Here is a 287291-nt window from a genome sequence, read left to right as displayed (position 1 = left end):
AAGGTGATTAAAAAAATGGATGTAATGGGTCAGGTCTGGAGTACCAGGAGCCTCAAACTAATAAATTCCCTTTGGCCAATTAGTAGCACAGAGAAGCCACGCAGGTTCTGTGTGTGTAAATAAAGGGAGAGAGTACACAGCTGAATATTTAGTTGAGTTTTTCCCTTAAAATTCAACTTTATCTCACTTGACTTACATTTCATATGGTTTTAATGTTAGGGTGTCTCCTGCCAGGTTTTTGTAAAATAAGTCAAATAAACACGGCTACTTAAGCTGTCAGAGTGATGGCGGTTGTATTGTCGTACACAGTGCAGGTTGGACGGGAGGGCAGTCTTGGCTTTATGAGGCGGACTGTTCTCTGGCCTGTGTGTGTGTTCCAGTGATTTATTCACCTCCCCTGCTGAATGCCATGTAGTGGCTGGACTCCCTGCTGGCTGCAATGACAGGCTCCATAGCAATCTGCCAGACACACAGCAGGACAAGACAAGCTCCCAGCTTCTGTTCTGGGTCTGCCACTGCATATCCATCCTACTGCTTTTCTCTCCAACATCATCTATCTCTCTCACTTCGATTCAGCATTTGCATTTTTTTTTTTTTTTTGACTTCTGGTTACAGAGTTCCAATGTTTGACTTTGAAGACATAAATCACCTTTATGCATTCTGCTATGTCAGGTCCAGGATGGGTACAGGCTTTTAAAGAAACTTAAGTTAAGATTAAATATACTATACTTTGATCTTAAAGTTTTATATGCATGCACCAAAAGGAAAAAAAAAACAATTGCATGTGAAATCGGTTAACGTTTCATGAGAGTAGAATAATTTAAATACATAAACCATCCAAGACACACACCAAACACATTAACACAAACACACATACACACACAGGCAATCCATTTAAAAACAATCTGCCCATTGACACATTCACCCTCACTAAGCATTTGCAGCGGAAAAACGTTACGCCCGCCTCAGCTCTATGCATATCCACTTCCCCGCTTTCCCTCTCCTCTCGTCCAGCCATCACTCTCTCTAACGACAGATCAATCACTGAGACCATATGTGGTGATGTCATGTTCCTTAAGAGTGGAAGGAAGGGGCCTGTCGAGTCCATCTGCTCTGCTTTGTAGAACATTCCAGTGCTTTAACATTTGCATGGTTGTCAGACGGACAATAAAACCTAATCTCTCTGCACTGAAGGGGGGGAAAAATTAAGCTGGTGTGAAATATCAGCTCTAGGAAAGGTATATCTCTATAATCTAAATGTAGGAAACAGAGGCTAAGGCTTGAGTTTTCTTTGTATGTGGTTAGTTTGACTTATTTGAGCTCTATAATAAACCTAAAAATGTAGGATTTATTTTGTTTCATATTGTGTACAAAAGTTTATATTCCTTTAGAATCATCTCACAAAAGGAAATTTGTAGTTTATTACGCACAAAAAAAACTGAACATATCACCAGCCAACAAATGTCATGGATATATATTAACTCATCTCATCTGCAAAGAAAAACACCTTTTAATGTGAACGTGAATAAAACACTGATTATATGACATTATTCCAAGAGCTAAATGCTGATTGGACAGCATGTAAAGTCAGTTTGTATGGGTAAAATATGCCACAAACACACACACACACACACAAACACGTGCAGCTATATCTCCTGGGATGTATCATCAGAAGAATGGGACAACCCCCGAGCAGCACAGGTCTCACATCTCCTCTTCTGCTACACGTGCCATGCAGAAATTACCGCCATTAAACTACTCGCCACCTGTTAACTGCCATGTAAATATTCATCTGCAGTGTGTGTGTGTGTGTGTGTGTGTTGGGGCAGGGCTGTCACTGGCCTGCATGGAAATGACCAAGGCCAGTAAATCAGCGCAGTGACAAGTCAATGCTGACGGCCAAAAAGGGTTAGTGAGCTCGTGAAATGTAAATGCTGTTACCACAGGGAAACAAAGTGTGGAGGGGGAGTTACTCTGAACATTTGCATGAGAAGACAAAAGAGTTGTTTTTGTGCTTTTCTCTATTGTTTCTGGTTGGCGAGTGCCTATTAATAAAGTCCAAAACCCACATGTGTGTATATTTACTGTTCAACCTTCTAAGCAAATAATAGCTGACGATAAGTACCTTAGAGCATTTTTTTTTCTGGGAGCAAAGCCTCACGTGGAAGCATTTACCAGTAGAAAATTAAAATGTAAATGGGAGCCATACTCAACCAAGCTGCATGTGTACGGGCTGTATGTTTAGTCAAGAGTCCGGTATGAGGTAGAAAACAAAGCAAAAAAGTCAATTTACAGGATTTTGATTATCAAATGAGTCATAATAAGAAAGAAGCTCTTAATGTTTAATGCTAGAATTAATTAATTATAACTAGTTTAATTTTCTACACTTGAGGCTGAAGACAGAATATTTAGGTCCTTCTAAACAGCATCCCTACTCCTGACTCCAATGAACAAAAATCAAAATGAGACACAACCTGAATGATTGGTGGAATTCAGATTGTGTCTCATTTGAATTTTTCTGTCAACTCTTCAGCTATATTGTATTTCTCAAAAAAATAAAGTCTAAATTGTGTTTTACAGTTGTGTTTCAAATTACAAAAACAATTAAGCCAAAATAATGTTGTGGCAGTTAATGATGAATCCTTTATGTGTTTATTTTATTGGTCCTATTGTCTAATTTAGTGGTTCTCAACTTGTGGGTCGCGGAGCTGTTTTTACTGTGGGTCGAGAACGTGTGCCTGGAAGAAAAATGCTGTCAAAAAGTCTTATGAAGCACTTTTTTAAACAAGTTTTATTTCATTCAGTTTCTTTGTTCTATCACGCTTTGTACAGTCTGAGGTCCAAACTGCACATTTTTTTATTTAAATAAATAAATAATATCTTAATATATTTAGATAAATCTTGGTGGGTGGCAATTTGTCATGAATTAGTTGATGGGTCCTGAGGCTTGACCAGTTGTGAACCAGTCTGGTCTAATAGACATGAGCAGAGTTTAAGACTAAATAAAGGGTAATCAACTAATAAAATTCACAATAAATGTTTTTTTTTTCCTCAAACATAAACTCCTAATTGATACAAAAATGGAAAAAATACATAATAGGAAAATCCCTTAAAAAATATGATCATGAACTCTCAAATTGTTTTTTTGCAAAATCTATTTTTATACTATTTCTTATCAGAACTTAAACTGCCGCTGACTGTTTCCTTAACATTTACTTTATCTTCCAGACAGTCACATCAGCTGAGTGAAACTAATTAATGACGATCATCTTCCCCCATTGTTGTGACAACACTGTGTTGTGAGGTCAAACCACAGACAGTCATTCTGTTGTAATTGCACTAACAAATGTGCCTGTTAAAACACTTGAATGGCATCGGTGAACAAACACATCCGAGGCTGATAGGACTTGACAACTCAACCAAAAAGCTCCATGTTACGGCTAAAAGAAAACTGTACTGTTGCTTTTCTTTCCTGCTGTATGAATGGCGTTCTTAAGTTCAAACTTGATTCTCAGGCTGCTACTGTCTAGACACCAGGACACCCAAAACCAGTGCATGTGGATCCAGAAAGGTCCAGGGCCTCACGTGCACTGGCTCCAGTTCAGCCCCCAGCTTGATGCGTAAGGGGATGAAAGTAATGATCCATGACCGTGAGGTGTTTTAACATGCGGTGTGTAAATCAATATAACATTAAAAGGAACTGCTTTTATGGCTCTCACAACTCTGCAGCTCATGTTTTATAGGCTGTGTGGTGTTTAGAGCTCGAGCTGACCTCTTAGGTAAAGCCTTGAGCTGCACAGATGAAAAAGATCGCGGGAACTTTTTCGCAGATTTGATTTCACTTTGTGCAACTGGATATTATCAGCTAAAAAAGCCATCAAATAAGAGAAAGAGCAGAGTGTGTGTTTGTGGCCCGTTTGGCCCCCTCTCCCCTTGCAACATGTTCAGAGCTTAGCTTGAAAAATGTCCTGATCCTGAGGTCTTCTTTCCCCCCCCCAATAATTTTTCATCCTCAGCCTTTCAGGGACGAGCCCACATCTGTCTCCGGTCACTATTTACACGCTCTTTCACCATAAAGTACTCTGAGTCGCACATGAACAACCCGCACAAACACACACACACACACACACACACACACACACACACACATCGTCCTCCTATCTCATGCCTAATTCAAACCTGCCTTATGAGTCCCCAGACGGATCCACACTGAGTCGGCTCAACACATGCACACAGACATTCAATCACCGGGAAGCAGCCCGGGCCGTGTATAAATCCATCTAGTAAAGCATCTTCCAGACCGTTCCCAATGCGAATGAGATGTCCCAAAGCCTTATGGTGTTATGTGGCCTCTGCAAAGGCAAGAATGTGATCTATGCCCCTCTAATTGTTGCAGGGGGAGGTTTTATAAGCACATTGTGGATCCGCTAAAAGGACAGATAAATCCTCTGGCTTATAAATCCTCCATTTTCTTATGTCTTGTTTTCCTGGATTTTTAGTTGTGGTGTCTTTTGGCAAAAGAAAACAAAAAAGACAAATTAGTTTAGTTAGCCAGGAATAGAAGATATTTCTTCTCCTTCTGTAATAATGTCAGTATAGAACATGTAGTGCACTATCAGGTCTGATTGGTATTGGCAGGTCTGCTGTCCGTGCCATCTCTCTCCAGACTCTGGTTAGCCATGTCTGACATCTGTTGCTCCCCACGGTTAGGGTGAAAGCCCAGCTGAATAATGCACCAGGGTTAGAGTCACTGCTGGGGGAGGCGCATGCCACTCTGCTCTGCCTCTTCTGGTGCCTGGACCTGCGATGTGCTACAAAACAATTCATGAAAAACATCCGGAGTGGTTCTCTAGGATGGATCATGCACAGTACCGGCTGTAGGCACTTAAAACGGACGGTAATCAATACTTCTATTTTTACAATGGAGTCACATGACTACCTGTGTGAGATGTGGAAAGGGGGTAAATCGAAGTGATCAACCAATTATCAACCTTCTCTGCATTCCCACTCGGCTCTAATAAGCGTTTTAATGTCTCTCTGCATATTATGTTAGTTTAATGTGTTTTATGTTAGCCTGCTGTTGCGTCAGTACCATATGAATCAACTAGTTAGTAGTGATGGGCACTTTGCATGGCAGCCTCTGCCATCAGTGTGTGAATGGGTGAAGAGTGCCTCGAGCAGTCAGAAGACGAGAGAAATGCTATACAAGCTCAACTCCGTTTACCTTCAATTCTGCCAAGGCAGGCAGACGTTTCCGAGCAAAGACTCCACACACTGAGTGAAGCTAAGCTACATGTGCAGCACCAAGTGGCTGATGGATAAAGTTAGCTGAGCACTTCACAGCTCAAAAAAAAAAAAACAATAACCATACAAACCCCTGTATTTAGCATTTTAGAGTCTTTTAGGTTTTGGTTTGACGACCTTGAAGCCGTACTGCTCCAAAGTGAAAACACTCAACATACAGGCTTTTTTTTTTCTAATTCTCCAGCGCCAGATATAAGGCGGACAAACTTAGCTCAACGCAGTGGAGGTGTTAGCAGCTATCGACTAACTCTGCATTTCCCTTCAGCTCTGTGAAACACTTAAGCCTCTTTCGGCTCAATAATGAAACGTTGCAGTTTTGGTTTATTTTTTAATGCTAGCGTTATTGTCTCAGCAGGCGACTGCTATCCAAGCAGTTAGCTGCTAAAAAGCCACAATGGATTTTTCCCTGAGGTGTGGAGAGCAAAACAGGGCTGGGAGGAGAACGAGTATAAGATTTAGATCCTTTAGATGGCAAGGAACATGACTCAAAATGAATGTGAACGTTTTTGAATGTGTAGTAGCTTACCAAAGAGCTTCACATACAGAGGTAGAATAGTACAGGGAACAAGGACCTGGTCAAATCACAGACTAACATATAATAACACTGAATAGTGTAAACAACTCCAACTTTATCTGTCCCCGAAGGGCAATTGGTTTTGCAGCAAGGGCATAGAAAGGGAGATGGAAAAATAGAAAAATACCTTCTAAAAAGCCAATGAGATAATGAGGTAGAAGAGGCACTGTCACTGATATTCATCATTAGTAATAAAAGTCCCAAGTGCAAATTTTAACACGGTGAAATGCTAATCGTACAAAACCACAACAATGTGAGCCTACACGTGTGAGTAATGCTGACAATGTTTTTAACACAAACAGACCACAGCAACACAGCCAAGGTCAGATACAAACTGAGACACTACAGTGAGTCACCATCATCAGCTTCATCATTGGGACCCATAACCAACACAACTGACACAACTTGAATCAAGGAGGGAAATTGCACTAAGGATATCTGTTCTTTTTTAAGGAGGGAAATCAGGAGTGAAACTCAAAGTGAAGGGGGATCTGTCAGTCATCACTGACTGACAGGATGGATTTTGCCTTTAAATAACATATTTTAAAGCTGTTCAAAGACTAAAGGAATGAAGTGAGTTTTGAGCTGTGCTTTAAGTTTATGCATTGAATTTGCAAACGTCGATCATTTCTGTCATTTACAGCTTTTCTGTCAGTCCTAAAGTGTGGCTTAAAATCTGCTCTGCACAAAATGAAAAACGAATTTAACACAAAAATGAAAATACATTCTGAAGCGTGTGCCTTTAAATTTCTTCTTTAACAACCCTTAACTTTTTGTACAATAAATAAGGTGTATAAATCAGGGGCACTGTCTGTTTAAAGTAAACAAGAAGCCACAAAACACCGTTTTGACCCGAAAGAAAGTGTGTGCTGCCGTTAATCCTTCAGACAGAATTTACATACCACCGTTAGTGTGAGTTTCTTGCACGCTCGCTGCAGAGCGTCTGATGCCGAGCTGCTGCGGCTGTCAGCGTGGAAGAATAATCTCCGTTCTTCCCTTTCGCCACAGGCTGCTGACCCCTGGCTGACCTCCGGGGCCAGTGGCTGGGGTGTTAATGTTCACCCTCACCGGGGTCGCACCCAGCATGTTTATTTTACGACATAGGAGAAGGGACCCTCAGAGGGGGAGTGTGGCCTCAGCACATTGACCCCCAAACCCATTATAAAGGAAGGAGGTTACCGAGCTGTAAAGTGGTGTAGTTGCAGCAGGCTAAGCTACTGTCCACAACCATCACAAAGACAAGTTCTCCTCTGAATCCCCTGATCAAGTAAGCTAACATGCTAGCTTGATACTGCTGGGCTAATGCCCCTCCTGGTTTAGACGGCTGAAAGAGAAAACTATTAACACTTTCCCTTTTGTCTTTGCGTGAGTTTTTCCTTTCTGTCGCTGATCCATTTCAGTTCACTTCATTTCAATACAATTCAAATCTTTACTCTTCCATAAGGGGAATTTGGTTTGCAAGCAGGGCTTAAGAAAAACACAATAAACCACCACATTGTGCAGTATGCAAACATGCATCACAGACAGTAGAGGCTGCTGAGGCATGCAACTGAGCTGTTTTGCATTTGTTCATGCTGTAAGTAGAAATCCAAAGAAACTATAAAAAAAAAAAAAAAAAAGGAATGTCATAGTTGACATTTGTTCAAATCCTCCTGCAGAAATCTGTATTTTCCTTTCACACAAGAATCAACATCATCTGAGTTCCTGTTGTGGGAAAATGTTTGCTTAAATGCACATTTGCATTTGTTTGAACAGGAATGTAAGTGCGTGCGTGCGTGTGTGTGTGTGTACGTGTGTGTGTGTGTGTGTGGGTGTGTAAGTGTGTGTGTGTGCCAGTATTGTGCACACATCACTCTGGAGAGAATCCGTCAGCCACGTTTCCAATTCCGCTCAATTTCAGCAAGAATCTCAGTAATCCCGCTGAAGAGCCGCAGTCCTCCCACAGTGACATCCCATAATGGCGCTAACACCGGAGTGGTGGGCACCCAGTTACGACTCCCGGACTCCATTCGGCACACGTTCCCCGCAATCCTCCCCAACCTGTCTGTATGCAAACAGAGCCCCCTCAGAGGAGAACACTGATCTGGCTGCCTTTCCCTGAGCCCTGTGTAGACATATTTAATGCCTCAATAACCACTGCTTAAGACAGAGTGATGAACGCCGGGGGCTTTCATTACCGCCAGAACATTATCCCTGTGTGTATGTGTGTGTGTGTGTGTGTGTGTGTGTGTGTGTGTGTGTGTGTGTGTGTGTGTGTGTGTGTGTGTGTGTGTGAGTGTTAGACAGAGACTACAGTATGTACCTAAATAAGCTTTCCACTGTCATTTACACATCCAGAATGTCAAGCTGCTGTTGTCTTAGGAGAAAAAAAACACACATGGCACCACCTCGGTTGTAGCAGGAGCATATGGCTCACTGGTTTTTCCCTAGTGAATTAGCAAAGCAAAGTCGTAAGAGAGGCTACTAATCGGTGTTTCAGCGTGACATGTTTATCATTTGCATACAATTTCGCAGCTTAGAATAAAAAAAGTTGATGTGCTCCTCTCAAACGAAAAGAAATAACATTGATCACATTCACCCACACATTCATAACAGTTTGTAAAAAAGTTATAACAAGAGGTCAATAGAGAAGAAAAGTGTGGAGAAAAATGTAGGTAGAGACGACAGTTTGTACCTAAATAAGCTTTCCACTGTCATTTACAAGATTTTGCAGCTTGTAGATGACAGAGATTTGAGATTTTTTTTTGCATCACAGTGTCTGGGAGGTGGAGGGGCAGCTGGAGAGCAGGGTAAATACAGTCAGAAATGTGTCACAGCATCAGCGTTGCAGCTTATTGGTCCCTCACATGTGTACACAGTCTGAGACTTAAGCACACGGGCGCACACGCACGCACGCACGCACACGCACACACACACACACACACACACACACACACACACACACACACACACACACACACACAGGTACAGTGCATCTACACAAACAAATACAGATTGATGTTAATTCTGCATTTCCCCCATGGTTCTAGGAGGCGTTTTAGTGTCTTTCGGCTAATTCTTTTGGTTTCTCTGCTATCTTTTTGGAGCTGTGTGCAGAAAGAAAAAAAACTCTAAACATGTCGTCTTTTGATTGAGCAGGTATTTAAAGCAGGGAAGAGATAAATGGGATGCTAGATTATAAGATTTATCAGTATGCTTTAAAGAACACTGTTAGCATTTGGACGCAACTATTTCTCACGGTTTGTGTTTTTCTTCCACTTTGGCGATGATGACAAAAACACCCAAGAGAAAAGTCTATCTCTCCCTGGACACTCATCAACCACAGAGAGAGAGAGAGAGAGAGAGAGAGAAAGAGAGAGAGAGAAGGAGAGAGCTCAATTCAGCATAGGAAACTGTGTAATGTTAATCACAACTCTAATTTGGGCTGAATTAGCATTTTGATGAACTTGCGGGCTGACTCGTGTACTCTAAGCACCTTCAAACGCGGCGCACACAGAGGAAATGGCAGCACAGTTAATTAACGCTTGCACACAGCAGATGGGCTCAGTGAAGGGGCCTGGCGGAAAGAGACACAGAGAGCGAGGGATGATGGGGGGAAAAAAAAGTCAGCGATACTAGGAGAGAGAGAGAGAGAGAGAGAAAAAACTCGATATGAAATTTCCGACAGTCAGTCTCCAAATCAAATGGCCGGTTAAAAAGCAGCAGCTCAGAGAAGACAGGGAGTGCTAAATAATATTTCCGTCTTTTAGAGAAAACAAAACACAAAAGAGTGGGCAATAGCCAAGCGAAAACACAATCTTGGTTTGAACATGCAGCCTGTTTACATATTCCAGCCGTTTCAATCTGGCAGCACAGAGTGGAGCCCAACATGGTGCCTTAGCCTCATTGCTTTTTCACTCCTTCTCTGAAATCTTTTACATTTACAATCCATTGTGTTTTTTTTCCCTTCTTCCTCTTTTCGAGCTTGTTGCTTTTTAAAGAGAAGCTTCCTGGATTTTTTTCCTGTTCCTTTTCTCTCTTTTTTTTATGTCTTCTGCTCTACCTAGACAGCATATATCGCCGACTCCCATCATATGACCTTAAATCTAGTCTGTGCTGGTGCTATGTGTCTACATCTATAATGAGTTGATTCTAAGAGTATAACTGGAGAAATAAGAGAGAAAGAGGAGAGGAAGACTTAAATGTAAAGGTGGATCTTTATGGAAGCATGGGCCCACAGATGAACCTTTTTTTTTACATGGAAGCATTTAAAACCTCTTAATTAAGCATGTTGAAATGTTCATTTAATTTTCCAAAGAATACTTTGTATCTTGGATATCGTTTCAAGTTTTTGATATAATGCTTTTAATCCAACTCACATAAAATGCTATTTGCAAAGACTTGGGTGGAAAAACATGTCACTGTGTCTGGAGCCTGTTCTTGGTGACACATTAAGCTTCTTGAGGGGGGGCCTAGTGGTTATGTCGCACGCCCCATGTACCGAGGCTATAGTCCTCATTGCAGCGGCTGTGGGTTCAAATCCAAACGCGGCCCTTTGATGCATGTCATTCCCCACGCTAGGGCTGGGAGATTGAACGGAAATTAATTATTATTTTGATTATTTTCAGGGCAGAATCGCGTGACGACACGTCCAATCCGCGACATGGAAGCATGGTCCGTCGTTTTGGACACATTTTGTCTTCAGGTAAGACGACACCGAACAAAAAGACAACACTGCGGAAAAACTTAATTTCTACTTTAAAACTGAAATGTGTCGTTTTCAGTTCATGCAATGCTTTGATTTTAGTTTGAAATATTCAATAAATAACCACAAAATAGTTAATCAGATATTCTTTCTTTATAAAAAAAATATCCCAGCTTTAATAGTTGAGCATATTTACAGTAGAGACCATGTCAGTGAACTATGAGGGCAAAAAACAAAAATGTAATCGTTAATTAATCGTGATATTGATTTCAGGTCATATCGCCCGGCCCTATGCTTTCTCCTCCCAAAATGTCCTGTCTCTCTTCAGCTGTCCTATCCAATAAAGGTGAAAATGGCCTCAAAAATATACTGTAAATAAAAAATCTTCTTAAGGAAGACTTGGGAAACTCCAGGTAGAAACCATACATTTATGCAAAAAAAGAAAAGAAAAAGTCTTCTTATTCTTTTTGGCAATTTCAGAGATGGCTGAACAAAGTTTGGTAAGTTTCCACACTAGTGATGTGACTTGAATTTAAAAAACGAAAAAGAAAAATCATGGGATGTGGAGTTAGGAAATGACTGAATTTACCAGACGTCTGATGAAGCTGCCCATCATCTCTGCTTGAAGCTGAGGAAGAAGTTTAGAAGCTACATTAGTTCCTGCTATCATAACACACCAGGGCCGGTTATTGTCAAGAAGCTCACAATTCAATTCAATTTCAATTCTTTGGGTCATTATTGGATTCTTTATTGGGGCATATTGATTGATTCATTAATACGTCTAGATGACAGAAATACACAGATAATTAATTACAGTTCTGATATTTGTTATAAACTAATACAAGTGCACACATTTAACAAACTGACTCCAAAATAATATTTTACAGACGCTGTTTAGTCAAATGGGGCCTCTGCACAACCAGAATCACAGTATGATGGAGTGGGGATTCATTACAATGGAAATAAATGATTTCGGTATTTTCTGAATTGATAATGAGTTGGAAAGTAAAATATTGTAATGCATTGATGAATCAACATGAATAACATACCATTAACAATGGCTTAACTCATGGTAATAACATTGCAATTTAGGTACTTCTGTACAAATGAAAGTAAAAAATCTCTGCTTTTAATTCACTGTGGATTCTTTTTTAACAGTCCATCATGGATCCGACAATGTAACGAGAGTGCAGGGTCAAAAATTCTATTTCTGTCCACCATCTAGATCTACAAAAAAAGCTTCATGTCTTTGTTTAATCTGAGATGCTGAAGTTTCTTTTTTTGTTTAATTCAATTTCACTAAAGCACATTTATAAAAGGTATATAATACATTGTATGTGAGTTAATGCAAGTATAGAGCATCAAGAACCAAATCCTGGATCTTGGAGCTGGAAGGCATGTGAGGGGGAAATGACCTCTAAGTGTCTTGCTCACCAGTCTTCTTCTAACCTTTTCTCTGAGTCCTTTCCTACACAACCTTCACTAACCCACACCCCCTCACAATACTTTTTTTTTTTTTTCATGCTGGGGAGAAATTCAGACCAGGCTTCCCACTGTGAAGGGTGATTTATAAAAACACAATAAAAATGGAAAGATTGGTGAGACTCCTGTGGCGGAGAGAGGGGTGGGGGGGTGGGTGGAGGGACGGCAAAGCGAGCTCCCCCGGTGTGACGGCCTGTGGTGGGGGCATTAACAGTATCTTCTACCTGCGGATCAGAGCGTGTACCCGGAAACCTGTCAGTCACTGCAGAGAGGTACATGGTGACAGGAAGCTGCACTATTTGCTAGGATGGTTTGTTAAAAGAAATGGGGGTTAGGGCACCAAAATGTGACTAAAGTGGATTTTTTTTAGGGCTAAAAAATCATATAGGGAATTCATTTGTACTGAGGAGGATGTTAGAATAGACAATACAATGACCTCTGACTTTTTAATGGTACTGTGTAAAAAAGATAGGAAAGAAATTAGATCCTGATGATGGACACCTTCACAGACCAAGAGGTTGAAAATGCAAGGTTGTGTAAACATTAGATGTGATGGTTTTGTTTAGAAACATCTAAAAATGACATGTTAAATGTAACAACACTGTTAAACGGCATGTGCTCTATTCCCCTGTTTTTTTTTTTCTGTCAGAAATGAGGAAAAAATAGAGGTAGAGCCTTGAAGGATCTATTTTGAGTCCAGTTGAAGCCATTAAGACAACACACACACACACACACACACACACACACACACACACACACACACACACACACACACACACACACACACAACGAAGGAGATATCTGCTCCCAGACAGCAGGAGAATCTCCAATTACGGCAGGATGCAGCATCAATTTAAGACCTAATTATGTGCGTAATGAGCTCACCGTCATACGTCCGCGTCCCCGTCCCCGCGCCCGCTGTTCTAACCAACAGCCCCCCCTCCCCCTCTCCTCCCCCTCCCCATCCTCCTCCATCTGAGCGCGAGGTATCTAATTAAAAAACTACATGCGCTGCGGCGCTCTCATCTGATTCACACCGTGGAAATTAATCCTCAGATAAACGGGTGTGACGGACACCAAAACTATCGCCTGAGCTCTGGTTTGGCTCATTGCTCTCCGATAAGGGTGTAAACTGTTTTGCATTTGGATTTTTGCCGGGAAAAAAATAAAAATAAATTCACAAGTCCAGAATTGCTTGATACAAAGAGAACTTGATCAGAAGGGAAATTTGATAAGAGGAAAAAATGAGCTCTGTGTTGTCCATGTGGAAGAAATAAATAGATAAATCATGCAAAGCCAACCTCATGATTACACTTTCAAATTTAGAGTCCAAGAATGAGCACATATCCTCTCCACTTCACAGAATCCAGAACCTCTTCTGTTTTAAAAACCCTCTCATTGTTGAGGAATAAAGAAGAAAAAACGCCTTCACTTCAGAGAAATTCTGAACCCAAAAGGTTCTAATCCAGACCAGTGGGAGGCAAACTTTAGAGAAATAAAGTGTGGGGAAACGAGTGGAACCACTGAAGCAGGTGAGCAGGTCCATGCTCCGCAGGTGGAGGATTTACAGCCTCGTGATTAATAGACAACTAACAGCAGCATCATGAGGAATGCAGCGAAAGGAATAATAACTCACACTATCTGGTGTGTCTACACTTCATGGGTGGGTGCTTCTTAAACAAAAGTAACCAAATCAACCCATTTCATCAAATTGTCAATTCAATTATTTAACTGGGGTTTTTTTTTTTCAGTGCAAAGAAAAAAAAAACCTTCTCGATGAAAAGTTGTAGCCTGTTAATTGATTACGTTCAAGGTGATCGGACCTATTTGCACTCAGCGCGTTATGGGCCTACACGTAGCCTATTATTCATTTCGGTCGATTTCATGATATGAAGAAAACATTAATTTCACATGATGAGAAATGTGAGTCAACTGATTCTAATTGTCTGTTTTAATCCATTAAATACATCTTTATGCTGTTTTCTTTGGTTAAAAAAAAACATGTTTTTAACTTTTTGTTCTGGATGTTTTCCTTTAAAAAATCACCTACTGAAGCTTTTATTTAGCCCATCACCTGCAGAACATTCCCCCGCTGCGCTGTTTTAAGCGGATTTATTCATTTATTTCTGCTTGATCCGTGATCTCCACGCTAATGACAAAAACACAACAAGATCACATCGAAGCTCACTCAGGCCAACGGTACGAATACCTTGGCGTACAAAGTTGACGCCCACGGTTGGTCTCCAATCACGACATTACTTTCCACGCTCCCGGCCAATCAGAGCAGGCTGGGCACAGAGTGGGCGGGTCCCCGGCAGCTCCAGAGAGGGACATTGAGATAGTGGAGGAGAGCAGGCTTGTTGGGCACGAATGCCACTCGTTGCGCGTACTTATAATTTGGAGAGGTGTATGCAGTGCACGGCCCGGTCGCCTTTCCAGGTGGAAATCCACGAGGAGCTGAGACCGAACTTAACTGGGACGACTGGTGAACCCGGTTCAGGACAGGTGAAATTCCCAGCAGGCTGCTGGGAATGCTACAGGATCGATTCCGATGCTGGGAAATAACAGTGTCAGCGCGGGTAGGAAGACTGCAAATAATTCTGTTAACAAGTCTGTCATCCCGCAGAGCTAAAAAAAAAAAAAAAAAAGCGAAGACTATTTCATTTGATAGAAAAAAATATATATAGGCTAAATAAATCTGACTGTGAGTTTTTTTTTTTTTGTTTTTTTTTTAAATCTCAGTTGTTTTCCACAACGCAGTTACGTTTCCGGAACTGTTGAGTCAAAACGCAGCGATCTGCAACATGACGTATGTTTCTTATTATTCTTATTTTTTCACAAGCAAAATAATAATTTGAATATCAGTGGACCAAGAATTGAATTGTTTTAAGATACATATCAAAGGCTGTCAGTTTTTTTCTAAAATCAGGCCTACAATTTACCATAGCCTATTTGCAGGGAGCTTAAAAAAACACGATTGAATCCTTTAGGGGGATGAAATAAGAGGCTACGTTTGCTTTTTTTTAATTTCATGATAATAAAATAACTCTAAGGGATATTGTATCTCATTGAAGTTTTTTTTTTCTGCTTCCCTCATCGTTAGCACCTATATCTTTTACGCTTCGGTCATTCTTTTCTGCTCCGTTTTGTGCAAAAAAAAAAAAAAAGAAAAGCTTAGCCTATTATTTAAACACAGGGCCATTGTTTTTCCAGGTCCGGCTCCATCGTTCTCTCAGGCCTGCATCAACATTTTGAAGCAGGACACTTGCATCGTGTCCGACCAAACCGTGTAAAATCAGGGACACTGCAAATGCATCTGGATATGGAAATAATGTGTGTTTTTCCTGTCTGTGTTTTGCAGGTCATGGATGAATTGTCGCTGCAGAACAGTGGAGGTTTATCTACAACCAGTTGATGTGTCACTGAGCCTAATCAGGAATTTACCATAATAATATTTATTTTTTGGGGGTTCCACTGTGTCTATTAAAACTCAAGCCTCTCTATTAATTAAGACAAATCAGCGATGAAAACGAGGCAAAGCAGGGAGGATTCAGTCAAAGAGCTGATGTGAAGGACTACATTCAGACCCGGAAGGATTTCTCAGTGAATCGGCGCAGAGATGAAGGAAAAATCGAAAACTGCAGCAAGGACTAGACGAGAAAAGGAGAACAGTGAATTTTATGAACTGGCTAAAATGTTGCCTTTACCGTCCGCCATCACCTCCCAGCTGGACAAAGCGTCGATCATAAGACTGACCACAAGTTACCTGAAGATGAGGATTGTTTTTCCTCAGGGTGAGACATTGAACGCACCACTGTCAACTCCGCTGAGATATTTTTTTTTTTAACACGTCATCTCTTCAGTGACAATACACGGATTTTTTACAAACATATTCATTATTTAACCTACTTTAAAACAATAGTGAGACATTTTTATTTTATCAAGGTGTTTGCATGTTGTCGAGGTCACAAAGTGTGAATTTATTCACAGCCACCGAAAAAAAGGCTCTAGGGGACTAAAGTCATTATTTAACATCATAGGCTATTCCACTAGTTGTTTTTATATAGCCTAATCAAAAGTTGCTACAATATTTATTGTTTTAAAATACAAATATAAAGCCGAGGCTACATTTGAGTAATTTTTAAATCGACTTTAGTTGTATTAGTCATACTGTAGCCTGTACTCATAGCCTGGCTAATTGAAGATCGAAAAAAAACAAAATTGAAGGCAACTTAGGTAGCCTAAAGACACAACGTCACAGGCTCATTTTAAATCATTCGATGTTAAAATGGTTTAGATGATTCAGGAACATTGCAGCCATATTTCCCTGATCTGCAGGGAGCCTTGCCTAACGGATTATGTTGGTTTTTAATTCAGTGTCTAAAGGAAACGATCTGCCACCATCTTTCAAACAGCCCCTCTCTACAGGCTGCTTTCACTGCGTGACTGAGAACCAGACGGACCAATTATGAATGAAAAAAGGCCCTGCACGGCCTCTCATCACCCAGAGCCACGTGAACACGAGACACACTGTCTTACACATGCTCCAGCTTTTATGCAAGAAAAAAAATATGTAATGATCTCCCATGAAATCAGAGAAGCCACACGTAAACATGAGTATATTCCTGTCATTAAATTTGACGTGGAAGAAATAGCCTAGAAAGACTAAGATTTAAAAAATAAATAGCCTAAATAAATATTAAGAAAAACGACTTTGATATAATGCATCCTTCCGCAGAAAAACAACAACATTGTGTTGTACTCTCTTTTTACATTGTTCTCTTCTGGCGGAGTGATATTAAGCTACATGTCCGACAACGCAACCTATCCATATCATTTTCGATTGCAGCAGGGAAGCGAACATCTATCATTTACTGATGATACCACAGCTCCATGAGATTTCTAATACATTTAAAATAACAGCACTGCTGATCTTCTTTGTTCAGTTTCCTCTCCTGCTGAACAGAAGAGGCATAGCCTATTTTTTTGTCCAATTTAAATTTAGATTTATTTTAACCATAAAAAAAATCTCATTTGATATTTTCTCGCAGTTGTATCGTGGTATTTAAATGAGCCTATGTCATCTCGTCACAATTAAGGTCTAATTACAGTCGTTTGAAGAGGCACGTTGCCCTTGAATGCACCTTGTAAACACCAACAGAGAGCTTCTGAGCAACATGTGACACACAGGAGCGCACTGTGTGAATGCTTTAACACTAAATAGGCCTTTTTAATAGGCACGCCTGCAGGCTCGAGAGTATGTGTGAGTGTGTGTGCTTGAGTGTGTGTGTGTGTGTGTGTGTGTGTGTGTGTGTGTAACCTATTATATAGGCTACAGCTTGAGAGACAGCTTTTTCAGTTGGCCAACTGTAATACCACAGACAATGTAGAATTATATGGTCATATATGGTATCGTATAACCTATTTTAATTGTTAATATTAATGAAAAGGTAAATTGCATTAGCAATAGCCTGAAAGCCAAACATTATTATTTGACTCTGCAGGTCTGGGTGAAGCGTGGGGTCACACAAGCCGAAGATCCTTGGAAAATGTTGGACGAGAGCTGGGGTCTCATTTACTGCAGGTAAAGCCTATTATTATTATAATAAAGACAATACAATATAACTACGCGGCAGTGTCCGTCATAACGACAAATGTGTATCTATGGCTTCTCGTTTATTCACAGACGTTGGACGGCTTCATTTTCGTTGTGGCTCCGGATGGAAAAATAATGTACATCTCAGAGACAGCGTCAGTCCACTTGGGACTGTCTCAGGTCCGTTTTCCAAAAAAAAAACAAAAAAAAAAAAACACATTCATCTATTTCTAATATTCTGCATTCCTGTGATATTCTGCTGAAATCTAAATATACACACAACCACCAGACAGTTATGACGTGTTAATTACCTGAGTTATTGTCAACAGGTAGAGTTGACTGGGAACAGTATTTATGAATATGTCCATCCTGCCGATCACGACGAGATGACCGCCGTGCTGACGCCGCATCAGCCCTATCACTCACACTTCGTCCAAGGTAAAAACACATTTTCTATCCAAATATTCCCGAAGTGCAAATGTCGACGTCTTTATGCAATCGAATTACAATTTACTGTGTGTGCAATCTGCATGTAGCCATTAGAAATGTCAGTGTTACACAGATGGGAGACAGACGCAGATGGAGTCTGCAGTGTGCGTAATCTGCTCTATGCGTTATCTGGAAATAGAAATCATCTTAGTATTTGTGTATTCAACTATTATTGTGTTTTCGTATATTTACACAGATCATAGGTTCATTTTGTTATCACTGAATATTGTTAATAAAATTGAGGCCTTTTTTTTCTCTCTAAGTGAGTCACGGTGCAGTTTGAAACGTTTCCAAATACGCAAAAAAAAAGTAATAATAATAATACAGCGACAGTCTATGAGATTTTCTAAATGTTGTTGTAAATCAAACAGTCTAAGATATATATTTGTTTCATCCTTCAGAATATGAAATGGAGCGCTCTTTCTTTTTGCGGATGAAATGTGTGCTGGCCAAAAGAAACGCAGGCCTGACTAGTGGTGGATACAAGGTGGGCATTACAACTGTGTTTACGGCTCATGATATTTAATAAGGTCGTTATTCATTAATGAAACAATTCATTGCAATCAATTAGTTACGTATTTAAAAAGCTTTAATTATATTTAGTAGACTACAAATCTTATTTTAAAATATTAGGATATATATTATTATGTAATGTGTCTGATGTGAAAAAAAATGTTTCTTTTAAAGTACATTTTGCTCCATGCAGTAAATAATTCAACTTCATTACACCTTGTAATAAAGATGCATTTCTGGGGTTTTCCTTTTCCTCACTCTGTCTTGCCCCCTCCTCAGGTGATCCACTGCAGCGGCTACCTGAAGATCCGTCAGTACAGTTTGGACATGTCCCCCTTCGAGGGCTGCTATCAGAACGTGGGTTTGGTGGCCGTGGGTCATTCACTACCGCCCAGCGCTGTGACGGAGATCAAACTGCACAGCAACATGTTCATGTTCAGAGCCAGTTTAGACATGAAGCTCATCTTCCTCGACTCCAGGTACAAAAGCAATCAACTATATTGTGACTGTATTGTCTTTCTTTTTAGATCTTTTTTGTTGTTGTGTGTAAAGCATATTCAGCGGACTTGAACCAGCTCTGAGCAGCTCCACAGATACAACAGTTGCCTTTTTAACACAAGAATTACAGAGAAATCAAAGAATCCCTGTATCAGTGTGTATATTCTTTAACAGAGCTGATTAATTCGTCCTCAGGGTGGCCGAGCTGACAGGTTACGAGCCCCAGGACCTGATAGAGAAAACCTTGTACCATCACGTCCACAGCTGTGACACCTTCCATCTCCGCTGTGCACACCACCTCTGTGAGTCACAACCTGCTCTCTCTCTCTTCTTCTACAAGACCTTGCTGCAGACAGTCTCACACAAACACACAACGGCACAAACAAATGTCTGTGCTGAGATTAAGCTCTCTCTTCTGCCTCACTCTTTTCTTCCCCTCAGTGCTGGTGAAAGGCCAAGTCACCACTAAGTATTATCGTTTCCTGGCCAAGCACGGCGGCTGGGTCTGGGTCCAGAGTTACGCCACCATTGTGCACAACAGCCGGTCATCGAGACCCCACTGCATAGTCAGCGTCAACTATGTCCTAACGTGAGTCTCCCTCAATGATTTTTGACCTAAAACTGAAGGAAAGTTATTTTCAGGGAGCCGCTCCCACGAAATGGATGATATCAAGCTCGATATATTTTTGGCTGTACTTTTTAAAGAACGTTAAGTTATTGTTAAGTGGTTGAAAGCTTTTATGTGTAACTGTGAATCGTGCAAATTTTTCGAAAGTTAAGTCGTTACATTGATTGCTTTTTGGACTGCGATCGCTGAAATGACAGCTATGTGAAGATAGTAACACAAGGCTAGGGCTAAAAGCAGCTGCATATTTAATGGTGTTTGCAGCGGGAACACAGCATTGGAAATTTAACCAGATTAAGCAAGAATCATATCATACACTCCTGTGATCCATGCTCGCAGCTCACTCGATGATCCGTCAGGTTCTTTGTCTCTTGGAGAAATCCTTCTCTTCATCCCTCTGTAGCCTCTCTGAGCAAATCTGCCAAATACTGCTGCAGGGCTCAGGCAGTTGTGTGTTATGAGAGCACAAAGCACACTTAGGCCCCTCGGAGACAGCAAGACAAACACTGGGGTTCAACCCCATCAAAAAACCTCTACTGTCACCATCGATCTGCAGTCCGAGGAAGCAAAATCGATCAAACAGGGAACTAGGAATCAATAGCCATCTCATAGCTGGAGCACATGTTGGATTTTCCTTGTTAGGTTTTCTTGATCCACATGTCGCTTTTCTGAGTGTGTGCGAGTCCTTCTGTGTGCGTGTGTGTTTGTGAGTCTGCACACGTGTAGCGCATGCATACAGCTGCACTCCGGGTATCGATTTCCTCAATGCAGTTAGAAGAAAACAAAGTAACTACATTAAAATGACAGTGAATTTTTTACAGCAAAACGAGCTCTCCCACAGATATAGCCAAACAGCTAACGCTTAGCACTAGCGCGACTACACGACATAAAACAACGACATTTAAAAAAGCAAGCACAAATTCAATCACCTTGCTCTGACAGCATTTTAACCCGGCATGAATCCATTAATAAATCATGTTTAGAGGTTGGCTGGTGGCGTATTTTCAGGCATGAGGTGCTCTGACATTGACCCTGAGGTGGAATTCGGCTAACACAGCTGAGTTTGCACAACGGCCCGACATTATTGGCTCAGACACAAGTCAGCCAGGGCGCAGATAGGATGCAGAAGCAGCCACGGCAACTATACCTGCAAGAGCAAATAACACTCACACTGTGCACTGGCTCTCCAAACACAGTCGTTCCCCAGAGGTGTTGTACATGAAGAATGGGTCATATTTAGAGTCATATTAAAGAGGCGGACTGTGCAGGGTCAGGGATGGGCCACAGGGTTTAAAATGCCAGGCAGCTGCTATTACATACTGTTGATGTGATAAGTTAAGAATAGGCTCATGTTTGCTGAACACTTGACACAGGAGCCTTTTTCACTCCCTCGACAGTGACGCTTGGATCGAGTTCAGCCACAGGACAGTGGGTTAAAGTGTCAAAGATGTTGTACAAGCTGCATGCAAGGGTACATGTAAAAAAAAGTTTTTATTAGATTCCTGCAGAAGAGGAAGAGTGCATAGATCGTTTCTGTGCACATGCATGCGTCTGTGTTTGCACACTGCTATTTGGCATGGTCTAGCAATGGTTATACTGCTAAAAGGAATGATTAACTTTCTTCACATTGTCTGTTGCTTTCTCAGAAGTGGGAGAGCTTAATCTCTTGAGCTTATTTTAAATGTTGTTTTCACATCTCATAGTTATATTGTCCTTCGTGGCATTAAGAGTTCGTTTGCAATATGTCTGTGCAGCTGTGTATCTGTATTTAATATTGGTGGAGATGTCTGCTGCAGATAAATTACTGATTATGTCACTTGGTGCAACACTATCACAAAGACTGTGTAAGATACAAAGAGAGTATCAGTGTGATATGCTGGAGATGTTAGCGTAGAGGTTTAAGGAGCACTGAAATGATTGATCTGTAGGGGAAAGGTGAACAACGCTATATGCCCTCCTTCAACAACAATCAAAGTTGCCCTTTGCAAGCACTCAACCATCAACAGCGCAATGTACCTGCTCAGTGGTCTGCAGAAGACAAAGCTAAGACTTTTTAAGAGTTGAGATGCATTCATATTTAGATAAAACGTAAGAGTCTAATGCATCTATAGGGATTTGTGTTTGGTAATGTGGAGCTGATGCCAGCAAGCAAATGATGACAAAGTCACCAAGCAGATGTTTTTAAATGTATAGTAACGCCTTAGTTAGGTCAGCTAGCATGCTAACATTGGCTGATGGGAAGGTCATTCGTTTTAGAGCTGTCCCAGTAATCAACAATCTAATCAGGAGCTCATTTAAATGGCAAATATTTTGATAATTATTCATATGGTTCTGAGATTTTTGAGCAAAAATGTTTAACAGTTTCAGAAAGATTTGCAGATTTTTTACATGAAAATTATTTGGGTTTGAATTGCTGGTTTCAGAAGTTGAGCAATTTGAACAGTTTTGGTTCAGGAAAATTGTAAAATAATTTTAAACAATAATTTCTTACATTCATAAACTTAAAAACTATTTCACAATCATATGAAAAATTGACAGATGATTGGATAATGAAAATAAATGCCCATCATAAAATGTCTATATTACATGAAACCCTATTAGTTTCTCAAGTATTTTCCTTAAGTTCTGATTTTTCCCCTGGTTCCCTTGGCACTGTCCTGAGGGGGGAATTAACACATGCAACTAGTTTCTTTGCAATCTGTCCTGAAGGTGCTGAGTAATTACCCTCAAAATCAAGATAGTTCAATTTTGACCAAAGTTGTCCTCTATCCAGAATTACAATACCTAGAGCATCTAGCTTGGCTAAAAAGCCACAAATTTGATAAATATGGGTTAAAACTGCACATTTGTCTCTAATATGTATTTTGCTTGTGTCAAAAGGGATACTGAGTACAAGGGAATGCAGCTGTCATTGGACCAAATGAGCCCAACCAAGCCTGCCTTCCCTTATGCCGACAATCACAGTGAAGACAGGAAGAGTACCAAGTCACGTCTGACCCCAGCGAAGGCCAAAGCCAGAGTGTCACCCTACCCCCAGGTAATAAACAGCCTGTATAATGGTAGCTCCATTATTATTAACCAAGAAAAGAGACTTGTGCAGGCTTGCTTGTTAAAAATAATCTCCAAGGCTAGAATGTGATTTTTTGTTTTTTTTGACTGCAGTTTTCAGCTTTCAACCCAGAGCGTTCAGAGTCGGACCAAGACAGCCAGTGGGGAGGGAGCCCGCTGACTGACTCTGCGTCTCCTCAGCTGTTGGACCCCACTGAGGCTGCGGAGGCATCCTGTGCCTACCGACTGTATCCCGAAGCAGGATCCTTGTGTTACGGCCTGGGTCTATCAGAAGATGATCTTGCCCATGCGACAACCCATCCTCACACCACCACATGTGACCGGGTGCGATGCCAGAGTGGCCGCTACTTCTTAGGAACGCCACAGTCGGGAAGGGAAATGTGGTGGGACGCCACGCGCTCTGTTCTCTCACTGCCGAAGTCGTCTGCGGAGAACAGTGAGGGCTATGAAATCACATCCTACCATGGAGCCATTCACGGTGAGGTGTCAGGGTTGAGACCACAACCATCTGTCTCTGAAAATAGCTCTGGCCTAGGTTCTCCTGGTAGCTGTTTTCCAAATGTTATTATGGGACATGCTAAGTTGTTTACGCCGTCTCTTGCCAGTGTGGTGATTGCTACCATCTGTTTAAAAATTGCCTGCAATTGAAAGCCAAGTTATTCTACATCTCGAACTGGGAATCAACCCCCAGTGTGCTTCTGCCAAGAGATTCAGTGTAACGGACCACAATTCTTTATACATTTAAAGAAGAATTACACACTTACATAGGCAACTTTTGGTTTAGAAAACTTGTACTAGTATTTGAGAAGAAGTGTAGGAGGCAGATCATGATCTGAGCAGTCTTAACATTTGGGAATGCAAGCACAAAGGATCAAATTAAGTAATAACACAATGTTGTTTTTTTTAAATCATCTGTATTAAAATATGGCCATTGAACTCTCCTTACAGGTCGGGGTCACTGGGATGAAGACAGTGTAGTGAGTTCACCTGATGGAGGTGGGTCCACCAGTGATTCAGGTGAGCGCTACCATGGTGACCACTTCCGGGCAACCCCTAGAGAACCAAGCAAGATGGAGACCCTAATCCGAGCCACGCAGCAGATGATCAAAGAGGAAGAGACTCGTTTGCAGCAACACAAGGCGCCACTGGACGTCTCTGGACTGGCCAAAGCTCACAGTCCATGTTTTACCTCCACGCTACCCCACCACTCCCAGCTCACCATGCCCAGTGTGGTGTGCCGTGGTCCTGGAGCCCCCAGCATGGACCTCTCCTCTGAACGCCTCCATCACCGGGATGGAGTCAAAGTTTCTTGTCCACATGACAATGACGACAACACAACCAGCCCGGCGTCCATTTCACGTCTCAGCAGCCCCAGCTCGGATGGGATCCCTAGATCAGGCCTTTCCCTCGCCAAAGACTACATGCAGACTGATCTTTCACCTCACTCTCAACAACCCCAAGGAAGCCCGCTGCTCTACACAGCCCAAGATCGACAGCCGCTGGACAGGCAAGCGGCTTACGCTTTAACCGGGTACTCTCTGGAGCACCTGTACGACCCAGAGAACCTGAGGAGTTACTCCAGCCTGGCCTGTGGGGGAGTCCAGTATGATATGGCATCCCATGTCAGGATGCAAGCGGAGCAGATGCAGGGACATAAGGCCACCTCTGTTATAATAACCAATGGGAGCTGACGATATCTGGTGCACATAGGTTCTGTTCTCTAGAAGAGGATGGCGGACGATGGTGGAGGCTTTATGCACAAGTAAACACGGACCAGCTGCTTGACGCAAACGACGGGACAAGAAAGACCAAACGAGTAATTGTGCTTGATTGGTTTGTCCTTGGTGGCCCATTGAGCACATCTTGTTTTTGTCGGCCTTTGTGTCACACCACTCTTCTACTCATCGTCAGAGGAACTAGTGTTAAAGAAAAAGTGACACTGGGTATGCCACTTCACAGGGAGGAAGTTTGCTCCCTTTCATAGGAGTACAGTGTTATTTTAATGGAGATTGACTGAATTTACCTCCCTGCAAAAGGCAACTCAAGTTCTGAATCTAGTTAAACATCAAGCCAGTGTTTCTGTTCCAAAACACCTCATGCATCATTGGCCATGTAAGTTAATCTGTCCGGGACACGGTTTCCAAAGGTAGTAAAGAAAGTGTGTTGTTCCATTGCCCCTTCACCTGAAAACTGTCGCACGGAGTGTAATGTTTGACATGAGAAGTGCAAAATGGAAAAGGCAAGCGTTTCACTATTGTAAGATGTCAATGTTTCCTGGTATTTATTTGTCAGTGAGCTGTTTTCTGTATGTGTCATTTTTTTCTGTCCGAGTAGAACCTTTACTGGTTGAATAAAATGAGTTTAGGTGTTTGGATTACACCAATATTAGATTTTCTTAAAAATTAATGAAAAGGGAAAAACAGAGAAAAATGCCTTTGATATGTAAAGTGTTGGATAAACAGGTAAACTTCTGATTCATTGTTAAATGCCCTCCCACACACAGGTAATTGACCTTTCCCCTCTAAGTAGGCATGGGATGTTTTCACTTATATTTGGGTCTAAAAAGATCACATAAGAGGGTATTATTTTTCCTGTTATCTCACGTTACTGTTACCCAACTAGTAAGCATATGGAGAGTATGCTTTAAACTTCTGAAGAACATATTGTTCTTTAAAAAATCCATTCTTATGTCATGAGAGCCTAAAGGGTTAAGATAATTGATACAAGCCTCTCTAAAAAAAACATGTTGAATGTCTTTTATTTCTAATTTATTCTATGATGTAAATATCATCACACTATGAACTTTTGGAAAAGTAGTTACCAGATAATTTATTAATTGGTTTTAAAAAGTCTCTAAATCTAAATACAGTTGTAAACAAAGAACTTTTGTCTCTGTAATTTTATTGTTGTACATTTAACTGTCAAACTGCTTTGAATGTTACACACACACACGATGCTGCCGACTCAAACAGTCAATGACTGTGATTTAAATACATAATGTAGACGTACAACGCTTTTATGTATTCATTGAAGACCTAAAGGACAACTGTATACAATAGATGTTGACATGTATGAATACTTATGGATTTGAATATGCATATAGATACTCAATAAGTTAAGATAGTATTTCCATGTCATTGAATTACAAACATCTTGCCAACACCACAGGATCATAATAAATGTCTGATTTGTTATAAATCTGAAATATATGCACAGTAGATAAAGACAAAAATAAGAATATGCAGAAGCAGACGGCCGTGGATTTTACTGTTACTTTGACACTGGAAACGGAAACCTGGAAAAAGTAACATGGTTTCCTAGAACAGCTGGGTACTGTAGTTTTTGACAAACTCTACCCAACTTGTAGTGTGCAGTGCATGCATTCATTTGGTACTCTTTGAGTTTGACTCAAACTACAATGCCCATGTGCATTGTACAGAAATGTCTTAAGGGTAAAAAGAGGTTGCCTTTTAATTTTTTTTTTTGATAGTTTTTACACATTCTTGAAAAGAAAGAAAATCCAGGATATCTACATCATACTCTTTCATCAATTATTAACTGAATCTACATGTCAAATATTTGGATGTACAAAGTATTATTTTGCATGAAATAGTTTTTATACCACAGCCTATGCTGCTATATGACACATACCTGTAGGATCAACGTACATTAAATTTGAAAAACGGAGACAATAGTACAACACATTTGTTCTGGGATTTGGTTTTTCATTGGATCTGTTGAAAATAATTTAAAATATCAAAATCCCTATTCCACCATTTATTTTTATATTGTACCTCACCACAAATAAGCTGAAGGATGACATTGTTTCACATTATTATTCAAGTCATTACCACAGCACGCTGCTAATAGGACTACAGTGCTGTCACGTTGTAAATGTTCTTTCAGCAGCACGTTCCTGTTGTTTGGAGCTGTTGAACCTGCACATTTAGCCGCTCTGACCTCTGCTCAGAGCCAATTTGGCTGCCATGTATTTTAATATATGTAAGTTATTCACATGTAGCTGGAGAGCTGGCTGGCCTGCCTGGCTGGCTGTCTGAGCTGGGAGGGACCTGGACCTGCTCTGGGCCTGGATGCAGATCCCCCATCAGTCACCTCTGACGTGACCATGTGATGGTGTGCCAGATATCAGTGCTGCTGTCATTCCAGGAGGTGCAACTGCACTGATGTTGACATCACCAAAGTTTAGAAAGGGTGTGTGAAAGTGTGTGTGAGTGTGTGTTTATTGCTAAGATGCTTCAATAATGGGAGGTTTTTTTCCCCCTCTAAATACTGAGGCTTTTGCCTGATGTGCCCTGAAGGCTTTCACGTGTAGAGTCAACTACAACTGTGGCCAAACACTGGGCCCTCTGCCCAGACTTTGCACACTTACAAACACCCTCTTTACCCCTACACTGAAAATCCTCTCCACGCCCCCATAGTCCTTTAGAAAGAAGCTGGTGATTTCACAAGAACCAGTTTCTCTTCGATTTAAAGACAATAAAAGCTAATCCTAAACAACAACAAGCACTCCTATTTTTATGAAACTAAAATAAGCAACAGTAGGATGTTTTTGGGACAAAAGTTTAGAGAAGACAGCAAGATTTTTTTTTTGGTTAAAAAAACACTGCAGACACACGATAACACTTTTCAAAGAGGTAAAAGTACAACCTTTGTCTGCGAGGGTTTCCAAAATGAACCATGAGTCCCTCCGAGGACATTTAATGTTATTACAATATTTCCATCTGAAGTTAGGGGAGGTAGGAGAATAAACTTGGAAAATGGAAAATTCCTGTGTAAAGCATAAATACTTCAGAAATGTATTCAATGGCAAATTGAGTTATTTTCCATCACAGTCAACAGAAAACAAAGAGTCTGCAGAGGTAACAAACTGACAATGGAGGCCACTCTTAAACTGAAACAGAGGAATCTTTGAAAGTTTAAGTAACAACTTAAGATGTAAGTGGAATAAAGCAGATGTTAGGTCTACAATTAAATTAATCAGAAATAAAAACAATTTAAAGAAAACGCGTTTTAAGCTAATGATTCTTTTAACCCGTAGGAACCGCCCAATAATGAACCACAGTACTACAAATATAATCATTTGCAGTGAAACTACTATGCTACTGCTGATAAAAAGGCATGTAAGTGAATCAGTGTCTTTTCACTGTAAGGCATTAGACGTAAGAGGAGCTAAAGATCCTGCTTGGGCCATGCAATCACCTCGATATGGAGGTAAAGTGCAGAACCACAGGAGCCAGATCTCGGGGCGTCACGACGGATCCAAACTTACCAACAACCACAGAATACAACCAAGGTTGGGTGCTGAGGTTTGGGATAGCTCCTGGATTTTCTTGATTTATTTCAGGCCCAGGATTGAGGTACCACTGCATATTCATATGTCAATTAAAGTGTTTTCGCCACTTGTGCCTCCACAATTCAAACAGGCATGTAGAGAGTCTTTCCTATGATGCTGCTGCTGCAGACCAGCGTGGAGTAAAAACATTTTTAACATTTTGTTTTTGTGTGCACTTTGTAGCGACTTTAAGTTTAAATGGAGATCTTCCAGTTCTTTATTTTCAGAAATTACAGCTTTACGTTTCTTATTTGACCTTTGCATTGTAAAAAAAAAACATGCTCGCAACCAGTTCCTATGCAACAACAATTCAAGCTTGCACTGCTGCCAGTGACTCACCTGCAAATGAGTCAGGCAGGGGGCAAAAAGAGCTGGGAAAATCATTCAAGCAGGGCACCGAGTGACACCTCTGCTGCAGACCTCATTGCACCAGAACACATTTAGATGTTCTGATCGGGTGGACCAGGATATTGAGGTCATCCGGTCGATCTGATTGGCTGAGCCTGGAGGCTGAGGTCATTGTGCAAATTTGAGAGGAAATGAGGTTTGTCTTTGTGTCACAGCAGCTGATTAGGGAATGCTGCTGAGAAAAAGATCCAGCTAATTACAGGCAAGGTAAAAAAAAAAAAAAAATCCATGCACTTTAAAGCATTATAATGGGATGTCTTTACCCTCACTACCCTCACTGACTTTATCGAACTGTTTAAGCAGGTTGATAAACACTATTTATACATTTGAATTAAAATGATAACATTATATGTATTTATCTTTTATTTACAAGTCTCATGAAAGACCAAATCCACCAATGTTTGCTACTCTGTGGCCTTAACATCCAAGTCCTTAGATCCCCATAGTGAACATATTCATCTCCTTAAAGCTCTTAAAGAGGTTTGAGCAGGTTATGAAACTGAAACTGAAATTCTTTCAGATGCGTCTTAATGACCTCCAAAAGCAAATGAGACCATCAGCAACAACACTAATTATTTTTATATAGTTATTATAAATGCTTGAAATTGCTGCCGCGGGGTAGGTGTCGGACAGGGTGTAATCACTGCTCCATTTGACTGATAGAAGAAAGTAGGATGGATTTTTTTTTATTTATTAAAAAGCAATGCTGACACATGTAGAGGACAAGATTAGATGTATGGCTTTTTCCTGAGGGGGCGCCAAAATTCAAACAAAATGAAAAGTCTTCACAGGAGCTTTAAGAAAAAGTCTGAAATATATAGTTTGGATTTTACAAAGAGTTCATAAAAACTTTAAAAAGCTGAGCACTGTAGCTTTAAGATTACTTTACTCAAGCTGATATGAAACATTTGTTCGGGACTATACTTCCTGATGCGGAGTTAGAGTGCTAATACTGTGAGTGCTTACAGCTACAGAAATGTGTTGTTGGTTTCAATAAACTTCAATACCCAGGCTCAAAAGTAATGAAGGAACATTTCTTCTAGTACAGCAGTGTGGCTGGGTTTCTTTATGTTTTCGCAGTTTTAAGTTAACAAAGCAGAAGATATAAGATATAAGTTGGTTACAGTTCAACCTGCATAAAAACCTGATTGTTGGTTTTTGATCTGTTTACTGATTTGTGGATAACACAAAATATCAGAGAGTTATCCCAAACTACAAACACTTAAATAGCGTGCAATGATCTTAGGATTTAAAAACTTGCAATAGAAACAGACAAATCATTTTCAATTTCTGTTATCTGAGTAATTGATTCTGAAGTCCTGAATTCAATCATAAGTCAAAATGATGTCACTATTTCATTTCTTTGATACTCATTTCTCAGATATAATTTAGAAAACAACTGTTGGCCTTTGGCTTCTATAGCAGATGTCTCCTCAGAGTTTAATGATGATCTCATTAACAACTGATTTTGGGTGTCAATAACTGCCGATATAGCAAAACTACAAAAAAAAAAAATGCGTCCATAAGAGGAAAATCCTTCAAACTTGAAACTAAGAAAGCTATTTCTATTTTGATGGAATGTTTCCTCCTTGAATCAGAAGTTTTTTAACTCACAATCACACCAAAAGGATGATCACTTCTACAAAACCCCATCAAAAGCACCTTAATTTAAAACTCACTAATCCCTCTGCAATGAGGCTATTAAAAAAAGACTACATGTACAATATCCTGATCTCCTGTCACACACACACACACACACACACACACACACACAAGCAGGGCTCAGACAGTGTGAATCTAATGCCCTCCAATCCTGTGAATCCCTTTGTTCCTGATTTCACGCTTGATTTGCCCACAGCTTGAGTCTGGCTGCTATCAGCGCTCTTCTCCCTGCTTTCACTGCTGCCAACAAATCCACAGAGCCACCCAGGATCCCTAGCTCCTCTCTCCCCCCCCCCCCTCTCTCTTTCCTCTACTATTGTTCACTCCAACAACCCTGAGAAAGGCTCTCCAAACTCGTGCCAATGGAGCTGATGTTTGTTTGTTTATTTGTTTGCAACTCTCTGTCTATAAACAGCCGAGCAAATCTGCCAAGATCACATCAGAGAGAAATCTGATTTTCATGTCTTAATATATTATGATGTTTCAAATCATCCCATTAGGGACACGTGTAGGCACAAGAAACCCGCTGTAAGTGTATCTATATTAAATGATTTCCTGTAGAGTTGCAGGAATGAAGCCCTCGTGCACTGACGAGCGCACAACATGCACGCTACAAATCTTCAGATTGATTCAACACCTCTCCTGAGAGGCCTTTCAGCCGCTCTGTTTTGAAATCTTCTGCGTCTAAAGTGGCACATCAGCCGGGCTCTTCTTTCTGCTCCTAGCATCCCTGCAGCACTCATAAGCAAACCGGTGTTGTGACAGCTGGGTGGGGGGGGGGGGGGGGGGGGGGGTGCAAGAGGGACAGATAGAGAGAGAGAGAGGGAAAGAGAGAGAGAGAGAGCAGGAGAAAGAAAGACAAGGAGAAAGAAGGAGAAAGGAAGGAGCGAGGAGCGAGTCCCCTGAGAGAAGGTGCCGGTGCTCTACGGCTCAGAGTCACCGCCTGCATGCCAATGAGGAGATTCCCCTGCAGCAGCAGCAGCAGCAGCAGGAGGGGCGGCTGCTGACACACAACCACCATAGCCCCTCATAGTCACATTTGTCCCTCCAGTCCTCACAGAGAACTCTGCACATGGATTTTTAGATAAAAAATATTGAATAGAGAAACCTAAAAACTACTGGTGGTTATCACTTCTTATCAGGAAAAAATATACTTCTCTTTTACTTTCAGGATGAATTTCACTTTTCCCTTCACTTAACAGAAATGTTATTTTTATATCAACAATGGTTAACTGTCTGATATACTTTAAGATAGATGATCGTTTGTCAATGCATAACGAATACAAAATGATATTTAGTTTTGGTTCAATCCGCTCCATAGCAGCATAAAAATGTGTTTTCTCTCATCCCCATACACATACGGATTCAAACACACATAAATTAAATGAATAACTATATATAATAAAAGTGATTTCTGAGCTGCTAATATGCTAAAAGCTAAAATTACACAAATGTGATTTGTGTAATTTTGTGCAATGAATAGTGATAAATAAAGACAATATAAGTAGTCATAGAGGTCAAGTCCTATAAAGCAGTGGTTCTCAACTGGTGGGTCGGGTCCCAATAGTGGGTCGCAGAGTCATTTTCAGTGGGTCAGGTCTGTGTGCCTGGAAAGAAAAATGGTGATGCGTTTTTTAAACACGTGTTTTATTCCCTTTTCTTTCTTCTGTCACATGTTTGGTACCATCTGAGGTGCAAACTGTACAATTTTCCATTCAATTATTCTGATCGGTTGAAAAATATCAGACACTTGTGTCGCTAGTTTTCAAGGAGTTGGAGCAGAGTCCTGGGGATAGACCAGTTGAGAACCACTGCTACAAAGTGGCCATGACAATCAGAGTTACTGCACAAACCTGTGTTCAAATATTTGATAAAGTCACGGGACTGTGGGTACAAAAATGAGATATCTTGCTTTTTATCCTCTCTCCTGGATGTTTAAATTCCTAATCTTTCAAAATGGATCTTAAAAGCTGCATTAGAAAGTGCAGCAGAAATGCCCACAATCGGGTTTTCTGTTTAATGATACAAGAGCGTAAGTTTTGAAACAGTTTGTACACCAAAATCAGAATGCTCTTTCACTGCAACTGTTTGACCTCCTATGTAAAGCACATGGATGTTATTTTAAGGATAATGTCCCCATGCCCTTCTCCAGAGTACAAGGAAATCAAAGGAGGCCTTTCTTTATTCTCGGCATCGAGAAAGCTGACCTACATGACAACTCCTCATTTTTCCAGAGACATATTTTTCACAACTATGTGTATTTCTACTTTATAAAAACAGTGTGCCACCTCCTCTGCTGCTGAATGAATCTTAATATCTTCGTCTTATCTGATTCTTTGAGCACCGGAAATGTTGACTGGAAAGATACCTTTTCTCCCCCCCCCTCCCACACCTGCTGTTCACTGCAGATCTATAAAGTTCTCCTTGTATATTCTATCATTTTGGCCTTTCCTGTGCAAAAACAAGAACTACACAGAGTGAGAACTAAACCGTGCAAGATTCCAGTGTAAGGGATTTGACAGATTTGATATTTGAAGCAAATTTAGGAGTAGTTAGCGGTTTCTTTTGAATGCTCCATCGTGTCCTTCTAACAGCAGAGGAACAGTCACATCTGTTGCTAACACCAGCAGTGTGTGTTAAAGAGTGTTGGCTGTGTATAATCACCTCCTCTTCTCTCCTCTCCCCCTCCTTCAGAACAACTAATAACTAATTATGTCAGGTCACTCGTCCAGATGGTCCTATCAGATGGGCCCGCTGTCTGAACCTCACCTCCAACAAGCACCTCTGACCCCGACAACCACGTCGTCCCTGGCAACATGCAGGCTGAGGCCCAAGGACGGTTCCATGGGGGACTACGTGATGGTGTGCAGTGCACATAAAGAAGAAGGGAGGGGGGGGGGGGGATATGAGCTGGGCGTGTCCGATCAGTGTTGGATGGCTGCTTTTTAAATCTCCATGAATACAAGGCTCCCCGCCCGGGCCCTGATCTCCACGGTCATGATTCTGTTATTACACGCCGTGTTCCTGTGATGGGCAGATGGCTCAGAGCATCGACGCACGCATTCACACACATTCAACACACGCCGCATCAATGGACACAACCTGATACTCCCCTTTCTTGTCTCATTAGGAGGCTATAGAAACATAAGAACATAATAGGGGGGAATTAAGTGCCTGTGTTAATGTCAGGAGGGGGGGGGGGGGAGTGTTCGAAGATTGGGACGAGGGCTAACAAGCGAACGGTGGGTTGTCTCAGCATTGTGCGCTGATTAGAGCTTTTGATGGGTAAAAGACGAGCCCTCTGGGACGGAGCAGCTTTTAAACGGACACTTAAACAGCCGGGGAAGTGACAGCTGAGAGAAACAGGCCTCGACGCTCTTTGCTGAGCATGTCAGGTGAAAGACAGCCAGGGCTTAACATATAGATACAGAGAACTCATACATGTCATTTATAGTCACAGTGTTATGGTGCTAGTGAAAACAATGGCCTACATATGGTAGTTAAAATCTGTAAAACCATAATGTACTTTGATATCACAGTTTGTGAGATATGACTTAATTTAGATTTTTAGTATTCGGATTATTCTTCCTCTGATTATGTATTAATACTTATACAGTAAGTTTAAGCACACTCAAACGTCTGCACACTCCTGTAACAAATATACAACTCTTACATATTAGATATATGGACTATTATATATAATATTCTTCTAAAATATACATCCTATCTAAGGCTGGGAATCTTTGGGTGTCTCATGATTCGATTTGATTTTGATTCGATTTGAGAATTTATTTTCGATTCAAAACGATGAGAAAACCGAAGCAATCAGAGCAACAAGCGCAAAATCTTTTGCCAATATGTAGGGGAAAAAAATTGCTGAGTTAATAAATTGTTGATTGTGGAAAAAAAAAAAGGTTAATCTTGCAGGTGGTGAAGAAGCTGTAGCCTCATATGACGTGGGGTTGGGAGAAATTATGAAAAACATAACTTTTAGAGAGAAAAAGATTTTACCATGAAGTGAAAGACAGTGTTTCATGAGATCTGGGACCTTATGTTTAAAATGTTTCAAGTTAAGGAATTAAGTGTCGTGTCCAGTTGTCCACCTTGCTACATAATTGCTTTCTTATATCTTCTTTATTTACAATGACACATCATTTAAAGAGACAGTGCTATTGATGCTATTGTCAATAATGTGCTGGATCCATTTTAACTATGTTTTTTTTTTTCTGATTGTCATTATGTCTTTAAACAAATGTAATAAATCATGTATTTTCCTTGTAAAATTGTAGAAATACCCACTTCTTTCTCCTTCTTCCCTGTTTAAAGTCTTATAATTGCTAAAGTTGTCACATAAAAGCCTCCTAAACTCTTGAGCAAACAGAAACTCTACCAAAGCTCCCCTGTGCGGGTCTCCGGGACCCGCTGACGGCTCCACTTGGTATTTGAGCAGGAGAAACCGGGACAAAGCAGCTAAGAAGAAACCAAACAAAGACACCTTAAACAGGATTTAAGGTGTTAAACCACATCTCATTCACTTGGACTTTCTCTCATCTTCAGGGGGAAATTGGTAGATAAAGAACTGGGACCAGAGAAGTACTCCTTATACTGCGGTCTGTCAGTCTGTCTGTCAGTCACACCACTGATATCATTTAGCTTTAAATACTTTAAACAAATCCAACAAATGATGACAGACAGTGAGGAGATTGGTGGCTATCACTCACTAAATTACAGCAAACGGACTGACAAGTGTTGATAAACACAGACAATAAGTTGTGAAAAGGTTCATTATTATCATTACATCATTACTTTCTGCCATTGTGGCGCTAAGTGTTTAACAAGATTAGCCTGCTGGTCACGTTTCTCCTCTCAGGCGAGCAGACAATGGACAACTTTACAAGCTGGTGGCTTCATGCTGTTGGTCCTGGATGTGAGCCACATTAAGGGATGAAAAGAAAAGTCACTTTTTCCTTTATTTTTACGAGACAAAAAAATGTTGATGCTATGTCGTATTTCTTTGGCAAAATTTTATAAAGAAAATGTTTAAACACATTTGATTGGCAGAAAAATCATTTTGAAGAAATCACGTTTTGGAGATACATTGCCTTCCAAGAAGACTTACTTCCCTTCAACTTTTCCATATGTTGTGATGCTACAAACACAGTTGAACATGGATTTTTGGGGGGTTGTACATAAAGGACCACACAAAATCATTTGCAGTTTTGAAGTGAGGGAAGATGTGACATTATCAAGCAGAAACCTCTGGTATTGAAAAATGAAGCCAATTCCAAAGTGTAAAATCCTGCAGTTCGTCGAGTGTCCACTTGAGGCTGGCTGCAGAGACTCCAGAAGTCACATACACACCCATTCTAAAATGTACGTTTTTATAGCAGAAATCTAAATCTCTTATCTGTTTTGATTTGATCCGGTTTGGCCCGTAGCTGATCTGATTGACAGGCGGACACAATGTAGTGATTTGTCCAAAGGCTTTAAACCCGCCTCAGCTCCAGCCTGTCATTGGGTAGACTGAAAGTTAGAGTGAGACAGCACTTTCAGCTAGGGGACAACCATCGATGAGACCCCAAAGCCCCCTGCAGTAACAGAAGGATGACGCCACTCAAGCTTCATCCATTAATATTTACAGCGTATGGATATTCAGAATGTTCTACAACTAAGAATACAAAAAGCTTTGAGGGTTTCGTTGACTGAAATGAGGTGCAACACATGGCATTCAGTTATATTTGACCTTTGGCCTGCTCTTTTCTTTTTTTTAATGAAACTGTAAAAAGCCTATATAAGTCATTTTGACTATCGGGTTGTAGCATTGTAAATGTAAAAACATCTAAAGTAGGACTACATGATATGAGAAAAATATATATGATACCATTGTTTAATTTGTTCATGACATGGAGTAGATTATAACAAATATTAAAGGGTGCATTTAAGCCCTAACTCACAGAGCAGCATGTCCCTCCTGCATCCAAAACTAATCCAAGACCCATTTTAACCAAGACTTCATCCCATAGGTAAAATGTACAAGTGCTTTTTAAGAAAGCATCGCTATTATATTAAATACATTTTCAAATGAATTGCCTTTTTTGATGTGTTTATTGCAATATTACATTGTGATAACAGTGAAATTGTGATTACTTGCACAGACCTTATCCAAAGAGAAAGGGACTGTACATGTTTGTGAATATACGACTAAGCTTACACATAAGAAAATCCCTCACTATTGAAGGTCAATGTTATTCCCTCTCTCGCTTAGAAAACCAGATGATCATGAATTCTACACATACAATCATCCAAACTGCTGCAAACATCTGGTGACAATTTCTCTCCACAGAGAAAACAGATCAATTTATCTAAGAAAAATCCCCCTAAAAGCAGCAGTTATCAAAAATTGCTAATTTTAATTATTACTAAAATGTGACATAATATAGAAAAGCACAATTAAGAAAGAAGATTGTGAACAGCATAATTTTTTTTTTTTCCCGCAGCAGTTTGCACACATGTTGCTGCCCTGTCACTCTGTTCCAGCAGGAATCTGATGATGGCCCCTTCTGAGCGAGCGATCACGCACCATCTGGTAGCACTATTCTTCAGCTGTTTGAAGAATCAAGAAAATCAACCTATCATCCCCCCCAGCCCCAGCCCCTCCACTACCCCTTACACACATACACACTTACACAAACACGTGAATTGCACCTGCACACATACATGCATAATTCCATCCACACCTCACTTCATTTATAACACACACTTTTCTTCTGCCCACATGCAGGAGTGTGATGTCATTACAGCTCTCTAAGGCCTCCTATTAGCCAGTGCTCTGTAATCACTGCTGATATATTAGAACAATGCATTGATTACCCCATAATCCAATCACTCGCCTGTTATTGATCTTTTATAGAGCGCCCCCCAGACAATAAAGCTGCGGCCACAGACTGCGGGTCAATAGGCGCACAGGGAGAGGAGTCTCCTTGCAGCTAATTGGCTTATGAAATAATACAAACATTTTGCTTTCTCCACACCAGCAGAAATCAATGCAGAGCTTAGCTGCTGCATTCAAATCAATTGTCTTGAACCACATGTCGCCTTTTTTTGTTACAGGACTTGATGTCACCCTGTTTGAGCTTCTTTAATTCTGCCATCCTTTTATCTTTCCAAGAACAATATCAAACATATGAATGAAAATCATAATTCATGTTTACACAGGTTTGACTGTAAAATGACAATAAGGTACCATTTAATGTCTGTAGTGTCGATACGTAAGGATTATTTTATGTTCACCAAAGTTAATATATTTTAAATAAAATCTGTACTTTAAGTTTCAATTCATTACAATCACACAGCAAACCTTTTGCTCTCAGGGTGGCAAGCTAAGATGCTATAGTGTCCTATTGCTTTGATTCAAATATGAAATATTTGATTAATAGTTTTATTTAACTTCTTCTTAGCTTATTAGCGAATGATGAGAATGGATAGTTAAAATCTGGAGGGACAACATACTTGTTACCCCAATAAGCTACTTGTAGGAGCCAAAATGCTGGTTTTATTTAATCCTGGCAAGAAACCTAACAGAACACTACGGGTGCGTTCGAATTGTCCCTCCTATCTCCTTTCACTATCCACTTTACCTTAACCCCGGGGAAAACGTCAGGAGGTTAAGGAAAGATGTTAGGAGAATTCATAAAGGCGATCTCGTTGCTCTGACAATCCGACCACATTTCCACTAGGCCACGTCATTAAATGCGACGGGCCGGCGGAGGTTAATGACGTGAGTCCGCCGTGTTGAAACTACAATGTTCAGAAAATGGACTACTGAAAGCGCATCTAAAAAACTTTCCCCTGTGCCTTCTTACCGGTGAAATAATCCTAATTACCACAAGGTTGGGATTGAAATAAAAATAAATATAGGCTACCAGGCTACAAGTAACAAAAGTGAAACCATCAGCTTCCTGTCCACTCAGAAATCAACATCAAAATAAGTATGATTGGATGAAATTAATTGTTACATTTATGTAAGATATAACCTACACATAATGTTTTAAGCATCCAAATGTACAACTGCACAAAGCATTCTTAAGTGAATGAAATATGTTGAATAAAACATCATCTGATAAAAATGTCTCTTATCTTTTTATCCCTTACATCATCTGTGTCACTTTACGATCATCGTTCATTTCCATGAACGGTCGGATGCGCGACTCGCTTTAAATGTTGCGGCCGCAAGGAATTGTGGGGCGTCATATCTCATCTCCTTTCGTAGAGGATGGTCCAGAGTATCCTATGCTAAAGGAGGTTATAAAGGAAGCATTGACCCACCTTTCCTTAGCTTTTAGAGAATTCGAACGGCTCTTATCATGGCCGCCACTTAAATGCTTCCGGGGTTAAGGTAAAGTGGATTGTGAAAGGAGATAGGAGGGACAATTCGAACGCACCCTATGAATTTGTATTTGAGTGTAATTCCAACACTGAACACTAGGTGGAGTCTTGACTTATGCTGTGCATAAAGCCAAGGCTCCAGGTAATTGGATTCAGGTGCGTGTTTGGAAGCATATAGTTTTTTGACCGTGTCGGCGTGTCGGGTTGACTTGGATGTAACAGTTTATGCTTTGTGATGTATTGGACAGAATGGGACATTTATGTGAACCCCGATTATGAACTATAATAAACAGATTGAAGACTCTATTGGAAAAGAGTACCAGACATTTGTTTGTTGCAAATTTAGGTGCACGTGTCCGGAAATAGTTCCACAACTCACATCTCAGTGGTGACTGCTTTGGACAATGTAGGGTTTGTTTTAAAATGGTCACCACACTACTGTTAGAAGACAGCTAAGATTAGCATTTAGCCCCATCCAAGTTTACATTTCTGTGTGATAGTGTCCCACTACGTGTGTTTTACATATGGGTTTAATTTAAAGTTAGTTAAAACTGATTGATGTATAGCTTTCCTTTCGTGTAACACTATTAAACAGGAATGTTAGCGAAGCACTGCTTAAATGTGAACGTTAGCTGTTGTTTATCGATTCTAAAAGGTTGTCAAAAATATTGTTTTACCTTCAAATATAGTCCAAGTAACCTCTGACGCTTTCCGGTTAAAAATTGGAAACGACACTAACTACCGTCTAACAACAACAGCGAATGTCAGCATTCACCACTTCCTAGCTAACGTTACGTTTTGATGGCGTTAGCCTACATTTTACGATAGGATAGGTATGAAATACACAATAAACATCTTTGTCATAATTTTATTTTCATTATGGAAGTTACACTGGACCTTTCATATTTTTACTAAACAGTGAAACAAAAAACTAAATCGTTGAAGTAGCAGCAATTTGCATGTTTCGTTTGTTAAATTGATGTTTTTCTGAATGGAATTTGGTGTTTACAGCTTCTGGTGTCAGAAATACACTGGCACAATTCTAAAAGGTTTTGGAGAAAATAAACTTAAAGAATGAAAGTAAAGAGCTCACTACGGACCAATATGTTAGCTAGTAAGCAGTAGAATGCTAATGTTAGCTGTTGTTACTTGGTTACCAAAAATGTATTTTTACTCAATGTATTATGTGACATATTTCTCTGTCACCCTAACTCATTTCCATCTGCTTCCTCTCTACTGCCTTTTATTCTCTACAATCTGCCACTCCATCTTTTTCCTACTTTGTCTTCTCTCCTCTTTTCTTCTGCCCCCTCTCATTCTCTGTCCAGCGCTCGACTGATGTTGGGTTGCCAGATAAGTTTCTACTTACAAGGAGACCACATCTGACACCCAGCTGTGTGGGTCATGGGCTGCAGAAGCAGCTGCTGGTCATAAATCACCCGAGCTGGAGGAGCTCTGGCACTCCTTCTGGCAGCCGTGAAACAAAGACATAGAGGTAGCGGGGGGTCAGAGGTAGCCAACCTGGGTAACAACAGGAGCCCCAGCATCACCTCTGTAATGCTGCACTGAACAGCCCTTTATTATAAAAGCCTACTGTAAGACTCTGCGGGTGAAGTCACTGAGGGATAAATGCAGATTTATGCCAGAGGATGCAAATGCAAAGTCAAGAAGTGTGGTGTAATATGGTATGCAAGCAATTATGGTTAAAGAGGCGATGCAGCCTGCGAGCTGTGAGGTCAGAGGACAGAAAACCCCATGCTGAGTTACTGTAGCTGAAAAAATGCTAATACATTCTGTCAATAGAGAGGGAGGTTCTTTGCTGCATGTTGCAAACACACTTTGTGCTTTCAAAGACTGAATTTATGCTTTTATGAAGATTTTTTTAAATTTGTTTTAGAAATCTATTATTGAGCCTGGAAATGTTGATTATATAATTTTTTGTTTAATTTCGTTACAGAGGAAGACGTTTCCATTTAAACATATGACTCATTTTCTAAATTGATTTAAAAGATTTGAAGCAATATACGGTGTAGTAGTAAGAAATATTTTAAGACACATGGTCATCATGAAATTTTGATACAGCATCATTTCAAGGTAGATTATAAGCCATAAGGGTTCACTCAATCAAAACTATGACAAAAGTTGTAGCTTGATCAACTTTAGCTGCTTTAGCTGATTATGGGACATTTGGTATTAATTGTTCAACATTGTGCTTGGAAAACTAACTGACCTTATCTATGCAGAAAATAAATATGTTGTTGGACGAGGTAACATACTTAAGTTTTATTTATGTCGACATTTTGCCAACTGAAGACATATCATGTTCCTCTGCAGGACAGGCAACCAAATAAAGCTCCCGGTTACCTTACGCAATATTTAACATTGTTGGAAACATTTGGATGATGTAACTGAGTTTTTCAATGTAATAAAGGCACTAACTATACATTAAGATGTTGTCTTTTCCATGTGTTTAGGGCTGTATTTCTGTAATAACTTATTGTTTGTCTATAGACTATACATCTCAGAATATCTTTAAATTATTAATATCAATGTATCCAGTCTTTCCTATTAACTCTGTTTCAACCTCTACAGCCTGTGTGTAATGCAATGCATTTACATCTGTGTGCATGTAAGTAAACCTGCTATTTAATTTTATCCATGGGCACTTCATAGAAAATGTTGTAACTTAAGACCTGGCTTTCCTTTAAAGCCCCTTCACTGTGTTTACACTTCAGCCCACACAAGGCTGCATACTTCTACAGAGATTTGGATAATAAATTGGGTGTTCTTTTACACAGCACCTAATCTCTTTCTGAGAGAAAGGGGAGAAATGAGGGAAAGAAGCATGAAGGTTTGGAGACAGAAGGATTGGTTGAGTGACAGGTGGAGGTATAGTGAGGGTCTGCAGTTGACAACTATAGACTGTATAAAGAGTGGACAGCGATATACCTAACCTCAAGTGAAGCCCAAAGGTTTGGAGCTCCCCCTACTGACTGGCTGCAGTACAGGTCACAGACCCCTCCTCTTTCATGTTGAACGAAATGAACGTACATTTAAAAACAAAAAAATCTTAAACCCAGGTTTGTAATGATAGTTATTATCACAATGATTTGTGTTCTGATCATGTTTTTTTCCTGAGAAGTTTCCATTTAATCATGCTATAAAAGGTATAAAAATCCTTGATTGACAGCTCTGTTGATGAATGCAGCTCCTGCACCGCTATGTGCAACATATACGCAGAGTAGAGCAGAAAGTAGGGAGGAAACATAACGAACAGTAATAAAAATTAACTTAACCTCATTGACTGTGAGTGTCTGCTTTGAACCGACAAATGAATCTTTTCTGCTGTGGATTAAATCCGTAAATTAAATGGTGTTCTAGGTAAAGGACGCAGTGTGACGTCACTGCAGTGGCTCTTCCAGCTGATCCCTGCTGTGCAGACTCTGGATGCAAATTTGCAATATGTCAGTTCTATTCAGGGATATTTTGGCTTCATCTTTGTCCAATGGGAGGAAGTTGGGGCACATTGTCCATTTGTATATACAGTCTATGTGTACATCACAGCAAAAAAAAGACTTAAAACAAGGCAGAAATGTGTATTTCTAGCTATTTCCAAGCAGATATTTCCTTAAAGAGATCCAGTTCTGTCTGTGTTGGGGCTTATGTGCATGCACTCTCACTTTCGTGAAATGTCCATCTCGTTGAACAGAAACATAATTACCAGAAAGGAAATGGCAGTATGTAGGATGTCAGTGAGGAAGAAAGGGCAGATTATAAAAGGGTATAAGAGGGGGACAAGAATGACAAAGGAGAGAGAGGAAGGAGAGGACTTCTTTGCCCTTTGGTGTGAAGCGAGGGCCGATCGATAGCTGCTGTAATGAGCCTGGTATTAGCCGGGGTGCAGAGGGACCTGAGCGGGGCACAGGGAGGGCAGAGGGGGAAGGGGGAGAGCCAAGATCTGATTCCCAACAGCAAACAACACCATTGCTGCAGACATCAGAACCAACACCTGAGTACACCTATTAAAGCCAGATGACCCTCTGCCTGGCTAATGATGAATCTACCCTCGTACAAACTTCTCACACACACAGATGCTCTCTCACACACTTTTATTAAACCTGCTGGACGGTTGAGAAGCCGTCATTGACTATCTCCGCCGAGCTAATTCTCAAAAAGAGATGTTCCAATAACCCTTTTCCGCTTTACAACACTGATATCGATACCTGAATATGTGAAGTACGGTACCAATAAAATGCAAATGCTAAACTGTGGTTGTCATTCATCTATTGCCTGGCTCAGGATTTAATGCAATAACTTATTCTGTCATTTAGTTTGAGAGTCAGACATAGGAGGAAAAGAAGGATAACAGATCTAGGAATAAAAAACACATGTCTTATACTATAACTTATGTCTGCTTCAGAGTGGACTTTAACATGGAGCTGCTTCATTCTGTGCTTTAACCACTTTAAAGTACCAGGTATATTTCTTTTGAAGTCCTCTGCAGGTAATTCAGCTGTGGCAAATCCTGCTGGAAATTGAACAGTACAGGAATGCTAACATCAAAAGAAGTTGTGCACCTGCTAACAATCCGAGCTAACTTAAACAAGAGCCAGGTTTGCAGACCCTATGGACAATCCCGTCTGCTGAGTTAAATCCTGAAGCTGCTCTATTCAGTATTTTATCAGTCTTGTAACTGGGTCTGTGTGATGTGGAGAGAGATTTTATCGGGGGTTAATAAATTACGGTATTGGACAGGAGCACTGACTGACATACCTGCTGGTACCAAGTCCTATATTTTAGGTGGTATCCAGGTGTTTCAGACACTGGTTTCGGTTTCAGAACCCCTCTAACTATGGCACACTTCAATTCAACTTGTTGACTGCTTTAGAGCTTGTCTGAGAGTTTTTTTCTGTCCCTGACAAGCTCCAACTAAAGCCAAACATGTTACCAAAAGAGGGCTAACCAAGCCTAATCCTGACTAAGAAAAGGACCACACTCAACATCACCTCTTCTGTCTGATACAGATTAGCCAACAATGGCTGCCGCCACTCTCTTAAACCCACTACAAACTGGCAATTTGATTAAAAAGATGGAGATTGAGGGATTGTCTTTGGTTGGTTGAATGAGAGACAGAGTGGGGAGACCAGTTGGGAGAAGTGGGGGATAACCATCACGTACACTCAAAGCCAATCTGTCGCCTTGTCAATAGGCTCATTCTGTTGGAGTGCCGTGTCGCCAAAGCCCCCAGATTCAGCCATCCAGGCAGGCACAAGCCGGGGGGATGCTAAGAGAGAGAGAGAGAGACAGAGAGGGCCACGCCTGGGTCTTCTCAATGGAGGGATCAAAGATGGGACAGAAGGATGGGCCCCCTCTCTTTGTGCTCTCGTGTCTCCCTAAACAAACGCATCCTCCTGTCTGATGGAAGCTGCGTGGAGCTGGTCAGCAGGAGGAACAGATGGTGCAGGGGACTGCCACTGGGAGACACCTGCACTGGGCAAAAGGAAGTGTGGCGTTCAACACATCTGGCAAATCTGGTTTCATTCGGCTTACTTTGTATTTCGTGACCACTCAACTCAGCTGTATTTCCAAGTGAGAGGACATGTCTGGTGACGTTTTGTATTCATCCTGATGTCAAAAGATCCCATGACACAACAGGAAATTATGAGATTAATCAAAAAGTATTACATGGGTAGCAATACATTTTTACTGGATTAACCCACTAATATAAGTATTCCTTAATAACTGCACTATTTCCTGTTTTTTTGGCAATGTTATTTAAAAAATGACTAATCTGAGCTTTTATTGGGAAACTTCTTAGAATGCTTTAAACATGTAAGGTGACCTGGCTGACAGCAATTCATGGGGGCAGGAAAGTAACTGAAAGACAGACTTTTACATTACTGTAAAACACTAATGACCTTGTCATTTAAAGGGCCAGGTTACCCTCCAAAAAACACAGAAAAACAAAGTTTTATATAATCGCTTATGGTATCTGATAACGCATTACGTTTTGGTTGTATGTGATGAGCTTTAGACATAAGATTCCTGACTTTGCTGGAACTACTTTACACTAAAGATAAAGTCCCTGCTATAATTATTAAGGACATCCTACATTTACCTGGAGTAATTGGAGCTCGGACACTCTTGCTGCCGTTCTCTTCGGTAAAAGTAATTTCCATTGATTTTAGCACAATAAACAAGGTTCTGTGAACCCAACTTGCATTGGGTAGAAATCTTAAATATTCAGTATCTGCCTAATACCTACCGTCTTTCACTTGGCTTTTACTTACTGAAATTTTTTCTAGATATCGCCTGGTAAATGTTTTTTTATTTGACCAGGGTTCCAAATGCGCTGAGCAAGGTACTCTTCAGACCACTTATTGGCGAGAGAGAATAGCTACTTGCATGACAGTACGACAGGAGACAGCCTGCGGAACCCTGCCCACAATTTGGTGGTTTCTTTGAGTAATGTGGCAGCAAAGTTTTCCAAACGTTATTTACATATTTTTCACATGTAGCCTACATTATAGCACATTATGCAAAGTTAAGTTCCTGCCCTTGTTTGTTTCACCTTGACTTTGGACTACAGGCCACACAAGAATGTACAAAGTGCAGAACGTACCACAATCAGTTCCAAGTGAGTGGAGCCAAACCGTGCTGTGAGGAAAATCATCTTAAAGTATCTCTTTACTCGGCCAATTAAAAAAAAGTTTTTCTCATTTTTTTTTATATTGAGGAACAAACATGTGTCTGTAACTTCCTGAAGAAGGATGGATCCTGAAACGCGTCAAAGAAATCATCATGTTCTACCTATGGAACCTTTCTTCCAGCATCGTGTGCTTAGATTTTTTCCCAGTAATTTTTCAGAAGAAACTGTTTTACATATTTGTTTTGGTTTAAACTAATTTTCCCTCTTTTCTAATCCTCTGAACAACCTTTCACAAAAAGCTCTAATGCCCTGATGTTTAAGCTGCTACACACTAAAACACAAAATCTTACAATAGACGGGCTGTTAATTAGATATTTGTTGTTTAGAGGAAAACAATCTAAACTGTTAATTTTCCATTATTAACATTATTTCCCCGTGCAGTGAAGAGTCACAGCCTCATTCCCTCTCAGAGAGTGGAGAGATTTTTTTTCCCCGAGCCCGTCAGACGCGGGGCTTCCAGTAGATAGAACCCATGCTATGGTAATCACATGCTAATCACAGTTAACACCAGCGCAGGGTCCTATACTCTAGATTAATGCATCCGTCGCATATTCACGTTTCCATTAGCATAAATCAGGTTCACCCTGCCTTTGTAATTAGTGTTTTCATGTGAATGATAATAAGATATGGTGATTAGGTCAGGCTACTAGAATGGAAATGACTTGTCAGCTAAGTCGGCCTCAAACAGTTCTGCACATGTCGGACTATCAATATGTGCGGCCTCAAGAAACAATTAATGATGTTGGAAGATAATTGAAGTTTGATAGCAGGATGTGGGAAGCCAAAGTAGACTATTAATCACACTTTTTTGTCAGACACTTGATGTTTTAGCCCTCTTTCTTACTCCAAAGAATGATTTAGTCAAAGACAAGGATGTAAGATGACAAATTCAGTTTCATCCGTTTCTTCTTCTCCAAAGACAGTTTAACAAAACCTGAAATATATATTTTTTTTTTTACATAGTCACTCTGCAAGCTAATTTAATTCATAAATTACTGCATGCTTGGTAATGAGGAGAAGATATTCATACCGACACAGAAATTTTGGATTTGAACGTTTTGAGTGAAACTGATACAAAGATATTGTAGATTTTAAAAATGACACCAGCTCTCATTGGCTTAAAAACTCAATTTCTGAGAAAACATACGATGTGTTTTTTAATCAGATTATCATCAATAACTGTGCCAGAATTTTCTGCAACCCAAGCTTTCAGAACCCATTTGCTCTTTTGATTGGATTGTTTCATGCACAGTCACAGACTTCGGGAATCATTAGTCATTTTTAGAATGTAAAAAAAAGTTTTCTGAATGTTAAAACCGTCATTAGCTCCGCAGCTTTTAGCACTGTTCTGTTCAAACGGTCTTTAAACATTTGTTCCCAATGCATTTCAGTAAAGACCAAACTGGATCCCACTCGATACCTATGTGGACAAAGTTGTCAAGACTAGAGCCGACCGATTAATCGGCCAGCCGATAATATCGGCCAATATTAGCGGGTCAAGTGATTATCAGTATCTGCTAATTTCATTCCAGATACGCAACGATTTTACTAGATTTATTCACCAGTCAAATATCATTTCATTTGAGTATCCTGGCAGTTCTCTTTCACCAGCGAAGTGTGTTATACATCAAGCATTATCACTCTCCAGAGGGTCAAGCTGTGATGCACATACTTTCCAGTAGAGTGACCATCTTGTATTGGTTATGATGTGTATGTTTTCCACAAGTGTTTACATAAGTGCAATATCAAACAAAGAAATAAATCGGCCAATTTATCAGTACAGATTTTTGTATATCGGCCCAAAAAATTCCATATCAGTCGGGCCCTAGTCAAAACTGCAGGTTATGTTTGTTTAGGGTTAACGTGTTAATAATACATAGACTGTGTCGACAAAGCCTCTGGTTTCAAAAGCAAGCAAGTGCCTTAAACCTGCACTGTTTCTACAGGCCAGCAGGGGGGGCAACACTAATAGTTCCAGAAAGAAGTCAGTTTGTATAAAACTAGATACAAATGGTCCCTCTAATGGTTGTTTAATGACCCCAGAATACATTTTCCTAACAGTGCCATATAGAGTTCAGTAGAGGATAAAGCTTGGAGCGGTTCAGGGCGTAGATACCTGTGATTGTTAAGTCACTTCTGAGGCAAACCAGGAAAGAAACAGTAATGCATAACCACACTGTCTTGCAAATATGTTCGCCTCTAGTTGCTAGAACCATCATATCGACTGGCAAAGTGCCAAAGTTGAGGCTTCAAAAGTAGAGCACAACAACCAATGGGTTACGTCATTTCGTTGCACAAAAACTCAAAGGGACCCGCTATTCCAAAGTCTGGACCACCAACCTGTTGCATCCTGGTTTTTGCTGCAATCAACAAACTACTGAAGCATTTTGAACCGTCTGCAGTCAACATTACACCTTTTTGTAAGAAGCAATGAGGGGAAAAGTATGTATGAGCAGATGAGTGTGCAACAAGAATATGATTGAAAAGGAAAATGGCAGCATGTGTGTGCAACATGCAGGTGTAGTGCACACCTGTGTACTCCAATAAAACACACAACTAAAGCAGAACATGCTGTGCAGTGATTGGGTCTAGGTGGGGTTCAGTCTTGGTGGTTTTCATCTCCCTTGGGACACCCCCCCTACACCGCGTCCACCCCTTACCCAGAGCATTCCTCTCAGACTGGTGACCCCTCATGACGGACGGCATCCTCCATGCCTATCACCGACTGATGAGACCCACCGCAGCCCCGAGAGACTGAAAGACCGAGGTTAGAATTGGGAATGTGAGAAGAAAAACAAAATGTGTGTGTGGGGGGGGGGGGGGGGGGGGGGACACACACACACACACACACACACAAGAAAAACTACAAATGTCCCGAAGGTTTACAGTGAATTCTTCCAGCAGCAGAATGGGAACAAATGGGATTCAGTCAAACCGTAAATAGCGAACAGAAAAAAAATCACAGCCGATATTTCACGCCACACTCTCGCGTCAGGGTTCTTCAACGTGTCTGTGTTTGTTGCTCAAGTTATTTCTCATTCAACCTGACACCCCCGGTTCACGATAATTAACGAGGGCTGACCTGTGAACGTGAGCGCCCTGCTTGCCAACTTAAAAAAAAAAAAACGTCTCCTTCATCGGTATCCTAACCCCTCTGTGAACTCTCGGCTCACACAGCGGCTTCTCAAAATGTAATACATGAAAACTAAGAGTAACGATTACCTCGCCCTTTTCAAAATTAAGTGAATGTTGGAGCTGTTATCATTAGAGTTTTATTTTTTATTTGATCATCTCAAATTTAAAGTGATTGAGTTATTTGCTGTTATTTGGTTTAAGTAGGATACATGGCTTAGCTTGATTGCCTTTTGATACATGTATATATATATATATATATATATATATATATATATATATATAAGAGCTTTTGAGTACTTGCATTGGGCGGGCATCAGGCATGGTGAATGTTTTTTTGTTGTTGTAAACAGCGAGGAGAATACAGGAATAGAAACACAAGGACGCCTGATCGGTGACTGCAAGCAGAAAAAACATTGAATAAAGCCATTTAAATTGTTTGATTTCCATTGGTTGGCATGGACAGATCTCCACTACACACACACACACACACACAGCGTTTAAACTTGTTGTATTTTGCCTTTTTTCTTGTATTCTCCTGTTCTTTATGTTACACCCTTCAACTTACTCCCCTTGTATAAAAGGCACCAAATGCATAATGTTTATATATTTTTTTATGAAGTAACTTCTTCCATACATGTAGAGAGTTCCAAATTTGTGCAGGATTCAAAAGCAACAGGACAGCACACGTGCTTGTACCTGCAGTCCAGTTGGTGTAAGAACTTCGCATCACACCGCAGAGGAACATCTGAATGAGAGATTCTCAAACAGGGGCAGTCATTTGCAGAGTGTGTTTCTAAGTTATTCCAGCTCCCCGCAGCTCAGCAGAGGCTGACCCCTCTCCCCGTCTTGTCTGCTAAGAGGCCTACAGGGAGGAATCAGCCCAAATTACCTTTATTGATCCGTAGAGACAGGTGCATACCAAACAGGTCTCTCTTCTTATCTCTCATCTCATCCCTCCTTCACCTCTCTCTCCTCCTCTGCCAGCCTGTGAGGGGAGAGAATATGTAAGAGAAACAGAGACTATTCTGCACATGTTACTGCATCAGGCATGGCAGTGATTTACTGCTCACATCCAGGTTGCTGTGATTAAACCTGCCTCCTTGTTGCTCGTCTTTCACCAGCGTCTGAGTGAGCAGGAACAGGCGAGTGGCTGTTTTTCTGCCTCCAATCCAGCGTTGTCCTTTCGCCCCGGCATACAAATCACTGTGGCGGTGGAAAAGATACTCCATTAGGTCCAACTCAGAGTTAAATCAATGCGTGACTTATCAAATGAAATAGGGGATTATGAGGTAATCACCTGGCAAACGTTGCTGAAATTGTAATTATCTGCACTGCACACATCTCAGAGAGAGGAGACCAAACTAACTGTTTAAGTGGAGGACGAGGTAACAAGGTGGAGAAAAGCACAACAGCTACATCTGTGAGACAGCGCCGTGATGTCGAATGTTTATGTGCCGAGAGAAAACACGGCAGCTCGCTGGTTGAAATGAACCACTGACAGATTTATGCTGCTTTTCCTCCATCACATTACTGAAACGCTGCTGCTCAGTCTGTTAGCTGCTTAATCACGCCGAGGCCTGTATATCACACCCTCAGGTAGCACGAGTGACTGGAGCTGCAATATTTACAGTGCACTGACAGGATACGGTAAATGCATTCTTCTGTCAAATTAATTAATAACATCAGAAATAAGGAAAAGAAAGAATAACTCCCACACACACACACACACACACACACACACACACATCTGGAAAATATAAATATACATTTTGAAAGAATAAATTGTTTATATAATTTAGAAACATTAAGTCAAATAAATATACAAAAATCCTCATTTACTACAAATAGAAAATCATGTTTTTATTTTAGCTTTCATTTTTGTTTGCAAAGTTTGGATTTTGTATAGTATATAAGACGTTAATTATGTTTCTTTCTATAATGTTTTTTGATGTTAATTTTTAAGAATGTTTTTCACATTATTTTGATTTATTTTACCGAACTTCATTTTTTTTTAATTATCCGAAAGCATCAAAATTTCAAATCAAAGGGTTTTTTTTTTTTTTTATTTGTCATCAGCATGTGTCAGCCAAAAATGTGTAATAAAGACAACAACAAAATTCAAATCTGTGGATTAAACAGTGTTATTGTTGTCATTTGAAATGCAGATTCAAACATAAAATGTAGGCCTAAATGTTTGTAATATTTAACATTATGACTATAATCATATACTGTGAAAGTCAAATAATGATCCTAAATGTTGTTTTTATTATTCTGAGTTTGAGTTATCTAAATCTCATGATTGACAAATACTGGTTACAGTACAAGTGCAACACGGCCCCCTGCTGGAACAAGCGCAAAATTACATCTCTCTGCCCGAGGCCAGTTCAAATCTCATGTTTGGTTCTCTTCCTCCACCCAGAGGCCAAATGCATTCATTGCACTGATGTCTAAATGACAGCCATCTCAAGTCTTCAGCAACTCAGCATACTGGCCATGTAGCCCACTGTATCAAATCCACTTTCTATACAGAACATATACAAAAAACAAGGTACGCAATTCATAAAATAGCAGAAATAAATTTAAAAAACAATAGGCCCTATAGCTTTTTATAGCATAGGATAAAAAAAATAAACTCATGGGAACATTGTAAATAAAACCCTAAAAGCACATTAACTGAAAAAGAGACCATCAAGAAAATGAAAACACACAGAAAGACACACTGTCTAAGTTTATGTTTAAAATGTCCACAGAGGTGAAATCGTTGAATCATTGATTCTCTGGCATGCTCTGATACACCAACCTTCAAACATTATTCCACAAAAAGCCTCCTCTACACATAAATAGCCTTTTAAACTTAGTTATAGGCTATTCCACACAGAAAGTAGTAGCCTACTTACTGTTGTTGCAAGTCAAAACCCACTTTTTTATTTTATAAATCAGAAAACCGCAGCACTGAATTTCTCCATGAACCCGAAAAAACACAAAAAGAAGGTAAATATGAGCTTATTTCCCCTCCACAAAAAGCAACACTTCCTGCCTACCTGCGCACCTTCATGCCTGTCTTGAACCACAGTGACCCCCTCTGGCTAAGAGTGGAACTACCTATGACACACAAAAAAAACAGTGTGTAATTTACAGTGTGGGGCAGTTTCAACCACATTTTTCAGTAGCTTTGTGGTAGGTACAGACATGCAGGTGATTCCCCCAACAAGCTAACATAACACCTAGCAGTTTAAAAAATCTCCAAACAGGTGAAAACACTTGCTAGCAACTTGTCAACAGCTAACTACAGAACATAAAGCAGGGAAGAGGTGCTAAAATATAAATAATAAAACAGTCGGATATTAGATTAGGGGAGAAAGGGACAAGATGAGAAAAGTTGAGGCATCTCCTGTTAGCAACTTTGAAAATATAGCCTAAATATTTTTTGTTTATTTACCACAGTGGTACTCAGCCTTGTTAGACTTAAGAGCCACATTGACCAAAACATATTTCTGCAAGAGCCACAATAAAAAAAAACCTCTTTCTTTCCTAAAATATGTGTGGGAACACAGTGACACTACTTGCAAAGAATAAATTCTGCTGACAACGTTTCCCTTTTTTAAATAATTACTTTGGATTTTTCTCCAAGTAGCCTATAGGACCTAAAAGAGCCACAACTAGTCCCAAATGAGACACATGTGGCTCAAGAGTCTCGGGTTGAGTATCACTGATTTACCAGTTCAGACTGTTTTTACTCACAAAACATTGTTTGGCTGTCACAGAAACCTTTCAGCATATTAATAGACTAGTATGCAAATGGATTTAGTTTTCAGAAGCTGGCCAAGAAGCCTCTACAATTAGTATGCAAAGTTTATCTATGTAGCACCTTTCAAGAGCAGACGTCGAAATCGAAGATTAAAAAGGCAAACCAAGAGATAGCAACAGAAAATAAAAAGACAACTAATTAAAGGAGACATCGACAGATAAACAAAGTGTTGATAAAGCTCATCGTTACAGAGCACCCCAACCAAACAAACGACTGTGACCAAAATTGGTTTATAAGTTTTTTTTAAATTGATAATAATATACATGTGTTATAAATAAAAATAGCAGAGATGTAACAAGCTACTTTTGCCGTGTTGCTGCAGCTCAGCTTGATTCATTTCCCCCAGAGCTTTGGTGTTGATGAAGCTGAACTTTATGTAGAGTAACCAGTAACTCACTACTGGTGTGGTCATTTGCCATATAAACCCATATTGACTCTCCTCTCAATCAAAACTATTCTGACTTGTTGTTAATCAGACAGCATGCTCTCTGTGTTCAGTGACAGGCGGAGGTGTGACTGTGGGAAGGCCGAGGACTTGGTTCAGGCTGAGCACGGCCGAGTCACACTTCATCACCTCTTCTGGTGTCTGTGATGACACCACGACGAGCTCAGGCAGAGTTCACAGGAGCATGCCAGCAGTCCCACTCTGCACATGAACTCTGAAAATACAATAACAAGGTTTGAAAAGTAACATCATAAGTCTCAAAATGTTTGCATTATGATGAATACTTGATTTTAAAGTAGCACAATTAGGCACATTTCTGCATTTTTTTAATAAAGAAATTGTAAGGATGTTTTCAGGGATTTACAAAATAGAAATAGAAATAGAAAGCAAGTAAAAGCAGAACTCAGGTGAAACATAAATAGAATAAAACAAACAAGCCTATTTAAATAGAGTCAGTGTATGAGAGAAGTATGGCTGTATAGAGCTGTACAGTAGTGTTGGAACATGCAGGATGATGGTTGACTATTAAAACATTATTGTATGAAATACAGAGACTATGTGAAAACAGACAATAATCCAGTGTGCAATGCATTTATGTAACAAATAAAGTCCACAAAGGGAACAATATTTATCTGTCGTTTATGTTTATCATTTTAAAAATGGCTTTGACCTACATACTGAATGTGAATCATCCACACAGCATTGAATGATTTGTTTCTGCAATGTTACAAAAATCGACCCTGTGTCTTTCTGTGGCGTTTTCTTTTAATCCCCTCTTTTTAATTTATCATTAAGGACGGTCCCATTATTGTCTATGTTTTTTCCGTCCTCGGGTACTGAAATGTTTTTTCATTCAAAGTTTTGTCTGTGGCTGCTTGTTGTTGTGGTCAGAAATCCAATAAGATTTGAATCATGAACATATACAGTATATATCATGAGACTTTTTGCAAGTGAGAAGAGGGTGCCAAGCAGTGGTGGCTCAAAGGTCAAACATGAGAATGAACATTGTTCACCCCTTTAGGTGTGTATTCCTCGCGCCTGATTTCACACCGGCTCCTGGGAAAAAAAAGGGTAGCATGAGTCTAAAATACTGAACCTGTGCAGAGTTCAGCAGAGTTCAGCAGAGCTGCGTTTCAAAGTTTAACACCCCAGAATCTTGTGAGAAATATTAAATTATCAAACATTACACATGTGTACATTTGGCCGATTCAAACTCAATCATTCAAAAAAAATCTCTGCCTTTAACTTTGTGGTCCAGGCTCTAATGTGACTCTTTATCATTTTCTTCTTGTATATATTCCCCCCCTCAGTAGTCCTCCCCTGTGTCTAATTTCTACTATCACTAACATCACACACATGTAATTTATGTATGTACAATACCCCTACATGTGCCTCAGTTGACCTGAAGTGTGTGCAGTAAAGGTTAGAAGTTCATCAGTTGGGGCATCAGGCCCTGGTTTTATGTTTAACTCTGGAGGTGAGCAGATTTCACACCCAAGTAAGTGACACTCCTGAAACCAGCAGCTCTGACACCAAAGCCTGGGAAAGTCTCTGCCAGGCTGAAGCGAGGTTAAGGGGTTATCAGAGCATCATCACAACTCCCTATACGAGGTCTGCATATGAATATTCAGTTTATATCGATGCTCAGTTGTTAAGAGTTTGCCCTGGAAAACATACTGTTGAATATTTGTCGTTACTTTACACCTCTTCAGTCTTTACACAGACTACATCAATTAGCTATTGGCGTTTTATCCCAATATTTGGACAGTGAATTCTGGGTAAAATCAGTTTATTTTATTTTGAAAAGGTTTTGTGCGTGATGAGAGTAAAGACTGTGCAGTGGAGGTCAGCGGTCCAGGAGCAGACACAGGCCACCATGTCTCACATCACAAGGTGTGTAAACTTTGCACCCTGACAAACACCAACAGTTGATCCCGAGGGTTCCCACAGACCGGCATGAGAGCTCGGCACCGGGGGCGGCAGTTGAAGAGTTCAACTCACCGAGTCACAAATTCAAAATGTATATGTTTATACAATAATCTGCTAGAAACCAAAGCCTGCAGGGCAACATGATATATTTTTTTACTGAGCATGGACTGAATAATAGATGACAGTGTGAAATTATATGGATGTCTCCAGGTTCTTAACACGTTTCAGTGGCTATACGTACACAAGCTACAACATCATATTCAAATAGTGCAGATAACGGACACTCTGGAATAAAGTTACACAATATAGTATGTAGTTTAAATCAACCTGTTCCTCAGTTTGCATTGAATCCCCCTAACCTGCTTCTACTTATGAGCTTTATATTCTGCAGCAATGATATTAAAAAGCGTGATTACCTGATGCTGAACAAATCATTCACATTTATTTTGTGATGATTTAAATTACTGCAAATCTGTGATTGCTGTCTTAAATATATGCAAATGCAGAACAGTGCCAGCTAAAATACCTGAAAAAAAGACTCTTTTCATCATAATCAGAGCTTGGGGGCCCCGTCTTTAATATAATAATCTTAAAAACACAGTGAGCCGACATTGTATTCACATCGCTTGACTCCAGATAGAAATCAGAAACAGATTTAGCTTAACACAATGAGAAATAAGACTCATTTGTCAGAGCTCTGAATGTACATACACACAAATGGACAAACTCTCAAAATCAGGACAGAACAACATATCCCTTAATAAGATCATTGGCTGTGTTTATTCTGTTGTGTGCACTCTGTGTATAGGATTTGGAAGTAATGGTGTAAGGATCATGGGTATAAGCAGCAGAAGAAACAAAGGCTCAGTGGTGCTCCAAAACCTTATTTTGACCCCTAGTCTTTATAACGTATTTATGTGACCCTGATTAAAAATTCTACTGTCATTTTGTGTCCTATGCATCTCATTGTTGTGTGTATGGCTGGAACTGTATTTTTTTTAAGGTTTATTTTGGGGCTTTTTATGCCTTTATTAGAGAGATAGGAGCGTGGATAGAAAGAAAATCAGGGAGAGAGAGAGTGGAATGACATGCCGGAAAGAAGCTGCAACAGGTCGGATTTGAACCTGGGCCACCCGCTAAGAGGACTAAAGCCTCTGTAATTTTATATTGGTTTAAAAAAATGTATTTATATTCTTTACTTTTTTTATGGAATGTCATAAGTGGACAGACCACCTATCCACATGTGTATTATAATCAAAAACAAATAAAATCAGGAATTGTCTGTCACAGGACATGGACACCCATGTTTTCCCTTTAACTATCTCTTTACAGATCTTTATGGTCCCCTGACACTCGTGATTGACACCTTCCACGTGTCACGCAGTTTCCGCACTTCAGGCGACAGTGTGCAGGAAACTGCGCGTTTATCACCCCCACACACTTCTTCATGGGAAAAGAGTTGTTTGTCCACGGGCAACACCTTAATCCCTCTTTCCCTCTCTGTATTAAGAAAATAAGCCCACATGTGTTTGTACGTATAGCCTACTCTTTAACATATAATCAAGTGCTTTTTATTTTTTAGATATTGTTCAGTGAAAAAATAGATCCACAGACCCATGTCTATGTTTATTTAGTGTTCTCAAATAGTTATTCCTAAAGTCTCACTTGTCTAATTAGATACTGATCAGTGTTGTAATTGAAATGACTCTCACTTTAAAAGTCTGTCACACACAAAAACGTGTTAAAGAAACACCTCCCCAAACAGCGACATTCATTTTAAATATTTTATTGCGTTTTTCAGCAAAATACAAAAGAGGTAGAAATGTTAAATGAATAACTTAAGCGTACATTCTTGACAAAAGACAATGGGTCTATTTACACATATTTACAGTAATAAGTTAAGAAAAATATATTATGACAATATGCAAAAGTTTGGGCTTCGTTCAGTTCAGCTCTTTCTCCATCTCCTCCTCTTCATCATCGCTCTCTTCGTCGCTGCTGGAGTCTTCATACGGGCAGATGGTCGCTTGCACCGGATAGTTACGCAGCAGCATCTCTGCGTCCTGGTACAGATAATCGAAACATCTGGATTTGGGCCAGTACAACCTATGAAAGAAAAGGGAAAAAAAGTATATATAAATAAGATGTATTCAAATACATTGGTTGAAAAGACAATTTAACAAACAGAACTTGACTTACTTCACTGGATGAACGACCTGAGGAGTTTTCGGTTGTTTTGAAGCAGAAAGGTCTCCGTGAATATGAGCCTGAAAGCAAAAAGAAAGCGATTAGTCTTGTTAGACTTTTCTATTCTTTGTATAGGCTTGTGCAAGTTTGATTTTACAAACTCCCAAGGCGCCAGGATGTCTTGACTCACCTTCTGTACGGCACTTCTGTTCGCATTTCCAGTCCACGGTCTCCACAAACGACCGGGCTGTTGTGAAACATTGTTTCCAGTAAGAATAGAAGATAGTCCGCTGTTTGAAGTAAAAGTTTCCATGGTTCCTTGTGTCCTTGTGGCGATCAGTCCTGCTTAAGGTCCTTAGAGGATGTGTGGCTGAAGGCATGCAGGAAGCCCCTATTTATCAGGGGCCCGGTCTGCTGGTGCCAAATTGCGCTTTGACGCGTCCCCAAGTGTCTCCATGCGCCACGGTGGTGAGGTGCGAAATCACACTTGGGCAAACTCCAACCATATGGTCACTTTCTTTCATAATCTGATTTTTTTTTTTAAATTAAATGTACTTACCTGACTTCTTGAAACACATTTTCTGTATGAAAAGTATTCTGGATCAGATGTTTAAGTGTTAGGCTTCCTGCTCTCTGCCTCCACATTACAGTCCATGTTATAGGTTTGAGCACAGAGCGGATGAATGATTAGGTGTAACAGGCCTTTTAGAATCCGAAGAAGAAGCAGGTTTATTGCAAAGTATGTTTCACATACAACTAACCCAAGTGCATGGGAGTATACGTGCATAGCAATAAGAATAGAAAAAAACACACTTTATAAATAATAAGCATAATTAAACCTTACAATATTATCTTTATTAATTGAAAAGAGCTGTAGCTTTTGTTTTTTCTTTCGTTTTGATCCTTGCAAAAAAAAAAAAAATCTGTATGCTCACAATTCTATAGTTCAATTAATATGAAGGCTACAATGTGCATCATATAATCCAAAAGATGGGCTATAATGTAACCATCTGATCATATCTGGTCAATTAGTTCAAATTAAAATAAAAACAATCCCGAATCAAATCAGGTCGGTTTGTTGATAAGTCTTGCTGATAACATCTTGTTGAACTTTGCAACCCCTTCACCTCTCATATCTCCCTCCGTCTGTGGAGCCATTTGCGTGTGTGTGAGGTGTGAAGAAACACGTGCCCTACTGTCAATTCTCGCTGAGTGCCGTGATGGAGGAAGGTTCGCGTGCATTTGGGGAGCGCGCGGGAGGGGGTTGACACGCGTCAGCCTTTTGTGTACACAACAGCAGGAGGGGGGCGGGTCGCTAACAGCAGGCTGAATGCATCACGATCACTCTCATATGGAAAACTTCATAATAGAGCTAATTTATGAGCTGCACGTGCCTGCCATTCATTAAAAAGATCCTTTGTGTTGCATTGATTCAATTAAATACTCCCACTGTGTTTACCTTCAGAGCGCCACTAGGGGGAACTGTGGCGCTTTAAGATGGCATACAATTAATATATTATGTTATATTTGATATAAAATCTAAAAGAAAGTGCTTTCATTAAGTGAAATATATTAGCCTGTGTTCAGCCTGTCTTCATTCACAGCTACTTGGTGCCACATTACAGAAAGTATGAATTGTTTAAAAGCAGCAGGCCTGCAGAGAAGGTGCCATGTGGTTAAAGGTGAACCGTGCATGACCAGCATTTAAAAAAAAAAAATGCCCTCAAGCTCCAGCCACATCACAACACTTCTCTCCAGGGAGAGAGCAGTCAGAAGTTGGCACTAATAAGGTCCACATAGACCTCTCTCACTGGTTCTCTCTGTCTGTGTCATTTTCTCCTCTGTGGCTAATTGGGTGCATGCTTTATACTGCTCTGCAGGGTTTTTTTTTTGGTAGACTGGATCATTATATAGAGCCTTCACATGCTGCTGTTGTATGTCCACATGACCTTTTCCTCCATGTCTACAATACAGGCAGGCTTATGCAATATACTAATGTAAACTAGGCTGCGTCTTTCATGTTTTTGTTAACATATGCTGGTCATCAAAAAATACACCTTTCATGCTGTGAATATATTGTATAGTGCTTTTTGATGGACCAGTTCAAACTATGTCAAAACAGTAAACAAAAAGAAAAATACAAAGAACAGCTGATAAGAGGTCACTCACTGTCAGCGCTGAATGAAGCCAAATTGAATTGCCCTGTGGAAAAAAATACAACACAGTTTACACACACACACACACGCACACACACACACACACACACACACACACACACACACACACACACACACACACACACACACACACACACACACACACACACACACACACACACACACACACACACTCTTAGAAAACACAAAACTTAATGTCACTCATTTTGAAGAATGAAGTTAACCAAGCCAACAATAACAACATGCCTTATTGTTTTCATCCGTAATAGCAAAAGATGTTATTATCAAGTGGAGCAAGTTAGGCTGCAGCTCAAAATCAGAAAAGATGTCTCGCCAGTTTTATACATTGAATGTCTTATTTCTGTTAAGAGACTGACTCAACAGTTCAAATACAGCTATTTTAAGAGATCTCCTTTGATTTGGTTCTCCTCACATACACTATCCATCACTTCTATTGCACCACTCTAGTCCAATTTTCAACTCTTTCTTTCTCTTTTGCTGCCTCTGGTTTATTATTCATGAGTCAAGTTCTTTCTTTTATTACCCTTCTGTTTTACAAAGGCACTCTATACTTGACTCCAAAAATCCCTTCTCCATGGAAACAGCAACTATTCAGTTATTACTTTCTTATCACTGCATCACTATTACTGATTCTAATCATTCGACCAAATTATCATGAATTATTTTTTGAATGCAAATATGCTTTTTGGGCATGTTTCTGTGTCTGCCTGGCTCCAGTCTTCATCTTTATTTTGGGCATCTGATCTGATCTCGTCTAATCTGTTTTGGCTGAGAGCGATAGAAGACTTGCACTCCAGGACACAGATTGACAAACATGCTCTTATCTAATGTCCCAGTGTTCGCAGAATTTCTCAGGTTCGCATCTTTTCCTCGGACTTCAGTTGACAGGTGGTTGATCGGAAAGAAAAATACACAATGTTCCCAAAATGATATCTGTTTTCTTTGAAATGAGAAGATGTCAACCTATGATTTGAATTTCAAAGAAAGGCATCATCTTGCAGATTATTTAATAATTGAAGGACATGTTGAACACTTCTTCTGGAATCAGCTACCAGTCAGGGTCTGGGAGGCAGACACACTCTAAACAAAATACATAAAACTTTGCTTTTTGATAAATCTTATAGTTGGGGCTGGCACAGGTGGCTGTTCTGGCATGAGCCTGGATTTGCCCAAGATTTATGCCTGTTAAAAGGCAGTTTTTTATTTTCCCTGTAGCTTTTATTGAAGTGCTACACTCATGATGAATTAAGCTGGGTCTTCTTAATAAAGCAATGAGTAAGGTCTTTTACCTGCTTTTTGTAAAGTGTCTCGAGATAACACTGAATTGACGACACATGAATTGATGCTATACACATAAAGATTGATTTATTGATTCCAAGTCTTGTTAAATGAGGTTCAAACACACAGTATAAAGTTAGTCCTCTAGAGGAAATGTTAGACAAACACAGAATGAGAGGTGCAGTAAGTTTACTTCTTCCCCCCTCGTTGAGTTCCCACTAAATCAGTTCCCTCTAAACAAGCAGATTAGGGTTCACACAGGTTCGCCAAATGGAGAGGTCCTCCATTATTGATTTAAACCAGCTTGGAGGAGGAGGACTGACTTGAAAAAAGTATCTGAAAAAATCCCAAAACTTCAATTCTTCACAGAGCTTTACTCCTGGTTTTCACTTGAAGCTAAATTACTCAGAACTGGCGCCTGCTGGGACCTTGCAGGCTCGTGGATGCCTTGAATTTATGAACTCCCATTAGAATATTATTACTTACTTAAGCACCAAAATATCATCTGAGACAGAAAAAATACTAGTTTGAACAATCAAAATAACTATTGGAGCCCTTCAATGTCACTGTCACCGTCAATGTCTTAACAGAGCAAATAATGACAAGTTAACCTCACCAATATGCCTGCATACAATCGTGAGGTTCTTCACTGGTTCTGCCTGTGATCACTGGAGGAAAACTTGAAAAATTCATGTATTTTCTAATCTACTTTTTGTGATTTGAACTGTAATGAAGAGAGAGGGATCCAGCGGTACACCAGTTGGGGGGTGGGATGAGGACGGTGGGGTGAGGATAGGGGATGGGCACAGCTTTCCAAAGGCCTGATTTCTGCACTCCAACCCAGATCCCAGAAGAGGAAACTCTGGAGATCATGGCGACTTAATTCATTCACCTCAAGAGGGCAACAGGAGGCTTGTAGCTTTTCATCAAAAGGAGTAGGTCAATGGCAGGTCAAGATATACTTTTATTTCAAGGTCTAATTATAACCTTCCATTTCTGAACTGGTGACTAGCTAATGCGAGCTCAGAAACCAACCAAAGAAGATATCAGAATTGAACATCATCAATCCCACGGACCAATCTGTGACTGTTCAACAGTCATGACATGAATCAACATGAAGTTACCCTGTGCAACAAAACACATTTGATCACAAGTGAAATATGTGGAACACATGTCAAACATGAATTTTACACATTTTCTTGGTGTGTCGTGTGACGCCTATTTACATTGAAGATCCCGGCTCCATGTTTTCAACGTGTGACCGCATGTGGAAAATATAAGAAAGTCATGTGTATTTGATGAATGTGTGATTTAAACCAAGAGTGTGCAGATGGATTCTTCTATCGTTGCAACTTGTTAAACCACACATCAAAAAACACATTAATTTTGCAATGTTTTCCATACATCAGGTCGTGTGATGAAGGAAAAAAACAAAGTCTGGCATTTGGGCAGAATATGGATGAGGTAATGATCCATCTTTGCTTCTTTTTTTTTTTATTTGAGTTCGACCCTAAAACCAGGGCATGGTAGCAAATGTTCTTTTTAGTTTGAATGAGTCTCTCTTCTCAATCTTTTAAAATTGTCTGAGTTCAAGCAGTCCTGCGGATGAAGTCAGACCGTGGGTCAGTCCTTTGTCCAAACCCTTCAGTATCATTGTCTGCTGGCCCTGTTATAGGTGGTTAGATGTATCTGTGTGAATGTTGTATTATCCACATTTTTGTTCGCATTGTTTTTTAAAATTGAACTTCTACTTAAATTACTGGGCTTCCTTGGTGCATTTTTATTAGTTGCTTTCATCTTAAATAATCAAGTATATTTTTGGTGGATTTATTCTTTTATCAGGAGTTTTTACCTTATTTTGCTGTTTTGGTCTGATTTAGACTGTTCCAGTGTGTCAAAATGTACACTTTTTTTCGAATAATGAATTCCCTTTCATCACAACTCGGTGTTCAACAACTTTTGAACTTCAATGTTGAGCTCAAACGCACTTTGCTTTGGAAACCATATGAGGAGGACACTGCTCTTGGGAAATACCCTCACAGAATACCAAACCAACAATGACCACCAAGGCACACTGCTTTGAGTTGAACAAGCTCTCAGGTGTCGGGCTGCATTTTAATCAAACATGTTTGGTATTTAAATCCCCAAGCTGTAATTCCGTACTCAGTATAATTTAAGATTGACCTCGAATGGAGAAGCTGTTCGATGCCATTTGGACGTCATGAGTGAGCAGTGCAGTGCACAGCTATGTCTGTATACATGTCCTTCCATGGGCTCTTTGTAATGTTCTGAGAATGAACATGCTGAAGGTCAGACTGAACCCTCTCTCAGTTTAATTTAGTGTTGCCCTGGAAACCAATGGATGTGGTAAAAGTGTAGTGGTGCAAGAAGACAACATGGTCTAGATAAAAAATGAGGACAACAGAAATTATTTAAAGTAAATTTGAAGACATCATAAGAGGCTATCAGTGTAAAGAGACTATTTCAAATAGTATATGACTTTTAGTGGGTAAAATATGGAACTGTTATTGAATATAGAACCATCCTTATGACAACTAGTCTTGGTATGCTCCATCTTTCATAAATGTATTCAAAAAATTTTGAATCATGCTGCCCTTGTCTCTCACTCTCACTCTCTCTCTCTCTCGTTCCTTTCTCAATGGCAGCATCTCAATCCTCTTATATTGCCCTCATACCACAGAAAGCAAAGACTACCAGAGCAAGGGTCAAGATGGCAGTGCCCTGTCCTCTGCTCTTGTTTTGAACTTAGATAACCTCAGCATCCCCTCAATATGCAGCCCACTGCACGCTGACAAAAACACATTTGGAAGGCTAATCCATCAGAACGGGTGAGCCGAAAAACACCACTTGTGGAAATCAATTTGGATGACAGAGGATCGGAAGAGAGTCTTTAAGGTCAACAATGCGGAGTGAGAGAAGGGAAATTGAGTCTGCTGAAACGTCAAGTGTGAGTTTAGCACGTGTGTGTTTGTGCAACTGTGAAGCGTCAATATCTCTGACTTCTTCAAATCAAGCTTTTGGAGACTGGAAAGATTATATGCAGAGGTCCAAACTCAGAATTAAACCCAGTATCAGACACATTAACATGCAATTTACAACGCCGGTTTTCCTCTGGTTTTGAGAAACTCACATGCTGCTCAATGAAGTAGTGCTGATCAAAGAGAAAAAGAAAGAGAAAGAGAAAAGAAAGAGAAAGCGAGGGACAGGAGCTCAATGTGTCAGGTCCACCATAGCAGCATAACTGGGAGCTGGTCCATACCTGGGCCAGCCCTAACTGTAAGCTTTATCAAAAAGAAAAGTGTTAAGCCTATTCTTGAAATTCAGAGTATGTCTGCCTCCCAGACCATGATTGGAAAATAATTATTCCAAAGGAGATATTTGGTAGAAATTCTGGGAATTTGGATAGTAAATCGGAATATTATATTATCAGAATTCCGCTTTAGTCGAGGGTTGAAAATAGCTGCAACTCCAGTGTCTCAAGGTGTATGATTATGAAAATTACTTGGAGGAGTGGATTCCTTTAAATAAATGTATTCATCCTGACACAGCCAGGTTTCAGTTAAACAACGCAATCGATACTATTATCTGATTTCAGATAATTTAATAATAGAGATTTAGATGCCAATGATATCATATCGACTTTTTTTGTTGTTGCCAAAACTGTATTTGTAGTTTTGATTTCAATCAGATTTTATGTCCAGTATGTTTGGCTAAATTGTAACAAAGTGTCTGGGACGGTTAACAGACAGTCTCTAATGTATGATTATAGTAATAGTAGCTGAGGAAACTGCAATAAAGGAAGCGCAGAGTCCTGGTCTGGACTCTTTGTTGCCATGGTTTTTTGACTAACACATTCAGCCAAGTTTCAAGATAAAAGAGTTGCACCATACTTGAGATTGACATCCAAAGAAAAGTTTGAATATGGTTAATATTTGCCGTGAGTGAGTCGATGAGTGGCTTTTTATATTCAGTCTATGAGAAAGACAGAAAAAGAAAGGATCTCAGGGCAATAAACATAAAGAGTTCCCCACAACAAAGGCCTGATGTTGAGAAATTGGGGATCTTTAGACTTATACACAGCACGTAGCATCATTTCAGATGCAGAATCTGCAGCTTGAATATTTCATGTTATCTTTTTTTTTTTATCAGTCTCAAAAGTTTCTGCTACAAAGTTCACAAAATCCAGTGCAGTGGGAGACCTCAGGAGGTGGTTTTTGTTCTACAGCTGCAGATTGTTAAAAGTTAAATTGGTGAAGTGATAGTAAATAAAACGCAACAGTGGAAAAATGTACTGGTCGATAGCAGAAAGAACACACACAGTGTAGTGAGGATCACCAGTAGACGTCATGTTCAATAGTGCTGCTGTCGATCGAAAGATGCCTCCTATACCTGCAGCAGCTGCAGTGGTGAGTCAGAGAGCACTGTACGCTGTGGTCAGGGTCATTTACATGCACGACGGAGCTGCAGGCTTTAACATTTTAATGATAGAGGATGGCTGTCCCGATGGATTTTTACTCAGAGGTTTGTTCAAATCATCAATGAATTCTTAAAAAAAACTACAGTGAAACCTGCTGTTGAGAATGAAATTGAAACTATCCTTCATCCTGTTTTGAAGCTGAATTAGTACAAGTGAAGCAAAAGCACACTTTTAATAAGTGCTCATGGGTTTTTAAAATTAGGACACAAAATCGGAGCATTATATGCAGTACAGTGTTTTAAAATGTTAAATAAGATTTAATTGGCCAATTTCAACTGTCAGTGGTTTTCACGAAGATCTGCCGCTTATTGTCGGGGGGAAACAAATTAAGCTTGACCCTTCACATCACAAAGAAAGACCCCTATTTTTTTGCGCATAATATTAACTTATGGATGATTTAAGATTATTACCGTACAGATCAGTAGCATGCTAATGCTAACACGCTAACTTCACCTGATGTAGGCCTACTAACCCATATGCATCATGCTAACGCCATGCTGAGCAAGTGTTGAGATTTTTAAATGAATTGACGAACACACACTTGTTTTACTATTAATGGTGACTAATGTGTACTATTGTGAGAATATAATAGTTCAGAAACAACAACCCCTTTGCAGAATACTCTATGAAGATGTCCGTACATCCACTTATGCCTTTAAACTTTAGAGGAGCACAGGAAAAACAGGGTTCAGCCATGGTGTTGATGCAAGGAGGGTTCTTACTTACCTTAAAAGTTGTGCTACCATTAAACATGTTTCTTTTCATCAAAGCCTTTGTGCTCTCCTCCGTGAAACCAGTGCAGCATATCCTCTCCCTGTGACATGGCAGCAAAAGAAGAACAAAGCAACATAGCCGAGAGATCAACAGCCAGAAGCAATAATTGTGGGACAGATTTTAGAAGACCGGTTGCTTTCATTTAAATATGCATTATTGATCTGCGGAGGAATATGAGGCTTCAATCCTGAACAGCAAGCTTTGATGCAGCCTTTTCAACCCTTCCAGCATAAAGATGTAAGCAGGCAAGTAAATAAATTCAGGAAATGAATGATATCTAGTGCTGATATTTACAGGGTTTATATAATGCTGTGTGACATTTATGAGTCACCCTCTTATATCATAGTCTGTCCAAGTTTTGTGAAGGTCTGTGCCTTAAGGGCAATATATAATATCCACTCCAGAGAAGACCTCCTTTAGGGTTATTTCTGCAGCACTGTACGGCTTAATTTGATCATTCATTCAGCGGATTATTCAGAAAGAGGAGATGATGTAATCTTCAGACAAAAAACAAGGACTGATTGAAACACTGATGGCGCTTTAGAGGTATTTGTTCATAATGTTTAATTGGTAGTTATTAATCCAAAAGAACCAATTTGGATGTGAGAAATCATCACTTTTCTGAAAGCAGAAAGACTGTCTCTAATCCAGGGCCAACAGTCAGGCTTCATAATAATCATCAGACAGCATTGTTGTTTGTGTCGATGCGAAGTGTTAATGCTTGAATGTGAAGTAGCTACTTTGATTTGAGTTTATTTAGTGTGAAGGCTTTGTACACAATTAAAATCTTTCCCATCATTCTGGCAGCACACAAACTTGCAGAAAAATACAAGTAAAAACCTCTGAGTCTATTTCCTTCTATCAATGTATGTATTCTGTGTTTCCAGGTTGGATCAGTTAAGGTACCATCTGCACAGCTCCCGACTAAAGCTGGAAGTCTATGTATCAGAGCGCAAAGAATGATTGTACAGAACCAGATCTAGATTCGTTACTCATTCAGATTCAACACTGAAGTCTGGTGTTCTGTGCTGGAATTAAACAGTTTCACTGTTATTTTGAGTTTTTAGCAGAACAATATGCCACCCTTAACTGCACCACGTTTTAGCTGGCTGATCTTTAACTGTTCGATGTAACAGACATCTTGCCCAAACCTTAGATGCATATGTTTGGAAATCATGTGAAATTGCTCTTATAGAGCATTCAAAAAATCCTTGAGTGTGATCCAGAGTTGGGCATGTCTTGCAGTACAATAGGACAGGTCTGCCATTGAGCTATTCTTGCTACCACCACCAGATGGTGCCAAAAGGAGGTGAGGAGAAATCCAACAAATAGTGGCTTTAAATTTAAAGCTCTTGAACAGGACTGAGTTTAAACCCACGTTGAAGGAATAATGTTGTGTCGCCTAAACTTGTCAAATCCAGGCACTTTGCAGCTACATTTTGCAGACATTGGAGTTAAACCAAAATACAAACTGAGCAACAATAAATGTATTAAAGACAATATTTTTATTTCTCCCCTACGGTCTATGTACTTAATAACTGGTCGCTCCAGTAAATTAATGGACGCCTGCGGGGGCTGTGCTCTAGAGGTACTTCAGAAATCACAGTATGGCAATATAACTAATGGAGCCTGTGACTCAAAGAAGACTGATCAAAGGATGAGAAGAAGGCATGCGGTGATGTGTGAACCTTGGCCAAGGTTGCATCGTTTACAGCCTTTTCACAACTGCTCACTCCAATGTCATGGCTAATGGTTAGAATAAATGGATGCACAAAAAAACAACCAATTACTAAACCATCAAACATATTTACAGTGAACCATTTTCAAGTAATTTGGCTGATGTTTTCTGAAGGCACTGGCATATTTTTGGTAAAATTGATAGAAAAAGAAAAATATTTTTGGGTACTTAACAGGCATCAGGGAAGCGTCGAAATTTGAAAATGGCTATATTGGGGTTTCATTTGTATGCATTGGTGTTGTGATCACATCTAAAATAGTGCCCTATTATATCATGTTCACAATTATGTTTACAATTCATTCTCCAGGGTATAATGTCCAACGTATTCTGAGTCAAGTACTGTACTAAATGTGTAAATGATGATAATTTCACATCTTGCAGCCCGACATCATCTCAGTTGTGTCTTCTTAGTTCCTAAGTCTGAGTCTGCACACTGACCATAAATGAATCAGTCCAGATGTCTCCTCAAATAAAGAGCAGTGTCAAGCCATTGTAAAACTTTATCATCCATGATTTATAGAATCAATATGTATTCTGGATTTAAAAGTGGCGGGGTTGACAGAAGTGGGCATCCCCTCAGACTGAATGTGATTGGTATAAGGTTGAAAAATGATTAATGATTCTTAAATGTCCTGAGCTTGTTATGTGATTTTTTAAAATTCTAATCATTGGTGTAAAGTTAAGCATATGTGGTTTCAACAGCCTCTAATACATTCCAGTCTCAGCCTCCAGCTCCGACACAGAATGAGGCGAGCGTTTTTATTTATTTATTTTTTGGACCAGTGTTTGCACTGTCAGTGAGAGAGCCATCAGTTTATGGTGGAAGCTGGATGGAGGTGATGCGCACTGATCTGCTCCCTATAAGGTTCCTGCTTTGCTTTCACAACACGAGGATGGATCGAGTTTTCGCATGAACGGTAAAGCGATGGATTTCCCTGCGCTTCGTCACCTTTTTTTGTCACGTTTTTTTTTTATTCCCAAAACGGAGATAACACCTAGGAGTTGTTTTGCGTAATTTCCAAATTCCCAGGCGGCGGATAACATCATCACAGAAAGGTTTCACGCCCCTGGAGGTTGTGTTTTGCTAACTTTAGAGATAACCATAGAGTAACTTTATGATTTTTTTTTTTTTAAGCGTCCGTTGGGCTGATTTGTCCTTGTTTTCTGTTGTGTAGGAAGTAAAAAAAAATCGGTGGGAAATGTCTGCCTTCCACAACCGGAGCCAAACGAGCGCACGTCGCAGTGACTACGTGTGGCAGTACGAGTATTACGACGACGAGGAGCCCGTGTCTTTTGAGGGACTCAAAGCGCACAGATGTGAGCCATATCATACATCTACAATCGACTTCAACTTGTCAAGTGTGTGCGTGCGTGCGTGCGTGCGTGTGTGCCTTTTGACGCACGTGAGTGTGCGTGCATTAGGTTATTCGTTAGTGTCAGGGTTACTCACCTTTTAACTGTTAATAGCCTAATTCATGTCTCCTGACCTATTTCTCTATTAGGTTTTTGTAGCCTATTGCTTCAGTTGTGGGCTGGCCCGTGCCCCCATAATCTCATAAAAAGGTGAAGGTGATGAATTATCTGGCATGCAATAATTCATGCACAACCTCTACCGTCAAATGATAATGAGAAGCCAATTAATGAAACTCAAAGAGAACCATCAGCATGAATACAGACACGTTGTCAGCTGTAATCCAATAGCCTAGAATACTGAATGCTCGTTTCATTGAATTATCGAGGTTCCCTGGGCCCCTGAGAGAAAGTAAATCTAAAAGTGATGAATACAGAATACTCTAATGAGCCTCTATATCTTCTCTCACGTTTCAGACTCTATCGTCATCGGCTTCTGGGTTGGACTTGCTGTGTTCGTCATTTTCATGTTCTTTGTTCTGACGCTGCTCACAAAGACAGGGGCGCCCCACCAAGAGTGAGTGTTAATAAGCTTTAGCCCACTTCTTTCACCATCACATCTACAAGGACAATCAGGGAGAGCTCAATCTGTTCAGCTCTCAGCACCTCTTATCTCAGAGCTGGAGTAGCTTTCATGTCCGATTGTATCATTGATGCTTTAGCTGTTCTGGCTTATTTCTAAGACATTTTTAATGAGGTAAAAAGGGTTCTTCTTCTAGGATTAAGGGTTATGGCGTTTGTGAAGATCTTATATTTGATTTGGAGGTTATAGCTTATATTTCCATTTTAAAGAGGGATCGGCAGTGGGAGTTGGTGAGAAATCCCATATATATAGTCGGACTGAAAATGTGAAGCTGGTAGGAAATAGGGCACTTATTCTCTAGTAAAACATCATCTTCCAGGGCAGGATTTTAAGCATTGATCTCCGCACAAAGACGACAAAACAAGACAAGAAATTATCACTTGTTTTTTTGTGTTCAGCTGTATTGTTTTCAGCAAATAATAAAAATCCAGGCCATGATGTTTCCAAAGCATTTTCTCACATTTTTTCTTTCTTTCCTAACAGAAACCCAGACTCTGCTGAAAAGCGCCATCGACCAGGGAGCTGCCTCGTAGACATCGATGGCCCCCAGGACGAAAACGACAAAGCCTTCTCTCGCCCATTGTTATCGGAGTCCCGCTCTTATTTTCATTTCTACATTAATGAGGAGGATCGGGGCCACAGGAAGCTGAAACCAGAAGAAAAGACAGCTGTTAAGCAGCAGGAGTCTTTCAACCGGCCCAGAGGTATCAGATCTTCTGGGATGGACGAGATGGAGGAGGATGTCGAGGAAGCTGGGAGACACCAACCTCTAAATGGACTAATAGAGGAAAGTAAGGCTGAAAGAGAAAATGACTTGTTTTCTCACTTCAACATCCCTAACTTTGTGAACTTGGAGCAGAGTTCAAATCTCGGAGAAGAGGATCTACTGTATGAGCCGTCTGTCATACTGGAGCGTCAGGCTCACTCCCAGGACACTCACTGTGACATCCACTAAGGCCGATGTACATCACAGTCATGGATGTAGTGGTACTGTTATTTTCTTTCCTTTTTTTCACAGGGTCATTTGTGACTTTACAGGGGAAAAAGTATTCACCATCTTCTTTTGTCCTGTACACCAAACCTACAAAGCCTTTTTTTTAACAAGACAACAAAAGATGACATACAATTACATAATAAGCTCAACTCCCAGTTTAAGATGAAATGTCTTAAAGGAGAAAGAAAATTGCTCTGAAAATTGCACTAGTTATTTTGAGGCTCCTGAACTCGTGATACGTTGGTTTTTCACACAGAAATTAGAGTAAATTTAGTCCGCAGGAAGAGATAGTTCTCCACAGTTCATTCTGCTATTAATGGCTCTTATTTCTTGTAGAATTCCTGAAATCCAATATTTTGGAATTCAGTATAAATATTTAATTGTTCTGAATTTAATTACCTTTACATGATAGTCACACAGCTGCCATTGTTCTTTGAACCTCAAAGTGGGCAGGTCCGACTTTTATGTATTCCAGGTTGTAAATTGTATACATGTAAGGAATCTGATAAATAGCCTAGTCATCATTTCACTCCTTCCATATGAAACTGTGACCCTTTTTTAAATCCAGAGATAGTCCGGCATACTTCAAGTGTAAACAACATATTTGATATCTCATAAACTAGCTAGCAAAAGCTAGCATTGTAGCATTCAAAAACTATTACTGCTATGCCTTTTGTTCCATGATGAGTTACAAAAGGTGCATTTCATTAGCTAACATTACCATTAGCTGCTGCAGCGTTAGCTTGTTAAGGTTGGCAATTCTTACAAGTTTGCTTGCCAGAAAGATAACAGGAGAGGTGTAAATTCCCGGCTAACATAACCTTTAGCAAAATATTCACACCAAGCTATTGTACTAGGCAATGTTACACAATGAAACAGTAATGTTAACGAGGAAGTGGCTCAATGTGAGCTGTTGTCTAGCTAACAGACTATCAATTATGATGATTTACCTTGAGATGTTGAAATAGGTTTCTCTGGATTTTCACTATCAATAGTCTTTTCAGTTGCTGTTCAAAGTTTTTTTTTAAGATTATCTATGTTTATATGATATTTAAAAAAAAAAACCCTGAAAAAAAGCAGAGCTACAGAAGTTGAGCTTCCCACCCTGAGAGTGATGTCAGAGGAAAAATGCTGCTGAATGATATGGTGATTTAGAATTTGTGTTTCATTAGAGGTGTACTTTAACCGTGTAAGTAGTAGCAGAAAATCAAGCAGACTGTTACAGGACAGGTAATGTGAGATGACAATTTGATACTATAATTCTGTCTCTTAGATTAGAAGTGATCTTTTTGTCCAAATAAACCTCAATAAGATAGAAAACGTCTTGTGTCCCATTATTTAACATCACAGAGGTTAAAAGAAGAGATCACAGTCAGGTTTATGACATGTTTAATCTACCAATTAACATGATTTGGAAGGGGCTCTTGTCAAGATTTCAACATTATATCAAATTGATTTGTGTAACTTAGGGTGACCTTTTTTCAAACCTCTAAATCTGGACACCTAAATTCTATCGCAAAGCCACATGTAATGGTCCACAGATGGGTAACCTGCAAAGGTGCCATCCTAAGCAGCCCATTTATGTTGGTTGTCAGCGGCGATTGCCTCACTGAAGTTGATCACAACAGAGATACTTCCAGCCTGTACCCACCATTTGTGTTTGCTCATTTTACTATGGCTTTGTATGTCAGCATTTCCACCGTGAGTGACTGAAAAATAAGTGAGACTATTCCGTATACCTGCGTATACCCTGCATTACACCACTGACTGCAGGAATTCATTTTCAGTCTCCATGGGGTATACCCACTTCCAAATCCCCTCTGAATCACACCAATAATTGAAAATAGTATGCTACAATTTTCTTCCTAGAATGGGGAAGGGATGACCCTCCCTAATCTGTCTCTAACTGGCTAGTACAAACTTAATATGCAAGAGTATATGCTAGAGTCTTACATGTCACTGTTCATAACGGAGGCCCTTTTTCTCTGCTGGAGGGGCCACTGTAAAACATTTGCAGGAAAAATGAAGAGAACAGTATACCCACTTCTTTAGACACCACTACAAACCCTTTTTGTCTGAAGTTCCTGGAGTTCTTTGGAAAATTCTGACACCCTTTGCAGCAACGACAGCCAGCATACCTGTCGTTACTCAGCAGGTTCAATTAGTATGATAAACGAAGCAAGCTAAGCAACCCCAAGACTGACACAGTTACAGACAAATCAGTATCGAACTTTCACTGGTGGTGTATGAGTATATATGCCTATATATTGTTTTGGTTGGTCAAAAGTGGGACAGGGACTGTTCAAAAACTGGGACATTTATAGTGTTTTATAGATTTTTGTGGGGACTCAGGCCACACAGAGCTTGAAAACAGGACAGTCATGGTTAAATTAAGATGTATGGTCACCCTTGCATGTGCTTGATTGTTGTACTCAGACTTGTCAGTGGGTCGGTACATTGCTGATAAATGTTGCTCAGTTTGGGCCAGATTTTGAGTTAAATGCAAGCTGCAGCCTCTGGGGTGGAGACATGAAGCCAGAAAAATGAAGCCATGGGTGAGCCAAAAACTGCTGAATTTGTGGCATCGGTTGGCTGATGTCAACAGTTGGCGGAAAATATGAATGCAGTTTTTCCCGACATGCTGATTAGTGGGTAAATATTTGTACTGATATGAAATGTTAATCAAATGATGAAAGTTACTTGAAAGAAAAGCACAATCCAAAATCATACATTAACATCTCCTGAGCAATGCTGTGCTGTTTGTGCCTATATTCATGGGGAAATCACCCTCAGAGTCAAACAAATTGAATTACTTAAAGTCGCATCAAGTGATGATTATGCAAAGGAACATTGGGAGCTATTACGGTCCATTCTGAGTAAATGCCCCAGCTTCGTACATTTAGCTGCTGCAGGGATGTGAGGGGAATAACAGAGAGTCAATCAATATTGCCACGGAAGTGACTCCAACAAATCATCCTTTTTTTTCAGACTTTGACAGACAGCCCATTCATTATTTTCTCCTGATGCATCAGACAAAATAAATGTTCACCATAAATGTTCAACACCTGTTCCTCTTTCATTTGCAGGCATTGTAAGAAAGCAGGCAGCTGGGGCCGGGCTAAACAAATGTGATTAGGTAGCTCTCTAAATTAATTTTCAGAGAGTACTGTTTCCAGTAGAAATGTTCAACTTTAGGGAGATATTCCACTTATCGTTAAATGTGTAAATGATTACCTTTTTAAATGAGCTGTAATTGTTTTCTGATGGACTGTTTATAACTGCTAGCATGTTGCTGGGAATAGGCAGTTTCTTCGCCCCCTTCCTCTTCTGTCATGGTTACTTCACTGTCTAATACTTTCCAGCTGCGGCCCTTGGCTGGACAAAGGCGTATCGGAAGTGACTTATTGATAAGAAACTATACAAAGATTATAGATATTGATAATCGGCAGAGACATTGGGTCACATTTGGAGTGAACATATTCGATGACCCATTAGCTACACTCAGAACACAGCTAACGTTAACATTGTGCCACTGCATATCTGATATTTATGTTTGAGAATTACGGATTCAACATGAGAGGCAATATTAACTCTAGATGCTAATACTCATCTAAACACAATGTTAAAATCCTTAATCATTAATAGCACTTTGCTTCAAATTATCTGGCCAGAAATAATGGCTAATGTAAATGGTTTCAAGAGGGTTAATATGTATACCCATGTGCTGAAAATGATCAAAAAAACAAGGCAATGTTATTTTAAGTATGACAGTTCATAAATGATATTCCAAACCTACACAGTCTTAGTACATTTTTAAAAAGTTGGGATGTGTGAATGCTTTGATGTGTTGTTCAGTTCCACTCCTGTGTTTTGTGTTATCACCAAACTGTTAACCAAAAGTTCAGAGCATAGTCGGGGTGCCTTAGCTCTAAATTAGTGGAAGCAGGGTTCAAACAGTTAACAGTGTGTGTGTGTGTGTGTGTGGGCGGACAGTGAAAGTGAGTGTCTGAATATCTGAGGTTATGCAGTTCATTATTGTAGACTGTCTGAATAATTGGGCTGTCAAAGTGTGTGAAGGATTTTTTTTTTTTTTTAACAATTATTCACTGCTCAAACCAAACGAAAGAAGCTTTGTTTTCTCCACATGATAATTCTCAATCCTGTGTTTCTGAATGAAGACTGCCAAACATGTGTGTTTACACATGATTGGAGATGGTTGCTGAGGTGATGTGAGAAGGACGGAGCAGGGGTGAGTCAAGTTCTTGTTTATCCTCGGAATGAGGGTTCAGTCAACTGTGTCCACTGCACCATCCAAACACAACAGAAGTGATAGGCCATTTGTATGGACGGCAAATTTATAGATAAATAAATGCATGCACACAGTCTGTCCAGTTCTTGATTGGCCTTTCATATTAAACATTCAGGAATGACTTGCTGTTTGCTTCTCATGCCTCAGCAGTTTAACCCTGATGTTGTACAGCCTGACTTCCAATGGTGCAGTAAGGATATACAACCAGTGGGTGGGGCAGTGAGGTAAAATCAAGTCTGCCATTTGTTCTTTCTCCTAAATGCCCCCGGGCGGTCTCAGCAGGCATCGTGGTTGACAGTTGGTGAGCTGCAGTAACGCCTAAACAATTGAGGAGCAGTAGGGGAGCAACTGAGAGGCGGAGGAGGAGGAGGGAGAAAGAGAAAACACTGACAGTTTGTTACAGCGGAAAATTCTGGGATCCAGTTGGTGTTAAACAAACTATGTCAGTCAAATGGTGATTATAGTTACAAGAAAACAAGAGGATCAACATATTTTGAGAGGTCCAAGTGTATTTTACCATCATATGGCATTGTTTAAACTGTTTAAATGTGCCTCTTGCTGCCTGTTACTACATAATCTACTTTATGTTATATATGCTTCTCTTTAGTGTTTACCCCACTTCTCTACAGCATGCTATTTTTACCCCGTTACTAAAAAACAACAACTTTGACCCATCAATAATTAGCAACTAAAGACCCCTATCCAACATTCCTGATCGCTAATTACCTAACCCTCCTCAGTCTATTTGTACCAAAGTTTACAGAGTAAAAACAGGGCAGTCTACACTGACACATGAGTAAGATGTCCCCTTCAAAATGACGAGAAAGTTACACGGACTACCAAATGTTGAACCTGCCCTGTAATATTGCATCCTCCTCTTTAAGTGCATATTGCACAACATAAATAGTGAAAAATGTTTAATTTGCCCATGATAACAATACGATAAAATATCAAGAAGTAGCAAATATACAATAGCAGCTATAACAAAAGGAAGAATAAAGTTTTAAAAAATGACGGTATAGCAAGATAAAAACAGTAAGGTTAGACCTGAATTCCGCCTTTGAAAAGTTGATCATAAAATTCTGCTAAACGGACTGGAAAGTTACATTGGACTTTTATGACCTGTTCTTCAAGGGTTTTCCTCATACTTAAAGGACAGTACATCCTGAGTTTTACTTGGCAACTTTACATCCGATGATTTCAGCATTCACTGTGGGGTGCCACAAGGTTCAGTTTTCGGTCCACTATTACTTAGTCTTTACATGCTCCTTCTTGGTACCGTACAGAAACAGAATATCTCCTATCATTCATATGCCAATGATACTCAGCGATACATTTCACTTGACCCAGATAAGCTTGATCCTTGAATGAACTGGTCAGATACATGTCTCAACGTGTAGACATGTCCCCAATGCTTGACTTTCTAAAAAACCAATAAACAAACTCCATCATCCAAAACACTGCACCAGAGTGCTAACAGTGACAAAGAAAATAGAACCTATTACACATATTCTGAAAAATCTTCATTGGCTTCCAGTCCAGAACAGAATTGAATTTGAAGTGTTACTTCTTGCCTACAAAGCTCTAAATGGTAAGCCACTTCAATATCTTTCTGAACTGCTCACTGACTACAGGTCAGTCAGATCCCTCAGATCCTTAAGCATGCTATTTGTTACTAAGTTTGGACTTAATAGAGTAATTCTATTCTATTAAGTCCAAACTTAGTAACAAATAGCATGCTGATCTAAGGTCAGAAGAAACTTTTATTTCCTTCAAGAAAAGTCCTAAAACATTGCCTTTCTCTCGTACCGTTGGCTGTTAATTTGTTTGTGTGTGTGTGCGTGTGTGTACATATGTATGGTTGGAGTATAGTTTTGTGTGTGCTCCAGTAGATGTATGTGTTGTATGGGGTGGTGCAGGGTCATTTTATGAATTTGTTTTGGATTTTAAATGTGCTCATGAATCTATTTGTTCATTTTTAATATTATTTTTGTGTTTGTTTATTGTTGTCCTCTACACTGAGTTAACATTTGTATGAAATGTGATATACAAATGAATTGAATTGAATATGATACCTTTAAGGGAACATATGTCCTGTTTCTAGGAAAACCATTGAAGTTAACTGCATCATCATTAACGTTTTCCTTTCTTTGTTTTATATGTCATTAATATAACAGAGGCAAACTAAGTCATTCTTATTCAAAGTCATACACTGTTTTTTTTCAGACATTCCGGTTAAAGTGCCAATTATATCTAAGGCTAGAGGTCACCAACACAATCAAAATGACTTGATTTCTGGGTCGCAAAAGGGCATAGGGCAAATTGTTCTTAGGTCGTGCACCATGTACGGAGGCCGTAGTTCTCCAAGCAGCAGCCGGGGTTCAATTTAGACCTGTGGCTCCTTTCTCACATATCATTCCCCACTCTCTCTCCTTGGTTTCCTACTCTACCCACTGTCCTATCAAATAAAGGAAAAAAAGCCCCCACAAAAAAATCTTTAAAATTACTGGATTTCAATAAAACGATTTCAAAGTCTTAATCACGTGTGTGTGTGTGTGTGTGTGTGTGTCATTTTTATGCCACAAAAAGTCATTTTATCTCGTTTTAGTTGAAGCTATATTTTTTTACGCTTAACCCCTCATCCTGGGAAGTCAGGATGCTGGCTGTTCCTCTAGGCAGCCTCATCAGCAATGACAGTTGAGTCTAAAAAAACATCAAAACTAGACAAGGCTCAGACTGCCTTCTCCCACCTCATCTGACTTTCCAAGAAATATTGCCTGAAAACTAAGATGCTCTTGTATAACAGCAAGGCCAAGTCTGTTCATACTGTAGGGTGAAGAGAGCTGGCGAATGGTCAAAAGTGAAGTGAGGAGAGTGGAAGCTTTTCACGACAGATGCCAATCTGCCAGATATTATGGCCAAACAAAATATCCAACCTCCATCTCTTCAAAGAGAAACAGGGAGCAAGATGATCAAGGAAATTATATACAAACGTCTGAGATGCCCAGGTCGCAAGAGTTGTCTTGAGGTGGACACCACCAGGCCTCGACCCCATAGGGGATGAACTTGACTCAGGACGATGCACAAGTGATGCAGTTGGGCGACCCCAGTCAAACAAGTCTAAACATGTCCATGTGTCTTTTAATTGTAGCACTAATGAGCACATATCTTATCAGTTACACTTTTCACAAATAAGTATTTTTTTTAAATATAGGCAGCTAGAAGTAACAAAACAAAAATAGTCAAATATTTTATTCATGCCAGAAAACAAATGCACTCAAAGGCCTTCCTATGATAGAATAATGTCTAAATTGTATCTTCTTTCTGACTTCAAAGGATTCTCATTGTGGCCCCAGCAGCGTACCGTTTTATTTCTTATGCCAAGCAGTATGAATCTGGATGGATAGAGAGATGACTAACTCTTTCTGTCTCCCTCGACAACAAGAAAGCAGCTGTTTACACATGCCTCCCGTGTCTCTGCAAAGTGTAACAAAAGGTGGCTGCTTTGACGGAGCCGCTGCCAGGTGAGCTTGTTTGATGATCGTGTGTGAAACTATATGAACACAATGATACAGAAAAACAGTGTTGAAGAAAAAAAAAAAAAAAGAGAACAGCATCACATATTGTAAAGCCAGTGAACACTTTGAACATCTACATGTTGTAAATGCTGCCAGTCGATGTTGCTCTGTATGTGTGACGAACGCCTCGTATATAAATTGCATTGTCAATGTATAACAAGCTCTAAAGTAAATCCTCACATCCAGGTCACTAAGTAGAGCAAGAGGACGTTAAATTGTGTTTTCTCTCTGCTTTTTGTGTGTGTTTGCAGTTTTTACACAAACTGTTTGCTTAATCATCACCAAACCAGAAAAACGAGACTTCCACTCCCCTGTGATAATTGTTACAAGTGGCATCATTTTCATGTTACCTCCAAACAGTTAAACACACTAATACTTGTATCTGAAATCATGAATCTAAAAAAGCCCAGCTGTTTTTCTGTCACTAAAAGTATACAAGTATATCACTTATATACAAGCTTGTGAACAATTTGTTCCGTCCCAGTGTGCTTCGCTCTGAGAAAAGAAAGGCACAGTGTAAATTTTTCATAGGGCGGAGAATGAGACGGGTTTCAGTTTCTGTGGGTGATTAATAAATCATGGGGGAGACACAGAGAAAGAGACAGAGCGGGAGGATGTATTAGCATGTGTTTGAGAATGCAGAGCCAGAGCCAGTGTGTTTATAATTCAGACTGTGTCTGCGTGCGAGTAACAGGTTTTTAAAGTCAGTCAAAGTGGGATTTGGGCCGGAAAGGTTAAGGGGGTTATGAGAGGTCAGCTGAAAAAAAAATGTAAATGAATGAAGGTGTAATGTGTGAATGCATAGGGACATTTCTCCCTCCACCCTTAGAAGGCTGACACCTCTAGATTCTTGCAATACTTTTTTACTTGTGCAATACCTTTCATTAAAACACTGTTTGCACTGTGACTGTAGGCTATTGACATGGTGTTCATTTTTTTCATGTATAGCTGGCAGCCCATTTGATCTATTTATTTAGGGTTAGGGTTAAGATTACTAAATACTCCTTAGGTTAATGATTTTATCTTTTGGAGCCGCAGATCTTTTATTTGACTGATCATTCTAGTGTTTTTTTCAGTCTGGCTGGCCTTTAATCAGTCTGTCTAATATCAGCGTCTATTTTTGAGGTCTTATCTATGTTTTTAACTCCTTGTGTAATCTGTTGCTTGTACGTCAACTTGTCTTTGTTTGTGTTTCTTTCTCATGCTCCACACCAATTGCCCCAAGAGGGATTAACAAAGTTGTTTGAATTAAATTGAATTTGATTTTTCTTTTCTTATGCTTACTGAGAGTAAACAAATCTTAAATGAAAGATAAAGTGATCAACAGGAAAAAAAAAAACCCTCCACAACAGACAGAAACCCCTCCGGAGACTATTAACGTCTATGTTAATAGACTATGTGTCAACAAACACTAAACTTCATCTACAGTCCATAGGTTAGAGTGTACACATATAAAGCCTTCGTTTCTGTCCCTGTCATATAGGCTACATAGTTGCACAACAAACCGCCCATAGCTGCTTGGTGTGTCACAGTCCTGTGAGCCTCAGGGTGTGTTACCTGGCCCGGGCAGATTCCGCCTGCATGTCAGCTTTCCTTACCCTGGGAAAAAAAAAAAAAAAAAAAATCTATGACATCTCTGTTAGTCTGCAGGAGTTAGCTCAGAAAGTTTCTTATTTTGGCCAGCAACACATTAATTAGGCGGTGGAGATCTGAGGAGGGACAGGTTTACCTCACAGAGGCGGAGGAGTTCTGAAAGGCTTCATTCATGAAAGGGTTCAGTGCAGCGGGCTGCTTTTGACTCGGTTATTCCCGAGACAGCTGGGAAGGCAGCAGAAGCAGTGTAAACATGGTAAGACCTTTCTCTCTCTCTCTCTCTATATATATGTGACTCTGGTGGTGGTGTGCTTCCTCAGAAACGCACCGGGCTGTTAGTTCATCGTTTTTTCGGTCGATAGACAATTTGAGGACTTTGCCTGGCTGCATATCAGTCATGGCCGCTGTTTGTTTTGGTTTTATGAAGTCTTCAATTGGCGTGAAAACCCGTCAGAGCCTATAGGAGTGAGGCTTAATGTCAACAAAGCTTTCAGTGTAGCTTATAGGCTGTGCAACGTAATTTTAGGCTATGGTTGTCAACTGCTTTTTTTTATAGGCTACGTTTTTATTTCATGAGTAATGAAAATGCGAACTTGTCATGACATGTCTGTAGACTTAATATGCCGTTTTAATGTCTTCATCAGAAGGCCTACCCAACAAGAAAAACACTTTCATTTAACTTAATTAAAGTGGTTCCACTCCAACGCCTGCAGGCACAATGGTGTTTGTGGTTCACGAAAATGTTCAGTCATAATTAAAACTTTTGTCACGTCATTATAGGCCTATTGAGATATAGTAATTTATCAAGCCTTTTTTTAACCCAGATTAAGTTAGGCGTAGGCTACTTGCTCAGAGAAAAAGACGTCAAAGAGTTAAATTCCTTGCTTCAGCAGTATGGAAACACTGACTTGAGCTGCCCGCCAACTGAATGAAGGGGCAGTTTCAAACCCAAAGACTGAACTGAACAGGCCCTGAAAAAAAAAAAAAAAAAAACACACAGTCATTGCGTCATTTCCCCTGGAAAACTTTGTTTGGACACGGCCTACTGCTGCCTTCATGTGCCGACACAAATGTAGGAATTTTAAGATCTCCACACATCAGCTACCTGGACAAGTTGTTTCAGCAAGACTTAGATTTTATGTTTGAAACCCCAAACCAGATTCATTACATCAAACGACAAACTACAACGTTCAAATGTTTTAATTTCGTTTGGTGCCGGTAAAATAAATACTGAGTGTTCTCATGTTGCTTTGTCTTTGCTCTCAAGCTGTTACGTATGTTAATAAACCCCAACATCAAATTCGGACTCGCTTAGCCCGAGGTCTCGCAAGTGACTCACATATTTGACATCTAAGTGACATTTGAGGTTCCAAGCTGTGATGTGTCAACATTTAGGTGTCACTACACATCACTGTTTAGTATTCTATGCTATGGTAATAATCAGAATTCTGAAATGTATGAAAGCGTGCATTAGGCCTATGTCATGTCAAACCTATGCTTCATCCATATGTTTATTATTCCATGTCTGTGCTGCCAGTTTTCTAAAACACAACTACAAAGTCAATGATTGAGAGTAGTGTGTATGCAGAGATATTGTGAGAAATATCACTTAATATGTACTGACAATAACAGCATTGCCGACTTGCATCGAGACTCAACAGAAAAGTGTGTTAAATGATTTAGATTAGAGAAGTGAGAACAGGGATTAAACCAAAACTTCTGTTTACTTTTTTTCACCCCTTCAAAAAAAACAACAAAAGGGGCGCTGGTGGCGCAGTGGTTAGTGCGCGCGCCCCATGTATGGAGGCTGTCGTTTCAGGCGGGCGGCCCGGGTTCACATCCCACCTGTGGCTTCTTTCCCGCATGTCATTCCCCACTCTCTCTCCCTGATTTCCGACTCTATCCACTGTCCTGTCTATCCATTAAAGGCACAAAAAGCCCAAAAATAAATCTTTAAAAAAACACAACCAAAAAAAACAACAACAAAAGAACACATACTGTAGAGACAGACACCTCCATTATTATTTTTTTTTTTGACTAAACTCTTGAGTTGCTAAGTTATAAAAACCAGAGGAATACAATTAATAACAAAGTATAAAATAAAGAAAAATGATTTAATAGGGATTCGGTGCACGTGTTTGACATTTTATACCCTTAAGAGTATCTAAGTAGATAGTGTAAATATCTGAAAAAAGGTAGTTTTCTTTAACTAAGGGTGTGACATATTCACTATTACTGCTGATTAGTAGTCATCAAATGTCATCAAAATGAAACGGCTCTCAGGTGGCTGGTCCACTTGTTGTCACTCGTTTAAGAAGTTTACGAGCAGCACTTGAAGGCATCACTTCACCACAGAGTTGCGTGCGCTCCGCTGGAGGGGCAGAACTTCTTCAGCGCCCACAGTCTGCCGCTCAGTGCAGTTTATGGATGCTTTTACTGGATGAGAGGAGGACTAAAAACTTAGTGTGTGGATCAGTTAAGACATGCATCTAAGTGCAGCTTCTGGACTGTACACACTGAGAAGTATTTTCCATTTTCTCGCTGGGAGAAAAGTTTTCTTCTAAATATTAAACAAGGGTGAGTTGATTTTTGAATGTACATGCTGAAGTATTTGATCAAATTAAGAAAGTTAAGGATAGAGCTCTCTCTCTCTCTCTCTCTCTCTCTTTGCCAAAGCAGAATACCTTTTTTAAAATGATGACTCTCTGCTGTTTTTGAAAGTGCCTGTGTTTTGTAATATCCTGGTGGAATGATTTTGTGTTTGTTTTATGCTCTTTAGGAGTTTTTGTTCTAAACCAAAATCATGTTCACATCCTACATAAAGAATCTGAATGATATGGTATTTTCTACGGTAAGCGTACAGGTTATAAGCACTCATGCATGTCTTTGCAATGCTGAGAGATGCATGGCCATACTAAAAAAATGTCTTCGAACACACAACCCCTACTTGTATGTAATTTAGATCCCAAGCCTGCACTCCTTTCCCTTTGTCCATTGGCAGTTCATGGTATATGCACCACCACGTGTAACTACTGTCAGTGCATATTCATTTGAGATAAACATGTTTACAAGCTGCCTCTGCACATGGAAAGAGATGTTTATGTGAGTTATTTCTCTGCTTTCCTTTAGTCTGAGACCCCCGAGGAGCAGCCGAGTACTGGGGTCTTGGGCCGTATTGGGAGCTGGTTCTCTCCGTGGAGGGGAAAGGGTCCGAAAAGCCCTTCTGAAAATGACTCCCCAACTTCCGACCAGGTTTTTAAGTCAGAGGGAGAAGAGGAGGAGAGTGAGGATTCTGTGAGACGCAAAGCAAGGGGAGAAGAGCAGCAGGGGGAGACTCAACCGCTCTCCAGAGACATTTTCCTTTTTGAAGGCGAGGACGCCACGCAGTCTGCCCGCAGAGTCAGCTCCGTTGTGAGCGGCACTGAGACAGCAGGAGGAGGTCCAAATGAGGAGGAGTTTGTTGGGTGGAGGAAGGAGAGAACAGGGCAGGGCAAGGACAGAGAGGAGAGCAGCAACGGTACTTCAGAGAGCGGGAATCCTGAGAAGAATGCCAGCCATCTGACACATCTCTCTTCTCTTCCTGAGCGGGGAGTGCTGTGGGACTCTGACCGAGCCCGCGCGCAGCCTCAGGCCCAGAGACAAGCACAGGCCCAGACAGGCAAAAGGCTCCATGTGTACCTGGAGGAGACCAGCGTGATTCACTGTGGCAAAGACACACACAGTGCCGGACAGGAAGTGGTCACGAGAATCAAGACAAGCCTACAGGTTCGACCCAAGTCAAAGTCATCAGAGAGTTTTGAGCCGCCAGACAGCGCAAGTTCAACAAGCACAGAGAACAAAAGGACAAATGTAACGCCTGCGGTTGGGGCACAGAGTTATTACAGTGCCCTAGTGGGAGTGTCACTGAAATCACACAAAGACACACAGTTAGATCCTGAACCTGATCAAAAACAAACAGAAGACGACACTATGGGGCGGAAAAACTCAGCAAAAAGAAGGTGCAGGAAGAATTCTCAGGGAGATGGCGGGAACAGCCCTCAGCAGGAACCAAACCCTCCCGGCGTTGTCACAGAGGGAATCCCTGAGTCAGACCAGGCAGTGACCAGTCCTCAGGGCGAAAGTCCAAACACTCACACGGGAGAGTCGTCTCTAAACTCCTCCTCTAGACTCAACCCCGCCCCTCTGGCCTCACCTGAAGGTGGAGAAGGTAAGGCTTCCTGTCCTGATTCTGTCGCCCAGCTGGATGAATTCCAGGACTCAAGCACCACTGTCACAGCAGCCACTGTGGCGAGTGCGGTGGATGGAGGAGCAAGCATGGAGGACGACAGTCTTTACAAAGTTGAGAGGAAAACAGAGACGCCGGAGTCCAAGCGCAGGAGTCTTAAGGTTTCTCGCAGTGAGGTGAAGTTTTTCCCCAAAAATGTACCTTTGAAGCAAGGTCCAACGGAGGACACGCAGGATTTTAGGTCGATGCTTAAGAACACCAAAGATGAAGCAAAGAATAAAGAGACTGATTCAAGGTAAGTCCTCACTCAAATGTGATTGGTTGAATAGACAGTGGTTTGTGACATGCGAGTGAAAGAATGACTCGTCACATTTCAATACACTGCTGTGTTTAAAGCAGAGCCTTTCAATAATATTGCTCATAAAAAAATCATATTTGATGAAGGTAGATGTTAAGTAATGGAAGTAGTGAAAAATCAACTTTAAAGAACATACCATTCATGTTTTAACTAAGATGAAATCGCTGTCAAAACAGGGAATGTGCACTAACTGCTATGAGTGGAATACTGCAGGTGTATCCATAGTCACACAATAGAGTGAGTCATCACACAAAGTACAACACTTTGCGAGGAATGGCATCGCAGGGTTCAGTTCAGATAAGATATAGGCCAGGTTGACTTAGCAAAACACACACGTACGCATTCAACTGTAATTAGTTTGTGGCTGAAGAAGTCAAGCAAGTTTTAATTAATTATGTTTGGCTTTAAGTGTTGCAGAAGATGATCGTGTTTGTTTATCCTTTGTCTCCTATCTCGCACAGACAACACAACCTTAAGAAAATTGATGAGGAACCTAAGCCAGTCGTTGGCCGGATCACAGATAAAATCAGCCTCTTTGAGCGCCCTTCAGTCGGGGTCAGCAAGTCGACCTTTCAAACGCCGAGGAGTGCCGACGTTTCCCCGGTCAGGAAAGCCACAGAGCAGCTGAAAGCAGATTTTTCATTGTCCGACCAGAGGTCAAGATCGACTGAACGTCATGACACGCTCAGGTCCAGCTCTGCGTCGCCCGCCAGGGAGAAGTCGATGACGATCAAGGAGCGAATGAAGAACTTCACAGACGCATCCAAAGCAGGTGAAAGCGCAAAAATGCCTCAAAAGCCAATTATGCCAAGAATGCATCAAACATCCTCTTTGTCTGCTGCATCAAAGTCACCAGAACTGGACGATCAGGGTAAACAGGATACCAAAGAGCAAAAGCAGACAGATGTAAAAACAGAGAAAACTTCAAAACTAGAAGGACAAGATACGACTGATGCAAGGGTAAAGATTATCACTCCTAAAGAACGACCAAATGAGTCCTCAACAAAGGACACAGTGGCCTCAAAAACAGTAGATCAGGGTTCAAAACCTAATAGCGTTGAAAAGGCTGCTGCAGCTAAAGGGTCAGGTGACTCTACAGAACTGACCATCAACCTCAACCCACAGCCAAAAGGCAGAACAGGCCCCCGCTCTAAAAGAAGAAAAAGCAAGGAGCCAACCAGTCCAATGAGCCCAAACATGGACTACAAACTAGAACACTCTACAACAGAACCAGAGGCCACAACTATGAAACCAGAACCGGTGGGTGTTACAGAAAGGGCCTCTGCATCCAAACAACCGGCAGAGGAGGTCATACCACCATGTGATACAGCCGACAAGAAGACACCAGACAAACCGTCTTTGTCTGATACCCAACAGAAAGCCTTGAAGAATGATTCAAAGGAGTCAGACAAACAGAAGAAACAGTCTGATTCTTCTTTTAAAAAGGAGAAAATTGACAAACCACTTGAAAGGCAGGGGGGATTGGCTGGACCATCTGAAAGCAAAGACAAACTTGATACTGATGCGCGTAGCAGTGAAACAAAGTCTCCTATTGATAAGCAGTCTGTTATTTTACCCCAAAATGACAAAAAAGCAGGGGGTTTGTTCACCCAGGCCTCCAAGGACAGCAGGGAAAAGACAGCCTCCTCCCCCTCACCTGCAGCAGAAAGACCTATTAAGAAAACTCCTTTGAAGGAGCAGGAGCCAACCGCTCAACAGCCCAAATTAAATAAAGACATTTCAGTGCCATCTGAACCAGAGAGGAAAGGAAAAGTAAAGGAACCCAATCAAGGAGAGGCAGGCCAAAAAGCTCAATCCAAAAACAAGGACAAAGAACTAATTGAGCAGGCTGAGAGTAAAGAAAGGGACAAATTAAACAATTTAGAAAGCAAAAAAGCAAAACAGGCTAAGAGTAAAGAAATGGACAATATAGAAAAGGCACAGAGCAAAACAACTAAACAGGGTGGGAGTAAAGAAGTGGAGACATTAGAAAAGGAAGGGGGCGACGAATACGAGCATGCTCAAAGTAAAGAGGTGGGAATAAAGGGGAGTGAGAAAACAAATCAGACTAAGAAGAAAGAGGAGGAAAAAACACAGCAGCGCCTGCAGTCAGATGAAAATACCACAAAGTCAGAGGGTTCCAACGGTGGGAAAGGTTTCCCAGGTACAGATGGGGCGTCCTTTAGAAAAGATGAAAGAAAGAATGTTGAAAGAAAAGAGGGGACACAGCTCATCAAAAACACAACAAAGCCGAAAACCAACCAACAGGATTCAGCCTCTGAGCCTTCAGTAAGGACATCATCAGACGTCCGAGCTCAAACACAGCATGACAGGCGGAACAAGTCCACACAAAAAGCTGGCGTTGGCACAATCACCCTTGCTAATGAAGCTGCAAGTGGGATGGACAGTGATAAAGGGCCGTTAAAGGGAGAGACGGCAACAAATGTGCGAAAGAAGGCTGCAGAAAGCTCTGGAACAGACAGAGAGTCAGTGTTGACCGCAGCAGAGCCAAAGCCTAATTTTGTATCCGTGGAAAAATCTGAAAACTCACTGGATGACTCATGTGCACATGGAGCTAATGATGCTACGCTCTCCAGCTCAAAGCCTATTACCAGAGCAAATACAGCTGATGAGGAAGTGACTGTAAAAGCCAGCACTGACTCTCCAGCACTGATAACTGCGCGGGCTGACAACACGGCAGAGGAAGAAAAATCAGGAGGTAGTGAGAAAAAGAGAAAGGATGTTACAGAGAAGAGTTCGGGTGTCAAATCAGTGCCCTCACAAGTCAAAATCTCAGGAGGTTTTGCGAAACGTCCTCAGAGAAGCCCACTTAGTGAGGAATCAGAAAATACACAAAGCACAAGGGACATCACACCACTGAGGGGCGCAGAAAAAACGGCACAGATGTCCTTGGATAGCACTGCTTCAAACTCTACAGTCAATATGGTAGAGAAGACTGCTGATAGAACAATGCAGACACTAAAGAATGAACTTTCTTCTGTTGCTAATGGGGAAATCTCCTCAAATCCACAACCCAAAACTGACATGAAGCAACCGGTCAATAGCAAGCCGGGTCAGACCGAAAAAGTACCAACTTCCCCAGAGTCAAAGAAGCCAATCCAAGACTCAGTCCAGCGTTCACCCATGAAGAAACTCCCATTTCCACGTGGACTAAGCAAAGATGATTCAGCAACAGGGCAAGACGCCCCCTCCAGCTGGCTGGATGTGGACTTGCCAAAGCGGAAACTCAAAGTCTCCATGGCTAAACTGACCTCTGCCGGAAGTGAGAGTAACCTTCTGGACGCACCAGATGACCTAGATGATGACGATTTTGTTCAGAGAATCAAGAAACTCTGCGCCCCATTCTCCCTCCCACCGCGTAAGCACAACCCGTACGGGACACCTCAGCCACCTTTCGCCTTGCCCGCAATCAAGGAGGACCGCTACGAGAAGACGTTTGACCCTGAAGAGTTTACATTTGGCTTGAGGAAGAAGAAGCAGTTCACCATTGATACAACCCCAAGCAGCTTAGCCAAACTACAGAACACAGAGGAAAGACCTGGCCTGAAAGTAGGCAGGGCGAGTTTGGCCGACAGGAGCGTGCTGCTGAGCAGCTTGGACACTCATTCTCGCCTCAGGGAATACACCCCCGTAAATGAAGAGGAGGAAGTCAAGGAAGAGAAAGACGACCAAATCAAGTGGAAGTCTCGCTTGGAGGGGAGCTGTGTCCTCAGCAGCCTGAGCTCCTCCATCCTCAGGGGAAAGAGGATTGGACTTCAAACCCAGGGAGAAGGCACTAACTCTGGGGATGTTTCACCTAGCGACTCACCCCACACTAGCCCTCCACCTTCATCCCAGCCACCCCCACCAAGCCCGACTTCTGCAGCTCCACTCAAAGACACACTCGCAAAGCTGAGCCTGCTCCCGAGAAACAAAGAGGAAGACCAGGCTGGGGAGGCTGTGGTCAGTGACTCAGCCCCTCCATTTCCTTCCTTTAACGACATCAAGCTGCCAGACTATTTAGAGAAGTACCTCCCTCGAGAACCAAAACCAGTGCAGAACAAACAAGGACAAGAGCAAGTCAGAACAGAGGTTAGTTGTATTTGTGTTTTTTCTAAATCTCCAACTAAGAATGATAAGAATGTAAAGAGGTTGTACCCACTGACAAAATGTCTCTTGCAAGAACAAGTGAAGTTTGAAGCTAGAGGTTACTCACCAGTAACATCAACTATCAGAGCGTTTTCATAATCTAATGGCAGGAAATACTCGTAAAATCCAGCGCTCTGCTATATCAACTCCCTAAATATCTACAAATGTCAGTGTGATACATTTAACTTAACTGATGTGCTCGGTTTTTTTTCGGATCAGGCTGCTGGGAAAATGACAACTCCAACCCCAGTAGTGGAAGCAGATAGGGCTATGAAACCAGTTCCAGTTCTTCCTGATGCTATGCCTCCACGTTTTCCTGAGATCCCTCCACCCACACACTCCACGCTGACTGAGCGCAAGCAGCTTCCAGCTCAGCCACAGGGAATACTTAATAATATTGTAAGTGTGCAGCCTACACCATGTTATACAAAGAGTTTGGGATCACAATTTAAAGCTTTGTGTTAGTGTGTTAGAACATTTTTCTTTGACGTCCTTCATTTCTCAAGAGCTGCACTACCTCCTGCAGAAAATGTGCCACTTTTTCATTCTGGTATCGAGTATCATCACGAGGAGAGAGTCTTCTTCATCCACAGAACAGAGGATCTTTTGTCTTTTTAGGCTCTTTATTTGAGTGCTGGCTGCTGTAAATGACTGCACCATGGTTAGGGCTGCAACTACAGACTGTTTTTCATAACGCCTCATTTTACATGTCCGTCGTTTTTACATAACTATTCATTTTAAAGTGATCTTATTGTAAGTTTTATTAATGCTTCTGTGAGGAGTTTTTACACGGTCATGAAACAGACTGAAATGAATACTGATGTCTCTTTATGAGCGTCAAAAGCAAAGGAGACCATCAGAAAGGAGACTGATCATTTCTACTTTCTAATTGTATATGGCAGTCAGCCCTGTCGGGGGGGGTAGGTGTCAGATGAGGCGATTAACAGCACTCTGCTGAAACAGCCTTCTAAAAATGTTTAAATTCAGAGATTCATTGTGTGTTGTACGTTAGACGTTCAACATAAAGACAGGTATGATTTTTCTGTCAGAAAACATACAGAAAAATCTGTTTCTGTAAAACATGCACGACAGGATATAATAGAGACAAATTTAAGATTTACTTTATTGAACACACACATAGGCTGAAATATACACAAACAGGATCCTATGGACAGCGGGCACTCCTGGGCTGGTGGTGGTGGTGGGGGGGGGGGAATCAGTGCCTTGCTCAGGGGCGCCTTGGCAGTGCTCGGGAAGTGATCTGGCATCTCTCCAGCTACCAGACTAGCTACCAGACTAGCTTCCAGACTTGGTCCGCACCGGGACTTGAACCGGCGACCCTCCGGTTCCCAGCCCAAATCCCTACAGACTGAGATACTGCCGCCCCCAAAATTATTCAGCTAATTACTAAGAGGGCGGCCAAAATCAACCTAACCTGAAAAATCCTAAAATGAGCTTTAACCAATGAATAACTACCTCGTGTTTATGATCTATTTATGATAGTAATTCTGTAGCAATCACTGAGAAAGATTGGTTCTTTATATCAATGGTTCTCTACCCTTTTTTCCTTGGAGAACCTTTGTATAAACTTTCCATTCATTGTTTTTATCATTATGATTATGATGTGCAAATCTAATTTTGACAACCTCAGAGCAGACAGATATGATTTAATTTAGGATAATTTAACTGGGAGTTTACCAGTTGGACACTCTGGATTTGACCATTTTAACCGTTTGTTGTCCAGAAAACATCTTGAGAATATAAGTGGTTTGGATTGCATTTCCAATTGGAAATTACTGTACTGAGAAGTAATGGACCTACACATGAAAGCACTTTCAAATGAAATGAATTGATGAATTTGCCATTTACTGTAAGTGTAAGAAAGTGACAAAGAGTTGATTTTGTCCAAATCACAGCTCAAACCACTGCTTCAGTTTACCCTGAAAGACAACTGTGTAAACAAGCGAGTACAGTATACGATTTCAAATGTTGGCTCTGGAACTTCATTTGCTGAAATACTTTCAGTAACTACTTTTTGGGGAAGCTTACTGTTAAAATTTGACTTTTTTTCTGTTTCCTTTTGTTGACATTTGTGGCCTTTAAGCTTGGAAATTGCCTATTTTGAAAGTATGCTGTAATGATAAACACTTTAATCTGCTTGGCTAAGCCTGCCAGCGCAGTGCTTACATGCAGGGTAAAGCAGTGTAGTCTCCATCGACCGATTCTGTCCCTGGACGTTAACTAAAAGGTCGGGATAGTCAACAGTCACAGAGCTGCTGCATCAACAAAGGCAGATCAGTTTCCTTACAGTGGCATTGTATCGAGGTGTGCCATGTCTGAAGTCTTTCCCCCATTTTAATTCTGTGTTTTTGCATTCCAGACAAGAACTGCCAGAGGATTTCACAAGCGCCCAGGAAAGGTACAGTAGGCACATCTTTGCCCACAGAGAATAAAAACAAGATGGAAAGAAAAGAATCTGGACAGACATTCACTGTTCTTTGAAAACATCTGCTTCTCATATGGTGTTCTTGGGGGTAAACAAAGTATTAAAAAAAAAAAAAAACAGTTGAGTGCAAATGTTCAGCTGGATGTGATTACAATCATGGAATTCAGTGCTGCCAATGCAGAGCTTATGGCTCTTCATTATTGCAGAAGTTTTATAGTCGTTGCAAGAAAAGAGAGATACTCCCCTGCTGCTCAACATTTTCAGTTCCTCGTCTACCACTGCTTTGACTTGCATTAACACACACACTCACACATATTCACACACGCAATGAAACGCTGCACGAAAAGGGCAGATTTGATAAGGGCTCTCAGAAAAAGGAATAAAGCTAAAAGCAGTGACCACAGAGTCCACAGAGCAGCTTGTTTTTGTTGCTCATTATTCACAAACTTCAATTCCTCGTTGGCCTTTAAACTACAAATGTAGCTTTTATGTTACATTTGGTGGTTACAGAATGCATTACGGTAAGCCCTGGTAGTTCAAGTAAAAGTGTGTTTATGCTCTTAGCGGTACTAAAAATATAAATATGCTTTTTATTTATTATATATTTTGTAGAAATGTATATTAAATAGAGAGGGGAAAATAAGTTGCCATGCTATTAGTTTTCTTACAGCTCTCTGTGACTCATGAGTTAATGTGATGGAGTAGGCATGAAATACATTTTTTTTTTTTTTTACCATGGATTATTTTTTTTTTCCTGACCCTGCCCCTTCATGTGTCTCAACAGATGGTGTTGTTTGAGAAAGCTCAGTGCAGCGGCCAGGCGTTTGAGATTTACAGGGATGTAGCAGATGCTACGTCTCTGCAGCTCTCGCCTCACATATCTGTCAAGGTGGTTAGAGGATGGTAAGTAATCATATGTAACTGAACTTTCAGACCATGGGAAGACGATGTGAACTGAGGTGTAGTTCTAATTAGTGTCAAGTCGTTTATGGGTGCTAGGGTTGCTTGTTAAGGCTTCTTAAGAAGTGTCAGAAGATTAATTCAATGGTAATTAAGCCCTGATAGTTCCATACTTGTATTCCTGCTCTTTTTCCTGTATCGGGCCTCTTGATCATTTATTGTAAGGAAACAGAGTGCTCTCTACTCCTGGCCTTACTCACGAAACTGAATTGTTTGTGTTTTTGGGGCAAGGCAACCTGGTTGAATTCTATTTTGAATCCAGCTTTGTTCACTCGATAGCTGTCTCCCTTTGCTGGATCATTGCAGCTGTTCTTGGTGTTTTACCCAGAGACTGTATAAAACATTGAGGACAGCTCAGTGGTGTCACCCGTTGGTTTCTGAAGAGGCATGAGAAACAGAATAATGTTGACCCATTTGCAGTGGGTGCAGAAGCAACGTTCAGCAGAGTGCTCCATTAGAGGAGGTTTTTCTACTGTCATTGCAAACTGTGCACATTTTCAAACGTCTACCTTGCCTGTTGACAAGCAGCACCTCTGCCCATTACAATCGCTGACGCTACCTAACCTTGAAAGCACTTCTTGTCCCAGGTTGCTCCAACATTACAGAATTAAAAAAATAACACAAAAGAGCTTCAAATATAAGAGAAATACAAGAAACATTAAACATGAAGTGTGTCACCAGTGATAATTAGATAAGGGTTATTTAATTTCAAACAAGACTCTTAGGTAAGAGACTCTTGAAGCTGCCTCTGAAGATGACATCTGGGGAACTGTTTTTTGACTGAGTTTTTTTGCATTGGCTTCATTATTCAAGGATGGTTTTAAACTGATTTGGATCAGCAACATTGTCCTGGCGAGATTGTGAAATGCCAAATTTTCTGCGTTTATGCCTCTATTCAAAGTGTACATAGAATACTCCTAACCTCCAACCTAAATCTACGTGACTGCCCTTAAGGTCATACATGGGGCACAAGGGGAAGTTACATTGTTTCTTGAATATACAGTAAATACATTTTATTAACTACTTTACTGTCAAATGATGTGATCGTGAGTTAATGATCTGCACTGTTTGGCCTAAAGAGATAAAATAACAGTACACTGCTGACTCATTTTTAAAATCACTGTTACAGCAGGAAGCCCATTAGCTTAGCATTAGGGACACAGCTACCCTTGCTTTGTTTCAAAGTAACAAATCCTACTACATGTACCAGCACCTCTAGAGCTCACAAACTAACATGTTGAATCTTGTTGGTTGCATCAGGTCAAAAACACAGAAGAGAGGTTGAGGATGATTATGAGCTGGATTGTCTTTTGGAAAAGTGGGAACTTCCTGAAGATTGGTTGCCCCTTTGAGGTTGCCAAGTAAACAAATCTTAGAAAGGAATGTGCCCAATCAGGAACTAGCCAAACACACAACCTCCATTTAAAAAAATAATTGATAGTTTCAAACTGATCACTTGAATAGTCTTTGCATAAAGCTAGCATGTACATTAGCCAGCTTTAGAGGTGCCATGAACATAGCTAGGTTAGCACCCCTTGAAATCTAATCGGCCACCCCATGTTCGATCTTCTCATCTTTACCTGAAGCAAATTCAATATACAGTATATTGCCAAAAAGGTTGAAGTATAGATTTCAGACACGGCTTTTTAACGCATGTACAGTTTGTTTTCTTTCTGTCAGAAATATAATGCTGCAATTCAATGTGATGCTTTTGTCTTTGCTACAGCTGGTTGCTCCACGAGAAGCCAGACTTTCAGGGACGCTGCATCGCCTTAGAGGAAGGTGAAATTGAATTGACAAACTTGTGGGCAGAATCTCTGCCAGGAGCAGAACCACAGAGCAGCCCACCAATGCGTATTGGATCTATTAGACTGGCTGTCTGGGTGAGTGCTGTGAATAAATATCATCACCTTGTTTGGTCTTCAGCTTTTCAATATATAGATTGATGTTAACTCTCAAGGTCTTCTGAAATATGTGATACTGCTCTACGACTGACCTAGTTACACTGCAAAGGAATGATTTGAAGATGCACAAGTGTTATTCACGCTGCTCTCTGGATCAAAACAAAAGGAGAAGACAGACTTTGATGATGTAATGAAGAAGTGTGGGACCCTGAGAGTTTTAGACCTTTTTGTGTGAAACAGCAACCATATCTAAAGAAATACAATGACGATTTTATGATTGTTTGATACACAAACATGTCCCGAACACGTCAGTTTGTTCACCTAAATTGTCAAAAAATATCCATAGTTTAAAATGCCACATTTTCTCTACTCTCTACTCTCTACTCGGGCCTGTTTGTTTCTAAAGATGTGACTTTAAAGGGAACAGCTTCGGCTATGAAATGGGCAGCAAACATCATTGAAAAAGCTTGCCTCTTCCTGACTGAGCAATAAAAACAAACATAAACCGTTTGTAGACTTCTCTGATGTATCACTGTTTTTTTTTTTTTGGTTTTTTTCATCCGTGTTTACCCAACAGCAACAACCCAAATAAAATAGACTGTTACTGAAGAAAATGACTCATCTCTCCGGCTTCAACATTAAGGACACATTTTGGTCCTTTTAGTTCTTTCCAAACGCCTAGTTTAAGGCCAATGCTGATCATTGCTGTGTCTGGTTCCCCCTCTCTACAGGATTACAACATCCCCCATATCGATCTGTTTACTGAACCAGAGGGCCGAGGCAGAGTAACACCTTACCACGATGACACCTTCGAGACGGGCTCGTTTGGCATCCCGCTGAACACCGCTTCTATCCAAGTGCACTCCGGGGTGTAAGTTTGAGCTGTGATTGAAATCTGTTAAAACGAGCGTGACGGTGTTAAACACGCTGCTGAAATCAAATCATTAGCCAGACGCATGGCTCAGTTATTGTGATTGATCAGAGTGGTGGAAAGGTAGTTACATGCATTATATTATAATGTTAAAGAATGAAGAGATAGAGTCAATGCTTTTGTCACAGCGGAGCTTGAAGTGAAGCGAATGAGATGAATGTGGTTCTCTATATTGATTCTTTCATCATTAATGGCGACAGAGCTACCAGAAGAGGAGACTAGTGAAATCCTTCCTGCTGTGCTGAACACTGAGCTGCTTTTTTCTTCTTTAATGAGATGTTCCCAGCGCAGTTGACTTTGACAAACAGCTGAGCGATAATAATCATTACTACGTTCCTCAGTCTTTGTCTTTGGTTTGACTCTCACTGGTTTGCCTGTTCAGGAATGTCTGTCCTGCTGCTGCATGTTGGAAAAGAGAGAGGGTGGGTGTGTGTGTGTGTGTGTGTGTGTGTGGGGGGGGCACTTGGAAAGCAGAGTAAAGAGCTGGATACTCGACAGATAGCGAGAATCAGACAAAGGTGTGGAGAGAATTTTGCAACGGGAAGAATGTACGTCTCCACGTGAGAGGTGAAGGCATGCAGGACATTTTGTGCCCCCGCCCCAGAGGCGGTTTAACGACAGCAGACGCTTCTCCCACAGCTGTTTCTGTAGATTTACTTTGGCACGTTTGGTAGAAAGCTAACATTTTGGAGATTTTTTTCAACATTTGCCAACATCTCCTCCTACAGTGTTCTCCCTTCTGACAAAAATGACCCATTTTTGTCTGTTAGTTTATGTCAGTCGGCGCCTTGAGGTTGGCATCGTGTCTCGGTATCAGTTCCTCAGCAGTGACTGAATAAACGGATTATTTCTTCTGCCAAAGACTCACATGTGGTGTTTGGTATGAGGCATTGCACATTAAGGCACAAAATAGCTGCAGTATAGAGTTCTAACAAAGGTTGCCCACGCTAAAAACAACTCTTAAAAGATGATATTATATTCTGCAACAAACAGCTTTTGTCCTCCGCTACTCATGTATGAGGTAGACATGAAAAACTGAAATAAAGAACAGACTGCTCTGACCTAGTAATACCTTAGGCGAAGTTATTGCACATAAGAGTCAGCGAGTTGGTTCAATTTTTCTGTTTTATAACAAGCCCTGCGATGTCATGACTCACAGTAGTTTTAAAACTGCACGGGCATAGGTAAGCATAATCCACCAGGGCCTTTTTGCTTAATTAGCATGTCATGTGGATGTTCCTCTTTCCTTCAGGTGGCTGGTGTTCAGTGACCCTGGCTTTCAGGGCATGGTAGGTGTGCTGGAGACAGGAGTGTTTCCTTTCCCTGAGACCTGGGGCTTCCAATCACCATTTGTCGGATCTATTAGACCATTAAAAATTGTGAGTATTTATGTGCAATGCCTTGTGTACAGTGCAGTGCATGTTTGCTGAATGTGATTAGTTGCTATTTTTAGCTGTGCTACTGTCATGATGACACTACTGCAGTGTTTGTCTTCCCACCTCTGCCATCCGGATTACAGTTATCGACAAATTTAAGCAAACGTGCTGATGACTTAGGTCAATGCATGGATGAATGCAACTTGCTGCAGACATTCATGTTACCCCGAGGATGAATCTTGAAGTCCTGACTTCTCATCCTGTCATTGTCATAACAATTGTTGGATTGATTGCCATGCTATCTGGTAAACACATACTCACGCTCCCCTATAAAAGAGTTATTACATTACAGGCCACCAGACTTTCCATCTACTGCCATCGTCAAGTCAAAATATAAGTCAAAGTCTGTGTTTTTACCAGATACCTTTAAGCTAATGGCATTAGCATCAGAGTCATTAGAACATTGGGTTTAGTGCTAATTAGCCATCATTCAGCATTCTAATACACCCAAATAAGAAAGTAAACACCCTGAACAAAAAACTACTTGTTAGCATGCTAAAGTTAATAGTTAAAGTTAGCCTCAGATGTCCTCTAATGTGTCTTTGGTCTCATTCTTGTGTCTGCTCCCCTCTGAATCTTCAATATTCTGTTTGTAATGTGCTATCTTAAATGAGAGCAGGCTTGGCTTCTTTGTGTTGGCCTTGCTGCTTCAGCCACAAACTAAGATACGTATACAGCTGAATCTGCCAAATGAGCCAGACTGCTGCATAATTTTCCTTCGTCCATAAACCCCCCCCACCCCCCGCAATTTTTGTTGTCTATAAAAGCAAAGGCCAGAACTAGACTTCCAGACTGGAATAGTCCACAGATCTTCTAAACCACAAACCCTGTCAAAAGATGGCACTGGTGGCCAGAACAAAAACAAAGTTTGCAGCCATTCTGGATCTAAGCCCCTAAAGACACAGAGAACATTGTCAATTACAGGAATTTTAATAAAATATACCTCATCAGATTGATACATTTAAATCAGTAAAATATCCCTTTTAATATATTATACTGTTATCCTGCATGAACAAATGTCAAAACTCATTCTCTATTGTGACTCTGTAATCCATTTTTCTTTATGTGCATAACCTTTGCCTGACTCTCTGAGTGAGCGAGCTGCCAGTGTTGAAATTAGCATTAATTAGCAACACACAATGACTCATTTTCTGTATTCATTTCATTTCTTTGCACCACGTCTTTGATGAGCAGATTTGTCAATGTCATTTTCAGGGAACTATAACTCATTGTGCTTTTTTTGACCGGCTTGTTGTTTTTTTTTCAGTGTGCATTGATTTATTAATTTAAAATGTTGTTAATGATGATTTTGTGATGTGTTTCAGGGTGGTTTCAAAGTGGAAAATCCTGATGAAGTCAAGGTAAGACTTAACTTCACTTGTACGTATGTTGCATGTGCTGAATGTTCATGTGAGCACTACGAGTCTTCACTTTGCAAAGTAACAAAAAGAGTAACTCTGATTAGTACATGAAGGGTAAACATGTCTTACAAAAGCTTGCCTACAGTGTGCGTTAAATTCTTTGGACCAATTTTCTGTTAATTATTGTGTTTGTCTTACGGCCTTTCAAGCCAAAAGTAGATGCATTGTCGAGGAATTTTCCAGTCTAACCGACCACAGAGTGTTTTGACAGCAGCCATGTTGAGACCTCAGAATGAATGTTAAGAGAGACTCAACTTATAGTGTTATAAGTTATCAGTCATTCAAGGCTGAAATCACTGAAATCCACTCTCTTCAGAGAGTGTGCTCAGAAATATTTAACTGAAGAATATCCAAGGCTGTCAGTCCAAAGTCGTTACTTTTTTCACAACAATATTCATCTAGAAATAAAACATAACTCAATACAACTACTGCTGTGACCACCTTAAGTGTTTTCTTTAAAACCAAATCATTTTAAATGCAGTCAATCCACTTACCAATTATAAATTATGAGTCATATTTATGTAAGATGTGTTTTTTTTTTGTCTGTTAAAGGCTATGGTGTATGACGAGCCTGGCTTTCAGGGCTCCTGTTTGGAAGTCGACAGTGATGTTTTCAGCTTTTGTGAGAGTGAAGGAGACGATGCTACAGATGGAGTAAACCCTGATTCAAAGAAAATGACATCGGCTGCTTCTTTAAAGATCATCGGAGGACTGTGAGTCTCTTTTTTTGTGCTTGCAAAAGATAAAGTTTGGTGGTATCCCTGTCTTGAGGCATACTAACTTCAGTACCAACTTTTTCCTGCCGGTCGCTGATTTTGGCATTAGAAGTCGACTCTAACATTGTAGCATATCTTTCTTAACAGCTGGGTGGGCTACAGCCACCCTGGGTTTGAGGGCCAGCAGTACATCCTGGAGGAGGGAGAGTACCTGGACTGCAGCGACTGGGGAGGCTCAGGACCGCTCCTGTCACTGAGACCAATACTGTCTGTGAGTACCAGAGAAGATGAACTAACTCTACACTGTATATGACCAAAGTTAGCTTTTATTATACCAGAGTATAGGAGGGAGAGAAGTGGTGTACATCTGAAATTGTGCCTTGGGGAGCAGAATTTGCCCTAAAAAACGATTCTCTGTCATCCTGAGAAAAGTTTATTGTTGTAGGAATGGAAAAAATGTGTCCATGCACACCAAGGGAGACCAAGACCTTCCCTCATAAACTCACATTATTGACTGTTTTTAGGGTTTACAGAGAAAGCTCGAGGCTTCCTGCTGTTTTTTTTATTGGAAAATTGATCCATGAAACTAACTGTATTGAACAAAAAAGTAAATGAAATGTGCAAAGACAATAAAGTTGTGTGTTTATGAAGCAGTGGCTACAGATTCAACTATACATCACTTACAGCTGGCTGGCTTTGGAATGGCTCAGCATTTCATAAACCAGCCAACCCCATCAGTTTTTGCGAAATATCTTCTGTAAACTTGTTAACAAGTCCAACCTTTGAGCAGTGCTTCTCAAAACACGAGTTGGGCCCATAGCAAGGCAAAGAGCGATGGCAGTTTTTCTGTTACAATATTTAGGAAAGCTGAAATATGTTAGAGAACCATTGCCGTGGAGTCCTGTTGACTTCTCGCTACATGCTAGGCACTCATTTTTCTTGGTGTTATTTACTTCAGATTTTTTATTTTGGTTACAGGACTTCCTGTCTCCACACTTAAAAATGTTCAGCGACAGAAACTTCGGAAATCTTGGCGTCAACATTGACCTATCGGTGCCGGTCATCAACGTGGACGACACGGGCTACGGCGTGAAGACGCAGTCTATTGATGTCATCGGCGGAGTGTGAGTGACAAGTATTTTCTTATCCTTAACTAACCTCTCACAGCTGTCACAGCGGTGATGCAAACAAAAGATTTGGCAGTTTACAGAGTTATTCTTCCACCTGCGCAAGTAAATAAAATCTGTTTTTGTTTATTCAAATTCCTCAGTGTGCTTGAGTCCTTACCTGTTCGGCTAAAAGTACAATGTTTATGATGCATTTTTGTGCTCCAAACTGATAATTACTTTGAGCTTTCCAGTGAAGTCTTGTGCATTTTATTGGCATTCTGTCTTACGTCAGGTGTGCAGTGGTGAAGCGGCCGCGCCCATGCTGACAGGTCGAGACAGAATACCTTGTACACTAATGTTTTGTCTGCCACACCTCACTTCCCTGTCATGTTAGCATGTCATGTTAGCATGTCATGTTAGCATTCTGCCTCACACCCTGCTGCAGTGGGAACTGATGGTAAAGAGTGCAGGGTGTGAAGGTGGAGTTCCTAGACGTCTGAACAACGCTGCTTACAAGGAATGTTGTTTCTCTTTCGGTGTGTTCTTTTATCTTATCATCTGTAATGTGACATGCTGTAGGAAAAGATCTTAGTGCTGGCTGTATTCCACACGTGTTTCTGTTAGTTTATGCTACAATCAATTAAGCAATTAGTAAAAAGGAGAATTATGATTCCTATCACAGCAAGAAAATAACACGCCGAGTGTTGCTCTCCCAAGGGGACGGCAAAATGATGAATAATGTGGATTGGAACATTTCGTCCTTCTCTGGCAGACAGGACTCCCATAACAACTGAGAGTTATTCTTGCCGTGCAGCTAGCCTGTTATTAGCCTTCACAGCCTCGCCCATGTTTCGCTGCCTGTCCCTTTAAGCCTGTGATGGCTTTGTGTGTTCTTTTAGCGTCACTGAGAGGGACTTGTTTGTAGTCTAGCACGTCAAGACGCAGACACAGACCGCTTTAACGCAAACACAGGCCGCGTTTGTCCCCGAGCAGACATACCCAAACTTTACCACATCAAAACACAAACAAACAGATTCCCAAAGCATACACACACTTGCCATGACTGTACATGTTGTGCATAACTGCTCGAGATGCCTTCCTGTTTGGTTATATTATCAACTAGGACTCTGACAAAGAGTTGTTGATTGTAAATGAACTACATTTTTGACTGTAAAACTACAAATTATTTTTTGAGCAAGTTTGTGTGCATGAAAAAACGTTTTTGTTTTTTTTTCTTTCTAAAATTTAGATTAAGTGAGAAGACAGAAGGTGGAATTCTGAAAAATCAGTGCAAAAATAAAAGGTTGCTTATCCTTCTGTTTTGTCTCTCAGATGGGTTGTGTTTGAGGAGCCCGGCTTTTGTGGAGAGTCTTACATCCTGGAAAAGGGACTGTATGGAAGCCCGGAGGACTGGGGGGCGCTTCAGCCCAGAGTGGCCTCAGCAATGCCTGTTGTGCTGGTAAGATGCGTGACTCAGACAAAGTTATAACATCTTTATGTTTTTGCACTAATTAAATACATCGCCCCTCATATTTATTGATCTCTAAGGGTTTTTTTTTTTTTCATTCTCCTCATTACTTGTCATTTAACCATCCTGTGATGAATCATTTTTGCAGTTTTGCAATAGGAAAAAGCTGGCTGTATTCTCACTTCCCCTTTGTTCTTCCCAGAGTGGCTAACCAAATGCTTTCATTTCATGTGACTAATCACAACACCCACATGCCTGTGACCAAAACTACATTGAAGACAGAGAGCAGGAATCCCCTCAAACAAGCTGAACAGTAGAGTAGAGAGAGTAGGAGCACGGGAATGATACGACCCCTACTGTGTAACCGAGGAAAATGTTTGTCACAAGATTGAGAGTGAATTCTTATGAGATCAGGGGGGTGAGTCATCATCAGGCTACTTCAATTTCAAAGCAGATGATGATGAATAGACAAAGTATTCAAGTCGTATGTGTTGTTGCAGCTACATTCAAGTCTTTGACAAAGTTTCTTTCAGAGGTTTAAAGGCCGAATGCACAAGAAACCAAGACCCTAAATAGTGTTCGTTAATCAGCTTTAATTCCAAATAAAATAAATAATAATAAGGACTTTTTTGTTCATTATTGTACCCATCTTTGCACATTACCCACAGCTGGAGTTAAGCTATAACAATGCAAATAAGATCTGTTTTAAATTGCTTTTCATGTGTTTCAGTGATCTTAATGAGCTTCATTATGCTGTTGTTTCCTTTCAGGGTGATTTTGAGAATGCCGCCAAGTTTAAGGTAGGTGTTTGAAAAGCATCAAATAACAATCTAGTCTTGCTGCGACCATGTCTGTCTTACCTGATGAAGTATGTGAGGAGGTTCAGGATGGATGACTCAGCCTCTTTTGTCTTGCTGTTTGTGCCTCAGGTGCAGCTTTTCTCTGAACCTGGTTTCCAAGGGACCGTCCTTGCTCTGGAGGACAGCGTGTCCTCCCTGCAGGACGGCTCCACTGTGGCGTCGTGCAAGGTCCTGGCCGGCAGGTGAGTTTGATAATATGAATGATAATATGTAGTTATTGTGTGATCAGCTGGATTGAAGGTATTTAAAACACAACCATGTAGAAGCTGATTGCAAGCAGGAAATAGGCACTTTATGATTCCCTCAACGGTGATGTAATATAAGCTGCATGTTGCTCATATCACAGAAAATATTCATGCTTCTGGTTGTCAGAATCTATCACAGGCTGTCACTGCTCCACAGATCTCCTCAGACAAGGGAAAATGTCCCTCATGGTATCAGTGGTTGCTCTGTCTTACATTTTTACAACTCATTATCAGTATTCATTTTCATATTGCCCAGTCCTGTGCATAGAAGTGAAAAGAGTATGCAGTTCATCTTTAATCATATCATGAATAATGTAGCATCGTCTGCATATTGGAATTCACTGTGTGCTATATAATGTAATTAAATGTCTACATTGAAATTAGAAAGGTCATCTTTCCTCATTCACATGAACATGGGTATAATCTGTGCTCTTCACGTGTTTGCGTGTGCGTGTGCGTGTGTGTGTGTATTTATGCATATTACTTTCAGCTGGCTGGCATTCGAGGGTCAGGATTTCTCTGGGAGGATGTACGTGTTAGAGGTGGGGAGCTACCCAGATCTGAGAGCGATGGGCTTTTTCAACACCAGCTCCTCCATCCAGTCACTACAAATTACTGGCTTTGTGAGTTGTTTTTTTTTCCTGTCTTTATTTTACTCTTTGGTCATAGAAAACACTTACTGAACGCGCCACAGGTTTAGTGTTGTGCTAATATATATCGATGTCAGACTCATGATGGGTTTAAAATGAAATAGCAAAAACCAGAGATTAGTATCTCTTTTACTCCATGGATTGTATTAAACCTGCAATACATTGGACTACAATACCCAAACTCCAACCTGACCAACAGTAAGGTCTGAGTTTTGGCTGTGTTATAATATCACCTAAGGAGCCTCAGAAATAAGGTGTTGTGTTTGCTACCCTAACTACCCACCACCACATTCTTTTCACTTCAAAACTTGCCCAAACCAGCACTGACTTAAGTGGCATCACTTGAGGCATTCTTTATAAGGCTTTGCACAGTTTCTGCTACAAAATGCTCAATATTTTGTTTTTTTATATTTCTAACAGTGACTTGTAAACAGACTATGAGATGTAAAGATGATGGAGTTTCTGTACTGACATAGATCACCTGGTTCTGCTTCATTTGAAGTGGTACCTAAAGTAAAACTAACCCTCTAAACTCTTTGGTGTCTTTCAGTTGTATTATAAGGTTTCAAGGTCCATCCCTGAACTTTTCTGTTGTGGTTCACTTTCCACACTCTGAGGCAGTTACTGTCAGTGATAAAACTCTGATAAAACCCTGCATGCTTCATACGCAGTGTCAAACAGATAAAGTTAGCTTCTGAACACTGCAGCATTTAAAGAGCCAACAAATGCACAAGCCAGCCGCTGAAAGAGCCAGCAGCTATAAACTCCTGGCTCCTCATTAGCCGAAGAGCTTAATTGTATCCTCAGGAGTTGTCACACGTAAAATAGGGCCAAACTAATTTTGCAGGTGATCAGAATCGTGACTCGAAGTGGCAGGTAATGTTGACGCATGTCTGCTGGAAGAGTCAAAAGGCTACTGTTTGTGAATAATGTTGCCATGAAGGCTTTAAAGCTGATAATTGTCAGAGTTGTGTTTTCACTTACCCAGGGCGGTCAAAAATATCAAGTTGAATGTAAAAGTTATTACTTTGTATGTCTGGGCTAACGTTTTGACGTGACTACAATAACCAACTTAAACATCATTTGGGCTCTAAATTGTGAAAGTCAAAGATATAGCAACATATATTGCAACACTATTTCAATATGTGAGCTACCTGCGACTTTATCCGACTTAACAGCCTCCACTCTTTTAAACAAGGGGGCAGATTTAGTTCCATGGTAACATTTCACACACTGGCAGCTTCAGAGTGCTTTACATACATTTTAAAGAAGAAGCTATCGGTCACAGTGATCCCTGATGTGAGCATGCGCTGTGTTTCCTGGGTAACCCCAAAGTTACTTTGAATTCTTCCAGCAGGACCTCAGCCCTTCACTCACTCACTCACTCACTCACTCCGCTTACATAATAATCTCTCTCTCCTCCTGGCAGGAGTTCTCGCTGCCTGCCGTCACTGTTTTCGAGCGGGTTGGTCTGCGTGGGAAGAGAGTGGTGCTGACGGATGGGTCGGTCAACCTTCAGCTGGATGCAGGTTGCAGCAGAGTCCAGTCCGTGTTAGTGGAAGGAGGCATGTGAGTACGATCCAGCTGCTGTGTGGTTACTCGCTGTGATGTAAAGCTGCTGTCCTCTGGGTTCTCCTCATGGTGTGAGTTTGACAGGTTCATGTGTAACAGTTTGTTTGTGCTGGGAAGAGAACACACTTGGCAGTCAAAAGCATTCAACAGAACAGAGCTCATTTAGTTCCCTGAAGTTGTTTTAAACTCCTTTGAAATTAAACTCATCAATATTAATGTGTTCAGGCTTCTAGTTCCTAACAGGCAACAATAACTCAGAAGTGATCAATCTCCTCAGACAAAGCAAAGCAAATGTAGATAATAAAAGAAGCAGAGTGGAGGTGTTGTGTCTTAAATATGAGCTTTGTGTTATTTTCAACAGGAGGAGGTTATTTGACATCTTTTTTAAAAAAGTATTCATGCAGGTTTGGTGTTGAGAGAATGTGAAGATGTTTCTGCGGAGATAATCTTGTTTGAGTCTGCTGAACTGGCAGTACTTTCGCCTGTAAACTCAGACATGATGTTTCATAGATTCAAATACAGATTGCAAAGTCTGCACATCTTCTCTGAGAAGACTGACAGAGTGAGCAGTGATGGAAACCTGCTGCTGATGTGGGAGATTTAGACTGTAGGTGTGAGCCCATGGTGAGGAAATAAAGGGCTCACAGTGAGCCAGAACTGTCTCTGGAGTGGCACATTCCTGCAGCAGGGGAGACGGGCAAACAGCCAGAGAGGCGAGTCGTCGAGCTAAAAGCAACGTTCAGTGTCGCAGCGAAATTGGAAGGGTAGAAGCTCAGCACATTTCGAAATGATTGAATCAGGCACAGTGCTGCAGGGGAGAGAGAGGATTGAAAAATACAACCACAAGTCAGAAGCAAACATTGTTCCTCCCAGCACCACAAGTTAGACAGCCTGGTCTTACTCAACGCAAGATCTGCATTACGATTTATTGGATTGTTTACCTTTATTTAGCTTTTATCAGCTTTCCAAATGCAGAAACCAGCATCAGGAGGGGGGGGGGTGTTGGGGGCGGTGGCGTGATTGTTGGTGCAACATGCAGAGGCTGTAGTCCGACTCTAGGCCCCTTTTCAGCATGTCGTTCCCCACCTTCTCCCCCACTGATTTTCGGCTGTCCACTGTCCTGTCTCACCAATAAAGACGCAAAAGCCTCCTCCCCCTTCCCCACACATACACACACCAAAAAAAGAGAAATCAGCATCAACAAAAGAAAGGAGTAAGTGAAGACAAGAAAATCCATCAAATATTTTTCTTGTCTCACTTTCAACTGAACATTAAGAGTTTTAACCTGAATAAGTAAATAACCATAAAAAATATTCAAATAAACAAAGTTTATCACATCAGCCCTAATTCTCCATTAAAGAAAAAAAACAATATAGCGTAAGTAATTACCTTGAGCATGCTACTCAGGCAAGTCAAAATGCTAATAAAGAAAAGTTCAGTAAACATTCTGTATGTCTTATTTCATTTGTAAAGGTCGGGTAAGGATATAAATCATGACCGTGTCTTTTCATTTCGCCTTATCCAGGTGGGTGTTGTATGAGGAAATCAACTATCGGGGCGCTCAGATTTTGCTGAAACCTGGTGAGATTCCTGACTGGCATCAGTTCAGCAACTGGAGGAAAATTGGCTCCCTCCGCCCTCTTCTTCAGGTACATGCTGACTCTCTACGACGGATACAACACTTTCAGTTCCCTGCATTAGTAAATGGAGCATGCCAAAGTGGCTGAAGTATTTCTTTTGCACTCCTAACGACCTTCCATCTGTTAAACAGCTGTGTCGTCTTGCTTTGTCTTAAAACATGAGCAAAACAAAACTTCAGCTCTTATTTGATGGATAGAGTTAAAAGCTCCACATTGACAGCCTACTTTCTGTCGTTGTAAAAGAACATAATTTCAGCTGCAGATATTCTATTCACCAAGGTGTAATTAAGGTTTAATAGGCTGATGGAGAATTAGGAAAGATTGAAGTAAAAACCAGAGAATTCAGCTGATGAAGTCACAGTGTGAGACATCTTCATATGCTCTCATACATCTCTTAATCATATAATAGTTACCTTAGTGGTTTGAGCATGAATACAGCTGCCTTACAAAATGATTTCAATGTTGCCAAAGTCTTTAAGATCTTATTTTGCATGGTCAGAGAACTATCCTTACCTTGTAATTCACTAAGTGCTGATCCTGTGTGTGTTTGGCTCTGTGTGTTCTGTGAGCAGAAACAAGTGCACTTCCGAATAAGAAACAGACAGACAAGGCTCATGATGTCGCTCACCGGAGATTTGGATGATGTCAAACTGATGAGGATCCAAGAAACAGAGGAGACAGACGGGTTCGAGCAGATCTGGCTCTATCAGAACGGACATCTTCACTGCAAGGTACCCGCAGAAACGTTCTACGTCTGTACAGCGTGTCAAAAGTTTTATTTAAAGAAGCTTCATTTGCAGCTTTTTTTTTTACAAACATTTAACATCTGCTTGTCCAATCTCAAGACACTTCCTTAAACCGCCAAACACATCAAGGCAACATCGTTCTGGTGTAGACTTTAATACACAGCCTTTGGTTTTCAAATATAAATGCAATATACACAATTCTAAAATGGTCAAATCTGCTTCTCATACAAACCGACAACAAAATGATTGATCTTTCTTCACCTGTGTGTTATAAAAGCCTCTACTGCTGCATGACAGTTTATAAAAACTAGGGACCTGACTGATATGGGATTTTGTGACCAATATCGATATTGGGTAGACAAAGAATCCGATACCGATATATCGGCCGATATCTTTCTCCGATCTTCGGTAAGTTAGATCTATAGAGATAGATAGATACATTCATTGCGTTGATCCCTCAAATGCAATTAACACTTGAAACATGGAAAAGATGCACAGTATAATGAAGACAAGATGGTCACTCAACTGGAGAGTAACTCTGCATGTACATGTGTCATCGTTTGACACTCTGGAGAGTGATAGTGTAATGGGAAAAAATGTATTTAGCAGACGTGTGAAAATAATTCTGTTATGAACTGTGTGACATTTAAATGAATACTGTTTTAGGTTAACAGGCATGTAAGTATTATGTGATTCTAGAGGATGTTGCATGAACTTTGATTTCTACTAGGACGACTCTTTGCTCGTTTACTGTTTAGGTTGATTGTGTTAAACTGCTTATCTCCTACAACGGGAGCTTGTCAATATTGTTGTTTCCTCCTTGACGTGTTTAAACGCAGACATCGTTCTGTATGTCATTTGAGCTACTCTGCAGTGTGGTCACCATGATACACTCTGTGAGGTTTTATTCCTACAAGAAGTTGCAGGAAGGAGAAACCGTACAAAGATGATTGGGTCTTTGTTCAAATTCTCACTGGCAAAATGTTTCCATTACAATAGTGCTTGTTGTAATCCTCGGTTTTGAAAGCCAGAAAGAGAGCTGCCAGTGTAATAGTGATACGCAAATGAAAGGCTATTTGACTGGGGAATAAATATAGTAATATCGGAACATATCTGTGATAAAATTGGCCGATAGTCACTGGATATGCTCAGATCGGCCGATTTATCAGTCAGGCTCCAAAGCTCCATTGAAGCAGCTGAACCCAAGGCCATCTGTGTGTGTTTCTTGTTTTGTGTGCAAACTTAGTAGTTCACCGTAGGAGAAAACTGAATTTGAAGATTTAATAACGTCCATGTATGCCTGTAGAACAGAATTATAAAAAGGAGTTTTGTGACATAAACTATATTTTGCACAAAGAAGCCTAACCTCAGCCGGTCTTCGTTTACCAAAGTCTTTTAAAAAGCACACACCTTTCTGATCTTATGAATCACTGCTCCATTGATCGTGTTTCAACCCCCATGTTCAGTGTAATACTTACAGTGCTCTCCTTCCCTACCTGTGTGTTCAGCTGCTGGAGGAGTGCTGCCTGAGCCCCAGTGGAAGTGTCACGATGGCAGGAAGCCGAGTAGGTCTCAACCCAGAGCCACAAAACCACCGCTGGAGCATCACACCTGAGGGCTTCATCCGCTACACTCCAACCGCTGATCTGGTCCTGGAGGTCAAAGGTGAGCATGCATACATGGCAAAGCATAGCATCGTCATTTGTGTTTCAAACCTTAGACTATTCATCATTTTTGTAGATGACGCTGGATTGTAGATTTAATCAGGAGAATGAACTGGGATGAGTTTACCACAGGGGGATTCAAGTGTTTAAACATGGTGATGATCACAGTGGAGAAATTTAAGTTGTGAAACACTTTAGTGTCTCTCAGACTGAGAAGTTAAACCGTCTGCAAACACAAGGACATTTAAGAAATCTGCATACGTATTTCTATATGACTGCTACCTATGAATACACTTATGTAAAAACATGTTTCACCTTTATTCAAACCAAGACAGTTGTACTAACAGAACTGTAGGAGTAACCACCTAAAGCACTTATATGCTGCCTGTGGGCCTGGCTGCATCACTGTCCATTAGTGACACCTTGTGGACTAAAAGATGTTAGCATATAAACTCATTTACTACTCTTCAACGCTTGAAATCACCTTTCATCTTCACATTTCTGGAACAGATATATCAAAGACTGAATGTTGTAAATATTACCATTTACTGACTATTCAAAACAAACCTTGTAATGTTTAAAATACCTTATTTTCTAATGCTCATAATACTTATATTCATATAATTTGTATTATTAAGGAATACTCAGTCATTCCAACTGCAGAACATAAAATACATATAAAAAAAAAAAAATGTGACAACCCAGAATTTGATCCAAGAATTAATGAGAAATGATGTCTGTTCCAGGGGGTCATAACTACGACAAAAACCAAGTGATTCTCAACACAATCGATCCTCATAAACTGCATCAAAGGTGGGACGTGGAGATTATATGAACTCATTTCGCTGCTGAACTGGAACCCAAACACTACAAGAGGCACACGTCTACGGCACGCTCTGTAACGCAGCTGCTAAAGGACGACGCACGGCCGTGGAGATGATCGACCTCTGCTGCAGGAGGACAAAAAAAAAACAACCCATCTCCAATGGGGGATCAATAAAGAGAGCGGTGATACATCTGTAAGAATGTCAAGCAATCAACCAAACATACGAAGAGTGAAATCTGATTTTAAAAACCTCATATTTTACACTTATACTAGGAAAATGTATACTGAGTTTTATTTTGACGTTTTAAAAATCTGTTTGCCTGATGTTAATTTACTTGAACAGTGTTAACTCTTTTTCATATATTTGTATGCAACGTTGTATTATATATAAAAGATATTACTCTCGAGCTGCATGCAACACGACGATGCAAAAAAAGTGTCTCTTGAAACATGTTTGTTTTTTTCCCTTTTGTTTAATCAAAAACTAGACAGCACACGATTCTTCTGTTTTCAGAATAATAAAAGTATTTTTGTCAATAAATCTCTTAAATAGATTGCACAGTAGACTTAGGTGACCTTTGTTTTTTTACACCCTGTACACACTTTGTTTTTTCTCTGCTCACTCACTTCTCCCCAAAAGCATTGCAAAGTAAGATAATGCTAACAATGAGCTGACTTCTTAGCTGCATGGCACTGCAGGGTAAAAGAGCTGACTGTAGCCCTTTTCACACATGCACAAAACTCCTGACATTTTTAGGGTTTGGGCTGCATTTGTGAACGCAAACGACCACATTTTTCACCTGGACTTTACACAGATAATCAGCTAGTAAAAATCTACGCTTTGGTGTTAGCTGATATGGAAACAAAGCAGGTCCCGTCCACAGGGGGAAATCTCCCACTGTGAAGCACATGTGTGAAAGGGGGCAGTTTTCTAGAAATGTACAGGAGTGCATGTGTAAAAATGGCTTGTGTAATAATTCAATTGGAACTATTTGTTTGATAGATCGCACCAATCAGAAAGTATTCTAAAATCCTGATTGGGATTACTATACCAGCTGGATTCTGACCGGTTTGGTATTTATTATAGTGCAGTTGATAAATAACCGTTACATGGAATCATCATAACTCAAGCACCTTGTAAAGCTGTCAGAACAGTACACAACGCTTTTACAGAAACAACACATTAGAAGCGCAGTACACGCTTGTGTTCCGCGGCACACCGGAAGCCCCCTCTGATCCCTTTGAATAATACAGTCTGCAGCAGCCTTGTAGAGGTGAGGAGAATAACAAACACTTAAATTCTCTTGGTGCTTTGCTGATCGCCTCTAGTTGTGTTTGGCACTCTCTTGCACTCCCTGCTCTGACTCTGCGGTCCCACAGGGAGAGTTCTGCACCAACTCCTCGGCCTGCCTGTCGTCCTCTTCGGCCACCCGGACGACTGTCTTCCCTCTGGCGTGGCCCTCCTCCAGCTTCTGAAAAGCCTGGGGCACCTGGGTGAAGGGAAACTGGGCCTCCACAACCGGCAGGATCTGTGACGAAGCAGCGGGAGAATATCATGAGCTTAAATCAGGAAAGGGAAGCAAGAGATCAGATTTAAACCGTCAGCACATCGTACAAAGGAATAAAGGCCTTTTGTAATGTGCTGGGGATTTGCACAGACTGCTTTAATAGAATTAGTGTTGATGCTTTAAAATGTGAAGCAAATACAGTTACTTTTCTATGACAATATATGCCATATAAACTGTGCTGAGGGAATAAGCTTCATGCATTTAGTGCTTTAAATCACAGAAAACAAATCGCTACACTAAAGACATATGACAAAAATGATAAATGCATTTTTAAATAGCTGGAATTATTATTATTATTATTTTTTTTTATTGAAAGGTCGAATAATTCATTAAAAAGTTGTAGATCTGCTACATTCTCTCCAATACCCTGGACCCAGATCTAATCTGTATAGAGGTGTTTCTTCCAATAATAGATTATAGCCACCATATTTTATTCTAATAGGTCAAACAAATACCTACAAGCAGCTAGGGCTACATCATCTCTGTTTCCATAGCATTAAATGTGACAAAGTGAGGGCGGGGTTCAGAATGTGATGAGGCTGGACAATCCTGTGCCGGTCCCACAACCCCAGCAGCAGCCAGGCTTGTTATTCTGGTCAGCATCTCTTGTCGGTAACAATGAACGGGGAACGCAGGGGCATCACACTGGAAAGCATCCACACCTCTCTGACTGAGAATAGGACATGCAGAGAAAGTGTGTGTGTGTGTGTTTTGTGCAGGCTGAGTGTGTCTGTAGCTTCCCGCCACTGGTCTGAGTGTGCTGCTGCCTGTAAGCCCCGGGACAAAAGGGACGAATGGCTGCTCAGCACTGTTTAAAAAATGCCACTATCTCCACTATCTTTGGCGCCTGACTCAATCATGGAAACACACATCAACCAGAACAGCGGGAATGTGATGCCCTCAACGCAACAAAGCCACCGGAGAGCATGGATTACAGGCATGTTTGGAATGCCTGCTACAGTATGTCCATATTCGATGAGGGAGGAATGAAGATCATACAGCATGCATGATCTCTGTGCCTCCATCAATTACACTTGCAGGCCATGACTGGTATGCAAATAAGAGGATTTCCATTTTCCACTCAGTCCTTATGTAAATCCATCTGAAGCACACCTACATGTATGACACACTGAATGAGGCTGTGCAGTACCTTCCCTGCATCCACCAGCTTGCTGATCTCGTCCAGCGCGGGTCCATCTGGAGTATAAAACCCCCACCTGTAGAAGACTCCACTAGATATTATGTTCTGAGAAGAAAGAGCAGAGAGTAGAGAACATTTAGAAATCAGGCAGGTCTGAATCTACTGGGTGGGAAAGAACTTAGGGAGTGGATAGAAAACAAGAAAAAGTAAGGGTACAAAACTCTCATTAAAAACAATTCTAAAAAGTAAATCATTATCAGGATTAAAAAAAAAAATTAAACACAGATTTACAAAAACTAACCAAGCTATGAAAAAACACCAGAACAGAGATTGTTGATGCTGAAGTTGAGACAGTTTACCATCACAGTAACTTGTGTGACAACTAGCTTTATTGATTGCACTGAAGAAAATATATTGATACCCAATCAGAAATGTATCCATAATGTAATTTGACAGACGACTATTCACGTCTTTAGTTGACAGAAACATTCAATAAAAACTGACTGACTTTAAAACTGTCCGGTTCAGCAGTAAAGACTTTAACAACGATTTTAAATATGAAACTGACTCGTGCTGAGTTTTTCATTCTGGTAGTTCTAATTCCCATCATGCATTATCTACAATTAACTGCTTTGTGTGCTGAGGTTGTCAAAATGTTAGATACTTTGATACCACATGTTTTACAACAGTTCAGTCTACAATGTGTTAATGATCGATTTGTTGATAAGTGCTAAGTGATAAGCTTTAAAGAAAAAAAAACAGTCCTATTTTTAAGTAAAAGATGCTGTGAGAAAGAGAGAAAGAGTGAGTGAGAGAGAGAGAGAGAGAGAGTTGACTAAATAGCACAAATATGTTTGCAGGAGTTCGCTTGCATTTTTTGGTATTAAAAACAAGAAATGACCAAATATTGGATTCCTAGGACTTCTATATTTATTGCTGGGGTATTGAAACAGGTGTCGATATCATTTCAGTTTTGCTATACCTGTGTCGAAGTTTAAAATCTGGTACTGTTACCAGGCAACCCTATTGTGTGTGTGTGTATTGTGTGCTCCTTAAAGTCCTTAAGTTATATATCTACAAGGTATTTTGTTTACCAATTTTAAAAACACACAATACCAATAAAGGTACTAAAAGAAGCATCTGTGACTGTGAACAGAAAGTGAGACTGAAGGGAACTTATCTATGTTCTTATCTGACAATGTAACACAGTAAGACATTTAATCATGATAAATCTTCACTTTGCCACACCTCCTTAGCCTTTGGTAAATCTGTCCCTATCCCTGCTTGCTTTAGAAGAAGAAAAAAACATCATCTTTTGACAGTTTCTCCCTGATCACTCAATGCTACCAACAGGTTGACCACTAGAGGGCTCAGTTGCGCTGTGCTCCCCCTAGATGACGAGGCGATGTGACCGCGCTGTCCAGAGCTGGACGGGTGCTCTGAGGGTGTGCCTGCTGCAGCCGAGCCCCGCCAAACTGACCAGCTGGCTACCCCGCAGACAAAGGGGCCCAGAGGCTTGTCAAGAAACACACAAACACTGGTATTTGCCGGGGGGGGAGGGGGGGGGAGAGGGTCGACTAAATTCTGCACGAAATACTGCTGGTTCAGCTGTAAACACACACACGCACACTCACATAACTCCCAACACTGCCAGCCGTGCAGACACCAACGCCTGCAATGCCCAGGACAACTTGACTCAGTCCCTCGTGCAGCTCCACCCTGTCCGCGCCTATTCACCCACTACCCTCATTACACATTCACTCCACTAACAGAGCAGCTGTAGGGACACTGTGTACATGCAATGACACGAGGCGCACGCACACGCAGGGACTCAAACTCTGAATGCAAGAATTCCCTCTACACCTGCACACAGGCAGATTTATGACACCCTGCAGGTTTATTTCTACAAGTCAAGCATTCACCTTTGCAGAGGGTGAATTCGCTGTGAAGCTAATTCAAGTTTTAACATGATTTTCCTCCCTTTTTTTTTTTTTTATTTATTACCAAACTTGATCCTGATCATCTAAGCGTAAATAAAGCAAAACCTTCAACTGGCTGGAACAGGTGTTTACCAAATACACAAAGCTGTCTTTCCATGCCACTGGTGATCGAGTATTCGTGTCAGTTTGGGAGCACCCGTGGCCCACACCCAAGCTCCAATGGCTTTATGAAAAAATGCCAAGCTCAAAAAAATGCTATAAAAATAAACAACAGGGCAGTAAGGGTTGTGTTTGCGAGGCGAGTGGATGTGAATGTCAGACCACAAAAACGTCAGGATAAACTTTCACATCAGCTGTGTGTGATTCAGGGGAGAACGTGGAAGTTTTTTTTTTTTTTTTTTTTACCTGTACGGCTTTGTTGTGCAGGGTGAATCCAGCCTGAAACGCCCCGTCCAGCAGGCCCATGGAATCGGTGCTGAGGAGTAAAGGTGACACCAGTGTGACGTATTTTGCTCCAGACCAGGGCTTGAGCAGGCCCATCGCCCACTCCTCTGTATCCCCGCCCACGTTGTCCAAAATCACGTCAAACCTGAGGGCGCAAAAAAAACCAAACATGTCGAACTTAGAAAGACACCTTGGGGAGAAGAGAAACGCTGAAAAGACACACATGTTGAACAGCAAATACGTAGTTACAGAGCGTTTGAAATGTTCTATCATTCCAGGTGGGGGGGGGGGGGTTTAGGGCACACACAGAGCAAACTGTGAGCCTAATGCTCTCCGCTACAGAAGACGTTCTGGGGGTGGATTGTTATGCAGAGTGCATTTTGATTAAGGTTAGACATGTAGGTGAATCTGTCTCTGTATGGCAGATTAGACTCTGCTGAATTCACAGCACAATAACACTGATAGGTGCACAAAGCAGATAACTGATCAGTAATCAGTCCTTACTTCTAACAAAATGCACAAAATAAATTAATTCAAACACACACACACACACACACACACACACACACACACCAACTTCTGAAAATAATTAAATGAGAAAATGTTAGTAAGTCATAACACATGTCTAAAACATCTCAATTGCTGTTGCTTTAAGCTTGAGCTAGATTCTGTGTTTTGAACCACTGTCCACTCACAGTCTTGAGTCCTGGTTTCCATGGGAACTGGAAAGCAAGTCAGTGAGTAGTTGTGTTGTGCTGGCAGGAGGATGTTGACCAAATTGCGGTGTGTGCTAAAAGCAGAGAAGCAGGACATTCTCCAAGATGTTGGTGATCCATTTTTCTTTAGCGTCTCTATTTTGACCGGTGCTGACTCGAAATGATGCTTTATTAATAAGAGTGGAAACTCAACCATGATAAAATCATGATACAGCAAATTCTGTGATTGCTAGACAATCATTTACTTATACATTACAATATTGGATTAAAGGAAGAATATAAAAAGCCTATGAAGGATAAGTGTTTATGTTCACTGCAAGTTGTTGCCAGTTCCACCTCTAATCCCGCTTCCTCTCTTCACCACTGTCGGCCATTATCCTACTGTCTTCTTTTATCCTGACCTCAAAGCGTTCTTTGGCCAATTAACTGGCACTCACGTTACCCTCACCCATGACATAAGCCTCAATGTGGCTCAGCAAGCCAAATTAGCAGGGAAACCTGCTTACACTGCCTCATGTTTTTTTTTTTATTAAAATACCAACATTTGTGACCAGTGATCGAATTATTATATCACGTTGCTTATTCGATATTTTGACCCACTCTTACACAACACTTGCTTAATCTGTTCTGTTGAAATTTCCCGCTTTTTTTCCTTTTATTCTGAAGCACTTTGAACCATCCTCCCTGTCTGAAAGGCGCTATACAAAAATAAAAAGTGTGTTACTCTTATTATTACTTATAAAGGCATTCTGTTTTCACAGCAACACACATACTTCTCCATCGTTTCCAGCTGCTCCGTAGCATCTCCTGCCGTGTAGTCCACCACCTCATCGGCCCCCAACCCCCTAACAAGGCCTTCGGCGTTCTGGGAGCAGGTAACCGTTACATGGGCACCCCAGGCTTTTAATAACTGGCAGCACACACACACACACACACACACACACACACACACACACACACACAGAGAAAACAGAAATATTCAGAGTTGAAAAGACTGGAACATACACACCGACGCATTCTGCAGAACACCCTTTGCCTTACCTGGATGGAGAATGTTCCGATACCTCCCGATCCTCCAGTGATCAAAACTCTAGGAGAAGAAACCCCAGCAAGCCCAGGGTCATTCAATTACTGTGTGATTTACTGAAGTGAAGCTAGTGAAAGAAGTGGAAGCCTCGGGGGGTAAGAGGGGGTTTTTAGAAGGATAGGAAGCTATTACATTCAAGATGGTGTGACATCGCCTCCACATGAGGCTCCATTTTAACGGACAATGTGTTAAAACACGATTTAAAAACCAGTTTGATGCCAATTAGGATGAAATAGGAGACCAGCTAAAGTGAATGTGGAAAACCGTGTGTCATCAAATGAAAGGTCTGCCCGACTAAATTGATTACACAGAAAAAGGGCAGCAAGAAACTCTAAACTACAGACAAAACTCAACGTTTGATGGCTTTTCTAAGAAAAGCAGGGACTTCTTATATTCTAGACTCGTGCTTTTTATTCTAGGTATAAAAGTAGAGGGGGGTAGAGGGGTTCATTGCATCGTTATCCACGATCAGGCTGGTGCTTGCCTTTTATTTGAAGCGCTGTCTCTGCAAAGACCACCGGCATTAACAAGTGCAGACAGAGCCGTGTTGGCTACATAGGGGATGGATGCCGCTTCTGTGTGACTCAGGGACTTTGGCTTGAGAGAAACCTGCATAAACAAGCACAAAGACGACGTCAAAAGATAGAAATGTCTCAACAATCTTTTTAATTATCAATTCAAAAGTTAAGTCTCATCACAAGCTTGGGGTTGCTGAATAAATTATGTACAGTATTGCAGGAAAACAGGGCAATTTGTGTGTCGGAAAATTGCTGCCTCAGTGGCTTCTGCAACCAAACAAACATAATCCTAAATACTTTTTACACCGCAGGGTTACATAACTGGGTGCACTTCTTGAAGACTTTCTAAAAGACTCTCTAAATTAGGATTTAAAAAAAAGGTAGGAGTGAGTGCTGCACTGGGTCAAAAAAATGTAGAGGAACCAGGAGCTCTTCAAGAAGAGGGGACAAAAGTCAAATAGCTAATAAAATAATTGACTGTCCTGATGGCAAACAGTGTTTGAAGTGGGGAAAGGCAGTCTAAACTGAAAGTCTGAGGCACTCTGATGTTGTATAAAAACCCTTTATTGAACAGGGATGTGATGTGACTCTACTGTAAATTAGTTTGGATAATTAACAGGAAAGTCAAATTATAGTTAGAATTTTTAGTAGACACTCCTCCAACATTAAAGCTCACCTCATACTCGGTCAGAACCACATATTCAGACAGGCTGCCTGGTTTCCATGGGGGAACAGCAGCCCACACCTGGAACACGAACATGACATTTAGCACGCCGAACGCGACTCAATTAACCCGCTTAGTCTTCGTCTCTGTCTGAATCTGGTTAATCAGCGGTTAAGCTCCAAGTCATCTGTTCCCCTACTCATCATCAGACATATCCAGAGATGTTTTTACACGGTTGGAAAGAGGTCATCACCAGAGTGCTGTAAGTGCACATTTCTTTCACATTTAAGCAGAATCCTCATAATGGCAGCAGAGAGACAGTAAAGTTTGAAACAGCAGCAGTAGATGATTCAAAATCATGTGATGAACAAGCAGAAAGAGCTTTTAGTCATCCAGGAGAATGACAGACGATGACCTGCCAGTGAAGTTCAGTGAGATAGGACAACATTTAAATTTAAACTAAGAAACTAAAATTAGTTAACCAACAAATTTACCTTAACTTTGAAACTATAGTTACTTTTTCTTTTTGCATTTTGTGTGTGTGTGTGTGTGTGTGTGTGTGTGTGTGTGTGTGTGTGTGTGTGTGTGTGTGTGTGTGTGTGTGTGTGTGTGTGTGTGTGTGCGAATAATGCTTCCTAATTCACTTGGCTTATGACTTCTTAAAACTAGGACAAATTTACTTGAGACATCCAGTCTACAGATGTTTCCAACCTGTTTAATACTTCATGGTTTTCTGTGAAAAAGATGTCAGAATTATATGTGAATAAGTTCATTTTTTTTCTTCTGTTTTTGCCGATCATCTTGTAACACCTCTGGGTTGAAGTTAACAACTTTGCTCATCTGATCCGTCTCCAGATAATACTTACTTACTTACTTGCACTATACAAATAATGATTGGTTGATTGATTGATTAATCACATCAGGCAAATTTCAAGAACAGCCTATTTTCACCTTCGTAATATATCCAAGATCAGGAATATCCTGTCGCAAAGTGATGCAGAAAAACTAGTTCATGCATTTGTTACCTCCAGATTGGATTATTGTAATTCTCTTTTGTCAGGGTGCTCTGGCAAATCTCTAAAGACTCTTCAACTAGTCCAGAACGCTGCAGCTCGTGTACTGACCAGAAGCCAGGAAAAGGGACCACATTACTCCTGTCCTGGCTTCTCTGCACTGGCTCCCTATACAGTCTAGAATTCAAGATCCTTCTTCTCACTTACAAAGCTCTAAATGGCCACCATCTTATCTTAAGGAGCTACTAGTGCCGTACTGTCCCTCGAGAACATTACGGTCCCAGAATGCGGGCCTCCCCCCTACCTGTCTCACCTGCAGATGCAAACCTCCTTTTGTTTTGTTTTCATGGTTTTATATTTTGTCAAAGCGTCTTTGGGTTCCTAGAAAAGCGCTATAAAAAAACAATATATTATTATTATTATTATTATTATTTTACCTGCTTTTTGTAAAGTGTCTGGAGATAACACTTGTTATGAGTTGACGCTATACAAATAAAAATTGATTGATTGATTAATCTGATTCATGACAATGCTGGCTTTTCAGGACTGTCTGCTTTTTTGTTTTTTCCATTTCCTTGATTAATCACAAAACATTCATGTATAAATGTTGATAAAGTGTTTTTTTTTTCTTCCAGATAATAAACTGTATTAAAACAAAAAAAAATAAAATCCCATATAAGATTGTATCCTTATTGTCCACTCAAACAGTAACATCAAACCTCTAGAAACACAGGTGTGCAGTGCAGCTCCTACCTCATCTCCTGGAACAAAGTGGGTCACCTCTGATCCACAATCCACCACAACACCAGACACATCCCGGCCCAGGACCAAAGGAAACTCGCTATCACTGTCCATCACAGACATTGGATCCCTTCTTAGTTTAAGCAATTTAGCTCCATATCCTCCTGAAAATAAAGACAACCAACAGAGGTGTGTGTGTGTGTGTGTGGAAAAAGAGGATGATACAGGATTTTAACAAGGTGACAATGAGGAGAAACTCACCTCTCATAGAAACATCAAGAGGGTTGAGACTGGCTGAATGAACTTTAATCATCACTTCAGAGGCAGAATTGACAGAAGGAGCGGTGAGTTCTTCTGTGTACCTCAACACCTCATTAGTACCATACTGATCAATGACCCAGGCTGACATGCAGCCCTGCAATCTTGAAGGTGAACTGCAGACATGCCTCTTGAAGCACACACTCCTGCTTGCCCTGGATAATGTTTTGGCCGAACATGCTGCTTTCGTGTTGAACAAACACAGGAGTCTGGTTGATGCCATTGCTCTAACAGACCCCATTTTAAATCGTCCTTCAGCTGGCTGTTTCTCAAAGGTCAGTTTTTGACTCAAAAAAAGGGGGGACACACTTATAACATACAGCCAGATGACTGCTCAGCTAACATTAGCAAGTCGTCGGCGGTAGAAGCATTCGCAAAACTGTACGTAAGCGGTCAAAACAGATTTAGCGACAACACCTTCTGCAAGTTATATGTTATACCGAGTGTCACATTAGACAAAAATTAACTCACAATGTGGCAAATATCTGCAAACAACACACCCCTCTCTGGGCTAGATGCTACATAGCAGGCTAACCTCTGAACTTACGACGACAGCCAATCACGATCCTGTAGCTAAGAATTCCAGCCAATAGAACGAGAGAGTGACTCTGACGTGCTTACTACGATTCAAAATAACAACCTGTGAAGTATAGATTATTAAACTGTATTTATCTTAAATGTGTGTTTGTTTTGCCACAGTAAATGACGGTGACCTGATTTTCAGCTTATAATTAAACAAGCTACAATACTTTATTTTTATTGACGTTTCATAAAAAACCTCAAAGTTCAAAAGTAAAATAAAATCCTTAAAACTGTAATAAATTCTGATTTATTTTGGACAATTTTTAAATCTCAAATTACACCTGAGATTTGTTTATACATTATTATAATATTTTTATTGTTCCTGTATGTGACCTCTATGCTATATTTGTACAGTATGTTCCTTTATGGTACATACTGTAATGTAATCCCATTTTTTTTTTTTTAGATTAATTAAAAAATCTCTGGTTAACTGAATTTAATGTTATTTACTGTTGTCTGTGTCAGTGGTTGGTTTCTTTTTTAATGACGGTGACAGCTTAATATATATTTTTACATGCTCTGACATGTGAAATAATGTAAATATAATATGTTTACAGGTACACTAGAAAGCAGTAAAGTAGCAAACCGTACTGCTGTTAGAGGAGAAGGAACTGACAGGCACAGGGTACATTAAGAAGAAAATCCGTTATGTAGCAATAATTGTCTATTATCATAAAAATGCAAGTGCACATAAACCAATACGCCTGAGAGGTCCACTCAACAGTAAAGTGACTGTTGAGTGCTCACTCAGCTGAAGACAAATGGACGTAACAGCTGCCGTCGTAGCAAACACTAATGGACAGAACAGCAGAAGACAAACAACAGAAAACATTATGCATGCATGTTGGGTTTGTTTGAATGTGTACGTGATCAGATGTTGATGTGCAGTTGTAACAGGGCATTAGCTAGTCATCTGTAAGATTGACTGGGGGATTGTGATCATTAACAAGAAACCCTCATGATGCATGAATTCCATGTTAGCATTAAGTGACCTGAGAGCAATTTCATTTTAAGCAGGCATGCAAACTGCAAGTTGACCTCAACAGCTGCCCTGCCGATGACCAATTTACATCACCGTTTGCAGAATTCTACAGAGTTATATATCTGTGGAAACCTCATGATATCACTAATTATACACTGATGAGAAAATGTGATGAATCCAGTGACACTTGTCTCATGCAGCTTAATAATCTGCATGCAGAATGGATGTTCTTTTCCCCCAGACACCTAAGTGAGAGAGGTGAGAAAAGAAAGAAAAAGAGGGGGCCTTTGGCTGAGTGATCATGAATCAGCATGAAACCAGGCAACAAACAGCACTGTCATTATGATCACAGCTCCCAAGGGAAAGAGGACACACTGGAAAATTGGGGGCTTTGTCTATGCTGGCTCATTATGGTGGGTCTGTCTAATGAATCCTAGTGCTGGCACAAAAAAATGAATTCTTTTGTTACTGTCTTTAAAATGTGCTTTTTTTTTCTGGAGGGTTATTCTTTCACAGAAACACCATGTCGCTTTTCTAGGTCTCCTTTCCATCTAGGGAGCCGTGGCCCAAATCACATGGTTACTCCAAAAATATACAGATTCAGTCTAATTTCATTTTGATGCCTTGTAGAAAAGGCTGTCAGTGTTGGACTAAGTAGACTTCAATGTCTCCTGTCTTTCTTGCTCAGAACATTCATCATATAGCGGAGGCAGTCATTTGTATTTGCAATGTTTTCCCCCACATTGTTTCTTGCACTTTTTTTCTTCACAATTTCGTTTTATCTTTTAAAGATCGTACTAGAGTCAAACAACCCAATTAGCAAACGAATCTCCAGATATTTGGCACAGCACAGCTAAACAGTGAGTCTGCAGTGAGGTTGGGCATGAATGCCCGCTTGCTGCTTGGATAATGATCAGACAAGCCTTGTTTATTATACACAGCTTCTTCTGAGCCATGATGGAGGGAAGGAAAGGGGGACTGTGCAGCACAACCTCTCAATGGCCAGCCTCTTAGGTTATATTTTTAGAATGAACGATTTGGTTTCCCTGCTTGGTAACAGCCCCATTTTTTTTACTTGAATAGGTCAGAAATAAGTACAGTGGATAGTTTCTATGATGTTGAGCAGTCTAAAGGAAATCCAAAGGCTTCTATCTGTCATCCTCTTTATTTTATATAGATTTAAATTGTGTCAAATTAACTGGCTTTTCATTTTCTGCCAGTTGGCTGAACTCGTCCTCATGCAGAGGAATATGTGTTTTATGAGTCAGACCTCGAGGTCAAACAATGGATCCACAAAACAATATTTGATTTTTTCTTTTCAGGGGTTATATTATACTTGATACTTGATTTGCTTGTTGCGGTATTCCTCCGAGGCACATCAGTAAACACACATTCACAGTGGGGGTTAGACAACAGAGAGAGTCAACACACCTAGAGAATAGTCTATTTATCTGTATTTACAGTAGGACTAAGTTGCATTACGTTTTACGAATGATGTTATGTTTGAAATGTACTCTCAGACAAAGCCAGGATATACGTTGGGCTTAAAGACCCATTTACCTGGCTCACAGGGTTTAGTGGTAATGGAAGGCAGGTCTAATACATAAAAAGGTGTCCACACAAAACAATCTGCACACACTACCAGTTTAGATTTAATGTGTCAGTTACATCATAGGCCTAGTTTATAATTTTCACAACATAAAATGCTGTAATAAAGTCAACGAGATATGAACCTTGATCATACGTTTTCTTGCTGGCAACAAAATAGTTCACAAAAAGTTAAAGATTGACACATACATGTAGGCTATTTCAAATGAAATATTCTCATGAGCACTACATGGTTCAATAGGCCTACTTAGTTTATAAAATCGACAACATTTATTATTGACATTGCACAAAATATGATTCAAGAATACAATAAATTGGGAAATAATTTCTATGAATCAAAAAATCATTTTTATTCTGGCTTAAGGTGATCATGTACCATAAATGTGAAGAGTCAGCATTAGCATTGTTAGCTAGCTCTTGTTGGCTAGTCTGTCTGACCTTTAAAGAGATGCGAGTCTTCTCTGACTCTTCTCTCAACAGACCATTGAATAAAATTACAAGTTAAGTCAAATCAAGTTGACAATCTGGTTGACCTGCAACTTGACATTGAGAGATATTCAAACCAATCGACGAGCGTGTTAGCGGCTTAGTTAGCATGTGCTACAGACATCTTGTTAAGTTAGGTTAGTGGTGTACTGACATTACTCAGCAGACTCCAGCTCCTTGATTCAGAATTGCTTTTTTGTATTGTCAGTGCTCTAGTAAACAAAAAGTAATCAGCTACATTTATTAGCGGTTTTGGAGCTTAGGTTCTAAAGGGAGGCGAAGGGCATGATAAACGTATTTCAAAGACTTTAAAAATTGGGATTTTTCAGGAAAAATTGTTTAGATTAAATGATATCTTGAACTTTTCACAAGTTATAGTTTTAACATTTTTCTAGGCTTATTGATGATATTTTTTCTTCTTACTTGTCAATTTAAAAACCAATATCCGTAACCTAACCTAAAACCAATTCTTTGCATGAAGGTCTGTCCAAAAAAATGTTCTAATTTTTCAAAAATGACCTCACTCCCAAGGATTACAAACTTGCAGTGATCCACATAAGGTTTGGTGTACAAATTATTATAATACACACACATACAGTAGTACACACACATTGTGATGAGTCCATAGCAGTGACACAGGAAGCACAATGTGCTTTGTTGTTCATCTCACTGATATTATCTTATCTACAGGCTTCCTCCACAATGCAAGGACAGCAGAGGAAATGTAATGCACACTGTTCAGTCTCTGTTTATCCTGCAGATTAGGAAGAACTATACTGATTGCTGACGTCAGTTTAAAACTTTGGTTTATACTGTTCCATAACCCCCCCCCCCCAAACACACACACACACACAAATAAAAGAACAAAATGATCACAGACACTGAGTGTCTCTTAATGTATTTTCTATATGTTTCTATATATTTATTTAAATTTAATTGTCAAACTTAGTTTCCAATAGACATGAACCTTAACCAAACGGATGTTTGAATAGTGGGGAAGAAACCGAAACTTGTTCTGTAATGTATTTACTTAAAAACGAGTTCTTAAAGAGCTAGACTTCCTCATTAACAGTGTTTATCATTCTACTGGTCAGACTAAAAACGTTTTCAACATAATATTTGTGTAAGTGTACAAGATATTTAACTATTTCAAATGCCGCTAAAGGTTAAGCATGTGGGCAAACAGTGACATACAAATGCATACAGAAAACACCTTGTGGTGTCTCTGACAGTCTCCAAGCTAACACCTTAGCAGCATGTGACCATAAGCCCTTGTTCTGAACCAAAACCTTAAATGATTCATACATTAACTCCAAAGTAAAGTAAGTGATTTCTAAACACATCATAGTTCTCATCATTATAAAAGTTAAATTGCTCCTCTTTTGTCCCCACAGCTAAGTCTGAAATCATTCTACCAGCATATCTTAAACTGACTAATGTACATAATATTGGTTGTTTTTTTTCAAATTGTGCTAAAAATCCAGTGTAAAAAATGAACAGTATAGCTTAAGAACTTAGATATGTCCCACCCCCATTCCAGCGGGGGTGAGCTCTGGCCTAAACAGGCTTCCCTCCCTGTCTCTGCCTTCTATGTTCTCCTTCGAACATTTCTATGCAGACTCTCCTTTCTGTTTTCTCTTTTCACATGTGGGTGTGTGGGGAGCTGGCGTGGAGGGGGGTGGCTCTAAGACTCCGGGGCTTTCTCTCTGGCTTTCAGGGGTGTCCTGGTACTGACTGGACGGGGCACTGGTAGAGGGGAGGGGTTCCCCGCTTGGTGGCCCCTGCAGTGTTTTGGCTCTTGTTGCCCATTGGTCTACATAGTTATACTGGGGTGGCTGTGTGGTGGGGTGGGTGGTGCTGGCACTGCCTGGCTGGCTTGCATGGGCAGACACTGTCTGTTCAGGTTGGTGGAGCTGTTTTGGTTGCGGTGGCAACTAGGGGCCATGTGGTGGGTTGTGTGGCTTGTCAGTGGGGCATGGGGGCCAGGTTGGGATCAGAGCTTTCTTTGCTGGGCTCTTGTCCTTCGTTTGGAGCACAAGTATCTAGTTCTTATTTTAAATCCCAGTTTATTTGCCTAATAATGTGTTTTATTATTTTCTTTATATGTGTTTGTTTTAAGAATTATTTTCTTGAAAAGTGCTAAATAAATAAAGATATTATTAGTTTTATGTTGTTATTATAACTAGCCTTTTTTTCTCTATAGATTGAATATGTATAACATATGATATATATAACAGGTGCCAGGCTAGCTGTTCCCCTGTTTCTAGTCCTTATGCTAAGCTAAGCTGATCGGTTTCTGGAGGTAGTTTCAGTTCTAGCTGACAAAATGGTATCGATCCTCTCACTAAGCTTGACACCAGAATTTCCATTTCCCCAAAGTATCTCCCAATCTCTTTGACTATTTCTATATATAAAAATAAATAAGTTATGAACATAATTTGTGAAGGAATGAAATGTTGGAAATACCTTTTTAATACTTGGAGTATATTTTTCAGGTCAAATGTGGTTGTCAAGTTGTTAACACTTTTTTACATCACACATTTTTATGATGTCTCCAATTGGGCCAATTTGTATTCACATTTACATTACAAATTGTTGTGGAAAAAACCCTATCAGTTTGGTTATCAATGAAACCATACTCTTTCTGTTACACCTCCAGATATTAAATATAATCACCAGATTTCCAGCCACAGAGAATTCCAATAACAGAAATTCAGAAGAACTTTATGTGCAGTCCACAGTGTCTAAAACCTAATTGGGCAGTGGTCAGATAAATGAACCACATTCATTATACAAATGTCAGTGCCTGCTGGTGAAGTGTGGGAAGAAGAGAAGGCTGTGAGGAGGTGTGGAGGGGCTGTCAGTCGAGCTGACAGGCTACTAATGAGATAGCATCAAGTGGAAAAAGTCAACTTTAGAGGCACGAAAATTCATAGGTATGAATCAATATGTTACTTTGTTCTTGATATCATAAATCATTATTGCATCTCTACCAGGGTTCATGTAAAACAGTCAAACAGTGTCAGTCTCTGTCTTTTTCCACAGCATTGTATCTCTTTCATCTGACATCCTGTCTGCTATTCAAATTAAATTGTCACATTTTTATTTAAAAGGCAGCAGTGGTTTTCAGCATGAATAAAATGTCTAATCTGATATCTATTTCATGCAAAAAATATGTAAAGTAATAAGTTTTAACATGTAAAGTGAGTTTATTAAACAAAGAAGCAACAGTTGCATCACAATTGCGAGTTCAACTAAATAATTATTAGATATTTTGGAAAATATATCATCATAGTTTCCTGCCAACATTTTGATGAGAAGATCAATACCATTCTTGTATTTGTCCGCTAAAAACAGTCTACGGACAGCAGCTGGTTAGCTAGCTTAGCATTAGGATGTTGGTAGCAAAATAAGCATCAAAAAGTAGTAAAAAGTCCTCCTGTCATAACCGCCACAGCTCAATTAATAACGTGTTTTCTTGTTTGTTAAATCCGTAAGAAAGCTGAAGTATAAAAACATGACGTTTGCTTCATGGCAGGTTTTGGCTGACTTTTTCTTGAACTAATTTGGTTGACACGGATGTAAATTTAGACCCCGACATGACGCTTTAGCTCAGCCTTGCTTCCAGCTTGGCCCACCGGACAAATGGAGTATTGGAGTATTTAAAGTTGTTAACAGCAAAATGGTTAATTGTGACTCTTTTTGGTCTTCATTTTTGGGGAATATATTTAAACCTTCTCGACCACTGACTTACAGCGACACCAAGACTACCAAACAAACTAGTACATGGTAAGTTTTCATTGCAACCCCTTAAAACCAATTTTAAATTGTACCAGTTTAAAAAAGTGGGACCCTTTTCCTTATTTTCTGAATTAAATATATCCAAATAAATGAGCATACCCCAATTTACCCCAAGGGTTTTAGATCATTAAAAGGGTTTGTTCATCAAAGTCTTTGTCACATAAGCTTTAATAGTTGTGCAACATTATGGACTGAAGTTACTATATATCTACAAACACAAGATCCCGGTTTAGTAGATTTAAAATAAAATAGAGTCACTTTACTGACAAATATGACCTAACCTTTTAAAGTTGTATTGAAGAATTTATGAGTTTCAGAATTGAATACTTTATTCAATCTCGTGGGGACATTGGGTATAGATTTGATATCAAATTAACAAGGTCTATTGGAAGTGAAAGTCAATACTTCCTCCGATAGCAGCAGAGTAAGCAGCTCTTGTGCCAAACTATAAACCGGGCTTCTGCTTAAGACATCGAGTCTCAATCTTTTTACGTCCTGAACAAGCGATTTGACCCATTGTTCACACCAAGCAGTGGTGAAGATGATGTAAAAGAAAAAAGGTGAGCCTCATTGGTCAATGGTATCAGTATTGGTTTTTGAAGTTATTGACATTGCTATTTCTAATGTAAAGTCAGTATTTGTTACATGATGGAATATAGTAAATATAATTAAAATATATTTTTAGCCACTTTGTGAAAAAGACTGACTTTTAATAACAATTTGGGGCAGACATTTTTGGCACAAAATGTAATGATGCTAACAATTTTGGCCCTTGAAAACATTTTGTCATCCATATATAGATATTCAATTCAGGCAGACACAACATCAATGTTCTCGCCAGCTCTACACATATTTAATTATTTTCTTCTACTAAACTAGTCAATCATGGACCGGTCTCTTACTTTTGATGATATCCCCTTAGACATTCTTGGCTGGAGAACCAATTTTTACATGTGTGAAATGTTTCTGTGCAGCTTTCACTTGGTCAGATGTCTCTGACAAGCGAGTGCAGCTTGATGTTAAAGCATTGATTCTCTGCTGCCTCATAGACCAGATGGTCCTGAGACACGCTAACTCTCCCTCTCATGCATCAGTGTATTCAACAGTCATTGTGTGCAGGATTAGTCAATGTACATTACAGGTGTCTGTCTGGGGCTTCTCACGTATATCCTTCCACACACAGAGGGTTGAAGCTATTTCCAGCAAACAGGTGCCATCATGTGTCATCAGGTGTCCTTCCCAAAGGTGGCCAGAGAGGGGAGGACGGTTTGTCCTAGATATGCAGTTAGTTAGATCAGAGCCACTCTCGGAGGACCTTCTTAGTTTGGTAGCCACCGACAGCAGGGGCAGTGGTGTGTACATCTGGGATACAGCCTGATTTGCTTATCAAATCAGGTTAGCTCTGTGGGCTCCCGGTAATGTTAAACAGGTCATGCATGGCATACACAAGGAAAAATAGACTTTGCATGATGGCAGGGTGAATATTAACTTATGCTTTCACATTACACATGATTATTCAAATCACATATGAAACTATGTGTGTCCAGCATTGATGAAGCGGAGACAGAAATCAGACAGAAACAGTCTTCATCTGGGCCTGACAGGACAGTTTTTCAAGTATTGGTGTCAAACATCTTTTCCATTGTTAGGTTTCCACGGCGACCACGGCCTCTGGACATGAATCACTGAAACGGCCGACAGGAACAGAAGATCCATTTATGGACCTAATTGACGAGTTCCATGTGATTAGTGAAAACGAGAGAAACCAAACAGCTTAATCAAGGTCTGCCTCTGTCTATGCTAATTGATCCACTTTGGCAATCTGTGTGTGTACAGCAAAGGGGTAGCTTATTGTGTCTCAAGAGTGAAAGGCTTCCTTTAAAGGGATAGAGCAGAAAAAATCTAAGTACAGCTGCCTATCAGGAAGGACCTGGCAGCTGATTTACAGTCTTGCCTTTTTCACTTTCCCATTCTCGATTTTCTAGTCATTTAGGGCACCATCAAGTTACTGATAAGGCGCCTATAAATAAAATGCATTATTATTATTATTTACAGTATATGTTCCTGTGGCTTCTTTTGGGATTAATGCACAACTGACTGTATATCTACCATAGCACAGGAAAAGTGCTAAGCAATGTTTCTTTGCAGTTTAGTTTTTGGCATTGCTATGCTGTGTACACAGTGTGGTTTCCAGGTGCGGCTTGAACAGATTAGTATTAATCAAATAACAACCACCTATCAATCAATCAACATATAAACAGGGTGATCCGTAGCACAAGAGTTTAAATGATTTGAGCAAACGTTTAAATCGTTTTAACCTCTTCCACCCTTTAGACCGCTGGCTCAGGTTCATGCTCAAAAAATAACAAAATAACTCTGCAACTACAAGGTATATACGAATGCAATGGAAATCACAGTGAAGATGAATCTTTAGCGATATCAGCAGAGATGCGAGAATCAGTCAGGGTGTTACTTGGTCAGAGTAAAAAAAGATGAAACATAGCATAACTGGAAGACTTCTTTTCCCCTCTAATAAACATCATTTTTACAGTGAACATCTCCTTTGAAATGATGCAGTTGCTTCCAGGAACCCAGAAAACCATGGAACAACATTTTATAATTACCTGTGACAAGATTGATGCAAAGAAAGTGAGGCAGAGAAGAATTATAGATATTTTAGTATGAGGCATGCTCAGTGAGATCTCCAAATTTGCTATTTGGATACATTTTGGTACAAATTGGCATGATATATGCCATTTGAAATTCATGTATACCAAACACTTCTATATTCTCACCAAACAGATTGAAGGCAAGAAATGTGTAATTATTGATGTATTTCAGTATTACCATTGTGATCAAAGAAGCCCTTGTTTCATAACTGAATGTGTTTTGTAGGTTTGTACTTGAAACTTGATCAGCAGCTCGGTCAATAACAACAATATTGAGGGGCTTGGTGAAATGATCTTCCTCTTTGTTCCAGAGAATGATAAAAGAAGCAGACGATTATATCATCCCTGGTCAATAGGAAGTCTTTGTGGTGCTGCATAAAATGCATTTAAACTGCATCATAAAAAATATAAATAATCCATGGACTCATTCATGCATCAGCACGAGTTGTGCATTATGCATTGATGATGAGATACCCGTCCTTTGCTATGAAATGTTTGTCCTGTCCATCAAAATATTGGTCTATATGGAAAAGGATTCTGACACTTGGTTGAGTTATAATATTATTAAAGTTGATCGTGTAACTAATGTAGTGGGTTTGTTGCTTTTCTTGTGATCACTTGTTGATTCGCCTGTCAATGTTATTCAGCTTAATTGAAATCAAGGACTGTAGGTAAGGACAAGAAATTAAAATCACGTTGTTTTTATAAGCTTACCAGTTTTTATTCCAGGGGAAAACTGTCTATAATGACCAGACAGATGAGGAAAGTTTCCCCAAGAGGAGAGAAGTGACAGCTTTTCCGGTCATGACAGTCAAATGTTGACAGGGACAGCTGATTTGCATCAAAGAGCGATAAACAGAGAAGGGATCAGGATGATCTAATCACCGCAAAATATTACCGTTACAACTCTGACAACCACAGAGCATTAAGATGAGAAGCTTTTCAGATGAAATCTAATTGTTGATTCACAGAGATATCATCAATGTTTACAGTGGTAATAGCCATTTCTTTCTAAACAAAAACATAACCCACAGTATTTCTGGCTTTCACAAAATGCTCTTTACAACAGTTTTCAAGCAATATATCATTTCATAATCATTACCATTAGTATGTTTATTCTCTTGAAGTGTTCTTTACTTTAAAAAAATCCATATTCTGAGATGGAAACTTTGCAAATCTTAAAGAGAAGGTTTGCACACATGGAAATTTGTGTAAATTGTCCTTGTCCTCGAGTAAACATTTTCACTCACAAGATCCTCTCTTTGCTCGTGACGGCTTTGTTGAGGCCCAAATCATTTGTTTCTTAAGCAGCACGACTCGCAGTCATTTGAATTAGTATTGCTTCTTTGAAAACACACCTCTTAATGCTCTGAGGGAACTTCAACTCCTTGTGTTTTTCTTCTTCTTGTGTGTTAGTTTTAGCATTCACGGTATTCCCAAGGACTCTCAAAATAAGACCTGTGTCATTCTGGTTCTACATTGCAAAGCAGGATGGACAAAACAGAAAGATTTCCATCAGACAAACCTTTTTCCAAAACAAATTTATAAATGTGATTATTTCCATGTATGTAGGCTGCAGTGAAAGTGAAATGCTACTGAAACTGTTATAATTCAATAATAATAAGGATTTTTGAAATCGCTAGGATTTCATACCTCCCACAGGGCACTTGTATAAATATTTCTGTAGATTAAAATTATTATGATTCACAACATATTGTCCAAACAACATCCTTGAATGCTTAAAGATAAAAACATTATTATATGTTATGGAAAACATTCTTTTTGAAGCCTGACAAAACAAATGTTGTTCTTATTATTTATTTTAAATGATCTATAAAGTACTCACCATATTCAAATGTAGGGTGTTTACTTCCTGCATCAGGCTCACTGAGGGACGCTATAAATGCTGTCGTAATGTTGTTCTGCTGTGCTTCAGGTTTGCATAGGTAGGGACAATTGACTATCATTTTTAAGCTAGACGACAGATATGTGCTCTCACAAAGGAATACAGGTCATTTCAATGTAAATCAACATATTTATACCTCTTTAGCTAGTGTTGGACAACAGCTAATGTTAGCATTTAACCACTTACTATCACTGTTATTTAACGTTACACGACTCAGTATCCTATGTTTCTAGCTAACAGTAATGTTAGCTAGCTAAAAGATATGTTTGCTGGGAATCGGATGAACGTTAGCTGTTCTGACTGTAAGCTTTACTAGGCCACTATTGAGTTATCAGATAAAAGTCATAAAAGTGACCAGATTCCTAAACATTTAACACTTTTCCAACCTGGAATAAAGCAGTAGCCTACAACATTTTAAAAACATTAACATTTCTCAACCTATGTGACACTTGAAATAAAAAATGTCAGCTGTCTAATTGTGGTGAACTGGTTATTATACCATACATTTACAACTACAAGACGTTTTGTAAAGGGCACTAATTCAGGAACTGTACAGTATACCTAAAGACCCTTTCGGGGCCTGCATCACAATGACGTCACGCTATTAGCTGAAGGCCAAATGAAGATAAACTAGAGGGAAACCTGAACTCGCTGGGCAGAGCTCCACACCAGACGACAAAAAACAAATGAGTTAAATCGAGGTATTTAAAGTCCTGTGGTCGTCTAAGGTCTTATACACTCTCAGTTTCTCTGAACTATACACACTAGGTTTTTCTATATATTCAGATTTTCTTCCACAAATGTAGAAAGTAAGCCAAAAAACAACTTGCTAGCTAGCGTTGGCTAACGTGTGTGGAGAACTGTTTTGCCTCAAGCTAAGCCCCACCCACCAACAAAAACCTAATCCTGTTTATTAACACTAAAAGGGTCTATGTCCTGTATGCTCTGAAGCGCAGTATGTTTCATGTATTGATACTCATTTGAACAGTGTACTACAGGACACACTTCTTTCACTTGTCCATAAGAACATGTTTTCAAGCAGCATACTGCAGCTGCTACCTGTTGTCTTTTTTCTCTCTCCACAAAGCAAATGAGAGGGTAGTTGTTGTTCTCTGGAAAACCAAGAGCTGCACAGGCTGTACCTACTGCTGGAACAGTGTGTGTGTGTAGCTGCTGTAAGGTTCAGTGACCATTTGAGATGGCATAAACCCTCAAGCATTTTTTTTTTTTACTTCAGTCATTCTCAATCGATGAATCAGCCTGCCGGCACAGGAGATGGTTTTGGGCACTAGGCAACAAGCACAGGGTGGACAGGTGTGACACTGAGCCTCACATTTGTTTGAGGTGTGAAATGAATTATTCATAAGCTCAAAACAAACTCCTGGACAGAGTGGAAGCTTAACTCTCCCACAACTGAAGTGGTCCCACAAAAAGCAACATTTAAAAAAATATGTTAGATTGTTAAAGTCATACATCTGTTAAATATAGCCTTTATTGACAAAAAAAAAAAAGCTAATTTACTGTTTCTAAGCGACCCTGTAGTTAGTCAAGTCTTACTACAGAACTGAAACTTGACACAAGAAAGGGGGGCTAAACCCTTCATGACAGAAACATGACTAGTTTATAGAATATCAGTTACGTTATTGCCTAACAAACACAACAAAATGTAAACTTTTACGCATAATGTTTACTGTTGACATACAAACATGTCTCCAATATCACAACATCATGTTTCAATAATGACCACGCGATCGAACACTGCACATTCCCACAAGGAAATGTAAGGGAGGCCCTCGAGGGAAGGGTGTCCATGTGGGTCAGGAGTACAGTATGAGTGTGTGTGACATTGTCCCTGCAACACTGGCGGACGTCTGAATAATTCATAAAGCCAATCAATGATTAAAGGTCTGCTGGGTGTCACACCTCACACGAGAGGAAAGGCGACTGTCAGTCAGAGTTATGGAAACAGTATGGAGGACAGTATGGCTGTTGAGTTAAACTGTAAGATCGAGGAGAAACGTAGTAAGAATAAGATATAAGTGAATCTAAATTGGTCAATCTGGACATTTTTTAAACAACATGTGGCATTTAGCATCTGTAAAATATTCCACTTATAATTTTCGACAGGACTTTTTGTTGGACTTTTTAGCAGGTTATTGTGTTATTGTAAAAAAACAGTGATTTTAAGCCATACCCTCAGAATAAAATCTGACACTAGTGCTGTTGTTGCTAACAGCCTGTGCCTGATGGATCTTTCCAGGAGAATAATCTAGCACACAGGAAGTGATGCATCTGAAGGAACTGGAAACAGCATTTATGACCTGTCCGTTAAAATCAGGAGATACTAAATGCAAAACGCGCCGACTGTTTGATGGATGGAAGATATTTTCTGATAGCGTTTTAGCAACCTGTACAACAAACAAATGAACAAATATGACTCAGCAAAAAAATCCAGTGGACACTTCTACTAAACAGACTAATGTGTGACTTCAAAAGCAGATGCTGGGCTAGTAAGCTAGTTCCAATATCAAAATGCCTGTGGCCTGTAATTTGGCACAATACACAAAAAGTTAGAAAAGACATGATTAATCAGCAAACCCAACGTCCAGTTTGTTTAAAACTTTAAAAGTTAGATAGCGGTTTCAGAGCATTCAACACCGGCAGCAACCATCTTGGTTACCTACAAAAATGCCTTAAAAGGGATTAAACATTCTTTTAAAGATAAAAACAAAAGTTGTTTGAATGTTTTGGCAGCAAATGCATTATATTACAATTGCCCTGCAGTCACATAACAAACTCGCATTTTCATAATTTTTAAACAAGTAGGCTACACCCAACTTGATTGTATAAAAGTCAAAGCTTCTCTCAAAGGAAAACTTCAAAACGTAAAAGTACAACATTTGTAGTTTGTTTGTTTGTTGTCAGTCAGTCCTGTTTATTCGGCCATATTGAGTTAAGAAATTGAACAATAAGCTATAAGCTATTATTGACAAGTTCGTTGTATGCTCAGTACACACAATCGTTTGTCTACTGACATTAACCTCTGAGAAACTCTAAGTTATAAACATGCAGTTTCTCAGCAGTTTCAGAGAAAGTCATTTACTCTGAATTAAGTTGAGTTATTATTATTTTTTGGTCCACCAATGGTCTTAAAGGACTCAAATTAAAGTTAGCCATCTAACCGCCTGGTAAAGGAAAGAGAATAAACTCAAATAAACTTGAATTACCCATTATTGGATTAGTTTAAATGTATTTTATTCAGAAACCTGCTTTTGTGTAGCACTCAGTGTAATATGTTTAGTACACAAAAGGCTGAACAAAGGAGCTTTCCCTCCTGTTTAAAACGGATGTACACATGCAGCCACCTGCGCTCTTCAGCCCCCAGGTTGCTCATTTTGCAAGGGAAATGACTGTATTGTATGTTGGTAGCAATGGTCTACTTATTTTAGAAAACGATGGGGTATTCGGATGACCCTTTCTATTTATGGAAAACAAAACTTAAAAAGAATGCTTTAGGTCAAACAAGACCACAAAAGAAACACTAAATTGTCTTTTTTTTTAAATTGGATTCCAGTTTATCAGACCTCTGTCAGGACAGGCTGGTGCTCTAGATTTGTCTGGCAGAGAGACAGAAAACAGTCCCTTCAGATTTTGTTGCTCTTTATAACTGGAGTAACTGCACTATCTCTTATAACTATGGAAAATGTCTACTTTTATTGGAGATTTCTTATTGTGTGTGCTGATAAATCACTTAATGAATAACATTTAAATAAGGTTTTTGAAATGATGATTATATAATGTTTTCAGTTACGCAAGTGGTATTTGTGTTTTTCCGACTGGTGTTGTTTTCAATGGCTGTGAACGCAACACCCTCTGCAAATTAAGGCCCAGTATGTAAAATAGGTTCGATAAGCCGACTATTCAGAGAGATATTACCTCATAGAAGTTATACATTACACTTCCATTATGACACCAATCTGACATGTTGAAAAGTAAACCATCAGTCATTTAATAAAAAACCTGATTCTATATAGTCTTTGCAGACCAGACTGGGGGGGAGGAGGGGGGGGGGGGGGGGGGGTAAATGGAGAATACCGGAAAAGAGGATGGAGATGAGATGGAGGGGAGATGGCGGGGAGAGGTTAATAGTGCAGAGAGGATTGAGAGACAATAGGGTGGACTAATGAGTCATGAGGCCGGCTTTACTGGTGCTGAGGCATTTCCGAGCCGCACGCTACTCACTCTGACACCACTGTGTCCATCCTAAACACACAGACTGTAGCTTTATGTGGTAGCTCAGCGTTTTTTGGGATCAGCCTTACTTCTTTACTTTGAAAAGAAAACGTTGACAACATTTAAACCTGCCATTTAAGTTTTTTTTACCATATAATCCTGCATGGAGATCTCGTATCTGGCCTTTCTTTCGGTACTTATTGTAGTTTCATTCTGGCAAATTAGCACACACATATTTCCCATTAGTGGATATTTAATTTCATTATGTTTAAAAGACAAACTTCGGTCACAATCCATTTTAAATGTAGTAGTTAATTGGTCCATGCTCTGTGGCTGTTTGAAGTTAAGCCCCGACACATGGACAGGACTAGACAGTGTTGAGTCACAGCGAAAGTCTAACGTGATAAAATGCAAATCCAACATGACATAGTGTTTTCTTTGGGGCCCTCTAAACTAATGTTTATTCTTCCAGTTATTTAAAACAGAAATATTTAAACTCAAAACTAAAATAACAGGTTCCCGCATCGTCTCTCTTCTCTGAGTGAAAATGAAGACTCATAAAGCTGTAAATGATGTACAGTATCAGGGCCTGTTTGGATTCTGTACATCAGTAGAATACCATAGAGGCTGGTCCTGTTTCCAGTCAATGATGCTCTGGCACTAATCCAGAGGAGATCAGTGGGGACATCAGGGAATGCTGAGACCATCTCTGGCCTTTAGTGCAGCAGTTGCCTGTCTAGACTGCTTGGCTGCACAGCTATGATCAACAACATCATCACCACCACACCCTTAAAATGAATCTTTGCTTTTTTTTTTTTTTTTTTCCTGACACAAAGTCAAGATAATAAAACATTTATTTAAAAAAAAATGGTTTTGGTTTTACAGGAAAGCTGATCATTTTGTGCAAAAGTCAGACAAAGCAGGAATCAAAGAAACAATTAGAGCTGTCATTTTTCATAATTTATTGTACATTTCTTTCATTATCTTATATCCAAACTAATAAACAGTACATTTCCATTTATACAAAATATAAACTATAAGGGGGAAATAGAAATCTAACATCAACCCTTCCCATATGGTTACACAAACAGTCATCTGCTGGGTCTAACCCATGGATGAAGGGGCGGGGAAAGGTGTCAATCAAACCCTCATTGTAAAAGACCACAACTCTTTAAAAATCACAAGGCATAACTGACACAAGTCCTGCGGCAACTTATTCGCTACATACATCTCTTTGACATTTCTAATAAAAAGGACCCAAGAGCCAAATTATGAAAAAAAAAAACCTAAAAGTGTCATCTTTTATTTTTCCAAATCTCCTACTGTGTGTGTGTGTGTGTGTGTGCCAAACTTCACTTAACAGACAAGAACTTCTCATATTGATTGCAAGGTGGATTTGAAGCCACAAAAAAGAACCTCTGTACACTCAAGTGGTCCGCATTTCAATCAAGACATGTGACATGACAATCACAGCCCTGAGCGTCTCCATAATGAGATGGCGTGACTATGGAAACGCAAGCCAAAAGGGAAGCTTGGTTCACCAACGCTCCTTTTGATTCCATGCAGGGAGGCTTAAGGGATTCAGTGATGAGCTCCAGCTGAAGGTTGAACCCCCTTAATTGAGAGAAATGTCTTGAATTACATCTTTTTATCATTACTTATGGAGGAAAAAGAGGGTTGTGGAGTCCATCTGGTCTTCTGGTCTCTGTGCAGTGAAGGGTGGAGGATTGAGACTGGATCGGGTGGGATGACTGGAATGGGAGGCGAGGAAGAGAGAGAGGGCTCTGGGGTCCGGGCTTCAACAGTAACGCTGCATAAGAGAGGCGGCCATGATGACGGGGATAAGGAAGGAGAAGGTGCCGGCCGCGTGCAGCGAGATGCCTGCTCCGGTAGGGGTGGAGGTGGTGTTGGTTGAACTGCTGAAGGGGCCTGTTGCCGAGGTGGCGTTTGGGTTGGAGGTGGAGTTCCCACCTGTGGGGGCTGTGCTGTTATTGGAGACCGCCTGTTTGAGAGGGGAGAAGAAGAGGAGGATGGAGAGATGAGAAGGGTTGACAGCTACCAAAACTATCCTGTTCGTAAGGATCTGCTCGATTTTATCCGGCCTGAACTGAGAGGCCATATGAGGAAAAACCACTTGCGATAATAACCAAATCATTTAAATCCTGTGCAAATTAACCAACCACGTTTGACTTTGAGGGATTTGTGGTGCTCAAACATTATGAAGCATAATGAGAACATGAAAATTGCAAAAAAAACATTCCAAATTATTTTTAATAAAATTACATGTCAAAATATGTTTTTTTTTGTTTTGTTTTTTTTCCGAAAAAAAGAAACATTATTACAAAGACACAGCCACTATCATACATATTATCATACTATTCTATATTCTAAAAACAAAGAATGGCTGTTTGGTGAGCAAAGAAGATAAGACTAAATAGTTTCTGCGCCTGCGTGTCAGGTTTCGTTTGGCACCCCGCACCAAAAAGTAACTTTAGATTCTCTCCCCACCTATGCACAGGTACACAGTGCACTGCGTCTGAATCATTCATTCACTCGAGTGTTAGCTAAACAAGAGGTTAAAAATATGTGTCCAAAAACATGTAATTATGTCTGGGAAAGAAGTTTCATCACACTTGTTTTAAAATAAACTGATAGAATTGAGGAAATTGTTCATTTCCCCAGAGAGCTGAAAGCCTAGGCTGCTTTAGTCGAAACCATCACATCAATCGATTATTAGCCCTGCCTAGAAACATAATAATAAAAAATAAAAAAACATCACCACACAGATAATTTCCAGCAGTAATACATAAATATAAATCTGCCTAAGCATAGTGTGTCTTATCATTTAAAAAAAATTAAATTAAGGCTACTGCTAAAAGAAAAAAACTATGAGAAATAGAAGTCAACTTACCTCTCTTGTTAAACAAATGGCGAACACAAGGACTCCAATCTGTACGATCGTCATTTTAGACATTTTTATTTCTTCTTTAATTGCAATAATAATATGGCCAGACGATGGGAGAGGCTGCTCACAGACTCTGCTTCTTTCTAATGTGATCGCTGCATCACACGCAGCTTTTTATACCAGCTGCTGGTCCGTGACGTCACGTACAGGGTCCAGACCAGACCGAGTGCTGGACGAAGATGGAAACAAGACTCCTGCACAAAAATGTGAACAACCACGAAATATTGCCTATGTTTGACCACACGAACTCACAAAGACACGCGTAAGTAATTCACAAAATGATTTGGAATTAAGAGGTGCTCTTGCTCTACCATAAAGTGCCACTTTTCCACCACCTTTAATGTTTTTGCTCATTCTTCGGATTGAACCACATTGACCAGCACTTTGACACGTTAGACACAGACTCCAACTGGTTGCCATACACCTGCAAACTGCTACAGCCGGTGTGGCTTAAATGCTATATAATAAAGCTTTTTAAAGATGTTAATAGGCTACCTCATACTCATTTGCATTATGTTACACCATTTAGACTTGTAAGCATATGGGCAATGAGGACATTTCTCGACGATACAGGCTGAAAAAAAACAGAAAAACAGAGAAATGAATACAACCTGTTGAACAATGCAGGTGGGGATGTAGTCTGAGGTGTGCTAGCAGCGACACCCAGTGTTCAGCATGGCGTCACAGCATTAAGATTTAGACATTTGGAGAGTTGCGTTATTCCTTAAAAATAAATATCTTTTTTAATATCGGTCCATTCATGTGGGCTACTAAGGTGAGTTGCATTACAATATCTTTTTTTTTGAGTCACAGCAACAAACATTTCAATATTGATGATAGCTGATAAACACATCTAATTGCACTGTCCAATCATGGTCAGTCAGCTGTGTAAACAGGAAGTCATCGTGGAGCGTCACAAACTAGAACAGTTTCCTAAAGTTGGAGGCAAAATAGATGGACCCGTGTCTCTGAAAGTGCTACCCTAACCCTACTCTGCATGGAATGTGCCATATGTCTTCTAAGCTTGAAGGTTTTGTGGGAAATATTTGATTATTGTTAAACTTAGTGAGTGTCCTCTGTAAGTCTGGATATCTCAATTGTAGTTCAGTGTTATAGGGGATCTTGTATTTTGAAATGTAGGCTAATTTACATTCCTAATTATTTGTTACGACATAAACAGCATATATCGTGATCAAGCAGCCTAAATAAGACTATTTTACATAGAGTTAGTATATGAGTCCTCAGCAAACTATAATACTAGTGAAGTTACTCAGTTTAGTTAGCTTTAACCCGTCTGTGAATGGAATTTGTAAAGTTAGCAGGCAGATACCTCGTTTATTATTCCCAATTAATCGTTTCTCCAAATGAAAATTTGACGTGACACCCAAAAATAAGTTACAAAAAATTGGATAGAGGATGCAGACACAGTACAGAAACACAACATATCATTTACAACATTTTGATTTGATGATAGTGTTCTGTTTTTGTTATTGAAAAGAAATAGTTTGGTTCAGAGGAGTTAACAGAAGCCCTTTACTGGCTAGTTTACACTGGTGAATCACTACAAACATGTTTGAATCTGTTTTAGATTTCATGAAAACTAAATGTCATGAAACTGTCCCAAATCTAATAACAACACTTTTCCCTTTTTAAAGAAATTGGTTGGAGACTATTTTTGTTGGATTAGACTGTGTGACGAATGGAAATCCCGGTCAGGACCCCATTTGTCAAGAACAAGACGTGGCTCAAAGTAAGTGACCATGAAGGGGTATCACACATGAAACAAGGTTTAAAGGAAGTTAGTTTATTATCGACCAAAGTTGAAACTATCATAAATCCAACAAATCAATCATGAACGCCATGTATGGATGGAGTGTTGTGAGGCCTGGGAGGAAGAGGGGAGAGACAGGAGTTAGAGTGGAAAGCCACTTAAATGAGCTGAGGCCTGATGGACTCAGGTGTACTCAGGTGTGATGTCCTTCCTGACTCCGCCCCCCTCTGTCTGCCAAGCCAGGAAGCATAACCGACCAAACACATGCAGACAGAGGGCAGGACGTCAGATGAATGAAATTTAAGAATATGTTTTCATTTACTTATTTACTTTCATAAGGCTTTGTTTTGATTTGATTACACGATTTCATTTTGGTATTGTATGGGTCGAGAGTTAATTTTACTTATGATGATAGAAATATTACTTTTTATATAGAGAGTTAATACAAATTATCAAATATATTTAAAAAGAGTCAGATGTCAGGTGTTTGTAAAATATAAATGAAAAGTTTTCAAGGCTACAGCGCATGTCATTTGATAATTGGGCTGGGGGAAAAACACTCATCATGACTTTATTTGCTTGTTATTTGATGCAGGGTAAACCGCAATCTGTCTTTGTTGTCGCACCATTTCCACGCCAATGGAGACACACCACCTAATGGTGAAAACATATACATGTGAACCTCAGGAGCTCACACTGAATCCATCTGTTAGGACAGCAGTACAACATTTTCAATCATCTTCTTAATTGGCGGGGTATTTTCACTGTAGTCATGTATCCATGACCATAATACAAGTAATACTACACAAAGTGGCCAATTTTTTATGATTCAGTCCAGATGTTGGAGATTGAAACTGCATACTGTCTCTATTACTCTATAGTTTGTGTTAGTGGATTTTCAAGGGAGTAGTGAGACGCTCTTATCCTCGGCTTCACCCCCCAGAGGAACCAAAAGGGACAGCGCTCCCTGCAGAGGCACCAGATGTGAGGGGCCTTTTGTGAGGCATCAGATAAGCCCTGTTCCCAAAGCCGAGCAGGATCGGGTATCATCAGCGGCTGTACGGAGGGGCGAAACCTAAGCCCTGTGCACTGGATCGTGTTTCTGTTTACACGAGTGTGCTCCCTGGATTCCTCCAACCAGAGCAGAGCGAGGACTGCTGGAGACGGGTCTTAGGGAGGAGAGAGGTTTTGAAACAGCCCTATACTGTCCCGCCTGTCTGTCTACCTGTCTGTCTCTCTGCATGGGGTTTGATGTCCAGGTGAAAGTTCGTTAAGAGGGAGAAATGTAAGGATGCAATGGATCCATTTAAGTCAAGTCAATTTTTCCAAGCAATGCCTTCCAGACCAGCTTTTAAATTCTTAAAAAAAATAATCTCAATAACAAGAGTCTCAGCCTTATTTTAGTTAGGACGCCATTTCTATCCAATATCTAAATAGAACAATTATAACTCCCATCATTTTCTGTTTATAATAAAATAAAAATAGCAAATAGCATAATACTGGTAAAATAATTAGTTATCTATCTTGTCTGGAATAACATGTATTTATGTTACTGAATGCAACCTGATCCTCTCCATCTTTTCATCAGCAGCCTGGTAATCTGATACAGTAATAAATCGTCTGCCATTTACCATCAAGAATAACCAGGGAACAAATATTTATGTTGAAGCTGTTTGTGCCCAGGCACAGGACACCCATCTCCCTCTTGTTAATGTAAATCCAGCCCTCAGGCATGTGGTACTTTTCCTAAGAAAAGTGCACGGGTTAGAAGGCAAAATATGGGTATTTCAGGTGTTTTTGTGCTGCACCCACACACACTCACTCACACACACACACACACACACACACACACACACACACACACACACCCATACACACCCACACACACACACACACACACACACACACACACACACACACACACACACACTGGCTGGCACACACATAAACAGTGATCAAACAGATGCCATTTCAGAAAGCCTCTCTACCATGGTATCATTTAACTCAGCGTGCTCTTTTCATCTCTTTATTTTAAGACAAGAGTATTTGTACAGTGTTTGTACTTTGTCCTCTCAGATAAAACACAGTCTTTGCATTCCGTATGAAATGTATCTGTTGAGATTTGGGAGGGGTGGGCGCCAAGTGTTGGGTTACATCCACTCAGGGAGCCCTCCCTTCCCAATATACAGAGGGCAGCGTCAAGTTACACAGAAAGAGTATGACCTGGGCAGGAAATGAGGAGACTTCCCTTTCACAGTAAAAGGGATGAGTGCGCGTAAGAAGGACATTGCAGAGAAAAGAACATTATTTACTCACAAATTATAGAGCCAAGTGCATATTTTTATATAAATGGACAGATTACATTTGTAAGAAAATTCTTTTATTTGTAGGATTTTTTTAAGTAATATTGTTTCTTTCATAAATGCAAGACATTGTGAATATTTTTTTCATTAGAATTCAATCTGCTACATTTTCTCAATGCGCATTATGTCTTGTATCTCTTCACATATATTGTGTTAATTTATATTCCTTTTGTTTTGTTTGTTACATTTGCATCAGGGGTGGGCAAAATTCAAAATTCTAATTCATTTAATTCTCACTGCCAGAGGGGCCAAGTTGTAGAATACAAAAACGATTACAGTCGATTATGTCTGAAATTGAACTCAACATATACCAGTGATCAAATATTATTATGGACATATTTCTGGTTTTCATGATTTCATGGCAGATTTTGTCATGTTTTCTTCATGTTTCCAATTAATTGATGTGTAAAAAATTAACCTGAGGGGCCACTTCGAGGGTTGATGGGGGCCGCATGTGGCCCCCGGGCCGCCAGTTGCCCACCCCAGATTTGCATTTATAAATTCCATTCAGTTGTCATTGGAGATAAAGTCTATATCTTTATTTAGTTTTTTTCAGACCTAAATAGCCGACTACAAATTTAATGGGAACAAAAACACTCACATGTATCATTTCTTAAGTTTGGAGATATACTTAGATAGATAGATACTTAAAACCCTTGACACGTTTTTATAAGTTCATACTAATTTCTAATTCCCATTACGTAAAGTTGTCGATAATTAATTTGGGTTGTTCTCAATTAACACCATGATCGCTGCTTTGATCACACCGTCTTTAAAACCGAGACTTTACTTTGAAATGCCTAACCGGAAGCCGTCTATCTGATCACGGCAGGTGTTGAACGGTGTTGCAGAAGAGAGAGTGGGGATTGTTCGGCGGTGGAGTCTCCTGTCCGGAGCGCACGCATGTTCAGTGGACTCTGATGGTGTGAAGCCTCAGATGAGGGACTCGCGCGTCCGGGAATGACAGACGCTGTCACCGAGAGTGACAGCTTTCACTCAGAGCTACACCGTTAAAACAAACACATCCTCCTGCTGAGACCCAACTCTGATCCGGACCGGATCCACTCAGAACAGGACTATGCCAGAGATGGAGAAAGGGAGACCTCCGGAAAATAAGCGCAGCAGGAAGCCTGCGCACCCCGTAAAGAGGGAGATCAACCAGGAGATGAAGGTGAGAGGGAGTTTTTGATTACTTTTTTTTTGGTTTGTTTCTAGTGAGAAGTTCGCAACTTTCTGTACGCACGGGAAGGCTCACCAGTCAGGACATCCAGAAAGTGAGCTGCGCACAAATTAATGCTGGGAATATGTAGACATGCACTGTTTTTGTTTTCAATGAATGCGCTCCTTGTGTCTTTAATGTGAGCACATACTTTCTGAACACACCTTTTTGAGGCAAATTTAGTAAAAACACTGGGATCTCAAACGCTTGCCTCATTAAGAAGGAGATAAACAAATCTTTATAAACTTTTTCATATAAGTCTTGACTTTTACACAAGCGAGATATACAACATTTTACCCACGGTTGTCTGCAGTGAATAAGAGTATTAGCCTTCGCCTTCTCGTGACGCCACTCAGGCCAGCTGTGGCCGGACGCTTAAGTCCAGCGGAGATCCAGATGTGCGTCACTTCTTCCCTGCTCTTGCTCACTTGCTGATTGTACCACAGAGGCTTGCCCTTATGATTTGAAAACAAGAAACAGGATATTATTATCTCTCAATAAGCAATCACTTGTGTCCACAGTGGGAATACACTTAAGCAAACACAATTTTACAGATTGAAGACTCTCCCCTCTGTAGTGTTAAAAGGACACACAGTGTACAGGCAATAAGTTCAATCCCAGTAACAGACACGATTCCCTCCCACCATTATGAACCTATTACTGCATGGAAACTAATCCATGGATTGCCGGCCTTGTTTGGGTTTAGACACTGGCTATTTGAGAGTGTCGACTGCAGTGGTAAAAGATACCCAACGCTCCCTCAAGCAGGAGCTCTGAAATGTAAAAGGACATGCAGTTTCTCGGGGGGATGTTGGGGGATTCTGGCCTTTTTTCGTGAGAGAGGAAATGTGCGCTTTTTGTGCAAGTGGTTTGGACCGTAGTGCATGATATCCAAGGGAGGTGTAGTGTTACAACTTAACTAATTTTAATCAAAACACGTGAAACGCTATCCCCTCTTGATGTGAGCCCTGCCTGGGCTGAATCTCAGGGTCGGCCCCGGTTTGTTGCCTTTGGCTGCAACTCTCTCTGTGGTTTGGGATATGGCTTGTCACTCTCACAAAGCAGATGTTTGTCTGAACTGCCAGAAAGAAACAAAAACAACATTGTGGGAAGTTGAGGGGTGGGTGAAAAAAAAACAACACACATTTTGTTAACAGGGAAACAGTAAATGATACTGGACTGTATGCATGTAGGAGAGTTGCCATTAATGTGTACTCTTCCTGCAGAACATCATAGTACTTAGATCTGATGGGAAACTAGAGTTTTCTCAATACAGATACCAGAACTGTTACCAATATTGGTATTGAAATCCTTAATGATATTGGTTAGAAGCAGGCCTAGCTATGGCAATACTGACATCTGTGTCCATATTGGCCCTTGTGTCAGCCTAAATGTTGTACCGGTTATATACCAGTATATCAGTTCATACACCAATACTGTATGATATTAGCATATATAACATATATATTTATTAGCCCCTTACCTTTCAGGTAGGTAATCAGGTGATAATAAGGAACAAATCCAGTGTCATGCTAGCGTAAGCTTAATGTTAGTCAAAGCCAACAAAATGTCAGCAATCCCTGTTTTCCCAACAATAATATGTCAACATTTTCATCACACTGGTCTCACTCACAAGACTATGAATTAAGAGTTCATTCCTGGAGATGTGCACCTTTTAAAATGAGTCAAATTATGAAATGGCAAGGGACAGAGTGAGAGAGAAAAAAAGACAGACAGGAAGGCAGGAAAACGGATTTCTAGCTCAGCTGAAGTCCAGCCTAGTGTTGTCTCTGTAATACATCTGTTTCAACATTCGGACCTACTCCCTCCACGTCAGACCCAAGCGCAACACCAGACACCGGATACCTCACTTTAATCATCGTTAGGCATATTTAGCTGGATATGATACCGCTGCTTGCACTCACCCACACACTCTCCCAGACACACACACACACACACACACACACACACACACACACACACACACAGCAGAAAAGTGAGTAAGCAAGGGAGCGATCCATTTCTTCTTGAGGCCCGAGAGCAGAGCAGAGGTCGTAGTGAGGAAAGCAGGGGAAAGAATGTGCAGTCAGTACTACAGAACTACAACACCACCACAGCAGGCCAGGCCGTGCTGGAAAAGGGTGAAACCTGAGAGGCAGAGCTGTGTCGGGTGTCATAGCTAGAAGGTGGAGGGGAGGATGGTGAAGATGGGAGGCGGAGGGGGGAAGAGAGACAAGGGGAGGGACGGGGAAAGCTGGGCAAGGAGAGAGAGAGAGAGAGAGAGAGAGAGAGAGAGAGTGAGAGAGAGTGGCGGACATTGGAGAGAGAAGAGGAGTGGGGCATTTCCGAGAACCGTGGGACCTCACTGTGGTGTAGGGTGTCCCGCTCTGATTTCTGCCCGTTCTGGATCAGGTTTCTCCTCCAATCCGGTTCTTCCAAAGCCACAGAGAGAGGTGGGTGGATAAAGAGAGAGACCTTTGTGTTATGTTTTTTTTTCATCTGGTGGTAATAAAAAAAAAAAAGAAGAGAGACCACACATCCCATCTGTGGAGAACAGTTTTCTTTTCTGCCTCTTTTTTCCAATTAAGAGAGATAAACAATGGATGATTCATAGATTTCACACTAGTGTTAGGTTTAAAACCTTTCCGTCTCAGATTTAGCAAGAGTAAACAACTTGAACACATCATGGAAAAAGCGTCATACTGTACTCCACTGAGCCCGTATTCATTTCCAAAGTGGGCTGGGGCTGAGAAAGAATCCCTCACATTGATTCAGCATAGGGAGGTCTGATTTTGTTTAACGTAGGATAAAAAGTTCCACTAACAACCCTAAGATGTTCGCTCACAATTTCCCATTTGCAAGCAGGCCATGGCTCAGTTACCCTATCCTTTTACATGGAAGGTTAATCAGTGATTTGTTTCCTCTTTTTTTCTCATGCAGACGTTTGCAGAAAGCACCATGAATGAGCTGCTGGGATGGTACGGCTACGACAAAGTAGATCTCAGAGACTCAGAGGCCAACGAGATAAGAAACTACAGAGAAAGGAGGCAGCATGTGTCTGTGCTAAAAGGTGAGGGCTGGTGTGGACAGTTCACTGTAGGAGAAGAGTTTTCTTCAATTTACTCCCAACAGGTTCTGCAGGTTTCAGCGCAGACATTAAGTCACTGTTCATATTTGTACTCTGTATACTGTAGTTTTATCTTCTCAAGTTTCATTCATTCTGATACATCCATTGTTTCTCACCACATACTGTATTATTTTCTAGAAATAAATAAAGGACATTGTTGCTTTTGCATGTATCTTGTAAGTGGATTTCTGCTATTGCATTTCATACTGTTGCATCTATGTCTCGCAGAAAACTCATTGCCAAAATCCAGGAGCCTGGAAACCAACGCTGGTCACCCGGTCCTGGCAATGAAAAGTGGAGAGAGAGAGTCCTCCAGTGTTCCATCCTCTTCACCATCCTCTTCCTCAACAAGCTCATCCCTAACCACCCCCAAAGAGCACAAGAGTGCCCCCGTCATTGTTCCACTCATAAAGCCATCAGCAGGTAGTGAGCTATGAAAGTACAAATGAAAATATAGGATTTTAACTTTAAGCTTTTCTGTCTCAGGTTCAACACAATCCCCCTACTGGTATTGGGATCATGTATGAAGAGTCAGAGAGCAGGGTCAGGGATGTGAATGTGGATAATTAGGGTAACTGCATTATCATATTCATAATAAGGCCAAGAAATGAATGATACCCAAACGCATCTATAGATTTTATTATTGATTTAGTCAAAAACAATACACAGGGACGGTGAAGGTTTCAAAGGGCAAGGTGTTCCAAAGTGCATCTTAGCAGGAGTCACCTCATTCAATCTTTAGAAGTTGATGATGATGCTCTTTTGGCTTGCATTGTTCTATTGTTTTGCCTTTGAGTTTTTGAACAGCCACAGTTATTGTCGTTTTGACTGAATGGATCTGGATCTGTTTTGCTATTTGTATGTATGGTGTGTAAAGGGCTACAGGTTGTTCACTGTCCACCAAAAATTGATATGAAAAACTCTTCAGATGAAAGACAACTCTCTCATTGTTTAACATCTATTTGTTAAGAGTGCATAGTTAACAGCATATCTGGACTTGCTGAAAGAGTATAACTAAAGACTTCTTAAATTAGTTGGCGGTAGGGTATATGCCATTGCAAGTTTAAAAGCCCCTCCAGCTGAGGGCCTAGATACTGTAGATCCTTTATCAGATACATTGATAAAGGATTTGTTTCTGACCTAAGAGACAAAGCCACTGTATATCTCTTGACTTCTTGTAAGATTAAACGGTTACACAGTTGCAGCAGTGAACAAACATAAAGATGCAAAAGCTTCTTAAATTGGCTGTTCCCAAAAATCAGGAGGTAAAGACTTGTAACATTGCTGTTGAAATGAAACATAGCAAAAACTAGTCTTGTCTCCAAATATAATGTAAACCGAAGAGCCAACACAACCTCTTAAAACAAATTGCCCTTGTTATTGAACCTCAATCCTCTTGTTTTCTGTTCTTTCCCCTTCAGTGGAAGATGTACAAAATGTGCAGATAGTGTGTGTTTGGTGCCAGAAGGAAGGGGTCAAACGCTACTCTCTATGTATGGGCTCAGAGCTGAAGAGCTTCTGCAGTGAGAAGTGCTTTGCCGCCTGCAGACGGGCCTACTTCAAACGCAATAAGGTCAGTGGTAATGGAAGAATGTGTAAAATACATATAAATGGGTCTTCATATTCACTTATTTGGGTTTGTCCATTTGTTGGTAAAATGTTGGAAACCCTGTTCTTTATGTGGTAATGAGTGACCTGTTAATGCCTTTGGTTTTTAATGTGATGAATTCAGGGGATTGTCAAGCATATACATACACATGCACACCAGCTGTTTCACTCTCCATACACAAGAGACCCAGGCGTCACTGGTAGCTAAACAGACCTTCAAAAACATATACCCTGATCTTGTGAGGCGATAAAAGATGGATAAATGTACCATCATTTAAAAAGGGGTATCTCTAAGAACACACTGTCTGGTTATTATGGAGGAGCCAGTATAGGAATGGTGGGAGGGAGGTCAAAGTTTGGAGAGGACACTTAGTATCAGTTTTCACGTTAATGGAGAAGTGGCCTGCCATTGAGTGGCTTTGGTCTGCAGGAAAGGAAAGCTGCAACTTTGGTGAACCGCTTAGGTGCACATTGCCATGATTTTTCACCTTCCATTACGACATGGATATACCCTTTTTAGATGTAAGGATGACAGCAGCTATATCCCCTTTCACCCTCTCTGTTGTTTATACTTGGGTAGGTTTTATTCTCACAACGACAGAGACAAAAAAGGAGGGCGGTGCAGACTCTGTGTGCAACAAGCCCTCTAGTTTTTCGGAGGCGAGGAGGAAAGCGTTGCCGTTGGCTTGTCGCTGCTTGTCTGAGAGGAAAGCCAGGAGGCCTGGGGCGAGGTGTCCACTTTCAGTGCATACCTTACCTTCAGCTGCCTCATGTTTCGTAACCCAACACGACTCAGTGGGTCACAGAAATGGGGGAGCACTCAGATCCACAGCAGATCAGCTTGCATGAATCAAGAGGAATTTCCTATATTAATACTACAAACGCTATTAATAAAATCACAATCCATGAATGTAGTATCTCTTTGCTCAGTTCAAAAGTCATATTTGTTTCACAGCACAGTCATTCCACTTTGTTGTACCGACCTTAAGAGTTTCGTGCCATGCATGATCTTCAAAGGGCTTCCTACCTTGATGAATAAACAATTCATTCATTATCTTTTGTCACTTTTCATATGAAGACCACAGAATGATCTCAGCAACGATTTGATGTTGGGCAGGTGCCCCTTCATTCATGAATAGGATAATGAATCCATCAAAGAAGGTCTGATAAACTGTTTAACAATGGTTAGTGTCAAATGTGTCACATTGTGGTTTTTCCCGTCAGGCCAGAGATGAAGACCTCCATGGAGAGAGATCCCCTCAGCATCCTCAAACAGAGGACTCGCCCAGACTGGTGTTAAAGATAAACAGCAATGTCAGAGTAAGGACACAATCAGTGTTTCTTTTGTTTTACCATGAATATGCTATGAAGCTAATAAATTAAAAGAGATGTTTTACACATGTAGTTTGTGTTGTTCTTACCTTAAGATGTTGGGTTCCGATAACTGTATATTTGTACAAAGATCTTTCGGCAAAGATCAATTCCTTCAATGACCCTCCGCAGTCTCTCTCTCCTGTACCACAGGTATGTGATTGGTGCAAGCATGTCCGCCACACTAAAGAATACCTGGACTTTGGATCTGGTGAGGAACGACTCCAGTTCTGCAGCACCAAGTGTCTGAATCAGTACAAGATGGATGTTTTCTACCGAGAAGCTCGTGCAGCTCTTACCAGCTCCAGCCCCAGCAGATCAAGCCAGGAAGGGAGGGCCGAGAACAGTTTGGGAAGTCAAAAGCTACTCACTCCTGATTCTTGGAACAGCGGCAGTGCAGGAGAAGCTCGTCGTAGAAACCTTTCCCCTAAAGGGCCTGCACCAATCCTTGGATCAGCAGAATCCACCTCCATCTCTCCCTCAGAGGCCTCCTCTTCTAATTCCAAGGTCACAGTCTCTGGGCTGAGGACATTGGAGAGACCCATCCAGCATCCTCCACAAAACCCTGCTGTTGAGGTATCACCCCATTCTGCTTCCCTTCATCCTCCACCACCTCCTCGTCTCCATCTGGAACATCAGCCAGTACCTCAAATCCCCATGCCGTTCATCAGACCTCCTCTCCATGCTCAGGGCCTGAGAAGCCCCCTTGTCAACCCTCCCAGAAACCCTGGCCCCTCCTCAAGCCCTATCCACAGACCTCCTCATTCGCCTCACCTGCAACCCCCGACCTCCTCGTCCATGAATCCCCCTGGTATGATGCACCCTTTCCCAGGAGCATACTTCCCTGGCTTGCACTCCCCACCCATAAACATGATGCCAAGAGGTCATGTCCCAATGCCTCCCATAATGAACTATGGTATTCCCTCTTTCAGCCCTCTTCTGCCCCAACCCACTATCTTGGTGCCTTATCCCATCATTGTCCCCCTACCTGTCCCTATACCTATTCCTATTCCCATTCCAGTCCCTTCGAAGGCAACTCCAGAAACTCCAAGTGTAATTCAGCCTGTGCCAGAGGGGACAGAGAGGGGTAGATCCAGGGCTACAAGGCCAACAACGCCAGGGATTCCTGAAGCTAACAGCAGATTGATAGCCAACAATCCGGTTGGAAACTCACCAAGTGACCCCATCACAAGGGACATTGATAGGGTTAAATCAGAAAGGCCATTCCCATCCCCAACCTCCACGCCCCACAGTGGCGCATCCTCCCCCAGAGCACTGTACAATGAATCCCCCTGCTCAGCCCCAGAGTATGAGGGATTGGCAGACTATAGGCATCCACAATCAGAACGACAAGTCATCCAAAGGGTTCTTCAAAGGACCCAAGTGAATCTGGGAGCAAGTGCCAATGGAGTGGTTGATGTATCAGGGCTTGGGGAGTCAGGAGCAGGGCAGGGTACCAGATCAGGGCTCCACAATATCATCAGACCAACCCTTTCACTATCACACTCCCCTTTACATGATAACTTCTACCACCAACAGGACTCCCATTCTCCACCTTTGAACACACCAATCAGCCCCAGTGGGAGCAGTCATCCTATGGATGCTGCATCCTCTTCCCTGATGTCTCAGGACCATGGTCCAAACGGGATGTCCTCCTCAACACCTCCCTCAACACCCCCAAGTCCGGACTCATCCTTAACCCAGAGAATACCAGCACCAGCCCCTGACCCTGCAGTCAGTGAGCTGGAGGCCATCAAAGAGAACAAGTGCACTGTTGTTGGCATAGTACGGGCTGAGGGTGCAGTTAGTCAGTCAGAAGAGCCCTTAGCTATAGTCGGAGAGGTAGGAGAGGACCCCCATGTGCCTGATGAGGACCATGCCTATGCCTTGCCAACAGCACCAAAGACGGGTGGGACCACCACCCCGCTGCTCTTGCCCAAGCTCAGGGACAAGGGTAGCCTGCGGAGCCCTGCTAATATTCCCAGTGCTGGAGACATGGAGCCAGCTCTGAAGAGGCGATGCCTACGAATCCGTGATCAGAATAAGTAGAGGAAAGAGGTGAGATATTCTTTTACATGATGAGGAAAGATAGCATGAGACTCACAAGGCAACCGCCAGCGCTGCTTTGTTCAAGGTTGTTAGTCATATAAATTCAGGGGTTCTGATAGTCATAATTAATCCACTGCTTTCAGATGGATCAGCAACTGAAAGATAATGAACATTGAAAATCTCAGTGAAAATGGTATTTCAAGATAACACAACATATTGGATAACATGTTAGCTACAGTCAGATATAAGCTAACATTAGCAACCAGCCACCAACTTATATAACCATTTTGTAGGTTTAAAGGGTACAATAAGAAAGGCGTAAATTCCTGGCTAACACAACAAAATGCTTCCTTTGAACATAAAACTAGTTAGCCTACTTGCTACCTTCAGTGATATAAGTTAAGTAATGCTATCAGGAGATATTTGAAGGCTTGATTCGAGCATTTCAAGTCAAGCATTTGATTGTTGTCTTAACCTGAGAGTGATATCAGAGGAAAATCATGTTTTTTTAAATCTTAACTCGTAACCCTAACCCAGAAAACATGTCACCAACAACTCAATGTGTCCGAGATTAAAGGGGGCTGTTATGTTACGATTTGACCAAGTTGATTGGTAACTCTACTGGCATTAGCTCTCCAAAACCCATTTTATTATTATTTGTGGTAAACCCCAGCCATGTGGCACTCTGGATTTGTTTAGTTATTTCAAAAGCTAGAATTTTGAAAATGTGCAAATACACACACACACACACACACACACACACACACACACACACACACACACACACACACACACAGGGCAAGCTTAATCACAGGTCTCACAGTATGCGCGTGGTCACTAAACAGCATGGCGCCAAAGAGAGAGAATCCCAGTAACCTGGCACTCCTTGGGGCTCTAAGGTTACAACAGGGAAAGAAGGTGGAGGGCACAGGCAGTGAGAGTCACTTTGAAAGGCGATCACCACACCACTACCTGACAGTCACAATGCTTTGTTTGCATGGCAGCCGTTTTGCAGAACGATGTGAATCCTTGTCTGTTTAACAGGGATTGAGAGAGTTCCACATTTTAACCAATTAACTGATGCCATATTCTGAAAAAAGTTTGAGATGAATGAGAAGGTGGGAGATTTATTGTCTTGACAAGGACCGATAACTACTGCTGAATCAAAACCATGACCTTGAGGTGGTCTATCCAACCCGACACCCCAGACAGACAGGCAGATCCAGGCTGGGTGATCAAGTGTGACCCGCTTATTTACAGTATGGACAGATAGGGCAGTTCAGACATGAGCCTGATATCGCTAAAGAGACAGAAGTGATTGTCAGACAGACTACAAGGCGCTGTGATATGCAAGCAAACCCTCTGCTGTGTTAGAGCTCTGGGGTTAAGGGGCAAAACTAGAGTGTTCCCATTACACATGTCATAATGACACCCTGTTCTGGCTCTTGGCTTGTCTCTCTCCTGTGAGTTTAGCTCTCCGCTACTCTCCTCTTTCAAACCGTTTCCTTCATTTCACTCACCACCGCTGACCACTGCCAACCAGATGTTGTTGTTAAGAGTGCTGCAGAAAATCCTCCTTACTTTGGACCAATCAAAGGCCCTATTGATTTCACTTGCCTGATTGGTCGTCCAAATGGCTGTAACACCACCCGATGTCCTCACCCATTGGTATCTCGCCATAATGAGATCATGTTACCATTTTACTGTATGCCCTGAGATAAATCCGCTGATATTACAGAGATGGCTTGGATTTCATCTGGCTCGCTTTTCTCTCCATTACCCTTTCCAAAGGCCATGGGTCGTCTTAATAATCATGTTATGAATGACGATAGAGAAAGCACAACATGAACTTTTATCTTATACCCCAGATGTTTTGTGTTTAGGTTACAAGATCTCCTTTCACTTAATGAGTTCCTACTTAACTCTTTGTCATTTGTTGTGGTTTCATGGGTCCCCTTAGTAACCAATACATATGAAATCACAGCATGCTGCTTGTGTCGTGCAGACGGATTTATAGCCCTGCGTTGTGTGTAATGGGAGCTGGCTGCTGTATGTGAATGACTTTAGCTTGCCACCTCTGAGCCCAGCAGTGCTGACCTGTTCCATTGTCTCCACTGCTAAAAGTTTTTTTTTTTTTAAAACAATCTCCCACTCTGACAGAATCTGCAGCCAACTGGAGGATTTCACCTCAGGAAACAGCTCTTTTTTTTTTTTCTCATCTCGATTTTCCCTGCCTTTATTTGGGATATTTTATAGCCCCGTGTAATCCGATCCCACCACATGGGTATTCGCTGAGCGTTTGAAACTAAAACGCAATGGGACAGAGGGAGTACAGAACCCTGGTTTGGCCCTTACATGTGAGTGTTTGTGTTTGAATGAAAGTCTGTGTAAGTACGTGTGTGAGGGAGAAAGAGGCCAGATGTTCACGGTTTGATTGTGCCCTGTGCGACAGTTATCAGAGTGTTGACATGACTAAAAGCCTCATTCTCAGTGTTTATGTAGAAAGGGCGGATTAAGGAATGAGTGTCCAGAGAAGGGGTTGGATATAAGATATGCTAGATATGTAAATTAAAGAGAATCGGCCAAGAATTTTTAAAATCTCACCACTGCTGTTTCTTTTTCCTCCTCCCTTCTCTCCACCTAATGAACAGACTCCCTGTTTAACACTGTATGGCGGTGCCAGACTCAGTGCCACGCCCTCTTGTGGACAACGCCAGTGCTAACACCCTCAAGCCAGTTCCTCAGCCTGTCAGCCCACCAGAGTGTTGCTCTGCCTGTAGACCAGCAGGGTGCTAATCCAGGAAGCAGTCCAGATGGCCAAAATATTGCAAATCAAAGATGGGGAAGAACAACAACACAGTCACATATTTCGTCTTGGACCAAAGAGTATTTCTGGCTATTGTGTTACGTTGTGGTCAGTGAGCACTTGATATGGAGCATCTCAGATCTTCTCCCTGTCTGACATTGACCTAAAGTGTGTCTGTTTGTGTGTGTGCACTCCTCCTCCTCCTCCTCTCCTTGCGATCCACAGCAGACAGGGCTTAGATCAGCCTTGTGTGGTCTTCTCAGATGGAGCCTGAACATGATCTCTTTCCAGGGGAAACGGTTTGTTTTCTCTGCCCGCCTCGCACAAAGAGCCACATTGTTCCTCTCCCCATATCCCACGCTGACTCCCCACTCCAGGTTTTGGGTTACCTGGCCGACGGGGGCTCAGACTTCAGGAGCTTTTTTTATTTTTTGGAGCGACAGCCAGGAAAATGGTATACCCTTCTCCCCTCCAACCTCATGTCCCAATCTAAATACGGTACACAGCAACATACAAATTCTGAGGTTTGATTCCTCACAACCGGTTGCTTGTAATTCCCTACCCTTCTCACTTCCTTCAAGGGAGGAGAGAAAGTCTGCTGAGATTAGGAGTTCATCCTCGGGCGTTTTATTGCCCTCTGGGGAGAGAGCCTAGCTGGCCTGTTCAGACAGACGACTGAGGAGAAAGGATGCTTCTGCTGCATCCTCTAAAGCAAAGTTTAACTACACAGAATACGCGGGGAGAGGTCTACTGATCTACAGTAGCTGAGATGGTCTTGGAACATTTAAGTCGTCCTGTTGACGCTGGTCTATAAATGTACAGTATCCAGACCCTTCCTCACCTGATCTGCCAAAGCTTTCATAGCAGAATTTGAATCACCTTAAGCTCCAAGTGCCCTGCTTGTTTGCTTTGAAATCTAGAAGATTCATGGCACTTGGCAGTTTTTCTTAATGGCTTGTAATATTACCAAATGTGGTATTATACTCAACAGTCAAATGCTGTAGAATGCAGCGATCAGTATTACAGTTCCTGCTATCGGGGATACATGAGATTTGATCCAGATAGATCACCTATACGTTTTGTCAACACTCTTATCCCTTTATAAATTTACAGTTTTTTTTCTAGTTGAACTCTACACAGATATTATTTGATGTTTTATTAACTTATGGATTATGCATCTGTAGATTTTCACAAAAAAAGTGCTATATTTCTTTATTTTTCTCTTCACTGATTGTTTTTTTTTTGTGCGTGCTGAAGCCCTTAAATGCCCCCTCCTCGTTTTTATGTTTATATACTGAATCCCCACTAGAGAGCAGTGTTTGCCTTTGTAACTTTGCACCTGCCATTTCCTGACTAGAAAGCAACAAGAGGCCCGAGTGGAAGACAGCTGAAAACCATATGTTTATACAGAACATGACACTGCACTCAGTGCCACCTGACTGATATTAAATGCCAAGTAGATAGCTTTTTTTCTTCCACACTTTGCTGCCATTGTTCTCTCATTGCATCCAATTACCTTGCCTTCTTATACAGGAGTGTCAGATACAAAAAAAACCATGGCTGCATTTTAGAGCCTATTCTTTATGAGTTCAAAAGTCCCCTGGTATAAGTAGTCATCCGGGTCTACTCTTAGAATAACTCCAAATACGACTCACCTCTGCTATCCTTCCAAAACGACATCACTCCATATGTGTACAGCAAGTCCCCCCCCCCCCCACTCATTCCAGCCTTCATCTTCTCCACATGTCATGCCATATTATAGTGTCATCCTCGACCGTCCAGGGGACTCTTTGTCAACAGTACGATGAGTCAGTGACCACATCACTTCACGCAAATAGCTGCAGAATCAACAAGTGGTCCTCTGCTCTGACATCGCAAGCCAAAAAAAAAAAAAGGGAACACCTTTAAGACTGCCATTGGTTTTATTGCACATTTTAATCATTGCCATTTCACACCCGATACTGAATGTGTTTTTATCCAATGTTTGGACACAACCAATATCTTTTTGTTGTTGCTGTCAACACCTGAAATTCATTGTCACCTACTGGCTTCCCCTGTCAAACTTTTTTGTCCCACTGTCTAAATAGATTGTTCACAAATTATTTGTTTTTGAATATAGAGTCATTATCCGAAAGCTTTGATGGATACCTCTTTGTAAAGTAAAATAAATAAAAGTTATTCTAAGAGCAACAAATCTCTTGTGTGTTTTTTTCACAGATTTTTCATTATTTTAAAGTAGGCCACTTTGTCTGTCTTTTAATTTTTCCCCAGATATTGTTGTCCCGTACCATTCTAACTCTGAATTTGAGCCATATATTAGCCTCATTATCCAGACATGATGCTGTCGATAAGGACTGCTAACTCACTGCGGTTCCTGTAAATGTCTATTTTTAGTGGCCGCATGTCTGCAAGGCAGCGCATCAACATTCCTGAAATACTGAAAGTTGGTCGAGGCCCTGAGCTGTGACGGTAAAACAGATGAATGAGATAAGAGGGCAGGAATTCCGGCCTGAGGGCTTCCTGCTGCAGTCATTGGAGGAGTTTTGAAGAGCGGTGTTCTCCCCCTAGTCAGGCAACTTTTTTTTATAGACATACTAAACACCGAAGCTGCGAGTGTTGTGAAGAACATTTGTCACTGTACAGACGAAGACGGATCAAATATGTGATTAATATTTACCAAGTCACCTATAATAGACAAGCTAATACTGGAAGTCAAACTCATCTTTCAAAATAAAAGCGTTAAGTTCCATACCTGTGAAAGGACGGTGTTGCACAACATTTAAATTTTGTTTTGTTAAATGTTTTTGTGAGAACTTTACTTTTTGTAATGACTTTAGCCTATATAAATTTATTTCTCACTATAAACATTTAATATTTGCTTTTTTAAAAACCTTTAATATGATAGGCCTGCCCCATATTTACTATTTTAAAAATGATTCAAATGATCAATTATGTATTTCCATCTATTCATTTTGAAATGTTTTCATTATTCTATTTCTATTTACATGATTTCTTACTCACCTTACTTCTAACATGAAATACATGTCTTCCTTTGTTTTTAAAATGGTTGCCATCCTGCATTAGAAAATCGTCTGATACATGTTTCTAAAATGTCATCATACTGAAGGTCCTTTCCTAAAACATGTTTGATAAGTCACTATTTTTGATATAGGCCTATTTATTTACATATTTGTCAGCAGGGATGCAACGATGTATCGGTTGAACATTGGTTATCGATATCAGCCATGTGGACAAACATTGGACGTGTTGTGGGCACTGACGTCAGTAGCCGAGACGTGTCTGTGTTCCATCAATTTAATGCTGCTAGTAGCCTATACCAAACTTCTGATTCAGAAAACAGGATTTTTGATTAGGCAGAAGAAGTCGCCTGTTGGATAAACTCTGATTTAAGACTCAAGAGAAAATGTTGAGTCTGTGGGAGTCTTACACATTCTCTGAGAGAGATCAGTGACATTTCAAGACATAGCCTATACTGTAAGCCATATAGGCCTATTTCATGTCCAATCACATTTAGAATTCACAATTTAAAAAACAGACACAAAGAATTTCACAGTAGTTTGAAAAATAATCTGAATCTGTAAAATGGTTATTTTAAACCTCAATATCAGTACCGGCCTTGATTTTCTAAGTTGTTGCATCTTTATTTGGTTTATGTCTATATTACATGGTAAAGACTACAATGGTAAGTCATTCTAGGCTTCTTTGTACTTTTGTATCAAAGAGTTTGCTACTTTTACTTTGACAGTTTTTTCACCGGAAGTCACACGACTGCCTCCTTGTCTAACTTGCCTGGGTTACGTCCTACAGGTTGGGCACGTTGTGGTCGGATCAGATTTTGTTGTAGCCTACCTGGGAGTAGAGCAGACTCACCTGAAAGTGAAACGCTCCTTTTCCTCGGCACCAAACCCGCCCGCTCGGTTTCACTTTCCTTTGAGACATTGAATAATAAAAAAGGAGTGAGACAGAACACTTGGTCAGCGGATAAATAATTAACCTGACAACTCACACCGCAGTTTGCAGCAGACCTGACATGAGGAGCTGAGGAGTGAGACTTACCTCCCGCCTGTGCGCCGAGACAAGGAAACAAGCCGACAGGTGTTTTTTTTTTTTTTTTTTTTGTATATTTGATTTTGAATGACATTGGACCTGGACACACTGGACCGTAATCATGCTCGGAGCGGAGAGCAGGCTGGAGAGCCGGCTGAAGAAGCTGGAGTCCCTCATGAAGACTCCGCAGTCACCTCTCAACTTTGAAACACTGCTGGTGAGTTTGCGTTTCTGACTCTTGCCTCTGATGCAGGTATGTCGACTCCACAACGTAGACTCTTGATGTGAGTTGGCCAAGTTATGAGTCTTGTCACGATCACAGTTCACCTCAATATTCCATCTCTGTCTGTCTCAGCCCTTCAATCAAATCCATTCAACAATCGAAAGAACAAGAAAAACAAACACATTATTCTGTCAGTGTGTGGGGAAACGATTAACAAAAGTTCTATTTATCATTACTTTTTTTTCAAAGGAAACCACACCTTAACCCATGGTAACCATCTGTCCCTGTGATTTAATCAATGTATTTCATTTAGAGACCACATCATGGTAATTGTAGTGTGTTATAATCTGAAAGGTAACATGTATTTAAAAAGGACATTTAAATAATCCAGTCAGTATTGGACAAAAAACAAAACTTTCCAGTGCTTCCTTCTTAAACAGTTGATGATTCTTTTATCTTTTCTTGCCCCTTCGTCACGTTTGACTCTCCGTAGAAGCCTCTAATCTAATTAACTTGCCCTCTTTCTGACCTGTCCTAAGAATGTACTCCGTCAACTTTGATAAAACTTCTGCCAATGCTAAGCCTCTCTGTCCCAACCTCTGACAACAGACACACATTTCTGAGCTGATATGACACAGCTTTTGTTCTGGATAGGATCTCACACCGTGGCCACACACACACACACACACACACACACACACACACACACACACACACACAACTTAATTTGTAGAACAGATTTGTTTTGTACGCTTAGTTAATGCACAAACGCAAAATACAATAAAACCAGACAATCCAGGGATACCTCAGGGAATGTTTAGATCAGAGGGTCACATGCTTCTCTACTATGAATTAATCACTTTGCTGCTGAAGTTTCTCAGTTGTTGATTGATAAGAACACAACATCATTAGCAGTGGTTAAATATCAGGTCATAATGGGGTTGCAATGATAACCTGATTGATAAATATGTCATCCTTACATGATGAAGGATCATAACTGGGTCAAATAGATGCCATCATTAAATCATAAATAATAACCTTTTGAGGAATGCTTAGGGGTCAAGACCAAAATGATGACCACATGTACAAATAAAAGGGGTGCTAAGGGATTATAATTGGGTAGTAATGATAACCTGATGCGTTGTGCTTAGGGATCAAAAATGGGTCAAAAAATAGCCAGATGTATACATGGTTCATACAAAGGGATTGCATTGCATCGTTCCGGCGGCACATACAAACAGGAAGCAGTCGGGTTTTCAAATTAAATCTTAATTCAAACTGAAGTGTAAGAATAGTTCTTTTGGAGCTGTTCCATCTCGTCTGAACATCGTCATGGAGACGATTTCTGGGCACGTCTTACAGTTCAGTCTGAATGTCTTCAACGTGAGACTGTGCGAGTTTGGAACATTTAAAGTTCCCAACCATCTTCCCTGATCAGTCAGGTGGATTGGCGCCGTCAGTCTGACATCGGATGCTTAAATTACGTCTGTATTGGACCCGATACCGATATAAGACCGGATCGGCCCCATCTCTACTGATAACCTGATGAATAGTCTATTTGTCTTGCTTCGGGATCTCAATGGGGTCAAAATGGTAACCTGTAAAGACGAGTCATACTAAGGGATCACCTGATGAAAGGGGGTGAGCTTTGTGGCGCGTTTCTAGTCTTCCCGACTACTTGAGGTGATTCTTGCGCCGAATGTCACGTTCACACATTGACGCCCTGGTGGCAGAGGCTGCTATGTCAAGAGTCCTTCGGTATTCACTAATCCCAGCACATTCACACCCCGCTGACGCAGCAGCCGGTTCAGTGTCTTGCCCAAGGACTATTCGAGCTGGAGATTGAACCCCCAACCTTCCAAGTGAGAGACCGCCAAATCTAAGACTGGGCCACAGCCGCCCCACGGCCACGATGAACAGATGACACATTGCAAGAGATCATGGGGTCAAAATGATAATCGGACGGATGGATGAGACATTTTAATGGATCAAAATAATAATCTAATGAGTTGATGACGCAGTTAAGGGAGACTCAGGTTTCAATACAACCCTGAACCCTCACTCCCGTTTTATTCTGTATTTATTCTGAGTGCTGATAATCCACAGCTAAAGCCACTGCTCCTAGCTTTTACAGATCAAACCTGTGAACTTATGTTCCATAATGTCGTAATCGAACACACAAAGTGAGATGGATCAGTTGAAGCTGACTCTGACTTGCCCGTCCAGTCATCAAGTGTCGACTTCTGAGCTGCTAGGTAGTGGACTCAACAATGGCCAGCGTGTTGCCTCATGCAGGGAGCTGCCACACAGGAAGCTACAGTCACTTCCTGGAATTGAGTTGGAGGTAACCTGCAGTGACCTCACATCACTATTTCCTGTTTGTCCACAATCACTTTTGTTGGACACAAAATGTTTTTTAGATTAGATTATACTTTATTGATCCCCAGTTGAGAAATGCAGGCGTTGTATAGCGTTTTTTAAAACAAGTATATCAAAGGATTTTATTCCGAGTTACACTTTTTTCAGGATGTTCTTCTATCTTTTTACATTTGGTGTTTGATGTTATTCCATGAATCGGGTAGATGATGAATTTTAGCACATTGATATATTTGTTTTGTATGTTGCACTGTTACGACACTTAATAAGAAAACTAACAACTGATCAGTATTGACAGTTTATTTCACGTTTTCAAGTACCACTACATATCTTTTCTCCTAAACAAAACACGAGGATGTGCTGCTCTTGTTGTGGGAATGTCTCATTATTTCAGAGACTTTTGAGGCTTTAAACAAAACCAAACAATCACGCAAAACACATCGAAAGAACTAATAATCCAGTTGTTTATGACGGCGTCACTTTACTGTAAACAGAGCCCTGTCAGCCAATCTGGAGTTCTAGCTCGATCAATTATAAATTATAAATATGACTATTGGTATCAGCTAATTTTATTTCTGTTATGTTATGTGACGATATAACTAGGTTTATTCAATTTCAGTTTATTATTTATTTTTTACTTAGTTTTTGTTTATTCATTTTCATTTCTAAGTCAAATTTGTGTTTCACTTCACTGCTGTTATTTTGGCTAATAAAGGCTTTTGTTCAACTGTAAAAAAAACCCCATTATTTTACATTATTAATCTTTTTTCAAATGTTTGATGACTGCATGTGAGGGATCAACACAATAAACGTGTGTTTATATCTATTTCAATCAATCTCTAAAGATCAGAGATAGACCTAAGAAAGATATCGGCTCAAATATCGGCATCTGAATTTTATTTCTCCCTAATATGGGTATCGGTATTTGCCTCCAAAAAATCCCATATGGGTCGGGGGCTAGAGGATACCAACAATAAGAGGCGTATGTAGAATCATCATATTCATTCTTTGACATGTTGCCTGTAAGTCACCTTCACGTTTACCTTTTTTCTTTAGACTGTATCACAGAGGAAACCCACACAGGCGAGGGGAGAACCTGCATACAGAAACACTGCAGCTGGCTGTTGGGTTCTTCTTATCCAGAGCCTTCTTTCTATGAGGCAACAGAGCATAATGCAGAGATTACAGACACAGCTATTGTGTTAAAATACTCTACATTATTATCCCCCCCTATCAGCGTATTCAGTGATTACTCATAACAAATTCACTGCAAGTGCCAGCAACAATGTTTTCACTAGCTGTGTTCTCAGCAGAAGACTTCAGCTGGGATAGAAGCTTTACGAGGAGATGAAAAGGAAAATGTACAAGGCAAAGACACTTCCTGTTTCTATGCCTCTCTAACATTGTAAATATCCAAATATGCAGAGATTCTAAAGCTATAGCTTAGATGGAGATGCAGCATGTTTTAGAGGTATGCGATGGTTTCAGTTTGTTAAAAGTTATATTGACCACATTTTGCTTGAAGAAAAATGGACAAACCTAAATCAGGACATTTCAGTGCAGAGCATAATTTGTATCAGTGAGGGCATGCGTCTTCCATTTCTCAGGAGACTGGACTCATTTTACATTCCACACAGTCGGGAGATCCTCTCTATTGTTGTTGACTGTGCTCAGGCAGTATCAGCGCACAGAGGAGTGGGTGGGAGGTGTCGTGTGAGGCGGTGAAGAAACACACGCGCATAATAAGCGGCGATTGTCTTCAACTGCAGGACCGTCACCTTCAGATGTGCTCAGATTCCACGCAAGGAGTGAAAAATCGAACCAGTTTGATCCGTTTGAGGGAAGTTGTAATGAGTTTAATGTCCTAATTCTCACTGACAACTCGTGGACCAAAATGCCTCGTTTAAATCTGCTTCAATTTATTTCATGTCTGTTTATAAATTCTGTATGTCATTTAAAAGGCAGTAGAGTTCAATATGGCTGCCACACTGTTGAAGGCAAAGTTCCTTCTACTGAAGTAACCATAGCTGCTACAACACACACACACACACACACACACACACACACACACACACACACACGCACAGTGTAAAATGATCATAGATCCTCGAGCACTCAGCCTGAATCCAGACCCATAAGCTGTTTGTCCCACAATAGCTTCTGAGCCTTCAGGTCTATTTCCACCCGTCTGCGGTGAAGAGTAGGGTGGCGGTGGGTGGGGTGGGGTGGGGGGAATCTCTCCACGCCACTGCTATTTAAAGGTGCAGAATTGTTCCACATGCCTGTGCCCACCCACTCACATGTCCCCGAACAAACAGAGTTTAAAGACTCGACTCAGCCCCACCCCCCCCCCCCCCCCCACACACACACACACACACACACACACACACACACACACACACACACACACACACACACACACTGAATGACTCCACTTGACCCTTGTTTGGGGGAACAGAGGGTCCTACTACACCCCTCCATCCCCCCTCACCCACCTGCCCAATTGCCCAACTGGCCCACCAGCCTCATGAGTTTGGATCACCGGGACATTTTGGTTCCAATGTGAAACTCGACACCGCTGATTTAAGCGCTGATGACACTACTGAGACCTCGGCTTTTGGTCTGATGCTGCCTCGCCTTCCCCCTCCCCTCTGTTAAGCCATGGGGAGGGGGGGGGGGGGGGGGGGGGGGGGGGGGGGGGTCTGTGTTTGTTGGTGGGCCTTGGTGACAGTCTGTGTGTTTGTGAAGCATCATGTGACTACTAGATTTTGTTCTTGTATTACTTGTTATGTCTTCTTCCAACCTCCATTGTCCTCCTGCCACTCTTTTTTAGGCTGCACATTAGCAGGCCCATTTTCAGTGAACACAGAAATGTTATTCTTTCCTTCCTTCCTTCCTTCCTTGTTTCCTTCCTTGTTTCCTCCATTCATTCAGTTTTGCTGTCTTCTATCAGCCAGCAGAAGGTCGGGGTTGCCAAACTTGCAAGTCCTGACAGATTAATGAGAGGCTCATGAAAAAATCTTTCCAAACATAAATGCAACTTCAGATCAGCTCAATCCAGTGCAACAGGGGAAACATAGAAGTCACATCTCTGTACTTTGTTGGTGATTTATTTTTGTTGAATACATTTTTTCTGTCTCTTTTCTGTCTTTCAGGATTCCATGACTGCGTTGGCTCATGACTTGAACTATCCTGCCCTGAGGAAAAACAAAAGCATTGAGGCCTTTCTGAGCCGATGTAAGAGCTACAGTGTGTTCGGTGAAAGGTCGAGAGTCTTGTGCTTAGCTTGTAAAGATGCCTTAAGATAGTTTGAAGCACCAACCTCATGGTGAATATGTTACTTGTTTATCAGTGCACACACATATGTACAATGTAGAGCAAAAATGATGGTCTCGATGAGGAAAATCACGACTTCACAGATATTTTAAGACATAGTCCACTTTACTATGTGCCTCATTGTAGAGACAGAGTAATGTGTACAGATGTTATTCTGCAAAAGGTCACAGAAGAGATACGAATTATATCAATAAACGCCTCTGCAGTCTGAGTGTCAGTTATATTTGGTGCTGACAGTTTTTGCAGACAAAGTAGCAAAAACAGTGAGATGAGTCACTTTAGTGCAGCCTTAACTAGATCGAAAGCAGCCTGATCCTCTAACCCGTTGCGTATAATTGTGTCTTACGTGTGAGTGGAAAAAAACAACGCACCATCTCATGTTCTAAATGTTCAATCTTCTGTCTCTTCTAAATTATATTTGAGTGGTTTCACTTTAAATAACCTCTTGCTGACCTCGCTCTGGTCCTGCAGTTTAAAAAAAAACAAAAAAAAACAAAACTGACCCATTCCTTCGAACCCGAATGTCTGTTTCCATGGTAACACGTTGTATACGTCCGTCCCTGCAGATGAGAAGGCGGTGAGTCAGCTGCGGGAGCTGCAGGTGAAGCTCGACGACTTTGAAAGAGTGAAGTTGATCGGGAGAGGGGCGTACGGAGAAGTGCAGCTGGTGAGATGATTTTTTTTTTTTTTTTTTGTGCAGAGTCGAATGAATGAATCAGTGTGTTGTTATTTAATGTCTTATTTTTTACATTTTTTAAAATCCATGCTGCATCACGGCAATACGGTATAGAAAGAGCATGAGCAGGGGAGGTTCTCAGAAATGCCTCTGAAATCAGAAAGTTGCACCCAAACACCCCAAATGTGAACCAGTAGAGGGCGCAGCAATCTTTTAAATATTCCAAATCGGTAAGCTTCTTATTCCACATCATTAAAATGACTTTGAGTCAAAAAAATTTAAAAAAAAAAGAAGACATTAGGGAGAGCAGTGGTTCCCTCTAAACAACCATTTTCCCCAGATGTGTCTCTGGTGCAGCATGTAGCCTGAAGCTGATCTCTGCTGAGCGTCTTGTGTTTAAAAACAAGTCTGGACAGGCTCAGCGTGTAGGAGAGGAGTGTGAAGTCTGCTGTGTGGGTGTGGGTGTGGGTGTGGGGGAGAGGGGATGCTTAGAGCGCTTGTGCTTAAATCTTGTGTAAGCATGTCTTTCTATGGGTGTGCCTGTGATTATGGGCTTCCCGCTCCCTATCTCTCTCCTTCTGTTTCTTATCTGTGTCATTGTGACACGGTCTTGTTCTTCACTGTCCTTGCACAGTTATCAATGTTTACAAGCGGATGTCTCCTCTCTTTTTTTTTGTGTGTGTGTGTGTGTGTTTTCCTTCCGCTGCAGGTCCGTCACAAGGCCTCTCAGAAGGTTTACGCCATGAAGCAGCTCAACAAGTTTGAGATGATCAAGCGGTCAGACTCGGCCTTCTTCTGGGAGGAGAGACACATCATGGCCTTCTCCAACAGTCCCTGGGTTGTCCAGGTGCGAACACAAACATGTGTTTGATGTTTTTATGTAACAAAGTAAGATAGAGGATTGAACATTTAAACATGACAGAAAAAAGCAAAGCCTCTGTCCGACCCCACGTCCCTCAACTACGTGTGCTGAGTGGGATCTGCAAAATATTGGAATTTCAAACATGCGATTAAAAGATAGAAGATAATTCATTCCTAATCCAAGATGTAGATTTATTTTCAAGTCTACTAAATCATGGCACTGGATTGGTGCAAATACTTCCTCACATGCTGAAACAGCATTTAGGCGTAGGAGGCTTTACCAATACTTCAGTATCAGATCCACTTTTCTTAGAAATCAATGCAAGCAGAAAGTACCAGTGCAACAAAAACAAAGTTTATATTCTATAGTGCGACAACATATCCATATCGATGAGTAATATACAGAATGAACATTAAAATAATTAGGTAGAGACACTAACAATCCAGAGTACAAATAAATGAACCTATGATATGTGAACAATGTAATAATACTACAGACAGGAGCATAACAAGTATATGTAGTGGAATAAATCTGTCTTTATTTGAAGTACAAACAGTAGGCAGGTGAATAATGAAAGTGTGTAAATGAGAAAAGCTCTTTAGAAATCATCTGTAATGATGACATCTACAATGAGTATGATGAACCACAGCCTTTAAGAACTCTCACTTCACTGAAATGCAAAATGAAAGATGAAATGTAATCTCATGAGACAGCATTTATTTTCATGTTTTTAATACAAGCTCTGCCTCGTGTTCCTTTCTGTATTAATCTGGTGTCATGGAGATAATCATATATGACTGGAAGTCTGTAGATTAATATATCCAGATTATCTAGAATTTAAACACCCACACTTTCTTTTTCTAAATCCTATACAAAAACAGTAGAATAAACAGAATTTAGAATACTGCGTGGTGTGTGTAAGGAGATAGAGTGACTGAGTTTGTTGTCTCCTAGCTGTGCTGTGCTTTCCAAGATGACCGCCACCTCTACATGGTGATGGAGTACATGCCGGGGGGCGACCTGGTGACGCTCACCATGAACTACGACATACCTGAGAAGTGGGCTCGCTTCTACACGGCTGAGGTCGTGCTGGCGCTGGACGCCATCCACTCCATGGGCTTCATCCACCGTGACATCAAACCTGACAACATGCTGCTGGACCAAAACGGACACCTGAAGCTGGCAGATTTCGGCACCTGCATGAAGATGGACTCGGTAGGTCTGAAGTTGTATCTTATTTTTTCGCCCCTGGAAGAATTTCAGCCTCTTGTTTGAAGAAAACACAATTCCTGAATCAAAAAAGAAAAAGAAAGAACATTGTGTTTGCTGTGAGAGGACTAGTGGCTTTATCAGAGACCCGTGGCACCACCTAGTGTTCTGATTGAGAATTAAAGCTCAGAGCAGCCCTCTTGCATCAGGTTGTTTTTGAAAGTCCTCACAAGTTGTTGTGCTAAAGTTTAGCACAACCAATCAAGAGTAGAGCGGCGGATCCGCCTCTGTGTGTTTTTCTTTCTTTTGTTTTTCCCAACAGCAATTTCTAAATAGCCGGTTTACAAGTGGGTCCGGAAAATCTCACAGTTTACAAGAGTGTCTTTAAAACATCAGTCAACACACTGATTTAACTCTGCTCTAAATAAACTCCCTGTGCCTGAATGAGTGACGACAGACCTTCTCCTGGGTGTCTTCTCAGAATCTCTGGAGAGATAATAATCAATATAAAATACAAAAGATCACAAAGGAAGGTTATTCCAGTAAATGGTAACTGGACTTGAGCTTGTTAAGTACTTTTCTAGTCTTCTGACTACTCAAAGCACTTTTACACTGCAGGTCACAACTACCCATTCACACACAGAGGTTGCTAAGTGACCATCAGAGGTAGTTAATCTCATTCGTACGAGTACATACGCCCAAGGACACATCGGACACGTTGCTGCAGGAGCTGGGGATCAAACCCCCGACCTTCCGTTTGAGAGACGACGACTCTGCCAACTGAGCCACCTAATGAGCAGTCTGTTTTGTTATTTGTTTTATTCAGTGTTCACTTTAAAAAGTGCTGTTTTCCTTCTTTTTTTTTTGAGGTAAACAGAAATGTTCCCTAAGGCTCCATAGAATATAATGTATGTTATTTCAAATATGGCTCATTTATTTATTTCCTTTCCAATTCCACAAAAGATGTAGCTGATCATTTCTTTTGCACTAGAGTCCAGAAGATGTCTTCAAACAGCCTTTTTTTGTCCAACGAGATGTCAAAAACCTTAAAGACGCCTTGTTAGCTATCATAAATGTTTGTTGAAAAAAAGACTTGAAAATTCAGATTGTCAAAACATTGGCCATGAAGTTTCTTTTGATTGTCTCATTGATTGACATACTGTTTCAGCTCTAAAGTCTACCAACCTGACACTTGCTTTATTTTCCTCTCTCTCTCTCTCTCTCTCTCTCTCTGTAGTAAATCTTGTGTGTTTTTGTGTTTGCAGACGGGTATGGTGCACTGTGACACAGCTGTAGGCACTCCGGACTACATCTCCCCCGAGGTGCTGCAGTCTCAGGGTGGTAACGGTATCTACGGCAGAGAGTGCGACTGGTGGTCTGTTGGAGTCTTTATATTCGAGTTGTTTGTCGGTAAGTGGCCCAACATGTAAAAAAAAAACCACGTTTTTATTTTAGTCACATGTAAAACAGGATTTGATGTAGCACACATATTATCTGAAAAATACTCTCCTGGTTTTGGAGGGAGGTTGTTATCAATGAGGGATTTGCAAAATCATGAAACGGAGACATCACGTTGATTTTAGTGGCTGTTAAAATTGTGAAAATCTCTTTTACTGAAAAACAATTTAAAATTTCTTCCCAAGGTGAGACTCCTTTCTACGCAGAGTCCCTGGTTGGAACTTACGGGAAGATCATGAACCACAAGAACATGCTGGTCTTCCCCGATGATGTGGAGATGTCTCAGAATGCCAAAGACCTCATCTGTGCCTTTCTCACTGACAGGTTAGCACATGGAAATCATTTCATCACACGCTTGTGCTTTGACAAAAAAAAAGTCTGAATAATTTACAACGTCAGGCTGCCTGTCATGTTCAGACAGATGCGTACACATGCTTAGATTTCTCTTTGGCTCCTCTGGATCAGAGAACATTCTGGTAAAAAAAATAATAATCAAAGACAGACTTCATGAGGATACATGTTGAATGTAGATACATCATGTTTAAGTGTGTGATTGATCATGAAACTCTGTCTATACAAAGCTTATCTCCAAATTCACACCGCACTATTGATTCCTTTACTGAGTGAACATCCTCTAAAGTCAGGTTTAAAGCACAGGTGTTCTCCTGTACACGGTTCTTAAATAATCAAATCATTTTAAAGGTCACATATAATTCTCCTTTTCAGAAAGTGTAAAGAAGTCTCAGAGCACCCCAAAACATGTCTGTGTAGTTTCTTGCCAAAAATCCACTCTGATCCTGTATTTGATCATGCCTATAAACCCCTCGATTTCAGCCGCACTCAGAACAGGCTGTTTCTGTGTCTGTAGCTTTAAATGCAAATGAGCTGTGTCTGACCACGCCCCCTCTCTGTATGGGCTTTCTCGCTCCATGCCTGATTGTTTACAATGAGAAGGCAGATTTAGAGGGCAGAACGAACACCTTGCTCTGGGAGTGTTACCTACCTGAGGGAGGGGTTACTGCCCTTTGTGATGTCACAGAGGGAAAATCTCCAAACGGCCTGTTTGAGCACACAGGTTTGAGCCAAAAAATCTTGGGTTCTAGAGGGAAGGTTTACTCCACTTTGTTGTTTTAATTCAAGAAAAAGCCACCCAAACATCTGAAGACAAGTCACACCCTATTATATATTTTCACTGTCACCAAAACAAGAGAATTATTAATATCTCTTTCAAAATGGGAAACAAAAACATATTTCAGTTAAGAGTAAAGGTTTTACTTGAAACAGCTGAACATTAAAATTATTTTCTCAAGCAGGAACATTGAAGTGTCTATTTTCACCCCTGTTTTGTTACAGGTGATGTTCTGATTTATTTTCAATATTTTTGGGTGTCACTGGAGCAGAATGGAGGCCAAGAAATCTCTAATATAAAGCTTTGGTTAGATACGCAAAACTTGAAGGTAGTATCAATTCACTTGATATTCTGATCGTTTTGTGTCGTTCTCGACAGATACCAAAAATAATAAAACCAGATTCATGCTTTTATGAAACTCAAATTCTGTCCTGAACTATTTTGCTTTCAGTGACTTCAACCTGAGTGTGAAATAATGCTACATCATCCTTGTTGTTTTTGAATAGGTTACTTTAAATGTGTCATCGCATATTATTATGACTGCAGGTAAATGATGCAGTAATGTGTGGGCGTGGGTCATGCACTTGGTTAGTAGCCCGTCCCCCTGGAAGAAACCACTTCCTGTTTACATTAGTAACCCCGCCCCCCTGATGGCTCAGACACAGGCCCTTTCTGCTCCCCGTACAGAGCAGCCTTTCATTTGTCCCTTTATTTACCTTCTCACTCACTACCCCCCCCCCCCCCACCACCACCACCACCACACACACTGACTGACTGATTCTCACATATGCACGGCTGCACAGCCTGAAACACACAAACATTCACTACCTAACCCACAAGCTCTGTCACAGTTGGCCTGTCCCGCTGAATCATTCCTGTAAGAACCACCATCCTCTCTCCTCCCTCCTTTTCCATGTGTTTGTCATCCTTTTCTAACGTTCCTCCTCCTCATGTTGGTGCCACTTTCTACTCCAACATCATTATTTTTCTGCCGTTACTTTCTCCTTTACGCTCCTGCTGTTTTCCATTCATTGAAACACGGCTCCCTGGCTGCATGTCAGTTTTTCTTTTTCCCTTATTTGCGGGGGTTTAAAAACTCTCCCTTCCCTCGTTTGTCTTCCTCCCCGCCCCTGCCCTCTCCTCTTCCTCTTGGCTGGGTTTGGAATGTCCCACACGTGGCAAGCCCAAAGTGCCGCACCCCTTCAGCCCAGTACCCAGCAGAGAGGAAGAGTGTGTTAAGAGTTTAAAGAAGAAGGTAGAAGCAGCAGCAGGTTAAGCTTCTGTTGATCCCGACTCCTTCTCTCCTCCTGGGTCTGTATTACATCCCTCACCAGCGGTCATGAGGCTTTCCATGCTGGTCAGTGTGGTCACTGGTCACTGGGCTGTGTGTTGATGACGATAGTGGTGGGTGGAGGGGGAGGAGCGGGGGTGTGTTTTGTGTTCAGGTTTTGCTCACAGTCTGGGTCCTGGTCTTGTGTGTGCAGGAAAGCTCGCCTGGGCCGCACAGGAGTGGATGAAATTAAAAGTCACCCTTTCTTCAAGAACAACCAGTGGACCTTTGACAACATCAGAGAGAGTAAGTGTGTGCATGTTTCTGACTCTAATTTAATTTTAAATAACGTCTCTGCAGGTGCAGATTTTTCTATTTCTGGTCATGTTTGGCTTGTTGTGCCTCATTACTTCTTATCACCTGCAGCTCATTCCTCTGCAGATCTGTTTCTTTTCAGCCTTAGCTCATAGAAGATCTCCATCTCCTTAAAGCCAGAAAGCATCCATAAACAGTACACATGGTCTCCATATGCTCCCCCTCTAATATCACATGTTATAAGGCTGGATGCTGGGCAGAGCAGCGGAGCTCATGATGCACAAACCTGCAGGAAAATCAGCTGCATGAGGATACAACTGAGCGAAATAAACCTCAGAACTCCCATGAGGGAAGAACTGAGAGAATTGAGCATAAACTGTTACACTGCGAGCATATCAGTCACAAACGGAATATTAGTGTTTTGTGAACACTTTGAAGTGGCCGAACAGTGTGCATGTTACTACATTTTTTTTATGTGCAAGATCAAAGCAGAAATGGCCGCGCATTATTCAACGGGTTAACCATACCATGTAACTGTAGCTCTGCTCCCTCATAAGAGCGGATAACACACTTTTAATGAGAGTGTCCAAAAATAGAAGTTAGTCGTGTTAAATGTAGAATAGCAGCGAAATAGCTTTTCCATTCAACAAAATAAAACGACTAGTGTCAGAAATGTGTTTGCAATAGATTAAGATGATCACAAACAATACTGCATTATAAACAATACAAAATATGATACCATACAACATGAAACAAATAGATCTTTAGTTATCCTTTTCTTGATTTCTTCAAGATTGCAGTGCAACACAAAAAAGCATCAAATATATTTGAAATTAGACAAATAAAGTATTTTATAAAATATAAAGTGAGTGAGGGTTAATTGCAAAATAACAGTGCTTTAAATAAAATGGTAACACAAGTGCGATATGAGAGTTAAAAGTAGGTTCGGTAGAGAAGTAGTGTTGGCAGTTATTCTAAAAAGCATTTACCGGCTGATTATAATCTGTAGTGTTTATAGAGCAAATACTTCACGAGAGCAGTGTCATGTTTTATTTAATAAAATGACATCCTATGGAGTTAAATGAAACTACGAATAGAGATGATCTGAGAGATTCAAATCAAAACAAGTCACCTTACCTCCTTACCTCCAAAAGATTCAAAGATTCATATCACAAGAAAGGAAGGAAGGAAGGAAGGAAATCAGGAATGGGGTTTTATGAGGACTTGGAACAGGACTGGTGTGTTTGTACAGAATGAAGTGCCGGCTCTTTCTCGTCTCTCTGCCTCACCTGGCTCTGATTAACACGACATAACTTCAGACAGCCTGGCGGTCTGGAACAAAAAAAAAACCCCACTACTGTGGCGCTGCTGTGCTGCTCGGTTTGCACATTCATGTCCTGTCACACACACTGAACACACACAAAACATGACTGTGCTCATATTCTGGCATCCCACAGGGCTGCGTGCACCTCCCAGGCCTCTGTGTCTCTTTAGGGATGACTCGACTCCCTGCTGAGTGTGGCTTTTCTGTTTAGATGTTCTCACTTGTCTTCATGTGTATGGAACTTATCAATCACTGGGATGGTCCAGAAAAAGAATCCAGCACCCAGGATTGATGGAATGGGAGTGCAGCAGCACCCCCCGTAGTGGGCGGGCGGGGCCGGCTGTGCGGCCTGCGTGGACGCCCTAATGAGAGGGGCGCCCCAGTTCGGAGGGCTGCTCCCGCTCTCTCACTCTCACTGTGGCCACGGCTGCCTGTCATTAACCGCCTGCTATCAGAGAGCATTCTGGGAAGCCGTGCCACAAGGGCCTCCACGGAGCGGCCTGTGTCTCTTTCTGTCTCACCACATCGCTGCCTTTTTTTTTTTTTTTTTTTTTTTTTTCAGCCTCCTCTTTTTTTATGTCTCCTCGTTTGCTTCATTCCTGAGCTCGATCCCTGCCTGTATTTTTCTGCGCCGTCTTTGAGTCACATTTGTCACGCCGAGGGTTTGTGTCCTGACCCGACAGTAATGAGCTCTGGTCTGAGGAACTGGATCCATAATGGCTGCTTTCTTTTCCAATTAGGAACTATTTATAGGCTAAAGACTAGCTTAGTTTTATCTGATTGGCCCTTTGACACTTTTTTTTTTTTGTCCGTCTGTTGTGCAGACTTTTAAAGCTCGCCTGCTCCTGTGAGAAGAGAGCGAGCGTTTAGGCTCTGTCGGTGAAAGGAACTGTGTGTGGGGCACAAAGCGAGCTCTGTACAGGGAGAGGAGTGGTGTCAACCTCACGCCAACTTGAAGAGAGTCACTCCTACTCCGAGCAGTGCAAAAGTTGGCAGAGACTTTACTCCTGCAAAAAAATGTGCAGAGTTTGTCAAGGGTCTATTTTAAGTTAAAATAAGTGTAGCAGCAGGATCTAATCTGTGAAATATTCAGCAGTCTCTGTTGAATTAAAACATGTCTGTTCTCTTTTCTCAACCCAACTCTCGAGATAAAACACATTTCATATAATACACACATCCCAAAATGCTTCATATAGAAGATCATAGAATAGAATGACTTTGTCATCATTACACATTGTACAAAGAGATCTGCTGTGCTGCTCTAATAACAAAAAAATAACATTTATTACATTCCCACATGCAATCAGGCACACACACACACACACATACAATAGTTATATATAAATCTATATAAAGAGGTAGGTAAGAGTTTGAAAAACATAAAGTATTAAGAGAAATAGAGTGCATTCGGTGCAATCTTGAGTGGTTTAGGACCATGGATATTATTACACATTAAATGTTATTGCATCACGTTTACTTTTGCTCATGAAATGTTCAAACTTGATCATTAAAAATAACTAAATAAAACAAGTCCACATCCAATAAGAATACTAAATAAGGCCGATATAACAGTGTGAAAACTGCAACGCTGGCTGTGATGCTCCTTCAAAGTAAATTCAAAGAAATGTTCTTTTATTTCTCCTCAACCGGAGCTATCTGAGGACTCTGTACAAAAAGAGCAGATCTAGACTTTACTCTTTACTACGTTACTTAAAGAGTCCCGACATGAATCCACCATGTGGCCCAGCACTTGGCAACAGTGTCAAGAAAAAAACCCTTTTATCAGGCAGAAACCTCAAGCAGAACCAAACTTGTTAGTGTACTTCTATCTGTGGAGAAAGAGGGATAGAGACCTCCTCCTCTCCTCCTCTCCTCCTCCTCTCAATGACTCTCCATGTGTTTCTGTCTTCCAGCTGTGGCTCCAGTCGTGCCGGAGCTGAACGGTGACATAGACACCAGTAACTTTGACCACATAGAGGAGGACAAACGAGATGTTGAGACCTTCACTCCACCCAGAGCCTTTGTGGGCAACCAGCTTCCATTCATTGGCTTCACTTACTTCAAAGAGGATCAGTAAGTGTTTTATTTAAGAACATTTCTGCTGCTTTGCCCTCACATTATGTTTGGATACTGTACTGTGTGTTCATGATCCTGGGATTTTTATAAAATCGATTTACACTTGGAATCAAATGAAGCCTTCATGCGTGGGCACTTGTTAAAGGCCTCCAGACTAAGGACATCATTTTTTTGTAAGGATATTTCAGCGCCTAAAATGTAAGAGGTAGAAAAAGAGAGCTGCCCAGCCAAACCTTGAATACAGTCTTACAGCAGTGAGACAGTGTTTGCCTGTTGGAGCTCCACACTGCTGCCTTGTTCTGACAGTCCCTGTTTTCTTATGATGAAGTCCACTTTTTAAAGCTCTGGTCTCTGCTGGTTGGGAAAGAAGTCAAAAAAACAACACATGGACTTTTTGGCTGTATGACCCCACTGCTGTTTAATCAGCCAAGTTTTAAGCGATAGGTGTTTTGTTACTTTAAAAAATAAGAAGGAATTAACAAAAAAGAACAGCTTTGGAATAACTTTGATGATTCACTGACTTGCTTTAAGGGAGAACGGAGCCGTTTTAATTTCCTCCCCACGATCCACACATCTATTCTTGCACATAATCTTTCTGGTTGTGTTTGGAACTATCTCTTATATTAAGGATGAGGCTGTAACTTTCCCAGCTGAAGTTTCTTTCTGGTAGAAATCCCAGAAGAAAACTCTCTGTTGCCAGACTCAGCCGTGTAGTCCGTGTTGGGAAACCACGGCCGAGTCACTGAGAAGGATGCTGATGGAGAGAAGAGGGAGAGAGGGAGAGAGAGTTTGCAAAAGAGGGAATTAAACTCCGAAACTGTTTGGGTTCAAAATCAATGTCTTCAGGAACACTGGATGGCCTAGCAGTTATGATGCACGACCCGTGTACGGAGGCTGTAGTCCTAATCGCAGTGGCTGTAGGTTCGAATCCGACCGCTGCATTTTGCTACATGTCACCCCCCCCTCTCTCTCCTACCCACATTTCCTCTCTCTACAGCTGTCCTATGCAATAAAGGCTAAAAAGCCCGAAATATAACTTAAAATAAAAATTAAAGAGTGCTTCCAGAAATAATTATTCCAAAAAAGTTGCTTAAGGTCAGTAACCCAGATGTGCACAAGTCTTTTTTATATGTAGCTGACACATTCTGATAATTCATGCATAATGAGCAGGTATTTAAATATATGGATGTGGACAATATTTTTAGATTCTTTAATCATTATGCAGCCGGGTGACAGAGTTTGTAGTGATTCTTCTGGCACCATTGAGTGATTCTTTGGGTTTCTGTGAAGGTAATCTAATCCTGATGTGAGACTGTTTTAGTACCAGACCTTCATCAAGGCCTCATGAAGGTCTAGTACCCAAACGTTGCCAATAAATGTTTGCAAGTTGGACAGTGTGCGGGAGATTACTTGAAGGTTTGGATGAACACACTGTTCTGCTACCAGCCGTCTTAGGAAATAGTTGATGGAAGTATTTTTCTACTTAGTCTAAAGTCTGGGGATCTTTCAGTCCTCCTCTTACTCTTTCCACTAAGGGAGGGGTATCGTAGGTAAGTCATGATACAAAAAGCGATTCCCACGATTAGGCTACTTTGACTCTAAAGCGATTCTCGATAATTGATCTATTTGCAGGACAGTCGTGTAATGAACATCCCAATGCAGGATTCATGTTACTCATTCACTGCAATTTGATTTCTGTTTCACCTCATATCACGTTTTACCCTCATTCATGTTGTAAGCGCCACCGTGAGGAGACATGAAGTGGTAAAGCAGTGAGTTCAATTGTCAGGAAAAACTCAATAGACTGCCATATTTAAAAAAAAAAAAAAAAAAAAATCCAAAAATCGATATTTGGCACCGGAGTTCTTGTGATTGTATTATGAGAAAAGACAATGATATATTTACGTCTCCATATTTTCTCCCAACCCTTCTTTCCACAGATTAAGGTTTCAGGTTTGTTCCTGTGAGTTTGAGGTGAAGGATCTTAAGAATAAATGAATTCTTCTGACATGTGTATGGGCTCCCTTGACCTCCCAGTAGGCATTGTGAATCTATAGAGTAAAATATGTGACTTGTTAGTAGAAATGTGTAAATGTGGATAGTGTTGGTTGTTTCCAGTGTAGGAAAAAAAAACCTTTTAAAAACTCATTTACATTTGTTAATGTCTTTCCTTTGTTCCTCTGTGTCACTCAGGCTGCTGAAGGGAGACAACAACAGCTCTGTGCAGGATTCAGAGGACAGTAAGGAAAGCTCTGAGGATAAAGAGTCCTGCTCGGAGAGTAAGAAAGAAGTAGGTGTCTTTGTGTGTCTGTAACAGAAAAATAGATCAAATACACAAAATGAAAACATTGGAAATTACAGTTCAGTTCTGCATCTGTGTGTCCGTCTGAGCAGCTGCAGAAAACGCTCAATCAGCTGGAGGAGAAGCTCGAACATGAGATGCAGGCCAAGGATGAGCTGGAGCAGAAGTGCAAGTAAGACTTGAAAGATAACGTACAGATTCTGACATTATTATTATTATTATTATTATATTACATAAATTATCCTTTTCCTACAGCAATGCCACCAACCGTTTAGACAAGCTGGTCAAAGAATTAGACAAGGAGGTAAGAGAAGATGGACGGATGTTTTATGGAAAAGATAAAAGCATGTGCATGGGTATCATAGAAACCACTTCAATGTGTATAAAAAAACAGAAGACTTATTTCTCTCACACTGCTTGTGATTGCCTCTCCGGTCAGATGAGCAGCAGGCAGAAAGTGGAGGCCTCGCTCAGGCAGCTGGAGAGAGAGCGAGCTCTGCTGCAGCACCAGAGCGCCGACCAACTGCGCAAGGTGGAGATCGAAAGTGACAGAAAACGCGGCCTCGAGAATGAATGTGAGCGCCTGGGAAATATCTTAGCGTCAGGCTTGAATATCTCTAGATGTTAAATGTCGTGTGATTTCAGCGTACACAGATAAATCCACACCGTTAGGAAACAGTATGTTTATGCAGGCCGCAATTGTTTCTCATTTTCATATATTTTACATGCACAATAGGTCTAACATTAAGGGTTTCTACATCCCACTCATTATATCACAGCATGTATATATTGTATATGCTGGCTATTAGTGGGCGGATGGTTGTATTTCCAGGCTTCACTGCATGTGTTGGGTGAAAAAACTGATATTTTTCTATGTTAAATTTCAGTAAACAACCTGAGGGACCAGCTAGAGGATCTCAGGAAGAAGAACCATAACTCTCAGATCTCCAATGAGGAGAACATCCAGCTGCAGAAACAAGTGAGAGGGAGCTTTTTAGGTCCACCTCTTTCTATTGTCCCTCTTCTTGTAATAACTTTTCATAATGCCCACTGCTTTATAAGTGTTTGTACTTATGCAAATGAAATATGCTAATTAAGTGAGCCATATTCAGGCAAATAGCTGTGCCTGGTGTTTTTTTTTTGTTTATCATTCTTCTTCTGCTTCTCCCTCATTAAATCCCTTTTAATTGTGCTGCCGTTCTGAGTCAGTTTAGCCCGCAGCAAAATGTTTCATCCTCCTCTTGTTTCTCGTCTGCAGCTTGAGGAGGCCAGCAACGTGCTGCAGACCGAGCAGGAGGCGGCGGTGCGGCTGAAGAAGAGTCAGGCAGAGGCGCAGAAACAGACTCAGAGCCTGGAGGTCAGCCTCAGGGAGATGCAGGAAAAGAGCAGGCGGCTTGAAAACGACAAGATGGAGCTGGAGAAGCAGCTGAGGGGGCTGCAGGCCGAGCTGGAGGAGGAGAGGAGAAATCGTAGCCTCGGGACAGAAACTATTACAGACCTGCAGGGTGAGATACGCCTGTCTGTTAGACTTTGATTTGAGAAAAAGTTGATAAAACATGAGAGTGTGCAGCAGACTTTGCAAGTGAAACTGTGCTGTAGCTTTTCATACACACTGTAAATCAGATATTTACAGTCAGAGGTTGTGTTGCTGCCGACTTCTGGTCCGGTATGATCTGAAGTGTTTTGTTGCCAGAGGTGTGAAATTGTGTGGCTCACTACATTTTAACACAAACATCTGTGATTTCCACTTTTTAAATGCTGAAAACTGGCTATTTTTAAGGGGCATGCTTGGCATCATACACTCAGCCTAACCAACATCAAGACGGATTACTAGCCTAATAAATTAATGCTTAAACTAAAAAGAAAAAATCTTTAGACATCCTGTAGTGCATATCCCTCATGAAAGGTGTAATATGATTAAAATGACATATAACACATAAAATGACCAAAAAATCATTAAAGGGAAACTTAACCGCTAAGAAGAGGCGTTTAGTGAAGGTGATTTTTGTAAACAGCATGGAAAACTAGTCGCGATACGGATTAAAATCAACCAGCAAATATTGCTGGCAAGATTCAGAGCAGCTTGACGTCAATATTAATATGCACACAGAAGCAACTTGAATTTCCAGGGTATTGATTTTTTTCTTCAAAGTTAGAATAAAACAAATTTTATAGTCTCCCAAATGCAACGTGTGGTTCAGTAAGCTCTGAAACAGCAGACTGAAATGATGTTCTTCTTGTTACTCTAAATCAACACATTTCAAATCATGGACTTTAATTCTCTAAAACTTGTATTTTTAATCAAAGGTTAGTCTTACACAAATATCTGGACTGCAGGTTGATTAAAAAGATGATCTGTGCTTACCACCTCTGATTCTGGCTAACGTTGTGCAAATATATGACGATCAATAAATGAGTGAATAGCTTTACATTTTACCTTCTGTCATCTGCACACATAGTGGACATGCAGTGTTTACAAATGAGCAACAAGCTGAAGGAAAATGATTTTCAGATGTGGTTGTTAAATTTTACTCCGATAATCACCCCCGCAAAAACCAAGCGGGCCAGTATTTACGAGCTGTTTATGATAAAGTGTAATGTGTCTATTGGAATGTGAAAGGTTAAACAAACTTTGAAAAGGTTACTTCGCTGCCGTAACCGCCGGTAATCAAAGTGTGATCGCCTGAGGTGCTGCTGCTGCTGCTGTAAACATCTCCTCAGCAGCAGGGAAAAAAAGACATTACACAACCTGGAGGTTTGGAGTATTTGGACGGAGTATTAGATTAGTTAGTAGTTTTGGAGCAGGCTCTGGGAAATATCAGATCATAGGTGGAAACATCTGTTCAAAAAGGCTGAGAGGCAGAACCGGAGCAGAGCCAGAACCTCTTGTGAAACGTTGTTTGGAAACTCAGTCCACGCGGAGGTCAGAGGGGACAAATCCAAACAACGATGTCGACTGTTTGCCTGGATTCCTCCATGTTTTTTTTTTTCTCTTACTCAAACTCTCCATCAGGGTGGAGTGGGTAAAAGCAAAAACATGAGGTGTGTTGTTTTTTGAATATCAGTGGATGAAAACATGTGGGAAAATCAAGTAACGTCTACTTCAGGTGCATTTTCTTGTAGTTTTTTCACTTTGTAGCTTCCTTTAATCTTTCTATAACATCTTTCTTTTTATTCTCTGTTCCCGTTTCTGCACCTCAGGACGGATCTCAGGCCTGGAAGAAGAGGTGAAAGAGGTGAAGGCTTCTCTCTCCGAGATAGAGAGTGAAAAGAAGCAGCTGCAGAAGAAGCTCAATGACCTCGAGAAGGTTGGCTGACCCAAGAAAAAAAAAAAATCTTCTTTCAATTTGACATTTCTAGATTTACAGTTGACACACCTGTCCAGCAAAAAAACATGATTTAATACACGACAATCCTGATCCTGAAATGATGAGTAAACGAGCCTTCCCCTTTGCCTCTATAGGAGAAGAGCAACCAAGAGATCAACTTGACGTTCAAGCTGAAGACGCTGCAGCAGAGTCTGGAGCAGGAGGAGGCAGAACACAAGGCCACCAAAGCCAAGCTGGCAGATAAAAACAACATAAGCCAGTCCATCGAGGAGGAAAAATCGGAGGCTTTAAAAAGTGAGAAGGGGAAAGGACAAATTTGTATAAGATGATTGAAGGATGTGTGAAATTATCTGCAATCAGTTGCCTAAATTGTAGATACTGAGATGACCTACAAGGCCAACAAAGGTTGACTATAAAAGCAGGTCCAGTTATTCAGGAAGGCTGGAGAGGAAATGAAAGATTACTTAGGAATTTGCGAATATATTTGGTTTATGCTCAACAAGCTTGATGTGAAAATATAACCCTCTTCTCTCATGGCCATTTATCTGGTGCTCAAAGCAGATTCAATTCCAAGCAGAAAAAATAAAAAATGTTTTTGTCGATATTGTGAAAATGAATCGATGACTGGTTGTTTTATTTTGTTCAATCCAGAGATGGAGAGCACCCTGCAAGAGGAGCACAGCTTGAAGCTGCAGGTGGAGGGAAAGCTGCTGCAGCTAGAGAAGGATTACTCCATGCTGGACTGTGACTACAAGCAGGCGCAGCACAAACTGGACGACCTGCTGGCACAGAAGGAGAAACTTTCTGAAGAGGTCTGCGTTGCTGTTTATAAACTGAAAGTTCTTTGGCGACTTTGTCACAATCTGTTCTTGCGACTGCCCGAATGGAACCGAAAACTTCTTCTCAAAGAGATTTTTTATGATTACAACGAAGGGCATCATAGCTATACAATATATAAATATATATTAAGTATATATATATGATATATTACGTTGAAGATTTGCAGCTTTTCCTTATCACCCCTCCCACCCACACACACACACACACACACACACACACACACACACACACACACACAGTTCATCATTGGTATAACTCTTGGTATTGAATATACTTCTGTGTGTGTTTGTTCTGAAGGTTAGGATCCTGGGCTTGCGTCTGGAGCAGGAGATCCACAAGCGCGGTCTGAGCCAGAGCGAGCTGAAGATGCAAAACCAGCAGGTGTCGGTGCTCCGCTCCTCAGAGAAACAGCTCAAACAGGAGCTCAACCACCTGCTGGACCTGAAGCAGGTCCTGGAGAAACAGAACCAAGAGCTACGCAGGTGAAACACACAGACACACAATAAACATGATTCACCATATTCACACAATGGCCACTGCCTCTGAACACATGCTCAAGATGGGAAGCTGAAACTCTGATTTTCTACAACTGTATCTCAGGTTATGAGTCAAATGTATGATTCTCGAAAGTTATAATTGAATCTTTTCTCAATAATAAGCAAAGAGCAGATCATTAACAGTCATAAACAAGAGAGAAAACGACCAATACAGTAGCTAAGAGATAATCCATAAACTACATTTAAACATCTGTTAAGAGATAACTAGTTAACATACCTGACTTCTTACCTAATGTAATGTTATCTAGTGTTTGAGACATCATTAGCTGTTGTCTAACAGGACACAGGACTAGATGTTGGTGTCGGAAGTGTTTTGTAGTCTGAGTAGCATCCTCTTCGAGCATTTCAGTGAGCATCGGTTGCAGGAAAATAGTCTGAAACGAAACAATGTTTGCTATCTGTCTATAAACAGGTGTGTCTAATCATTCTTTTTTTTGATGAATGATTGCTAGTCGAACTGCAAACAATGTTAGCCATTGGTTAGCTACATTGCTAGCAACTGGCCACACCAGAAAAGTTGTCCGTCAGTAAGTTTATAGTTTGGCTAATTTAGGCTAGCAGTAATATTTTGAAGTAGGCGGCTGGATGCTAACTTTATTTTTTATCAAATGTGTTGTTTTAACTGAAAATATTTCACAGTTCCCCTCAGGATTTTCACTGTCTTGTCTTTTTAGTCACTGATCAATCAAACATTAACACACAATAAAGTTGTTGTGTTTTGTTGTTTTACTGTCTGCTAATTGATGTGGAAAAGCTCCGTCAGCATGTTTTATTTGAGGGAAGTGTTTTGGCTGTGGTGGGTGGCTGGCACACTGAAATGATTGACGGCTTGTTGGTTGGGCTCCAGGGAGAAGCAGGAGGCGGGCGGCCAGCTGAAGGAATTGAAGGACCAACTGGAGGCAGAGCAGTATTTCACGGTAATTCTACTCAATAATACCCCTCCTGTTGTGCCTCTTGTCAAACAGAAGTGACAGCCGAATACTTCTCACTCAGCATCGCTAACATTATATTGTCGGACTGGCAGAAAATCTAAATTGACCTACAATGTGGGGCTGGAGTGGGGAGATATGAGGAAAGAGGGAGGTGCCCCCCCCCCCCCCCCCCACACACACACACACACACACACACATGCTCCCTCTCCTGTATGTGTGATATGAAATTAATTGAATCTCTACCTGTCCTCCTCCAAGACCCTTTACAAGACGCAAGTAAGAGAGCTGAAGGACGAGTGTGAAGAGAAGAACAAGCTGTGCAAAGAGAAGCAGCAACGCCTGGCAGAATATGAGGAGGAGAGGTAACTCTTTATTGTTCTGACCTTTTCAAATCCCATATTTTTAACAATAGACACAAGAGCACTGAAGTTTTTTTTAATGTGAAGCCGGTTTAAACAACACATACGTAATTCAATTTTTTAATTACATGAAAAATTAAATGAGAATTAGAAACAAAATTAAATTAATGGAGAAAAAAAACAGAATCACAATTACTAAGTGATATTTTGGTTGGGGTGTTGAGATAAAGTCAGTGAATTGCATGTTTTTGTTCAGCTTACTTTCATCTTTTTTTTATAAGAATGTAACAAACATTCAGGCACTACAACCAAAGTCTTCTGGAGACGGGTAGATATCCTCTGATGAAGTTTAACTTTTGCTGGGAAAAAATGTTTTGAAATCATGCATTTACAGAAGGGTCAGACAAAAATGTATGCGCACACCCAGGAACTTCATCTTAAAGTGCTTCATAGACTGTCAGTCCGTCTCTGACTGGCATAATAATAGCAGGGAAATTTGATTTATCTGGTTGTCTCACTTTAACGATATCTTACTAATTGGACTCTCCCTTCTTCTCTCCACAGGGACTCCCTTACAAATCAGCTGGAGGCCAGTTTGACCAAAGCGGACTCTGAGCAGCTGGCTCGCTCCATCGCTGAGGAACAGTACTCGGATCTGGAGAAGGAGAAGATAATGAAGGAGCTGGAGATCAAAGACATGATGGCGAGACACAAACAGGAGCTCGGTGACAAAGAAGCCACCATCAGCTCGGTGAGATCAGAGTCGGGGTCAGAAACGTTGAAATTCAACGACATAATGAAGATCTATGCTACTTTTGAAATTCTTTTTTGAACAACAGGTTACAGCTTTGACAACATTTCCTGTCCTGTGAGGTGCAAACAGGAAGACTGCAGAAGTCATGCTGCCATGATTTCATCATGTTTGTGGCTTGAATTAACCATTTGTTGCTAATGCAAACATAATACACACATTATAAATAAGTTATCATTGAAAAGCAGTCAGAAATTAGTATCTGCATTTGTGGGGTTTTGTTTTTGTTTTTTCAAAAAAACAAAATGCCTATTCAGATAGAAGGTCTGACTTTTTTAGCAAGGCCACAAACATGATGAAGTTATGAAGTAGTAATGTTTATCAAAGTTGCTGTACAGTAAGCAACATGAAGATTCTCCCTCTGCTACCTCACATCAATCGGCGAAGCCCTGCCTACCACACAACGCACCAAACATGCCGCGATCAATCGTCGCTGCGAACTGTTTGCTCCAATCAGCTCATTATGTCGGCCTCAGAGGACAGAATGACTGACAGCCAGTCGATATACATCGCAAACAGAGAGAGAGAGAGAGGGAGGGAGAGAGAGAGAGAGAGAGAGAGCTGCAGACACAAGTCATGAAGAAGCTCAGTGATGCAAGTTTTTTACAGAGTCATTATGTGATTGGCTTGTTATATGAATGCTGCCAAATAGTATTTTATTTTTTCCAGACGGAAGGGTTAAAAAAAAGCTAAATACAGAGGGATGGCGCTCACAGATCAGATCCTTACATATTATTTATTTTTTCACTTTCATGATAGTTTAAAAAAATAAAAAATTCTAGCATGACCTAATTTTTAGAGGTGGGGTTAAAAAATGTATAAAGTATAGCATTGCGATATTTCGTGTGCTCATATTACATCGTCTCATGGCGGCCAAGTATCAATATTTTTTATATGATATTTTAGATATGCTTATTTAATTTTGAACTGCTTAGACTGAAATACAAATAAAAAGACTACAGTGAGATGAACAGACTGAGCATTTTATCTTATTTGACAAAACAGTTCTTGATTTAGTTTAGTGTAGTGGACATAATATGCAGTCAAAAAGCTTAATCGCAATATTATATATTATATAATATATGACTTTTTTTTATATTTCACCAACAGCATTTTTTAAATCCATGTTTGCTAGCATGTGTTTTCTTTCCTGCCGTTTGTTGGCATACTGCCAGCTATCCCGGTCTGTTACTGCCACCAAGTGTCAATCAGACTTAAAGATCCACTCTCTAATAAAAACATTGCTCAGTATCTCTGCTAGGAGTCTCACAGGATACCTCTTAAATACTGTAGCATATCACAGACGTTTTGATCATACAGCACAAAAGAGAAGAACAAGACTGTTTATGTACCTCTCTTTGTCCTGAAGTGTGTCATGTAAAAGAAGTTTGCTAGCCTGTTTGCTATTGGTTTATTTAGTAAAGCTCACTTCTGCTCGACACCCCCCTATAGCTGGAGGAATCCAATCGCACTCTGACGGTGGATGTGGCCAACCTAGCCAGCGAGAAAGAGGAGCTCAACAACCAGCTGAAAGACATGCAGCAGCGTGAGTGTCATTCTGATTTAATGAGCACCAGACTTCTGCAGGAATGACATTCCCCTCACTGCTGGAAAAATGTGTTACAAAGCTGTCTTACACATCCGCTTGATTTATGAAGAGTAAAAAAAAAAAAAAATCCATTAATGTCTCCATCAGGGAAGCAAGTGTCTTTAAAATGGCAGAATACTGGTCTGCAAATTTGAAGCACAAGTTACAGATTTCTTCTGTGAATTCCTTTGAGTAAACATGTGTACGAGACCTGAATGCATATTCTTTACTGCTGTTTATACAGAGTTCCAGCAAGCCAAGGAGGAGGAGAAGAAGATGAACACGCTCAAAGTGAGCTTTGAAAAACAACTGCAGAATGAAAGGACACTAAAAATTCAGGTATGATGTCTGGGTGCCTACACAGGCCTGGGAAGTCTGGAAAACGTCCTCTACTTTCATTCTTTGACTTTCATGTCATGATAAGAATAATGTCGAGCTGCAGGCTTGTGCTGAACTCAGACAATCTTAAACTGGTTTAAAAATCTATCTCCAAGCCTTATTGATGTTCCTGCAGCTTTCCCTGTTTACTCCCTGAATACAGATTTATCATAGAGAGATCAGTAAAGCTGCATCGTTGAGTTTTTTTGTTTTTTTTATCGCTTTCAGGCTATCAACAAGCTGCATGAGGTGATGAACAGAAGGGAGACGATACGAGGAGGCCCCCGGGGCCCTGACAACGAGGTGCACAGGAAGGAAAAGGAGAACAGGAAGCTGCAGCTGGAGCTGAGAGCGGAGAAGGAGAAACTCAACAGCACCATCATCAAATATCAGAGAGAGATGACGGATATGCAGGCGGTCAGTACGCCCACACAGCACACCAGCATACCAACAAATGGCACAGCGTGAATTCATACTGCCACATTTGCTGAAAACCATCTGTGTTTCTGACAGATACGGAGGATTTTTATGCTGATTAAAGTCTTGATTATATTAGTAAGGTAGTTGTACTTTGCTGTTGGTTACAAACGGATTATAAATGCCTTAATCTATGTGGAGTTATGAAGCTTCCTAATCAGAAGAATCACTTTTCCAGAAAGTCTAGGAACAGCCAAGGTCAAAGATATGTGTCCATGACGATTGCCAAAGCAATTTAAATATTTTGTTCTTGCGGTTCTTGTGTTTAAGAGAGCAGGAGAAACACTCTTTAAAGGCAGGGTTGGTCATTTTCAAAAACGAGCATGATTTTGAAAGTAGCATTCCCTCAGTGCGCCGTCTGCACCCACCCCCTCCCCTCTGTGCTCCCTCAAAAGCCACGCCCCTCACTTACATGCACAAACGCCATTGGTCCAGAAGCGGACCTCAGCTCGTGCTTTGAGTGTGGGCTTGTGCATGCATGGGGTAGAGAACGAGCAGGGAGACAGGGAGGCGTGATTGGTTAATCAAATTGGTACCTGGTGTCAGACAAGTTTTTTCAGGCTTACAAACTGCTACAGATGAGATATTTTCTTTGTTCATTTTTTAGAGCACATGAGTTATTGATGTCTGTCAGGAGCTAAAGACAATTTCAACCAAAATCTTAAAAAGTCTATCTCGATTGTATTTTGGTTTTATAGTTTGACCCGTGACCTATCTGTTAACATGGATGAGTAGTTCATCTATTTATTTAAGTGTTTATCTATGCCCCTTATAAAGAAAATATTTTGTTTAACACAGGCAAGTTCATTTATTTCATGAATTAAGCTTTGGTCCTGCTTACCCTCTGGTGCTCTTATTCCCAAAGCCCTACACTCAGTGAACACAGATTGTGTTCATAAAGAAAACTTGCTTTATTACAATATTTATTATAGAACTTATTTGCTGCTTCTTGTTATATGAGATAATGTTTTAAGATATGATATGAAGATAAGATATGTTTTTTTTTATTTTTTGGGCCTTCAGGGTCGCCTTACATTTGCAATTTTGTGTCAAAGAAAATGTGTGGTCTGTATTTTTTCATGCTGTTCTTTGTTATGCTCATGATATGAATCTTTACTTTTATTTTTGCTCATTAAGGTTGCTGAATGGATATTGTCATTTTAGGGCTGTTAATGTTACTATGTTATGTTACTCCCATTACACAAATGTACAACTTAGTTAGGATTTTAGTCAAGTGGGGTTTAGATTATGAAGCAGCATATTGATATTAGACATTTTGTGATAGAAAACATGCAGAGAAATAACAATCTGTTAACTTGTTTCCTTAGATGATAGCGGAGGAGAACCAGGTGCGCCTGGAGCTTCAGATGGCGTTGGACAGTAAAGACAGCGACATCGAGCAGCTTCGTTGCCAGCTCACCTCCCTCAGCGTTCACTCTCTGGACTCCACCAGCATCAGCAGCGGCAACGAGCTGGACTCTGGTGAAGGATACCCAGGTAGATCAAAAGGATCTCCTCCCACTCTGAAAGACACTTCTGCATGCAGTCTCTGCATCCTTCTTTCTGCAGACTCTCTTTCTGAGTTCTTACTGTTCCATCACTTTTCACTTTTGAGTTTCTTTGTTTTCCAGGCCAATTGATTTTGACCTTTTCCTCTTAATGCTTTTTCCTTTTCCACCCTCATTTGACCTCAACTCCTCCTGCGGGATCCTGCACAGTGCGCATTACTCACTCCCACACCTCCGAATCAATGTCCTTCACCTACCAGCGCACGCACAAATCTGTCTGCATCGACACACGGCCCAACCTTCACTCAGCTCACTCTCTCTTTGACTCTGACTCTGAGGACGATGACGAGCATGAAGGGCAGGTGGAGCAGGGCCCTCGTCCTCTGGCCCTCACCTACGATCAGCCCCCTGAGGCTGAACCTGCAGGTGACCCTGCATGGCGAGTGGAGTTCAAAATGAAACACTGCAATAGACCTAACAAGGGTTTATACCATTTTACAGGAAAACCTTTGTGTTTTTGAATCAGATACTTTTTTTCTAATTGAATCGAATTGAGAAACAACCTTGGTCCGTCCCCTGCAAAGTCCCAGCTAATCCCTCTGCTCTGTTGTCTCCGTCTCTGCTGTGCTATAATCCTTTTTATTGTGCGCCGGACACGGGTGTTCTCACAGCTTGATGCTGCCCTGATTTGTTCAAAATGTTCCCGCTGCAAAAGATGAGGGGAAGCATTTTTCAAGGGGAGAAGTCTGTGTGCAGAGTTTCTCCAAAGCTTATATTTAACAGCTTCACATTTAAGTTTATCTTTTGGAACAGACATTTGCTTTATTAGGAGGTAGAGATTCTTTATAACCATTTTAGTTCCAAATGAAAAGTCTGTTTCTTAAAGCATGCAGTAAGCCTACTTAACACTTTGGTTTGAAGAACTCTCTAAAATCATGTTTTTTCCTCTGTTAACTAGACTCTAGGCTAGAAGGCTGGATTTCACTTCCCACTAAGATGACAAAGCGCTTTGGCTGGGACAAAAAAGTAAAGTATCCACCCTTGTTCCTCATATCTATCGAATTGTTTCTTAGTAATCACTGTCACCTCTGAGTCATTGCCACCTTTAATCGCTCAGCCCTTGTTTTTCTGTTTCCTTTACAGTATGTAGTTGTGAGCAGTAAGAAGATCCTGTTCTACAACAGCGAGCTGGATCGAGAGCAGGCCAACCCTTTTATGACCCTGGAGATCGAGTGAGTCATTGCAGCAGGCTTTAACTAATAATTCTAAGAAAAAATCAACTTTTTTTTTTTAAAAGAGTAGTTTCTACTCTGGGTAGTTACTACTGGAAGTCTAAAGCCATGCACGGCGAGCTGGTGCTTTGGCACAGAAGTGCTGTAAGTTAAGTTTGATGCTAATGCTGTCAAGCTAACTACTGCTAGCAATAAAAGTGTTTACTAGAGCTGTGTATCAGAACAACAAAGTTTAAGGGTAGGATATTATTTTAAAACAGTACAGATTTAAAGCTGCAGTAATAACTAGATGAAGATATTCTTACTGGCAGTCAATCAATGTCAACGAGATAAAATTATGGCTAAAAAGAGGTAGCATTGAATTCTTCTCTTGGTTCTATTGGTGTCCCTTCATAATATTATATAGTTGAGGATTTTCTTCTAACTTAAATCCACCATCAGCACTGTCATGAAGTTTAGCAGGCCTTATATGAAACATTGTTACCATCCCAGTTGAGCTTATTAGCATGCTAACCTTAGCGGAAACAGAAATGGTACTCGACACAGACAGAAATGTTTGTGTATTTGAACTAAAATGTTAAACTGTATTAAAAGTATACCTTACCACTGAAGTTATATAATTCATCCTGAGGGATTTTAAGGATTGTATCACATTTCAATGCTAACCAACCTATTGCTTTAAATACATATTCAAATAGATATGTAGCTAGCTTGGAAGTTAACATACATAGGAGCGAATATTAAAATGTGGGAGAATAATACATGAAAACAATGGTATTATGAGATAAAAGACTTTTGACTTGAAGAAGCAGAATCACTGATAACTTGACAGAGAAATAAAAAGCCAGTGTTTTTATTTGATTATAGTTAGAATAACAATAAAGAATAGTTTCCTTGGTCAACATTTAACTCTTCCATCTCCCTTCCTCCTTCAGCAAACTGTTTCATGCCCGACCTGTCACTCACACTGATGTGTACCGTGCAGACCCCAAAGAGATTCCAAGGATATTTCAGGTAATGATGTTTCACGCTCCTTTCACACACTGTCAGTACGACATCAGGTGTGTCTTCTTAATTCAACTTCCTGTCACTAAAATTCCACTCTCTGACATTTCTTCTGCCAGATCCTGTATGCCAATGAAGGGGAGAGTAAGCGTGACCAGGAGGTTGTAGTGGAGCCGATGCCTTTTGGGGAGCGTTCCTCTTACATCAGTCACAAGGGCCACGAGTTCATCCTCACTCTCTACCACTTCCCCTCGAGCTGTGAGGCCTGCACTCGGCCCCTGTGGCACGTTTTCAAGCCCCCGCCAGCCCTTGAGTGCCGCCGCTGCCATACCAAGTGCCACAAAGACCACCTAGACAGAAAGGAGGAAGTTATTGTGCCCTGCAAAGGTCAGTTTGTCCAGTCAAGAGATGGAATGTCACTTTTTCCATACCATGGATTGTTGTATTTGAAAGTTTCTAAATACATTTGGAGGGAAAAAACAAATATTTTGAACTTGGTTGATTTAATGAACCTGCCACTTAAAGCTAAAGAACCCATATAATAGCTTATTCTTTTTTTATCTTTACCGAATTCTTCATCTCTTTTTTTTTTTTTTACAGTGAACTACGACATGTCCACAGCCAAAGAGCTGCTCCTGCTGGCCAACTCTCAGGCGGAGCAGCAGCGCTGGGTCAGTCACCTACTCAAACGAATCCCACGGAAACACCCGACCATGAGTCCTCCCTCAGCAGCCCCAAGCACCCCTCCTGAAGCGTTACGCCCATCTCCACGGAACTCCCCTCGACCTTCACCCAGGGGTTCACCTCACATGTCGACCCACCGTGGAGCCATTAAGATCCAGTCCACCAGACAGCCATCAGGGAAGGGCAGGTGAGTACGAGAAAATGAAACACCATGCAGAAAATGTTTGAAACTTTGATGCTCAGTTTGTTTCTGTGGTATTTTTTACTTCTAAATAAGTCAAGCTCACTCTGGCTTTTACAGTAGGTCTTTCTTTAAATAGTTTTTCAGTTTAATAAAAATCTAAAACTTGTATGTTATATCATAATATTGTATAAGGTATGTTCTGGTTTTAAGGCGAACACACTCATGTCAAAAAAAGGACCTCATGCATCCTTTTTTTTTTACTCAATTACATCAAACCAGCAAGCATCATCAGTATGTTGCCTCTGTTGTTGATTCCCAGTCATGTTGGGCTGAAAGGGGCTTAAAGCTGTCGCTAACAAAGGGTGTATTGCTTTATATAAAACACATGAGTCATTGCATGTGCAAATCCCTGTATGCAGCATTAATTCTCCAGAATCGCACAGTTAGCATAGCAAATGTAGCCACCTTATGGAGTAGGAAAAAAGGCACCACAATTTTTCCAGAGACACCAACTATATCAGTCTTGTGTTTTGTGATTGATTAAGACCCTTAGTTGTCAAATTGCTCTCAGCCACAACATAACCAGCTCTCATCCCTCAGCACTGGCCCCATGCTCCGTATCATCCTCCACTGACCTCCTCACCTCTGACCCCACCTTTCTAACGTCTCTCATGCTGGGAGGCTGTAAGTAGCCGAGCTTGTCGTGCCCGTCTGCCCTCTGTAATGCTGTGCTGCTGTGTGCATTAATACCTCCCCTCATTATAACGGGCAGGATTAGTCACTAAACTCCAAGCTATACACTGCCCCCTGGTAAACCTGGCATGTATTGCCCCGGCTGCAAATGAAGCAGTACATTGCCATAAGCCCTCGATGAACCTGACACTTGCTGTTTCAGATTGCTTGATTTTGGCCTGAAAGACTGGAGTTGGTCGTTGGATGATGTCGATAAAGATGATGATGATGATGATGATATGTTCTTCTGATGGAAGTGAAGGAGGGGGGATAGAGGGTAACTGCACCTCTGCATGTGTGTTATTGCAGTTATTAGGAGGCCTTAGTGGGGCCGGAGGAATGCGTCTGTGTGGTTTTCTCTTTTTACAGTTCAAACTATATCTTAGTGATTAAACTTCATTTCTGTCACAGTAACAGTGTGATTGTTAGGAAAATGTGTGCTCCGTTTTAAGCATGTGTGCAAGAAGTAAAATATGAAAAACTAAAAAAAAAAAAAGACACGCATATTCCTCAGTGGGTTCTGGATCCAAAATAACACTGATAGTTAAAATCTGCCTATTAGCATTTGTACAGAACAATGTTTACAGAATAGTCTGCATTATAACCAGTTTTAAAGCTAGAGTTTGACTTTTTGATGCTGGCAGGCTCATTTTCTTAACCTTCAGATGGAGCAGGCTTGATGGTGTCCGCTGCTTTAGGGCTTGTTTTAATCTAATCAACAGTATGCTAGCTCAGGCCTAATACCATATTTACATGATGGGCAATTCCAATCTTATCATCAAACTCTACGTAAGAAATTGTATAAGAATGAGTCCTAAAAATACTGTCCATGCAATGAGTTAGCAATATTTAAATCGGGACAGTTAGCTAACAGCTGTACGTATCTCATTTAGCACATATGTATCAACTTTTTTAATTTTTAATAAAGAATTGGACACTGTAAAACTGCAACAAAGCACAGATGGGATACTGAATTAGAAAACAACAGTTACAGACAATTAGACATAAAGAAAGAGCCCAGTTTGAAAAATGGAAAATGCTGAGTCATGTGGCTAACTAGCTTACAGCTCTGCATCAATCAATTGACGGATTTAACATATGCGTATGTAAGAAAACTGAGGTAATTATATTCCCACTTTGCCTATGACATCCAAAAAGTCTAAAAATGTACTTAAGGACAAAAAGTGTCAAAGGCAACAATGTTGAAAGGTAATTTTGCACCAGGACAACGTTTGAATGGATCGATCTGAGGGAAATGTACTCCTCGGATGCTAATGCAATAACATATAATCAGGAGGGGGCAGCCTAGATCTATACTTCTCCATTAAAGGAAAAGTTTGCTTAATACCTATCATAAACCCCTTTTAAGTGTCACACTGTTTCCTTAAGTAATGTTGCAGGGCAAGTGTTGTTCCCCTCATACAGAACCTGGCTTTATATTTACCATACTGAGAAGATATCTGAATCTTCTTTTAAAACCTTTTTTAAGAAAAGAAAAGAAAATCAAGCACCAGGTGGAAAAATGATTTTATATTTTACTTCTTTACAGACGATTATTCTCGTCTTTGTCTGCTATTTATGCATTTTACTCATGCATTGTGAGAATACTGGATTGCTTCCTTGTGTAATATGTGTGGATTTTGTGTGGGCGTGCTTTTGAAGTCCAGCCATCATGTTGGTAGCATCCCAGGTTTTCACATTAGTTTGTTTTTCTCTCTCTCTCGCTCTCTCTCTTCACAGTTAACCCTGGCTGATCAAAGATGTGCATTTTCATCTTTGTGGATTCACAGCGGCAGTCTGGAGGCAGTGTCTACACGTGTTGTTTCTTCAGGGAAGTAGACTGAAAAAGTGCTAATCACAGAAACTGGCTGCCGTAATGAGAGCGGAGACTGTCTTTGTCATTTTAACAAGAGGGAAGATGAGCAGTATTCACATTCGAGGGAGATTTCATTTTCATCTTAACAACAAAAAAACAGTAGAACCTCAGCCCAACACGCGGTGATTAAAGCTGCCTAATTTTAATATCACAAAAACATGGACATTTTATTCAGCCAGCTGCAGTGACTCACATGGATTTGTGTTTGTGAGGTGTTAGCATGTGTGTGAACATTTGTATATAGGATTAAGAGGTCTGTCTGTGTATTGTAACACGGACAGTTCAGCTCATAGTATTTGATTGTATTATTTCAATTGATATAAGTCAACAGCACATTATACAGTATATGCTTGTTTTTGTAAATGAACACAGTTATACTGATTGGAGGAATTGACACCATTATGACTGTTGATAAAGTATATCCATCAGATGTAAAGTAGAAACAAGTAAGATGAACAGAAACTGTGTTTTCTTTCACCATTCATGACAAATCAAATAAACTCTGTTACCCCATAATGGACGATTACATTTTTCATTGATCGATTCAAATTAAAGGATTCGTCTCAATGTATTGCTGTTCAGGATTTGTGTCAATATGTAACAATACAGGCAAAGAAAGGCAGGACTAACACCAATCAAAACACTCACCTTCTTATTTTGTGCATCAATGCTTTAATCTGACGTTTCTGCCTGGATGTCACGGACAAAGTTCCCCTTCTTACATAATGTACAAACTGCATGAAGAGCAGTGGAAAAGTGCAAGCAAGGCAAGTTTATTTATAAATCACCAATCATACACAGAGCAATTTAAAGTGCTTCCCAGAGTTAAAAAAAAAAAAAAAGAATATAAAGACCAGGTGCATTAAGAGATATGCCAATCCAAACTGACACATTTTATATATAAAATTAAATTAAGATTAAAAAACAGGTCATTTGAAAACAAAGCATCTGAAAAGGGTAATGAAGTGTGTTAATTTAATCAAGGTTCCATTGAGTTTTTCCTGTTTTGTTATTAACATGAGAATTGAGCAAAGCTGTGATTTTAGAGTTTTAAGGTTATCAGTCAGATCATCACTAAGATAGTACAGCATTGCAGCATCTGTTCTTCCTAGGGTCAACGATATCAGTATCAGTGAGAAGTAATTAACAGATGAGTGCAACAGTTAAAAATAACCTTCTGAAAGAAATAGATTTGCCTGTGGAAATACATTCTCTTTACATATTAAAGCTGATTTACCTGCAAACAAACGGAGCTAATGTTTAGCAGCTCTCTTTTAAAAGGTTTTCATTATCTCCCTTTTCAGTTGCACAGAAGTACATGTGACAATGACTGCTGGCATTTTAATAGCTTTGGCTTACTGCACTCTCTGGAAGCAGCACACTGTTCTGCTCTGCCTCATTTGGACAGTTATTGCTTGTGGCAGGTAAACTTTATTTATTACTGCTGTCGGAAAGGCTTCTGTTATTGAAGAGAAGAAAGAAGTTGACTTTTTCAGGGGACTTATAAACCATCGTATGGGATTATTTATTTCACTGACGGGGGTACTTGCTGCTATCTTATACCTTGTTTAAAAACTGAGACATTTCCAATACTGGAATCAGAATCTGCAGAAGTCTAATACCAGCACATTAAAAGCTACTTTGCACTATTAATTACAAGAATTTACCTACAGGTACAAATAAAGGAACCTGAACCCTGAACCTGTATCAGTGACATCTTGATTATTCTGAAGGGATGCTCATTAATAAGCATAACAAATAGTATTCAGTTTACACATTATAGTTATACTGCAGCGATTTCAAAAGATAAACCACAATAAAGGCTGTGACATTAATACAGATTCCTTTTGCAAATAATAGATGTAGATTCGTTTCACATTGATTATCCAGACTGCTGTGACATTCAGTGGTCTTTTATCTGACTGAAGAGTATTTAAGGAGACTATCTGAACCGCACCAGAATAGGTCCGTCTATCTAGCAACTGCATGTGGAGTGAGTGGGCTTGACTGAAATAAATCTTTCAGAACAGCCTAAAGCCAACTGGCACTCGTCATACATAATGTAATGCTTCATCATGTTGCCCATCTGCTAAAACGGTATCTCATACTGCAGGGCTAATCCATTCTCTCCATCGACTGTGTGACTGTATGTTCCACCTAAATAACCGTGAAAGCTGCTTTACCTGCCTGCTGCAGCGACTGCAGTGACCTGAGGTGGCACGCAGCTCTCTCCTGCTGTTCTCCTCCTCATCAACATCTGCTAATTAACATTTCTAAAGTAAAGTGTTTTCAGTGTTTGTGAGTACATTCTCTCAGGTGCTGTACTTTAATATTTATTGGACGTACTTGATCTTAACCAGAATATTTTCTTTGCATGCTGTTTCTACAACAGCACATTTATTTTTAGAGCCTTACTTTCTATTTTAAAGAATTTACATAAAACATTTTTCTCATTTTAAATTAAGATGATAAAGAATGATGCACTGCACGATGGATCCACTTTTATTTGCCTTGTGGAGGAAAAAAGGTTAGTATTTTACTGAAGCACAATTTTGCACTGTTTTACATTTACTTTTAGTTTTTCCATTTTCTGTTCTGTATAAATCTCCTCCACTTTAAATATATTAGGAATATATATTTTTTCAGTAGATGCTCACGTCACAGTAACTCTTTATTATATGATGGTTAAGGTCACAATACTCACCATCACCATCAAACCAGTGAACTAGTTATGGTGAATGAACTTGAGCTTGTGTCGAGCTTCTCTAGTCTTCTGACTACTCAAAAAACGTTTACACCGCATGTCACACCAACACATTCACACGCTGATGGTAGAAGCTGCTATCTAAAGTGTCCATCAGTATTAACTAATCCATTCATACACACTCACACCTTGCAACAAAGCAGTGGGAGCAATTTGGGATTAAGTGTCTCGCCCAAGGACACATCAGACATATGGATGCAGGCGATGGGGATCGAACCCCTAACCTTCGTGTTGAGAAATGACTGATGCAACCACTGATACACAGCTGCCCCGCTTTTCTGTGTTTGCATGATCTCCCCGTGCCTGCTTGAGATCTCTACGACTTCTTTCCACAGTCTAAAGACATGCTTGTTAGGTTAAATGGTGACTCTAAATTGCCCTTAGGTGTGAATGTGAGTGTGGCTGGTTGTCTGTCTCTGTATGTACTGTATAAATGTGTATCAGTAATTTTTGAGTGTTTATTGCATGGCCTTGCGGAACAGTCTTTACATTTCACTGCACATCTGTATGAGCATGTGACAAATAAAAATCTTGAATCTTGAATCTTGAATGTCAGCCCTGGATTTGACTGGCGTCCAGTCCAGAGTGTTACAGCTGGGAGCATCTCCAGCCCCTGGCGACCCCGATTGGGAAAAGCAGTATAGATAATGGATGGATGGATGGATTTCTTGAATAAGTTATGAACAAGACCTCACTTAAGAAGGTCATAAGGGGAACATACAAAGATTTAATTGGGAGTAATTTGGACATAGTTAATAATCTAGTAGCTATAGAATATAGTAACATAGAATAAGGTATGCTACTATTCAGCATGCTAATAAGCAACTAGTAAATGGTGAATATTTTGACCATAATATAAAGTGTTCCCTCACTTTTTGTGTTCACACTTTAAGCATCTGCCAATACTTATTTTGAGTGCACAATCTTTTCTTCGTTCTACCAAAGGCAAGAATATTTACATTTCTTTCAACACAGCTTAATATCTAACAGTTGGGTGCATACAATCAAAGGGAAAACAGCCAACAAATGGGGGGGGGGGGGGGGGGCCTTTGAAGGTTTAACACAACACAGTTATTAAACTCTTTTTTTAAACGCCTTAAAATAACTCCACACAATATATATTTTTTTGCTGATTTGTAATCAGTTTCTTGATTAACACCCTCCTGTATGACCTCATTGGCTTTTTATGTCAGTTACATTTTGAGCTAACTCCTTAAGGTTCATATGTTTCTCTCTTTCACATGCTCTCTTCTTTTCTCTCCCCCTCCTTTATCATATTAAAATAAACCAGTTGTAATGAGTTATTCTCTTTTAGTTTTGTATTGAATTTATTTAGTGTCTATGTCCCTTTACTACTAGCCTTGTTCGTCTCGTCATTTCAACCTTTGTTCCATTTTTGGATTTCCTGCTGCCTATCCTTGAGTTTTCTCCTGTGGTCTTTCCTGGTTTTGTTGGACTTCAGTTGGACAATATTTGCAGAACTTTAATAAAGTAAGCTTTTGCCTCTTGTTTATTAAATTGCTTTTGTTAGTCTGCACCTGCATCCTCTATATTTTAGAATCAGCAACTTTAAGCAAAAACAAAGCTTTGAATTTAATAAACCCACGTAAAGTTTTCCAGTTTTGTACTTCCCCTGCACATTTGAGTCACATAGTCTGTTGCAACCACCTGTCCTTGATAAATGACTGTGTAGTGACGGGTCCTTGTTTACACATTAAGTAATGATTAGTTTGGGGGAATCTGCTCCTCAAATGACTCAGGAATTTGCAAGAGAGCACACCTGAATCTCTTTCTGGCTGATTGACGTGCATCTTCAAAAACAGTACGTTTTTTCTGTAACTCGTGTTTTTTAACATTATGTGCATAATCAGGAAAAGATTTGTGTTTTTATTTGTGTTTGCATTGATGAAATACTTCTGCAGGGTATTTTAGGTCTGGCAACTTTTCTAATGCATTTTCATTCTAACTGTTTTATTCTCTGTGTCCTCTCCTTCTCATGGTCTAGTAATGAGGTCCTGGTGTTTCTTTGCTTTCTTCTGGTTGGCGTATTTCTGCTATGGCACTCTGTCCTGCCCCGCACTCTGCAAATGCTACCTCAGGAGAAGCGAGGTCGTCTGTAATGACGTTCCCCTGACAGAATACCCCTCTGAGGATCTTCCAGAGAACACTACCCTGCTGACGATCCAGTTCACGAACATCTCCTCGATCTCCGAGCAGTATCTGAACCCAACACCTCTGCTGCAAGGGCTCCACCTGTACAGCAACCACCTGCAGAACCTTTCCCCACACCTCCTCAGAGGTGTTCCTCTTCTACACACTTTGGATCTTACTGGAAACAAACTGTCTGAACTGCCTGTGGACGTCTTTAGCCATGCCCCGCTCCGCAACTTGGTGTTGAAGAATAACCTGATTGAAGCAGTCGATTCTAATTGGCTTCCTGATAACAGTAGCGTCACCTGGTTGGACTTATCTGGGAACCGTTTAACAGAAATCCCAACTGCTCTTCTTGAGAAACTTCCCCACCTATACAATCTGGACATTTCCAACAATCGTCTTGGGAAGATTTCTGCAACATTTCTGGACCCCCTGGCCAAACTTGAGAGGCTAAACCTGCAAAACAACAAGCTAGAAACCCTGGATGAATTCACACTACAGGGCACCCATAACCTCACATATCTGTTTCTGAGTCGCAATAAGCTCAACAAACTCCCCCAGAACCTTTTTCAGGAGCTTAGTCAGCTCAAACTCCTGAGTCTGGATGACAACCAGCTGAGCCACATCCCTGTAGGTCTACTGGACCCTCTGAAATCCCTTGACGAAGAGGGACTGGACCTGACCAACAACCCCTGGCTGTGTGATGGGAAAGTGGAATACCTGTTGAGGTGGCTTCAGAAGAACAAGGAGAAGGTTTTCCTGCCTGAGACAGTCATATGTGCCAAGCCGGAGTCTCTGGTGGGGCGCCCGGTGATGTCACTGACACAGAGTGACCTTAACATTAAATCATAACAGTTTTCATCCTAATAATGTCAAAACTGTCTTTTTTTAATCAGTGAAACATTGTCTTTGTCAATTGAGAATGTGTAATAAAACATGATTTGAGTAAGGACACAAAAGGAGTTTCTGTCTTTATTTGCACTTTAAATAAAGGTCAATATAGTGTGAAATAAATTGACTTCAACAAGTTAAACCAAGCCACTTTTTGCAATTATTCACTAAAGACTAATACCCTGTTCAAGTCTTTAGAACTGCTATGACGCTATAGCGGAAAGTGCTTTGCTTAGCTTAGCATAAAGACTCAAAACTTGAGAAAACTGCTAGCATGACCAATTCCAAAGTAAAAAAAACAACTATAAAACCTAAAAATTCAATAATTACACTTCAGTTTTTATTACAAATTAAACAAACAGGCTTTGTTGTATATGAGCTTCAGAGATGCTGGTAGGTGGATTTTTCAACAGTCAACTTTTAGTCGTTTTGCTAAGCTAAGCTAAGCTTATCAGCTTCATATAAAATATAAAATCAACATGCTTGAGTGTAGTATCAATCTTCTCATCTAACTCTCAGCAAGAAAGTTATTAACAAGTGTATAAAATAACTTGTTATATTGTTGCATTAACCTTTTGCAGAAAGGAAACAGAACTTATTGATTTTCTTAGTTTTAGAAAGTCCAGAAACATTGCTCACTCATTGGTGGATGAGCTGGTTTGTTTGATCAGATTTGTTTGCCTCTTGCAACATTTTGTCCTGATTTACTGCCTGGGGAAAAATCCTTAACATTATATAAAACCAAGTCCATTGTCAAAAACAGTAGGAATTCAGCCCTCGTGCCCAGGTAGGATCATGTATTTATGATCAGACATTCACATTGTAGATTTTAAATGTTTCTTTGTACCCTGTATTGGTCACTCTCTTATATTGTATTTGTTTTGTGTATTGCAGTGCTTTTAATATGATGTTGTGGATACTCCTGATTTTTGCTGCACTTGCTGAGTTCACTTATCAAACTAAAGGCGCCCACTCGTGTCCAGATCTGTGCTCCTGTTCCTTTTCACTTTTGGGTGCAGAGGTGGAGTGCAGCCAAGGCTCTCTTCTCTATTTTCCTGAAGATGGTTTATCCTCCAACACCACCAAACTGTCCATCCAATCCACCAACCTCAGCAGCATTACAGCCCGTCATTTGAGAGCTGTGCCCCTTTTAAAGCACCTCCAGCTGTATTACACCAACCTGACGAGCCTTCCTGCAGATCTACTGAAGGACGTTCCTCACTTGAACAAGTTGGATTTGACGGGAAATCGGCTGGTTGATCTTCTTCCAAATGTCTTCAACCACGCTTCACTTCGAAGTCTTTGGCTGAGGAACAATCTGATTGAAGAAGTAGATGCTGAGTGGTTTTCTCACAACAGTAGCTTAACCGAACTGGACTTGTCTAGAAACCATTTGACAGCTGTACCAGCCGCTCTGCTTCAGAAGATGCCCAATCTGGAAGATCTAGACTTGAGTGACAACAATCTGCGTGACATTCAATCTGACGACTTGAAGAACCTGCACCGCCTGGAGAGACTGAATCTCGGAGGTAACAAATTAAGATCCCTAAAACCCACAACCTTCACCCACAACCTGAAACTATCACAACTGTTTCTTTATCAGAATCAGCTCAGAGAAGTCCCAGGCTGCCTCCTGAAAGGTCTTGAACATCTTGAACTTCTGATGCTCAATCAGAACCAGCTGCAGAGTCTCCCCTTTGGACTGCTCGATGGCAGAAAATCCTATTTTAGGGTGACCTTATCAGGAAACCCCTGGGTGTGCGATAAGAGGATGGAGTATCTGTGGAAGTGGCTAATGGTCCATGTTGACAATGTCCTCTTTTTGGAGGATGTGACGTGTGCAGGGCCAGAATCTCTAACACAAAGACAATGTATCTCTTTAACTGAGACTGAGCTTGGACTAGACATGATTGAAGATTGATCTACTAAATACTTGTAAAATGTTAAACTATTCTCTTATATTTCACTGTACCAGAAGGTTGAAATAAAATAATATTAATCATTCCATTACCCAGCATTGCTTTCTGATGATTTCTCTATTGTTTGGATATTGTCCAGCCCACTGGGTGGCGTAAGATACCCAACAGATTTCCAAAGCGAGGAACAGCTCATTTAAGAACCAATTTACTCAGTGGATGCCAGCCAAACGTGTGATAAATTGAGTCCTAATGCCAGCATGTTCTGATTGCATTACATTTTTCATCTGTTAGACAAATAATCTAAAAGAGATTTTAATCATCTCATATAATCTCCAGATAGATGTTTACATAAATAAAAAGCTTACTCCAGAAAGCTGTGTTCAAGAAAATAAATTTGCACCAGAGGTGTAAGAGAGGAAGAAAATAAAGCTTTTTGTCATCATCCCTTGATGTATTTTTAAGATTCTAATGGTGGAGGCTTAATCCAACAGATCCGCCTGACTAGTTGTTGGTTGCATCACAGATTGTGGCATTGTTTCAGTCGTGCCTTTTCGTTCCTAATGATGTTGAGCGTGTGGGCGTGTGTGGGCAGCGTAACGGCTGTGTCTTCCAGCTGACCTCTCTGGATCTGTTTTAATATCTTTCTCCTTCTTTAAGTCTTTCTCTGCTAATATGTATGTTTGTATAAATTCTGTTTACCCAGACTGTCCCCCATGTCCTCAAGCCTTGATCACACTAAGTGCGACCCAATTGTAATTTATCACTAGTATAAAATATAAAACATAGCCTCCTCTAGGCGCTGTTACTTATGAAAATTAAACCTTGTTTGTAAAGTTCCCTAAAGAGTGGAAGGGGAAACTTCAGGGGTTTGATGTATGCCTTTCATTCCACCTTTTAACAATTTCCTGGAGGTTAAAGGTTTTCTAACTCTGAGTCTAAAGGTTGAGGAGTTTACTGGTCTGAATCCTAATTCCCTCTTGTGAGCATCCCCTCAGGATGGTAACATCTGTTAAAGTGAACAACAGATACTCTCCTCTACCTTGAAATGTCTTCTCTTGGGGCGAGACATTTAATCTCCATCTGCTCCTGTTAGCCCCACAGGTCCTCGTGTTTGTTAGTGTTTAATGGCCGTTTCTTGTACAAATGAAGAAGAGGCACCCTAAATCAGGATGGAGGAAGGAGCCCGCTCTCTGGCTCGCTGCTGCTGCGTCGGCTAATGATCACTGACTTACACTGAACTCGAAAAGGTCACAAGCAAGGGTTTTTCATGCTCTTTAAAATGACTGCAGCCTCTTTCACTTGATGTTGTAATAATGAAGACGTGAGTGTTTCTGAAAGCTCCTTATTAACACATAGTCCTAATGCTGCTCTAATGCCTTGGCGTTTTTGTCACAACTGGCTAACACATTATTCCTCTGAGTCCAGGTTAGAAACTCAGTGAATTCTCTGCTTGCTGTTCATAGCTTTGTTGATGCTTTGTGGAAGGTGTTGTTTTTACAGTGAATTCGGTTTTTAGCATTGATAAGTGAGATAATTAGCCAGCTAATCAATGAATGTTGCTTTGCTTACTAGCCATGTATTCTATTAGCATTCAATTACTAATAACAAAGCCAATCAATGAGCAGCGCTTGACTTATTTGCCAGTATTGTTATTGGTGTTGAATAGCTAATTAGCCTGCTAATTAATTCTTGTTTGCTTCACTAACTCGCCAGTTTATCCGATATATCAATAAGCATTTCTCCATGGGCTTGCCAGTTTTCTAATTAGCCTGTTTATCAATACGCTTTGTGTTTCTAATAATCTAGCTAATCTATTGGCATTGAATAACAATCTAACATGGATCATTAAGTGTCCGTCCCTCTCTTCGTCCGCCCAACTCTCTCATCAAAATAGGGTCAATATGATCCAAATGAACAAGCAGGGTGACAACCTGCTGCGTTGACAGATGACGCCTAGCTAGTCTGCTAGCTAGGCGTCATCTGTCAACGCAGCCGCATCCACATTAAAACATCTTGATTATATTCAAAGTTGTACATCTAATAAAAAAATCAAACTTCAATGAATTATTTTCATGAATAGAAACCCAGCTGCAATGGCTTCTTCTTCATCCATTGATCAGAGATTTCTCCTCTTCTTTTTTTTGTAGCATTGTTGCTCAGGCTGAAGGATTTGAATATTTCTTCCAACACTTAAAATTACTTTTTATTGTTCAGTCTTTTCATATTTCACCACGTATTCATCTCTAACCAGATCTGCCTTAGTCCCTGGACGGTCAAACCAAAGCTTGTGGGATGAAGTAGACATTAATCACACAGAAAAACAATGCCAAGACAAAGTTTGCCCTCTAAAAAGGACACACATCCATCAATGGGCACGTCTTGTTCTCCTCTGTGGTGCGCCTTTGTTCTTCAACCTTTACATTTTTGCAAGTCACACTCACCTTCTTACTTTATGTGTTCTAAAGCGGAGGCTGAAATCAGAAAAAAAAAAAAGATTGTCCGCTTCATTAAAAGCTAACCTGGAGGTGGGTGAGACGAGTCACACGGTGGCTGCCTTAAGAAGCCTGAAGCCATTACCATGCAAGCACTTAACAGTGAAACCCTCCCACTGAGCCCTTTATCAACCTTCCCACTCTTTTTTTTTTCAAAAAGATTGACAGTAGTTTGTTTATGCCTCAAACGCGTGAGGGACCAGCAGCCCTGCAGCTTATGGCCATCATTTAGCACGTTTAATCAAGCGGTTTAAGGTGACAAGTTTGGAAAAAAAGCATGATCCAATGTATTAACCTGCATCTGCATTTATCATAATCCTACCCGCATTTTATTCATCTCATTCAGCTGTTCATAAATCATCTCTCTACTTGACAACGTAAACATGGGGGTAAAGAAAAATCTCGCTCTTGCATTTGTGCATTATCTCATTACTGGCGAGGCGAGCGGAGACCATTCCCTCACTGTATGATTGGTTGTTGTAAATGGCCCCTTGTGCTCTCCAGGGAAATGGGCTATTAGGAAGTTCTTCCTAGATGGACGCCGTGTTTAACACCCTGCCACAAATTGAGGCTCCTTTATTGCTGAAATAAAGATTTTTTATGGAGGCTCTCTCAATATCGCCAGACACAACCATCAGAAGAAAACATTAACCTTTGGAGAAATACAACACATTTATTTATCAATCAAAATGTAACAAAACATTAACAATATGAGGGACAGAAGTGGGAGAATCTGCCACCGAAAAAAAACCCCAGTATCTGCTAAAAATATCAAACGACATCAACATGAACTTAATTGCAACTAAATGGATGTAGGGCAGCAAGAGGCAGTGATGACGCACGTTAAGAGAGGAGATGAAGAATCAGGTTAGGGATGCAGTTCAATTTCTCAGCCTGATGCAGCTTGTTTTTTTTTATTATTTCTTTGGCCTAAGAATAGAAAAAATATGAATAGAAATTCAGCATGAGTTATCATCAGCACAGAGGAAGGGCAAACCCCAATTTTTTAAGTCTTACCAGATAAACATTCTCTGTTATACTGTATCTTTGGCATTGTGATATGCTGATGTGTTCACTGTAATATAATGTAATCAAGGGGAGTGGAATAGTTAGTGGTTCTCCTTTAATCAAATGTAAAAATGTAGAATCCTAATTCCCTCTTATGAGCATTCCCTCTGGATGGAAACATCTGTTAAAGTGAACAAAGATTATTTTTCTTTCCAAAATAAAAGCTCTCAATTTTCAGTAATTCAGATATTTCCACTTCCTTATACTTGATACATTTACTCCTCTTACTTTCCATGTAGATTTATAACACTGAATATTAAAAACAATAAATTATGATGTATTCTTCAAGGTAAAAATAAGAACCCAACCCTCCAACCCTAATCCTAATCATTACCCTTAAACCATTGCTAACGTTTATCCTGATGATACCCTAACCCCCCAGACCCCCCTAACCCCAAATTACACACTTACTGGAGATGCAACAATAATTAAAATCAGGGCTGACTCTGGGATTTATGTTTAAAATAAAAATTAAGTCAAAAGCATTTTCCAATACCAAGGTTTTTTTCCATTACTTCTTTGTAAGAAGTGTAAAAGATAACACTTGGAGCTCCCCCTACTGACTGGGTGTAGGGGGAGCAGTATCGGTCATAAGCTCCTCTTCCTCTTTGAAAGCAGATGGGACATGAGTCAAACCTCAAAACCAAAATACATGTTGAGTAAGTTTTCCTCAAACATGCTGGTTTCTGTCTTTAAACTTGGTTCTTATCGTGCTGATTTATGTCCAAGTGTGATGTCCAATATTTCTGAGATGTTAAGTTTGAATTAGTTATAAGAAGAGGCTTAACGCCATGATTGACAGCTCTGTTGAGACGCCCGGCTCCTCCTGCGTTTTGTGCACCTGATCAGCAGAGTAAAGGAAGACGAGTGACAGGAAACACAACACGAGAGTCATAGCACTTTATTTAGCCAAGAGTGTCTGCCTCAAACTAATACAAGAATCTGTTACCTTTGCTGTTTTATCCGTCATTTGACTAATTGTCTGTTTGGGGCAGCCAAACGGGGGCAGACTGTCTGTCTCCAGACGCCATCACCAGCGCAGTATGTCTGTCCCTGTCGCAGGGATGTTTGTGCTTCAATTTTGTAAAACTGAAGTTGGTGGAGATGTGCCGTATACAGTCAATTGCAACATGCCATTGGTGGGTTATTTTAACGTCATGATCCAGGTTTAACTACTCTGACCACTAAAAAAAACATTTTAAAAGGTTCCTTTAATGTGTCATATTAAGATGACATTGAGCTGGAGAACATCTCACACTGCTGTTCATACCAGACCAAATTAGGCTGACTGAGAGAAACCTCTGTATAAATCATCTCCACCAATACAGTGTTTTATTGCTTATGAACTGAACTTTTCAACTGTGAGAGCAAGACTGTGTTATGTCTTCTTTCAAAAGTCACATCTGAAGCCGTTTATTTGAACACCAACATTCACTTGTGAGGATCCAGATACTCAGGACTCACATCTGTGTTTTTCACTAGCCCGCCCTCAGAAACAACAACAGCTCTGATCTCCAATCGACCTGCTGATAGCATCCTTAGAAAAATTACCGAATGATTTTTTTGTACTCCTCCCACACCCTCTGCCATTCTCATCTGACTGTAAACATCCACTCTCTTTAATTACTGTGTTAATATTCCACTGCAGCAATGCACTGTGTGTGATCCCTACAGCTTTGTTCCAAGGCTGCTGCGAGAGTAAAATATCTTTACTTACCCTGATTCCCTTTTTTACTCTGTCATTTTTCTTCACAGACATGGATCACAGATTGATCTCCGCATCTGTAATCACCCGCAGCGACCCCCGTGGGGGGATAAATGGGACCAAGGGCAGTTTAATTACACTCCGAGCACAAAAGACATGGACACCGCATTTCATCACTGTTTGACTTCTAAATTTCTTCCATGACAAATCCTTTACCACAGGTTTTTATGACAGCCCTCTGACATCCTTTCCCACTGAGCTCACATGGATAATCACATGGCTCCATTTGTCCAGAGGGGGTTTATGCAGTGTCTATAATGGACCTTTCACCTGTTGTTGGGGGGGTTGATATGGAGCCAGGCAGACACTAGAGACTATGTCAAGGTCACTGAGGGAGATCATGTGTCACTGATGAGCGTTGGGAGGGGTCAGGCCAGCTGCTTGAAAGCCAGTTAGGATGTATCAGTATGGAATTAATTGAACAACTTGTTGATTCACGCACTTTACAAACTTCTACAAAAGATATCTGTGTATAGGTAATCAATTATTTTGAAATTTAGATTTTTTTTTTCCAGTAGTCATAGGCCTAACAAACAAGCAGAATAAAGACTTTTGCAGGGAACAAACGCTAGGCTGTCTGTATTGTTTAAATTATGTACAGCTTACTAAGTAATACGTTGTGATCATTAGTTTAATCTTAAAATTTTATGTAAATATTTAACTTTCTTAAGCTTTTCCAAATTAAGATCATTTTAACAGGTTGTGGTTTTTTCTTTACCTTGCATTTTGAGGGCCCATCAAAAGAAGCCAAGTTCATATCTCAAAAGTGAGTTCCCTTCTGTAGCAGAAATCAATCTCCTAGATGTGGTTTGCATTTTTTACAAGTTGTGTGTCACATGTTTGAATTAAACTTTATTTAGAGAGTCACATTAGCCAGCAGAAGAGAAGGCAGCGCATTATAATAATTCAAAACTCTTACAATTTGACTCAGCCTATGGAAACAGCATGTTGGAGTTAGTCTTTGACAATTGAAAATCTTAAGTCCCAGAGGCGATATAAATCTGAAGTAACCCTCTATAAACTGGGCTTTTATTAACCTGCAGTGCTAAATTAATTGTAATCATTGTAGGAAGCCGCGAGGATGTTCGGCTCCATAAAGCCTCAGTGTGTCTGGATGAGATAATCAGCAGTGGCAAGTGCATCGGCAAGCAGGTCAGATCTATCACTGTGGTCTCTCAAGGCCAATTCCCTTAATTAGCTGTCCATACATTTATTAGCAGAAGTGACACAGAGCCACTAGAACATGGCTGATGCGGGAAATTTTTCCCTTTGTAAGCCATTTTCAAGTGTGTACCGTCAGCAAAGGCTGTGAACTATGTTACTGAGAAGAAAGAAAGAATAACTTCTACAGACACTAAGCAGACCTCGTCACAGCTCTTTGTTATGCAGTACACAGGAGAGCCGTTCATTCCTTTCATGTGTTGCTGTTTATAACTTTCTAATTCAATCTATTTGCTAAAAAAGCTACATGACCCATGGACTGACTTTTAAATAAACAGAGGCAGCTTTAACAAGCTTTGGCTTTGAACAAGTTATTTGAAGCTGTCAGTGGACACTGCTTTCAAAGCACAAGTTCATCTGGAGACTGCTTGGCATAAATGTGAAGGTTGTTAATCCAGACTGCAGAGCGCTGATCAAAGCAGCCAACACAACAGAAATGTGTGAAGCAGTTCAACCAAATGACAGTACAAACACCACAACAGGGTATGATAGATTACAGTGAAACAACATGGATAAACACGCAATGGATTCTGACTTTTCATTTACATATTCATATCTGCAGAAGCACTGTTCCCCTTAGACTGGAGGACGTTAGCATGAAAGACTAGTGGAATATAAAGAAGGGATTTCACATTATTTTTCTGCCCTGAGTGATGTTGATTCAAACAAAGCCTGAGGGAAATACTGCTGCCTCTCTCCGACCTTCAAACTTGCTGAAACTGTGAGTTTTTCCCTTCCAATTTTTATTTCAAATTAAGCTTCCATTCACTCGAATACTTTAAGGGTTTGCTGAGAGTTAAATGGTGTGCTCCATTGCTCCATCAAACTCTCAAATCTCTCTATATAGTACAGAGCATGAATAATGAGTCATTAGCCTAGCTTAGCATAAAGCCTAGCTTAGCTTAAAGACTAGCGGGGGCCTAAGCTATAAAGCTATAGCTTTATAGTTAGGCTTTGTAGAAAGATAGCTGTTCACATATTGTGCTGGTGTTTTGTATTTCTTGTTTTGGCAGAGCAGCATTAGCCCAAGCTAAGTCTTCCTCACATATTCTTTGCATATCCTTACAACCATTCAGCAAAATAACTACATGGCTGCCTTTTTTTATGGTCGAAATCCTCGTCAGAACTTGACATTTTCAGTCTTCAGGTCCCTAGCTCAGATGTTGTAACTGTGTTCATAAAAGCTGTTTCAGTCATTTTACTCATTTGAAGCAGCACTGTTTTGTTAGACCTCAATTTAGGGTTTAGCTCAGACAAATATTCGTCTTTTTGAAAGATCCAACATTTGGTGAGTATATATCAAGTAGTTCTAAAGCAAAACCGAGAAGAAAAAGTCAAAAGTGCATTCTGTCTCAGGGAGCAAACTTTATTTTATCAGTTCAAGGTTGAAATTGACAAAAATAAACTTCTGAATACTGTCTCCCTTACTGCTGAAATATCCATTTAAAAGTGACCAATCTTCAGCAGGTACATGAGAGGCATCAGAGCACTATGTTATCTGTACACATGGGAGCTACCTCCAATGAGAGGACAGTACAGACCAATAAAACTTAAGTCGAATTATAATCCAATTTCATAAATGAATATAATCAAAAAGAACAGACCGAACTTATTCACAAGCAGAGACCTACAATTGATGAAGCTTTTAGTTGCCACTCTGCTGAGCTAATCAACATTCATGTAACATTCATGTAACCTCGACGCTCTGAAGAAGGGTTTTCAATTTGTGCTTTCCTGCAGCTCACCTGTTGCATAAAGAGGTTTGCAGAGCTACTTTTCAAAATAACAGTGGCATAATTAAAAAAGAATCAAACAAACACAATAAGGAGCAATGAGCCATGATGTAGAGATCGTTTCAGCTGCTTGTTTACTCCCAGTATGCAGCATATCAATAACTAATGCTTTCATATTAAGCTCCAGAGATGATAATAAAGAGAAACAATATACTGTAATGAGGGAATATAATAGATTCAACACATGTAATGAGCCAATAAACATTTTGTCGCTCCCCTTGGTAACTGTATTAGAGAAAAATGTTATCAGGAGTGTTTCTTTTTTTTTTTTAAGAAGAGAGCGTCTTTTGAGGACTACCTGCCCTCAGCTTTTCCACACAGGCTTTTTCTCCCACAGCAGCAGAGAACTGTAAGAGGGCAGGTGTGTTGGTGTGTGTGTTGAATAGGAGCCACTACAGATTTATTTTTACTGAGCTCCAGCCACATCACCTTCTTGAGACCCAGAATTACACTGTGACCAGCTTGAAACACCCAGTCTCTACACTTCACATAAAAAGCACTATAAAAAAAAAAAACACTCTGTTAACAACCTGAAAAAACGAGGTCATAACTTGTCCGCCAAATCTGAGGATACAGACTTTAAGCCGAGACTCAACACACTCGTTTCCTTTTCCTCAGATCAATGTCTCTTTGAAAACTGCTTTTTGTCATGGTTTACTTTGTTTGGTTAGTTTATTCCTTGTTTTGTTTCTTAGTTGTCATTTCCTGTCTTTATTTCCAAGTTTAGTCTTTAGTGTGTCCTGTTTTATTTTGTAATTTCTCATCCTGGTGTTTCTCTATGTCCTGTCTGTATTGTTACTCTTTCATTCTTGAGTTTTATGTGTGTCTTTAGTGTTTCCTCATCTCCATTTTGATTGCCCTGATTGTCCTCACCTGTGTCATTGTCCTCACCTGTGGCTGATTACCACAGTGTCTATTTAGTTTCAGTGTACCTTCCTTCTAGTTGGCAGTACATACGTCTTCCTACCCGTATGTTTGTGTTTTCTCCATGTCTGGATCGTTCCTGTGATTTGTTTAACAGTTTGTGGATTTTGTTTGAGATGGTTTTTGGACTCTTTTCTGAGTGAGCTTATGTTTTTGTCTTCTTTTAGAACTTGTGTTTTATTAAATCATTTTTTTGGTTCATGTGCAATTGGGTTGAGTTCCTTATTTTTCCTGAGCATGACAGTTTTCTCTGCGTCTACTCGGGCCACAATGTGTGAACATCTATTACAGTTTAATGTTGCACTCAGGACTCGCTGAGCATAAATCTTTTGTTTTCATTAAAAGGAAAGATAAAAGATAATAAGCTACTGTTATCCTCTACTCATAGTGTTTGCTGATTTATGTATAGAATGGTTGAATTCACACACACACACACACACTGTATCAGTGTACCCATAACTATAACTCTGTGTTCTCCTGCTGCTGTCTTCACTGTTTGCTAACCCTCATTCAAATGACTGCAGGAGCAAAAGCATCTCTGTTAGTCACTTAGAGGGAGTGGAAACTCGCTCACCAGTGAGAACTGCTTTCCAGGCAAATCACTTTTCTCATATTGCATCTGCAGTTATATTTGCTTTGCCATTTATAAGGAGTCCACTGTGAATGTGCTAGCAAGCAGCAGGCTGCACTCCATCTTCACTGGTCAGTGTTTAGTTTAGCAGAGACATTGCTGTATTGATTTCAGTGTTTCACACTTTACATTGACATCTTGAAAGGTTTTGGCTTAGTCAACAGCAAAGTCATTTAGTAATGCACTTCAGGCGATGCATTACCTGAGCACAAGCTAAGAGTTGAAAGCTTGTGGTATCCTCCATAAATTTCTGATCTGTGTTTCAGGAAAAACCCCCACAGGAGCAGATGTGAGGATTTTGCCAGAGAGGGTTCTGCGATTTTTATTTTCTTTAAAAGGCGTGCAAGAAACGACAAGGTTAGAAGGAAAAGAAGACACTGTTATCTTTCTGCAGGCTGGTTGAGTGCACAATCCTACTCTGCCATTTTGTAGAAGGTCATATTTAATCTCTGTAATTATTGTCATACAATTTTATACAGCTCTATGCTTGAATCAAAGTGCCCCAGGTTGCACCTACGCAGCATTTTAAACAATTCAGTAAGAAGAAGAAAAAAGGACAGTCATTGGGCACACATTAACGCTCCTGCAGCATGTTTTTCCTCTTCTTCTGAATCTGACATCAGGGAGATTACCTTTTCTCTCTCCTGCTGCTGAAAATATCTCTCAAGCAGAGACAGTGCTGAGAGGGATATATAGAGTTATCCCATAGCATTATGCACACGCATTCTCATTCAAATTAATGTGTTTGACCATCTTGTGCAGGATATCAATCCATTTATACATCCCATTTGCACCGTTTGTGAGACATTATCCGCTTTCAGTATGGCCCAAGGTGCAATATGTCATCCATTATGGTTTTAATGCCTCTAAGAAGGTTTTGTTTTCAGTGTTTGCCTATTTGTCTGCAGGATTACAGAAAACCTTCTGATTGAATTTTCAAGAAACCTTGAGGTAGGTGGAAGCATAGGCCAAAGGAGGACTGCATAGATTTTTGATCTAGACCTGACTGTCAAACATAGTACTATAGTAACCAGTGTTTTTAATAAACCTGGAAACAAACATAAAGTTATTATCTCTTCTTCTGTTTTTGCTCAAAAAGCAGACATGAAGTAATTTCAGGCCATGCTGTTGGTATTTAAACACACACTTTTACAAAATGTATGTGTATTTGTAAGTGTTTCATTATTTCTTTGACCTCTCAATCTGATTCATGAGGCTTTATTTAAAGTTGTTTTTAATTAGAACCTCTACTCTTTCTATTTGAGTTTACTTTTTTTAAACTAGTACAGTTTTCTTCTGACCTTCACACAATGTGAAGCTAAATGTAAAACTATTAATATTCATATTCCAATAAATAAATACAACATAACTCTGTTTTATGCATCTGGCCATTCAATACTTTCTCATCCCAGGTCGTGAAATAGCCTGGTCACTTTCTGGGATTCATATTCAGATGCACAAGGTACACTTTTGGATTTTCTAATGCCCAACATTGTGCCAATTGTGTGTCGTGAAAAACACACAAAGCGTCTCTTTTCCTCCTGTCTATAAGGCTATTAACAGCAAAAAGTCTGTCTGGTTACGTTTCGACAAAACAACTAGATGGCTAAGTTTAAACAATAACATAATTCCACATTCTGCATTGTATAATCCCACATAAGGAAAAGGTCCTGTGTTTTACTGATCTTAAGCTCTGCTCTGAACAGACTCTCCTGGTCTGAACACTACGTCTGTGACAGCTGTTTCTCTGACTGTTCTTAATTGCTGTGTAAGGGTTTACGTGACATTTCTTTTTAAAAGTCGGTTTCTTCTCCGCGACACAAAGGGCCATGACTAAATGTCAACATTTGCCCCTTGAGAATGCTTATTTTTTATCACACCTTAGTCCTCTGTTCCAGTATACTGAGAAATGATCCGTTTTTGTCAAATTGAATCTTTTACGGACACAATATCAAAATGGATGAAGAGCGGGAAGTGATGTGGAAGGAAAAGAAACACTGACCAAGAATAGGCTTTAAGAAACTCTGGGACTGGAAGAGAGCCCCCAAGCCCCCTATACTGCTCTACCTTGCTTATGTTCTTGTTCCTGTCGTTTTTACTATGGCCGCTATAGGTAACAGCCTAACGCTATCAGTTTATACGGACCGTAATAAGCAGTTTGTACAGATCCCTCATCCTGTACATCCCTATCTTTGAAGGCAGTAAGGTCCCATAATTTAGTCCACTTTCACTTCTGTTGTATTGTTGTATTGAAGGCGTGAGGAGTTTTGAAAACGTAACTAGGCCAGAAAAATGGGAGCTAGCAATTGGAAAAAAGTCAACTGTCATTATAATGCCACTTTTTTTTAAACTGAAACTTCAAGGTGTTATAATAATTGAATGAAAGAGGTGAGAGAAGTCTCTATTAGGCCTATAACCACTTCTGCAGTTTCAAAACAAGAAACGACAACAATGCTGTTGTATTGAACTTGAATTTGTCTGTACTGTTTGTTAACGGGCTACCTACAGGGGTTTCACTATTTTTAGGAAGGATACATGGGTAGAAGATGATCCCAGTCCTAAAGGGCAGCAGCGAGCCGAGCGAGGCCTCTGTGTGTTCATGGTGTCATCACAATGTTCGGCTGAAACTCAACACCAACATCCCAATACGTCACCAGAGAACAGTTAGAGCTGGGAGTCAGCTGGATACCGATTAAAAAAAAACAAGTCAACTAGTCTTAAAGTAGTGTATCTGAGGGTTCAGGCAGAATATCATGCAGCGTTTATTTACAGCATCCTACAAGCATGATCCATAATTTAACACCAGATTTAATGAAATGCTGAAGTGCAAACGCAGCAGCGTGATACTGAAGTATGGCACGGCATGCTATAGACTCTCTCCCGTTAATTATTCCTCTGCACCCTCGCTGCACATCGGCGCGGTTGTGAGATGAAACGTCTGGAGGATGATATAAAACAAAATCGTCATTCTGAGATCTTTCCTTAAGCACACAGCTACACACACTAAGACCCTTTATATATATATATATAAAATAAAAAACACCCATATACATCAGACACTTTTCTGTTCAAAGTCTATGGAATCAAAAATATCTGGCACTTTGCTTTAAAACAAAAAAACCCCCACCCAGTTTCACCCAGAACCCTGTAAATGTATGGATTTAGTAGCCACAACCATTAGCCGATATAGCTATAGACATTCTCATTATAATTGGCTATTTTTGTGAGGCGCTAATGAGCTCAGTTTGTAATAAACACCCAGGAACACCTCTTATCTTAAACACCCACTGAACACCACAGTTGACCAACATGTGGGTGTAAAAAAACGGGTGATTAGCGAGCAGATCAGAGCGGGTCGTGGTGGAGTGGTTCACACACGACTTTGGGTATATACATGAGAAAACATGCGTGTAATTATATGTAGGCGTTTGAAAGGAGGGGAGATGTTTGTTTACACCAGTGTGTGTGTGTGTGTGTGTAGATCTAAATTTGAACGTGAAGGTTCATGTATGTTTGTCGGTGTAGCATTGTTCTGTTACACAATGCTCTGCTTTGACATTCTAGTTCCACCTGTCAGCGCGTACAAAGGCCTTTCTCCACCGGCGCTGACATGTGTGAGTGTGCCGCTGGTCAGAGGAGATAGCAGAGTCGTGTGTGTGTGTGTGGGTGGACGCACACAGGTCCCGCTCGACCTCCTGTGTGATCTTTATATTAGGCTGCAGACTTTAGACTGCAGCTCAGGCGGGAACAGAACTGAGGAGGAAGCAGCGACTGAATCAGTGATGTGCTATTGATCAAACAAGCTCACATCTTGTCTCAGTGATTGGTGCAGACTGTTGCGGACGGTTGCTGTTAGGAAGATGATTCAGCCTTCTTCATTCATTGAAAATGTGACAGGTGATGATGTGATGAGGCCTGCATGATATGAGGAAAATCTGTAATGTGGGGTTACATTGTTAGTAATTGGAACAACAGTATGGAAGGGATAATAAAACAAATATCAAAGAGTATCAGCTAATACTCAGTGGCAGCAACATGCCCCTCCTGATTCTAAAATATCCAAGAAGCATTTTTTCCCCCTCTTATGTGTTCACTTAACTTTATTGCTTATGGCAAAGCTTAATTCGATCTCTTCTCTTAGTCGTCACAAACTTCGCTTAAAAGTCCTTTGAGGAACTTTCGATTTGTGTTTACTTTGGCGCCCCCTGTGGACAAAACTGTACAGTACGTCTAATCTTCTTGACGCTGATATTGTCCTATACATGTCGTGTTTTCTGAAGAAGAATCTCCCCTAGCTGAATTTTAACCGTCACATTTTTCATTCATCAAGAATATTTGCTGTGGAGAATGCAAACAAAGTCTATTTCTGTAGAGTGCTGTTGACACTCAGCCTGCTGCAGCCAGTCTCAGGCATTAAAATAGCTACATAGCAATTAGTCATCTTTATACTGATGGTCTTGTTTGCTTTGGTAATTCAAAAAGAGGCATCAATATTAGTTAAGGTATGTTTCATAACCAGCGAAGAACTCTTTAAAACAATAACATCCTGCAGTAATAAGTAATGAAGGTACAACAGATGCCATATGATGTACTGAATAATGGAGATCTCCTGTTGCCCTACTGCTTCATTATATGTATACTTATTGATTAATCTGTCATCCAGATTACATACTGCAGTTGTGTAATTTGAGTTTTGTCCTTGGAAAATCCATTCCTGCTTTGAAATGAGTCAGGAATCTTCTACACGTTCTCCTGCATGTGATGGTGTAATACTCCAAACATTTAGGATGGGGTATGTGCTTAATTGTTCACAACAGTTAATCATGCAAAGGACTAAGAATTTATTTTTAATATAAATTCACATCTGGAATTTAACAAAGATTTTTTTGGAGGAAAAGGAAGAAACTGACACCTTTTTTTGTCACCAATGGTTTCTTCATCAAAACTGTAAGCGATAAAGAAATAACGTACCTAAAGAAATGTTTTCATGTTATTATTTTTGCAATTATGTTCTAACTTTGTTCTCAACAAAAATGACTCATTAATAGCTACACGGTTCAGGTTCCAAATGTAAGTTATCGTGCGCTGTTTTCTTGCAAAGGGGATACAAAGTGTGGGGAAGTGTTGGATTGAAGTGTTTCAGCCCCCACACTTTACAGTTTTTTTCTGCATAATAAAAGGAAGTGATGAGGAGCAGAAACATGACATTCAAGGATAAATACGGCTTTCTTTCTTTTTTGTATTTTTAAAGGAAAACGAGAGGACAGAAAAGTGTTTATAGGGTGTAATTAAAGAGAGAGTTAAAAGCAGAGAGCAAATGTATCTTGAAAATTGAGACTGCACACTTGTGTGCAGCTGAAGCTTTTCAAAGCAGAGAGGTGGACTCAGACTTTCTCCAAATTACGACTCTATACAGAAATACAATCATCCATCCAGGCTCAACAGAATCAAACCGCTGACATCTGAGACATTGCGTTTGAAATGATGATGTTGAATTTGAATATAGAGTAAGCTCCCCTACCATGACAGCTCGTGATTTTTCTTGGAATTGTTCTTTGTGTGCAGCAGGTTCATGTCACTCAGACTAATGCAGAAAGGAGTCGAGACCTTTCAAACTAAGCAAAAGTAACTTTACAGAACCCATTAAGTCAATTAAGAGTCTGTTTTTGAAGACATGTGGCAGTGTGAGTCTGAGTCATCCATCCTTTCCTTTCATCAAATAGGAGCTGTAATGCATTAAGACACATTTCCAACAGGCAGACTTTTCACTATTGATACTTTTCATTGTGGTTCATAGCTTCCCAGACTGGTGATGCATGCCATTTCAGTGGATTAATGAGAAAAGAAGGTGCCATTGTTGATGTTATTTTGATCAGTTCTTTGTACTTTATTCTTTAGCTGATCCAGCCTGCACTTTGATGATGAATGTTGAGGTTAATTAAGTCAACCACAAGGATTATTTTTCCTGATTTATTGTCTTAGCTCCCTCATCCTGAAGTACACACTGCGATGGTCAAGTCATTCCAGGGAACCTCTGCTGAGAGTGTTGAAAGCTGCTGCAAAATTTAAACCTGTTAAACGTGTCCTGCAGCCAAGGAAGCTTGGCAGGTTTCTGGTGTTGGTTACGTGATCCTGCAGCCCACCATAAACCGTCACTACTAGTAGACAGGTTTTTTATATCCGAGACCTCACAATCTCACAGTGTCTGTTAAAAAAATACACTAGTGCTAAAGACTATTAGGGACAGAAACAGAAATAAAAAGCCCTGGTGACATGATTATTTTACTCTCTGCTATTTACTATAATTACCTTTCTTTAAACTTCAGAGGGGTGTACAGGCCTTTATTTTTGAATGCATGTCTTTCCAAGGTTCTATATGAAATATCAGTAGTTTCTTTCAATTTTGTTTTCATGTTTGTGAACTCTTAAGAAATGATTAGCTTCATTTTCTCATGGAGCAGCTGCCATTCTTTATTTAAAAAAACAAACATTCATTGTGATACATAGATCTGTACGGAGGAATTAAGCTACAGTGCAGTCTACAGTGAGTGTGAGGATTGGGGATGGGGGGTGTTACATAAGAAGCCTATATGGGGGGGGGGGGGGGGGGGACAGACAATCAGTGTATTGGCTTTTCAAACAGAGCCCCTCTGTCTGTGGGGAGTCCCTGCGCAAAAGCACAGCTCATCAAGTCAATATCTCACACATATGTCCCGTTAATGGGCGCCATACTTCACACGCTTTTAAGGTCCCAGTAAGCATTACTGCTGTCCTGTTGTTCCTCTATTTCGGCTATTTACAGGCATATCCCCATCATGGTGTCGTTAACCCGAATTTGGATGTTTTGTTATTTCTCTTTTTAAGGGTCTTGTTTGTCCCTCAGATTCATTATTCTGTGGCCTAGGCTGTGCTCTCAAAGCTCGTGTCCAGGCTGGGGGTCTGGACTCCCGCCCCTCCCCTGGGATCCTTCAGTAAGGGGATGTATGTGTCGCTGTGACAGGAGCGCATGGTGTTGTCCCAAACCCCGGCGCCGCAAACATGTTTATGCACTCTGGGTGCATCTTCCAGCTCGGCTGCGCCGGAGCGCAGAGCCATCAGCTCGATCTCATGTTTGGCTGCGGTCTCCAGCACCTGTTGCTTGTTATAAAACAGCACGAAATTGTTGATGATGGGGTGAATAGGTAGAGCGATAGCGATCACCCCGCACAGAAAGCTGATGGCCGCGTTGCAGCGCCCTAAAGTGGTCTTGGGGTACACGTCTCCATAGCCCACGGTGGTCATGGTGATCACAGCCCACCAGAACGACTGAGGGATACTGGTAAACAAAGTTTCCGGATGGTTCTGCTCCATTGTATAGCCCAGGGCGGAGAAAAGAAACACCCCAACGCCCATGTACATGAGGAGCAGCCCGAGTTCTTTGAAGCTACTCTTCAGCGCAGATGTGAGGGTCTGGAGTCCGGAGGAGTGTCGTGCCAGCTTGAAAATGCGCGCAATGCGCATTATGCGTAAAGCCTGCACTGCCTGCTGAACGTTAGCCAGCTCCATCACTCCTGCGCCGAAGGAGATCAAAATTAGCACCACGAAGAAGGGCATTATGGCCATGAAGTCGATGATGTTCATGAAAGCAAGGACGAATTTTATTTTATTCGGAGAGGAGATAAGTCGCAGGAGGTATTCGATGGTGAACCAGCCGATGCACACCGTCTCGATGACCTCCAGAGTTGGGTGCTCAGTGAGGTGACCCTCTGAGTCCTCCACCTGCAGGTCGGGGATGGTCCCCACGCACATCACCACGGAGGAGACGAGGATGAAGATAAAGGAGACTATAGCGATGATGTGTGCAGGGAGAGAGGAGTCCGGCTTCTCCATCATCCTCCACAGGCACATCTGGAAGCGCTGCCAGCCTCCTGCTGACGGATCTCCCTCTCTGTCCACCAGGATAGTTCTCACTTTCTCCGCAATCTCCGCAAGTTCATCTTCTACCTCTTGCAGCTGGCATTTGCAGCATTCATCCAAAAAATCTGAACCGATTTTCCAGAACTCCATCTCCTTCATGAAACAAATAGGACAGATGCCTCTCTTCATGTGAATCTCTCCATAATAATACAGTTCAATAATACACTTAAAGGCTTCAGGGTCTCTGTCAAAATAAAACTCTCCTGTGTCAGGGTCGTAGTCATCACAAAAAGACGATATTTCTTCATTAGACTTGTTTGAACAATCCACCAGCTCAGCCAGCCGGGTGTCCGGGTAGCGATTCAACACGTCGCCGTACAGCACCTGTTTCACCCCACCGATGTTCACGACAATCTCCGTTTCCTCACTCTCCTCAGAGCCGTTACAGTCCGCATAGCGCGTCCTCGGGATCCCCCACATCATGAAGTCAACAAGTCCTTCAGAAAAATAGCCGAGATTCTCACACAACTGTTCCGTCAAAGTAATCACAAGTCACCAGACGCGCTGGCGCTGTGCGTAAAACCTCCTGAAGCCTCTATACTCTGATGTTTCCGTGGAGATAAATAGATGTTGTCTCGGAGATGACTCCAGCATGAAGTCTCCTCTGTTTACAGCCGTGTTTGACAGTGAACAGTGCGCCTGTGCGTTCAGAAAGTTGGAATTGAAGTGCGCGTAATGTCAAGTTTGCCCAAATCACAACACGTCATTTCCGGTTGTACCTTTCAAAACAAAACACTCGACAACGTTTTTGGTTTTTACTCCTACTCCGTGTGAATGACGGTATTTAAAATGAAAACATCTCTGACTGTATAATGTCATTACCAAAGCATTGAGATAAATAGGAAAACGTATGGTATTTGCCTTTGAAATATGTAGTTTAAGCAGGTACTTAGCCATAACTTTTCCCACCCTATACAGAGGGAATGACTATAGGCCCCCCCTCCCCACTCTTAATGTGTTCAGCAAAACCGAGCCCATTTTTTGCTTACTAATACACATCTAAGTGCTAAGTAGCACAAGACGACTCGGAAATACTCAAGTTAAAAATCCTAAAGTGTAGGCCAACAGATGTAGGCTACATTTACCAAATGTATTTCATAAACGTCTTCATAACCCAAAGCCAAAACTTAATTTGATCTCTTCTCTTAGCTATCACAAACTTTGCTTAAAAGTCCTGTAAGGAACTGCCTGTTTGGGTTGATTTTGGCGCCCCCTGTGGACAACAGTATACCTCTTGTTTCTCTGCGGCTCTTGTCCTGTACATGTTTGAGTAGTTTTCTGACAAAACAAACGTCCTGCTTTTTTACCAGTGAAAACTGTGCTGTAGTCTCTTCTGACACCTAGCCTACCCTGTAGCAGCGTTTAGGCATTAAAAGTCAAGATAGAGAAACAATCAGTCTTGTTTTCATAAAGAGACACTTAATGTCATGTTGTTTCATATCAAGTTCAAAACTCCACACAGGGCCAGACAAAATAATAATTATATTTTTGTTATGGTAAATAATGTCATTGTGGATCACTTGTGTTGTATCAAGTATCAAGTCCAAAAAAAAAACATAATCAAGTGTACCAATCCAGACAAGCCTGTTCTTTTATTTCTGAAGCTATCTGTGTGACTTCCGGTCTTGCTCTGTGTGTCTGCAGCTGATTTGACACAGCGCAGTGCAGCCAGGCACAGCGGATCATAAATCTCAGAGGCATGTAATGAATTGAAAAGTAGCAAACAGGGAAATCAGGGACGAGCACTCCACCGTTTATTTCCTGGCAGCTCGAAGAGTAACGATTAGTCAAAGGTAATCGATTAACATGCAGCTACACCCTGGCGATGTAAATCACCTTTTTTTTATACAACACTGGCATACAAGGTCTGTCTCCAGATATTTCCCAGACTTAGACATATCATTCATCATCCATTTTGAATGAATTAAGGACTATCGCCAAACTAACATGACAAAGGACAATCGGGCGAAATCACTCCATACAAAAAAGGCTCTACACGTTTTTGGCAATCTTAAAACCTAAGAAATATTGTTGGAGATTTTAATTCACAAGGTTGGTTGCTGTGTGAAGTTCATGGTTCAGTGCTATCAGTGGCAGATCCAAAGAAAGTTGTTTTTCTAAACCTGCTTTTATATATGAATTCAGGATAAGATTTGAACAACTTGTGCTCTTAGTTCCATTGCCCAGTTCTGCAGTATCTCATGCTGAATTATTGAATAGCACACAGACTGACCACCCAGTGTGTGAACAGTGCATTACCCTGGTGCTTGTCGCCACCTAGTGGCAACACCGTTAAAGTATAGAGTCCTCAGGTGTTAAAGTATTTTCTTCTGGGGGAAATGTGCCTACCATCGAGGAGAGTAATCATGCACAATGTTATAAACTCCAGGTTTTTTTTTACATTACACGACTTTAAATATAATATATAATATTATATTATATATAATATAATAATATAATGAATCATATATTATGTAAAAACTTGCAATGCAGTGAAAGTAAAAGCAAACACCACCAGGTTTATTTAAAAAAAAATCATTTTAGGATCCCATAAGAACTTTTTTTAGAGGTAGGCTATTCTTCAAAGCACATAATTGGCTTCGTCTTTGCTTCACTGTATATGCAAGTTTGCTAAATGTATCCGTGATGTAATGTATTTACATTCACAAACAATTTTAATGGAGGCCTAAAAGTTCTTTACACAAGTATTTTCACTGTATTGTACATTGTAGGCCTACATCGACTGCATGAAGTATATGATACAAGCTAACCACATGTTAGAAGTTATAATGTTTTACGATTTTCACCCTCACTTGACTGCTTATTCATAGAAGCATACACATTATTACTTTACTGCTTGAGATGATAAACTAAGGGGAAAATGATGTGATTGTTTAAGATTGAACTATCCAGAAGATTGAAAATTGGCTGCTCTTCAACTTGCAAAAAAACACTAAAGTAATGTTTACACTTGGTTGCATCAGCAATGACTGACAGTGTTATCGTTATAATGAACCTACAAGGTCAACTAAACAGCATAATGCACTCTTTACTTCTAATAATTTACATTCATTTCACTGAAAATACTTTCTGGTTTTAATATGTGTTTACCCTTTTTTTACATAAATTTCTATCTAATTTTGAATCTTACAAAAATGTTAGTGCTTTACCTTTTTTGAAGTATTCTTTATTTTTTATTTATTTAAATTAGGCTTTATTATTGCTGCCCTGATGTATCAAAGGCTCCCAACATTTCAACAGAAATAAAAGTTACAGTAGCAGCATTAAGTAGGCAATTATATTGTGTTTTCCAGAAGGATGTCTCTTTGTCTACTTTAGTTATATGTGCTATCTGTCGTTACTTAACCACATGCGTATGTGTTGTAAATTAATATGAATATGGTTCATGTTTGTCCTGGCTGCACATACCATCACTAGACGTGTTAAACTGAGTCATTCTTATCACATTGGTTGCATCTCTAGTCAGCGCAGTTACAAGTTGTCTCCCTCCTCCTCCTCCTCCTTTTACAGCGTACCGAACCTGTAAACTACACGGCGCACGCTGATTGGCCGAGACGCAGCATCGCCGTCAGCGGACCAATCAGCGTGGGCCACGGTGAGACTTTTCGATCTACTTTTGTGGGAGCCGCAGCGGCAGCGACAGCAGCAGCTTGTGTGTGTTTCTAACAGAGGGGACGAGCAGCAAAAACCATGAGACCGATTCTACTAGGTGAGCGATAAAAGCAGCAGCTTTTCTGGATATAGAAGTAACATATTTAGTTTACATGTTCATTTGTATTGTTCGAGAGCGTTTCTGCTACTGTGGCTAGCTCACATTGCTAAGTTAAGGTGCAAAGAAGCAGTGCCAGGCCTCTGTTATCGTTAAATCAATTAATTAATTAAAGTCAGTTTCACTTTTGCATTAACTCTGCATATAATATTTATTGAAGGAGACTCTCGTTTTCCTCTCAGGCATTAATACTACTCTTTAGGTCTCGCTATGTTGAACATATTGGAGCAGTCATTGTTGAGAATAAACCCTCTTCTTCTTCTTCTTCTTCTTCTTCTTCTTCTTCTTCTTCTTCTTCTTCTTCTTCAGGAGTGTTGGGGTGCTCCCTGGTCCTGTCCGTACAAGCCTTTTACTCTGCTAATGATGATGTAGTGGAGCTCAATCCCTCAAACTTCAACCGAGAGGTGATCCAGAGTGACAGTCTGTGGCTGGTGGAGTTTTATGCTCCCTGGTGAGTCCATGTAACTTTGGTTTCTATTATGTCGTGATGACATGTGAACTCAGGTCAACCCAGTTTGACCAAGGTGGCAGTATAGCTTCAATTAGTACTTACTGACTCAGATACGTTTGATTTTCGGTTTGTATCGGCTCCTCCTCACTCAAACTTTAACCTTGTGATCTGAAGAGGCTCTGGACACCTGTATGCAAATCTGCCTGTTCCTCCTTGGCTTTAGTTGTAGTTACACATTGAAAGTTTGTGTGGTGCACACTCTAATATAGAGACAATTAAAAGTGCTTTATGGGATGGATACAACATATATATATATATATATATGCATTCAGAAACAATGTACACACTTATCACAACTAACTATAAGCCAATCTAAACTATTTTAGTCTCTTTTATGAAGTTGCCAGATTTGCCTTCAGGAATCTGCCAGATTAATAAAGTTGAAATTTATCATAAATCTGGCCCATTTTAAGATATGGTTAGTTGTTGGGTTCATAAAATAGCAAAAATGCTAAAAACAAAATATTAATTTTTCTGTTTTGATAGAGGAGAACAGAGACCAGAAATGTTTCTCTTTCAGATGCTTGAATCAGAAAGTTTAGCCATTTTTTATAATTTGTGGTATTTGATTTAATCGTTATCAATTAGCTGTTGGACTAGCTGTTTCCAAGCAAGCTAAGTAAAGAAGCCAGTGGAGATGTGCAAAATGACAGTCCATGTTAAAAGACAGTCTGAAATGTTTGTGTTGGTCCTATGACTCATAAGAGTGACAGTTCTTGTGATGTATTTTGAACATATGAAGTCGAGCTGCACTGAGGCACCATAGGGTTAACTAATTTCTACCTCATGAAGTGTGTCTGTGGTGATAAGTAATAAAATAAAGTCCTCCCTTCTTCTCCACCGTTCATCATCACAGGTGTGGTCACTGTCAGAGTCTGACTCCGGAGTGGAAGAAGGCGGCGACGGCTCTGAAGGTAAACACAATGTCTGTTAACAGCTTGGCATTTAGGCAATCAGTAAAATGTTGGCGAGAGGCCGACTGACATTCTTCTGTTTCTGCTGAAGGCATTTATAAAAAAAAAAAATCCTTTTTCTTCCAAAACGAAACCTTTACTTGTTCAATCTGGGCGGGGCATGGATGACAAAACAAATATCAGACTCTTTTTTTCCCCCAACACTACTATTGACAGTATTGTTATGATGAGAATATATAAGAAAGGAATACTTAATAACCTCAGTGTTTCCCCTACCATTAAATTAGGGGGTGGCCCGGCCCCCCCGCCCCCCCTGAAGGTCAAGTTAAAAAAAAATAAAAAATTAAGATTTATTTTTGGGCTTTTTGTGTCTTTATTGTAGAGATATGATAGTGGATAGAGTCGGAAATCAGGGAAAGAAGTCATTTAAGGATACCTTTCCGATAGAAAAGGACAGCTGTCATTAAAAGTAACACATGAACACCAAGATTCCTTCAAGTGTTTGTGTCGCCGTGTCAGCATGTCGGCTTGTCCCCACCCCAACGCTGTAAACCTAGGGGAAACACTGAACCTAGTATATATAATCAACGGGCTGTAACACAAACCTTCATTGTTCATTCGATCCAGCTATTCCAAGTTCAAAAGATTGTTCATTTTACTGCTCAGCATCAACGAAGACGTGATCTCAAGAGACAACGGCTCTGATTCACAGCTAGAACTGCTCTGAAGTTTGTAACTCAGCAGTGAGAAATCAGCCGAACATGAGATGTGGGCAGATCAAATATGAATGAATAAAATTACTTTTGTTCCAGAGAGGAGCCAGGCTCACTGTTTATTTAATGCAGCGTGCTTTTCTGCACAAAGTGATCGCTGCTACTATAATGAATCTGAACAACATGGTGTGAAGTCTGTTTCTGCACATGTTCATCAACATGCTGACTTTTAGGAACAGCATAGAGATTGTATGTGAAGAAAATGATTGACAGGCCTCCATAATAAGCTGTATATAAGAGTTGAGGCTGTACACACTCTTACCTGTTTGATCTGAAATCCCTCAGGGCATCGTGAAGATCGGTGCTGTGGATGCAGACCAGCACAAGTCAATGGGAGGTCAGTATGGAGTCAGAGGATTCCCCACCATCAAGATCTTTGGAGCCAACAAGAACAAGCCGGAGGAGTACCAAGGTGCGCACAACACCAGGACACCAAACAAATAGCTTCTGTCAAAGAATATGTACATGCTTTTATGATTTTTTTTTTTTAACTGAAAGGAAATGAGGTGGAAGTACAGTAATTTATCGTTTATTGGTCAAACGGCTTTCAAGGACCTTATGGAGGCAGACTTTTAACATCTATAATCAGATACTGTTTTTGGCTACAGTGACTGACCTCTGCATGTCCTTCAACTTTAAGGTGGCCGCAGTGGTCAGGCAATCGTGGACGGAGCCATGAATGCTTTACGCTCTCTGGTGAAAGATCGGCTGAGCGGCAAATCTGGCAGCTCTGGCTACAGCAAGCAGGTAGGTCCAGGAGTAAACAGAGCATTATTTTTTTTTTTTGCCATTGTCAGCACTTTACAAATTGTGCTAAAGTAACACTCCCCTTCCCTCCAGCAGAGCAGCGGCGGTGGCAGTAAGCAGGATGTGGTGGAGCTCACTGATGACAACTTTGACAAGATGGTACTGGAGGGTAACGACGTGTGGTTGGTGGAGTTCTTCGCCCCCTGGTGTGGACACTGCAAAAGGTCAGTATGATACTTCCCACTGTTTATCTTTAGCTGTGGGCACACATCAAACCCCAACCCCACTAGGAAGAAAGAAATTAGATCTGTGGATATGTGGCCACTGCCAGTTAGTCACAAGCTCACATTCAACATGAGAAAAGATGCTAATGAAACTTACTATTTGGATACATCTTCCAGTTACAGTTTTTGGTGCAGAAAAGACTCATCACAGTCTTGGTCTGACTGAGGTTAAAAAATGTTCCGATGCATCTCTGTTTCCTTTTTTTTCTTACTTTGATCTAGAATTTATGAATGAGAGATGAAGAGTAGATGCGTTCATGTTTTTATGTGGGGAAACCATGTAAAAGAAAATGTGAACGATAGCAGAAACATACTCTGGAAGAAGTCGATGCACTCTTTTATTTTGAGTTGTGAATTCTCTCATGTTGACTCGATGGTTTTTCACATGTTGTAATCGTCTTGGTTTTATTCTAACCTTTGCTCACTTCGGTTGCTAACAGCCTGGAGCCTGAGTGGGCAGCTGCAGCCTCTGCTGTCAAGGAGCAGACCAAGGGCAAAGTTCGCCTCGGAGCTGTAGATGCAACTGTGCACCAGGCGGTGTCCAGCCGCTACGGGGTGAGTGTGAATCCATAAGGTTATGTGCCACATTGGTGCTCAATTCTGAAACCAACTTCTGTGTTACAGTACATTAGCAGGCATGACACACCAGTAAAAAAAACACTATTCTGTTAAACAATGCTGCTTAGTAGGATACAAGTTGGGAAAATGTGACCTAAAAGTACGTCTTCCCGTCCTGCATCCCGTATTAAAGATCAAAATGCAACTGATTCTAAGTCGAGCTATAAATGTATTTTGTGTGTATAGATCCGTGGCTTTCCCACCATCAAGATTTTCCGCAAAGGTGAGGAGCCCGAAGATTACCAAGGAGGCCGCTCTCGAGGTGACATCATCGAGAGGGCTTTGGATCTGTTTTCTGACAACTCTGCTCCACCTGAACTGCTGGAGGTGAGTACACCCGCGTATTGGTTATTAACACTGACCCCAGCAAAGCAATCATTTCAAGTTTATGAAACACGTCTTATATTGTGAATGGTTTTGTCTCAGATCCTCAGTGAAGACATCTTGAAGAAGACGTGTGAGGACAGCCAGCTGTGTATCATCGGTTTCCTGCCACACATCCTGGACACAGGTGAGAGCACACACATCTTGAATGTTTCTAATAATAACACACAACTTGATTATTGAAAATCTCACCCTTCACTGTCCTTTCTATCAGGTGCATCAGGCAGAAACGGTTATCTGGAGGTGATGATAAATATGGCTGAGAAGTACAAGAAGAAGATGTGGGGGTAAGGAAGAGATCATACATGGAGTATTGGTTGAATTACTAACTATGACTATGTCTAACAGCCACTTCTGTCTTCATCAGATGGATGTGGGCCGAGGCTGGAGTTCAGATGGAGCTGGAGGCCGCTCTTGGTATCGGCGGATTTGGTTACCCCGCCATGGCCGCCATCAACACACGCAAGATGAAGTTTGCTCTGCTCAAGGGCTCCTTCAGTGACGCTGGCATACACGAGTTCCTCAGGTAGTGGGCGCCTTGTCTCCTGAGTCTTCTTTGACATATTAAAAAAAAAAAAAATCAAATTGTGATTCAGATGGCACTCATATGGTTCATCTTTTCTTCAGGGAGCTCTCTGTGGGCCGTGGCTCGACTTCCACTCTGGGAGGCGGGGTCATGCCCAAGATTGCAGCTGCTGAGCCCTGGGATGGCAAAGACGGACAGGTGAGTGGGAGATTTAAACAAGGTCTGATGAGTGAGAATGGGTGATAACAGTTGTTATGACTTCTCTTTCTGTTCATTAAAAAGTAAAAGACAGAATTGAAGAAAAAGCAAGTGGGGGGAAAAAAAGGTGAATAGAACTCTGCTGATTGTCCAAAAGATGCAGACAATGTAGTCCTGTGTTTTTTTTTTTTCTGCAGCAAAGTTCAGTTTTATATCCGTCATGTTACAATCTCAGTCCAGATTTTTAGCCCCTTTTTTTTTATAAAATATATTTCCACACACAATATTTACAATAGTTCAATTAGTTCCATAACCAAATCCCTGGAACAGCCCGGACTGCAAAACAGCCAACCAAAATGACTTGCTCCAACAAAGTCCCGACTGACAGATTTGATGATTGTTTTTGGCTGTTTTACCGCAAGTGCAACAAAAATGTGTCTTTGTTGACCAACCTGGGATTATATTTGGCTTAATGCTTCAATGTCTGCAACACTAAACATAGTTATCCTCAACGTGCTCTCACTGTGTCTGTACTTAGTGCATGAATGAAAAATCTGTAACAGCCTCTTGAGTGTGAAAGACATCCCAATGTTTCCTTTCTTACATCTGCAAATGTTTGTTTCAATTTAAGAAGATACCTGAGTATTATGTGAACAGCCTGGCAAAAACGGTAATCTTCAAGGTGTACTGATTATCTGAAAATCCAGCATTAGCAATCTATAAATGAGCTGGAGTAAAAGCTTTTCTGCTCTTTTCCATTTTTGCTAAAAAACAATTCACATCCTGTGCCATCCACAGCTTCCTGTTGAGGAGGAGTACGACCTCAGTGACGTAGACCTGGATGATGACTTTGACAAGGATGAGTTATGAACCCGAACAGGGCAGGATTTGATCCAGACTGGCTCGGTTGGATCCGGTCTGGTCCGATCCTGTGTGACCCGCCTTCTCTCTCCTGTGGACGAATAGGAGGCCCGGTCGCCAGGTTACTGAAATACTGCAGAAAAGACACATGAGAGACATCTGCAGTTTCTCACATCATCTTTGTCTGTCACATGAGGAGGAACAGGAGGGAGGGGGCAGTGTGTGTGTCCCTGGAGTGAACTCTGCCTCTCGTACATGCTGAACATCAGAGGCTGCAGCTGAGGAGAGGGGGGGGGGGGGGAAGAGGTTCTGAATGTGGCTTTTCAGTTTTCCATTCAAGTCTTCTTTTTTGTTTTGTTTTATACTGCTCCCTCCTCCCGTCTTCAGCACCTATTTGAAATGATAAAGTAACACTTTAATGTCCAACCTGATGTGACTCTATTTTTTTGTCTTTTTAAAAACAAGTGTGAATCTCTGTGGGTTTACATCATATCTGTCAAGGACCTGGGGGATACTGTGGGACTTCTTGTGTAGATTTTTCTTACACGACTTTATTTCAATTGTGTGAAAACAAATTGACATTTTTGTTACAAAAATAAAAAGGAATAAAAACGACCACGGCCTCCTTATTCACGTAAACTGTTACAATATTAGAAACCGTATATCACAGAGCGCATGCAATATCGAAGGCATACAGAGCTTGTTCAGAACATCCACTTGTTAAGCTGCAGTCCTGACAACAACACAGGTGAGTCGAATCAAATTGTACAAGCAATGTAATGAGTTTCCTCTTAAGTGTAACATAGTAGGAGTAATAATACTAGCTCATGATCCGGTCAGTATAAATATATGATATGGCACTTCACTTATGGAGGACAGGTTGAAGCCATTTAAAGGCAAGAGTTTAACATAAGAATACATCAACCTAGAGCACACCAGAGTCCACAGAAAAGGAGCCACATTGAAGAAAATAACCATGTAAACATTCAGACACGGAGTGTTACAAGGAAAAGATGTCTGTCGAGGTGGGTGTGATGACAGCCAAGCCTCAAAAGCTGAATGAATGTGGGTTTGTGGTTGCGTAAAAGAGAGTGTGCGTCTGTCAAAGTCTCTGTCCTCAGAACTGACGAGAGGCTCCCTGATCCGACTGCAGCAGTCTGACTATGGACGGGTCGCTCTTGGCACCTTTGATGAACTCCTCCAAAGACAATCTACCTGTGAAGCAGAGACCCAAAATAAAATCCAAGTCAGCAGAAGTGGGAAGGTGTGAAGGAGGGGTGAATCACACAGCAGCCAGCCACTCGATGATATCCACACAAAAGCTGCAGATATTTATTTGGAGCATGTAAGCTGAAAAAATATTCAGCACATAACACGGCACAGGGAAAGTATAAAACATCTTACAACTTCATTACCTCAATTTATAGATTTTTTTTATTACAAATGAGTGATGAATTAATGGATGTCAAGTCACAATAACCAGCAGGTGGTGCTGTTGTACTGTTCTCTGATAATTCAGGACTTCTAAAGGTGAATTGATTAGCACTTTGACAAAAGAAAGAATGTGCAGCACTACATTTTTTGCTTTGATTCATCCATATATATTACTGATGTTTAGACTGAATAATGCTTGTTTATAATAAAAAGAGGATACTTGCACCCTAATGAAAGGATAAGCGCTCAGTGAAGAAACCCCTCGTACCAAACATGCTATGCCATACTGACCAGGTACATAGCCCACTTTATGGCCCTTAGTTGCCACCTTCGTTTATGCGAGCTAGGTAGTGACAATGACGAGACTACCTACCCTTCCACACTGTCCCTTCTGGCCCCAACAACTCAACCGTGTAGTAGACTGATGGGCAGAACATTATCTGGGTTGTCTAATGGGAACCTCCCTTCACTGGTGTTTCATCCAACTAGTCCCACAACACCTCGAGAAGGCTGGGCAGTGAGCTCCGGCGTCCTAGAGAGACCCCCCTCCATGCTAACTCTCACCGCCCACCACACACACACACACACACACACACACACACACAACTTCTTTATCTTACCTACCCCACCACTTCACGGCCATCACAGCCCAAACAGCATTGCCACCTTCAACAACCCAGGCTCCGTACATGCAAGCTCCAGTTAGTGACAGAGCTGATTCTACTTACCCCTAACACATGGCCCCAGAATGAGACAATACCTGGTGCAACGTTACACATGAAAAAGAACAGCAAAGAGAACACAAGAGAAAATAGAAAAACACACAAAAGTCTGTAGAGAGTTCTTAGAAAGGAGACAATGTAAGAGAGAAGAAAGAAAAACAAAGAAGATAGATGATTTTCTCCCACCTTTTTTTCGCCCCCAAATCAACTTATTGGTTTCTGCTGCTTCATCTGACATCTCCCTTACCGTCTTTCTTTATGCAAACTTTGACCATGCACTCACTCACAGTTATTCCAGTAATGAGATCGTGCGGTGATTACTCTACATCCCACTCCTACCTGCCTCTGCTTCCTGAACCCGCCCGGTTCTATTCCCTCCATCTAGTTGGATTTGGGACCACATCACTAACAACCCTGCTCTTGATCCCTGATAGTAACAACTCTGTCCTGACCTTCTCCCACTTGAACTCCTCTGTTAAACTAGTCATAGGTAGTTGGAGATTGTCTTTCCCAGACAATGCCACACTACTCAGACACATATGAGCTCCTAACCAATTCCTAATATACAAATGAACTAACCTTCCCGGCCTTTCCCCCTTCCATATTGGTATTTCAGAGACCTAGGAAATAGTCCAAACTGCAGACACCACAACTTCAACTTGCCTGGGAACCCAGACTTTCCTATCTTTCCCATGATAATGTGTGAATACCAATACCCTCTTGAAACATTTAACTTAGATTACTTTAAATGTGAAGTATTAGATGCTGGCTACTATCAAATGAGCCACAACTAAATAAACAATAAATCAAAACTGATTATCCTGATAAAACATAAATATGAGAATGTATTTAGAACAATTCTATTACCACATAATCTGAATGAAAGTGACTTCTAAGTTTGAAGAGACCTTGTTAAGAAGCACTTTACATGAGAAATGACATATCACTGTGTCATTAATACAACCTTGTTTTGTCTTAATATTTTAAGTCTTACCTGAGACTTTTCCCCAGTTTGTATTAAAGGGCAGGTGCATTTTCAAGTAACTAAAAGTAAGGCCCTTAAATAAAGTTGACAACATTTGCTGCAGAAGTTACAACCACTCCTAATATCTTATTGAAGTTTATTCTCATCCTCAACAAAAAAAGAAGAATCTAAGTCTTCCATAATGTGTTTAAAATAAGGACATCATTCTTTCAGACAGCATCTGTATAAAGGTCTTTAGAAAGGAGGGTTAACTTGCTTTTAGTGGATTTACTCCACAGTGCAGCTGTGCCCGTGGGTGTGACAAACCGTGCAGTGTAATAAAACTTCATTCTTAGATGCACAGTTTGACCTGAAGTCTTTCTACGACCAAAATCCTGCTTTAAAACAAAGTCAGCCGCCCCCTGCTGTATTAATAGCTCTAATGTCTGACTGGGTCGTGACGTGTCAGAAACCTTCAGAATAGCGAGTCAGGAAATGCGTAGGCACATGTTACATGTGTGTTGTGTCACCTTTTCGCACTAAATGTCAGACTGCTGGCACAGCAGGCTCAGGTGCAGAAGCCTGTTAATGATGTTGTGAGTCGTGTTCGTGTTACGTCATGTTGTTATATGACCCAATTTCTTTCTCTCCTGCCGACCATCTTCTATATTTCCTGTTTCTCCATACTGATCAGTGAGGCTAGGTGGAAAATGTTACAATTTCTTCTGAAAACCTATTCTTGTCAGGTTATTATTTTCTGCATTAAGTAGCCTCTGAATAAGTGAGATAATGTACAGCTAAGCTAACAGGTCATTATTGCGCTTATGAACCGCTTCGGACTGAGACGAGAATATTGTGATTTATTTCTCTTATAATGTCCGCTGTACTGTTCATTATCCATTACAACTGCCAAGTACACTACTTCTGAAAACCTTCCATTTAAAACAAGGACTGAATATTGATATAATCATTAGTGATTAGGAAAATTGTTTCCAAATACCTTACTTCCTGTGATAAACTCTCATGCATATAGAAATGACTAAAATCTCAATCTTACCATCGTTGTCGATGTCCATCTGTCTGAATATCTTGTCCGTCCTTTTCTCTGGTGTGGACTCATCTTCAGGCATCTTCATCACTGATGATACCATTTTGTAAATTGCCTATAAAGGTAAGAAAACATGCTTTTATGTGCTGTTTCATGTGGTAGGCTGTTCTTGTTCATTATTCATGCAGTGGAAATATACAGTAACTGTTGCCGCCTGACATATTCGTTTCATCTAACTGCATATATCTTTCATCTTAATGTTCTATCATGTTTTCTGTTGCTAGCTGGTAATGATGGTGCTCTGGCAAGCAAAGCTCATCCTGCTGTTACACTCACAGTCAGGCCCTCTAAACAAAGTCTAATGTGTTCATTTGTACCTGCTTAAACGACACATATCAGATCATGTAAAGGTCAGGGGTAAGAAAAGGCTTCTGCGGAAAAACAGAAAGCATTCAGCCATTACAAAAGCTCTGATGCTTTTGCATTCTTTTTTTCCCCCGCTTACATTCATTTGTATCCACAAACACAACGGACTGAGCTAATATTGATATGGCCCTGCAGGCTGCTCAGCTCACCATATTGGAAAAGTAAATATAGCCTCAGTGATAAGAAAATACAGAAAGGGCAGCCTGCATCCACCAAGAAGGGTGATCTTATGAATTCAGACCCGCAGTTGAATACTAAATCAAAACTTAGTCATCAGAAAGACGGACTGATAAACGAAGAACAGACTTTATGAATTAACCAGATCATGTTTTAAATGTTCAGCATTTTATTAAGCAAAATATATCAATCAGTCCTGAGTTCTGGCTGCAATAACGGGAGAATATGCTGCTTTTGTATGTGATAGTGAACTGCATATGAAATAGATTTTCAACTCATGGTATAGCATTTTTTTGGGGGGGGAGGGGATTTCAAATTGACAACCAAACTAATCCATGAATTATGGAAATAATGGCCACAGTTATTAACTGTTACTGTATATATGTCCCAACTGCAAACTGTAGAATAATATATTGTTCAGTAGTAGTACTAGTTAGGATAAATAAAGACATTTCATTTGGTACAGCGAGTCAGTTATGGTCGGTGAGAAAAAGGAAGGATGTCAGATGATGAGGAGGTTGGCCGCTGCCCACCAGCATCAGGTAAGAGAACCAGAGTAGAAATCAATTAGGGAAAGCCCATTCAGTAGCATGAGTCATACACTGTGTCCTCACCTGAACTATCTCCAGCATCTCTGCCCGGCTGATGTACCCATTCCCGTCCAGATCATACATGCTGAAGGCCCAGCGCAGCTTCTGCTCCAGGCCGCCCCGGGAAGTCACGCTCAGGGCGATGATGAACTCTCTGAAGTCGATGGTGGCGTCTCCGTTGGTGTCAAACGTGCGGAACACATGCTCCGCAAACTTTGAGGCGTCTCCGTATGGGAAGAAGTTGGCGTAGATTTTCTTGAATTCCTCCACAGTGAGATGGCCTGTAGGACAGTCCTTGAGGAAGCCGCGGTACCACTCCTGCAGCTCGTGGTCAGTGAACTCTGTGTTTTCTCTCAGGTCGTTAAGGACCTCGGGCCGCAGCTTGCTGTTCTGTTTACCCATGATGCCGCTCTCTCAGGCAGGCAGATAGCTGGTTTAGTGTTTCTTCCTCGTGCTTTCAATTTTCCACTCTCCCTGCGCCTTTTCCGGTCAACGTCGCTATCTGTCCTCTTTTCTCTGTTCCTGCAGGAGACCAACAACCATCATTAATAACTTCATATGAATACCATGCAGGATTTATCGGGTCAATAATTCCTCACAGCCTGCTGCAGTCTGTTAACATAACATGTGTGCTAAAGATGCCCCTCAGAAAACTACTCAAGTTGTTAAGAGATTACAATATGTGTGTCTCTGTGTGCGTTTGGGGGTACGGAGGTGGGGCTGGTCTCTGTGGATACAATATGTGTCCTCAGGCACGGTGTTCGTTTATCGACCCTGCACTGCATGGTGGAGGGAAAAGTGTCCCGAGGCTTTGATTTTAATCATAAAGCCACTTTCTAAGCGGTCAGGCTCATTCTGACTGTTAGAGAGGGCCGGATAATAACCACACCCCACTGTTCAAATGCACATTTGAAGCAGGTGTATTAAAAAGAAACAGTGATGATTGCTAAAAAAATTTTTTTTAAATACCATTGCGAACAAGGACACTGAAGCTTTTTGCCACCTGGGCCTATTCACCTTTAGTTTCTGTGGTTTGTCTACAATCTGTTTCCATGGTTACATTCTGTTTATTCATGTAAGCAGGATTGGGGATATGAGGATGCATAAAAACAACCGGAATAAAACCACAACAGCATTATAGAACACACTGATAAAGCACAGGCAAACACCGGTGAGACAGAAAGCATTAAAATATGACACCTGAAAGTTTGTGTACTGCTTTTAAATAAAATAAAGTTAGGGGATAAATATTTATCTATATCAAAAGAAAAAAATAAACCTATTTTATAGAAAATACAGTGGTTTAAAGACACAAATTATTGTGCAATGTACATCAAGAGGAAGAAGAGAGGCCCGCACACTTGATCATATGCCACAAAAAGACATCAAAAAATCCCTGCTAAAGGCTCAACAAATTACAAAACTAGTCATAATGTTTGTCCTTCATTACACACAATAGTGCAGTCACATTTTGTTGTGGCCTTTTCATGTGAAATGAAAGAAACAAAAAGAAAGCGAAAGAGCCAAAATCCGCGTGGTGAGAGTAAAAAAAACAAAAAAAACAAAACAGCTACAAACTGTGACTGCTGCGCCTTTAAAAACAAATCTCAGTGAGAAATTTTGCAGATCCTGAGCCAGTCTCTTTAACAACATGTATCTGGTAAAGTGTGTGTGTAGGAGGGAAAGAACGATAGAGATGTGCGGGGGCACGAAGGAAGAAATAATGGAAAAAGAATGACACATAGAGAGAAAAATTATTTCCAGCTATAGTACATGAGCCCCTTTGATAGTACGTGTGCTTCAATTACATAATAATCGCTCTGAATGACACCTCCACTCATCCGTGTTTTCTATAATGACTTAATCTGACAGAGAGATGCATTATCCCGTGTTCCCTCTCTTTTTCAATTATTGAAATCGCATCTCTCCTGCGTATCTCCCCTGGCACCAGGATGATTCTATCTGGGGAGGAACAAGTGAGAGCAATGTCAATTTGGACGAGGTCTTTTTGACACACGTGTGCCCTCGTTTCTGATAATTGCCACATTGGCGTAATTTCCTGCAGTGTTATTAATCCAAGTCACAGAGTGAAATGAGAAGCAGGCAGGTTTTAGGAGCAGCCATTGGCACGTACTCTTAATAATGCGACTTTTGGATGGTAGAGAAATCAATGAAACCAGATGCACAACACATTAACACGGACCGTTTCTTACAGGCTCCTCATTGATGATTCGTTTTGTTCTTCATAATTAAGCCTAAAATGTTGCCAACAAATGTGGTAGATGAGATTTTGAAGATAACATTTGATTCCATGTCATTTCATCTTTTTAAACATAAAAAAAAGGATGGAAAGCCTCCAGAATCTGTGACGCATTACCTAGGGAGAGTTACGGTTCAAGCTTATTGTCTGCATCAGCATGCAAACATGTTTGCAAAAGTCTGACAATATTATGTGCCCATGGTTTCCCGCATATCATTCCCCACTCTCTCTCTCCCTGATTTCAAACTCTATCCACTGTCCTATCTCTCCATTAAAGGCAAAAAATACCCAAAAATAAATCTTTAAAAAAAAGTAATTATGTGCCCAACTATGAAGCCTGTGTTGATATTATTGCACTTAAAAAATATAGAAGTCTTTGCAAATTTTCAAGACAATCCATCAAAGAAATTGTTGAGATCTGTGTAGTCCAGACCAAAGTGGTGGCCTGAGCCAATGACAGACTAGAACTGTTTTCTCTGGAGCCATGCTTCTGGCCTGGCCAAAAATAAGCTGCTGCGAATGAAAATGGTTTCAAACAGAGCCAAAGTCTTCTATCACGTTTTAAGATTGCACTATGCTATTGTATCAAAGGATCTTGAGCTGCTTTAAAAACACTTTACAGAGCTCAATCAAATAGATGGTCTGCTTACTCTGGTTTAACAAGGCAGTGGTATAAATGACAGAGTGCCCTGCAGGCCTGACCGTTGTCCTTCCGCTCTAACATACAACAGGATGAGGAAGCAGCAGCACCTCCTCAGCTCTGGGTCACATGGACTTTTCCAGGACAGCTCCGTGTGCAGGCTGAGCTGGAGCAGACATAAATATGGGCGTTGCTATTTATTCCCCTTAAGCACACAAAGCCACATTAAAAAAAAACCTACAATATTCACTGCTGGAAGACTGAAAAACTCCTGGGATGATGTTTTAAGGAAGCTCTGAGGCTAAATAAAGAGTTTGTGTGTTCTGGAGAAATAAACAGTTTGTACTGTTGAGAGAAAATGGTAAGCTAAAATAACACAAAAGTATTTTTTTTTTACACATTTTTGGGAGTAAAACTGGTTTACAGATGTCCATAACCTCTGTCAAACGCTCATTAAAGCCTAAACCTATAAGGTGGAATCAAAAGCGTAAAGTAGGGAATTGAAAGGCCAATTTCACATCATCATTCTGACTTGCAATGTGTTTTTTTTTTTCATTCTGTGATACAGGGAAATTAGCCTAATGTCAACTAAATATGTAACATAAGTCATTCCTTCGTGAGTTAACAGGCCTGCGTTTAAAACACTACAGGAAGTTAATACGTTTTCACAGCTGGGAACTCTGCAATTCTGCCGTCTGTTTTTTTCATAGTCCCTCCTTGATGCAGTGGAAAATGTTTCAAAATGTGGTCAAAAATAACTTCTTGAGCTCCACTACAGAAAGTGACATGATCTCCCTGCATAGAAGACGAGAATTGTAACAAAGTCAGCGAGCGTTGTTTGACACACCACAGCCCCTCAAGATTCCCATTCCCTATCCAGCGTTTGCAATTCCCCTCAATTACACAGCAACAGTCTCTCTCCTGTCCCAGACCCCCATAGCAATCCCAGAGCTCTCTGGTCCACTTTTTTTTTCCCAGAGGGGTTCACTGACTGCCTAATGAGACAGTTTTACACAGGCTCGATGCAACAAGCATAACACCCCCACCCCCACCCCCAAACAGCAAAAAAAAAAAAGCAGTTGTGGAGACCCTATAAACCTCTAACCAGACCAGTTTCACAGCTGTTTGCAGGTCCACCTCATTTTTTGTCATAACAAAGAAAACCTTCTTTCTTCTTTTTTCAAAATGCTCAATACTTTTCTAAAGCAAAGAAGAAAATTCGAAAGACGTGATAGGAGAGGTGAAAAGCTGAAAGTGTGTTATGGTACAGAACATTGTACAGGGGCAGATTAGGGCAGCAAACTTACGGAATCAAAATCATGATGCTGTGGAAAAAGTTTACATGCAAATATGTATGCGTAAATATTTTATAAAAAAAATGAAAGTAGACAGAATGAAACTATTATGTCATTATAAATGGTGAATGCACTTTTTTAGTGAATAAATCACTTGCTTTAGCTTTGAAGTTGTTAATATTTGTCGGTTTTATTTGTCATCTATGATAGTTAAGTTCACATTTGCACTGAAGATTGGACAATGACATTTTATAGACAAATAGATTACAAAATAAATAAAACATCAGTAGGTTAAAGGATGAGTAAATGCAGCCCTTGAGTAAAATGTGATGACCAATTGGATATTTCTTTTCACCCAAAAATAGAACCGACCTTTCCCATACTAAACACTGCACAAGCAGGACAGAAAAACATTTTTCATGCTGTCCGCTTTTGAATGGAATGTAAATCAAACAAACTAACATGGTTCAGCGCACGGAAAGAAAGCAGACTTCCCGTTTCAGTAGTTCTTGTAGCCTGTGTGTATGAGCGGAGCAGGACTGCAGCCTGAAGTACTGTGTGTACTACAGGTAACTAAGACGGCATCAGGTGGGTGAGGAGTCAGCCCGGTGTCAGAGGAGGAAGAACAAGACAAAACGAGCTCTCTGTTATTTCTCTCTCCCTGAACTAGTGTCAGAGAGAACCATGCGGAGGATCAGGATGAAGTCCCCTGACACACCAGTAGTCAAGGCAACAGGATAGTAGTGCTGAAGCTTATGAGAGGAAGGCGGTGTAGCTATCAATCCAGGGCACATGCAAGGCGGAAGATATATTGAGACTTGAGAGGTTTAAAATATTTGTATGTAATAGAGCAATTTCCTTATTATTTTATTTCTGCATTATTCTCATTGATTAATCTCCAAACCCATACTCCAATCACACATTGTGCAACTGTATTGCAAGCAAAAGTTAACATCTGCAAATCAATGATTTGGTGATAGAAGTGAGTTTATGAGAATGTTTTCATCCAGCGAGGAGTAGGAAACAACAGTGTAACATGGTTGTCCTTTTCTCTCAGAGCCGGGTAATGACTAACCTTCAAAATATGAGTTTGATTTTAAAAATGTGTCCATGATGGTAAAGCAATGTTTTTCCAAGAAATCTCACTGAGATTAAGATCTTCTCTCCTTGGCAAGAAAGACATAAGAAAAAAAAGTACATAAACTACAAACGTGATCAACAGAAGACAAATTAATTCCCAGTTAAAAAAAATCACTGAACTGAAGGCTATCTGAATCATTGAGGTCACAAGTTATTTAAGTATTGGTATGACACAAATCCCTTCCTGTTTAGACTAAAGTTGAAGACTGAAAGTACTGCTGAATATACATTTTAAAGTTCTCAAGTATAGGCCTACATTACCTACATCATGTCCTTAGGTCCTGTTTGTGCATGTGTGTAATTCGGGCCTATGTGTGTGTGACAAGCATGTCTCTCAATAACAGAGTGTAAAACCAGATTCCCCCCTCGGGATCAATAAAGTATGTGAATAAATAACAAAAATGCCAATTTTTACAATTCTTACACTTTTGATGGAGGTTGGCCTACTTTTCCTCATTTAAAAAAAAACATGTCTACCTAATTGAACAGAACTACCTCAATTATCCAAATACTTGAATATCATATTAACAGATTAATTTTTCTTTCTTTTTGTTTACACTTTGTTACACGTTAAATGCATTAAAGTGTATTTCAGGGTGTGCCAGAGGCTGAGTATAGTCAGAACAGTTCGACACATTTTAAAGACTAGGTGAGATGTAGGCCGGTCCAGTATGGGTGTAGTCCCTGTAACACCCTCCTGTGTCTCGGGGAAACTGACAAGGCAGGCAGACTAACCTCTGGAGCTGCTACACTAACTTGACAACACGCTATCAACTGGTTTCATAAAGTGATGAAAACTTACCTCTTTTACATGAGTTGTTTATGAGTCTCCCGGTTTAAAAAGTCCACACTTTTGGTTAAGCCCACTTTTCCTCTTTATGACGTCACTAAACCCTCAACTTAACGGAGTCGCCTAACCTATCACCCCTCCAGCTGTTGATAAAACTCTGGGAAAAGCAGACCGGGCAACAGTACAAGATGCTCGTGTTACTTTTACCGCTGCCTGTCAATTCCGGAGATAACTACAAATATGTTATGTTAAACAGGAACAGGCTGGATTTGTTTTTCCAGCTATGTTCTTGTTTATTCGGTCCTGCCTCCAGTTCCCGGTGAAGCGGCTTTATCATTCAGTGGAAGATGTGGCACAGAGCTCGGTTTTCATCCGGCTTTCCAAAGTTACTAACAGAGGGGTTTCCTTTTCTCTCTAAAGGCGAGTAAACAAACTTCGTCTAGCTTCTGGATAACTAAGTACAGCTTGTAATGAAAATACACGAGAACGCATGGGGAAAGTAATTTAGCTGTGTTATTCTAAATGTGTTTTGTATCTATTTACCGATTTTAAGTTTATGTTTTGTACGTTGAACTCCCCTACGCGCTGAATGGACTCATCCACACCCGTTTCTTCCATCGTAGAAACTGTTGCAGCAGCGTCCGTATGGAAAATAATCACTGGAGACTATTATTAGCACAATATCTAAAACAAACGTTTCACATTTGAGGGAAAATCCTGATACTATGTTAAGCATTCCGCAACTGCACGTAACATACCTATTATTATTACAAAAAGAAGTCAATGCCTACTTCTTAAAAAATGTATAAATTAAGTTTTGTATAGCCTAAATATTGCGTTGACAGTCATATATAGGCCTAACTATAAATAAAGTGTTGTGTTATAGTATAAAAATGTTTGACATTAAACCTCCTCGGTCGACAGAACTTTAAATGATAGCCCACAATCATCGGCATTATTATTTGCTTTGATAGGAAAAAACGGAAGAAACGCAGAGTGGCCTCTTTAATACATAACAAGTTCCTCTTGTGTTTTGATGCAAACTGAAACACAGCACTGGTATTACATAATCAAGTTAAAACCAAATTTCATCTCCGTCCACTGCGTGACTTCTCCCTCTTCAGCCTCTCTGAAGATGCACACCCCTCCCCTCCACAAGTGCCTATGACAGTAGCCTCTCTTGTGTAGGCTAAAGTGACACTGCAGGCAGGGTGGTGTGTATGTCAGCATTTCAGAGAGTGGATAAATAATTAACTGTGTGTGTGTGCGTGTGTGTGTGTGTGTGTGTGTGTGTGTGTGTGTGCGTGTGTTTCTTCCTGAAGCCCGACACCTGTTTCTATAAGCACGTTGAGTTTTTATCTCTACCTAAGAGTGAGTACAATACAGACTATGGGGGGTTGAGGCAGTGATAAAGTAGTCTGAGGTTTGCTTTTGTTGCTGTTGCCAATTTGTAACCCAATGCTACCACATCAAGCCTGTTGCTGCTTGAGTAAAGGGGAATAAACCATTTTTGAAACTCTCTTGAAAACTGGGCTGTTTTAAGTCAACTTTTTAGGCACAGTTTATCAAGTAAAATATATGTATTTTTTAAAAAAGTCAACCATTTTGAATGTTCTAAAAAAATCAAATGATAAAACAACTAGGTAAACTTAAACTTGTTTATTTATACCGTTTAAAGGCAATTATTTTTGAAAACCTAAAGAATTAAAGAGAAAAAAAGGAAATGGTATTATTAGGACATTAAATATTGACTCCACTCATTTGCATCGCAATTGACAAGTGAGGGAACCGTTTCTACTGATGCAGATTATGATATTTTCTTTTAAATGGACATGAAGTTACTGTCTTCTTTGTTGGTCAATACAATACAAAACTTGAAGGTTTTCTTTGCAGTTTTTTTTTTTTACTACAGCCAAGGAACTTTAGTAAAATCAATATATTGTTCCTGAATTAAATAATAAACAGTAATAGTCTACATGTATAGAGGACAGATTTAATTAATCTACAACTCATTGACACATGTGTAAAATTTACATTTGCCAAATATGCTGTTACATTTCACATCTCATTTATTTGAAATTAGTGTGCGATGTTGTTGCTCTTATCAGGGGCAGAAGCTTAAATATGGTGAGCAGGAAATAGACATTTTAAGAGTCATGTTAAAGGCCACTAAGGACGTTACAGAATCAAAAAAGAGAGGGACCATCTATGATGTTCTGCAGAAACATGATGATCCACTAGAGGCCGCTGACAGTCCTCCACATTGCTTTTGCTGAAAAAGCTTGAATTCAGCTGATGTCAGGTCTAGTTATTTCTTCTCTTGGTGTTAGCAGGCAAAGCTGCCTTTAAGCCACACATTGAAGAGTACTCTGTACTTGGATCGACTGTTTTACTTTAGTTATTATTTTTGCCGAGAAATATTGTTATTGATTAGGGTGGCTATATACAAGAGGTAAGATGGTGTAGTAGAGGACTTGAACTGGCCTTAGATGTAGTGATGAATTAAACATGAAAAAAGGCAAAATAAAACAATGTCAATACAAAATAATTGATCCATCAAGTTGATCTCACTTGTAATGTTGAGTAGTATTTGACCTTATAACACCACACTGTGTTGTATAGTCAGTTGGTTTGCATACTGTAATGAATATAAAGAATACATTACTTCCTAAGTTCAAGTCTACATGTTGCAAAACTGAGTAAAATTACTTCATAAAACCTTGTTGACCCTCTGTCCTTCCTTCCTGCCAAACGTGCATATAATCTTCCGCATGTTTAGTGATGAGCAATGACTGCAGCTGTAAATGCGCTGCACAAGGCTCGATTATTGATCTGTCTGTCTTTACATTACACAGAGTGAGGGCCAATGCTCCCCTCTATAGTCAATATTTAGGGAACACATGGCACTGAAATCAAAGTTGAACTTGATTCAGGGAGAGAGAGGAACATACAGTTTTAATGATTTTCAATGTTGGGCACGGGCATGTTCAAAATATTCAATAAAATGTATTTATACAGGTTTCTCCATATCGTATCCATACTACTTTCTGCAGAGTCAAGATGTGCAAAAATAATGCTAAACCAATGTAAAGTGTGGTCATGTTAAGTTACATGTCATATTTTACACAGATACCAAAGTTTTTATTTGAGCAACAGTTGACCTGCATGAGTTCTGCTGATTTCAGGTGGCACCCTAATGATGCAGCTTTTGAGCAGTATTTCAGTCACGGAGCCACTGAATGTCATAAACACATTTGTATTTTTAATCAAATTATGTTTCAAGAATAGTTACATTTTTATGTTATCACAATTAAAGTAATGCTATGGACAAAATCAGGACCATATTCTATTGCCTTTATCATGTGATACCTTTTTCATTTAGACTCCATTTCCCATGAACACTCCTGCTTTCTGTCCTATAGCCAGTTGACCAGAATAATTTGTTATGTCGAAACAATGACCTGGTATAAACCCATGTTTTTCAGCAGTGTGAAAGTGTCAACGCACCTTATTATGCCGCTCTGTTTTTGTATTTGTGTAGTTCAGAGGGGTATTAAAGAATAAAATAAATACTGGCCAAGACTCAGTTTGTTAGTGAGTCTTTTTAATATTTGACTAAAAATCCTGTGGCAAACATTAAAAGGTATAGTTCAAAGTAACCCACAGATAATGTACTTAAATGATTTGTTGTTTCCTTGAACTTCACTGTATTGATTCACACTCACCATTCTCATCAGCCTTGTTTTCAGCAGCGCAGGACAGGTACTTTCAGTCAAAAAACTCAAATAAACCTACAATTCTCACAAGCACCACATGACAGACAAACAAATCGAATGACTATCAGGTGAGCATAGTGGAACATTAAGCAGCTACAGAGGTGGACATTTCCCTGTTGACTTACATTTGTCAACTTACAACAAAACAACTTCCCCAAATCAATTCTAGTGTTGCTTCTTCTCTACTTCGTCTATTTAAAAAAACACAACTGTGGTGATAGCAGGTCAATGTTATGTTAACAGCAAGCAACAACCTCTGGTGTTGACAAATGAAGCCAATGCAGAGGAGCAAAATACTGCAGTTCCTCGAGTTTCCACTTGAGTCTGGCATGCAAAAGCCAAGGATACCCCTTTCTAGCCTACATTACATTTTAACAGCAGAAGTATATATTTTACAGCCTGGTTGAAATGAGAGATTTGATCTCTATAGCTAATTTCTTTATCAATGAAAACCATACAGATGAGGAATTTTTGTTAACTCATCCATTTTGATTATATTAGGCTAAGAACTAGGCATAATTAGGCCTAATAAGTGACATGGCTGATTTGACTGACAGGTGGGCCTGTCTTACCTGTTTGGCAGGAGGCTATAGGTATCACTTCAGTTAAATAGCAACCATGAAATTCATTAGCGCAACCCAACTCCACCTGTTTGTCCTGTTTGGAGTCAGCATTTCCAATATGGTGACCATTGTTGAGCTTTGTAAAGCCAGACATTAATGGGTGACATCACTGAGAATACGTCCATGTTTTTATAAAGTCTCTGGTTTAGTGCTCTTGTATGCTGCCCCCTTGTCACAAGAAAATCTGTTGTTTCAATTTGAATTTTAAAAAAAAAATACACAGTAGACCAAGTACAGCCCAGAAAGTAAATTAATTTGCCTATTCAGCTTCGTTGTTTAAATTGACCACTGTGGTGTAACTTCAATCAACTTACATTTTTTAACACTGTTTAGCATGTAGAAACACAAGGGTTCAGCTGTGATGGTATATATGCATTAGCGTGTATATCACTATAACTGTGAGCAACATTCTGGCATAAATAGTTCAAACTTTGCTCAAATTTTGATTATTCTGATACTATTATATTGATACTTTTATTTGGTGGCCACCATACATTTTTGGTGGCCCAAATGTAAAATAATGTTAAAAATAAAAATAATTAATCTTTTTTTTTTTTTTAAAGAAACAGAATCCTAATGTAAGGTCAGAGTGAAATGATTGGTGTTAGCTGTAGTGCTTATATAGCTGTATAGCTAATCCATGGTACCAAAATAAATGTTTATATCCTAAAAGCCCCAAACAAAAAGCTGGGTTTATCTGTGCTTGTCTGTTACTATTGCTCATGATTTTAAAGAATTTAAATTCCACTCAGATGAAATGTTTTAATAGAATACAATAAGCGCTAATTAGTGCTCAAAAAGTGTGGTTTAAACCTGCCAGCTGTTTTAAAAAATGTCTCAGTAACACATGAATAATTGTTGGCTACTATTATGTAACATTTGGAAGCCATAGAGTAACTTGAAGTGGCCATGGACCAAGGCTCTATGGTTGATGTCTCACCCCAAATTATTTATTACATCAAAGTGATTTCTTCAAACTTTGACCATGTCAGCTCTGTCCAGAAATAAACCATTTCCCTTTGTGATCTCAGGGAACATCCAAGTTTCAGTGGAAACTGATAAATACGATCAGTCATCATGGTGATAATCTTATGTGCCTAATGCCTATGAGATAAACAGCAAAATAACTGGTTTTAGACTTACACAGTTATGCATGTTCTTTGTATGTTCTACAATCGAAAAGGACGTGATTAGGGTGCAGACAGAATATGGACTGCTGATACACAGATAAGATACAGTGCTGTAAAACCTAGCTTATCATTTTGTACTACTTCACTTTTTATTGTATGTGCTGATAGTGGCACTGCTGAGTAGACTTTCCTAGAATATTCCAGATACTTAGCCTTAGCCTTAGCCTTACCTTATAGCCATGTTATTTCATGTTTCATGTCTGTTTTAGGGGCTCATCAGTGAACGGATTTCACTTTTTTGACAGATTTTTAAAAAGATGCTGTGAGACCAACCCCGATATGAAAATGATTGTGTCGACAGCGAGCCAAAGTTCTCAACGGTTTGATCATTTGGTTGGTTTTTGGACTTCATTAAAAATTCAAAATGCACTTGTTTTTCTGGAATAGAAATGCTAAAAGATCCTCAGAGGATCATATAAATCATATGGTGTAAATATTATATATATCATGCAGAAATACTTTAGGGGAAAATTGTGATAAATATATTAATATTTCAGTAAAACTACAGTTTCTATTAACACTTAAAACTTACTTTTGTTTAGTTCAAATTAGTATTTGTTAGCATGCTTACAAATGCTAAGATGACAATTAAAGTCTGCAGATTACCTATATGAAGTGCTTGTGCGAAGCATAACCTCCAATAATTTGGGTGTTATTTTTGCCAGTTCTTGTCCCTTGCCAACCATATGAGCCAGCTTGTGCACTTTTGCTTTTTCCAACTGAGAGTCATCACAAAACTAAGAGCTACTGTCACAAGGTTGAAATGGAGATGAGCATTTATGCTTTTAATCCCTCTCACTTAGATTATTGCAATGCTATTTTTTTACCTGTTTAAACCAAACTTCCTTAAAGCGTCCCCAAACTGTCCAAAACGCAGAAGCTTAGATTTTAAACAGGAAATAACAAGACATCACACCAATTTTATCCTCTCTGCATTTGCTCCCCATCAAGTTTCACCTCCATTCTAAAATCCTTTCAGAGCCCTTCATGGTCCAACTCCACAGTAAATTGCTGAGCTCCTCCTCCATTACACTCCCAATCAGCCTCTCAGGACTTCTGACCAAAATCTATTGGCTGTTCCCCAGACCTGCTTTAAAACATGCGGTGACTGTGTTTTCAAAGCCGTTACGCCCAGTCTCTGAAAGGCTGGTCTTTGCAGTCCTGTTCATCCCTTCTTCCTGTATGAAGCATCTGAGAACATTTTTTATTCAAACAAGGATTTGGTTAACTTATTTGCATTACTGCACCACGTTGGTTACAGCTTCTTTTCTCTTATCTATTTTGCTTTTATTTCTTGTACATAATATAATGTACTTATTTGTTTCATTGTGGCTAAGATTTGTACTGTCATCCCTGCACTTTTTTATTATTCTTTGCTATTTTATTTAGTTTATTGTGTACTTGTTTGAATGCAAAGCACTTTACTTACTATATTACATTAGCATTGTAGCATTGACATGGTGAGCATTTCAAACTTACTCACTAATGAGCATAATTAAACAACAGGATTTTGCAGCTTTTGATCACATCAAACCTGTGCAAATGAGTCAAAAGGACACTGTCTGTTTCAAGAAACACATGCAAAGGGTTTAATGCTCATCTATCTGTGCTGCAGAGCAGAAGGCATGTCTGTATGTCGATGCTGTTTGTTTGTAATATAAATGAGTAATTACGTTTTCATTTGAGGAAGACTGCCCCCTTTTTAAAAGCAAATCCAGGGATCAGTAAATCACCTTACTTTGACAATACTATTATTGATATAATCTGGTGTTAGGTCAGTCCGTGGCTGGCAGTGGCTCCACAAAGCAGATACAGGCACATTTCATCCACATGGGGTGGTGATGGTATGGAGCCTTACGCACGACAGGGATGCTTTGTTTTTAACAGTGAAACTCATATTACATTTGAGTCTGGCCTCACAATAAACGGAAAAAAAGTGTCCCCTACCCTCCGAGCTGACGATGTGGACAGAGTAACTTCATCAGTGCAGGATCGTGCAGAAAACAGATGTAGATAGCTTCTCCACATTCGGTCATAAAACTAGGGCAAGCTGCATGGCTCCGGACAACTTTCTGGGACTGTTTGAACTTGTTTATTCGTGAATTAGACCGTGAGCAGATGAGCAAGTGATATGCATTTTGTGGTGGTATTAGCGGCCGCATTCCATTATTAGTGAATTCCCCGTCAGTCTCAGTCTGTAGATGAGTTAAAAAGTTAAGATACAAATCCTTCTTTAAATATTTTTGCTTGAATCTGTGTGCAGTTAAAGGGAATGCATGATTACATTTCAAATGTGTTTTTACTTGATCAAAGCTATATAAATGAATACATATTTTTTTGTTGATTACCACTGTGAGCTGAAATTTCCAAGTTGAATTTTCCACATCATTGCTGTGAAAGATGGTATGAACGTCCATCTCTCTGGGGTGTCACTTTCTTAGTTCAAGGGATTTATGACCAACGTAATCAAACAGAAGGTTTGTGTGTAGACATGTTGGTTTCAATGTGTCAGCAAGCATTCACAATGTGTTCTTCAGAAATAGAGCAAAGGTTGAATCAACAAAAACCCAATCTGTGTGTGTGTGTGTGTGTGTGTGTGTGTGTGTGTGTGTGTGTGTGTGTATGGCTGTATATCATTTGGAACGAAGCCAAATGAGCAATCTATACGATGTTATGTACAGGTACAGTAAACTGTATGTTCTGTACACGGTGTAGGTCTCCTGTATCAACTTGTAGGGACCTGATGGTGGGGATAAGAGAGGAACTTCCAACTGAGATGTAAAATGTGTTTCCATGCTTACAAATATATGGAATATCAAACATAAATAATTTTATTCATCTTCTGTTGAAATGTAAAATTGAACATGGTACAAAAAATTTAAGTCAGCCATGGTACTGATGTAACAAATCCCTGAGAATATATCAACACATCTACAGTACATCAACTTTTTTCATATTCTTTGTCAGTTTGTATATCTGCATTAACGCTTTGCCTCAAAGTGCAGGAGGTGAAAGCAAACAAGATGTGCACTAGTCCACGTCCAGAAAGCTTCTAATTTGCCGAACCAATCATTTAAGGCCCTTTAATTAAACGCTGCAGTTTAAAAAATATATCACAAAAATGTCAAAAAGGCACACACATCCGAGAAAGTTTAAATACCGGGTGCTGGACGAAAAACATCCAAAGATAGACAAAAGTACTGAGTCCACACACCAGAAGCTGCTCCAATCAAATTGAATTTAATGGAAAAATCACATTTCGGGCACTGATTTTTGATGGTGATTTTTCCATTAAAATGAATTTAATTGGTTTCTGCTTTTGGTTTGCAGACTCAATACTTTCTCTATTAAAAAACATATCACCTCACCTAAACGTAACTGAACTTAGCTGTGCACCTTCATGCCAGCTCTTGCTTGTGATTTTGAGTCTTTCTTTACATATTTTGTATTAAAAAGGTCCACAATAACAAAAGTATTCTGCTGCATCTATAAATCCAACAATGTTACATAATTTCCACGACTGGCTGAATCTGTGGCCTTTGATATTTCAGCACACAGATCTTTAAGGGATCATGCATGTGTGAACTATTATGTTCAGTACATGTGAATGCATACATGACTTCTCTAAATGCTGTGCAACACACGATAAACTTTGATCTTTTTTCATAGAATGGTCCAATCAGTGAAGTTTTATCAGGTTTGGTCTAAAGTGCTAGCTGTGAGCTCCAGATAAAGCTGAAGAACAATCACAACGGCTTATGACACAGCGACAGATACCCTGTTCATGACTTCATTGTGTCTGGACTTTCAGCCAATGTTTGCTCAACTGCATTGACTGGCAGGTCAGTACACCTTCAGGGAAGGGATTGCAAACACTACTAACACTACTGCTGCAAGCTTTAGTGCAAATGAATGCATCTTTATACATTATAAAATACAATATTTATATTTTCAAATTAAGAGTATGTCAAAGTTTAATAATATCATAAACACAAGGCTGCATGTGAACATTTAAAGTGAGGTATTTTATTGTACACTAAGTGCAACAAATTCAACACACAGTAATGATTAATTCTGCAGAATAAATATTAACCAATATGTCTACAAAATTTCGTATTCATAGATTCACTTTGTGCAATCATGACTTTCTTAAACACATTGCACTTATGTACAGAGCTTTATTTCTCCAAATACTCATTTCTTATTTACAGTTCTTATTTTATTCCATATTTAAATTTTTATTCTTTATTTCTTATTGCTATTTTTTTTTTATAAGAGCAATGACTGAAATTCCAAATAAAAAAAAGTCTAAATAAAGTGTCTCTGATTCTTGTTCTGATGTGATTTGTCCTGAAATCACAAACCTTAATTGCAATTGAAAAATACAACCAAAAAACGTTTTTGTTTTTTAAAAAAAGGAATATTTCGGATAATTCAAGTTTCAAGTAGCGTGAAAACATGTATCTTGGGATGGAAACAAGAAGACATTAATTAGACTTAAGACAGTCTGATGGAGCAAAGGTAAAATAAAAAGTTGTGCATTGTTCATATTTAACTCCTGAAGTCTTTTTTTGCCACAATCACTTTGACTGCTATACAGTATTCATAATGCAATGCAAAAATCAGCTGCATACCCCTGATATAATCTAGAAAGAAATAGAGTCCTCTATTCTTAAACTGAGTAATGTAGGGGGCTCTGGTACTAGGAAGGGTTTCTTACAGACCCTGCATGCTGGTAAAGAGTTATAGCATGACTCAATTTCAAGGGTTGGAAATGTGCCAGTGCCATGTGGCTGGATGCACATGGAAGAACCTGTAAAGAAGGCGGAGCTTAAATAAATCCATAATCTTAGACTATCTATTGATAGCAACCCTGGCCACCAATCACATCAGTTCTACTCGTCCTGTTGTAAAATCAATGCCCAGCATGACAAGCTGACCACGTGGTCTTGGCAGTAAAATGTACAGAACAAAAACAAGATCAGAAGCTTCAATGGGTTTTCCACCTAACTTAAGTGTTTAAGTGACCTTGCTTTTCTATAAATACTGTTTCTTTTAAATGTTTAATTCTGAAGTTTTGCTTTAAAACAATCCACAGAATGAATTTGAATTTGTGTAAAGTCATTATGACTCATTTTATGTGATTGTATGGACTTGCTGGAATAAAATTGATTTCAATTTTGAATCTTTATTATTTTGAAGTTGGCAGTTAAAAGCTGTAAACATACAATCCTCATCCGATTAACTTCTTTTTTGACAAGCTTGTTGTAAGTTTCCCACTTAAAGCTGATGTTTGCAGATTTAGTGAGCTACTCAGCACAGAACTCCATGCCTGTGATTAAATATACAGATAACCACTGATTACACAGAGCAGAGCATACAGTTGATAATATCTGCACTGCTGTATCTCATGCCATGTGCCATGTGGGTATGTTATCATGCTGCTTCATCATGCACCGTGAAGAAGATATATGTCCCTTTCAGACTGCTTTTGAACAGCAAGAAATAAATAAATGAGTAAATAAATACTTGTAGGTACTTCCAAAATAGAATGAGTGATATTAGTGGATTAAACAGTTGACCTTTGCAGAACGACTGATTGGGTCAGAGTACCTACAGCTGCCCTGCTGGGGGACTGCACATGTCGGTCTCATGTGATGTGGGTCAGAGGGTTTAAATCGCTCTCTTGGGTCGAATCAGCTGGAGAGCAGAACAATGATTACATGCCATTCTTTCATGTCTTTTGTCTGTCAATGACTTAATGAAATGTCCGATTAGCTCACTGCATTGTGCTTGTTGGGTTTCCTTCTCTGGCTTCTTGTTGTCAATCTTCATCTGTTGCTTATTCAATTTAAAGCCATAGTCAGACTTCAATAAAAAGATGAGAAAAATCAAATAAGGGCCTCTTTTTTTTGAGACCTTCGATGGAAAAACACGAAACTGGTCAGCTGCAGCCAAGACAAATATAGAATGTAAAAAAAATCAGAGAGGATAACGCACTCTGCACTCTTGCATAGTGATGTTAGACTATGGTTTGAATTCAATTTAAAAAATTGATGCACTGGATATAGAGGTGCAAGGTGCTGACTTTGTGCAATGAGCTTCCATAAAAGCTATATTGCATTCTGCTAATAACCCCATTAACATGGAAATCACAATCAAATTATTCTTCACAATTAAAACTAGGACCAAGACCGGGGTAGCTAATTAAAACCTAGGACTCACTTAAAACACTGTCATGACTTGTGCACTTTAAACTAACACTAACTTAAAGGTTTACAGAGCACATACACATGTGTTATCTTTGGTGATTTTTGGTGCTTGGCAGAAACGCCCGGATGATATATACTCAAAACATACACGCTATACCTTTTTCTACAGCATGTACTGTAAGACTCATCTAGTGTGTGGCTGTGTGCTAAAACTATCTGTAGGCTTGATCCCTGAAAGTGTCCTCCCCTATGAGCGCATAAGGATGCATCGCTCAACTATACTAAGTCTTGGCATGGTAAAACCTGGGACTGGTTATCAATAATATTTCATTAATCCGTTGCATTAAAATACATCTATTTTTAAATATGTGAGAATCTGTCATGATGGGTTCAAGCTTAAGTAAAATATCCAAATAAAAATGGAACATTCAGTGTTCAGAGGCTCAGGCCCCCTTTGGACTCAACCTGTGTACTTGTCTATCAGTGCAAACACTCTCAGTATCTGACAAACTAAATGGTGCTGATGGCCATATATTGCTAAAGGCCATTACACAATGTTCAAATGTAGTTATGTGATCGATGTGCAAAAAAAAAAAAACTAAACCAAAAGCTGCAGGTTCTCTCAAACTTTGCATAGCAATGAATGTAACAGACAGGTCGTTAAAAAGTAATATGACATATGATTGTGGTTTTGACAAAATTAAAAAAGCGTCAGTGAATCCAGAGTTATAGCTGTTTAGGTATGCACTGCCAAAAAGCGGTTCCAACAGAAAATCAAACTCTGCATGAACCTTTGAATATTTGTAGATCAAAGTTCATCATCTAACCTTAATCCGAGTTTGTTTTCACTTTTTTCATTTTGACTTATGGAAGTGGAAGCAATAACAATCATCCAACTCTTTTACAAGGTACTCTGCTGTAAGTAACATCAATCATTTTTTACTGTAAGGACTAGCCACATTCTGATTGGAGAAACAGAGTAAACGTATAATGTGTCCTGTAATTTGTTTTAAAAATGATTGCAAAAAGTGACCACTGGGTATCTCTTAGACATTAATGTTAACTGTACCTGATAAATAACTAAATAAAATGTTACAACCTAAGAGACTAGACTGACATTTACATAACAGAGAAAATGCTGCTTTATAATAGTTTCTTTCTAGTCTATATCATCAACGGATAAAGCAGCTGATAAGTTTATCACCTTTTCATCTGCAGCTGGGACTTTGTGTTTGGAGCACGCCATGATCACTCAGTGTTTGCGAATGAGCGTCTATCAATGACCTAATTCACAATGGTGCCGAAAGCCTGTAAAATTCAATGATTGACTTTGCATTTTTGCAGCAGAATTTCAACTGGACCACGGCCGTTTAAAACATTGACACCTCATTTTTAGTTTTAAAGATTTAATTACGACTATGCATCCAGCGGCATGTTAAATATTTTACCAAGATTTCGGGTCCCTTTGTACTTAAGCTTGTGCATGAGTCTTTGCAATGAAAACATGTCAATGGTAGAAAATACAATAAGATAAAGAAACTCTTTATTTAACAGATGCAAATGTTGTTCTTTCTGCTAAATGGACAAGAAGAAGAAATAGGCCTACACATGACTGCACATCATCAATGATAACAGAGGCAGAGCAGCATTATAAAAACGATATGATAAAAGTTACTTTTAATTTGCTTAAGTCCAACATAATATATATTGTAAAGTCTATTGTATATCAAAATATTTAAAAAATGCATGTTTGACATATTTTTAAAAAAAAAGTAGTTCTTCAAGATTTACCAGAATTGATCAGTTTTGTAAGCCTGTGCTTTGTGACATGACTATCCCTTTAAACCTTTTGCCTTTGTCCCTCCACACAGGAGGGTGGAGTGGACTTTGAGCGTTCAAAGCACTGTCTGTGCCTCCTAGTCATCTGAAAGAGCCCAGCTGAGGATATAAAAGCCCCGAGCTGGAGCTAAGAAATCAGTCTCGTCTGAGTACTCGCCGACTTTAAGGGAGAGAGCTTTAACAAACCCATCATGGGGGATTCTAAGCTCTGCCTGTTGCTGCTCCTCAGCACATCTGCCTTGGCCTGTGAGTAATTCTAAGGAAATGTTTCTTCGTAATTGTACCTGGCTGAAAGGGTTTTTTGGACATTTTTTTTTTTTTTTTTATTCTTATTTGGTTTAATGTGATCACTCCTGTTTTGCAGCAAAGATGAAATGAACATGTTCTAAATTGCATTGTATTTATTTAGACCTTTAAAAGTTTGATTAATTTAATTTAAAATACAAAGATCTGAAATAAAATGTAAATGTACTTACTTATAAGTGGAAACATGATCCAATGATCTTTATAACAAAGGATGTATGTTTATTGCCTTTTTGTTAGCTATTTCATAAGAATCATTAAAAATCTGAAATGTCATATTTTTTCCACAGTTGCCCAAGATGAAGATCAGCCAACCTGCCTGCGTAAGTTACAAAAGTTTACCTTCTACGATCATGCTCATGTTTATTGAATGAATCTTTGTGTTGACATCAAGTCTGAGCACTAACAATATTAAAACAGGAGTTAATAGAATGCCTTCACCACTGATTTTTCCTATCTAGTGGCCAAACGGTACAAGACCCTGCACAAGTATGTATACCAGTATGAAGCTGAGTCTTTGAATGCCATCACCGGAGCCTCACAACTTAAGAACGGACCCAAAGGCGCTTGCACGGTACGAGAAAGCTCTTGAGCAAATAGAATTTTTCTCATTTCATCTTCCTGGAGGATGAATTAATGAAAACGATTCTTTATCTCACAGGTTGAAATTGAAGTACCTCAGAGCTGTAGTTACATCGTCCGCACAACTGGCTGTAGCCTGAGTGAGGTGGTTAACATGGACGCAGATGGCAACGCTGTGTTCGGTCCTGCTGCCGGCTCTGACGCCTTTGCTGCTGAAATGGAGAAGTAAGTTACACTGACAGTTTTCCTATTTTATGACACTTCTAGTTTCATGGGCACAAATCGAGCTATGACATACATTTGCTTTTGGAGGTTATTGTGAAAGTCTCACTTTTTTTTTCTGTAGACAACCAGTACAAGTTTGTAATTCCATTGATATCTTCTTTAAATCTTCATTTCAAAATCTGATGCTTTTGTTGATTTGGCCCATGAAAATTTGAATTCAAATTTCATGCATTTCCTTTCAGATATCCTCTGAAGGTTGTGGTTGAGGGTGTGTACGATGTGAAACTGTACCCTGAAGATGGTGAGACAACAACCATCCTGAACATCAAGAGGGGTATCATCTCTGCCCTGGCTGTGCCTCTGCTGGAAGAGGAGAAGAACAAGAACATGGTACATTTATTAACTGAGAAACTCATTCACAAAGAGAACCATGCTGTTATTTCTAGTTTTACAAATAACTGTATTATATTCTAAATGTATATATTTTTCTCTAATCATTTATCTCAGCCCACAATCCACGGCAAGTGCAAGACCTTCTACACTGTCAACGCCAGAGAGGACATTGCAACTGACATCAGCCTCACCAGGGATCTGTCCAGATGCGACAAATTTGCTCCACTTAGAGCTTACACCAGCCCTCTGGCACTTATCCGTGGCATGGTAAGACATCCGAACCTTATTGTCCATAGAAGCCACATGAACCTTTTAAGTAAACATTAAATCTTATAAATACAGTTTGGAATGTAAATAATTTCAAATTAATTTATGCGTAGAAAGTGATTTGGCTGTTGAAAAGCATGAAGGTGGCATTGCTCTGGAAACTCTAACTTTGTTGCATAAAAATCCAAGTAAAATGACTTTTCTGCACTCTAAACTATTTGTGATTGACAAGTAATAACTTGGAAGCCTAACGCAAACTCTTTAAATCATTTGTATTAATAAATCCCCTACAGCACACTCATCAAATATTTTTTGGTAAATTTCAGAACTACCCTCTGTCCAAGCTGATCACAAGCACACAGGACTGCAACTACAAGTTTGACAATGAGAAGAAACACATGACCTCTGGCTCCTGCACTGAGAAACACATCCTCATTCCCTTCTCACACAAGTGAGTCTTACCTTGCATAAGAAAATGCAATTTGTTCCATTCTTCAGTCTTATGTCTTGTACAAGGTATCTATGCTTTTCTAAACATGTTGTCTTCTTACAGGGGAGAATATGGAGTTACCAATGTTGGAAAGCAAGAACTGACTCTGGTTGAAGTTACTCCTTACAATGAAAGAGTCTTTGAAACAAGTACGTCCTTTGTTTAAACTTTATTGGTTTCATTTATGGGTAATTGGTCTCTGAAAGCAACATGAACTAATATAGATTTTTGCTCTATCATAGGTAACATTGTCAAGGGTCTTCCCATGGAGACTGTTGAGGACAAGAGTGTTATCCAGGATAAAGATGTAGGTCTGAAACTCCTCGGAGAACTGGCCAATCTGCCTGAGAATGAGAGTGACAGGAGGGCCGACCTCTTCCAAAAGCTGGTCACCATCGTCCGTGGAATGAAGGCCGAGACCCTGATTCCCTCCCTCCCTGAAGCCCTTGCCGTGTCCCGTGTCCTGGCTTACCAGATCCTCGCCCAGTGTGGAACCCCTGAGTGCAGCAGTGCCATCATGCAGATCTTCAGGACTCTTGACACCTCTTCACTCGAGGTTGATGCTGGTGTTTTTGCAATGGGACTCATGTCCAATCCCTCTGCCTTGCTGATCAATGACATGCTCGAGATGGCCAAATACAAGCCCAGCAAGCCCATCATGTATGCCCTGAGCAATGTTGTCAAGAGGTGAGTGAATCCAACCAAACTATATTCCGGATTAAAGTTTCAGTTCATGTCCATGCCTTTTTGTACAGTGAGCTACAAATGTTATATGTGTTAAATATGTTTTATTTCTGGAACAGATTCTACAAAGCTGAGGAAAAAATTATCCCTGAGATACACTCTGTTGCTGAGTTCATGGCTGCCCAATTGGGAGACTGCACTGGTGACAAAGACACCACTTTCATGACACTGAGGGTAGGTGTCTAATCCAATTGATGAAAGAGGAAATTATTTAAAGGATCAAAAAGAAGGAGCACAAGCACCTGCATTCAATTTCGATAAAATATACAACAGAAATTCAGTTATTCTTGAGCCTGTTCAATTGTACTATTCACTTCCTGGTTAATTGTTGATTTCCCATGCTCTTATACTTAAGGATAGTTGTATATATTTTGTGAAAAATTATTATTATTTATTATATAAGAAGGCAGAGCAACAAAGGAATATATTGGAACAGCCATAATAATGTTCCCTCACTGATGGAATGAAAATGTTTGTTTTGATACTAGGTTATTGGAAACATGGCTGCAGCTGTTGGACCTGCCAGTCCTGCACTCAGAGCTGCTGTGATCCAGTGTGTGAACCAACCTGAAGCTTCCCTGGCCGTGCAGGAGGCCGCCATCCAAGCATACAGACTCACCCCCGTACCTGCGGAGGCATGTCAAATTGTGCAAAGGCTTTCAAAGGTTGTGTGGACCATAACATTTTACTATATATTAATTTTATAAATCTTGTTTATTCACAGGGCAGAGAGGTTCTCATGCAGGTGCTTTTGGACGGTGCTAGTCCCATGCAAAAGCGTATCGCTGCATATCTGGTTCTAATGAAGGACCCAATGCCCACTGAACTGGAACAGCTGGCGGCTGCTTTGCCCAATGAGCAGGACAAACAAGTCAAGAGCTTTGTGATCTCTCATGTGACCAACATTTTGTCCTCAACTGAGCCAGAGACCCTTGAGTAAGAAATAAGCATTTTCAGGTTTATATTTGTAGTTTTCAAATTTGTTGCGTCACAAGTTATTTGTAAATTTCTTTGTGAATAATATAACGAGTAAGGTCTTTTACCTGCTCTTTTGTAAAGTGTCTTGAGATAAAAATTTGCTACGAATAGGCGCTATACAATAAGATTGAGTTATATTGCACAGTGATGTCTTGATTTGATCAGCATCAACAGATATACAGTAATATTTATTTATTTATTTCACCCAGACTGAGGCGTAGAATTCTTGATGCCCTGCAAGGCAACAAAATTGGAACCACAATGGATCCCACCAAGTTTTCTCGCAACTACAAGATCGGATCTGTGGAGGGCAACATGATCTTTGAGGGTACCAGCTACCTACCGAAGGAGGTCATGCTTGAAATGACTCTGAAGGCCTTTGGATATGACATTGACATGATGGAGGTAGGCAACTTGAGCAATGTAAATGCAAAATTTTGCTTTAAGACGACATTGTCATGAGCTAAGTTGTGACTGAAAAATGTGTACCCTTTGCAGATTGGTATGGAGGGCAAAGGCTTTGAGCCAACTGTTGAAGCCCTGTTTGGTGAGAATGGATTCTTCCCTGACACTGCCCTGAAGACAATGTACTTCGTCTCTGACAACATGCCACTCAGAGTCAATGAGATCCTTAAGAACATGATGCCTGCATTGAAGAAGGACAGGATGAAGAGACAGGTATGCAGATCAATCTGTTTGGCTCACATTATGTAAAAAAAGATGTAATTACGATGACTGTTTCCATAAGGGATATCTTATAATAGACAGTGAACCTCTATGTTTAGGCCACCCAGAACCTGATGAGAGACATTGGACGCAATCTCAACAAACTTGTGAGGGAACTCCAGACAGCAGAGTCTCCTGAGGCAATGGTTTATCTGAGACTTTTGGGTAATGAGCTGGGATACCTGAAGACAAATGAAATGGAGGAGATGGCTTACTCTGCCGTCATGATGATTGACAGCATGTTCAAGATGTTCCCAACTGATGTAAGGAAGGTTTTTGTTTGTTTCACTAACAATGAAACCATCTTAATTTAAAAAAGTCAACAATATTAAGGATTTGAAATTGATATATATTTTTTTTCATTTGCGACAGCTTGTGAAGGCATTGATGACCAAGTCTGACAACACAATCTTTGCCCACTACATCTTCATGGACAATGAGTTCTTCTTGCCTACTACCACTGGCGTGCCTCTGAGGATTGCACTGTCTGGTACTTTCACCCCTGGCATCAAGGGTGGACTCAAGATGGCTCCTGACATGGTGGGTATTAAATCAAACTCTAGGTTAAACAGACATCTAATGATAAAGACTTCAGCAAAACAAATTAAAACAATTTCCCTATGTCTGCTGTATTTCCACAGAATGAAGTTACCTTCATGCCCTCTGCTGGCATTGAGTTTGACACTAGGGTTGGTTCATACATCCCTGAATATGTCAAGTCTGGGTTAGAGATGCACACCAGCATGTTCCACGAGAGTGGTCTCAGTGCCAAGATCTCCCTGGACCGTGACAATGTCAAGCTGACCATCCCTGCTCCAATGCATCCAATGAAGCTCGTCAAAATAACGTAAGTTTGGGTAAAACTTTAAGTTATTCTGCTCATTTTTGCCCCCAAATCGCTATGATGGGGAACACAAACACTGTAAATGACAAAAGAAACCTACAGCTGGGGTTTGCTTTATGATTAATAAGGAAATTTATAAGCAAGATAGCCTGAAGAGGTTTGAACGAGTGGAAAAGGTTAGGGCTCTGTTTGTAACCAAAGTGCAAATAATTTTATTAGTGTAATAACAGCATAGATAAAGTAATTCAGGGGATACTGTTTACCTAACCTCCACAATAAATGTCTTCACTTAGAATTAGCCAATCTTACACTAATACTTTTCTACAATTGAACTATAGTAACAACTTGGTGGCAGTGACTGGATCAGCAGAGTTGACCATCCCTCCTACAGTGACGGACAAGGTTGATGTCAGTGAGTGCACTCCCTTCTTCGCTGGAATGAAATACTGCACTGCTCTACAGTACACTGATGCTTTCTCTCAAGAGACAACCCCCTACTTCCCCTTTACTGGAGACAGCAAGTGAGCAAAACTTTCTAAACCACAGACAAAGCATTTCATTTATCAAAATGAAATACAAGTGAATATTCAACAATTAATTTCATAATTTTTATAGATTTGCCATCGAACTCCACCCAACTGGTGAAGTCACTGAGTATACAGCTACCATTGCCTACGAGCTCCTCAGGGAGGGAGAAGAGGGCCGGCAGAAGGTTGACTCACTGAAGTTTGTTCTGAGAGCTGAAGGTAATACATTGAAAATTATTCTTATTCATTATAAACTTAATTTTGATCAAGTTATTTTGAATGGAATTGTTTTATTTTAATCTATTGGCTGGTCAACAACAGGTGCAGAGCCAACTGAAGCCACAGCAATGATGAAATATAACAGAAGGAAGAATGTCATCACAGCTGACATCCAGATCCCCGACTACGATGTTGAGGCTGGACTTAGGCTGGGTGTTGTTGATGGAAACACCAAGGGCAAAGGAACCCATTCCATCTCTCTTGACTTAATAAACAAGAACATCCCTCAGTTGTCCCTGGTTGGCCGTGCCAAGTAAGAAATGAGCTACAAACTCTCTAGATATAAAATGTATATGTAATGTATCAATGATAACTGAGAGCACACTAATTCCCTGGTATGTTTTTCAGACTTATGGCCATGAAAGAAGGTATGCTTCAAGTCCAACTTCTTGTTCCCTCAATCAATGCTGACGCCACTGTCACAGCAAACCTGAAACGTGATGAAGAAATGGAACTGGGGCTCAAGAGTGAAATCAAGGTCATGGATGTCACATCTGAGCAGGAAATCGCAATGAAATATGGTAATTTAAATGTCATGCTGTTTTTCATAAAATATTATTGCAATTTAATTTAAAGCTCTTGGAAAGGTTTTTATACCCTTGGATCATAATTTAAATATAACCATGGACAGACATTGGTGAAAAATGGAATATATACAAAATGGGGTCATATAAAAGTGACAAGAATGTTGGCAATTTATGTGCACAAAAATAAGGTACAGTTTGGCTGAAATGAATATAGATATTTCAAAACTTATGTCATCTAACCATCTCAAAATACTACTGGTATTAGATTTAGACACATTCCTGTTGAAAAACATGGAATGGTCTTAACTTTATAACAAATCATCATGTCTTCCAGCTAGTGAAATTGTGCTGTTTTTGCAGATGGCACCAAGATTGAGGTTGAAGTCAAGTCTGATGTGAACACTGAGACAACCAGCCTGCCAAAAGCAGACATCATTGACAAGTATGGCAACCAGCTCCTTGACATGCAGGTCGGGCAGACTGACATGAAGGTCCGTCACATCTTTGTGAAGTTTGTGGAGGTATGAATCATGGATTTAACAGTCATTCATGTAATTTTGGTAACATTTTGAAATATGCATAAAACTATAATAATTTTTTCTTAGGCGGCAAACAACTACATGGAACAGTATGGTGCCGATTTCCCTTACATCCAGAACTTCAGAGTGCCTGATATGCCTGAGATTTCCCTGCCAGAGAAACTGTACCTGAATACGTAAGTGTAAAGAACTCAATGACTATGTTTGAAACACATGGAAAAGTTTTCCAAAACATTTATGCATTTTATATTTTTTTAACAGTGAGGCGAAGGCCGTCTACTACTTCAACAATGAGCGCTTCATCATTTCTGTCCCTCTTCCTCTTGGTGGAAAGTCAACAGAAGAGCTTAACTTCCCACCAGCCTTGACCACACCAACTGTCTCTCTGCCCCAGTTTGGACTGGAGATTGTCTCTATGGAAATTCCTATTCCAGAGCTTGTTGTCCCCGAGAGCCTTACTCTGGCTATTCCTCTTTTTGGAAAAGCTGAAGTTTCAGCTCTGATGAAGAGCAACCTTTACAACATGGAGGCCTCAATCGCTGCCGGAAAAGATGTTGTGGAAACACCAAGCTACTCAGCTAAGTTTGATGTGAAAGGAACCTCCCCACTCGACATTCTCTCAGTAAAGATTGACGGTATGTAGTGGATGCTATTCATTTGTTAGTAATATGTCAAGTTGTTATGTTCTACAAATACAGTTGGACTTGAATAGAGGACTTTATTTCAGTTTCAATGTTACGGATTTCTCTGATAACACTAAACTACTTCATTATTTATATTTTCCTGAGAGTTATTGTATATCAGTAAATCAATCACAAAAATAATTAGCAGAAAATACTCACACAATGCAATTATTAATTTACAACCTCCTATTTCTTGTCTTGTTATTTAGGCTCTGGAATGTTGGCCACTTCTGATTCCATCAAGGCTGAATTGAAAAGCACTTTAGCCCATAAATTCATTGAGGCTAATATTAATATTGTCGAAGAAGCCACCATCACAGACAAAATTAATTTGAAAACCAGCAGCAAGATTGAAGTCACAAGCCCCCTCGGTCTCAACATTGTGCTAGGGCACACTGGTATGGCAGGAATCAACACTGAAGAAATCTCTACTGATAGCAACCTTGAAGGAATGTTGAAGCTTGGACCCATGTATGGCAAGACCATTTCAACCCAGTCATTCACAATCTCCCCATTCAAGCCAGAGGCCAAGATTGATTCCACTGTTCAGATTGACTCCACAATTGTCAAGGCCCAGAACACCATTGCAGCAACCCTTGCCAATGGTGAACTGTCAGTGGTTTCCAACACCAATGCCTATGAAGACATTCTGACCAATGTTGCTGAACTTTCCTTCAAAGATAGCAAGCTGTCACTTAAATGTGATACAAATGCCATGCCTCTTGGCATGAAAATCCGCAATCAGGCTGAGGCCTCTGCTGGTGCAGGCGAAATCGTTCTGAGAATTGAGACAAACGCAGACTACACTGAAAACCGTGTTTACTCTCTAATGACTGCTTCCCTGAATACCAATGGTCTGACCGTGAACAGTGATGCTACCATGAAGCTCCTTGAGAATGAGGCTACTCACAAGGCTACTCTGACAATGAACAAGGATGGTTTGACAACAAGTGGAACCACAACCCTTCAGAGCCCCCTTACACTGGAAAACACCTTCAATGCTGGGCTTGATGCTTCAAAGGCTTCTCTGTCTGTAATCAACAAGGCTGTTATGCGTGACATCAAAGTTGATAATGCCAACACTCTGACGATTACACTCTCTAGCCTTGACTTCAACTCAAAGGCTGAAGCCACTGCAAGTGAATATGCTGCTTACACTCACGATATCACCATCGACCTGAAACCCTACACAGCTTCTGCAAATGTAAACAACAACCTGAGACTTCTGACAGCCAACTTCATCAATGAGGCCCAGCTACAGGCAGAACTTTACAAAATTGATCTTACTGGTAGCCTGAAAGCTATCTATGGTGAGGAAGAGCTCAAGCACACCTATCAGGTAAATTATGCTGATATGGCTGCAATTGCAAAATGCAGCACTACTGGAAAGTTCCTTGGAACACACATGAACCAAAACACTGAGCTTGAAGTTATAGGTCTTGCTGCCAGGATTACCAATGATGCTCGCTTCAACTCACAGCCAATGCGCTTTGACCACACCATCCGTTGCAGTATTGTTCCTTTTGATTTCAACCTTGATGCCATCTTTAACGCTGATGGAGACATGACCATGTATGGAAAGCACAGTGCCCAGCTCTATGGCAAGTTCCTCCTTAAAGCACAGCCCCTGGCAATCGCTAGCTCACATGAAAGCAGAGCATCATTGACCCAGCAGCTTGATAATGGCTTTTCCCTTGAGACAACCTTTGACAACAAGTTGGATAATGTTCTATCACTCCAAGAGCAGAAGACCAGTTTCAGAATGAAATCAAAGGTGAATGAGCATGCTTTTAACCAGGACATGAGTATTTACAACGCTGCTGAAAGAATGGGAATTGAGGTTTCCAGTGCCTTCCTCACAAACATCCTCAACACTGACTCCACAGAGAACCAGGAATTTGCCATCTCAGGCTTCCTCAAGTATGACAAGAACACAGACAGTCATATAATTCAGTTCCCTCTTGTTGAAAATCTGCCTGCCCTGTTGGAAAGCATCAAGGGCTTTGTTGTGTATGCTGGAGAGGCACTGCACGGTTTCATTAACAATGAGGAGATAAAGGCAAAACTTGAGGCTCTTCCACAATATTTAGATGAATTTGTTTCTCAACTGAATATAGAGGACAGGGTTAATCAGCTGAAGCAGTATTTAAGTGATTTTTCACAAGAATATGTTATCTCCATGGAGGATGTGGAAGCCTTGTTGAGCAACTTCAAAGCAACTTTTGAGAAATTGATGTCAGATCTCAGTGTTTACATCCAACACTTTGCTTCTATGATTAAGGAGATTATTGTCAGTGGCTCCCTACCTGAAACCCTTATTCAGACAATCCAGCAGCAGTTGATTGCCTTTAATGAGGAATATGACATCAAGGCCATGGTTGTGTACATGATTGAGACTGTCTCTGCGATGATCCAGCAGATTGACCTGGAAAAACTGAAGGACAGCAGCATTGCATTCCTGAATGACATTGAAGCCCAGTATGAAATCAAGGCTAAACTGCAGACAACAATGAGTGATATGAAAGAAAGTCTGGAAGCCTTTGACGTGCAAGTATTTGTTGCTGAGCTGAAGAGTTTCATTTCATCTATTAATCTTAAAGCTCGCATTGATAAACTGGTGAGTCAGATTCCCACAAAGATTTTCAGTGATGTTACACAGATGATCACAGAAATCATTCAGGAACTTGACATCCTAGGTAAGATCAACACATTCTATGCCAAGATGAGGGAGCTGATGGTCAAGTTTGAGGCTGACAAAAAGGTTCAAGCTATCTTGGAAAAGGTTGTGGAGCTCATCAAGCAATTCAAAATTGAGGAAACCATCAAGACTGTTACAAAAATGGTAAAGGATGCAAACATTCCTAAACTATTTATGGATGTCCTTCAGACCACCACCAACTACTTGAAAACAGCTGATGTTGAGAATTTGATTCAAGAACTAAACACAGTTATTGATCAAGTAGTGCAATATCTGAATTCACTGGATTATAATGATTTTGTGATATCTGCCAATTATTTCATCAGGTTCTACACAGATTGTGTGAACGAGATGATCAGGACTCTTGAAATCCCCCAGAAACTTGAGGCAACAAAGGATCTAGTCAACCTTTTCCTGTCCTCTGTTCAAGGCTTTATGGAAAGTTTAAGGGAAATCCGAGTTGCAGAGGTACTTAAATCTTTTAAGGATTTCATTGACCAGGTTGTGCTTGTTAACCTTCAGGGATTTGCTGAATTTGTAAAGCAGACAATAACAAATTTCGACGTCAAAGCTGAGATCACATCTTATCTGGACCTTGTGAGCAAATACTATACAAAGGTCTTTACCATCGTCTCTAACATGTTCACTAATATAGTTGAGATGATAAAGACAGTGACACCCGATCAAAAAATCATCAGCGAGATTCAGCAAATCATTGATGGGCTCTTTACTGAACTAAAGAAGATTGAGTTGAACACGCCATCTTTCAGCATTCCATTCACTGATCTCGATGTGCCTTCAATGAAGTTCAGCATGGATAAACTTCAAGAGTTTGACATCCCAACACAGGTTGACATTCCTGAGTTCACCATCCTGGGCTCCTACACAGTACAAGCTAACACAATTTCCATTGATGACATCAAGCAGAGAATAATTGCCCTTCTTGATTTCATTGTAAACTTTGACATCAAAATGCTGGACATGGATGCTTTCTTTGGAGACCTGACTATGAACTACCTTCCGTCCATGCCAGACATAACCTTCCCAGAAGTGATTCTTCCTCAGATCTCATTCCCTACCATCCCACAAGTTCCTGTAGAAAAACTTGTCAAGTCTCTTCAGGTTCCTGAGATCAAACTGCCAACCATTCCAAGTGAGATCATGGTACCATGCTTTGGTAAACTCTATGGTGAAATCAAATTCAGCACTCCCATCTACACAATGAGGACATCTGGTGAGTTCCAGAACTCAACTGATAGCGAACTGACACCTACCTTCACTGGATTCTTTTCATCCCAGGGCACATCTCCAAATATTGAAATTCTTAATTACAATGTTGACTCCACTGCTCGTCTTGCAATCCCAAAAATGAGTCGTGTTGTTTTGGCAGAGACTCTTAAGCTGAGCCATCTTCTTCTTGGAGTTGATCATCAAGCATCTGTAACTCTCTATGGCCTGTCAGCCCAGGCCCAAGCAAAAACCACTGTAAAGGTTACTACTTCACCTTACTCAGCTGAATTTATGAACACAGCCTTTATTGCTATGGAAGGAGGAATGTCTGCCTCTATTGATACAACCTACACTCATTTAGTGAACCTCCCAGTTTTTAATGTCAGAAATGAGGCCAATGTAAACCAGAAGGCAGTTGCTCGTCTAGATGGCTACACCCTGACTCTTACAGCAGACAATTCCGGCACTGGCAAGTTAAATGCTGAAGATGGCACCCACAAGAGCAACTTGCATTTGTCACTCACTCCCAGCATTGTCACTCTCACCTTCTCTGGAGACACAGACTCTACTATCTTAAAGATGAAACAGCAAATTACAGCAGAGTTAGGCACCTTTACCTACTTCAAGTTTAATGTCCGCAATGAGGCAGAGGCACCAGTTATTAAGAACAGTCTTTTTGTTGCATCTGGACATGCCAACCTTTATGACCTTAAAGTTGAGCTGAAAGCAAACCATGATACAGAACTGTATGGGCCAGTCAATGGAGTCCTATCCAATGGAATCAACATTGTAGCCCGTCCTGTGGAGATTGTCTTTGAATTCCAAAACAAAGGAAATGCCAGGGTCAACATTTATGAAACTCTTACTGCTAAGATAGATCTGCAGAATGATTACACTGCCATCTTAAAACCTGAAAGCCAACAGATTAACACAGTAGCTCTGGCTCGTCTAAATCAGTACAAAATGTCCTATAATTTCACAGTTAACAATAATGAAAATGAGGCTGGCATCTTTGTTGCCTGTGACAGTGAGGCAAATCTTGACTTCCTGACATCCCCCATCAGCATTCCTGAGCTTGACCTGCCTTTTGTCGGTATCCATACCCCAGCTATCAGTGATCTGAATTTATATGAGGAAACTGGATTGAAGGACATTTTGACTACCACTGAGCAGACTGTAGATGTAGATGCCAAAGTTGTATACAAGAAGAGTCATGCTGCCCCACTTGTTGATATGGGTCTTATCCAGATCCCCTCTGTGGGTAACCTGATCGCAGATCTGTCTTTCAAGTCTGCCATCATTAATTTGAATGCCAATGCTGGACTGTTTGCTGAGGATGATATTGTGTTCCGTCTGGGAGCTACCACAGCTTCTGTGTTTGAGAGTCTAAAAGCCAAACTTGATGGCACCACCAGTCTCACCACAAAGAGAGGACTCAAGCTGGCCAATTCCCTGTCCCTTGAAAATCAGCACATTGAAGGAACTCATGACAGCACAGTCAGTGTTAACACTGAGACCCTTGAAACTGCTGTGTCTGTGGCTACAGTTGCAAAGCTTGCTCTGCCCATTCTCAACCTGGAAGCAAACCAAAATCTGGTTGCAGACACCAAAACCAAATTAAATGCTGTGTCCACCTTGACAATGAAGGGCAGTTGCAATATTCCAGTGATAAAGGCTGTTGGAAAAGCAGAGGCGGACCACAATCTGAAGTTGGAGGGAACCTTTGAGTATGTTTCTGTGGAGTCATCCACAAAGGCAAATATGGATGGTACAGTGCTTGAAGACTATCTAGTTTTGGGAGTCCTTGATAATGAGGCTACTATGTATCTTAATACCGATGGCCTACGATCCACCTTCAAGGTTATCGCTGATTCCAAGTTTAACCATGGCACCACCAAAGTCATTGGCATGGATGTAAATGAGAGTCTTGAAGTTGAAGCCTCCCTTAGCCGTGTGTATGCAGTACTGAAGTATACTGGCAACAACGAGGCAAATGTGTTCGACTTTAACACCAATGGGAAGCACATTGTCCAGGCTACAGTTGATCTTGCACCCATCTCTTCATTGACTGCTGATATTGAGATTGATTTGTCTCAGCCAACCAACCTTGGTGAATTCACCATCTTTGGGAAAACTGTTGCCGAAGTAACAGCTGCCAAGCAGAAGATTTCAACAAATGCCAAGTTTGTCAGCCCACTGTACACTACCAACCTGGCAGCTGATGTAGAAGGTGATGCTCCTGTCTTCAAAGTCACCATGAAGTCATCTGCCACCTCAGTGGTTTTGTTCTTGGAATATGACATGGATGGTGAGTTGATCAAATTCCCTTAACAAATTACTTTTTTCAATGCAAGCATTGTTGAGCACTTAATCTAAGAGAAATTATTTCATTCAATAGCTTCAAGCACTACGAGCTACGAGAATGAAGTTCTGAGCTGGATCAGCAAGCTTGTCCTGACACACGCTGACTTGACCATGAATGTAAACCATGTTATAAGCCAAGCCTTGAGGTAAAACTGTTTGTTCAAAAATATGTTAAATTATGACAAGTAAATGCTAATCTAGAATTGTTTTTCTGACACGTTCAACTTCAACATGTATTTCAATGTTTATATACCAAATTCCTTCCAAATAGATATCAGGTTGTTAATTGATAGTGATCATCATTTGATCATCATTTGAAATGCTTCCTTTTCCAGCCATACCCTGAATGTGGACATCACCAGTCCTACCTTCACTGATATGAACGTCCGTTATGCTGCTCTCAGAGATGGTATCAGTGCTTCAGTTTCTATCCCATCAACTGGCTTCCTTGGCCTTCAGTTCAATGGCAGAGTCCCATCTCAGATGAGTGCTAAAGTCTTTGGTCGTTATCCTGTGAGTATCATTTATATTTACTGTGTTGATATAATGGAAAGCCAATCATTATCACAAAAGTAAAGCTATAATATTTCATTTTTTTCTGTTCAACAGTCTGCTCCAGAGGTTGATGTTGACATCTTGGTCATCACATCAACTCCTCAAGATGCTGATAAGATGAACCTGAAGATTGCCTACAACATGGAGGCACCCAAAGTAATGCTCTCTGAAATGAAGACGAGACTCCCTTCCATCATCGCTACATTCACAATGTTTGCAGACAAATACCAAATCACAAGCAGCATTGAGACATTGAAGAATACAGTTGTTAACCGAATTAGCGAGGCCTACGATGCTGCAGTCAACTATGACGTTCAAATGAGCCAACTATCAATCTTCTTTAGGAACATCATTGTCCAGTACCAACTTACTGTCCAGACCGTCCTGGATGCTGTCATCAAGTTCCTTAGAGAGACCCAGTTCAAACTGCCTGGGAGTGATGAGATGACCACTCTCCCTGAAGCCCTTAAGAGGCTTACTAGCAGCATTGCCGCTATGCTAGAAGTGACCATCCAGAGTATCTTTGAGAATGTAGAGATATACCTTAACTCCTTTGTTGAGATGATCAGTAATGTCAAAGTACGCATGCCAGTTGGTGATGCGGTTACTGTAGGCCAGGTCTTGGATCAGGTCAAATCAGCTTACAAGCAAATCTTTGATGAACTGGTGGATTTTGTGAAAAATATGGAAAGTCTTGACACAATGCTTGTAAAGATAGGTGAGACCCTTAAGGCTGTTGTTGAAAAATCGCAGGAGTTTGTTGACTCTGTCAAGTCTGACTATTTAGATGCAGTGTTCATTAACATCAATATCGTCTATCGTAACATTGTCACAGTCTTTAAGACTGTTGTTGACCAGATCTCTGCCCTAAATTTTGAACAGCTCAACAATTCATTTGAATACATAATGGACATGTTCATTTATGTTGTGGACCAGTATAATGGCACTGTCTATGGTTTAATGCAGCAAGCTTCAGAGGAGGCTCAAACCTACATGAAAGTCAGTGATGGTAGGGTTGAGATTGTACTTCCATTTGCCTTCCAACAGTGAGCAACCCTCACAGACTGAGGCCTAAGTCCATATGAAACACTACCATCTGTTCAAAACACATGCTTGAAAGCAGTATGGACAATTAGCTCTTTAACCATATTTATAATAGCAACCCCCACATTTTAATCCAGATGGTTTATTGTGTGCAAACATTTAAATGTAATGTTCTATTGAAAGGCAACTTCATGTAAATGGTGGAAAGCATCAATAAAATACTTAATATAATATATAATTTACTTGTCTGTTTTTCCTGCTGTTGTTGTTGTTTTGAAGCATCAGTATAATGCAAACTTAACATACACACCAGAGCAACTTCAAAGAGACTTCAACTACACAATGGAAGGATATGTTTATTGTTGAAATGTGTTTAATTTGACATTATACACATGTAGAGAGTCCCAATGTTTGGAAAGGTACAACACCAAATATAAATTGATCAGCACTTAAATTTAAAAAGGCAGATAGGGGTTAGACATGTCTTCATTACAGGGCATTTGTCATCTCAGCCATTAGATGGAGGAAGATAAAGTTTCATTGTGGAAATGTACAGATCATGACTAATAGTAACAATAAGGTAAAAGGACTTTCTCGTTATAGGTACATCGTCTAAAAAATGTGGCTTATATTCTTGTGCAAATGCTACAAGTTTTTAGAGCAGCAAAAAATCTAGAGGTTTATCTGGAGGGAAACCATTCAATAACAAAAATGTGATGATAAGAGTGTTATAACTCGTCAAGATATCAATGGGGGCATGATTGGGCAGCCAACTGTCTATTTACAGTATAAAGAGGCCTGAGGAAGATCTTGTAGATCCAAACTACCTTATTAATATAAAATTGCCTTTTGGAGCTGAACAATGTGCAGAGCTTTCTCTTTTTTCTGCAAATACTACATTTATTGTCCTGCACCTGTATGCATGTTGCCTGGATGTGCGCACAGTAGTTTTTTCTATGGACCCTGTTGTGCATCTTTTAAATGATTTTTAACTTTCTCTTACGGACAAGATACGCAAAGTCTGACTGAAGGCAGTGAAGACGGTTATAGTCCAGCTTACCTCCTCATTATTCTCAAGTACTCACTGGCTTTGGAGCTCTTTAGGTATTTATTATCTGTAAACCATCATCAGCAACAATCAATGCTGCAAACAATTATCAGATGGACAAACTTGCCTTAAATTTGACTTAAAGGGTCTTCTATCTTAATAAGAAAACTCTGTGTACTTACTAACCCTGTTGGTTGGTAGGGCTGTAAGTGTGTGTGTGTGTGTGTGTGTGTGTGTGTGTGTGTGTGGGCGGGGGCTAAAAATGTGTAATTGTTCAAATCAGAATGGACAGCTTGTTGTGTTGCCTTTATTGTGCTGATTTCAATAATTAAAGAATGACAACAAAAAACAAGTACATTTCTGTAACAGGGGAAACTGTTACGCAGCATTTTCAGTATAACGGAAAGACTGCAAATATTTAAAAAACAAAAACATGGGTTTCAAATCCAAATTATACTCAATGTTGAAACTTTGAAATCTGTATTCAGGTTAGCGTTGTTAGATCATTCATCATTTTTTGTGGGTTGAATTTGGATTAGTATGAGTAAGTGGCATGTGGCTTTGTGTGCAAATTCAAATGTATGTGTTACGTTTGTTAGTTAACTCAAAATGTTTTAAATAATTGTATTAGTTATATTGCAAAGTTTGTCACAAAATTACACAATATTTCCTGTTATGTCCATTATGTCAGGGAGTTGGGGTGATTGCAACCAAAAGAGTGACAGTGATTCAGAGAGGAAGAGTGAGAGCAAAGCAAGAGTAGACTTGCTAGACTATTAGTCCACTTACCCCCAGTCGGCTATCAAGGACTCTTCAGTCAACCAAGATTCACAGGGAACATTAATGTCTGCTATTATTACTATGTGTTCTGGTTCTGGTTTAGAGGGAACCCCTAAACAAAGACTGGCACAGGTAAGTAATAAAAAGAGTTTATTGAAAAAATAAAAGCACGCAGTGGAGGCAGGGAGCTGGCTGGTTTGTAGAGCACCAGTGAAGAGAGAGATGCTTCAGAGATGACAAGGGCCTTGAGCAGAGAAAAAACTCAGGTACAAGAGACACTGGGAGCAGCACAGCAGCGAAGCACGCAGGAAATTGAACAAGACCGAATTATCTGGCAAAGTAGTGGAGTGAAGACGTGGGGTACTTCTAATGTATCTTAAAATGCATCCACATTTCCTCCACTTGCGTTTTAGTCCCTCCGACCTAAGATGCATGGAGAGACGAGAGGAAACAAAGCAGAAGAGAGGGAACGTGGAAATATGTTTTGAGACACATAAGACCTCCTTTCCTCCGTCACGTAATGACATCACCTGGTCATTGCTCAGCTGTCAGTCGACTTTAAAAGCTGTTTATGTGGGCACAAATATGTACTGTATTATTTCTAATAAAATACACACAGTAGACCCTAACAGTGTTTAGCCTCTGTATGTTACCTGATAACAAACACCTGCACATGAAGAGCAACCTGCATTCTGCTAAAACATACAGTATGATCATTAATGATCAGTCATATATGAAACTTTATTAACATTATGATGAATGTAAAATGTATTTCTGACTCCCACTCTATCAGATTGTCATTCTCATCATGATGAAACTAAAAAAGGCAAATAGTCTGACTGATCATGAAAAGAGAATATTTCTGTTATGACAGTTTAGGAGTTGCTCGTGATCTTTTGATTTCAACACTTAAATTTAACAGGCTTTTTGTTTGATGGTGAATCAGAAAACAAATCAAATATAGAAGTCGGGAGTAATTGTCCTACATACTGCATTATATTGAGGAGCCCAAGGAGGATTTGGATTGACTTAGAGGAAAAGTAACAGCAGAGCTGTGTGTATGTCAATACCAAAGACTGCAAGAGCCAAAGAAGTGAAAAGCTTAGACCTGGACAGCCTGCCAGTTGAAAGGCCACCGGGCATCCAGTGGTGCAAAGAGGAGGACAACTTCAAGTTTGAAATCAACCTGAAACCCCAGCCTCTTACTAGCCGGGGTATTCTGTCTACCTTTAGTCCCATTTATGACACACTTAGATTTTTAGCCGGTCTTTTTTATCAATGCAAGGAACATTCTTCAAAAACTATGCACAGTGGCAGTTCTAGACCACTTTTACTGAAGGGGCCAAACTGGGGCCAGTTGTTTTGTCAGAGGGGAACGTTAAACCCAGGTGAAAAATAGACAAAGATGATTGCTTTAAAAAAAAGATATTTATGCCAAATAATAGTGCACATCATTAAATACCTCAACATAAAATACCATGATTTATATTTGTTTCAGTAACAGTATTTAATACTAGATTGTGAGTCCAGTTGTTGAGTCAAATACTGTGTATGGTGTTATTCCACTCTTCCAGGGGGGACCAAGCTCAGTGTTACAGGAGCACTGACCCCTGTTGGCCCCTTCCTAGATTCACCCATGACTATGCAAACTCAACTGTGAATGGGACAGTGCCATTCCTGAGGCCTATAAAAAATGTTGGCAGGAATAGCTGAAACTTTAGTCACATCAATTCTGCAAAACTGCAACACTTTTGTGGCACAAGTGAAAGTGGATATGGAGTTATCACTTACCTCAAACAGATTAATGTAACAAATTTTGTGCATGAAGCATTCATAATGGGGAAGGCAAGAGTTGCACCTCTCAAACAAACGACAATACAAAGGATCGAACTCACCGCTGCAGTGCTGGCAGTTCGCATGGACAGAATGCTGTCAACAGAGTTACAGATTTCACTTGACAAGCCGTTTTGGACAGATAGCATGTCCGTAATTCAGCACATCAAGAATGAAACCTAAAGGTTTTCAAATGCTTGTTGCCAACAGTGTAACTGCTATCAGAGAAGCAGCTTATGTAACTCAGTGGAGATAAATGAACACAGAGTTGAATCCAGCAGATCATGCCTCTTGTGAATTAAAAGCAAATTTCCTCATGAAAGTAGCAGCTGGATACAGGGCCGACCCTGACCCTCTTTTTATGCACTGGTAAACATTGGGTGCATTTTGGTGAGGGGAACCTAATGATAGCATAACTTTTGTTTTACCCTCTCAGTCTGCATGTCCTCAAAGTAGATTGTTGCTATAAAGACAAAGCAAGCACAGGAAGATTGCTGAGCAACATTTTCAATGCCATCTAGTGGTGGTATTTAAAAACTGTGCCTGAGCCCTCGGTGGCTCCATGCAACATAACAAAACTTTTGTTGAAAAAAAAATTCCCCCTTAATTTATAGGAAAAAAACACATTTGAAATAAATACAAACCTAATATTCTAATAAACCCTAAGATTAGAGTAAAAAAAACTAATAATATTTAAACAATCAAAGTAAAAGTTGGGGGAAATTTCCTGTTTTAGAGCCGATGAGTCGATGAGTGGCCTGGCAACATAAGCAAACAACCAACAACTGCTGGCCCATAATGTGTAATTGGTGCTCACTTTTAATTGGTGTATTGAAGTAAATGACAGCATCTTTTTCACCAAAGTAAGAAGTTGACGAGAAAGTGGCCGAGTACGAGTACAGGGCCTTGAATTTCTCTTTTCCAATATTATTTCAGGTTGGATTTAATAACTTATATGCCAGAAAAGTACTAACATTTGTCTAGTTTTTTTCAATGCCAATACCCTTAGTATTGTATTGTGTCATGTTTGTGCTATAATTGATGGTCCTGAAAAAGCTACAAATGATTTTTTCATGATTAAAACATCAGTGTTTAACGATCAAGTATTTTATCCATAAGAGAAAACCAGCACACAGAAAGCACAACATTATTCATAAAATGTCTACACAGCAGACATAGACTGTAGTCCAACGCTCCTTTGACAAGAGCTTGATAACCAGCAGTTCAGCGTAACAGCTCCTTATCAAAGGCCAGGGGACAACTCCACGTTTTCTGGGTTGTGCTTTTAAATAAGCATTTCAGCTGATATCATGCAGTGTATAGCTCTAAACTTTCTAAATCATGTAGAAATGAAAAACTTTTAAATTAACTGTTGATTAACAATATTAATCACTGACATGTAAATCATTTTCAAAAAAGCATTTTACTATAAGAATAAGTGCATCCCAAGCAAGATTTTTTTTAAAGAAATGAGTCTTGTTAAGCGTTGATGCAGATGAGTTGACTGTAGACTGTTTGTGAGTCCTGTACAAACATGTTGTCTAAATATTGACTGGGAGGAGACTCCTGAAAACCTGGTAGTGTATGAAATTCTACCAACTATAATTTTATGTGTAAATCATGGAAACATTTTTTTTTTTAATCATATAAAGTACTTCTGCTTGTTTATTTGAAAATTTATTGTTTTCTTATTACAAAAGCCACTTGAATGAAATCAAACATTTCAACACGAAAACACAGATTTTAAACTAGAGCATCACATTCATGGAAACTTCATGAAACTAGTTGCCTTTGTCCCTCCACACATACGTATAGAGTGGACTTTGGAGCTGAGACAGAACAGTATGTAATTCCCGCCTACTTTGCATTGAGAACACCTTTGGTATAAAAGGCGTACAAGGAGGAGGAGGTTGAGGTCTCAGCCAAAGGAGCCCCAAGGAGAGAGTAGCAGAGAGTCCATGATGGCGGACTCAAAGCTTTTCCTTTCTCTACTACTTACCACGCTAACCCTGACGCGTAAGTATTATTATTTAAAACTCATTTTACTAAATGATTCATTTTTAAATTATTTCTTTTCATAACTTGAAACTTTTGTATGATACAAAGACTACAATGTAATGGTGTTAAAGTTTCATGCGTATATCATTATAGATGCCCAAGAGGAGCATTCACCCTGCCTGAGTAAGTCCCAGTGCTTAATATTTTAATAACCTAACCTGAGGCAAAAAAAAATTTATAGTTGTGCAGCTGTAAGAAATAATACAACTTTAGGAGACCAGTGGTAACTTTACCACTGATGCTAGCACATTCACTTGGTATTTTCACTCAAATTCCTGGATTAAAATAAAAACATTTCTTTACTCCACAACATGTTATGATACCAGAATCTAATGTTAAATCAATATCTTCTCTTACAGTAAACCAAAGATACAAAGCCAACCACAAGTATGAATATGAGTACAATGCTGAGTCTTTGAATGCCATCAATGGTGCTTCAAATCTCAGGAATGGACCCAAGGCCACTTGCAAGGTACTCAATCAGATACATTTCCTCTTTCTCCATTATCTCAATTACAATTTAAGGCACTTTTTGTCTTCCTTCTATACTACATATAGCAGGAAAAATCTGAAATTATCTTTTAAAACAGGTTGAAATTGAAGTACCTCAGACTTGTAGTTTCATCATCCGCACCACTGGCTGTAGCCTGAGTGAGGTGGTCGACATGGACACAGAGGGCAACCCTATGTTCAGTCCAGCTGCCAGCTCAGAGGCCTTTTCTGCTGAAATGGAGAGGTATGTTCCATCAATGGGTTTCAATTAAATGACACCCAGATGCATGAAAACACAATTGCTTCGAGTAAATACATACAGTAATAGTCTCGTATGTTCTGTAGGTACTCTCTGAAGGTTGTGATTGAGGGTGTGCACGATGTGAAACTGTACCCTGAAATTGGTGAAACAACAACCATCCTGAACATGAAGAGGGGTATCATCTCTGCTCTGGCTGTGCCTCTGCTGGAAGAAGTCAAGCAAAGGAATATGGTAAGTGTCCAACACTTCAAAATGTAAGTTTAAACTTCTAAGATAACATTTCTTACTCCCTTGTGTGGATAGTTGTCTACAGATGCAATGAAAAACATACAACAGAATACATTGTTGATTCATATCTCTGTTAACACTTATTTCAGCCCACAATCCATGGCATTTGCAAGACCCATTTCTCAACCAACACGAGAGAGGACATCGCAACAGACATCAGCCTCACCAGGGATCTGTCTGAATGTGACAAATTTGTCCCAATGAGAGATCACACAAGCCCGCTGGCACTCATCTCTGGCATGGTAAGGTACTCAAACAACACGTAGGTTGGTCTGGTTTGAAATTCTTAAAACATTTTAGGACAAGTTGAGCGTTTCACTGCAGTACCGATTTTTTAAATTTCTGTGACTTCAAGCCCAACAAAAATCCAATTACAACTCCAGTTTTGACTGGTGGGCTTGTAGTCTACTGTAAAACCAAACCACAATCCATTCCCAAAATTGTTAAGGTGGTTAGACAAAACTCGAACAGATTAGATGATTTTTATGTCTTTCAGCATTTCCCTCTGTCCAAGCTGATCAGAAGCAAACAGACCTGCAACTACAAGTTTGACAATGAGAAGAAACACATGACCTCTGGCTCCTGCACTGAGAAACACATCCTCATTCCCTTCTCACACAAGTAATTGAACCCTGATATTTCACTCTCTTCTGCGATTTCTAATATAATTGTCCGCGTATTGTACTGTACTTTTTAACATTTTCTTGGCTCTACACAGGGGAGAATATGGAGTCACCAATGTTGGAAAGCAAGACCTGACTCTGGTTCAAGTATCTCCTTACAACGATGGAGTCTTTGACCACAGTAAGCTTCTTAACTTTGTTCTTTTAATTAAGCGTGCGATTATCAAAACTAAAACTAAATGTCTGAACAATTCAATCTGATTCTTAAACTGTGTATCAAAGGTCACATTGTCAAGGGTCTTCCCATGGAGACTGTTGAGGACAAGAGTGTTATCCAGGATAAAGATGCAGGTCTGAAACTCCTCGGAGAACTGGCCACTCTGCCTGAGAATGAGAGTGACAGGAGGGCCAACCTCTTCCAAAAGCTGGTCACCATCGTCCGTGGAATGAAGGCCGAGACCCTGAGTCCCGCCATCCCTGAAGCCCTTGCCGTGTCCCGTGTCCTGACCTTCCAGGTCCTCGCCCAGTGTGGAACCCCTGAGTGCAGCAGTGCCATCATGCAGATCTTCAGGACTCTTGACACCTCTTCACCCGAGGTTGATGCTGGTGTTTTTGCGATGGGACTCGTCTCCAATCCCTCTGCCTTGCTGATCAATGACATGCTCGAGATGGCCAAATACAAGCCCAGCAAGCCCATCATGTATGCCCTGAGCAATGTTGTCAAGAGGTGAGTGAATTCAACCACACTTTCATCCTTTAATCCTATTAGAAGAATAAAAGTAAAGTATCTTCCTAAAAATAATTTGTCTGTTGAATAAGCTTAAATAAGCTAAAAGGTTATAAATTCTAATTCAAAGGTTTGATTTTTAAAAGGTTTTATAAAGCTGAAGGAAAACTGATCCCAGAAATACATTCAGTTGCTGAGTTCATGGCTGCAAAGTTGGGCGACTGCTCTGGCGACAAGGACAGCACTTTCATGACATTGAGGGTAGGTAACCTTCTATATTCAGTGTATCAAAATTGCCAGCAACAGTAAGCAGAAGGGGGCGCTGAAGGCCTAGCAGCTAGAACGCGCCCCATGTACAAAGGCTATACTTTTACATGCGACAGCCCAGGTCTGACCTGCGGCTCCTTACACGCATGTCAATCCCCACTCTCTTCCGATTTTCTACTCTATCCACTATCCTAGCTAAACAAAAGCAAAATGTCCACAGAAAAAAAAGATTGAGAGGAATATTAATGTTCTTTTACTGTAGGTTATTGGAAACATGGCTGCAGCTATGGGACCTGCCAGTCCTGCACTCAGAGCTGCTGTGATCCAGTGTGTGAACCAACCTGAAGCTTCCTTGTCTGTGCAGCAGGCTGCGATTCAAGCATACAGACTCACTCCTGTCCCCGAAGAGGTAAGTTAAATTCCTTCAAAGTCTGACACATTACTGGATTAAGTTCTTTTGTAATCTAATTTTGTCGACCTTCACTGGTCACAGGGCAGAGAGGTTCTAATGCAGGTGCTCTTGGACAGTGCCAGTCCCATGCAAAAGCGTATTGCTGCATATCTGGTACTTATGAAAGACCCCCAGCCAACTGAACTGGCCCAGCTGGCTATTTCCATGCCAAATGAGCAGGACCAACAAGTCAAGAGCTTTGTGATCTCCCATGTGACCAACATTTTGTCCTCAACTGAGGCAGAGACCCAAGAGTATGCAATCATCACTAAAAATCTAAATTTAATTATTTAACAGTGTTGTATATTTTATTCTACATTGTTAGTAGTTTACTGCTTTGATTATATATTTTTTTTTCCTACAGTCGGAGGCAGAGGATTCTTGATGCCCTACAGGGTAACGAAATTGGACCAATTATGGACCCTACTAAGTTTTCAAGCAACTATAAGATCGGCTCTGTGGAGGGCAACATGATATTTGAGGGTACCAGCTACCTGCCAAAGGAGGTCATGCTTGAAATGACTCTCAAGGCTTTTGGCTATGACATTGACATGATGGAGGTAAACGATTTGAACTATTAAACTAAACTATTAAACAAATTTGACTTGACATAGTGGAATTGATAGTAGACTAAAAATTTAAAAATCTATCCCCTTAACAGGTTGGTATGGAGGGCAAAGGATTTGAGCCAACTGTTGATATCCTGTTTGGAGAGGATGGATTCTTCCCTGACACTGCCTTGAAAACAATGTACTTCGTCTCTGACAACATGCCACTCAGAGTCAATGAGATCCTGAAGAACATGATGCCTGCCTTAAAAAGGGACAGGATGAAGAGAGAGGTATAAGGATAAAAAAATAATGCATTATAAATGTAGTTATTGTCGTATATATGATCAGAAAGTAAGATTTTAACATACAATAATGAATATAATATGGGCATTTATATGTACAGGCGTCTCAGAACCTGATGAGGGAAATGAGTCGAAACATCAACAAACTTGTGAGGGAACTGAGGACAACCCAGTCCCCCGAAGCAATGGTTTATCTGAGACTTTTGGGAAATGAGCTGGGATACCTGAAGACCAGTGAAATCTCAGAGATGGCCTACTCCGCTGCCTTGATGATAGACAACATGTTAAAGATGTTTCCAACAGATGTAAGAAATAATCCTTAACTTCAATTCAAAAATGTAATAGCTTAAAACATGTATCATTCTTTTTAAGACACGCTACATTTGTAATGATAATGTTATTTTTTTACCACAGCTTGTGAAGGCATTGATGACCAAGTCTGACAACACAATCTTTGCCCACTACATCTTCATGGACAATGAGTTCTTCTTGCCTACTACCACTGGCGTGCCTCTGAGGATTGCACTGTCTGGTACTTTCACCCCTGGCATCAAGGGTGGACTCAAGATTGCTCCTGACATGGTGGGTATTAAATCAAACTCTAGGTTAAACAGACATCTAATGATAAAGACTTCAGCAAAACAAATTAAAACAATTTCCCTATGTCTGCTGTATTTCCACAGAATGAAGTTACCTTCATGCCCTCTGCTGGCATTGAGTTTGACACTAGGGTTGGTTCATACATCCCTGAATATGTCAAGTCTGGGTTAGAGATGCACACCAGCATGTTCCACGAGAGTGGTCTCAGTGCCAAGATCTCCCTGGACCGTGACAATGTCAAGCTGACCATCCCTGCTCCAATGCATCCAATGAAGCTCGTCAAAATAACGTAAGTTTGGGTAAAACTTTAAGTTATTCTGCTCATTTTTGCCCCCAAATCACTATGATGGGGAACACAAACACTGTAAATGACAAAAGAAACCTACAGCTGGGGTTTGCTTTATGATTAATAAGGAAATTTATAAGCAAGATAGCCTGAAGAGGTTTGAACGAGTGGAAAAGGTTAGGGTTGTGTTTGTAATCAAAGTGCAAATAATTTTATTAGTGTAATAACAGCATAGATAAAGTAATTCAGGGGATACTGTTTACCTAACCTCCACAATAAATGTCTTCACTTAGAATTAGCCAATCTTACACTAATACTTTTCTACAATTGAACTATAGTAACAACTTGGTGGCAGTGACTGGATCAGCAGAGTTGACCATCCCTCCTACAGTGACGGACAAGGTTGATGTCAGTGAGTGCACTCCCTTCTTCGCTGGAATGAAATACTGCACTGCTCTACAGTACACTGATGCTTTCTCTCAAGAGACAACCCCCTACTTCCCCTTTACTGGAGACAGCAGGTGAGCAAAACTTTCTAAACCACAGACAAAGCATTTCATTGTTCATTTATCAAAATGAAATACAAGTGAATATTCAACAATTAATTTAATAATTTTCATAGATTTGCCATCGAACTCCACCCAACTGGTGAAGTCACTGAGTATACAGCTACCATTGCCTACGAGCTCCTCAGGGAGGGAGAAGAGGGCCGGCAGAAGGTTGACTCACTGAAGTTTGTTCTGAGAGCTGAAGGTAATACATTGAAAATTATTCTTATTCATTATAAACTTAATTTTGATCAAGTTATTTTGAATGGAATTGTTTTATTTTAATCTATTGGCTGGTCAACAACAGGTGCAGAGCCAACTGAAGCCACAGCAATGATGAAATATAACAGAAGGAAGAATGTCATCACAGCTGACATCCAGATCCCCGACTACGATGTTGAGGCTGGACTTAGGCTGGGTGTTGTTGATGGAAACACCAAGGGCAAAGGAACCCATTCCATCTCTCTTGACTTAATAAACAAGAACATCCCTCAGTTGTCCCTGGTTGGCCGTGCCAAGTAAGAAATGAGCTACAAACTCTCTAGATATAAAATGTATATGTAATGTATCAATGATAACTGAGAGCACACTAATTCCCTGGTATGTTTTTCAGACTTATGGCCATGAAAGAAGGTATGCTTCAAGTCCAACTTCTTGTTCCCTCAATCAATGCTGACGCCACTGTCACAGCAAACCTGAAACGTGATGAAGAAATGGAATTGGGGCTCAAGAGTGAAATCAAGGTCATGGATGTCACATCTGAGCAGGAAATCGCAATGAAATATGGTAATTTAAATGTCACCCTGTTTTTCATAATATATTATTGCAATTTAATTTAAAGCTCTTGGAAAGGTTTATATACCCTTGGATCATAATTTAAATATAACCATGGACAGACATTGGTGAAAAAGGGGATATATACAAAATGGGGTCATATAAAAGTGACAAGAGATTGTTGGCAAGTTATTTGCACAAACATTAGGTTCAATTTGGATGAAAGAATATAGATATTTCAAAATTTATGCTTACCATTCTGAAAATACTGCTGTTATTAAATTTCCGTAAAAAAAAAAAAAACCTGGCTTCTTGACAATATCGACTTCTATTTTGTTAAAACAAATCTAACTTATGGTCTTAACTTTATAACAAATCATCATGTCTTCCAGCTAGTGAAATTGTGCTGTTTTTGCAGACGGCACCAAGATTGAGGTTGAAGTCAAGTCTGATGTGAACACTGAGACAACCAGCCTGCCAAAAGCAGACATCATTGACATGTATGGCAACCAGCTCCTTGACATGCAGGTCGGGCAGACTGACATGAAGGTCCGTCACATCTTCGTGAAGTTTGTGGAGGTATGAATCATGGATTTAACAGTCATTCATGTAATTTTGGAAACATTTTGAAATATGCATAAAACTATGATCATTTTTTCTTAGGCGACAAACAACTACATGGAACAGTATGGTGCCGATTTCCCTTACATCCAGAACTTCAGAGTGCCTGATATGCCTGAGATTTCCCTGCCAGAGAAACTGTACCTGAATACGTAAGTGTAAAGAACTCAATGACTATGTTTGAAACACATGGAAAAGTTTTCCAAAACATTTATGGATTTTATATTTTTTTAACAGTGAGGCGAAGGCCGTCTACTACTTCAACAATGAGCGCTTCATCATTTCTGTCCCTCTTCCTCTTGGTGGAAAGTCAACAGAAGAGCTTAACTTCCCACCAGCCTTGACCACACCAACTGTCTCTCTGCCCCAGTTTGGACTGGAGTTTGTCTCTATGGAAATTCCTATCCCAGAGCTTGTTGTCCCTGAGAGCCTTACTCTGGCTATTCCTCTTTTTGGAAAAGCTGAAGTTTCAGCTCTGATGAAGAGCAACCTTTACAACATGGAGGCCTCAATCGCTGCCGGAAAAGATGTTGTAGAGACACCAAGCTACTCAGCTAAGTTTGATGTGAAAGGAACCTCCCCACTCGACATTCTCTCAGTAAAGATTGACGGTATGTAGTGGATGCTATTCATTTGTTAGTAATATGTCAAGTTGTTATGCTCTAATAATACAGATGTAAACATAAGTTGGACTTGAATAAAGAACTGTATTTGAGTTTCAATGATAAAGTTTTCTCTGATAACACTAAACTACTTCATTATGTATATTTTCCTGAGAGTTATTGTATATCAGTGAATCTATCTCAAAAATAATTAGCAGAAAATACTCACACAATGCAATTATTAGTTTACAACCTCCTATTTCTTGTCTTGTTATTTAGGCTCTGGAATGTTGGCCACTTCTGATTCCATCAAGGCTGAATTGAAAAGCACTTTAGCCCATAAATTCATTGAGGCTAGTATTAATATTGTCGAAGAAGCCACCATCACAGACAAAATTAATTTGAAAACCAGCAGCAAGATTGAAGTCACAAGCCCCCTCGGTCTCAACATTGTGCTAGGGCACACTGGTATGGCAGGAATCAACACTGAAGAAATCTCTACTGATAGCAACCTTGAAGGAATGTTGAAGCTTGGACCCATGTATGGCAAGACCATTTCAACCCAGTCATTCACAATCTCCCCATTCAAGCCAGAGGCCAAGATTGATTCCACTGTTCAGATTGACTCCACAATTGTCAAGGCCCAGAACACCATTGCAGCAACCCTTGCCAATGGTGAACTGTCAGTGGTTTCCAACACCAATGCCTATGAAGACATTCTGACCAATGTTGCTGAACTTTCCTTCAAAGATAGCAAGCTGTCACTTAAATGTGATACAAATGCCATGCCTCTTGGCATGAAAATCCACAATCAGGCTGAGGCCTCTGCTGGTGCAGGCGAAGTCGTTCTGAGAATTGAGACAAACGCAGACTACACTGAAAACCGTGTTTACTCTCTAATGACTGCTTCCCTGAATACCAATGGTCTGACCGTGAACAGTGATGCTACCATGAAGCTCCTTGAGAATGAGGCTACTCACAAGGCTACTCTGACAATGAACAAGGATGGTTTGACAACAAGTGGAACCACAACCCTTCAGAGCCCCCTTACACTGGAAAACACCTTCAATGCTGGGCTTGATGCTTCAAAGGCTTCTCTGTCTGTAATCAACAAGGCTGTTATGCGTGACATCAAAGTTGATAATGCCAACACTCTGACGATTACACTCTCTAGCCTTGACTTCAACTCAAAGGCTGAAGCCACTGCAAGTGAATATGCTGCTTACACTCACGATATCACCATCGACCTGAAACCCTACACAGCTTCTGCAAATGTAAACAACAACCTGAGACTTCTGACAGCCAACTTCATCAATGAGGCCCAGCTACAGGCAGAACTTTACAAAATTGATCTTACTGGTAGCCTGAAAGCTATCTATGGTGAGGAAGAGCTCAAGCACACCTATCAGGTAAATTATGCTGATATGGCTGCAATTGCAAAATGCAGCACTACTGGAAAGTTCCTTGGAACACACATGAACCAAAACACTGAGCTTGAAGTTATAGGTCTTGCTGCCAGGATTACTAATGATGCTCGCTTCAACTCACAGCCAATGCGCTTTGACCACACCATCCGTTGCAGTATTGTTCCTTTTGATTTCAACCTTGATGCCATCTTTAATGCTGATGGAGACATGACCATGTATGGAAAGCACAGTGCCCAGCTCTATGGCAAGTTCCTCCTTAAAGCACAACCCCTGGCATTAGCTAGCTCACATGAAAGCAGAGCATCATTGACCCAGCAGCTTGATAATGGCTTTTCCCTTGAGACAACCTTTGACAACAAGTTGGATAATGTTCTATCACTCCAAGAGCAGAAGACCAGTTTCAGAATGAAATCAAAGGTGAATAAGCATGCTTTTAACCAGGACATGAGTATTTACAACACTGCTGAAAGAATGGGAATTGAGGCTTCCAGTGCCTTCCTCACAAACATCCTCAACACTGACTCCACAGAGAACCAGGAATTTGCCATCTCAGGCTTCCTCAAGTATGACAAGAGCACAGACAGTCATATCATTCAGTTCCCTCTTATTGAAAATCTGCCTGCCCTGTTGGAAAGCATCAAGGGCTTTGTTGTGTATGCTGGAGAGGCACTGCAAGGTTTCATTAACAATGAGGAGATGATGGTAAAACTTGAGGCTCTTCAACAATATATAAATGAATTTGTTTCTCAATTGCATATAGAAGACAGGGTTATTCAGATGAAGCAGTATTTAAGTGATTTTTCACAAGAATATGTTATCTCCATGGAGGATGTGGAAGCCTGGTTGATAAATCTCAAGGCATCTTTTGAGAAATTGCTGTCAGATCTCAGTGTTTCCATCCAACAATTTTCCGTTGTGATTAAGGAGATCATTGTCGATGGCACCCTTACTGAAACACTCATTCAGACAATCCAGCACCATATGCCTGCCAAGACCATGGTTGTGTATGTGATTGATTCCGTCTCTGCGATGATCCAGCAGATTGACCTGGAAAAACTTAAGGACAGCAGCATTGCTTTTTTGAATGATTTTGAAACCCAGCATGAAATCAAGGCTAAACTGCAGGAGATAATGAGGCTTTTGATAGAAAGAATTATGGCCTTTGACATTCAAGTATTTGTTGCTGAACTGAAGAGTTACATGTCATCTACTGACTTTAAAGCTCACATTGATGAACTAGTAAGTCAAATTCCCACAAAGATGTTCATAGATATAAAAGATTATATTAGGGATGTAATTCAGGACCTCAACATCCTAGATGAGATAAACACATTATATGCTAATATGAGAGACCTGATTGAAAAGTTTGAGCTTGACAGAAAGGTTCAAGCAATCTTTGAAAAGGTTGCAGATCTCATCAAGCAGTTAAAAGTTGATGACAGCATCAGGGCTTTAGCCCAGATGGTGAATAATGCAGACATTCCCACCAAATTCATGCAAGTCTTCAAGGGTGCATTCGACTACTTGAAAGCAACTAAGGTCGAAGATATGATTGCTGAGTTAAATGTATATATTCACATTATTGAGCAGAAAGTACATTTGTTCGTTTATAATGATTTTGTGGCTCAGGCTAATCAAATGATAGCCGAATACACTGCTTTTGTAAATGACCTCATAGAATCTCTTGAAATCCAAAAGAAACTTGAAGCATCAAGGGACTTTGCCAACTTTTTCTTAAACTCTATTCAGGATGCTGTGGAGCAACTGAGAGAAATTAACATTACGGATTTTTTGAAAAATTTCAAGGAACAAGTTGTGTTAAATAATCTAAAGGAATTTGCTGAAATTATAAAGCAGGGAATTGAAAACCTAGATCTAAATGCTAAAATGACTTCTTATCTGCAGATGGCAATGAAGCCCTATACTGAGTTTATAACCACTTTAACTGATATGTTCACCAATATGGTTGAGATGATTAAGAAGGCAGCACCTCAGCAAAAAATTGTCCAAGAGATATTGCAAATCATCGAAGGCCTTATGACTGGTCTGAGGAATGCTGAATTTAACACGCCATCCTTCACCTTTCCTCTCACTGATCTTTTTGTACCTTCTATAAAGTTCAGTGTAGACAAGATCTACCAGTTTGAATTCCCAAAACAACTGGATATCCCTCAGTTCACCATCATGGGCTTACACACTGTGCAAGCCACTGCCATCTCAATGAATGACATTAAACAGATATTCATTGAATTGATTGATTATCTTCTCAACTGCCAGATGAAGATGTTTGATATAGGCGCTTCATTTGGAGACCTGATCATGAACTATATTCCTGCCCTGCCTAAGTTTTCACTTCCGGAGATTGCAGTACCTGAGTTCTCTTTTCCCACCCTTCCCAGTGTTCAAGCAGAGAAACTAGTTGAGACTCTTCAACTTCCACCATTCAAGCTGCCAGAAATTCCTTGTGAGATCAGGATTCCTGGATTTGGTAAAATGA

The 287291-nt window shown here is 40.3% G+C and overlaps 14 protein-coding genes and 1 long non-coding RNA gene across 23 annotated transcripts in view; 10 read left to right on the top strand and 5 right to left on the bottom strand.

The window, feature by feature from the left end:
• Positions 1–15663: 15663 nt before the first annotated feature.
• Positions 15664–26871, top strand: LOC132984893 (single-minded homolog 1-like). 2 transcript variants are annotated; one of them, XM_061051921.1, is made up of 11 exons: positions 15664–15838; positions 17549–17628; positions 17731–17820; positions 17970–18078; positions 18531–18616; positions 18922–19121; positions 19336–19442; positions 19582–19729; positions 22646–22802; positions 22928–23312; positions 23783–26871. In XM_061051921.1, the coding sequence occupies exons 1-11, from the start codon at positions 15664–15666 to the stop codon at positions 24523–24525; spliced, it is 2280 nt and encodes a 759-aa protein (XP_060907904.1). In that variant the 3' UTR covers positions 24526–26871. The 2 variants fall into 2 exon arrangements, with proteins under 2 accessions (XP_060907904.1, XP_060907905.1); XM_061051922.1 differs by lacking the exons at positions 15664–15838; positions 17549–17628 and having other exon boundaries at positions 17743–17820; positions 17974–18078; positions 23783–26870.
• A 22041-nt stretch (positions 26872–48912) lies between these two features.
• On the bottom strand, positions 48913–51511 carry LOC132984563 (uncharacterized). The gene is made up of 3 exons (XR_009674970.1): positions 51384–51511; positions 49557–49689; positions 48913–49471 (listed from the first exon to the last, which is right to left on the bottom strand). It is a non-coding gene; the product is annotated as an uncharacterized LOC132984563 (long non-coding RNA).
• Positions 51512–56466: 4955 nt separating this feature from the next.
• Positions 56467–57467, bottom strand: ripply2 (ripply transcriptional repressor 2). The gene is made up of 3 exons (XM_061051415.1): positions 57046–57467; positions 56868–56935; positions 56467–56774 (listed from the first exon to the last, which is right to left on the bottom strand). Exons 1-3 carry the CDS (start codon positions 57166–57168, stop codon positions 56612–56614), a joined length of 354 nt encoding a protein of 117 aa, XP_060907398.1. The 5' UTR covers positions 57169–57467; the 3' UTR covers positions 56467–56611.
• Positions 57468–68050: 10583 nt separating this feature from the next.
• Positions 68051–71648, top strand: LOC132984892 (melanocortin-2 receptor accessory protein 2A-like). The gene is made up of 4 exons (XM_061051918.1): positions 68051–68417; positions 68517–68658; positions 69169–69268; positions 69818–71648. Exons 2-4 carry the CDS (start codon positions 68541–68543, stop codon positions 70287–70289), a joined length of 690 nt encoding a protein of 229 aa, XP_060907901.1. The 5' UTR covers positions 68051–68417; positions 68517–68540; the 3' UTR covers positions 70290–71648.
• Positions 71649–79775: 8127 nt separating this feature from the next.
• Positions 79776–109693, top strand: LOC132984890 (beta/gamma crystallin domain-containing protein 1-like). Of its 2 annotated transcripts, none has more exons than XM_061051916.1 (22): positions 79776–80064; positions 82938–84328; positions 84853–88483; positions 88760–88939; positions 90921–90959; positions 91771–91889; positions 93673–93829; positions 94582–94721; positions 96034–96160; positions 97543–97578; positions 98191–98351; positions 98502–98625; positions 99333–99478; positions 100796–100922; positions 101702–101731; positions 101861–101973; positions 102527–102659; positions 104116–104255; positions 105784–105907; positions 106471–106629; positions 108153–108309; positions 109055–109693. In XM_061051916.1, exons 1-22 carry the CDS (start codon positions 80062–80064, stop codon positions 109141–109143), a joined length of 7326 nt encoding a protein of 2441 aa, XP_060907899.1. In that variant the 5' UTR covers positions 79776–80061; the 3' UTR covers positions 109144–109693. The 2 variants fall into 2 exon arrangements, with proteins under 2 accessions (XP_060907899.1, XP_060907898.1); XM_061051915.1 differs by lacking the exon at positions 79776–80064 and adding an exon at positions 82588–82659.
• A 497-nt stretch (positions 109694–110190) lies between these two features.
• LOC132984891 (reticulon-4-interacting protein 1 homolog, mitochondrial-like) lies at positions 110191–119807 on the bottom strand. The gene is made up of 9 exons (XM_061051917.1): positions 119228–119807; positions 118979–119130; positions 117225–117293; positions 116515–116639; positions 115985–116033; positions 115717–115853; positions 114189–114372; positions 111853–111948; positions 110191–110663 (listed from the first exon to the last, which is right to left on the bottom strand). Exons 1-9 carry the CDS (start codon positions 119523–119525, stop codon positions 110460–110462), a joined length of 1314 nt encoding a protein of 437 aa, XP_060907900.1. The 5' UTR covers positions 119526–119807; the 3' UTR covers positions 110191–110459.
• Positions 119808–143511: 23704 nt separating this feature from the next.
• Positions 143512–157024, top strand: LOC132984888 (sine oculis-binding protein homolog). Of its 2 annotated transcripts, none has more exons than XM_061051914.1 (7): positions 143512–143821; positions 146810–146939; positions 147225–147419; positions 148418–148569; positions 149829–149924; positions 150129–152033; positions 154676–157024. In XM_061051914.1, exons 1-6 carry the CDS (start codon positions 143729–143731, stop codon positions 152022–152024), a joined length of 2562 nt encoding a protein of 853 aa, XP_060907897.1. In that variant the 5' UTR covers positions 143512–143728; the 3' UTR covers positions 152025–152033; positions 154676–157024. The 2 variants fall into 2 exon arrangements, with proteins under 2 accessions (XP_060907897.1, XP_060907896.1); XM_061051913.1 differs by having other exon boundaries at positions 150108–152033.
• Positions 157025–158667: 1643 nt separating this feature from the next.
• LOC132984887 (rho-associated protein kinase 2-like) lies at positions 158668–194462 on the top strand. Of its 5 annotated transcripts, XM_061051910.1 has the most exons (35): positions 158669–159115; positions 164653–164734; positions 165400–165500; positions 166219–166356; positions 167326–167586; positions 168846–168990; positions 169224–169362; positions 171652–171743; positions 174990–175149; positions 177346–177442; positions 177547–177626; positions 177710–177758; positions 177894–178029; positions 178342–178433; positions 178713–178959; positions 180656–180762; positions 180918–181077; positions 181435–181595; positions 181921–182105; positions 183028–183097; positions 183371–183474; positions 184036–184222; positions 185735–185828; positions 186115–186209; positions 186477–186665; positions 188054–188222; positions 188444–188659; positions 189192–189259; positions 189377–189465; positions 190401–190479; positions 190590–190857; positions 191071–191341; positions 191939–192022; positions 192234–192347; positions 193811–194462. In XM_061051910.1, the coding sequence occupies exons 1-33, from the start codon at positions 159020–159022 to the stop codon at positions 191970–191972; spliced, it is 4461 nt and encodes a 1486-aa protein (XP_060907893.1). In that variant the 5' UTR covers positions 158669–159019; the 3' UTR covers positions 191973–192022; positions 192234–192347; positions 193811–194462. The 5 variants fall into 5 exon arrangements, with proteins under 5 accessions (XP_060907891.1, XP_060907893.1, XP_060907892.1 ...); XM_061051908.1 differs by lacking the exon at positions 191939–192022 and having other exon boundaries at positions 158668–159115; XM_061051909.1 differs by lacking the exon at positions 192234–192347.
• Positions 194463–198373: 3911 nt separating this feature from the next.
• Positions 198374–199832, top strand: LOC132984561 (leucine-rich alpha-2-glycoprotein-like). Its single transcript, XM_061051414.1, has 2 exons — positions 198374–198532; positions 198716–199832. The coding sequence occupies exon 2, from the start codon at positions 198718–198720 to the stop codon at positions 199714–199716; it is 999 nt and encodes a 332-aa protein (XP_060907397.1). The 5' UTR covers positions 198374–198532; positions 198716–198717; the 3' UTR covers positions 199717–199832.
• Positions 199833–200448: 616 nt separating this feature from the next.
• LOC132984560 (leucine-rich alpha-2-glycoprotein-like) lies at positions 200449–201703 on the top strand. The gene is made up of 2 exons (XM_061051413.1): positions 200449–200542; positions 200650–201703. The coding sequence occupies exon 2, from the start codon at positions 200660–200662 to the stop codon at positions 201674–201676; it is 1017 nt and encodes a 338-aa protein (XP_060907396.1). The 5' UTR covers positions 200449–200542; positions 200650–200659; the 3' UTR covers positions 201677–201703.
• Positions 201704–218025: 16322 nt separating this feature from the next.
• LOC132984884 (potassium voltage-gated channel subfamily F member 1-like) lies at positions 218026–220169 on the bottom strand. Its single transcript, XM_061051903.1, has one exon. The coding sequence runs from the start codon at positions 219945–219947 to the stop codon at positions 218469–218471; it is 1479 nt and encodes a 492-aa protein (XP_060907886.1). The 5' UTR covers positions 219948–220169; the 3' UTR covers positions 218026–218468.
• A 2932-nt stretch (positions 220170–223101) lies between these two features.
• Positions 223102–229745, top strand: pdia6 (protein disulfide isomerase family A, member 6). 2 transcript variants are annotated; one of them, XM_061051905.1, is made up of 13 exons: positions 223102–223254; positions 223624–223765; positions 224682–224739; positions 225798–225924; positions 226153–226259; positions 226356–226483; positions 226984–227098; positions 227348–227488; positions 227588–227672; positions 227760–227832; positions 227913–228071; positions 228173–228269; positions 229068–229745. In XM_061051905.1, exons 1-13 carry the CDS (start codon positions 223236–223238, stop codon positions 229137–229139), a joined length of 1323 nt encoding a protein of 440 aa, XP_060907888.1. In that variant the 5' UTR covers positions 223102–223235; the 3' UTR covers positions 229140–229745. The 2 variants fall into 2 exon arrangements, with proteins under 2 accessions (XP_060907888.1, XP_060907887.1); XM_061051904.1 differs by having other exon boundaries at positions 226353–226483.
• Positions 229650–240972, bottom strand: hpcal1 (hippocalcin-like 1). The gene is made up of 4 exons (XM_061051906.1): positions 240629–240972; positions 234516–235013; positions 233308–233413; positions 229650–230345 (listed from the first exon to the last, which is right to left on the bottom strand). Exons 2-4 carry the CDS (start codon positions 234891–234893, stop codon positions 230248–230250), a joined length of 582 nt encoding a protein of 193 aa, XP_060907889.1. The 5' UTR covers positions 234894–235013; positions 240629–240972; the 3' UTR covers positions 229650–230247.
• Positions 240973–254408: 13436 nt separating this feature from the next.
• apobb.1 (apolipoprotein Bb, tandem duplicate 1) lies at positions 254409–270492 on the top strand. The gene is made up of 28 exons (XM_061051901.1): positions 254409–254502; positions 254850–254882; positions 255021–255133; positions 255221–255366; positions 255609–255756; positions 255874–256026; positions 256353–256477; positions 256580–256665; positions 256759–257203; positions 257320–257434; positions 257749–257895; positions 257985–258196; positions 258448–258643; positions 258737–258916; positions 259024–259227; positions 259337–259504; positions 259606–259811; positions 260147–260329; positions 260424–260554; positions 260657–260867; positions 260963–261135; positions 261502–261662; positions 261747–261856; positions 261942–262315; positions 262573–268599; positions 268690–268801; positions 268991–269168; positions 269265–270492. Exons 1-28 carry the CDS (start codon positions 254448–254450, stop codon positions 270258–270260), a joined length of 11388 nt encoding a protein of 3795 aa, XP_060907884.1. The 5' UTR covers positions 254409–254447; the 3' UTR covers positions 270261–270492.
• Positions 270493–275844: 5352 nt separating this feature from the next.
• LOC132984883 (apolipoprotein B-100-like) overlaps positions 275845–287291 on the top strand; it is a 15804-nt gene continuing 4357 nt past the window's right edge. The window contains exons 1-25 of the mRNA XM_061051902.1: positions 275845–275931; positions 276067–276096; positions 276333–276445; positions 276564–276709; positions 276811–276958; positions 277105–277257; positions 277512–277636; positions 277734–277819; positions 277921–278365; positions 278512–278626; positions 278895–279041; positions 279126–279337; positions 279448–279643; positions 279745–279924; positions 280038–280241; positions 280351–280518; positions 280620–280825; positions 281161–281343; positions 281445–281575; positions 281678–281888; positions 281984–282156; positions 282563–282723; positions 282808–282917; positions 283003–283376; positions 283647–287291. The exon at positions 283647–287291 is cut by the window's right edge and continues 2370 nt beyond it. Of these exons, the coding sequence (XP_060907885.1) occupies positions 275874–275931; positions 276067–276096; positions 276333–276445; positions 276564–276709; positions 276811–276958; positions 277105–277257; positions 277512–277636; positions 277734–277819; positions 277921–278365; positions 278512–278626; positions 278895–279041; positions 279126–279337; positions 279448–279643; positions 279745–279924; positions 280038–280241; positions 280351–280518; positions 280620–280825; positions 281161–281343; positions 281445–281575; positions 281678–281888; positions 281984–282156; positions 282563–282723; positions 282808–282917; positions 283003–283376; positions 283647–287291 (7720 nt within the window). The 5' untranslated portion in view covers positions 275845–275873. The remainder of the gene's footprint in view (positions 275932–276066; positions 276097–276332; positions 276446–276563; positions 276710–276810; positions 276959–277104; positions 277258–277511; positions 277637–277733; positions 277820–277920; positions 278366–278511; positions 278627–278894; positions 279042–279125; positions 279338–279447; positions 279644–279744; positions 279925–280037; positions 280242–280350; positions 280519–280619; positions 280826–281160; positions 281344–281444; positions 281576–281677; positions 281889–281983; positions 282157–282562; positions 282724–282807; positions 282918–283002; positions 283377–283646) is intronic.

This window comes from Labrus mixtus, chromosome 12 (assembly GCF_963584025.1).
Source record: "Labrus mixtus chromosome 12, fLabMix1.1, whole genome shotgun sequence".
In the NCBI taxonomy this organism is placed as follows: Eukaryota; Metazoa; Chordata; class Actinopteri; order Labriformes; family Labridae; genus Labrus; species Labrus mixtus.
The sequence above is the reverse complement of the archived record's forward strand: the minus strand, read 5'-3'. Positions and strand labels throughout refer to the sequence as shown.

What these genes read in the sequence shown, in the direction of transcription:
- LOC132984893 (XM_061051921.1), top strand. Translation starts at nt 15,664, where the DNA reads ATGAAGGAAAAATCGAAAACTGCAGCAAGGACTAGACGAGAAAAGGAG. An exon ending in TCACTCACACTTCGTCCAAG is followed by an intron (nt 18,079 to 18,530) that starts GTAAAAACACAT and finishes TTCATCCTTCAG; the next exon opens with AATATGAAATGGAGCGCTCT. An exon ending in CCGCTGTGCACACCACCTCT is followed by an intron (nt 19,443 to 19,581) that starts GTGAGTCACAAC and finishes TCTTCCCCTCAG; the next exon opens with TGCTGGTGAAAGGCCAAGTC.
- ripply2 (XM_061051415.1), bottom strand. Translation starts at nt 57,168, where the DNA reads ATGGAAACTTTTACTTCAAACAGCGGACTATCTTCTATTCTTACTGGA. An exon ending in ACAGAAGTGCCGTACAGAAG is followed by an intron (nt 56,936 to 57,045) that starts GTGAGTCAAGAC and finishes TTTTGCTTTCAG; the next exon opens with GCTCATATTCACGGAGACCT. An exon ending in CAGGTCGTTCATCCAGTGAA is followed by an intron (nt 56,775 to 56,867) that starts GTAAGTCAAGTT and finishes TTTCTTTCATAG; the next exon opens with GTTGTACTGGCCCAAATCCA.
- LOC132984892 (XM_061051918.1), top strand. Translation starts at nt 68,541, where the DNA reads ATGTCTGCCTTCCACAACCGGAGCCAAACGAGCGCACGTCGCAGTGAC. An exon ending in GGGACTCAAAGCGCACAGAT is followed by an intron (nt 68,659 to 69,168) that starts GTGAGCCATATC and finishes CTCACGTTTCAG; the next exon opens with ACTCTATCGTCATCGGCTTC. An exon ending in ACAGGGGCGCCCCACCAAGA is followed by an intron (nt 69,269 to 69,817) that starts GTGAGTGTTAAT and finishes CTTTCCTAACAG; the next exon opens with AAACCCAGACTCTGCTGAAA.
- LOC132984890 (XM_061051915.1), top strand. Translation starts at nt 82,612, where the DNA reads ATGTTCACATCCTACATAAAGAATCTGAATGATATGGTATTTTCTACG. An exon ending in CTATTAGACCATTAAAAATT is followed by an intron (nt 96,161 to 97,542) that starts GTGAGTATTTAT and finishes GATGTGTTTCAG; the next exon opens with GGTGGTTTCAAAGTGGAAAA. An exon ending in TCTGGTCCTGGAGGTCAAAG is followed by an intron (nt 108,310 to 109,054) that starts GTGAGCATGCAT and finishes TGTCTGTTCCAG; the next exon opens with GGGGTCATAACTACGACAAA.
- LOC132984891 (XM_061051917.1), bottom strand. Translation starts at nt 119,525, where the DNA reads ATGGGGTCTGTTAGAGCAATGGCATCAACCAGACTCCTGTGTTTGTTC. An exon ending in ACTTTGTTCCAGGAGATGAG is followed by an intron (nt 117,294 to 118,978) that starts GTAGGAGCTGCA and finishes TTCGTGTTCCAG; the next exon opens with GTGTGGGCTGCTGTTCCCCC. An exon ending in CAGCTGGAAACGATGGAGAA is followed by an intron (nt 114,373 to 115,716) that starts GTATGTGTGTTG and finishes TTGCGCCCTCAG; the next exon opens with GTTTGACGTGATTTTGGACA.
- LOC132984888 (XM_061051913.1), top strand. Translation starts at nt 143,729, where the DNA reads ATGCCAGAGATGGAGAAAGGGAGACCTCCGGAAAATAAGCGCAGCAGG. An exon ending in ACTCATAAAGCCATCAGCAG is followed by an intron (nt 147,420 to 148,417) that starts GTAGTGAGCTAT and finishes TTTCCCCTTCAG; the next exon opens with TGGAAGATGTACAAAATGTG. An exon ending in CCTACTTCAAACGCAATAAG is followed by an intron (nt 148,570 to 149,828) that starts GTCAGTGGTAAT and finishes TTTTCCCGTCAG; the next exon opens with GCCAGAGATGAAGACCTCCA.
- LOC132984887 (XM_061051908.1), top strand. Translation starts at nt 159,020, where the DNA reads ATGCTCGGAGCGGAGAGCAGGCTGGAGAGCCGGCTGAAGAAGCTGGAG. An exon ending in TCAACTTTGAAACACTGCTG is followed by an intron (nt 159,116 to 164,652) that starts GTGAGTTTGCGT and finishes TCTGTCTTTCAG; the next exon opens with GATTCCATGACTGCGTTGGC. An exon ending in GCTTTGGCTGGGACAAAAAA is followed by an intron (nt 189,260 to 189,376) that starts GTAAAGTATCCA and finishes TTTCCTTTACAG; the next exon opens with TATGTAGTTGTGAGCAGTAA.
- LOC132984561 (XM_061051414.1), top strand. Translation starts at nt 198,718, where the DNA reads ATGAGGTCCTGGTGTTTCTTTGCTTTCTTCTGGTTGGCGTATTTCTGC.
- LOC132984560 (XM_061051413.1), top strand. Translation starts at nt 200,660, where the DNA reads ATGATGTTGTGGATACTCCTGATTTTTGCTGCACTTGCTGAGTTCACT.
- LOC132984884 (XM_061051903.1), bottom strand. Translation starts at nt 219,947, where the DNA reads ATGATGTGGGGGATCCCGAGGACGCGCTATGCGGACTGTAACGGCTCT.
- pdia6 (XM_061051904.1), top strand. An exon ending in AGGCGGCGACGGCTCTGAAG is followed by an intron (nt 224,740 to 225,797) that starts GTAAACACAATG and finishes GAAATCCCTCAG; the next exon opens with GGCATCGTGAAGATCGGTGC. An exon ending in GCCACACATCCTGGACACAG is followed by an intron (nt 227,673 to 227,759) that starts GTGAGAGCACAC and finishes CCTTTCTATCAG; the next exon opens with GTGCATCAGGCAGAAACGGT.
- hpcal1 (XM_061051906.1), bottom strand. Translation starts at nt 234,893, where the DNA reads ATGGGTAAACAGAACAGCAAGCTGCGGCCCGAGGTCCTTAACGACCTG. An exon ending in AGATGCTGGAGATAGTTCAG is followed by an intron (nt 233,414 to 234,515) that starts GTGAGGACACAG and finishes TTACCTTTATAG; the next exon opens with GCAATTTACAAAATGGTATC. An exon ending in GATGGACATCGACAACGATG is followed by an intron (nt 230,346 to 233,307) that starts GTAAGATTGAGA and finishes TCTGCTTCACAG; the next exon opens with GTAGATTGTCTTTGGAGGAG.
- apobb.1 (XM_061051901.1), top strand. Translation starts at nt 254,448, where the DNA reads ATGGGGGATTCTAAGCTCTGCCTGTTGCTGCTCCTCAGCACATCTGCC. An exon ending in GAGAAACTGTACCTGAATAC is followed by an intron (nt 261,857 to 261,941) that starts GTAAGTGTAAAG and finishes TTTTTTTAACAG; the next exon opens with TGAGGCGAAGGCCGTCTACT. An exon ending in AAGTCTTTGGTCGTTATCCT is followed by an intron (nt 269,169 to 269,264) that starts GTGAGTATCATT and finishes TCTGTTCAACAG; the next exon opens with TCTGCTCCAGAGGTTGATGT.